The 242,021-nt window shown below is 36.5% G+C and overlaps 29 protein-coding genes, 2 long non-coding RNA genes and 2 pseudogenes across 49 annotated transcripts; 8 read left to right on the forward strand and 25 right to left on the reverse strand.

The window, feature by feature from the left end:
- Nucleotides 1–5,045: 5,045 nt before the first annotated feature.
- On the forward strand, nucleotides 5,046–8,522 carry LOC103947294 (transcription factor BIM2). 2 transcript variants are annotated; one of them, XM_048572267.1, is made up of 7 exons: nucleotides 5,046–5,450; nucleotides 5,698–5,782; nucleotides 6,305–6,374; nucleotides 6,470–6,565; nucleotides 7,033–7,454; nucleotides 7,721–7,850; nucleotides 8,071–8,202. In XM_048572267.1, exons 1-7 carry the CDS (start codon nucleotides 5,354–5,356, stop codon nucleotides 8,113–8,115), a joined length of 945 nt encoding a protein of 314 aa, XP_048428224.1. In that variant the 5' UTR covers nucleotides 5,046–5,353; the 3' UTR covers nucleotides 8,116–8,202. The 2 variants fall into 2 exon arrangements, with proteins under 2 accessions (XP_048428224.1, XP_048428223.1); XM_048572266.1 differs by having other exon boundaries at nucleotides 5,048–5,450; nucleotides 8,111–8,522.
- Nucleotides 8,523–8,674: 152 nt separating this feature from the next.
- Nucleotides 8,675–13,036, reverse strand: LOC103947369 (rhamnogalacturonan I rhamnosyltransferase 1-like). Of its 2 annotated transcripts, none has more exons than XM_048572264.1 (8): nucleotides 11,471–13,036; nucleotides 11,223–11,290; nucleotides 11,045–11,133; nucleotides 10,483–10,648; nucleotides 10,100–10,389; nucleotides 9,645–9,849; nucleotides 9,407–9,564; nucleotides 8,675–9,302 (listed from the first exon to the last, which is right to left on the reverse strand). In XM_048572264.1, exons 1-8 carry the CDS (start codon nucleotides 11,736–11,738, stop codon nucleotides 9,074–9,076), a joined length of 1,473 nt encoding a protein of 490 aa, XP_048428221.1. In that variant the 5' UTR covers nucleotides 11,739–13,036; the 3' UTR covers nucleotides 8,675–9,073. The 2 variants fall into 2 exon arrangements, with proteins under 2 accessions (XP_048428221.1, XP_048428222.1); XM_048572265.1 differs by having other exon boundaries at nucleotides 9,073–9,309.
- Nucleotides 13,037–17,829: 4,793 nt separating this feature from the next.
- LOC103947368 (rhamnogalacturonan I rhamnosyltransferase 1) lies at nucleotides 17,830–20,949 on the reverse strand. Its single transcript, XM_018647449.2, has 8 exons — nucleotides 20,472–20,949; nucleotides 20,222–20,289; nucleotides 20,048–20,136; nucleotides 19,477–19,642; nucleotides 19,091–19,380; nucleotides 18,623–18,827; nucleotides 18,385–18,542; nucleotides 17,830–18,274 (listed from the first exon to the last, which is right to left on the reverse strand). Exons 1-8 carry the CDS (start codon nucleotides 20,806–20,808, stop codon nucleotides 18,028–18,030), a joined length of 1,560 nt encoding a protein of 519 aa, XP_018502965.2. The 5' UTR covers nucleotides 20,809–20,949; the 3' UTR covers nucleotides 17,830–18,027.
- A 2,489-nt stretch (nucleotides 20,950–23,438) lies between these two features.
- LOC103947367 (rhamnogalacturonan I rhamnosyltransferase 1) lies at nucleotides 23,439–26,132 on the reverse strand. The gene is made up of 7 exons (XM_018647448.2): nucleotides 25,603–26,132; nucleotides 25,409–25,476; nucleotides 25,222–25,310; nucleotides 24,940–25,105; nucleotides 24,573–24,862; nucleotides 24,159–24,363; nucleotides 23,439–24,065 (listed from the first exon to the last, which is right to left on the reverse strand). The coding sequence occupies exons 1-7, from the start codon at nucleotides 25,958–25,960 to the stop codon at nucleotides 23,655–23,657; spliced, it is 1,587 nt and encodes a 528-aa protein (XP_018502964.2). The 5' UTR covers nucleotides 25,961–26,132; the 3' UTR covers nucleotides 23,439–23,654.
- A 901-nt stretch (nucleotides 26,133–27,033) lies between these two features.
- On the reverse strand, nucleotides 27,034–31,566 carry LOC103947293 (protease 2). Of its 2 annotated transcripts, none has more exons than XM_048571897.1 (11): nucleotides 31,102–31,566; nucleotides 30,652–30,848; nucleotides 30,298–30,535; nucleotides 30,073–30,236; nucleotides 29,796–30,025; nucleotides 29,510–29,644; nucleotides 29,244–29,372; nucleotides 28,743–29,146; nucleotides 28,381–28,597; nucleotides 28,002–28,195; nucleotides 27,034–27,893 (listed from the first exon to the last, which is right to left on the reverse strand). In XM_048571897.1, the coding sequence occupies exons 1-11, from the start codon at nucleotides 31,500–31,502 to the stop codon at nucleotides 27,692–27,694; spliced, it is 2,511 nt and encodes an 836-aa protein (XP_048427854.1). In that variant the 5' UTR covers nucleotides 31,503–31,566; the 3' UTR covers nucleotides 27,034–27,691. The 2 variants fall into 2 exon arrangements, with proteins under 2 accessions (XP_048427854.1, XP_009356462.2); XM_009358187.3 differs by having other exon boundaries at nucleotides 29,796–30,002; nucleotides 30,092–30,236; nucleotides 30,313–30,535; nucleotides 30,685–30,848; nucleotides 31,102–31,564.
- A 700-nt stretch (nucleotides 31,567–32,266) lies between these two features.
- Nucleotides 32,267–35,114, reverse strand: LOC103947292. Of its 2 annotated transcripts, XM_009358186.3 has the most exons (6): nucleotides 34,632–35,112; nucleotides 34,446–34,552; nucleotides 34,084–34,181; nucleotides 33,539–33,750; nucleotides 32,847–32,905; nucleotides 32,267–32,643 (listed from the first exon to the last, which is right to left on the reverse strand). In XM_009358186.3, the coding sequence occupies exons 1-6, from the start codon at nucleotides 35,011–35,013 to the stop codon at nucleotides 32,611–32,613; spliced, it is 891 nt and encodes a 296-aa protein (XP_009356461.2). In that variant the 5' UTR covers nucleotides 35,014–35,112; the 3' UTR covers nucleotides 32,267–32,610. The 2 variants fall into 2 exon arrangements, with proteins under 2 accessions (XP_009356461.2, XP_048428307.1); XM_048572350.1 differs by lacking the exons at nucleotides 32,267–32,643; nucleotides 32,847–32,905 and adding an exon at nucleotides 32,921–33,396 and having other exon boundaries at nucleotides 34,632–35,114.
- Nucleotides 35,115–37,259: 2,145 nt separating this feature from the next.
- LOC103947366 lies at nucleotides 37,260–39,014 on the reverse strand. The gene is made up of 4 exons (XM_009358271.2): nucleotides 38,790–39,014; nucleotides 38,621–38,688; nucleotides 38,404–38,467; nucleotides 37,260–37,775 (listed from the first exon to the last, which is right to left on the reverse strand). The coding sequence occupies exons 1-4, from the start codon at nucleotides 38,902–38,904 to the stop codon at nucleotides 37,591–37,593; spliced, it is 432 nt and encodes a 143-aa protein (XP_009356546.2). The 5' UTR covers nucleotides 38,905–39,014; the 3' UTR covers nucleotides 37,260–37,590.
- Nucleotides 39,015–40,567: 1,553 nt separating this feature from the next.
- On the reverse strand, nucleotides 40,568–45,331 carry LOC103947290. Of its 4 annotated transcripts, none has more exons than XM_009358185.3 (6): nucleotides 44,992–45,331; nucleotides 44,494–44,550; nucleotides 43,224–43,287; nucleotides 42,106–42,914; nucleotides 40,843–41,753; nucleotides 40,568–40,736 (listed from the first exon to the last, which is right to left on the reverse strand). In XM_009358185.3, the coding sequence occupies exons 4-6, from the start codon at nucleotides 42,799–42,801 to the stop codon at nucleotides 40,628–40,630; spliced, it is 1,716 nt and encodes a 571-aa protein (XP_009356460.2). In that variant the 5' UTR covers nucleotides 42,802–42,914; nucleotides 43,224–43,287; nucleotides 44,494–44,550; nucleotides 44,992–45,331; the 3' UTR covers nucleotides 40,568–40,627. The 4 variants fall into 4 exon arrangements, with proteins under 4 accessions (XP_009356460.2, XP_009356457.2, XP_048427835.1 ...); XM_009358182.3 differs by having other exon boundaries at nucleotides 43,207–43,287; XM_048571878.1 differs by lacking the exon at nucleotides 44,992–45,331 and adding an exon at nucleotides 44,724–44,914.
- An 8,412-nt stretch (nucleotides 45,332–53,743) lies between these two features.
- On the reverse strand, nucleotides 53,744–56,745 carry LOC103947289 (D-aminoacyl-tRNA deacylase). Its single transcript, XM_009358181.2, has 8 exons — nucleotides 56,584–56,745; nucleotides 56,166–56,498; nucleotides 56,008–56,071; nucleotides 55,607–55,659; nucleotides 55,370–55,425; nucleotides 55,197–55,271; nucleotides 54,245–54,442; nucleotides 53,744–54,049 (listed from the first exon to the last, which is right to left on the reverse strand). The coding sequence occupies exons 1-8, from the start codon at nucleotides 56,686–56,688 to the stop codon at nucleotides 53,962–53,964; spliced, it is 972 nt and encodes a 323-aa protein (XP_009356456.2). The 5' UTR covers nucleotides 56,689–56,745; the 3' UTR covers nucleotides 53,744–53,961.
- An 807-nt stretch (nucleotides 56,746–57,552) lies between these two features.
- Nucleotides 57,553–60,492, forward strand: LOC103947288 (translin-associated protein X). Of its 2 annotated transcripts, XM_009358179.3 has the most exons (8): nucleotides 57,553–57,684; nucleotides 57,786–57,895; nucleotides 57,987–58,066; nucleotides 58,212–58,353; nucleotides 58,463–58,612; nucleotides 59,116–59,317; nucleotides 59,704–59,805; nucleotides 59,902–60,492. In XM_009358179.3, the coding sequence occupies exons 2-7, from the start codon at nucleotides 57,818–57,820 to the stop codon at nucleotides 59,802–59,804; spliced, it is 753 nt and encodes a 250-aa protein (XP_009356454.2). In that variant the 5' UTR covers nucleotides 57,553–57,684; nucleotides 57,786–57,817; the 3' UTR covers nucleotide 59,805; nucleotides 59,902–60,492. The 2 variants fall into 2 exon arrangements, with proteins under 2 accessions (XP_009356454.2, XP_009356455.2); XM_009358180.3 differs by having other exon boundaries at nucleotides 57,556–57,684; nucleotides 57,806–57,895; nucleotides 59,704–60,492.
- Nucleotides 60,493–73,935: 13,443 nt separating this feature from the next.
- Nucleotides 73,936–77,239, forward strand: LOC103947287 (ACT domain-containing protein ACR4). The gene is made up of 8 exons (XM_009358177.3): nucleotides 73,936–74,451; nucleotides 74,767–74,839; nucleotides 74,943–74,988; nucleotides 75,072–75,186; nucleotides 75,286–75,353; nucleotides 75,434–76,024; nucleotides 76,133–76,237; nucleotides 76,554–77,239. Exons 1-8 carry the CDS (start codon nucleotides 74,448–74,450, stop codon nucleotides 76,893–76,895), a joined length of 1,344 nt encoding a protein of 447 aa, XP_009356452.1. The 5' UTR covers nucleotides 73,936–74,447; the 3' UTR covers nucleotides 76,896–77,239.
- A 6,505-nt stretch (nucleotides 77,240–83,744) lies between these two features.
- LOC103947286 lies at nucleotides 83,745–85,716 on the forward strand. Its single transcript, XR_001953199.2, has 4 exons — nucleotides 83,745–83,774; nucleotides 84,107–84,168; nucleotides 84,452–84,977; nucleotides 85,373–85,716. It is a non-coding gene; the product is annotated as an uncharacterized LOC103947286 (long non-coding RNA).
- Nucleotides 85,717–89,274: 3,558 nt separating this feature from the next.
- Nucleotides 89,275–93,303, forward strand: LOC103947284 (uncharacterized protein KIAA2012 homolog). 2 transcript variants are annotated; one of them, XM_048571965.1, is made up of 6 exons: nucleotides 89,346–89,430; nucleotides 89,461–89,527; nucleotides 90,276–91,829; nucleotides 92,303–92,416; nucleotides 92,668–92,817; nucleotides 92,917–93,303. In XM_048571965.1, exons 3-6 carry the CDS (start codon nucleotides 90,282–90,284, stop codon nucleotides 93,061–93,063), a joined length of 1,959 nt encoding a protein of 652 aa, XP_048427922.1. In that variant the 5' UTR covers nucleotides 89,346–89,430; nucleotides 89,461–89,527; nucleotides 90,276–90,281; the 3' UTR covers nucleotides 93,064–93,303. The 2 variants fall into 2 exon arrangements, with proteins under 2 accessions (XP_009356450.1, XP_048427922.1); XM_009358175.3 differs by having other exon boundaries at nucleotides 89,275–89,527.
- A 131-nt stretch (nucleotides 93,304–93,434) lies between these two features.
- On the reverse strand, nucleotides 93,435–94,236 carry LOC125471510 (cytochrome P450 CYP749A22-like). Its single transcript, XM_048571967.1, has 2 exons — nucleotides 93,825–94,236; nucleotides 93,435–93,720 (listed from the first exon to the last, which is right to left on the reverse strand). Exons 1-2 carry the CDS (start codon nucleotides 94,117–94,119, stop codon nucleotides 93,467–93,469), a joined length of 549 nt encoding a protein of 182 aa, XP_048427924.1. The 5' UTR covers nucleotides 94,120–94,236; the 3' UTR covers nucleotides 93,435–93,466.
- A 6,134-nt stretch (nucleotides 94,237–100,370) lies between these two features.
- LOC103947278 (cytochrome P450 CYP749A22-like) lies at nucleotides 100,371–102,792 on the reverse strand. The gene is made up of 5 exons (XM_048571635.1): nucleotides 102,385–102,792; nucleotides 102,055–102,278; nucleotides 101,671–101,903; nucleotides 101,074–101,455; nucleotides 100,371–100,968 (listed from the first exon to the last, which is right to left on the reverse strand). Exons 1-5 carry the CDS (start codon nucleotides 102,677–102,679, stop codon nucleotides 100,540–100,542), a joined length of 1,563 nt encoding a protein of 520 aa, XP_048427592.1. The 5' UTR covers nucleotides 102,680–102,792; the 3' UTR covers nucleotides 100,371–100,539.
- A 7,362-nt stretch (nucleotides 102,793–110,154) lies between these two features.
- On the reverse strand, nucleotides 110,155–112,130 carry LOC103947280 (annotated as a pseudogene).
- A 1,142-nt stretch (nucleotides 112,131–113,272) lies between these two features.
- LOC103947365 (cytochrome P450 CYP749A22) lies at nucleotides 113,273–115,502 on the reverse strand. The gene is made up of 5 exons (XM_048572145.1): nucleotides 115,135–115,502; nucleotides 114,827–115,053; nucleotides 114,512–114,744; nucleotides 114,038–114,416; nucleotides 113,273–113,942 (listed from the first exon to the last, which is right to left on the reverse strand). The coding sequence occupies exons 1-5, from the start codon at nucleotides 115,418–115,420 to the stop codon at nucleotides 113,511–113,513; spliced, it is 1,557 nt and encodes a 518-aa protein (XP_048428102.1). The 5' UTR covers nucleotides 115,421–115,502; the 3' UTR covers nucleotides 113,273–113,510.
- Nucleotides 115,503–117,995: 2,493 nt separating this feature from the next.
- Nucleotides 117,996–124,507, reverse strand: LOC108867238 (cytochrome P450 CYP749A22-like). Its single transcript, XM_018647482.2, has 5 exons — nucleotides 124,234–124,507; nucleotides 120,573–120,799; nucleotides 119,015–119,250; nucleotides 118,553–118,931; nucleotides 117,996–118,458 (listed from the first exon to the last, which is right to left on the reverse strand). The coding sequence occupies exons 1-5, from the start codon at nucleotides 124,502–124,504 to the stop codon at nucleotides 118,021–118,023; spliced, it is 1,551 nt and encodes a 516-aa protein (XP_018502998.2). The 5' UTR covers nucleotides 124,505–124,507; the 3' UTR covers nucleotides 117,996–118,020.
- Nucleotides 124,508–127,135: 2,628 nt separating this feature from the next.
- LOC103947364 (cytochrome P450 CYP749A22) lies at nucleotides 127,136–129,528 on the reverse strand. The gene is made up of 5 exons (XM_018647481.2): nucleotides 129,151–129,528; nucleotides 128,815–129,041; nucleotides 128,485–128,717; nucleotides 127,854–128,238; nucleotides 127,136–127,765 (listed from the first exon to the last, which is right to left on the reverse strand). Exons 1-5 carry the CDS (start codon nucleotides 129,410–129,412, stop codon nucleotides 127,325–127,327), a joined length of 1,548 nt encoding a protein of 515 aa, XP_018502997.1. The 5' UTR covers nucleotides 129,413–129,528; the 3' UTR covers nucleotides 127,136–127,324.
- A 1,772-nt stretch (nucleotides 129,529–131,300) lies between these two features.
- Nucleotides 131,301–133,488, forward strand: LOC103947281. 6 transcript variants are annotated; one of them, XR_007253622.1, is made up of 3 exons: nucleotides 131,301–131,776; nucleotides 131,957–132,067; nucleotides 132,440–133,488. It is a non-coding gene; the product is annotated as an uncharacterized LOC103947281 (long non-coding RNA). The 6 variants fall into 6 exon arrangements; XR_007253625.1 differs by lacking the exons at nucleotides 131,301–131,776; nucleotides 131,957–132,067 and adding an exon at nucleotides 132,075–132,258 and having other exon boundaries at nucleotides 132,440–133,274; nucleotides 133,355–133,488; XR_001953208.2 differs by lacking the exons at nucleotides 131,301–131,776; nucleotides 131,957–132,067 and adding an exon at nucleotides 132,075–132,258 and having other exon boundaries at nucleotides 132,440–133,030; nucleotides 133,165–133,488.
- Nucleotides 133,489–134,791: 1,303 nt separating this feature from the next.
- LOC108867237 (cytochrome P450 CYP749A22) lies at nucleotides 134,792–137,306 on the reverse strand. Its single transcript, XM_018647478.2, has 5 exons — nucleotides 136,966–137,306; nucleotides 136,623–136,849; nucleotides 136,276–136,508; nucleotides 135,589–135,967; nucleotides 134,792–135,484 (listed from the first exon to the last, which is right to left on the reverse strand). The coding sequence occupies exons 1-5, from the start codon at nucleotides 137,252–137,254 to the stop codon at nucleotides 135,056–135,058; spliced, it is 1,557 nt and encodes a 518-aa protein (XP_018502994.2). The 5' UTR covers nucleotides 137,255–137,306; the 3' UTR covers nucleotides 134,792–135,055.
- Nucleotides 137,307–143,845: 6,539 nt separating this feature from the next.
- LOC125471436 (cytochrome P450 CYP749A22-like) lies at nucleotides 143,846–146,029 on the reverse strand. Its single transcript, XM_048571781.1, has 5 exons — nucleotides 145,745–146,029; nucleotides 145,422–145,648; nucleotides 145,107–145,339; nucleotides 144,605–144,983; nucleotides 143,846–144,516 (listed from the first exon to the last, which is right to left on the reverse strand). The coding sequence occupies exons 1-5, from the start codon at nucleotides 146,025–146,027 to the stop codon at nucleotides 144,088–144,090; spliced, it is 1,551 nt and encodes a 516-aa protein (XP_048427738.1). The 5' UTR covers nucleotides 146,028–146,029; the 3' UTR covers nucleotides 143,846–144,087.
- Nucleotides 146,030–150,956: 4,927 nt separating this feature from the next.
- Nucleotides 150,957–154,121, reverse strand: LOC103947282 (cytochrome P450 CYP749A22-like). The gene is made up of 6 exons (XM_009358172.3): nucleotides 153,839–154,121; nucleotides 153,516–153,742; nucleotides 153,201–153,433; nucleotides 152,699–153,077; nucleotides 152,202–152,609; nucleotides 150,957–150,986 (listed from the first exon to the last, which is right to left on the reverse strand). Exons 1-6 carry the CDS (start codon nucleotides 154,119–154,121, stop codon nucleotides 150,957–150,959), a joined length of 1,560 nt encoding a protein of 519 aa, XP_009356447.2.
- A 6,269-nt stretch (nucleotides 154,122–160,390) lies between these two features.
- LOC103947283 (cytochrome P450 CYP749A22) lies at nucleotides 160,391–164,002 on the reverse strand. The gene is made up of 5 exons (XM_009358173.3): nucleotides 163,581–164,002; nucleotides 163,264–163,490; nucleotides 162,316–162,548; nucleotides 161,170–161,545; nucleotides 160,391–161,083 (listed from the first exon to the last, which is right to left on the reverse strand). Exons 1-5 carry the CDS (start codon nucleotides 163,864–163,866, stop codon nucleotides 160,655–160,657), a joined length of 1,551 nt encoding a protein of 516 aa, XP_009356448.2. The 5' UTR covers nucleotides 163,867–164,002; the 3' UTR covers nucleotides 160,391–160,654.
- A 4,002-nt stretch (nucleotides 164,003–168,004) lies between these two features.
- Nucleotides 168,005–170,315, reverse strand: LOC103947363 (annotated as a pseudogene).
- A 7,748-nt stretch (nucleotides 170,316–178,063) lies between these two features.
- LOC108867239 (cytochrome P450 CYP749A22-like) lies at nucleotides 178,064–180,097 on the reverse strand. Its single transcript, XM_018647484.2, has 5 exons — nucleotides 179,815–180,097; nucleotides 179,513–179,739; nucleotides 179,193–179,425; nucleotides 178,600–178,978; nucleotides 178,064–178,492 (listed from the first exon to the last, which is right to left on the reverse strand). The coding sequence occupies exons 1-5, from the start codon at nucleotides 180,095–180,097 to the stop codon at nucleotides 178,064–178,066; spliced, it is 1,551 nt and encodes a 516-aa protein (XP_018503000.2).
- Nucleotides 180,098–181,730: 1,633 nt separating this feature from the next.
- Nucleotides 181,731–188,387, reverse strand: LOC103947277 (nucleolar protein 14). Its single transcript, XM_048572243.1, is given in 17 exon segments — nucleotides 181,731–182,028; nucleotides 182,319–182,651; nucleotides 182,758–183,028; nucleotides 183,260–183,410; nucleotides 183,535–183,639; nucleotides 183,736–183,929; nucleotides 184,033–184,179; nucleotides 184,182–184,209; nucleotides 184,394–185,074; nucleotides 185,845–185,923; nucleotides 186,064–186,233; nucleotides 186,372–186,433; nucleotides 186,755–186,784; nucleotides 187,231–187,411; nucleotides 187,720–187,854; nucleotides 187,936–188,024; nucleotides 188,027–188,387. Coding segments are annotated over 16 exon segments (2,799 nt in total). The 5' UTR covers nucleotides 188,232–188,387; the 3' UTR covers nucleotides 181,731–182,028; nucleotides 182,319–182,380.
- Nucleotides 188,388–189,663: 1,276 nt separating this feature from the next.
- On the reverse strand, nucleotides 189,664–190,914 carry LOC103947276 (universal stress protein PHOS32-like). Of its 2 annotated transcripts, none has more exons than XM_048572238.1 (2): nucleotides 190,466–190,914; nucleotides 189,664–190,234 (listed from the first exon to the last, which is right to left on the reverse strand). In XM_048572238.1, exons 1-2 carry the CDS (start codon nucleotides 190,827–190,829, stop codon nucleotides 189,843–189,845), a joined length of 756 nt encoding a protein of 251 aa, XP_048428195.1. In that variant the 5' UTR covers nucleotides 190,830–190,914; the 3' UTR covers nucleotides 189,664–189,842. The 2 variants fall into 2 exon arrangements, with proteins under 2 accessions (XP_048428195.1, XP_009356444.2); XM_009358169.3 differs by having other exon boundaries at nucleotides 189,667–190,240; nucleotides 190,466–190,908.
- A 4,846-nt stretch (nucleotides 190,915–195,760) lies between these two features.
- On the reverse strand, nucleotides 195,761–200,048 carry LOC103947273 (agamous-like MADS-box protein AP1). The gene is made up of 7 exons (XM_009358165.3): nucleotides 199,597–200,048; nucleotides 197,462–197,540; nucleotides 197,204–197,368; nucleotides 197,046–197,087; nucleotides 196,872–196,913; nucleotides 196,623–196,729; nucleotides 195,761–196,159 (listed from the first exon to the last, which is right to left on the reverse strand). Exons 1-7 carry the CDS (start codon nucleotides 199,779–199,781, stop codon nucleotides 196,060–196,062), a joined length of 720 nt encoding a protein of 239 aa, XP_009356440.2. The 5' UTR covers nucleotides 199,782–200,048; the 3' UTR covers nucleotides 195,761–196,059.
- A 4,075-nt stretch (nucleotides 200,049–204,123) lies between these two features.
- On the reverse strand, nucleotides 204,124–210,742 carry LOC103947274 (agamous-like MADS-box protein MADS2). The gene is made up of 8 exons (XM_009358166.2): nucleotides 210,400–210,742; nucleotides 206,090–206,168; nucleotides 205,721–205,782; nucleotides 205,495–205,594; nucleotides 205,364–205,405; nucleotides 205,215–205,256; nucleotides 204,487–204,596; nucleotides 204,124–204,355 (listed from the first exon to the last, which is right to left on the reverse strand). The coding sequence occupies exons 1-8, from the start codon at nucleotides 210,582–210,584 to the stop codon at nucleotides 204,268–204,270; spliced, it is 708 nt and encodes a 235-aa protein (XP_009356441.2). The 5' UTR covers nucleotides 210,585–210,742; the 3' UTR covers nucleotides 204,124–204,267.
- An 8,994-nt stretch (nucleotides 210,743–219,736) lies between these two features.
- LOC103947275 (protein BIG GRAIN 1-like E) lies at nucleotides 219,737–221,200 on the forward strand. The gene has a single exon (XM_009358168.3). It carries the CDS (start codon nucleotides 219,989–219,991, stop codon nucleotides 220,997–220,999), a length of 1,011 nt encoding a protein of 336 aa, XP_009356443.1. The 5' UTR covers nucleotides 219,737–219,988; the 3' UTR covers nucleotides 221,000–221,200.
- Nucleotides 221,201–228,419: 7,219 nt separating this feature from the next.
- On the forward strand, nucleotides 228,420–233,184 carry LOC125471245 (squamosa promoter-binding-like protein 6). Of its 3 annotated transcripts, none has more exons than XM_048571459.1 (5): nucleotides 228,420–228,563; nucleotides 229,369–230,044; nucleotides 230,808–230,944; nucleotides 231,925–232,689; nucleotides 232,935–233,184. In XM_048571459.1, the coding sequence occupies exons 2-4, from the start codon at nucleotides 229,422–229,424 to the stop codon at nucleotides 232,683–232,685; spliced, it is 1,521 nt and encodes a 506-aa protein (XP_048427416.1). In that variant the 5' UTR covers nucleotides 228,420–228,563; nucleotides 229,369–229,421; the 3' UTR covers nucleotides 232,686–232,689; nucleotides 232,935–233,184. The 3 variants fall into 3 exon arrangements, with proteins under 3 accessions (XP_048427416.1, XP_048427417.1, XP_048427418.1); XM_048571460.1 differs by having other exon boundaries at nucleotides 229,391–230,044; XM_048571461.1 differs by having other exon boundaries at nucleotides 228,422–228,563; nucleotides 229,407–230,044.
- A 2,825-nt stretch (nucleotides 233,185–236,009) lies between these two features.
- On the reverse strand, nucleotides 236,010–238,319 carry LOC103947362 (protein CRABS CLAW). Of its 2 annotated transcripts, none has more exons than XM_048572234.1 (7): nucleotides 238,124–238,319; nucleotides 237,713–237,850; nucleotides 237,244–237,346; nucleotides 237,034–237,082; nucleotides 236,701–236,776; nucleotides 236,499–236,564; nucleotides 236,010–236,351 (listed from the first exon to the last, which is right to left on the reverse strand). In XM_048572234.1, the coding sequence occupies exons 1-7, from the start codon at nucleotides 238,217–238,219 to the stop codon at nucleotides 236,346–236,348; spliced, it is 534 nt and encodes a 177-aa protein (XP_048428191.1). In that variant the 5' UTR covers nucleotides 238,220–238,319; the 3' UTR covers nucleotides 236,010–236,345. The 2 variants fall into 2 exon arrangements, with proteins under 2 accessions (XP_048428191.1, XP_048428190.1); XM_048572233.1 differs by having other exon boundaries at nucleotides 237,244–237,349; nucleotides 238,124–238,318.
- Between the last annotated feature and the right edge of the window lie 3,702 nt (nucleotides 238,320–242,021).

The following is a 242,021-nucleotide window of genomic DNA, read 5'->3' on the forward strand; positions in this document are numbered from 1 at the left end:
ACAATTTTTTATTTTTTGAATAAATGATATTTTTTATACTAAAAAAAAAAGAGTAGACTTAATCTCATAACGTGATTCAAATTCGTTTTTCATAAAAATTGAACCTCAAACCTGACCAATTGTAACAATTAGCCATATGGCTCAATTACAATATTAATTAATTAATTGAGAAGATTAAGATAGGTAGGGCTGCCAGATGGGGCTCCGTTACAAAATTCCTCTCCTTCTTAATCAATCCAAATCCCCAAAGACTGCAGTCGACACACGTGATGGAGAAAACGAAACTGATAATTACTTTAAAATCTGACTTGTCGATATTATCCTAGCCACCTGCTTTTTTTAAGTACAATTTTCATCTTAGTTTTTACTTTTTGTTTCTATTTTTATTACAAGTGGTGATATTATGCGGCATCGTGCTCTCTACTACCGTTTTAATGGCGTTTTCTACTACGATTTTGTTGTATTGAACAATTCTACCCAATCGCTGAGCCACACCCGTTTGCCCACTGATCAGATACATTGGATTAGCATATCCCTACCCTAAACAAACCAACAGTGGATTTTTTGGTGAGGATCCTGGGAATCTGTGAATTATGTTTGTTCATCGTATATCGTGCAATCATTTTTTGAGATACTATTTGTGTTTAATTTTAAATAAAAATATTTAAAATGATTTCTGACCCATAATATACAATGAATGGACACAATTTACAAATCCCCATAATGCTCATAAAGAAGATCTGGTGAGAATCGGGATTCCTAAATAAATATAGTGGACAAATCCTAGTCAATTGCACCTTGCCACGTAACACCCAAAGATTCTCATGTTTCATCAAACCAGTGGCGCCGTCTGATTGGTTGGCCAGTGTCACCGTCCACGAGGGTGCATATCGAGTTTCCGGTAGGTGGTGAGCGCACATGGATTTGGAATTTTTAAGGGTCAGAGTTAGAGATGGGTAGAACAACAAGAACTTTTTTTTTTTGTCGAAACAATTGGGACTTTTACTGCTTGTTTTGTTGTTCAGAGCCTGTTCTTTTAGGCCGTGTTGGGTCATCATCTTTGTTATCGTGTACTGTTCACGTGGATCAACATCCGTGCAGACGAGGGTGCATCAGCCTTCATATTGCATATCGAGATTTAAAAAATAGAAAATTAGCATCAGGTTCTTAGTTTTAATGTTCATTGATTAAGATCTTATCAATTTTTAGATTTTGATCAAAGTTTCTAGCATTAATATATTAATCAATTACATGCGAGTTACATAATTTTTATAATAAAAATTAGTAATTGATTTAGAGTTTTAATACTCACACCCTTATTAAAATCCTAATTAATTTTTAATTCAAACATTTCCAAAATATAAAAAATAAAAAATAGAATTTGTACCCATTAAATTTTTATTAAAAAAATTTAATTTTTTAATCTTATATGTACCCATTATTAAATATACCAATTTGTTATATAAAAAAAGTACCATTTTTTAATATAAAATGTACCCATTTTTTAAATAAAATTCATTCAATATTTTCTCTAATCCATTTTTTAAACTTATATGGGTACATTCTATTTCGTTGATTTGAGAATGTATCTATGTCAAGTTTAATAGAAGAAATTTAATAATGTTATTAAGCCTATTATCTTTTTCCTTTTTTTTTTTTTTTTTTTGGTTTTTGAAAAATGTACCCATGTTTTGTTACAATAATTTTTTTGGTTAGTTTTGATGAACGTACCTGTCACATCCCGACCCCGAGGGGACCACTTCTCGAGCCCGCTCCACCACCGTAGCATGATATTGTCCGCTTTGTTTCTGGGAACTCACACGAGAACTTCCCGATGGGTCACCCATCCTGGGAGTGCTCTCGCGCGCTACTCGCTTAACTTCAGAGTTCTCATGGAACCCGAAGTTAGTGAGCTCCCAAAAGGCCTCGTGTTAGGTAGGGATGAGAATATACATATAAAGATCACTCTCCTGGGCAATGTGGGATGTCACAATCCATCCTCCTTAAGGGCCCGACGTCCTCGTCGGCACAACACGACCTGGGTTAGGCTCTGATACCAAATTGTCAAATCCCGCCCCGAGGGGGACCACTTCCTAGGCCCGCTCCACCACCGTAGCATGATATTGTCCGTTTTGGGCCCCCAGCACACCCTCACGGTTTTGTTTCTAGGAACTCACACGAGAACTTCCTGATGGGTCCTGGGAGTGCTCTCACACGCTACTAGCTTAACTTCGAAGTTCCCATGGAACCCGAAACCAGTGAACTCCCAAAATGCCTCGTGCTAGGTAGGGATGAAAATATATATATAAGGATCACTTCCCTGAGCGATGTGGGATGTCACAGTACCCATATATAGATATATATACACAATATATAGGAGAGTATAATTTATCTTTAATATTTTTAATCCCATAAATTATGAGTTTTATTTAAAATCTCATTAATATAAATAACTACAAATTTCATTTTAATTTAAAAATATATAACCTGTATAAAAATACATTATTACATTAATATCAGGGACTTCAATTAAAAACTAAAAATCACAAAGGCTTCAGTCAAGGAACATTGGTAGTTAAGGACCGCATCCAAAGTATCCCTTTAAAATATGACCGAAGGGTTATGATCATGTAATAAGGAAACGATTTTAAATTCAACTTTCATGAATTACAAACTTGGTCGTTTAATCGCAACTGACTCATTCAATGATACAGCATATTCTCACTATAATAGTGTTGTTTGAAGAAAAGCGTTTCGGTATAACTCTCAAAATCACTTGAATTTGTATTAGAAATTTGACGTACTTATTACAAAGCGTTTGTAAGGAGAAGCACATCGTAGATAAACATTTCCAAACGGACGACCCTAAAATAGCATATTTATAAGTACTTTCAGTGTTGCTGGGGTCCCTTTCATCAACGAAAAAAAGTTATCAGGCTAAAATTGCGTTCTTATCTCAATTTGTTACCCAATTTCCCGCTCAAAAAGAATAAAATATATACATTACAGTAGATTTAATCATGCAGAATTGACTCAAAACGAGTAAGCTAGTGTTTCCACACATTTTTACTTTAGTTTACAGAAGTACGTTGACTTCTGAGTCCAGTATAATCTTAATCTCCTGAGGAATTCTGCAGATACATGTTTGACTGCCACTGCTACCTAAACAGATTTAGTTCCCAAGATATTGAATTTACAAGTATTCCCAGACTTGGTGTCCAGACAAACGTCACAATCTAATCTACCATCGTTGGTTGGAACTTCCACTCGGAATCAATTTAGTCAAGCTTATACTGAATTAGAACTTAACAAACAAAGGTGATTGCTATGATTCTCAACAAACAAAGGTGGTAAGGTGGTAAAGAAGAAAATCTAATGGCTCGTTTGAAAGCTTTTAAAATAACTAAAACCGCTTTTAGAAGAAAAAAAATGTTTTTGGGTTTCAAAAAACATTTTTACAAAAACGTTTTCGGTCATTTTAAAAATAGTTTCAAACTAGCCTTAAGTCTATAAGGACAAGGTAACCTAGATTTATTTTCTTTCAAAGGCTAACTTATGATGTAAACTAGATGTACACATAACTACTCTAAATTAGGGCTCGTTTGTAAGTGTTTTTAAATGACTAAAACATTTTTAGAGAAATTGATTTTGGGTTTCAAAAACATTTTAAATGTTTTTTGGAATAAGCACTAGATATATGCTTCTTACTAAAAGCATTTAAAGTGCTTTTCCATTGTCCATTTGATTACAAAGGATTAGTTTCAAAAATATTTTTACCAAAAATGTTTTTAATCATTTTAAAAGTACTTCTAAACAAATTGTTAAAGGATGATTAGAAAGAAGTGGGCCATAGACAAAGTGTTAGTAGCTAACACATATACCAAAGTCTAAAGCCCACCTAGTAAATTATGGGCTGATTAGTGATGATTATGCCTAAGTCAGTGGGCTCGGTTTTGGCTTACTAACTTGTGTGTGATCGGGGCTTTGTTCAGGTCGTGTAGCAATATGTAGGCAAACACAAGCTCTGTCAGCCTAAGTTGAGCACATTTAAAGAACGAAAATGTGCACACTTTTTCAGCTTTTCGTCAGAGGCGGATGCATATTAAGATCAAGATAGTCTTATGATCATTTGGAGTTCGAAAAATATACATGTGAATGTTTTAAGCCCTTAGAATATTTCGTACGAGTTTCTTTTGTACATATCAAGTGTTTGATGTAATACCTGTTAGACATATCTCGACAGATTGCATCAATAATACTCGATAAATTTTCTTGATATCACTAATCACATTACTTTAGCATATGTTGATATATGTTGACATTGCGCAACATGGTTGTTGACGACAATAAGCCCACCAAGTGTTCAACGAAATACCTCAGTGAATGAACTGAAATTTATTTTTTGCACGCTTCGCGTTGTTTCTATTTTAAAAACTTGGACCTTTAACATTAGGATCTCCAAGATTCAAATCCTGAATCAACCACTACTTCTCGCACCTCGGTGTTTAATGTTTTCTGTTACTTTCATTGGTTTATTCAATTCAACAATCACAATAAAAAGAGTGTGAGAAGTTTAAAAAGTTTGTGAAAATCACCTCATTTTCAAAGAAATTATTTTCCCAAGCAAAATTTGAAATTTTTTTTTGTCAAACGATAGATTTTGTTAGATTATATGATAAATTAGTCACCAACAAATTTTGAAGTCACGCCGTCATGTAAAAGCTTAACACCTTTCCAGTACTGCACGATGGGTTTGAGAAAGATTATAATCTTAGCTTTGGTCGTCCATTACATCGTGATCGTTAATCCATCAACCCTCGTAGCTTTGCCAAGTAGGAAAAAGAAAAGAGAAAATAATAAATAAATAAATAAAAAGAAAAATTAATGAAAATAGCTTGAAAGTTTTAACGAAAATGACAAAATAAGGAGTACAATGAATAGTACTAATATTAACTTTTTAATGTAAAAATATGATTTTTCGTTAAAATGAACAGTTACGTTAAAATTCTCTTTTTAGCAAGCCCACTTAAGTGACCTCACCGGAAGCACGTGAGGTTACCCACAAGCTAATGTTTGCTCCATCAAGTTCTCGAGTAACCGGAGTCACGGTGGTTACAAGCCAGCGTCAGTAGCTGCCTCAACTGAACCGGGGTTCCTCTGCCGGCAGAAAACCCGAAAAAAACACCCCAACCCAATTCTCCGCCGTCTTCAATTTCGCAATCAGCCACCTCAAATCTCCAATTCCGGCGCCGAGCATAACGTATCTGAGATTTTCTTATCCGGGTATTTTTCAGATTTGTCCATAAAGTGTTGGAATTTAAATCCAGACCCATAAGAATTCACATAGAGGAGGATGAGAACCGCCGCGAAAGGCAACCAGGAGGAGGATGAGTACGACGAGGAGGAGTTTGGCTCCAGGAAAGAAGGTCCTTCCAATTCCAACAGCAAAGGTGACATATTTATAACCACCTTGTTTTCGATCATGGTTATCTCGAATTTGTAGATCCAACGTTATAATTTGAGGATTTACTACATTGGCAATTGTAATGTTCTTTGTTTGATTGGAATTTGAGTACGAAATATTTCACCTTTACTGTTTTTAGCTATGTTTTTCCTTTTGATTTTATGGGTGTTTAGAGGGAAGCATGCATTTCTGTTTTCTAATTTGGAATTCTGGATTTTGGATATGGAAACTAGATGCTAAGAACAACGATAAGGCTAGTGCTATTCGATCGAAACATTCAGTCACAGAGCAGAGGAGGAGGAGCAAGATCAATGAGAGGTAAGCTTTATGTGCATCTGTTCTTCAGCAAATTTTCGCATTTCGAAATTTACTTTGGCAAATTGGGGTTCGAAACAGAAGGGGCGGGGTAGTTTATTCGGAGGACATTGCGCACTATTTACTACTCGATACTATTGGATTGGTGTAATTAGTTTGACAGTGCTTTTGATGTTTGTACGGTACTTAGCAGCTGATTAGTTGATGATGGTGCTTGTTTAGCCAATTACTTGTCGCCTTTCGAATATAATTTCTTCTTTGAAAACAAGTCCATTACTTGATTAGTTCAACTTCTATAGCGTAGATAAAGTTTGAAGCTTCCATGGTTTTTATTTAACCAAGTGGAATCTGTTCATGTAGTTTAAACTGTGGATCGGTCACATGGTCATTACATCATAGACGTTGAAGTTCTGGTGTTACGATTGGTAGCCCATGGAATTAGGTGTTTCTTGTTGTGTAATTGGTTTAGTGAGTTGTCAATTTACTTGTCAATAGAGCTTAAGGGAGCTTAAATTTTTCTTTCAGGTTCCAGATATTGAGAGATCTAATACCCCATAGTGATCAGAAAAGAGATACGGCATCATTCCTGCTCGAGGTACGTTCTTTGTGTACGGATAACTGTGCAAGTTGTCAAACTAATTTTGAAACCACACTGTAAGCTTACTTGGTTATTTATCATTTTTTTTGCAGGTGATCGAGTATGTCCAGTACTTACAGGAAAAAGTCCACAAATATGAAGGTTCATACCAGGGTTGGAGTCCTGAGCCCACAAAGTTGATGCCATGGGTATTGTTCTGAATCTTGGTCTTATATAGTCTGGGTGTAAGGTACTATGTTCACCTGAAAGCACAAAGGCAGGTGTTAATAGCTGCATATGTGCATACTATAGAAATCGGGTTGATCTATGTAATTATACTGCAGAGCATCTGACTGCTTCCCGAGTTCCCGTCCTGCATAAAGCACACTATAATTCCTTTCAAGAGTATGTAATTATTTATGGCCCTACTTTGGCTAAGCATTTTTGGCAACCTTTTTCCTTTTGGAGTTGTTGTCATTGGTTCTTTGCATAAAAAGTTGATTAATTGGGTAATTATGGGATGGACTCAATTGTTGTTAAGGTGGAATCATATTAAACTGCTTCTAATTCATGTTTTCTGGTGGACAAAAGACAACGACCATAGCGTCTGAATATGTCACTTACTTTCTTGTCAAAGATACTTTTGGATCTAACATGTACCTCCTTCATGAAACAGAGAAACAGTCACTGGCGTGTTCAGAGTTTTGTTGGTAATCCTCAGGCCATAAAGAGTGACACTGCACCGGTGTCACCATTTCCTGGGAAATTTGATGAAAATAACATCTCTATCAATCCGAACATGCTGGGAAACAGCACTTCGAATCCAGTAGAAACTGACCCTAGCAGGGATGTTGCCTCCAAAATAGTGGATCAACAACCTGAGATAGTGAACAAGGGGATTCCTCTGCCTATGTCACTACCAAACATTACTCCCCCGGTCAGAAGTGGTGGTGTGCTTGCCCATCCTCTCCAGGGACAAATTTCTGATGCTCAATCAACTCAGTGTCCCACCACTAGTGCTAGTGATGCACTGAGCCAACACGAGCAGCTGACAGTTGAAGGAGGAACAATAAGCATCTCAAGTGTTTATTCACAAGGGTGAGTGCTCAAACTATAGTTATAGAACCACCAGTTTGAGAAACATCGAAATTAGAACATACTATGAGTCTCATTTAACTTTTGGAAATATTTGTTGTACTACGTTTTGCTTCGATCCTGTCGATTAACTATTGTGACTCCGGACCTTATTATTGATCACATTTGCTCAAGTTGTTTGTATATTATCACAGTGATACAGTGTACGTCATGCATTTTCTTGATCAGTTTCTCTGCTTCTGAGTTCTAACTGTCCAAATTATGAACAGGTTATTAAACTCTCTGAGCCAAGTGCTGCAGAGTGCAGGTGTTGATCTGTCGCATGCTAGTATCTCAGTGCAGATTGATCTTGGGAATCGTGCAAACCGAGGGCTGTCCTCTGGAACACCTGCTTCTAAGGTATAAGTTGGGTATTGATGACCTGGAATAGTATAAGTGGTTCCATTTATTTGCTTTTCTTTCCACTGCCCAACCACTCTCTCCGTTAACCATCTTTCTAAACCATGCGGGTCTGTTTATTTCAAATTACAATACTCTTTCCATCCATTCCTATGGATTTGTCAACCTGTATGGTTACGCTACACGGGACTCTGCTAAGGTTTTTCATTCGTTCTCACAGACAGGAAAGATAAAGTCTCAAAATTTGTATTGCTTTCCAGGATAATGAGAATCCCCATTCAAGCAATCAGACGATGGCGCATTTTAGGGACGCTGGCAGTGGAGAGGACTCCGATCAAGCTCATAAGCGCCTCAAGACATAAAACTAGTGTGGAGTCTCCTTCTTCTCCGCCGTCACCCATATTTTTACTCCTTTATTCTGCTTTGGGATGTCTTAGTGTCCATCTTCTGGTTAGTGTACATGCAGTGCTTTGGTTTTTTCCTTTACATATTTCATTGAACCCATGTTGAGAACAATTTCCCTCAGTTATAGATTTCTTTGAGGAAGGAACCCGTGTTAGGAAATGCCGTCACCCATATGTTAGTTTTATCGTACATAATTGTTTCGAATGTATCAATTGGAGCCATTGAGGTGCCATTTCGTGGTAATAAAGTTGTTAGTTCGTGTCTCGAGGATTATTTGTTGGGTAATGCTAGAGAGATCGAAATTTTAAAACCTAATTTACAAACCGAATGATGTGGTTGTAGATAATTGAATTATTAATTGTCGATTAACGTGCTTATTTTTTATTGGTGACAGGTTATTTGATTTACAAATTAAGTTTCAAATTTTGGTCTTCTAGCATTATCCTTATTTGTTTAGGGCAAACAGTTTGCATCAGTGGCAAGGATCATTTAGTCTCGATGGACTGAATGGTGGAACATCACAAAACCCTAATCTTCTGCTTGTAATGTTTACTGCAAATTTCAAAGAAAATATAAATAAAAGAATACTTATTTTAGTGATGCTGCCTAGCGAAGTGGAATCTAAGGTACATACCAACCACACTACCCAATTTTTGGGTAGGGGTTTCTACGTCGTTTTTTGAGCAACTTTTGGGCACCTCTGATAATAATGATACTCCTTATATTTTGGTTTGACACAGATTTGACGGTGTGAAAGCTACACTAATCAGACATGTTCACCGAAGTTTATCTCTGCTATATCAGAGACCTTTTGGTTTTTAAACAATTTGTGGCAAACATTCCTGGGGATTGCTATAGAAATATTCTTCTTCCTTAGGCTTGCCAGGAATCTCCAATCTTGGAGCTGGGCTTCCCATGCGATTAGCGTGCCTTGTTTTCACTGCCTGTGAAAATTCATTCCAGCTCAGACTTCCATTCTTGTACTGGCGTATCAATTCCACCAGAAGCTTTCTGTGTAGCCGAATTGTCGTCCTGAATCCCAAGTACCTGCGCTCTTGTGCACGCACACACATATGTTTGTATAATTATGTATCAAATGTCATTGAGAAAGAAATTAACATAGTAATATATTGGTAACGTATGTTACATACCTTCTATGGCCTTCAACAATTCTTGCCATGTTTCCTTTATAAGTAGGAACGAAGATGTCGCTTTCCAATGACACCATATAATCCAATGCTGCCATTCGGTTTGAATGGTTCCTGAAGGGCTCGAGGTCGGAGGATTCCAGCAACGTCTCCTTTTTAACCTGTTTGCAGACGATAATAAGCGTTGAACATGAGTATAATACTTGTAATCGAGTTGTTTCTTGAGGTTCAAGCAACTAACCGTATGGGGAAAGGCTAGTCTCAGAGGCACCATTCTTCTTTCTCCGCCATATATATCGCCGGCAGCGATATAAACTTGGGTGCCAGGATCAATATCCAAAGCCCTCAGTGCAAGTGCAGTTTCCTCAGGAGTTAAGGGGCACGCCCCAACTCTTCTTTTCTTAACAGAATCTATTATTTTCTGCTTCCACCATGGGTAAGCAAACCTGTTTAATATATTAACATCCGCAAGTTAATCATATTTGAATTTATGAAAAGAAACAACTAAAAAGGAACTGAAATTAAGATTGAGAAAATCTTAAAATCTTTAGAGCGGTCTGACCACGTTATGAAGTTCTTACAAACAAGCCGGTCAATTGGGTTTTCACGGGACCTCACACTGTCTATACTTTTGAGAGATGTCATAAGAATGACGTGATCATACTGCCTTACCAAAGATTTTCTTCTCACTCTAACCTCATATTTGTTAATTCTTCAATTTCTTTGGCATTGCAACCTTCCGTACAACCAGAAAATGCCAACATGTCCATTTCATATCTCAGATGAAGAACTAGGAATGGACCCTTTTCCCTCAGAATCCTAACAATCTTCTTTCCCAGTTCCTCAATAGGAGGAGTGAATCTCAGAGCTCTGTAATTCGCTTTGCACCGCAGTTTCTGAACCTCCTTGGGGATCCCATTATTCGCAAGCCTGGTATCGGCCTGAGTGAAATGCAGCACTTCATTCTTCTTTATGCGAGGAAGAATCTGCGTACGAATCAAGTATTAACAAAAGATTAGTTGTAATTAACATTAATAGTATAACACAATGGCAATGATTAAAGAATTAATCTTAAATACCAGTTCGTAGTAATATTTCATGTTGGCCCAGCTAACAGGAGCCATGGAATAGAGGGTAGCTATCTCTACTCTTCTTTTCTGCTTATCAGGCAGAGCTTTTAGTATCCTGACTTCATCTCTCAGAGATGCAATGAAGTAATCCACATCAAATATATCTTCAAACCGACTGCAAAATTAAGTATTCAACTCTGTCAGATTTAATTTATTGTTAATGAAGGTACTTGGCTGGGGTTGCCTCACTAGTGACTCGGGAGAAAAACATTTGTCCGACCGACCATATACGGCTATTGAGAGAATCGGATGGTATCATGGGTAGGGACGGGAGAAAAGAAAATACAAACGACCCTCTTTAATTACGTGCAATAGCACAATCACGTGGTCTAACAGGCAGACTCTAAAATTTGTTCTAACTAAGGCATCTCTCATACCGAGTGGGATCAGAGTTGAGTTGGAAGAAAACCAAAGGGCATGGATCTTATGCTTTTGTAATAGTGGTTTGACAAGGCACCCTACTCAAGTTTAAGTGAAAGACATAGGGAGAGAGAGTTGTAATTTGACTAACCTGCGATCATTCCAAAAGGAGGTATTGTCCAACTCAGGAACTATAAGCGTGACATTCATAAAACTTGCAATAGCCACCATGTCACAAATCTGCAGCGTAAGATATTGAAGAGCAGTACTTGAATTTTCAAGAATATCAATGCAAATTAAGAATAAAATATAAGCAGAAAAGTACTTACACCAGCCCGCATTTGATTCAATCCTCCATTGGATGAGACCATCAGATATCCATTATTCTCAGAATTCCCTGCAAAAATGAACACAAGTCTTCAAACCAAATCTTGACAATTGTAAGATACCGTGTTAGACAACTACGTGCCCGAAAAGCTTATGTTATCAAAAAAACAAGCCAACAATGTATATCAAACTAACCACTGGCATAAATAACAAATATTATTAACCTTATGAGAAAGTTGTGGACACTCACTTTCAGTTCCAGTAATTTGTGGCTGAGTGATGGTTTGAGAATTCGAGCGAAACATCAAAACCCGGGTTACATCGCTGAGCGTGCTCAGCTGCACCGCGCAGACGCAGATGAGAAGCAGCGTGGTTGTGGCTGTAAAAGCAAACAACTTGAGTCTGCATAACCGTGACTGCGCAATGATCAAGCTCGTCAACCTCTCGCCTTTGAAGTTGGATCCTCCTATCAATTTGTCCACTTTGATTCCTCCAAAGTACTTCAAATTGTGTTCCATCTTATGTTGCTTCACCTTGGCCTCCCCAAATTCAGACCCTTCGAAACCATCTTTAGTTTTTTTCCATCTTCACAATACTTCTTCAACCATATATATGAACTAGCTCTTCCAGTGACAGCAAATATTAAAAAATAGAAATTTTGAGGCGGTTTTTATCGACCAGCTTTTTGTATAACAAAGCTGGCCTGAGGAGCCGCGTCTAAAAATGGAGATACATTGTTGCTTTTAAAGGGAGCTCATGCACTCCCATAATTCATAAATATTGAGAGTTGTGTTATTGATTACGGTTAGGCATGAAAGAAAAGAGAGAAAGAGTCATACATCAACCATTCATTTGCAACCAAATTAAAGTAAGGCAACTACAGTTTCATACTCATAATTGTTAGACAAGCATATTTTCACGTTGTAGAATTTATCTTGGAAGTTTTGTGGTGTGACACACTGACACTACGTGGTGTTATCAATTCTTTAATTTATAACACATATATCTATTTTTATTACTTCATCTTAAGTCCGATGTGTATTTAAACCAACCTAAATAATAGATTAATTTAAACCAAATTAAACTCGCAAGCGCACGAATCAATTGTAGTAATATATGCGAATACGAGGTCGATCCCACAGGTATTGCTTTAACACCAATTTAACCGATTAAGCATGCTAGACTTAATTAAACAAACAAAGGATATATTGAATTGAATAATTGAGTAAGACTAAAATTAACAAGAAAAAGAAAAGACAATTAACTAAAACAAACACACGACATAAGAAAACCTAAGGTTATGAATCCACCAATAACAATCCTATTTACTTTTCCTAGAGCCAATTACTATCCAATAACCATGCCAATGTTAAAGGTTGTTCTTTCTAAGGTATGAATTAATCCGTGGTCAGGCATCAACTCTTGTATCTCTACATGATAATTATATCATATTGGTTAGGCATACAATTAAACACATAAAAACCCATTAAGCATAGAAGAATCATGTCAACCAAGTAAGTAGGACGAGCTTGATATTGGTCATCCTCATAGATTTATCTAACCATCTAGATGCAAAATTCCTAAAGATGATCAGTCATTAGAAATTCGAACCTAAAATAAAATACCCACAAAGATTAAAAATATAATATGACATATAATCGGATAATAATTAACAAAGTACTTCGCAAATATTCATGTCATGGCTTCATCATAAACCTTAGAAAATAACTTAGTTACACATAGAAATAAAAATAAAAGAAGATAGAACCTGGAGTCCATGGCAAAGCACATCCCTAAGCTCTTCTTCACTTATTGCGGAGATGGTGAATGGTATAGTATGGTGTGGGTGATATAGGGGGATGCGGGGGTGGATGGATATCTAAGAGAGAGCTTAGGGCACTTATTTATACTAGAAAAACCCTAAAAGGTTTGGGAGAAACTCTCCTAAAACAAAACAAACTCCTAAACAATTAATGACACAAACTAGGAAAGAATACTTCTTGACTTGGGAAATACGTTATCTGTCTTGCATGCCAGTTTTGGGGCCGATTTATCTTCTGGAAAATTCTGTAAAAATATGGGAAACGTATCTTTATCTCTTATCTTTCCAAGTATACATCGCACACCACTAGGAAAAATCGGGAAGGCCTTCAAATCTCTATTCTCCCACAGCTGCGCAATTCTGACGGGAAAACAACTTCTGCAGAATTGATTTGTAAAACTGGAATGAATGGTTCCATGGAAAATTATGAAATTTGGACATAACGATTTTCAGCCTCATAGCTTCCTTCTCCAATTGGCATTGCATCAAAACTCCTCCGGAAAGTCGAATTATCACAAAAACGTCATAAGTGCACATAATGGCTGAAACTGAGAAAAGGAAAGTAATAAAGCTCTTTTAAGATCAATTCCTTAACAAAATGACACACCCCGATCGAGATTAGGGCATGCTGGCCGTCACGTGGAAGTGACGTAACCATGTGCACAATGTGGAAGCTAAAAAGTAGTAACGTAAAAGTACGAATAAATAAAACTAGCATACATAAGGTAGAAGTAATAAGTGCTAGCGTAAGTGACACAAGTCCAGAGCAGAAAGCCTAAAGCAGTCCAACTAAAATGACGTTACAACAGTACACCCGAAGGTGGCCCTACGCTGGTGATCGTCTGTCAGAAATGCCGAGAAAGCCCTCTGGGAAACCACCGAACCTGCTATGTAGCTAGAACCTGGAGGGGCGCAAAACAAAAGCGTGAGTGGGCAAAAACAAAGCTTTTCGAAAACCATTTCAAAAACATACTCTAACCCCTCGTCGTAAAACCTGTATACTTCCCAGAAAATAAACATATGTACGTAAATATAAATATGCCAATGATGCTAAAATATATGCCATATCGGGACCTCAGAATGAAATGCAAGTGCTCAGGTATAAATCACATCAATAATATATAATCTGGCAGCCGGAGTCACCTAACGTGACCTGTGCGGCTGCATCTAGAGCTCAAATCTCAATCACAATAACTAAACCTGCCCACGAGTCGGAACCACCTAAAGTGGTCTGTACGACAGGCCTGGGTGTAATACATATAAACGCTCAAGTGCTACGATCACGTGAAGGCTGTGCGAATAATCGCGGGTCACCTACAAGTCGGAACCACCTAAAGTGGTCTGTACGACAGGATTGTGCACCTAACTTGGATCCAAGCTGAGCGTGTGGTGCGGGAGGTGAACAACACGTGAAGGACTGTGCCCTACTCTGGGCGGGAGCACTAACACCGGGGGTGCAGGTTATGAGCTCTCTAAGCATCTCGAATCACCATTTGAAAGTAAACATGAATAACATTTACCTGGCACTTACCTGTGCGTCCACAGCACCAAATATGCATATGTATAAAAATATATACGCCCAATAATGCAACTAATAATGCATAAGTGACGATAATATAATGCATGGCATATAACTAATAAACATTTATATTAATTCTGGGAAAATATACGTATATAGGTATATACGGAAAACCAAAAGCCCACTCATTGATAAGTGGAAGGGTCGTAGCCCCCCTGCCTCGAGTGACCACGCTCGTCCTCGGGATATGTCTCACCTATATGTGAAATAACTATAAAAACGTTAATTTTAAAGCACATAACCAAACTTTCGAAATAACTTCTCATACATTGCTCAAATGGGGTGTATGAATACACCAACGTGATCTACTCAACCTCACGAACATCCACAAATTTTTAGAAAAAATTTTCACAGCCGCACGCGCCCCCACGCGCAGGCCAAGGCACGGCCACACGCGCAGGCATGTGCCTGGCATGCTGACGACGTCAACTGACGCCGTAGGGAATATTCCGTTATCCCTAACGGATTCCGTCAACGGCGTCAGGAATATTCCGTCAGACTTGACGGAATATTCCGTCTTCTTCCCTGGCGAACCTCCAGCGACGTCGCCGGCGCCGGAAAACTGGAAAATTTTTTAAAACGTCCTAACTCCTTCGTTTTTCAACCAAATTCCACGATTTTGGTACCAAAATGAAGCCTAGAACTAGAGGAACACAACCATACAACTTTTAAGGGCTAAAAACCACGAAATCTCACCTGAAAAATCGAACCAACTCCGGCCAACTTCGAAACCAACGATCCCGACGTCCAATTCCTTCAAACGAACTACTCCGAGCCTCCTTGGGACCTCACCAAGCTATCTACAAGCTTCATTTTCCTTAAAACGTGAGAAATCACGTGTGCATGAATAGTACCCAAATCGGACATCGTCGAATCGACGTGAAAACGTTGGAGTTCTTACCTGGAAATGGTATGGTTGGACTCGTACGAGCCTCACGAGCTCGAATATGTGCTCAGTTCCTTCGATCTGTGGAGGTTTAGTGTGCTTGTGTGTGTGTCCGTACGTTTTCGAAGAAAAAGAGAAGGAATGGGGCTCGGGACAGGTGCAGAGAAACAGGGAGAAAGGTTGTGGTGTGTGGGAAGGTGTGTGTGGCACCAAACATGCCAACAAAACCCCAAAAACAAACAATAAACGTAACGAAATCGAGCTAGGGGCAAAACTGTCTTTTCACACGTACGTTTTCGATATTTTCGGGACGGGCTGTCACACAAAACATAGGGATAATTATTATGAAAATATGATAAATAATGCACCTATCAAAGTCCATGAAACATGCTTGATGTTAGTCATGCACTCATATTATAACTCATAATAATAACACCATATGACGGTGTGACTGTCACCACAAAGTTGTGACATGTCTGAAAAAATAAAAAGGTAAAGTTATATATATATATATATAGAGAGAGAGAGAGAGAGAGAGAGAGAGAGAGAGAGAGAGAGAGAGAGAGAGAGAGCACCATTCCCCATTTCTGAATGTTTTGGACAACACACTTTGATTAATTTTGACGCACCTTTTGTACTTTACACCATTCAAAGTAATTAAGAATATCAAAATAAGAGCACAAAGATATCGATCCGATTAAAAATTTGTGAACTACATGGGTGATAGGTTTTAATCTTTAATTATAATCCGAATCTTGGAAATTTTTGGTACCACTTACGTAAGTTAATGATTAATACAAAGCAAACCTTAAAAGTTTACAAGCCAATTACTCATGAAATTAATTCACAGCACATACCAGGTTTATTAAAGACACCGATAGATGTATTGGGCCCAAATGTCTATTAATTATTAACGATAATAACACTAATTTTGTTATTTAAGACTGAAAGGGAAATATAGTCGATTTAGTTTGCTTGACGAAACTGAGACTGTGATTGCATGGCTACAGAAAGTGGTGCCTCGTACACATGTCACATGTGATATATAATTTGACAGTCAATTTTCTTGCAGTAACAAAGTAAATAAAATTAAAACAAAATAATGTATGAGTTTCACATGATTGATGTATTTAGCTTTTTTTTTTTTTTTTTTTTGTCAAACAATAGATTTTGTTAGATTAGATCTTAGGTTAGCGACCGAGCAAGTTTGAACCCACGTCATTATGTAAGGACTTAACACATTTCTACCACTGTAGTAAATGACCACTTGTGATGTATTTAGCTAATTTAGATTTAATTTTATATTATTTATATTTATTAGTTAACTAGCTTTAAGTGTAGTGATATTTCTTTTCTTAAAATTAAGGGAGTTTTAACGAAAAGCCCACAGTACTGTTCACTTTAACGAAAAAGAACATTTTTATACTAAAAAGTCAATCCTGGTACTATTCAATTTACCCTTTATTTTATCTTTATCATTAAAATTCAAAATTTTCAAGCTTATCTCATTAGTTTTCCTTAAAATTAAAGCACCTAAACATCAAGTGCATAAACTGCTCCCAAATTGATAAATTTTTCTAGTTTACTACATTGTTCATCGCGCATTACAATTTTGCAGATATGCCATGCCTTTTTCTTTTTTTTTTTTTTTTTTTTTTTGGAAGACATTAAACAGCTTTTCACTCGTTCTCACAGACAGGAAAGACAAAGTCGAATTTTTTTTATTGCTTTCCCTGATAATGAGAATTCCCATTCAAGCAATCAGAAGATGGCGCATTTTAGGGGCGCTGGCAGTGGAGAGGACTGGCGATCAAGCTCATAAGCGCCTCAAGACATAAAACTAGTGCGGCATCTCCTTATTCTCCATCGTCACCCATATTTTTACTTCTGTATTCTGCCTTGGGATATCTTAGTGTCCATCTTCTGGTTAGTGCACAAGCAGTGCTTTGGTTTTTTTCCTTTGCATATTTCATTGAACACATGTTGGGAACAATTTCCTACAGTTATAGATCTCTTCGACGAACGACCCCGTGTTAGGAGATGCGGTCACCCATATTTTAGTAATTGTTTCGAATGTAGGTGCTATTACTTGTTAGTTCTCGAGCATTATTAGTTTAGAACAATCATTGGCATGCTTGCATCTGTGTCTCTGTGGTAAGGATTATTCAGTCTCGAAGGACTAGCTACCAAGTGTTTGATTTTTTTTATGAAACTATCCTCTTTTTCCATTGACAAAGATTTCATTAGACGTAAAGGTTTGAAAGATTTTCGATATCAAAACTGCTTTCATAAAAGAGGGGAAAAACATCACAAAACCCTAAATTCTCTCCTTATATGTTTATTTCAAATTTCAAAGAAAAACTATTTTACATATGGTGACGCTGGCTGGGGAATTGTACAACGTCGTTCGTTGGGTACCTTTCATAATAATATGAGACATTTTACATTTTGGTCCCACACTGGTCTCACGGTGTGAAAGCTACACTAATCAGACTTGTAGCGAAGTTTATCTTCGATATATCAAAGACCTTTTGGTTTTTCAACAATTTGTGGCAAACATTCCTGGGGATTGTTATAGAAATATTCTTCTTCCTTCGGCTTGCCAGGAATCTCCAATCTTTGAGTTGGGCTTCCCATGCGATTAGCGTGCCCTGTTTTCACTGCCTGCGAAAATTCATCCCAGCTCAGACTTCCATTCTTGTACTGGTCTGTCAGTTCCACCAAAAGCTTTCTATGTAGCCGAATCGTCGTCCTGAATCCCAAGTACCTGCACCCCCGCGTGCACACACACATTTGTATGTATACATATGTATCAAATGTTTTGAGAAAGAAATTAATAGGGTAATGAAAAATATATTGGTAACATATGTTACATACCTTCTATGGCCTTCAACAACACTTGCCATGTTTCCTTTATAACTAGAAACGAAGATGTCGCTTTCCAGTGACACCATATAATCCAACGCTGCCATTTGGTTTGAATGGTTCCAAAAGGGCTCGAGGTCAGAGGATTGCAGCAACGTCTCTTTTTTAACCTGTTGGCAGACGATAATAAGCTTCGAACATGGGTATAATACTTGTAATTGAGTTGTTTCTTGAGGTCCAAGCAACTAACCATATGGGGAAAGGCTAGTCTCAGAGACGCCATTCTCCTTTCTCCGCCATATATATCGCCAGCAGCGATATAAACCTGGATGCCAGGATCAATATCCAAAGCCCTCAGTGCAAGTGCAGTTTCCTCAGGTGTTAAAGGGCACGTCCCAGCTCTTCTTTTCTTATCAGAATCTATTATTTTCTCCTTCCACCATGGGTAAGCAAATCTATTTAATATATTAACATTTGCAAGTTAATTTCATAGCACCATTGGATTAATGAAAAGAAACAACTTAAGGGAAGTGAAATTAAGATTGAGAAAATCTTCAGAGTAGTCTGACCACGTCATTCATTGTGAAGATCTTATAAACGAGCCGGTCCCTCTTCATTTGAGTTTCACCAAACCCCACATTGTCCCTATACTTGTGAGAGATGTCCTAAGAATAACGTGATCAGACTGCCCTACCAAAGATTTTCTTCTCACTCTAACCTCATATTTGTCAGTTCTTCAATTTCTTTGGCATTGCAACCTTCCGTACAACCAGAAAATGCCAACATGTCCATTTCATATCTCAGATGAAGAACTAGGAATGGACCCTTTTCCCTCAGAATCCTGACAATCTTCTTTCCCAGTTCCTCAATAGGAGGAGTGAATCTCAGAGCTCTATAATTCGCTTTGCACCGCAGTTTCTGAACTTCTTTCGGGATCCCATTATTCGCAAGCCTGGCATCAGTCTTAGTGAAATGCAGCACTTCATACTTCTTTACGCGAGGAAGAATCTGCTTACGAATCAAGTATTGACAAAAGATTAGTGGTAATTAACATTAATTTTAGTAACACAATGACGATGATTAATGAATTAATCTTTTAACTACCAGTTCGTAGTAATATGTCATGTTAGACCAGCTAACAGGAGGCATGGAATAGAGGGTAGCTTTCTTTACTCTTCTTTTCTGCTTATCAGGCAGAGCTTTTAGTATCCTGACCTCATCTCTCAGAGAGGCAATGAAGTAATCCACATCAAATATGTCTTCAAATCCACTGCAAAATTAAGTATTCAACTCTGTCAGATTTAATTTATTGTTAACGAAGGTACTTGGGTAGGGTTGCCTGACTAGGGACTAGGGAGAAAAGGTTTTGTCTGACCGACCATACACGGCTTTAGAGAGAATTAGGTGGGATAATGGGTAGGGACGGGAGAAAAGAAAATACAGACGACCTTTTTTAACTGTGTATGGTCGCACAGCCACGTGGTTTGACAAGCGGACTCTAGAATTTGTTCTTACTAACGCATCTCTTATGCCGAGTAGGACCAGAGTTGAGTTGGAAGAACCAAAGTACATGAATCTTAAGCTTTTGCAATAGCGGTTTGGGGAGCCATATGGCCATACTGCCTTACTCCAGTTTAAGTGAAAGACATAGGGAGAGAGTTGTAATTTGACTAACCTGCGGTCATTCCAAAAGGAGGTATTGTCCAACTCAGGAACTATAAGCGTGACATTCATAAAACTTGCAATAGCCACCATGTCACAAATCTGCAGTGTAAGATTTTTAAGAGCATTACTTGAGTTTTCAAGAATATTAATGCAAAATAGGAAAAATATTAGAAAAAGTACTTACCCCAGTTCGCATTTGATTCAATCCTCCATTGGATGAGACCATCAGATATCCATTATTCTCATAATCTCCTACAAAAATGAACACGAGTCTTCAAACCAAAATCTTGACAATTGTAAGAAACCGTGTTAGACACCAGTTGCCTTAAAAGCTTTAGTTATAAAAACAAAACGAGCTAACAATGTATATCAAACTAACGGCTGGCATAAATAACAAATATTATTAACCTTATGAGAAAGTTGTGGACACTTACTTTCAATTCCAGTAATTTGTGGCGGGGTGATGGTTTGAGAATTCGAGCGAAACATGAAAACCCGGGGCTTCATCACATCGCTGAGCGTGCTCAGCTGCACCGCGCAGACGCAGAGAAGCAGCATGGTTGTGGTTACAAAAGCAAACAACTTGAGTCTGCATAACTGTGACTGCGCAATGATCAAGCTCCTCAACCTCTCGCCCTTGAAGTTGAATCCTCCTATGAATTTGTCCACCTTGATTTCTCCAAAGTACTTCAAATAGTGTTCCATCTTATGTTGCTTCACCTTGGCCTCCCCAAATTCAGACTCTTCGAAAGCACGTTTAGTTTTTTCCATCTCCACAATACTACTTCAACTATATATATGAAGTAGCTCTTGCAGTGACAGCAAATATAAAAAATAGGAATTTTGAGGCGGTTTTTTCTGACCGGCTTTTTGGATAACAAAGCTGGCCTGAGAAGCCACGAGCTAACAATGGAGATACAGTGTTGCTTTTAAAGGGAGCTCATGCACTCTCATAATTCATAAATATTGAGAGTTATATTATTCATTACCGTTAGGCATGAAAGGAGAGAGAAATAGTCATACATCAACCATTTAATTGCAGCCAAATTAATGTAAGCCAGTTGCAATCATTCTACAATTTCATACTAATAATTGTTAGACAAAGCGCATTTTCACAAAACCAATATGCTTCGAGTCAGAATATTGATGGGAAAAACTCTTTAAATCTAACTATTTTTTATCAAACAATTTGTATGAGTTGAGACCCATAGTGTTGTAGAATTTATCTTACCTATAAGAGATGTTTTTTGGTGTGACACACTGACGTTACGTGGTGTTATCAATTTATTCAAATTATAACATGTATATTTGTTTTACTACTTCATCTTAAGTCCATGAAATAACAAACATGTTAGTTAAGCACTTATATTATAACTCAAAAGTAATAGCACTACGTGACGGTGTGACCGTTACACACACTAGAGTTGTAAAATATCCGAAAAAATAAAAAGCTGCCTTGCCCATTTCTGATGTTTTGGACAAACATACTTTGATTAAATTTAACGCACCTTTTGTAGTTTAAACCATTCAAAGTAAGTAAGAATATCAAAATAAAAGCAAAAAGATATAGATCCGATTAAAAATTTCAAGGCGTTTGTGAGTAAACAAACAATCGTACACGATCCTAGTTAATATATGATTGTGCTTTTCAGAAAATAAATTAAATAATTGTGAACTAGATAGATGATAGGTTTTAATCTTTAATTATAATCCGAATCTTGGCAATTTTTTGTACCATTTACGTCAAATTAATGATTAATATAAAGCAAACCTAATTAAAAGTTGACAAGCCAATTACGTATGAAATTCATAGCAAATACCAGGCTTATTAAAGACACCGATAGATGTATTGGGGCCAAATGTTTATTAATTATTAACGATAATAACACTAATTCTGTTATTTAAGATTGAAAAAGAAATATGGTCGGTTTAGTTTGCTTGACGAAACTGAGTTGCATGGCTATAGAGAGTTGTGCCTCATACACATGTCATATGTGGTATATAATTTGACAGTCAGTTTTCTTGCAGTAACAAAGATAAAAATTGTATTTTGAGTATAAAAAATTAAAAGAAAATAATGCATGAGTTGCACATGATTGATGTATTTAGCTTAGTTTAATTTTTCTTTTTTTTGAACAAAGTTAGCTAATTTAATTTTAGTTTCATATTATTCACATTGTATCGATGTCACATCCTGGTCCGGGGCGGATCACTTTCCGGGCCCGCTCCACCACTGTAGCACGATATTGTCCGCTTTGGGTTTACCATTCCGTCACGGTTTTGTTTTTGGGAACTCACGAGCAACTTCACAGTAGGTCACCCATCATGGGATTGCTCTAGCCCCCTTCTCTCTTAACTTCGGAGTTCCTACGGAACCCGAAGCCAGTGAGCTCCCAAATGGCCTCGTGCTAGGTAAAGATGGGAATATACATATAAGGATCACTTCCCTGGGCGATGTGGGATGTCACAATCCACCCCCCTTAGGTGCCCGACGTCCTCGTCGGCACACACGCGACTAGGGTTAGACTTTGATACCAAATGTCACATCCCGAGCCCGCTCCACCACCATAGCACGATATTGTCCGCTTTGGGCTTACCATTCCCTCACAGTTTTGTTTTTGGGAACTCACGAACAACTTCCCAGTGGGTCACCCATCATGGGATTGCTCTAGCCCCCTTCTCGTTTAACTTCAGAGTTCCTAAGGAACCCGAAACCAATGAGCTCCCAAAAGGTCTCGTGCTAGGTAGAGATGGGAATATACATATAAGGGTCACTTCTCTGGGCGATGTGGGATGTCACAATCGAGTCATTAGTTAACTAGTTCTAAATCTAGTGACATCTCTTTTCTTAAAATTGATAATTTTTTCTAGTTTATTACATTATTCATGGCGCATTAAACAATTTTGTAGGTATGACATTTGTTGTTGTTGTTGTTGCTGTTGAAAACATTAATTTACTACTAAAAAGAACGTGTTATGCCTTATCCAGGGGAAAATTATGTAAACCCAAATTTAACAAATATATATCTTGCCACTTAGTATTACAGTATGTTGATATTTATCTTCACTTGTAAGTAAGAGGTCTTAGGTTTGATTCTCGTCAAAAGTGAATTTGAACCACATTATTGTTAGCCTATTGTGAGGCGAAGCCCACCTCATTCCTTTTAATGTAGACAATATCGTTTGTTCAAAAAAAAAAAAACAAATATATATCTCAAAAAAAAAGAAAAAGGGAAACCTCTCTCAATGCTCACAAATTTTTATCTGCAAAAACTTTACAGGTATCTCTCAATTACATGAGAGAAATTAATGGCGTGACGAGAGACATAGAAAAAAGTTTTATGCAATTTTAGAGATTTTATTAGGAATGACCAATTAATTTACCAAGAAAATACTGCAAGAATATTCAAATGAACATGCTTTGCTTTGCATGAATATTATCTTACACTTTGATTCCCTTCTTTCCCAATTTTGCAGGAAACAGTGATAACTTCAATTTAATACATGAATTGATAAGACTGATATCAACAGAAAAAATCCCCTAATAAAAGGTCATTATTAATTAAAAAAAATATTTGTTCATACATTTAATCACAACATAATATAATTAGTAATAATTAATCTTCGTTGTTGCTATCTTCATCATCAATAGGTGCCAAACATTCCTGTGGGTTTGTATAGAAGTAATCTTCTAGCTTTGGTTTTCCCGGCACCTCCAGTCTTGTAGTAGGGTTTCCCATGCGGTCTGCATGAGCAGCCTTCACTCCAAATGAGAATTCATTCCAGCTCACACTTCCATTGTTGTACAGATCTACCAGATCAACCAGAACTTTTCTGTCCAGAAGAATGGTCTTCTTGAATCCCAAATACCTTCTATGCCCTTCCACTACTTTGGCCATGTTGCCTCCATATGTTGGGACAAAAATGTCACTCTTTATTGACACGTAATAATCCAGTGCTGCCATCTGGTTTGAATGGCTTTGGAAGGGCAGTAGATCCGATGCTTCCGCCAATGTCTCCTTTCTCACCTGTGTAATCATATAAGTTATAATTATCAGTTAATTAATCTACAGAATTACTATGATTAGTTGAAGTGAATTATCAATAATCAAGTTAATTACCAAGTTTGGAAAAGCTTCTTTGAGAGGTGCCATTCTCCTCTCTGCCTTGTAAATATCTCCAGCAGCAATATACACTTGGATATTTGGATCAATGTCCAGTGCCCTCAATGCTAGGGCAGTTTCTTCTGGGGTTAGAGGGCATAAACCGGCTTTCCTTTTCTTATCAGAATCTATTTCCTTCTCTTTCCACCACGGGTATTCATATCTGAATTGCAAAGTTATGTTGTCAAACTGTCGTATCCTTATTAAAATTATGTTGTCGTACTATTAACTCTAAGTAATCATACATTTTAAAAAAGAGTTCACATAGTCAATTTTCCCAATTCAATCTAACAACTTAACATATATGTCAAATATTCTGTGGCAATTAGAACTTGATTTACATGTGTACATGCACGTTATTATGTTAATTACCTCATTTTGGTGGTTTCTTCAATCTCTTCTTCGTTGCAACCTTCAGTACAACCAGAGAAGGCCACCATGTCCATTTCGTATCTCAGATGAAGGACCAAGAAAGGGCCTCTTTCCATGAGAATTCGGACGATTTTCCCGCCCAATTCCTCAATCGGAGGAGCAAATCTCAGAGCTTGGTAGTTTGCACGGCACCGAAGCTTCTGAACCTCTTCAGGAATCCCATTGTTAGCAAGCCTAGCATCAGTTTTGGTGAAGTGCACAACTTCGTATGTTTTAAACCGAGGAATGATCTGTGCAATTAGTAACACAATCAGTGGTTGTGGTTAATGAATAATGGTAACATTTCAACAGATAAAAATAGACTAACCGTGTTATAGTAGTAAGTCATGTTAGACCAGCTGATGGGAGGCATGGAATAAAGGGATTCTAATTCCACTTTTTTCTTCTGCTCAGGAGGCAATTCTTTCAAAATTCGAACTTCGTCTCTCAACGATGCAATGAAATAATCTACGTCGAATATGTCTTTGAATTGGCTGCCATATATAACCAAACATATTATTGATTTAACCATATATAACCAAACATATTATTGATTTAATTTAACTGGTTAGATTAAAATAATTAACAGCATAATTAAGATTAGTCTCACCTCTGGTCATTCCAGAAGGAAGTATTATCCATTTCAGGAACTATAAGCGTGACATTCATATATCTCGCAATAGCCACCATGTCACTTATCTATAAGAGTATAGTAAAACCAACCATAGCAACACTCAAAACTTATGGACAATTAGTGACAGGAAATTATAATTAGAAAGAATAAATAAATTACTTACACCAGATCGCATTTGATTTAGTCCTCCATTGGATGAAACCATCAGATATCCATTATTCTCATAAACCCCTAGAGGTAATCACAAACAAAAATTAAAGATCCTATTTAATTTCACAGAAGAACAAAAAAACAAAGAGAAATTCAAATAGTGGCATGCATGCATGCATGCATGACATTGGTAACATATATACGTACTTTCAGGTGGAAGAGAGCTCTGAGATATCCTTGGCAACAAGGTCTCGCCCAGAGCCTTGAGCTGCACGGTAATAGCCCACAGTAGCAGCACCGTCGTGACCCTCGCTGCCCAAAGCTTCAACCGCTCCAGTCTGGCTCGACCAATGACAAAACCCTCTAACTTCTTGGCTTTGATGCTCCCATTGATAAAACTCTTGAGCTTATCAGTTTTGATCCCTCCAGGAACCAGGCGTTCCAGAACCTTCAATAGTTCAGCTTTCATGGCTCCTGTGTACCTCAAGTACAGGACTTTACTCTTGTAGGGCTTTTCCTTCATCTCCTCGAGTTCTGGCTCCATGGGATAATCCTTTCTATCCATTATTTCGGAAATACTTCTTGTTCAATCGATATATAAGTATATGCTAATTAAGTTGAGATTATATTACGTGGCATTAATTTCCAAGCATATATATTCACAGGGAATTATATATGCTTGATAATGGGTTTAGGAGTGATTGGTGAGCTGCGAGAGATATGAGTGTTACAAGTACCCTTTTAAAGGACGAAATTTAGAGGCGTATGAAATTATGAACAACTCGTTGCATTATTTAGGAATTGAAATTAATAATTTCAACTTGTTTTCATTTTTAAGGAATTAAATGTGACAATTTCAGTCAATTTTTTTTCTTTCCAAGTTTATGTTATTTTGGTTGAGGGTTAATTAAATTAATAACTCCATGACGTCGAAACGGGACACGCATAGAACACCACCTGATAATATGGAAAGCTGAATATTCAAGTGGATAATTAGGGAGCATTTGGTGAACAAAAAAACAGGGGGAAATGCACCCATCAATACTAATGTGCCAAAATTCATGATTGACAACAAAGATTAATGGGGATTAATAAAATCGATTTAGTGCATTTAACAAAAGTTGTGGGATATTTTTTTTATAGGGAGGAGAAATCGAACTTGGATACATGGCGACACATTGTCCTAGTTAATTCTTCTTTTTTTTTTTTTTTTTTTTTTTTTTTTTTAAGGTGATCAGCTGGTAGGTTTGTCATAATAATTCATCATTTCGAATCATGGGAAGACTCACAAACAAATGCTTTACAGCTTCACTCTAGCCATCTTCATGTGATTTTCATGTGATTCACCAGCGCTAAAAATCAAACCTACAACGTGCTGTATGAAATAGGAGTTTGAAGTTCGTCCTCAACCGCTAGGCCACCCCATCGTGGTTTGTCCTAGCTAATTTGACTATCCTCATATATGGATCTGTGATTTCATCTTTAACCTCGGGCATGTGAATTTAAATATTTTGAGCAAATTAAAGGCACCTTATTTCAGCATTGAATATTTGGATTATCGCCATTCCAGCTTACTTTACTTTACATGGATTTGATACAAAACAAGTAAAACGTGTAATATGACGTTTAAGAGAGACATAACACAAATCGTAATTGGTCCCTATTGTCAAAAAATTTCAACCTGAAGAAAATTACTATCTTTCCAGTCGAGGAATGAACCACGAACAAATTTTGCAACACTGAATTTTCAAAAAATTAATATAAAAATTGGAAGGTGTATAACCATTCGTCAAGAGCTTCAGTATATATTCACCGTTCTGGTTACTGTAAGCCAAATCATCTTTCATGTAACAGTTCTCGACTCCTTGGATTTGGAAACCAGGTTCCACGTTAATCTCCGTCAAAGACATGGTCTGCTCCGGTCACCAAGAAAATGGTGAATACCTCAACTGAGATAAGCTTAACAATCTATCTTTAACGAAAACTTTCGATCAGTCCCTTTACTGCAAAGAGGCGAAAATGAAGGAGAGATCCGAGGAGGATTGCACGAAAATTCCTTGGAGTTACAGTACTAGAACAGAAATGCTCTCATTGTCTGCAGGTGTTAGCGAGCCTTGAACTAACTCAAACCCTCAGCAAAATACTGCCTGCCTAGTAAATTCCTTCCCCTCAAGAGCTCAATCCCATAGAGCGAGCGCGCGATAGAATTGCAGGAAGAAAACGTTCACTCTTCACCAGGGAATCCAGCCAGTTCCTTCGACTTCCTCTGAGACCACTGCCCATTGCACTGCAAATCTTATTTTTCAATCTTCAGCAACCCCATAGCTTTGAATAGAAATGCATAATCATAAGCAGCTTCCTCACATTGAGCATACCGTCCACCTTCGCCAAAATGTCCTCCAGCCATATTTGTCTTCAGAATGACTGAACGTGAACAACGAGGACATGTACTCTCTCGAACTTTGGCCACCCACTTGGCGGCTTCCCAAAACCCAACCCTGAGAAATGGATGTTAAATGCAACCAGAGTAAGTATATGGAATGTGTGTGTGCCTGGATTTGTTACTGCATGTAACTAGGATAACAAAAGGCACAAGATGAATATACCTTGAGTCGTGAAGGGACGCTGTAACAAGCATTGAAGGGTAGCAACTGCCTTGAGAAATGTTATCGTACGGTGAATAACTGAAGATAAGCTCAAATTTGGACTGTATCTGAGGATTGCCGAATTCTTCATAATCCAGAATGGTGAGAGGCAAACTAGGATCCATTAAAGTGTTGCATATATCAAGGAACGGAACCTGACAAATATATCATCCAAACATCAGTACCAACAATGTAATACAAAGGTAAACAGAATGCACTTCTTTTCTACTATAAAAGAAAAAGATAACGGGAACTACTGAAGTGCTGATGGACAGGAGTCCAAGTTCATCAAACCAGAATAACAAAAAGAAGAGACTAGTTGTTGGCTTTAAAATCTAACCTTCAAAATAGAAGCTCGAAAGAGATCGGGGTACATATTGATAGTTGCTCCAACAAGAAGGCCTCCAGCACTATGTCCAATAGCACCAAGCCGATCTTTATGTACGTATCCCTCTTCAATCAGGTAGTTTCCACATGATACAAAATCATATATTGAATTCAATTTATTAAACCCAGTGCCAGATTTATGCCACGAAGAATCTGCACCACCACCACCCCTGCCCATACAACCACATCGAGTTATTTAACAGGATAACAAAAAGGATTCACAAGAAAAACAGCACGTTTGTTCCAGCTAAGAAAGTAGAATCACTTTCAAAAACATATATTATTTTGAAATGACTAAAATTAGAAAGGACCAACCTCACATCAGCAAATGCCACAACCCATCCCCGATCAAGTAAACACAGGTGCTCTGCACACCAGCTTTTATCTAAAACCTCCCCATATGCTCCATAGCCTTTCAGAAGGCCAGGCGACTGACTCTTCTCCCAGGCTGTATGAGAGTACAATATGGTCAACGGAACTCTAACACCATCATGGGAGATAACCTCCTTCCTCACACAGCAGTATTCATCAGAATACTCCTTCCATCTCTGTGATTCACTTATCTGGACATCCTCCTGATATTGTGAGCCAAATTTTTTATTCAAATCGAGCTGATTAGTTGGTGGGAATGTTCTATCATAAAAATCCCTCACTTCCTCTTGCTGCACAATTGAGAATCTCCTGCTCGACATGTCGTAGTCAACAACTACATCAGGCATCTGCAAGTTAAAAAATGGACAAAGAATCAAACGAACAAGAAAGTCAAACTAAAGTGTATAAGTTATTAAACTCTAAAATCAAGCTTAAAAAGTATACCACTGGAGATGAAAGCACTGCGCGGTACACTGAGTTATGGAAATCATGGTTAGAACCTGGAACAACATTACATAAGTTTGAGGGCAGAGCGAAAAACCATGGATCAAGATCATCAATCTCCAATTGGTGCTGGAATCAAGTCAATAAAAGTAGCAGATTAACGACAAATACTTTGTATGTGGAAGAGATAAAGGTTAACTCTATCAATGTAACATTTTATTTTTATGTTTATAACCAAAAATGTAACTAAGCAGATAGATAAATACCTTACAATCAACAAGGACAGGCAAATTACAGGAACACAACATAGAAAAACCCTTCTTGCTGAGAGAAAGGACCAGATGTCCATCAAACATGTCCATATCTTGTATGCTTAAATCTTCACTTGGAAGGATTATATTCTACAAAAAGAAAAAAGTATGTCAAAATGAGAAAAAGGACTCGAAAACATAAATGAGGTTCAGTAGTGAAGAACTCGAAGTACAGATAACATCAGGAAATAGAGAAAACCAAGTGTCTGTACTAAGATTCATGAGTAAGAAGAAACTTGACCTGCCAATTAGATGTTGGTAGATCTTCACCCCCGCAGCTAGCTAGGTAATAACCTTCACCAGACCACACCTTATTTTCACTCAAAGGAGCATTTGTAAGAACATAAAATAATCCATGGTGATGTTCAAGAAAATACTGTACACCAGAAACACGCTTCCAAACTCTCTGCAAACCATCTAATGGGTTGGCAGCATCTATCAAATAAACCTGTAAGTTCAGCCAGAGAAGTTAGCTCACCCAAGGAAAATACTTTCAAAGTAAATATCTGCAAAACAATGAAACAGTAAAGTTCCTTCCTCAGATGAAGTTCTTGAGTTTGAATTGACAGTTATAAACTTGCCATCCTTTGTGCTTGTTATGTCCACACAGAAGCTGGAATTGCTTTCTGTAAATACAGTGATATTTTCAATATCATCAGATCCTAGTTTTGAGCAGCATACTCTGCCAAAACACAAATAGGTAAGATGATATTATCGTCTCAAGAGAAAAAGCCATAAGTAACAGAAATAAAGTATGCCTGTAAGGTCGTTGGTTCTCGTCTGATAGCGTATAGAACAGAGTACTCCCATCTTGAGCCCATGCCAAGCTAACAACACCATCCACTCGTACTTTGGGGATAACACATCCACTTCTTAGGTCCTTAATTTGAAGCCTGAACTGTTCATCACCCTTAGTGTCTACTGTGTACGCTAGAAAATGGTGGTCTGGTGAAATTCGACATGTGCCAACATGCACATAACCTACAATTAAAGTACATAATTCACTAATAACTAATACGAAAAGAAGATACCAGGATTAACAACAAAGAAAATGAGGCTATCAACCAACTAGAGCGTAGAATTCAGCAACTATCAACAATGAAAGCATGCAAGTAAAGACAGAAGCTTTCCATATCGCCTTGCAATTTCATTCCAGTCGAGCAAAATCTCCTCCATTCCAAATCCTCCTCTTGCGTATCGGAGAAAGTTCTTAATCCAATCACCTTTTTCACTTCCTAATCGTCTACAAAGAACCGGGTATTCCTTCCCCTCTGGAATGTATTGGTAATACAACCTGCTCAATTTTAACAAACGACATTGGTAAGTTATTTTTAATGTGTATTCCTTTCAAAAGTTGTAGCCTTTACTTATCATTACACGATGCGGAATCACAAACTTCACGGAAAAGCTAAAAAACGAAATAGCTATCAAACGAGCCCTAATAACAACGACGAAAAACAGCAACTTCAAATTCACAAACTGCAGCTAACACAAAGAATGCAAATTTTATAAAAATACGAAACGGGTAAGGCGGGAAATGGGCAAACCAGGGTCCCCAGCGCTCTGGAGGAGTGGAAATCTTGGCGGGCATTCGGCTTTTCATTTCGGAGAAGAGAGTGCGCTGCAGATTTTGAGTGTCGGCCATGAATGCCTCAGCATATGAGTTTTCTTTGTTGAGATGATCGGCGAGATCAGGGTCGTCGGTGTTGGACATCCAGCGGTAGGGATCCTGCCACGTTTTTCCATGAGCTGAGACAGCGAAAGGGACTTTCTTGGGGACTGGCGGCGGCGGAGAGGGCTGTGGGGAAGGTGTGGTGGGGTGGGCTCTGCAGAGAGTGGAGAAGAAGGAGGAGGATATGTTGGGGAATAAGAGAAAAGAGAGGGTTAAAGAGGAGCCTTTGATTGAGCTTGAGCAGTGGGGTTTAAGGATGGAAGAAAGAAGAGCCATGAAAGCTTTAACTGGAAATGGGGGAAGCTCAGAAAGGTAACGACTTCTGCCGGGAAGTATTAGAATCTTATAACCCCACTGACCCTATTACTATTTTATTGCTTTTTAGCCAAAATGATATCTGGTATTGGCATAATTTCTTATTTCGATACTTGAGATTTAAAACAGATAGAATTAGTGTCTAAGATTGTCCATCACCAATAATTATGGTCACTCTATGAAAAATCTCTAGTAAGTTGATAGTATTTTTGTCAAACTAACTCATCTACTTGAATTGGTGCTTTATTTCATTTACAGGAGATTTTTCAAAATGATTGACAATGGAAAATCTCAAGACCACTTACATGATTAAAAATAAGCTAAAATGATTGACGATGGACAATCTCACGACCAATATCAGAAACCAAAATGAGAAGTGATGACAATCTCAATTACTCTTTTGGCTAAAGAGCCCTGTTTATTTTATTTTCATAAAACATTTGATTCGAACACAAAAAGATTCAAACTTGGAATTCACTCCTTTGGCAAAAATGACAATTGATCTAACTCACGCCTGCAACATTCTACTGTTTTATAGTCCCGTTATTACAAATGAAAAATCAGAGAGAAATGTGAGCAAAACCATGCAATAAGTCAATCATAATAATCAACTATCGAACTCTACGTCCAAGTGAATCTAACTTGAGACCTACTTATAAGTCGAGATAAATGCCATACAAGATATTGCTATTAGCATTGTAGCATAATATATAGACACCATTACAAACATAATCTCCTTTTACGGTCGAAATGTGTATATATATAACATAATCAGGTGATATGTACAAGAAAAAGCAATCGGGTCGACCCATTTGCAGACAATTGGGTACCAATATCCGTCACCGTCTACGGCAAATATAACAAATGAATGACTTCAAATGGCGTCCCACTTCAAGTTTTACAGAGTAATCAACTCTACAACTAAAAAATGAAAAAATTGTGAGACAGAAATACTTCTCGACGTCTTTCGCTTCGGTTTTACTTTGATCTATTTGTTACAGTCTTACAGAAGCTAGTTTTGCCTTCTCCTTCATAATGCCATAGTAGCAATTTCATTCTGTTGCAGTTGTCATTTCTTTGCGTGCTTCTCATCTTCAACATCCTGCAAGTTTCCATTAAAATGCCACAAATCATTTGCACGGTACTTATGGAACGTTCATAAATAGTTGGTCAAACTAAGCGGGAGGTTTCGTGATAATGTAAAAAACTGACCCCAAAAAATGTAAGATACAATACAACATAGAATTGAAAAAACCGCAAAGAAAGAAGTCTCATAGCTGAACCAATGGGATAAATGAAGCTTACCGAATTGCCAATCTTGTCAAAATCATCATCAAAGCTCCCATCACCATCATCATGATCATCTGAAAGTACAAAATTGTCAACAAACTGAAGAGTAAATTGCACAAGAAGGAAAATCCTAGAAAATGAGGAGATTGTCTCAACGAAAAACTACAAAGGAACTATGGAAGGGTATGACTCTTATGACTAGTAAGGATTTGTTAACAACACACAGCTTCACTGGTTACAGATAGACTTTTATCAGAGTACATTGGTGATGAATAAGAAATAATTCTCTCACGAGAATAAAACCAACTCACTATATTGAGGTGAAATATGAAACATGTGCATCAGTTTTTCATTAAGCATTTCAATCTGTCAGGTTCTGTTTCATAAAATCATTTCTATTACATGCTCGGGAATTGGGAGTATACAATTTCTAGTTACCATGCCACCTGCTTGTGTGCCTTCAAATTGTGCACATGTAAGACACACGGAACTCTAACCCCATACAACCTCTCTTTTGGCCATTCCACACCGGTTCAGCGATTTCAACTTCTTAATTGAATAATGACTAAACATAAATAGATATGTGAGTTTAGAGTAACAAGTTGAAAGACATGAGCATCCTTTAACTTAAAGATGGTGGGAAAGCTCGCGGGCATGGCTCGCAAAATCATACACAGGCTACGAGTGAAAAGGTAAAGGAACTATACCTGGACCCCCATCACTGTCTTCAAGATCACCCAAAAGAAAACTATCCAAGTCCTGCTCAGTTGACGATGATTTCGAAACTAAAGGCTTTGTGTTCTTTTCAGATCCTTCTGCTTTGTCAGTCACTCCAACCACAGGTGTTGGCTTCACAATATCATCTTTTAGTTTCTCTGCTTCCTTGACTTTCAATTCCTCCATGTATTGCTTCTCATATCTGATCATAAGTTCATAGTCAGTCATCTACGGAAAAGACTACAGACTGAGACCAAAATTTTCCAAAATCAAGAGCCCTCCCCATAACAACTAACCACCCAATAAAAAGTATCTAGATCTATCTTTTAAACTTCCTCTTTTTTAAACATCTTTAAACTTTATGTGAACAACACAGCCACAAGTTCGCAACACATGACTGTATTACACTAAAACAAGAGGACTGCTCGTCTCTTGTTTAAAATTATAATGAGAAAACACACACAATTGCATAAAATTTTCAATAATACTATTGCTCAATTTAAGAATCGCTTAACCAAAATGAACTGCTACTTACGGCGCCACATGACTGCTCACAAGGGTAAAATATATCTTCCAGAATATTCTTTCTTTCATAGCACGCGGGCATAATTCATATCTCAGCCTTGAAATTTCCTGCAAGAAAATCAGTATTCTCACGAAGAATTCGACAAGTCCATAACGGTATCAATACAAACTTAACACATTTCTTCATCAAATTGAGCAATAAATCGGCGAATCAAATTTCGAAATACAGCTAAGATGGATTGCATTGAACTTAACACTATGTTTGTGTTGCGCTGTATCAGAATTGAATCAGATAGCGAAAATACATGAAATCTTACTTTATTGCCACCTCAAAGATGGTCTCTTTAGCATTTTCCACATTACAAAACTGACCTTAACAGTAGTGAGCACCAAAGTTGCATGTCGCTCCTGCCACTCCGTCAGATCTTTCCTCACATTCGAGGTCGTGGTCGGCACATCGGAGACCTCCTCCGCCGCATCTGAAACAACTCAGAACAACGCACATTCGCCTCAATTCAACTGAAATCAACAAAGAAACGAACTGAAATCGGCCAATACCTTGGACCGGAAAATGCTTGAAGGTGTCGGAAGTGAGTCCCTTGACAAAATCTCTGAGATCGTCGGTGACACCGAACTTCCTGAGCTCCGACGGCGAGGGCGGCTCAGGGGCGGAGGACGCGGAGGCGGAGTTGACGATCGAGAGCGAGGCGAGCTGGGGAGGAATGATCTCGGAGACGGAGAGGGACTTGATCTGATCGGCCTGCTTGAGCGCGGCCGTCTTGATCTCGTCGGCCTTCTTGGACGCCTCGGCGGCGAACTCGCGGGATCGCTTGGCGGTTTCGGAGACTAGGTCGGTGATCTTGGCTGAGGTGGTTAGGGTTTGGGACTTCTTGGCCGCTTCTTCGGCGAAGGTCTTGGCTCGCTTCCACAAGTCTTCCATTGTCGTTTGATCTCTCCTTTGCTGTTTGGATTGCCTCCTTTATTTGTTTTGTCCCACCGTTTACTTAGCTACTGTGTTTCTCAAGATTTGCCAACCCTCGTAGGTGCTAGAGCGCGCTTTGGTTGCGCGGCTAATAAACGCCCGTCGTTAACTACCATAAAATCAACCGACCTGTCGTTTTCTTTTGAAAGTGAACGAATTTGATTGATTTTTTTCCACAAATGAACCCGTTTTTACTTTTTATACATCTTTTTTTAATTTTTGTCATTTATATTATTCAATTCGTTTAATTCGACAGTTGAAAATTGAGAAGAATGTGTGGAAGGTAGAATATGGTGTGCAGATAGCATCACCAAATAAAAATAGTTTTTTTATTAATATAGTGAATGCTCACATAAAATATCTATTTTCTCACGTTTCATTTTAATTTTGAGCATGATTTGACTCATTGTTTGTTCATCAAATTGTTTTTTCAACCTTATTGTTTCATCGAGATGTACTTTTCCGATCGATCTATTTCTTTGAAATACGCACGCTCATTTATTTCATTCACAAACAAAATAGTGTGATTCGACTCATTGGGGTAGTTTAAAGAATGATTTAAGTTGATATAAAATATGTGGCAACTCTCAACAACCTTCACTTCGATTGGAATAATAAATGGCTATGGAAGAAAAATTCAAATTTGAAGACGTGTGTCAACGTTAAAAAATAAGGGGTTAACAAAGATTAGTATAGTCGGTTTTGGTGGGCTCGAGATTAAAACTGTAATAATTTAATAGTAAGGATTAAGCGGTTTGCCCCTTAAAATTGGGCTACGTTCACTGTGGTGCTCATATATATATTGAACATTGGTTACAAGGAGTGGTCGGTAATAGTCTAAATCTTTCTTTTTGTCTCTTGTATATGACTGATTATAAGAGGTAATCACCCCCTTTATATAGGCCCTCATCGAGCATCAAAAGTCCCAGACTCAAGTACTTTACCACCTTCACATTTAATAAACCAAGTACGTAGACATGACTTGCTAGCTACTCTTCTACACTCCCTAGCGACACGTGGTAACAAAGTGACATTGGTTCATTTCTAAATGCATGTTTTTTTGGGCCAACTCTTTCCGGGTGCCTTACTTGGCTCTGATGAGTCAATAGTACCCTATCCCAAGCGCTTAGTTTGACAATCTTTACGTCCTTTCGTAGGCTTTTACCTTTGTTTATGGCAAACACGTACCCTGGGATTAGTGTCGAGTAAGCCTACCCCTGGGACTTCATAGTATAAAATTGTCAGTTTGTCAACTTACCAAAAATTACTTTATGAGGAAATGCTCGACCCCTTTGCTAACAAACTAGGCCATTGAACGGTCCTCTGTGGCGTTCGGAGCTGCCCTTTGAAGTTCTATTAGGCCTTCGTCTTTTTTTTTCTTTGGATCTTGGTCGTTTTATTCTTCTTTGGGCATTTATTAGGCCCTTCTCAGGCCTGTAACATTTTAATAGTCGAAAAGGACCTTAACAACGTGCTTTGCAGTCTATTGGGTCAAAGTATTGGAATCATGGATCATTGGCACCATTCAAAGTTGAAACTAGGAACGCATGTATATATAATTCCTTCGATTAAGAAGCAAGTTTAATTAACTAGTTGAAAATCGTACGGGACTATTGCCATGGAGTCTACCAAGGATACTGTTCCACCCACTTATGCGCTACATAACAAAACTTGCTTACCATAATCAAGCTTAAGCAGGCAAATCAATGTTTGTTTCTAACTAAGAGAAATGCTAAAGAAATTATCTCAAAAGTGAAATTTTTTATGAACTCTCTATCACTTCACAGTTCAATGTCAACTCCCGTGCCAACACTATAAAATTATTATGCTAAAAACATTCGATGCTAGAGAGTCTATAAAGAATCAACTTTTGAAAAAACCTCCTTAGCATTTATCTCGAACTAATTAGCTTATACAAATATATATACATATATATATATTTTTATTATTATTCACACAATGCAATATTTTAAACTACTTTAAACTATTGAGAGAGCAAGAGAGCTATTATGAAACAAACAAAAATGATTTTCTTACCATTTATTTATACCAGCATTTGTACTATCTCTCTAATAGAGATGAGATCTACATGTGTTACTTCTATTAGAAAGATGATATAAATAGATGGTAAATGTAGCACTACTCCGAAACAAGACCAAAAACACTATTTTGATCAACTAACTTTAACCCGCAAAGATATGCAATATAAATAAATACTTAACTATAATATATAGTTTGCAATTCCCGTGAGAGCATGTTACCAAATGTTGGGGTTTGTAGCCCTCATTTGACTACTCGAAAGACCTACCAACTCCACAAAAACAACATTAATAATTTAATTTGGGGACCTCGTCCTAGTTAGCAACAAATCTTGGGTTTTGCTCCTTAATGTCGGCCACAAGAGATGCTTAAAAACACACACACACTCCTCATTTTCCTCCCTAATTACAAACCCTAGCATTAACGTATCCAAAGTGCTTTGTTCTAATTTCTATCAGTATCTGTCCACGGCAACAGGCAACAGGCATGCATGTTTCATGGAGAAAATGAAGGGAAGGAGTTGTGTATGGGACTTCGTCGTCTTACACTCTGATAATCCATTGTGAAGAACTCTGGCGTGTCCTCCTTCTCCATCTGTTCTTGCCTTGTTTCTGCTGATCTGCTTCTTTCCACTACCTGCACTTTTTCATCTTCTTTCTGGGTTCTTGGCTTCTTACCACCTGAAAAGTCAATGACAGTACTTACTTAATATTTTACTCAAAAACATATGCCTATATATGATACATGACAGAGGTCATTGACTACCTTAGATTCTTACTTGGAAAAATTATTAACCATTCATACTAGCAAGTTGCAACTAAGGGCCTTCTACATGTTCTTATCTATTTTTATCCGTTGATCTTTTTACGTTTTTGGATCAAAAAGTTATAAATAAACATAAGTGTGCATAAAAAAGAAGACTGAAAATTATTTCCCCGCAACTAAATACTTCAGTAGTAAGTTGAGAGAATAAATTTGAAAATTTGAAATCAATTGCTCCATGAACACTATTCGGCTCCTTACACCTCCTATTCTATGAATTACCGTATGACCAATATGCAAAAGTATTATTAACTACAAAGCGAAAAGTCTCTGCACACATATCATATTATGATTTATCACGGAAGATTGAAACCTTACATGTATAGGACTAAGTATTTCCTTACTACATGCACGTTTGTCAAATTTGGAACTGTTTGAACAAAAGAAAAAACTAGCTACAATTGATGTTTGCCAAAATTTTCAGCTTTAATCTATGTATTACAACAATTTCACTATTAGTTTAAGCATCGTGAACAAGCATTATACCTGCTAAAGCATTTTCCTTATGGTTGCTGTAGGCTGAGTAATCTTTAGCTTCTTGTTCTGCAACCTGCATGTAAATATTTCAGATAATATATACGCGGGTGAGGGAGATGAAGTTAAGAAGTGATATGAATTTCATAAGCACGCGCTAAGAAGTGTGTGTGTGTGTATACACACTTTTATTCGAGTTACTAATGTTCCAAGGAAAGATTATTCTTACAGTTACTTTAACAGTGAACCTAAGTTTTCTTGGCAGTGTAGGGAGAGAAACTTGCAGTTCGTTCTTCGCTGCATCACAATGTTAAAAGGTTACTCAGAGTCCCAGATATAACCTAGAGAGAGAGAGAGAGAGAGAGAGAGAGAGAGAGAGAGAGAGAGAGAGAGAGTACCTGCAGCTTGTTTGTTCGATGGTAGAAGTTGAGTTTGCAGAGAAGCACAGCCGGGTGTAATTAGCAAAGTGGAGAGAATTAGAATGCAAAGAAAAGTGCAGAATGCCATCTCCATAATACTATCTAAGATTAACTGTAACTACTGATATATATATATATATATACACTTCTTTTGTGGGTATGGCCTGTGATTTATATCAATCAATTGTAGCGGTAGCTGGTAGAGAGAGAGAGAGAGAGGAGATACACAGAGCACAAAACGGAGAGTTCCAATACAAGCAGAAGGAACTGTTTTGTCAAATTAACTATGCTTTCCTTTTTATAAAGGTTTTCACACCATTTGGGTTGGTTTTGTCATGACCTAGTACATACCACTATTCAGTAGGGCCTTTTTCACTTTGTTTCTATTTTATAACAATCTTATGAGTTTCACACATCCTCCAAATATTGATGGCGCATGTGGTCCTATTATCGAAGAAACTTATGCATAATAAGATTATTGTTAGGGTGACGTTTTGAGCCAATTATACAATATTAAGAGCAAGTTTCTTTTTGTATAATATAAATTTATTCTCATATAACATTGTATTATTAGTCTAAGATGTCACAATGAAATCACAAAAGATGCATGTATGTATTTTGCAAAATGATAATACGTCTTTTACCTTCAGCCAAGGTTCAACCCCTTTCTTCCCATTTGGAGAAAGAAATTATTCGATAGTTACATTGTGTGCTTTTCGATTCCATCACTTCCCAACCCCTGCATAGCTCAAAAGGTGAAAGACCACCTCATATGCGTCGATGAATCATTCATTTTGTAGGTCACATTTAAATTCTTTCTGCTCGATGAGCGACCAGCCTAGCAGGATTAAAAACAATAACATGCCTAGCTTCAAGACTCAATTTCCCATACCTACCTTCAATCATCATAAGAAGCTACTACTTTTTTTGCCCTTCTTTTTTACTGGCACAGGCTTGATAGGCCTCTAATTCTATGCAAGTATTAGAAGCGCAACAAATGTATTTTTTATTTTTTATTTTTAGTAAAAAGAAGCGCAACAAATGTTTTATAAATAAAAAAACGCTTGAAAGTGAATCATGTGAAAGCATATTATATGTGCTTCTGTAGTTTTGACATTAAGGGTTGTTTGGTGTTATTTTTAGAAGATTAAAAGCGCTTTCTAATAATAAAAAAAGACTCTGCGTTAGGGAAAAATTCTCAAAAGTGTTTCAAGCTAATAAACACACTTTTTGGAGATACACATATCACATGTTTTTTCAAAAATCCTTTCCAAGTGCTTTTATAATAAGCACTTAGATTTTTAACAAAGATTTCAATGTGTTATAATAAAAGCACTTCTCTCGAGCATTAGTGCTTTATAGATAAGCAATCTCAAACGAACAATAAATAGGCGGGATTCAAATAATTTTTGGGCCAGACTTTATAAGCAAACCAACACGTACCGATAAGCCATCCAAAAGGGGTAAAAATGGAAAAGAAGGATAAACGGATGAAATAAGGGAACTTCAACGAAAAACCACATTTTTACACTAAAAAGTCAGTCCTGATACTATTCACTTTACCCTTTATTTTGTCATTTTCGTTAAAACTCAAAGTTTTCAAACCCTTTTCATTAGTTTTCCTATGAAATAAATCAGTGCTTACACCTTAAAGCGCACGCTTAACAAAGCATGGCACTCCTGTAAACCTACCGCAAATTACATCCCAAGCCGCAGAAAACATGTTGTATGTATTGACGATGATAATATAAAAGATGTGATAGAAATATGATGGAGCATTTACTCTGGCTTAACTTAATTACAGCATTCGGAGAGTATCAGAATCTACAGCAAAGAAAACAACCCCTCCAACCCCTATGTTTACGCAAATGCCTCCGGTCAGCTTTCGCCATTCTAACCGGACTGTTGTTCCACTCGGACTGTAATCTGCATGCCAAAGAGGGAATATGAATGTGGTATCAGTTGTGTGTTCCAGGAACTTGATAGTGGTTAGAGAAACAAAAGGGAGGAAGGGGTTTGAGAGGTTACTCACACGGGGAAGGCAAAAGAGCGGGTGCTGGTGGTGCTGCTTTCTGATCGAAGGGAGACATTACCAGAATAGGGACCTGAGGCTACGAAATTCGAGAAATGACCAGCAGCTGAGAAACTCGCCTCTCCTAGACCGCGCTGAAATTGGAGTGGAGCATTCTGTGTATCAGCATTCACATCTTCCACCATGTATTGATATGAAATTTCAGGAGCTAACCAATGTTGAACCTGGCTTGAAACGACTTTGGAATAAGAGATGTCATCAACCTTGGATGTATTTGAAGTTTCGGGACATTGACAGATGCCATTCTCAGGGCACTCATCTCTGGCAATAGTTGGAGAAGCTGAACAATGTTGAACTTGGCTCCAAACAATCTTTGAATCAGAAATGTCATCATCAACCTTGGCCGTATCTAAAATATCGAGATTTTGACAGACACCAGTTTCAGGAAACTCCTCATTTCCAGTAGCCACAGGTGGTAAACAATGTTGAAAATGGCTTGAAACAAGCATTGAATCAGAAATGTCATCATCAACATTGGACATATTTCTAGTATCGAGATGTACACCATTCTCAGGACACTCTTCTCTTCCAGTAACCATGGGTGCTAAACACTGTTGAACTTGGCTGGGCACGACCTCTGAATCAGACATATTGTCGTTTTTGACATCATGATCATCATCATGTAAAGGCATATCGCAGACATTATTTTGATGGCTCACGTCTGTGGTAATGGATACATGTGCTGAAGCGTCGAAACCAGAAATAATGTTTCTGTTCTCTGCCTTTCTATCACCAAGAAGGCACTGTGATTCTTCAGCTGCAGAAACCAATACTTCCTTCTCAATATGGTTAGACGCTTCAGTTTCTGAAACCAAAGTAGGGCTCTCAGTCTTTGCTATTTCACTTGACACCTGCATTGAAACCACAGGAAACTACATCAAATTCCTACTTTCTTGTCTATAGCTTATATGCACAAGTATACTTTTCCCAAACATGAAGCTGAGAGTCTAACTTCCACTGACAGAATTTTTTTTGTTTGCTCGTAGCAAGTAAAACTGTCAGTAACGCTGCATAATCGCAGCATAAATATAGGTCATCGTTGCAACAGCCACTTAATGCGCACAAATGGAAATTTGCAAAAGCAGTCATCTTTTTCATTATTTATCCTATGAAGAATAATCTTTTACGCACAAATTAGTTTCCACTCTTACTGTTGCAGACATTAAAATATGCAACAATACAAACTTAGAGTTAGAGATATACCTGAATAGTCTCTTGTTCGGCTTCATTACTGTCCTCATTAAAAGACTTAGAGTGGGGGTTCCCTTCACCCAACTCTTGCACTGCCAGCACATTTGCAGGGGACGAAATTTCTTTGGACACGTCAATTGCAGTCTTCTCCGAATTTATAGCATCGCCTCTCTCCGTCAGATCCTTGGAATTGCAAGGAATGGAAAATCCCTTCTCTAAATCATTTTTTGTAATAGGTTTAAAGCCATCAGGAATGGTCGTAACGATATCCATTTGTTCTACAAGCATTTGCTTATTCTGATCCTCATCAGGAGATAAACAGGTGCAGCATGCCTTCTCATCCATGCCAGTTTCGACCCAGTTCTTGTCTTGGGAAGGCACTCCCTTATCAATACATATGTCCTTAATTGTATTACAACTGCTGTCTTTGTAACAAACTATCAATTCTGGAAGTTCACATTCTGTAACGCTTTTGTCCATATAATAATCCGATTCCTTCTCTAATGCTTCAAAATTTTCAGAAGAACGAGCATATGGTGACCCAAAACCCTTTACTGCTGCGTCTTCATTACTGTTTTCCAAATCATCCAGAGTCTTTAAGCAGTCAAAATTTGATACAGAAAAGCCATTTCTCATATACGGTACTTGACCAGCATCTTCTTCATTGTCCTCTGAACCACACGAAACCCTGTTCTGACTTTCCTTCATGGTCCAATTTATTGACTGTAATCCCGCAGTGTCCAAAGTAATGTCCTTGCAATTAAAAGGATTAGAATCAGGATTGTGGCTTATAGATAAGTGGCCAAACACTGGTTCTCTCTCTGCAAGACATCAAAACAAACCCTCAGTGCCAGAGAAACCTGAGCATTATGGCATTCATTTTCTACCTACTAAGAATACATTGCAGATGAGTATTATATAACTCTGAAACTATGTCATAAAAAGCTGAAATAGAGGCACAATCGAGAAAATAGCCCTACGCAACACAACATAAGATATCAAGATAAAACTACATGGAAGACTACAAAAGTTCATAAATAAGATGTCTGCTGCACCTGCAAGAGTTCAATAACAAAGTGGTCAAAACCAAAATGAAAAATAACCAGTGATTACCAAGTTTCATGGATTACATAGATTGAGGAAAGCCAGAGAAAGCTTCAAAGCTACGGCAAGGGATACTTTCAAGCATGGACCCTGCCCATTCAAATGCAATTTACAGAAGTTAGCAAAAAAATTCAATACAATCCCGCTTTGAAAAACTTCATAACAGGGAAGCTAAACAGAAACAAGGATGCTCAAGTTATAGAAATAAAACGCGAAGATTTTCACACAAATACAATCTCAAGATTAGGCACAAAATCTGAAAGATGTGTGAAAGCATACTTGAACCAATGTAAACAAAATGTTGGAGAAAAACAGGAGAGTCAACAAAAACTGTTAAATACTTGAAGAGAATCCCCAACTTATCAGGAAAATAAAATTGAAAGGGCTGCTAAACAACTCACGTCAATAATTAAAAGCCAGAAGTTTCCCACAACTACCTCTTTTTCTATACATTATTAAGGAAGGAATGGATTGATTAATGGTGGATTACAACATAGCAGCCCAAAGACCAACCTAAAGAAACAAAAGACAATTATCACAGCTGCCCCTCATGTGTAAACAAACAAACAACATCCAAGCATTACCCCATTAAGTGAGATCGGCTGTATAAATCCTACAAAGCCACTGTACTCGGTTTTGTGCTGTCTTTTGTAAACTCTAACTACTCAATATCTTTTCTTAAATCTCTTTCTAAGTCTTCCCATGTCTTCTTCATGTGTAAACAAAAACAACAGAAAATACAAATGCCACCCATCGAGTTTTTCATCACAGATAGGATAAAATAAAAAACAATACACACACATATATATATATATACATATTCATAGGAAAACAAAAAAGAGTATCAGAAATTGTAAAGCAAAACGTGAAGCCAAAAACGAGGGAGACAGAAATTGATAGTCAAAAAACTTTGGTAGACACCATGGAGCCCCAAAGTCAGTTCTCACCCTACAAAAAGACAAGGGGTAAAATGTCCCAACATTTTGAGACCCCAACAAAAAGTTGCAAACTTTCAACAGTTAAAAAATGAATATTAAAATCAAAAGTCTCAAGAGGCCTTTCCTTTAAAGATTCCCAGTTCTCAACCTACGAATTTGTCAGGCAACACACTCATCAGATCCAACTGGTTGGAATCCAAGGAAAAAAAAAAACAAAACCCCAGACTATGAAATCTACAGAAAACCCCAGATGGGCAAATTTGTAAAGAAAAAAACCCAAAAACAAAAGTTGGGGGAATAAGAAAGATCTAAATCCGATCCCAGAAGATAAAAATATTATAAGAAAGTAAGAAAGTACCTTTTTAATCTGGCGGTACAGAAACCAGCAGCTTTCTCTTCCTCTCTTCAGAAACAACTACAACCAGAAGAAAATAACCCCAAATGAAAAAGGATCAGTCCCAAAAAATCAAGTAAATTCAATCCAATTGAGAGCAACAAAAACCCATTTCTTATAATTTCAGATCGTAAAACCAGTATTAAATTCTGCAGAGAAATTGGCAGGGAGAGAGAGAGAGAGAGAGAATGAACCTTAGCTCCCAGAACAGAGAGAGAGAAATATTCTGTAGTTGAATTAAAGTTTCAATAAAAATGATTAATCAGAGAGCCAAAAAGGAGTAGGCTTTGGAAGAAAGTTTGATGAGAGAGAGAGGAGTGAGAAGAGAGAGATGAGAGAGAGTTCAAAGGGGAGTCAAAAATGGTTAAACGGATTTTATTTTCTTTTCTTCTTCTCTCCTAATTAATAGGCATTGGTTTCAGCATTTAATATCTCAATTCATTTCACCTCCTCACTTCTTACCTGTCAACCACTTTCCCTTCCGTCACCTTCCGTGAAAATCCCCGCAAAATTTTCCTTCCTTCCAAACAGACCTCACCGCCCCATGATCACGACACCGATCGCCAAACCCCGAGCTGAAAATAAGTAAAGGCCGGAACTTTGAGTCTTTGACTTGCCGGAAACTTGGGAATGTTAGGCTGTGTCACGGATCAGGGGAGCAGAGAATGCGGAGTCAAACTGCTTCTGCTCTGCAAACCAATTCGGTAGTCAATGAGCTCCTCTGTTTCTCTCTCTCTCTGTTTCTTTCTCTCTCTAGAGCCGATAGAAGAAGTCCACGATCGCTTCAGGGATCTTAAGTTCTTTTATTTTCTGGAGGTATTTATATAATATACTTCTGTGGGACCCAATTCGTTTCATCCTCTCCACTCTCAAAGTCTCTGTGTTGGCGATCACCAATTGTCAATTTTCTCTGATCAGACTCTGGGCGAGAAATCTGAGCCATTAAATCGATACGAAATACGGTTTATCCACTCCCAATAAGTCGTCCTTGTATGAGTTAAATTTAAGAAAAACTAATAGAAATGGTTTGAAAATTTTAAATTTTAATTTTAAAGACAAAATAAAAGATAAAGTAAATAGTATTATGATTAACTTTTTAGTACAAAAATCTGATTTTTCATTAAAATAAATAATACCGGAAACTTTTCATTAACTTCCCTTAAATCTAAGACCTCTTCTAAACAAATGAAGACCAAATCCTTGACTAGTTATGTGCAATGTGGGTCGAGTTTTAAAGGGCTCGTTGATATTACTTCGAGAATAACTAAAATTGGTTTCATCAAAAAACACATATAATTGTATTTAGCAAAAAAAGTTTCGTTTAAAAACAATCTCAAACGAGCCAAAGTTTGAAATTGCTAATGCGGGTTTGCGGTGCCGGGGATTACAACTCTGGGGAGTAATCTGAAAGGGAGCTTTTTACTTTCTGTCGTCAACTGTGTTTTGGTTGGCTGCTAGCACACGTGTAGGCGGAATGTGTACTTGCCAATGTGCGCCGGGGCGGGCCGGCGGGGGCGGCGGAACCGCAAGGCTGTCTTGTCGGTACTCGGCAAGATGGACGGAATTGATGCAAAAAGCAAAGGTGGTGTCACATCTAAAGAATGTATTGAATTCCATGCCAAATCGACGGCCATTATTTACTGAAATTGTGTTTGTCAATTTGGTACGATTGATATCGCATGCTTCACGGGATCCAAATCATCCCCAAAACTAATTGATCTTGCGTTCATCTTGGCCAGTCCGTATCCTTACAATGCATTTTTCAGGGTGTTAATGATACAAAATGGTACACTATATATTCATCTCTCTCTCTCTCTGTCTCTCTCTCTCTCTCTCCCCAATCCTACACATTAATGTACAAGTAGAAAGACATTTGAAAAATAATTTTTTTTTACTTATATAATGACACAAAGTGTAACGCTTCGTATTTTAAGTATGTTAAAAAATGTATTCATCAATACAAATGTTTCGATTTTGTAAACACATTGCCACCAAATATTCTATATAAAATAAAATAGTAATTAGAAGCCAAAAGATTACATAAAAACTGAACCTCTAGGAAAGGTGTTTTTTCCAAACCCAACAATTTAATTTTTTTTATTGTACTTGAAATACAAAAACATATGACTTACTATTTTACTTGAACTAAACCAGTATACATCAACCACCTCATTTGCCTTATTAAAGTACCCCTAAAAAAAAATATATATATATATACACACACACACACACACATACACACGACGTGATTTGTGTTTTAAGTACCTCTGAAAATTTATCCTTCGAGACCAAAACACAAGCATCAACTGAGCAGCTAGCAATAGCAAGCAAGCAACATGAAAACAGATCGATGTTTCCTTGAGAATAATAGTCCTAGGACTCTAGTACAACTGCAACTACGAGAGGATATGGATTTGTTGGTGAATCTCTAACTGCACCAATATTGATATTGATATTAATATATGGAACAAGTAGCTACGCTATCTAGTGAGTTTGTTAGGATACGTGCATGCATGCAGGCGTATCTGATAAGGAAGTCAGTCGGTGGATTGATCTCACTAGTTTTTGGCATTGCTCTCAAATCTGGTCAAGCAAATGTACGGATTATAAGATTAATCCTGCATGTCATCTCACGGATTAGAATGATCAAGTAGGTATAGGGTAGGTAACGCCTTCATCCTTTATAAGCATTAAGCAACGAGGTGATGATTTTAAACAATTTTTATGACTATAGAATAGTGACTCATATTTTTGGCAAAGATGATCCTATATTGATTTATATATACACAGTTTCGATAAATAAGTACGAAATTTTGTGAATCAGTTGAGTTTTGAGTATCTATATCCTAGTATTGTTCATATATTTCCCATATGGCCCGCACTAGCATTGCACACATCATCAGTTAACAGATTTTGTAATGGCAGGTGGTACATAGCTACAAAACACAAATTTTGGATGGTAAGTTGTAAAATATTGTAATTCAGGTGGTATTTGGCACTATTTGCACATTTTTCTAAAAGTTCAGGTAGTATTTCTTATACATACATACATATATATATATATATTCCCACCCATTACATGCAATTTCTTTATTATTTATTCAATTATTTAAAAAAAATTGGCCTGGATCGCATCGGATGCATGCATATGTATCAGTTTAAAGGGCTTTACATTTAAATATCACTGCATGTGTGTCAGTTTATTATTACATGGGGATTCCAAAACTCTCCTTTTGCTTAACTTCTTTAATTTGTATTTTTGTTTTGTGAGTTTCTTTGCTTTTTATGTTTTTATTTTTTGTTCTGCATATTGCTTCTATTTTTTTTATTTGTCACTACTGCATATGGCCATATGGGAATCCCAACTGAATTCTCATGAATTATAAATTTATAGGTAGGTAAACCATGATGGAAGTAACAGTATCCAATGTGCGTTTGCATTTGCAATATTAAATATTTGGGAGTTCAACTTCTTCTATGTCGTTCTCAAGGAAGGAAACCTAAATAAAATATGACTCATGCATCTTTTTGTTGTCTTCATGCAATGGAGCCCCAAATGGAGTGTTGGGAGAATATTTCTGTGTGTATTTTTATTTTCCTTACCATCTGTTAATATTTTTGCATATTTGCGGATGTGTGTGGTTCTGTCGTCTACCATCATCCAACCATCACTAAGGCTTGCTGCACCACTTCCACGCCGCCGTTCCATCGCCGACAGACTGCAGCGCCATCGCACCGCCTTGCTGAATGTTTCGTCTTACATGGATAAACAAGATTTTCAATACTACAGTTTAATCATTCCAAAGCCCATGATCCATGGATATATCAGTGGGAAGTTTTCTGCAACTCCCCGAGGCTAGATTCAGTTTCCACCTTGCAAATAAGTTGGTCTCGTATTATATAATATGACATTTTGTATTACAATTGGAAGTGCAGTGGTGTATGTACTCAATGGCAAAGAGAACGCATATTCGATATGGCGGTGCGGCAAGACGGAAGTGGAGCAGCGAGACGGCCGAAGTGGAGCTGCAAGCCTTGGTGATGGGAACGATGGTGCGACTTGCGACCGCAAAGTTTGGGAACGATGGTGCTGGACTTTTGATCAATTAGGTTTTAAGTGTTCTTATTTTCTTCCTAAAATTAATTAACCCTCAATTACTTTTTATCGAAATAATGTAATTAAATCCAAGTTGGAATTGAGTAGTTAAATTTTAATGCCATGGCAAACGCTACTTAATTTGGTACTCAAATTTGGTGCACAAGTTTGATACCCGAAGCAATAGTATACAATCTAAAATTGTAACAGAAAAGCTACACTGAGTCAATTATACAAATGAACAGATGGACCAACGTTAGTCTCTCTTTTTTAATAATAAAAAAACTTTTCTGTTAGCAGCTGGAGGCCGGAGAGTTCAGTCACCATTCAACGAAAACAAATCACAAGAGAAAAATGGGAGTCAATAGCTTTTAAAGCTTGTACACCTTCATGAATAATATCTCGCCATAACTATAGTTATATAAATGTATATATGTGCATGCAAACCAAATTTTCAAACTTAAGTTTGTTGAAAATGTTCTGTGCTTGGACTAAGAACACGAGATTTGATTTCCACGCCAAACTTAATTAATAAATAATTGTCATGTAATATAATTAGGGATGACTGAATGATTAATCATAATGTAATCGTTCACATTTAGTCAATCGAAGAATTTATAAACAAGGCAAATCTAAGAGTGAAATTAAATAGGAATTCTCTTTAGTTTTTATAACAATACTAACTAGTTGGAGTTGCTGTCATAATGGGTCATGGGATGCAACTACCATGCAAATATATTATGAGAATATATAATTTCATACTTATAACTTACAATCACGATCAACTTTTTTCGTCAAACATCAACTACTTATTCTTTTTAATGGTCACACAATTTAACTATATTTATAAAAACAGATTGACTTTTTTTATATTAATCATCTCGGTTCTTGTAAACCGTACATAACGTATCAATGAGGGTTTGTTGAGATAGTGATGATATCGTTATCCTTATTAAACCAACGTTTAGATTCGAGTCTCACTTCTGGTAATCTCTTTTAGTAAGTGATTTGTAAAAATTAAAAAAAAAACTAAGACCCCCTCTGTAAGTCCTCAAAAAAACTTGTGATATGTCGTGGCCCTGAAATTGGATAACTTCCCCTCTCCCTAATGAGAAATGATGTTAAAAGTCTGTTTGATATAACCTTTAGCTTTTTATTTTTTGTGTTAGTGATATAGGGGTAATACGTACATAGACAAAATGCATAAGTCATACAATAAGAATTGAGCCAGCTACGATTATATATTGAACTTGCAACCATTGAAATCAAATTTGAGATTTTCATTTATAAGTGGCAAGATTATCTTTAAAATTGAAGTATTATGTTTAAGGAAAGCTGTATTTATAATTTTATATACATGAAATAATAAGGTACCCCAAATTCAGTTCTTAACAATTCAAATAAGAAGAACAACCACTATTGGCGTTACCTCTACCAACATGACTATATAAGTAGTACTTTTTTTTTTATTTTTTTAAATCAGTTAGTGGCTTCACCACGACAATCCCTTTTAAGAGCCAGAGAAACAATATTTCTATTGTTCCATGAGCAATCATTTCATACCAATTTCCCTACCTATACAAATTAATTCCACCAAATTAATTAATAAAAACACCTTTAGTTTGGACCACAAATCTATCAATTCTCTCGTTTTAGTATGAACTTAAATCTACTCTCCGACATGACCAGTACCAACAATTCCACTAAAAATACAACACGTCGTATACATACAGAACAACAAAATCTGGTACAAGATTGCGTGCCGAATTTTCTTCCAATCAAACATTAAATTCATAGAGTTCCCACCAAACTATGCTATATAATCATAAAGATAAAACACTATGCATGCATGCATATGTGTCCAGTTCTACATGCATTCGTTATTACCGAGATTCATAACTTCAGTGATAGAACACCTTACTCTAGCACCAACACAAGAATCTGACTCTCGTTCTTCTCATGTCTAGCCGCTAGACGATGGAGGATACTTACGCGACCACCATCAAATAAATTAAATAAAAGAAGCATATCTATTTCTGAACGGCAAATAAGCTTATATCCCAGAAGACAATAACAATTTTTTTTGTGTTTCTACCCGAGTTGCGTCTCCCCAAGAATATAACCCCTACAAATGTGAAGGTGACATGGTCCCAGGAGGCCAAAGTTTCCAAATCAAGCACCAACCCTTCACATTAATATTTTATATTTATATATACTTATCACCTTATAGGAAGTCTTTAAAGGAAGAGATCTCCATTTTTTTTTTTTTTATGAAAATGGGGATTAGTTGTGAGGTTTACACTACATTGAATTTTAACGATCTGAACCCTTTATTTTTCAAATTGCACCTCATAGATCATTCTTACAAAATATTAGTCAAATCGAAAATATTTAAGACATCTAATTGGGTTCAAAGAAATTAATGAATACTTTGTTATATAAGAAACAATGAAATTTTATCTTGATGATTAAATAGGCAAATGATTTCGGATTGAATTGAATTTTTGCAAGGATGATCTATGAATTGAGACTTATAAAATAAACAGTTTGGATCGTTAAAGTTCAATATTGAGTGGGCTCACACCTAATCCCCATTTTTTTGAAAAAAAATTTAGAGATCCTTTTGCATAAAGAGCCTGTCACCTTATATATAGGAAACATTTAAGGGAAGGGATCCCCATTTTTTTTATTTATAAAAATAGGGATTAGTTGTAAGGTCCACGCCACATCGAACTTTAACTATCCGAACCTTCTATTTTTCAAGTTGCACCTCATAGATCATCCTTGCAAAATATTAGCCAAATCGGAAATGTTTAAGACATCTAATTGAGTACATAGAAATTAGCGATACTTTGTTATATAAGAAATAATGAAATTTTATCTTGATAATTAAATATGCAAATGATTTTGGATTGAATTGAATTTTTGTAACGATGATCTATGAATCAAGACTTACAAAATAGACGGTTCGGATCGTTAAAGTTCGATGTGGAGTTGGCCCTTGGATTGTTGACTTCTCCTACGTGATGAACTATGGAAAGCAATGACCTGGTGCTGCATACTCGATCAGGCGATCTGTGATGGCATTGGATTGCATTCTTACTAATTATCTTTTTAATACTTAGGGTTCTTAAAGACTTTGTATATCTCTCTGTCCTTGCGTGATTAAAAAAATTTAACATAAAATATGCATGATTCAAAAAAGTTGACATAAAATAAAAATATGCTGTGGAAAAAGATTCTCGCCAGATTTTTTTTAGGAATTTTAGAGATTTTGTGATCGTGACCGTTTATCGTATATCGTGCTCTCAGAAATCATTTCAAAATTTAAAATTTAAAATTAAATATAAATAATACCTAAAGAAAACTGACTGTACGATATATGATGAACGATCATGATCACGAGATCCTTAAAAAAAGAATATGGCGGGAATCCTTTTTCCAATATGCATGCTTCAAAGTAGTTGACACTTGGCATTCTACCATAAGAAGCAAAAATTAGGTGGAAACTTGCGGATAAATGTTCTACATACGCTGTATCTTCTAACTAATACCCTTTTCTCAACCAAACCATATTTATGAAATGAGAAATGCTAAGAAGATTCTCTTAAAAATATAACTCTCCACAAACTTCACTATCTATTTTTGGGCACAATTTTCGTACCAACATTATAAAATATTATATCAAAAACATGAAGTGGCAAAAAATTCATGAACAGTCTCACTTTTAGAGAGTCTACTTCATGCATATTGGAAAAAGGATTCTCGCCAGATCCTTTTTTTAGGAATTATAGAGATTTTGTGATCGTGACCGTTTATTATATATCGTGTTGTCAGAAATCATTTTAAAATTTAAAATTAAATATAAATAATACCTAAAGAAAACTGACCGCACGATATACGATGAACGATCACGATTATGGGATTCCTAGAAAAAGAATCCGGCGAGGATCCTTTTTCCAATATGCATGCTTCAAAATAGTTGACACTTGGCATTCTACCATAAGAAGCAAAAATTAGGTGGAAACTTACAGATAAATGTTCCACATTAGCTGTATCTTCTAACTAATACCCATTTCTCAACCAAATCATATTTATAAAATGAGAAATGCTAAGGAGATTCTCTTAAAATTATAACTCTCCACGGACTTCATTATCTATTTTTGGGCATAATTTTCATGCCAACATTATAAAATATTATGTCAAAAACATGAAGTGGCAAAAAACTCATAAACAGTCTTACTTTTAGAGAGTCTACTTCGCATTCTTAAAATGGAATAATTACTTTGTTTTTCGTTTCCAATTATTCAACTTTTGTGTTTTGGCCGCTGAAGGGGGTGAAAGGAGAGAAAAGAAGAAAAAAAAAAAAAACAGAATGAATGAATGAAAGAAACTTAACATAATTTTTTGTTTTCGTTTGTATGCCTTTCCTTGTATGTTTATTCTACAACCGTATATACTACCATCCTTCCCCCTTTTCTTATCTCCATTCCCCGAATCCCAAACACAAAAAGTAAAAACTAAAACAAAACGATCATTACACGAAATCTTAATCATTATTAAAGTAAAAAACACAAATATTTTGTCAAACTCACTCCATCATGATCATCACTATCGTCAAAAGAGAAAAAAGAAACTTGCAGCTCAAACTTTATAGTTGACTCCCACCTAAAAAATGAGGAAAATGTTCCCACTTGGGCTGTCTATGTAAGACTAAATATAGGCTTGACAAACCCTAATTTTATTGCGGTGGTTCATGCATGCTTTGGCAAATGGCATTAATAATCACTAATTGACAACATAGAGAAACTTCATCACGTAACCACACTGATGGAGACTAATCCGGCCCTTCAGACCAAGGAATGGTTTATTCACAAAAGCCATGACTGCTTCTTTATTTCAATATATTTTAGGGTCTCAAAGGTGAGAAGAACTCCAATGCAGGAGTGTCACGGTAACAGTATTTAAAACAATTTATGCATTGCTATGTCTAGGAATTAAAATGCATAATAATACATAATTAACTTGAGATGTCGCCACACGGACAGTAGTATTAACTATTAAGTAACTCTTCCGAAAAGCAAGGCAAGGGCTTTGGTCTTTTAGTTTCTTCTTGCGTTGGGTTTTCATAATTTTCATTAACTTCTGGCTCCACTGAAGCCTCAAATCCAAAATTACATCACATCACAACGACAAACTGATTTGAAAAAAAAATATACATATTTCATTCATAATTCATATTTGCTTCCTGCTTCATTTACCATTTAGCAACAGCCATAATCTGTGTAGTAAAATTGGGTTAAAATCGAACTATATATGAATGGGATTCATCAAATCTAGTAGAAATCGTTGGGTTTGCCAATTTTGATGTTCTGCTCGCCTAGGAAAGCCGTTATAGCATTCTTTTGCCAGCTTTTGAAACTCCTGCAACGAACAATCAAAAAGTCGTATAAGATAACTTAGCAATAATACTTCTACAAAAGGATCCAATCCCTGCAATCAATGGTCGTTGGCTTGCATAAGGGTTCTAGCCTTCTAACTTCTTGTGTTTCGCACAACAATTTTCGGCATATAAAATGTTTGACGTGCAAGTCACATCTTAAAACAAACCTAACTTACTTCTGATCAAGATGAGCTACAACTTCCCCACCAGGGAAAGCATACTGGGTAGCCTCAAATGCTGCTTTGATCGATTGTTTCCAAGTTCCACCAATGTCTTTCGTATCTTTTGCATTTGTTTCTGCTTTGGACTGGTTTGGATCTTCCATCGGCAAGGAATAACCCGAAAGTAGATGGCCTACCCACACACCGTCTTTCCTGTACTTGCAAAGAATGGGACTATTTTCACGGAGTAAACCAAATCTCCTCGCTATATCTACCATCAATATTTCTATATAACATATCAAATCAAGACAGCATGCAGACTAGTATACGATATTCACAGAATGTGACTTTCACATGTAAAAAAAAGGTAAATGCAACACACTCATTTGATAGAGATGGAAGAGGAAGCAAGAAGGGGCTGGGAGGGTAATGCAGGACTTAGTACTGGTTTGGTACTGAGGAGCTTTTATAAAAAGTGGGTATTAAAAAAAGCTGAGCTCAAAAAAGTGTTTGTAAACACTTAAAAACAGCTTATTTTCACAGTTTTGGATGAAAAAAAGCTGAAAACGTGAAGCAGCAAAAATAAGCTTATTCTCACAGCACAGTAGAATCAGTTTTTTTTTCAAAGCACATCAATACCAAACCAGCCTTAGGGGTGTTGCGGAAGCTGCAGAGACAGAGAAAAGGAAGGAGTAAGCAGATCAAGCCCGAAGTTCCGAATGGGATGAAGAAAGTATCATCTATAGTCTGGTAATCCCATTCGTTTTTAGCAGACTCATTTATCATATTTACTTTGACACGATCAATCAAAATGAAGAGTTTCAGTTCACAGTTAATAAGTTATGCATCAAACCGCACATAGAAGGAAACAAAGAACAAAGCTGGATGCCATGCCACATTGCCACTAAGAAAACAATGCTATATATTTGAAAGAAAATGGACTAACTGTAAAGTGACTATAACTTACAGAACTATATCCATATGCCGAGGAGCATAATGTCCACCGCCCAATCCAAGAAGAACTTTATTGTTATCCTTCTCCCTAGAGCGCCAATAATATAGAAAATGAAGTTAGAGAAGCATCAAACCTTGGTTAAAATTGCAAACAAAGACATGAGCTTTTCATGAAAATCAATATACCCGTTCCAGTTTCCAACAGCAGCTTCCCCTCCAAGCCCAAGTCCTTCCCAAACTAACTGCAAGCACAGAAATTGCCACCAATTTATTCTCATGAGTTGTTTGTTCTATTAAACTTTATAAGCTCAGGGAAAACCAGAAACATTACGAAGAGAGGAAAAGTATTTGTTAAAAAAAAACAACAGTAGGACGTATCAATGACTTGCTCAAATCATTGAAATTGGTAGTTGTCTACTTAACTAGAGCCATAACTTGTGCTGCATCCTGCCTCTTCCAGTACTCATCCGTGCTGCCTGTATCATCCAAGTAACATCAAAAACAAGAAACCATCACATGCATGGTAAAAAATACGAAAAACCATGTCACATATAGAAGCTTCAGACTGAGCAGTTACAACGCTACATTTAGCGGAAGCAGTAAACTTTACCCTTTGAACAAAATAAATCAATCCTACAAACTGATCACCAAAAGGTATAAAAAATATCTTCATACGTTCGCTAAAAATGCATCGGAGCAAACATTCACACTACGCAACCGAAAATATGTATAATTCTCCCTTCCAAACCGAAAAAAAATAACACCATGCAATATAATTCCACAACTGAAAAGCATAAGAGCAATCGGGTTCATCAAAAACTCACCAATCTCCAAGAACAGAGTAGATGTATTCGTGACCGGTCCATGATGTGTACCCTCCAAAGTAATCTACATTCAAACACGCAAAGCACTATAAAATACAACACACATTTCCACAAACGGAAGATGAACATATAAAATGGAGGGCAAGAGAGTGAGAAACCTCGAACTCAGGAACCAAGTTGTGGGCTTGAGCAAGCTTTTTCAGGTGCCGGAGCCAGGGACCAATGCGGGGGCTCGGCGGCGCAGCCCAACCGGGCTTTCCGCCTTGCGGTCCAGCCTTGCCTTCACGTAGATGAGGGATCCCGATCGGGTGCACGGTCAGTGCCGGCCGGTTGGAGACGGCGGTGTGTTTGCTCAGAAATATCACCTCGTCGACTCGCTCGCCGGTGGCCTCCTCCCACCGCTTGTCCAAGTCGTCTTCTTCCACAATTCCCCTACCGTGCAGCAAAACCCTGACTCCTCCTCCTCCTCCGTTGACAAACCCCTTCATGTCCTGTTAATTAATTCGTTAATCATGATTAGCGATAGATAGTGTTAATTACGGGTTAATTGGTGATCAAGGAAGGTCATTGGCAAACCTGTAAACAGGAAGGGGAGGGGTCCCAGCCGGGCATGGCTAGGAGGGCATTGGCCGGGTTGACGGAGGCCGGGTCGGTAGTCGTCGCCACGATCAGCGTCACCATCTTCTTTGTCGTTTTTGTGGCTGCGTTGCAAAGGGGAAAGAAGCTTTGTTTACTATTTTCCCGCGGCTGGCAATGAAGTGGGATATCGCCTTAAAAGTGGTGCCGTCCGCTGGTTTTAAAAGGTGGTGTCGTCCGCTGGTTTTAAAAACGACATCAAGAAAGCACACTGATTAAGGGAATAAGTGTATTTAAATAATTGAAAATGTGTTTAGAGAAAATATTTTTAAGTTCTAAAAGCATTTAAAGTGCATTTTACTAAAAAAAAGTTAATTTTGTATTTCTTGTTGAAAGCATTTTTAAGTATTTTTCCATAATGCATATATGTTTTTAAATTCTAAAAACATTTGAAGTACTTTTTACTAAAAACATTAATTTTCTTCACCAAAAAAAAAACATTAATTTTGTGTTCCTTATTGAAAACACTTCAAGTGTTTTTTCAGAATTAGGAGATGTATTCAATCGGAATTTTAAGGTATTTTAATTCTTTTAATGAATATAAAGGTATTCAATCAGGATTTGAAATGATTTCCTGAAATTCAATGTGTATATTTCAAGATTGTTTATTAAAATCCTTAAAAATCTGATATATTCAATTAAAATTTTAAATAAATTTATAACATTCTAAATGTATTTAATTAGAATTTGATTTTCAAGAATTTGAAAAAAAGTTGAGGAGTTAAAGGAAATTTGAGAAATTCACTACTGTATTTTAAGCATCTATATCACATCTTCTCATGAAATTTCGAGAAAATTGAACCAAAATTTTACATAAAATCTCTAAAAATCAATTAAACTACTTAAAAATTTTACATGAAATTTCTACAAATCAAATTCCTAATTGAATACACATCTCTTAATATGCAATTTTACTAAAATTTAATTTTAAAAATATTTTATCTCAAACCGTCGTTTAATACATTTCCCAAACGGGACAGACGTTGAAGTTGCAGCGCTTATCTCTGGCGACGGCTCTCAAACCCCACCGCCTCCACTCCAGTCAGTCTCTCTCTCTCTCTCTCTCCTGTTTCTCCTGAATTTTTATTTCCAAATAGGCTCTTCGTTAATTTACATTGAGAGAGTAATTGGCTCGCTCACAGTAACAAACACGACGTCGCAGAGCGTACCGAAAATGGCGACGACGATGAGCACTGAATCCTCCTCCATGAAAGACGCCTTCTCCAAACACGCCGATTACCTCAACAATCTCGTAAATCCCTGATTTAATGTCCCCCAATTTGCAGCACTGCGAGCGATTTCAAGGGTTTTACAATGTGAGTTTTTACCTGTATTGTTTGTAGAACGACAAGCGGGAAAGGGTCATAAAAGCAAGTCGCGATATCACCATTAACAGCAAAAAGGTCATCTTTCAGGTCCACAGGTAAGAAAGCTGCCGCCTTTTGCTTCAAAATTTGTTACTGTTTTCTGGGTGTTGGATTTTGGGTTTTTTTTTTTTTTTTTTTTTTTTTAAAATTTTGTTTTATCATCATTGAAATGTTGTTGCTGTGGAATTTGAACTTGAACAGAATCAGTAAACACAACAAAGAGGAAGTTCTGCAGAAAGCCGAAAAGGATTTAGCAGCTGTGACGGATCGGTACATTTCCCGACTGGTTAGAGAGCTGCAGGGGACTGATTTTTGGAAGCTGAGACGAGCATACTCACCTGGGGTGAGTGTGGAACTCTCCTGCTTCTGCTTCTGCTTTCAGTCTTTTGAAATTTCGGGTTTCGGTTATACCTGGTTAATTCACTTATCAATTTATGCTTGGAGTTGTGCAGGTACAAGAATATGTTGAAGCTGCAACCTTTTGTAAATTTTGCAGGACTGGGACTCTTTTAAGTCTTGATGAGATAAATGCCACCTTGCTGCCACTCAGTGATCCGTCTCTTGAGCCGTTGCAGATCAATGTACTCGACTATCTTCTCGGGGTATTTTCTTCAACTTCGCTGTTACATTCTTTTTGTGAAGAAGGAAACTATTGGCCAGTTGATTAGTTGAATAAGGTTTTGGGATTAAGCGGACTGAATTCATTGTGTTAGTTTAACACAGGGACACACACATGTTGACATGTATACATACATATATTGGGAAGTGATGTTTTTATGCACCTATTAGATTTAACAAGAGCTTTCGTATAAACACTTGCTACATCCATTTCTCAACGACATATATCCATAGGCAGAAAAGCGGGTTGAAGGAGATCATGTTACGTATTCGAATGTTGGGAGGGTCTGCTAGGGTCTTCGTACCTACTATGAATAGAGAAAACTTTCCCCATTGTCCTCACTAGCAGCCCAGGTCTTTCCATTCCTAATGTGGATGTTGTGGAATTATCTACTGGTTCTCGTCCACTTACGGTTGACCTCGCCCCCCACTACAGCAGTAGCGCTGGCATGTAATAAGTTTCTAACTAAGGGTTGTTGTACTATAGCTTGCAGACTTGACCGGAGAGCTGATGCGGTTGGCAATTGGTCAAATTTCAGATGGAGAACGTGAATTTGCTGATAAGATATGCAAGTTTGTGCGTGAAATTTACAGGGAACTGACCCTTGTTGTCCCACTTATGGATGATAGCAGTGACATGAAGCTGAAAATGGATACAATGATTCAAAGTGTAATGAAGATAGAAAATGGTATGTTTCGATGACCGAATCTGATAATTATATTTGAGTTCATGCTTTAGCATACTGCTATATAATAAAGATTTGAATATTAGGAATAACTAATAAAATGATAAAACAGGGAAATTTTCTACTTCCAGTTTGTGAATTGGAACAAATTTGGCGTCCTTGAATTCAAGAATAAGTACTTTGAAACTTCAAAAAACATTTCAGAAGTTGTAATCAACCGTAACTAAATTCTGAATTCATATTATGGTCTTAAATCGTGATTCTATCAATTTTGCGTGTATACTAGCATATAGCCCTAACAGCTTCTTAATTCTTCTTTGTAAAAGTTTTATCACTCTTTATTTTTTCTCCCAAAAGAGAGTTTTTAATAACTTGAGATCTTTCTGTAGCTTGCTTTGGTGATCATGTGAGAAGATCAGAGTATATGCCACTACCTGGCTCTGACGATCAAACTTCGTTCTTATTGGCAGTGCCCGATGTTGAAATATGATGCAACTCGTGATCATTACGTTCTCATTCTTACCGCTTAAGTACTTATATTACGTGTGTTCTAATTAACTAAGGAGAAAAGTTCTTGATTTCGACAGGGAAAGGTTAGGATTTCAAGGAGCGTATATGGGCACCTGCATTATTGTTCGGATGTATTGCGGTTCATCATCATTATCTTGTGGTCGCTGCTTGATGAACAATTCCTGCGTATGTTTTCTTAGTAAATCTGTAAGCTTTAAAATTTCTTCTCTTTGTAAATTTATGGGGATTAGATTTGTAGAGCTTGGAGCGAAACCCTTTCACACGAGGTTCACTTGCGATTTATGTGCATGGTTAGTTCGGCGAACCATGAGGGAACACTGATGCAGCTGTCTGACGCAGCTGTTGTACGTACTAAGGCCTTAAATATATAACCATATGGCATAAAACTACGAACATAAGACATGGACACATGTAGCTATGTCAAATGAATGGTGTACCTGACGGACTTTGACCTGTTGCGCCATTTTCGCTACCTACCTGCAAGAAGCCACGATGAGCCGCAGTTTTGTATTGAACTCACTAGAAATATATATTGTCGTTGCATTCATGTGAGTTGAACATATCGATACCTCCTCCGACCAAGTGTCGTTAAATCATGTAATCATGTGCATTTACCTTGCCACTTGAGGAGATGGACTTGTGCTTCTGATGTTGCATGTAATTTTCATCCTTGGCCACTAGGCAAGAATTTACGATTACAATCAATGTCAATTGGACTACTCTTAATGTCACAAGTTGTTGGGTGTTGGGTATGAAAGTACACATAAACAGGAACGCCAAAATGACGGTGTTACAAATCTCTCTTTCTTTGTCATATTACTCTTCTTTGTTTTTCTTCTTCTTGGTGTTTTCTAACTACAACATTCCACCGCAAGAATTAGTGTATTATTTAGATTCCCTATATTTTGATATTGAGAAGCCAATTGAGATCCATTTCGAATTTCTGTGTCCGGAGTCCAATTATTCTAAAACATGGATCACTTAATTTCAATCATACGGCCTTTATTAGTTCATTCCACTAACTCATCTTACAAAATTTCAATCATACGGCCTTTATTAGTTCATTCCACTAACTCATCTTACAAAATTTCAAAAATTTAAACCACCCGAATCTCTATTTCTCTTTTGAACAGCTAGATTTCGGAGTCCTTTAGTCCATTCCACTGACTTGTCTTACAAAATTTCAAAAATTTAAACCGCCTGGATCTCTTTTTCTCTCTTGAACAATTGGATTTCAGAGTCCTTTAGTCCATTTCACTGACTCATCTTACAAAATTTTAAAAATTTAAACCGTCCAGATCTCTTTCTCCCTCTTGAACAGCTGGATTTCGGAGTCCTTGGACTTTAAACATTGAGATCTGGAGAAGATCTCAGTCCTTAAGAAGCAGCCCAAATATGTCGGCTACTTAACCAACATCAACAAAACAAGTACGTGGACGTACGAGCTCATTATTGCATTGGTTTATAATTTAATTGAGTAGTGGGCGAGTCTGGAGCTGGACCCTCTGGTATTGTCTCCGTCTCCATTTCAGTGAGAGTGACCAATCTGAACTTGTGTTTTCTTCACCTAACAAATCGCTCTCTTCTCCTCCATCAGAAGCTCGCATACTCTCCACAATCATCATTCAACGTGACTAATACTAAATTACCAAGACGGTCCTTTATGTTTGTATCCGAATTCACACTCACCGATCTTATTGACTATTAGCTTTAATCTAGCAGTCCAAATCCAGGTGAAAAAGGGCATATCATATTAAATCGCATCCTTGATTTAAGTGATTGAAAGCATTTTCATTTTGGATTAGGAAATGGATATGATCAAGGCCAGCTAATGTCCACTATCACTAGCTGAGGAAGATTTTCATTGATTGACATGATCACGAAGCAATGTATCTGGACAGCCGTGTTGGGACGTATCTGGACATATTCGAGCCATATAAATACAAGCTTCGAATAAGAGAAAAGGATCCTCGATCAAACGCACAGCTTGTTGTTCTATTTTCTCTTCAATTCCTATCCTAGCATAATGAATCCTTAGTTTTGATTATTTTATTTTCATCCAATTTACTTCCCGGATTTGTATTTGAATTCCTTTACATTATGCAATTTATATTACGTATTGCATGTCAATTTCTTATCTTTTATGCAATTTAATATACACACTTCTTTATTCTAAGCATTTCATTTCCTTCTTGTCATTTGTATTCTATTTAATTAAAAGCACCTTTATTTCCTAAGCACTCTTTATTAGTTTAATTTACTTTCTTGCAAGTAGATTAATTTTTAACTCTTTTTACTTTCTCGCTTGACCTTCACCATGACCATAACACATCATTTGATTGTTCGTTTGAAGCCTTGTCTTCGAGGTAGAGAAAGAACCTAAGCCGAGAAGAGGTTCCTTGCTCGACCATTCAATCGTTTGATTAGAAGTCAAATCCAAAGCGCAGACCCAATTCACATTGACGTCTTTTCTATGTCGACCAACGTGTAGCATGCTCACGCATCTGTTTGGGTTTATATTTGACATTGGCTTGGTGATAATGGAGGCTCAAAGACACAAAAGCAAATGAAGACTTGCCCGAGCCCAGTTGATATGCCCAAAGTAAATTGGGTGCCATTTCAGCCACAGCATAAGCCACATGCCTATGATTGAAGTGATGGATGACAGAGGACAACTCACCACCAGCCAAAAAGCACTTTTCCTAGGGCATGACAAGTAAATAGATGATGACTTATTGCCCTCCAAAAGTTATCAACTAAAGGCAAAGCTGGGACAATCAGGCAAAATTGCCTACAAAAGCAAAGAAAGACACCAGAGACAAGGACACTCAACCAATCAATCAAAAGACATACAAACTCTACTCTCAAGCCAGTTCGTACCCAGAAAGCTGAATTTTGTCCATGTCTAGTTTGTTTTAGCTATAGTTCCCTTATAGAAAGCCATCTCTTGTCTAGTTTAAAAGCTCTGCTACCTTCCCTTAGTGTTGTAGTATCGATTCCCTCTAGTAAAACCTACTTACTTGTTACTTTTTCATCCCTTAGAGTATACAAGTAACTTGTAAACATAAAGAGAAGCAGTTGCAACAAGTTAAGCCTTGCCCGACAAGGTTAAATCTGACTTAAGTCTCTTTTGTTTGTACTTATATTTAGTAGATTTGTCGTTTAATGTACTTTCCTTCATGTATTTAAGTCATTTTCAACTGTTTTCTACTTAAGAGTTTCATTTGCATTCGAATCTGGTCAAGTTATTAAGCCTGTTTTCATTAAAGTGAACTTTGATTGAGGAAATGGTTGGAAGGGCCCTGGACTCCCTTCATTTTGGACATACAAAACTATGAATTAAAAGTCCTTGTTTACAAGGCAAGAAAAAAACTTAATGCAGACTTAACCCATTTGTGACAATCCTTTGATAAACAAGAAGTCTAAGTAACTTGTGGCGCAAATAACCAACTTAATTCACTTCCATTCAACAATCTGTTATACAAAGATAACAGTGGCATACTTAGATCTTTGTTAGTTTTGATTGTGAGCCTTAAGGCCTAAACCAAAGGCCCCACAAAAGCACATTTCAAACTAACTACAAACTCGTCATGCAACACACCAAGCAGCAAGTTCTTGCTTGACAGGCAAGAGAAAGCCATCTCCCTGAGGAGTTGTGCGAAGGACCATATCCAAAATCCAGCCTGAACAACATCTAAATAAAGAAGGACAAAAAATCCTCATAGGCCGCCGGTCCGTCCGAAAAGAGAGAAACACCCTAATAATACTTAATACTTAATAATGCATTGCTTGATTTAAAAAACATGCCTTGATGGTCATAGTTACAAACTTACAATCTTATTATTGTTTGTTTTTTATTTTTTTTATCTCATCTTATTTTTTTTTCTTCTTCCATTAAATCGATCGATCATTGACATTTCTATTTTAGGAGTTGGACTTGTGCTTCTCAATATTAATATACTTCTCAAAATACTTGCCCACTATGCCAGAATTTATAATTAATTACAACTAATTTTAATTGGACAACTTTGTAAAGTTGGGCAGCAAATGTTATAGCATTAGCTGTAATATTACTATTAATTAAATAGTTTATGTTTGCTACCAAATCTTTTGGTTGTCAAATTAACTCCCAACCAATAAGAACAAATCCTCTTCCATTTGATAAACTCAAGTAGTACGTTCCACCAAAAGATTAGATGATGCTTTAAATTGCAATTACGATATTTATAGGCCATCAAAATATAAAAAAATCCGTACTTTGGTTTCTATATTTACGTACCATATTTATGTTCCTCATGTTGTCCACTTCAGGGAGAACATTTTCAATGTATCAGGAATATAGCCCGGTAAATCAAGTGTTACAAAATAATTGGTTGAAAGTTTTTTTTTTTTTAGTTATCTAACTAATTGTTTTGTGACATTTAATGTACCGAATCGTATTTCTGATACACTAATAAATCTCTCTTGAGACCAATGCGATTATGGTGATGGTTTTATATACCGATGGAAGAAAACTTTAGGCATTATTAATTGGAGTAAAAATTCATCAAAGAATCCATGCAAACGTGTTATCCATGTTAGAAATTTTCAGTAGTTAAAGATAGTACATATGATTAAGCAGGTCCACTAAACTAATAGTTTGTGATTTAATACGTAATCAAAAGAAATTGGAACGCATGATGAGTTATTTGGTCTTTTTCAAAGGTAACATGTCGATGAGGAGAGTCAGGAGACATATCATGTTATCGTGGACACCATATTTGTTGTTGGTTGCACACTACAGTTGTTAGCAAATTAAATTATGAAACTTAATTAACCATGGTGAGGTGGTTTAGTGGTTGGTTAGAGACGAATATCAGACTCATATTTCACACAGTATACTATGAGTTCAATTCTTAACGCTAGTAAATCACAATATGGTAGTCAAGAAGATGCTGAAATGCCTCTGTTATTCTTCTTGGCTCCTAAAAAGACTGATTGTTGTGACAAAGCGACCTATTGGTCCCCATAACAATAATCGTTCAACTAACAAATCTTACTAGACAACTTATGAGGATCTTACACACACAAAATATGGCTTATTTACAAAGCAAACATTTAAGAGCAATGAATGTTAGTTTAAACATAATTAGTCAGTGAGTTAGGTGGTACCAAATAGTCATATCTACTCACAGATGTAATGCAAGGGAAGGGGACTACGTTTGTTTCTTAGCTGGCTATGGCATATCGGCTATTGTTTTCTTTTGCCACGATATGCATGCATGCGGCATGACGTGCTCTCAAATCCAACTCCTACTGTCTTTCACTACGGGCTATTACTTAATCAAAGTCACTCATCGTTTAGCCAATTGTGGATTTATTGTTGAGTTCGGACAGTTAAGGTTTGAAGGGTTTCTTGATTTTATAATCGAAGTTGTTCAATTTTTCTTATTTGGTAGTTACCTGTCACATATTCATTTAATATCCTGTTCGGCACCTTTTTTGTGTAGTGAAAGGAGTATTCTTAAAGTCAATCACTCACAATTTTTTATGCATCAATTATTAAAATTAGCTCGCTCTTAACATTTATATATTACTAAATTCAATCGTTCATAATTTTTAATTACAAATCTAAACACATGTGAAGATCACATTATATATATTATTTCTTTAAATTCGATTATGGACGGGAGAAAACATAACCTCTTCGCATAGTATTTTCCGAAATGACAAGCAATAGTACAATAGTACTACAGTTCGGTGGTAGAGGAATCCGGATGCAGACACATCTAGCAACAGAGAGACTGCAGGAGGAGGGAGGTTCTATCAATCAGCATTGGGCTTTGGCCTCTGGGAACGTGGTTCCCTGTCGTTCTGTTGCCCTCTGGCTGTAGGGTACCCTCTCCTCTATTGAAATTACAGGGTGGAAGTGGACCATATACACGTTCATGTTGGGACCAAAGAGGGCATGCCCAACTCTTCGTAGATTATGTAAGAGGTGTTCTACGTTCGAAACGTGTACAGTCTAGACAGGTAGCCCTCGGCTTTTAGGACCTCGGGTTTTCCACTTTGGAACTAGCAATAGTATTGTCAATCACAACTCAACAAACACCGAATGATCTTATAGACATGAGCGGCAACTGCCTATTCCATCTGATTCTCAAGTACAAAATTTGATTCCTTAGGCGGTAAAATATATATAGCAAAAGATTCGTAACATTACTTTTTTTTACATAATTTTTTACACACGTTTTTATGGAAGCCATTACATAATGTATTTGAAAGATCTAAATCGGTTATCTTTTAGACATTATTCATAGATCATCTTTACAAAAAGTCACACAATTTGAAAAACATTTAGACATTCATTTGTATTGAAGAAAATGAACGAATAAGATTATATAAAGAAACCCTAAACCTGTAATCTAATGGTCATATAGTTTTATATTTGGGCATTTTCAGTAGACTTGATCTTTGAGAGAATATCTAAAAGATAGACGGTTCAAATTCTAGAAATACATTACGAAGTGCACTCCATAAAAACGTGTATAAAAAAGTTGTATCGAATATTCATCCTCATGTATGTGTGTGTGTGCGCGCACGCATATATTTAGGTGCACTTCATAGTCAATTTGATCGTTGTTAATAAATTTTGTACGCATATTATTATCATAATCATTCATTTCTTTTAATCACAATTTAGAAATGAAAAACATCAGTTTAATTGGAGATTGTTCAATAACTTATTGAACAAATCAAGTTTGGTAACAAATAATATCAGTCCAAGTTGCATTCTCGACTCCTTTGAAACTTCCAAAAATATAAAAATGACAAAATATCCGTGGATGTCTCCCCTAACTTCAATTTCACATAGATAAGTTACCACAAAATGTAATATAAAATGACTAAAAAATTAAAATTTGTTTATCTTTATTGAGCTAAGAAATGTTTCACTTCATTGACTTGACTTTGAAGTACGTGCACTAAAATCTTGTAATAAGCATTGGTTGTTTTAGCAAGAAAAAGAATTAAATTAAATAGAAGTCTCGGAAACACCCAATGCCCCTAAATCTAACAGAATTATACCGTTTTTAGCTTGGTGAATAAGCTTATCCCAAATATACATACTACTAGTGTTATGCCCTAAATAAAAGTAAGGTTTGCGTGAAGTTAAGTTGGAAAACTATCATAATTCATTTTATTTTATGTTGTTGGTGATCAAAGCCCCTTTTCGATTAGTATACTTCTTATATATCAATTGGGATGTGCTATTCACACACCCCAAATTACTTCTGACACATTCCTTGTTAATTTATGTTCGTTGATCTTCTTTAATTCATCTGATCCAATGGGCGAAAATTAAAAGAGTATGTGAGAAGTAAAATATGATGTGTGAATATCACACCCCTATCAGTTATGGGGAAAATGGTTTCTAAATATTAAGATTGATCTACACTAAAAACGTTATCATGCGTTCCTAAATGTGTTATGTTTTTTCTGAACATAAGGAGTGTCAAATTATATTTTCAGAAAAGAAATTTGTATCGAGTTCTTTTAACGAGGTATATGATTCCACTTGAGCTCGTACACTCTTTTGCTTAATACGGGAGGGATCAAGTAAATCTCCAGAATGAGGAATGTTAAGAGGACTATTTTAAAAGTATAACTTTCCATGAACTCGCTACCACTTGTTTAATGTCAATTTTCGTTTAAACATTACAAACAATTGTGTCAAAAACATGAGGTTATAGAAAATCTATGAATTGGAGCGTCCCTAAGCATTTCTCCTCGAGAATATTTCATTTTCAAATTATCAATGACCCTATTTTCAAAACTTTTGTCAACTATATAAACTACATTGTTTAAAAAAAACTTATATAAACTATAGAATTAGCAAACACACCGTTCCTTAAAAAAGGGGTCACAGCTCCCAACTCCAAACCGGCTCAGTAGCCCACACAGCCACAATTTACCCGAACCCGGTTTACGCGAACCAGAAAGAAGCTAACAAGATAAAGCAGACCGGGTTAGCAGATGTTTAGGAATCGGATTCGGACCACTTCCTTTTTTCACGGCTTTTCTGGCGAGGACTTGAACTGGCACGTACTAGAGGACACTTAAAGCCATTTACTAATTTCTTTAAAAAAAAAAAAATTAATTAATTAAAAAGGGCAAAATACTGAGGGATAATGCCATGCACGTGTTACGTGCGTGACTGCCATGCCAGCTCCATATGTAAACCTGCATACTGGTCTGCCTCTTGTCACGTGCTTTGTACGGCCACCCAAAAAGGTCTTTTTATTTAAAGACAAAAATATACATTTTTTCTTTTACAAAAGTGGTCGGTGCTTGTTTATGCAGATATCGATTATCGTCCATCGTACGATCAGAAATTATTTTAAATTTTAAATTAAATATATATAGTACTTAATGAAAACTGACCGCACGATATACAATTAATGATCATGATCACAGAATCCTCCGAATTGCTAGAAAAAAAATCCGGCTAAGATCCTTTTCCGTTTATGCATAATGCATACCATAGCAATAGGTTGTTTGACCGTTGACCAATACTACTAGTAGGAAACCACCTATATCATCTGGGTAAGCCCATACTTTTTAATGTGTCGAGATTACGATTTAATAAATAACATGTAATTAATATGATTGTTTGAAAATTAAAAAAAAATCTAACGAGTTATATTATTAAGCTTAGTGTATCAAATTATGATACTTACACCTAAAAAATATTTTCCGTAATTATGATTTCGATGTATTGAATATTTTCATGGGATTGGAGACGGTTAGAATGCTAGTTAGTCGTTAACTGTGTGTACTGATGAATCATGATGATACGGATTTGGAGATAGTCGTATAAAAATGAATAAAATGCTAGTCTTATTCACTTGGATTTGATTCAAAGGAATTAGATCCTTTTCAGATTCTTTTATTGGAGATTTTGTAAATCAATTGATAACAACTGTTCATCAAATATCGTATAGTCATAATGTTTCTTTTTTTTTTTTTTTTTATATTTTTCACATAAAACAAGGTTGTTTTACTTTTGAAAAATATAAAAAGCATTTAATTGTGACCACACGATCTTATATGAACGATTGATATGAATTGATCCTCCTATTCCTCGATGAGAAGATTCGGAGAGGATATAATTCCTGATTCAAAGACAAGCAATTGTTATATAAAATTGTTGTTTGGGTACACCGACCCGATGTCTAATGATTATCATATATTTTAGTTGGTGCACGTCTAAAAAGTAAATATCATTAGGAGGAATAAATATTATCGCGTACTTTTTTTTTTTTTTTTTGCTCCAAAATTATCGTTTATTATCTTAAAATCTAAGTTGATATGATAAAGATTTGATTCAGAATTTTCCTTTTATGGACAAAAGGATAGTAACCCGTTTGATAGTTCTTCCGTTCATGTTATATAAATGGACCGAGTTATTGTATAGTTTTCATCTCAATCAACTCTTATTTTTCACAATTATACTTGTTCGATCTTGAATTTATCTGAAATTTGGGACGGTTTGACGTATTAATGAATTAGCATGTATTGACTTAGATTCTTGATTTAACAGATATCTCATTAGAAAAAAAATTGATCAATTATTCTCCGAATAGCTCCAAATTAAGACTTAGTTTAAGAAAGACCTCTACTCAATTATTAAGGACAATTGAAAAAAAGGGTGGCTGATTAGGACCTTCCACGATACGTACCCTTTTTGGCCTTGAAACTACATATGCCATACATTTCCTAGAAGAAAACAAAGGGTAGCTGATTAGGACACCATTTACATTTTGAGTAGGGTTTCGAATTTCGATTCATGGACGTGGTTTTTTTACCCATTCAAATGGGGAACAACACATAGTGCCCGTAGTGGGGTCAGTGTATGGCAGAAAGACAAAGTCCGAGACTTAATGGTTGGTCTCAATTAGGTTTTCTGTGTGTCCCTAAGCTCTACAGCTACGCAGAAATTACCTCACATGATGATGTTAAGATGACGGTGTGCGTTGTTAAATGTTTTAATTTATTTACATTATCGTCATATGATTAGTTTAAAACATCATCACTTCAACGTTTATGTTACAAGTAAGTTATTTATCTGTTATGTCTACGCAGAAAAATTTGGTGGACATTTTAAGAGACAAATGGCTAATGCCCTTCTTGGTAAGTTTTCTGTTGTGATGTGCCCTAGGCCAGTTGGCCTCTTGCGTAGAAATCAGGCCAATTGCCAATAAGTCAAGTGGCCGTGGCATAGATGTAGCGCCACTTCCACCACCTCAACCTCTCAGTCTCAGGCCACCCAATCTTTCCATTACCCTGCAATGGAAGACACCAAACTCACACCAAATTTCCATTGTCAACATCGGAATAATTATATCGAACCAAATTTCCAACGTCATCGTTAGAATAATTATATCGGATTAAGTTAACGTCACATTCCTGAAAAATGGGAATCCTATAATTATAAATTTCATCCAACACATACAAATAAATCGAGGCATGTTTTTACTGCTAGAAGGTAATTTTGGTCGGACGAATTCGTGGGACGGGATAATGGAGGATGATGAGATGAGATGGAATGGGACTGGACTATTATAGTGAGGGTTACCCTGTATGCCCTAACCCTAAAGAAGGAGCAGAGCTAGGGCCACGTGCGAGGGTGGGCAGGAGGCCGGCATGAACCACAAGACACGCTTAAAGGGCTGGGGTGGAGCAAATTGAAGGGAACCGGTATATTTTTTGGTCGGGGTGCCGGCCAAAAGAGCAGCGGTGGAACTGTTTTTATGTGTGCACGCATCAAATATTTTTGAGATTTTTAACGAAATATTCTCAGTGATGTTCATTTTTAACGAAAAACTATATTTTTATCTTTTTCTGGTACTATTCACTACACCTTTATTTGTCATTTTTCATAAAACTAAAGTTTTTTTTTTATTAATTTTCCTAATATTTTTTTACTCAAATATATAAATCAGCAATATTATTATTTAAGCAAAAGAGAGATTAACATATGTTATTTCGTACCGTGTTTTGGTACATTGAAAAACCTCTCCAAACAAAGAGCCAAAGGACAATGGTATTTATACTTGACCACTGTTCTATTCTAGAATATGATATACTTAATTGACAACTAACATTTTTTTTGTTTGTTATAATATGGTTTGCTTGCAATTTGCCTAATCATGTGGGATTGGGGTGTGGACGTGGGACGTTCATATCCACTGAAAACATTGACCTATGATTTAGAGAAATATGAATATATGGAATTTCGACGGCTTAATTAGACTGAGTTCTTCTGTTACATATATAATCTCTATTAATTAATGAAACTCTCTTTGTCAACCAAAACATGGTGAAAATATTACTTAGTCTTCTATCACATAAAAAAAAAAAATTTGATGGGCAATAATGTAATTTCACAAGTCCAAATTTTACTGTTTTTTATTAAGCATCACCTACAGGTGATGTTAAAATACCTCCCATATTAAAAAAAAAAAAAAAACAAAACAAAAACATCCCACTCCTCCCATGTTCTCTCTCTCTCTCTCTCTCTCTCTCTCTCTCTCATTTTCTAAAAAAATGTGTTCATACACACAAAATGTGTAAGCAAATGCTAATGTATAATTAACTTAACTGATTTGATTAACGAATACATGCATGGGACACCGCTCATTAATCGCGGATTGTAATGAATCGTGACACAGTTAATTGATTCTAAATCTCTAATTATGTTTGTATACGATTAGTATAAGAATTACTCGACACTTAAAAACTTAATTGACCATTTATGTATTGAGGTGGGTTTTACATAATGAAGATCATGGCAACGTTATGGAGTTAGTTTAGTGGCTTGTGCAGTGAAACCAACCCAAACAACATCAGAATTTGCGATTTGACAGTGATACTGTTTCAGTTGAATATTATTGCATATACAAAATGCCAACTATTTGTAGACATGCAACATGTAACAAAGATAAATAAATGACAAACCAGTTAATTGTTCATTGTTCAATGTTAAAAAAAATGGAACAAGATAACGATCATACAACTGTGTACTATATCTAATGAGAAATGTTAAGGAAACTTTTTTGATATACAAGGACGTATGTATGCAACGTGTTTTCATATTAGTTAATGCCACTAAATATTAATTAAGGTTCACAAACATTGATGAAAGTGGGGTGAAACTTGGAGAACCTCATGGCCTACCCCAAGAGCGAGTCTGTTTTTGCTCACCTCCTAGCTCGAGGTAATTGTCATCCTTACCATCTAGAATCACGTTGGCAAGTGAGAGGTTTTAAATTCGATTATTACTAAATGCGAATTTAAACCACATTATTGTTAGCCCATTGTGAGACTAAGCCCACCTCCTTCTCATAGTTTAGATAATATCGATTGTTCAAAAAAAAAAATCATGTTACGTGTATAAGAATTGATAAGATCCTCTCCAAATCTACCTAGGAATCCAGGTTGTTGAAGAGAGAGAGATCTAGGCCGTTCAAAAACTTGGTTTGTGTGAGGTGTATTGGTGAAATGAGTCAATGGGGCCGTATGATTTAAATTGAGTGGTTGGATTTCCGGCTCTATCAGCTCCAGACAAAGAGATTCGAGGAGGATCTCAATTCCGTATCTAAACACCAACCATAGTAAGGCTTTCTATTTAATTTAAAACTTATGAGAAACAATAATAATTGAATTAATTAAGCAAAGGAGCTTACCATTTTCACATTCTTTATTAATTATCATTAATTCATAACTGATAGCAATCATTATTTTCCCTTTCTCCTCTTCAAATCATTATTTCCCCTTCCCTTCTTCAATCTTCCCATAATTTGTCGTCCCCCTTTCTTTGAAGGAGCATTAAAACTTTTGGGTTTGAGATGAGGGTTTAGAGTGTTAAGAGGCTTGTCTGTGGCTGTGGCTGTCGTCGACCTGTCGGTTGGGTTGGGGACGGGGAGTTTTAACAACGAATACGGGTGGGTTGGTAATTGTCGTTGCAATCAATTACGAATTGAATCAATTTTTTGAATTGATGGGGTAATGATGAAAAAATAAATGTTTAAGTTTTATGTTAATTCACTCAAAGTTAGCGATTGATGCGGTCAAGGGCTCTTGTAATATTATATGGCCATTAAAAACCATCAATGAAAACATCAAATGGCTGGGTTTTTTGAACTCACTTTTTTAGAGAGGCAATTTTTTTTTACAGATGCGATTACTAATACTGGGTTCTATTTCAGTAATTTTCATGCAATGGATGGATCACTACCTTCCACGGCCAAAAAGACCTATTTATTTGAGGGTAATGTTAGAGAGACTAAATTTGTAGATTTAAATTCAAACTAAATGATATGTTACTAATAAGAAATAAGTATGTTAATCAAAATAATTCAATCATCAACATCCATATTATTTAATTTACCATTTATTTGATTGTCCAGAAACATTTTGTAATTGTGATCACTCTATTTAATATGTTGTTTTTTTCTCAAAAAAAACACGCGACAAAAATTTAAAGAAATGAGTTAACGGTTTTAGAACGAGACTCCCCAATAACCAAATAAAAAACAAACAAAAATGGGATTCTAACGTGTGCCGCTGTTAAACAACTAAATATCATTTCATAACTCAAAAAACAAAAGATGCAGATTCAGATTCCACATCATTAACCGTTTTCACTAAGTAAAGAATTAAAAAGTCAAATAAATAACCATTAATTCGTGAGCATTAACTAAAAAGAAAGTTATAAAAACTTGGCAAAAGAGATTGACCGAAACGGTGCGTTTCGCAAAATTTACCCGCGTTCTAAGGCGATGGGGACAAACCGTTAGTAAAAGTCGACAGACCAGACAGTGGTCCAACGTTGACTGCGACCCAATTGGTTCAGTTGGTGCGCTCCACAAACCTCGGAGTTGGAGTCCATGATTATTTTTTGACCTTTCTACCGTTTGCTTCTCAAATCAACCCCTGCGCATTTTAGCACGGTGACACGTCATCAGCCGCGCAAAGTCGGAGGTCGTTGCTAAAGTGCGCGAGTGTAGTTGGTTAATTGGATTCAAAGAGTCAGAGCCCCCGCGATCAAGCCATCCCCCAACTCCGTATTGTTTGAAAACTTCCTCTTTAAGTCCCCTTTTTAGAGAGAGAGAGAGAGAGAGAGAGAGAGTGAATTTCGTAAGCCACAGAGATTAGAGAGAGAGAGAGAGAGAGAGAGAGAGAGAGATTACAGAGAGGTTAGAGAGAGAGAAAGAGGAGGGAAAGCTGTGCGAGTGTGTTGAGTGGTACTTTTTGGAGCTGCAGGTTTTTGGAGTATTGTGTCGGGCGGTGTCTGGTTCCGGGGAGTGTTTTAATGGGTTGGTTTTTAAATTCTGAATTATTATAGTTTATTTGTTTCCTTAGTGAGAGAGGTCAAGAACAGGAAATCCTAAGATTCTAAGATCTTCTTTCTGTATATATATACACACACATATAACCTCCACTTCTCCTTCCCCCTCTCTCTCTAGCCCTTGTTCTTACTCTGTCTTGAGACAACCGAGAAGACAGGAACAAGCTTTTTGGTGTTGGAGATCAGGAGATCACCAATCCTCAGCAAATCGACATGCGTAAGTGCTGTTTTTAACGTTTTGGTTCTCGTGTTCCGTTCTTTGATTTCTGTTGTCTGCCTGCTTCCGGGTTGCTTCGTGATTTTTATTTTCCGGTGTAGGGGCGATGGTTTTCCGAGAAAGTTAGGATTTGAAATGATGGCTTTTTTAATTTTTTAAATTTCTCTCATATTTCCTGGAATTTACAAGTATCTTTTCCCGATTGGTTACAATGGTTCTGTTCATCTCTCCGATTGGTTTTTTTTTTTCTTTTAAATTCTGTCTAACCTTTTTGTCTAATTTTATTTTTGATTTTTTTTGGGTGGCTTTCTGCAGAAGTTAACATGAGCTTTTCACATGACATGGATGATGAGTACGAGAAACTCATCCGGAGAATGAACCCACCAAGGTATATGCCAAATATACCTTAAATTCCTCAAAAGTTACTGCAATTATTTACCCTATCCCGTCTTGAGATTTACGCCTCTTCATGCGATGTTGTTTTGTCTCAGGGTTGTAATCGATAACGAAGCCTGCAAGAATGCAACGGTGATAAGGGTATGTCCTTGTTGTTATGTGTCTTTTTCGGTGTTCTTATTGGTACGGAAGTTTTGGTGCTTAATCTGTTACTGTGGTTGCAGGTGGATAGTGCAAACAAACATGGAATACTTCTGGAAGTTGTACAAGTACTTACTGATCTCGACCTTATCGTGAGGAAAGCGTACATAGCTTCGGATGGTGGCTGGTTCATGGATGGTAAAAGTCCTTTTATTACAGGCTTTGTTATTGGTGTGAAAATCGTGTCCGATTTTGCTCGATGTAGAAACTGATTCTGTGATTTGGCTTTGAAATCAGTTTTTAATGTCACTGATCAAGATGGAAACAAGGTTGCAGATGAGGAGGTTTTGGAGTATATTCATAAGGTAATTTGTGTTGATATTTGTTTCCGCTGTTTGTGCAGCGACTGATGTGAAAAGATACTAATTACTTGCTTGATTTTCAGTCTCTTGGTCCGGAGGCACGCTTTGCATCTTCGATGAGATCTGTTGGTGTGAAACAATCAATGGACAGTACTGTAATTGAGCTCACTGGAAGCGACAGACCGGGATTACTCTCCGAAGTGAGCGCTGTCCTAACCAATCTCAAGTGCAATGTAGTGAGCGCGGAAGTCTGGACGCACAACACAAGGGCTGCATCCGTGATGCGCGTCACCGATGAGGAGACGGGATTGGCAATTACCGACTCTCAGAGGTTGGCTAGGATTAAGGAACTACTATGCAATGTGCTAAAGGGCAGCAACAAAACCAGAGGAGCAAGGACTGTTGTCTCTCACGCTGTTACGCACACTGATAGGAGGCTTCACCAAATGATGTTTGCAGATAGGGATTACGAACGAGTTGATGATAATGTCTTGGATGACAAGCAAAGACCGGATGTGAGTGTTGTTAATTTGCATGACAAAGACTACTCGGTGGTCACTATTCGGAGCAAAGACAGGCCAAAGCTTCTCTTCGACACGGTTTGCACTTTGACAGACATGCAATATGTGGTTTTTCATGCTAGTATTGATGCTGAGGGTCCGGAAGCTTATCAGGTTTGCGATTTTTGCCTTTTCAACTTGAATATGATCGTGTTTTTGGGACGTGCGGTGTGACTATCCTTAAGTAACTTGCCTAATTACTTTTTTTTGATTCGCGTGTAGGAATACTATATCAAACATGTAGATGGATCCCCTGTGAAATCAGATGCAGAGAGACAAAGAGTGATACAATGCCTCGAAGCGGCTATTGAGAGAAGAGTATCTGAGGTTAGTTGGACTATGTTATTGCAAAATTTTTTGCTTGTCTCAGTCTCTTTGGCTGCAAAGTACACATTTGAGATTATTAATATCTCCAATTCATGAGGAGGAGTGAGAAATTTTGATTTTCCTATGTTGTAACCTAGTCATTGTAATCGTATAATTTCGAGTCAAATTGTAGTTTTAAATCCATGGATGTCGATCCTTTTGTCTCATTATGTTCCATTGCACTCCTCTGTTTGATTCTGTTTCGTTTTTTAATTCGTTTTTCTTGAGAGACTCCGTTGAATTATGGACAACTAATCTTTGTTTCTTCCTTGTTCAGGACTTGAAGCTAGAACTCTGCACTACTGACAGAGTAGGGCTGCTATCTGATGTGACTCGGATCTTTCGAGAGAACAGCCTCACCGTAACAAGAGCAGAAGTTGCAACGAAAGCAGGCAAAGCCGTGAATACATTTTATGTTCGCGATGCATCAGGCTATCCGGTTGACTCCAAGACCATAGAGTCCATCCGGCAAGCAATCGGGCAGACTATACTCAAAGTAAAAGGCAACACTGAAGACACAAAAACTGGTTCCGAGGAATCTCCAACAAGGTTCCTCTTTGGCGGTCTCTTCAAGTCCAGATCTTTCGTCAACTTCAAGCTGATCAGATCGTATCCTTGAGACATCGGTCAGATCTTGTACATAAGAACCCGTCTTAGTCGAAAACTTCACCAAATTAGACCGTTTTAGTGGTTTAATTATTCACTTGAGTTTAGGAAAACAAAAGCAGCCACTATTGAAGGAAAAGCCATAGAAGTGTGAAGTGCTTGTATATATCTCCCCTTTTCAGCTTCTGCTTTTAGCCTTCATTTGTTACTGTGATCCAACCTTGGGTTGGATCATGAAAGCAAGGAAGGATCGTCTGGTTTGTGTAATGTTCAGAGAAAGTCAGTTTTAGGGTTTTAAGCTTTGTACATAATATTTCTCTATTCAAAGTTTATGGTAGCTTTTGTATTTACCATCAACTTCCATTTAATTGAGTTTTTTTTATTTTATACTACCACTAATCTAATTACTCTAATTATGAAGAGAGAATTTTGAGTTTTAGTGCAAACAGACGGATACACGTAAAGAAATGTCTTAATTCACGTCAACTAAATTTTCTCTGGTTGTTGGCTAAGTTTTCATCAAAGTTTGGTTTTGAGGGTGCCAAACATTGACCTATAAATTCCCAATTGGGCAGGGGAGAATTTTGAATCTTATGGTAGCTTTTATATTTAGTAATTTACCATCAACTTCCATTTTATTGGTATTTGTTTTTATACTATCGCCAATCTAAATTACTCGATCTATAAATAGAGAATTTTAAATTTTGATGCATAGCGACAGATACACTAACGTAAAAAACTGTTACTCACGTCAGCAACATTTTCTCTGGTTGGTGACAAAAGTTTTCATTCAAAGTTTGGTTTGAAGGGTGCCAAACATTGACCTCTGAATTCCCAATTGGACAGGAGTTTTCCAACTTAGTTTATGCATTCAATCATTATCAGATGACGACAGAAACTCAATAAAATTTGCGGGATTTGAATCTTTGGTGGTAAAACTTTCCAGACAATTCCAAGAAATTGGGCTAGAATTCAAGGAAACAGATTGGGACTTTCTTCACGTTTGCATTACGCATTGGTTTGAACTTGGAATTTTCGCAGTCCAATTTTTTTAACTTTCATTTTTGACCAAATGCTGAGCTGAGGAAGAAGGAAGGGTGTGATGAAAGCACAAAGCACCCCCGCCCCCAAAAAAGCCAAAATATATGGAAAAAAGAAAAAAAAGCAGGAGGAAACGCGCCATCTTTTGAAGTTTTGTAGGCTACTTTCTAAGCTAATTTTAAAAATATTGTATAATTTTGGTCGTTGTCTTTGGGAAAAGGATCCTCGCACTAGAGATTCTAGGATCTTACAATTGTGACAGTTCATTGTATATCGTGCGATCAATTTTCGTTATATACTATTTATATTTAATTTTAAATTTTAAATTTTAAAATAATTTATACAATAAACGATCACGATCATAAAATTATTAGATTTCCATCAGAAAAGAATTCGACGAGGTTTCATTTCCGTTGTCATTGTGATAGGAGCCAACATTATTGGCTGGCGCGCAGTAATCATGCAGGGTGCAGCCACTTGGCTGATCAAGGAGAAATCCAGGCCTGATAAGTAATCTTGTTGACCAAAAAACATGGATAAGTAAAATGCAAAAGTAGAAGGATATTAGAGTTGGAGCGAGAGGGAGATTTTTCGGGGATTCTCTGTCATTTTATTATTTTTGGTAAAATTCTTGCTAATATTACAAGGGAGTTTTAGCGAAAAATACTGTTTATTTTAACAAAAAATCACATTTTTACATTAAAAAATCATTTCTAATGTTATTCATTTTACCATTTATTTTATCTTTATCGTTAAAACTCAAAGTTTTCAAGTCATTTTCATTAGTTTTCCTATATTACAAAGCATTATGATAAAAACATGAAGTAATAAAGAGTTCAGGAAAAGTTCTATTTTCAGAGTCTTCTTAATACTCTCTTGGTATTTTATTAAGAAATGATGTATATAGTTGTGTTTGATTGTGGCCAATTTGTTTTTGTTGACTGCCTTTGGTTGTCATTGTCAATCTAATTCATGGTATGTAAGGTACTGCGTATTTACTTGATTGATTTTGGTTATATAATACATTATGTGAAAATGAGACAATACTATAAATTATAATTTTATTTTGAAACACAATTGACTCGCATTGTAAACATATTAGCGAGTCACAAAATGATCATCGCTAGACTAATGTCAATAGAGTGAGCTAACGAGATTAGCCCCTTTTTGAGAGCAATTTCTACCTAGGAGCTCGTAATAAAATCATATTTTGAGCTATGATTTGGATGAATTTGGGATCATGGGAAAGTAAATACACTTGCTTTCCAAAATATGCACACAATATGGAAGTCAGAACAAAGCATGCAAGTATTAAGTGCCATGCTGCATTCTGCAGCACAGCACAGCACAGCACTGCAATTATTCGAATTTCCTCTCCATGCTATATATGCTCCCCATATTTAATTGACCAATGTGCTTCTCTGTTTCTTCAAGTCTAACACTCCCCTCCATTTCCTTTTTCTTTATATGTTTTAAACTCTGATATATTTCACATATATACATGCATCCTGCAAGACAAAGAAACACCAATTTTCAAAGAAACAGATGCCCTACTGCTTCTTCTGTCGTGTGCTTGGACCGGTCAACAGGCAACTCCACTAAATGTCGACTTTGTTTGCAAGTTGTTATCTCCCTTTAAAAAATATCAGTATCCACGTTGATTAATTTAAACCGGTACGATTTTTTTATGCACCGAGTTTGAACTACTTTTGGATTAGTTTATGTATATTACAGTAAAATAATTGTCCTGTAAAAAAAATCGGATTTTTTATGACAGAAAAAGTCCATAAACCCTAGGTTAATTTGATCAGCTAGGTTGGCATGACAATCATTGAAAAATTATGACCATAAAAAACTAGATAAAATATAATTTAACGGTGATTGCTTGAACCACAAATCGATGGTGAAATTCATCTGCAAACCTTGAGATATTATTTTAAATATTTTGCTAAAATAAAAATTAATAAAAATCCAGATCACACTACCCAATATGTTTTAAAATTCATTACAGTATCATGTGCCACTGAAATTTCTGGCACTGAAAACCATGAGCTTTTGAAGGTGTGCAGTTATTCCTCCTCACATGACAGAAAGTGGGCGTTGCATGATCTGGGCAAATTCCAAGTTTTCTTAGAACCAAAGCAACCAAGCAAAACCTGCCCTCACATGAATGCCCCAGTCTCAGCTGACCGTTTCATATTTTATTACGTGCAGCATTCAACAATGCAGCAACTTTGGTGCTAATTCTGCACAACTGCACATGATGTCCCATTCTCTAGCAATATTTAGCGGATTTGGATCCCATCCGGACTCAAATTGCAGGGATTTTAGGGATCCTCACATTTTAGTCATTCGTCGTACATCCTGCGGTTAAAAATTATTTGAATTTTATTATTTAAAATTAAACATAAATGGTAACTAACAAAAACTGATCGATATGATGAACGATTAGGATGTGAGGATCTCTAGGATTCCCATAAAAAGGATTCAAAGAGGATCTTCATCCACATTTAGCAACTAGTTGTGGGCCCTCACTAGAAATTAGATGGGCAAATCCTCATCTGCCAAATGGCACAAACCCTAGTTTTTTTTTTTTTTATGTTCAAGGGTTCAAAAAGAGATGGAAGAGTGGCTCACTACTAATCAACATCGTGGATACTATCTATTTCTACATGAGTTAGTGATGAATTTCGTTCAAGTCCAAACACTGATATGAATACAACTAATAGATGGAGACCCATTTGTGCTCAATCAACGCGCTCGAGTAGCACGTTAAAGATTTTAGAGAAACAGAACAACAATCTACTACTAATCAACGCTTTCATCGTCCCTAACATGTATTAAACACTTAATAGCACACATGTAGAGTTTAGTCACAAAATTCTTCTTTATATTTAGCAGTAACTATTCGTTATGTAAAAATAGTACTCCCTTACATTTTTAGAGTCAAGTTTCGATGCGGGATTCTTACATTCCTTAATATCTTTTCTATTTTCTAAAGTTCAATGCCCTTGTCCATAATTATTGAGTCTACTGACACTTAGTCTCCATTATATTATAACAGATTAGCTCATTATTCATGAATGACAATTGTTGAACATAAAAAAAGTCCACCATGGCTGGTTAACGATAACCTTATAAGATGTGGCATGATTCATACCTAAATTAAATAATGCTTACGATCTCTTTCGAAGTTTTATATAGGGAGATCCAAATGACTTAGAAATAGAGGCCAGTAAAACACAATGGGGGATACTGCTGGTCCAGAGTTTCCTGGCTTCCAAACTTGTCCTCACAAAGATGACAACAATGTGTTCAGAAGGCATTTAAGCCGGCTGCAACGACGAGCTCCATGTCCTCTACAGCTGAACCCTAATAACAATGCCTCTTCTGGTTGCAGTGGTATGCAAAACTCCGCGGCGAGCAGTTCAAATTCTTCTTCTTCTTCTTCGTTGAGTTCGTTCTATCAGAGCAAAGATCCCATTCCCCTACTTTCTCCTCTGGTGTTGTTGCCTTGATTGGTTCCAGAAAAAGTTGCTGAATTTTAGAAGGTTTATGTACTTTGGCAAAATGTTATCTCCTATATGATATATAAATATGTGGCTTTGTAAATTTGGGTACATTTTAAATCTACGGTAATGTGGGAACGATTTCACCATCCACATATGAGAATGCAATGTGTTGGGAAAAGCGAAGCATAACAAGTCAGACTTGTAGGAATTTTGTTGTTAACTTGATGCGTGTTAAATTAACTAACTTGTGATATGAAGAAAAATATTTGTAGCTTATTAAAGAAAAATATTTGTAGCTTATTAATTAAGAGTAGTTTTTTGTTTGCGATTAGAGTGTTGGTTTCAAGCCACGCCTTCTCTAAATATCCATTTTACAAAGAGAAAATTTAAGTTGTGATTAAGAAATCAAAATATAGTTCATGTGGAAATTAGAGAAGCACTATTGTTCTATGAATTTGCAATTTGAAAACACAAAAATATAAAATATATGCAAATAGGCCCAACTCTAGAGTGTTGTAACTTATAAGCCCAATGTTGTTCCAATAGGTGCTTTTGAGAACTCAAATCTATTGGTCCCTGTTCACATCATTACAATATTCATAAGGCACACTGTGTCATATTTTAATTGTCAAATATGTATCAGTATTGAGTGAATACTTACCCTTTTTCTTTTTTTTTTTGTTTGGAAAATTAACGGCAGAGTTTTATTCAAAGAGCAAAAAGGCCGAAGAGAGAAACACGTAAGGGGACCAGTTACACAAAAGAGAGACCCTCCTCAAGCAAAATATCAATTGCAGCTTCTAATTACTTTAGTCTAAAGTAGGAGGGAAATTGGCACTATTCATATGAACAGTGTTTTGGACCACATTTCAGTTTATTTACAAGATTGCCACTATGGTGAAGGCGGTTGGGTTAGTTCGTTTTGGGCTGTGTTTGCTGGGCTTACCTCAATTGTTGATGAGGCTGGCCCTTTGGGTGTTCAAATGATGGGAATGCCCATCTAGGGTTAGGATCGGACGACCCGGATTAAAAGTTTGGAGGATACGTTTGTCATCTTAATTGTCCGAACTGATTGGGATCGATGATGAGGGGATTGTAGGGCAGACGGGAGGCCATTATCAGTTTCTGCTACTCTCCGCAAACCCAAATTTCTTCGTATCGTTCCAGTATTCAACGACAAACCCAGATCCCTAAACGCAAATTTCTTCATTTTTTCTCTCCTCCCGTTCCTGCAGGAGCGTCAGATGTATCCAGATGAGTAGATCCTCAAGGCCACATCGTCACCAAAGTCATCGAGTACGGCCAGATGCATGTCGAGCTTCGAGACGGCGATAGCACCGACGTCGGCAAGAGCGGCGATTAGACTATCAAAAAGTTTGTCGGACTTCATCAACGAGATCAAAGATGATCAGAATGTTCTCTTTGATCTGGTCTTGGTGAGTATCGTGATCCCAACTCTTTGTTATTATTAGTTCAATTTCTCTGTTCGAGTCACTGCAGAGTTTTCTGTCACTCAAAAGCAGGAGTCACTTAGGCTCTTCATTGTTTAGCAGCTGCACTAGAAACGATTTGATTTGATTACGAGTCTTAATCTGTTTGAATAATTATATATATTGTTTGGCTGTCTGCTATACAAATTACCACAAAACAAGAAGGATTTAGTCACAAGTAAATAAAACTATAATGCTGCAAAATCTGTGTTGGGTCAATAATTGCAAGCTATTTTTTCCGAGAAACAATCAGATTATTGGATCTAAGTTGCTAATTGTTTTAATTTTGAGGCTTCAATAAAATCAGCACCCACAACTGGAGGAGTCAAGAAGCCTGACCACTACCGACTTGGAATCGTCGCTCTTCGGTAAGTTTTCAACACAATATAGTTCAAATCCTCTGAATCATGTTCTTGAATTTTACAATTATGTATCGTGTTCTTTGCATTTTGTTATTCGAACTCTATTCGTTGAATTTGGTTACCTAAATCGTGCCTAATATTTGATGTGGCCAGGGGTTTTGTTGTATGGCTGGCTGATGTGATTTGGGAGTGTTTTTAGCCAATGGGAGACAGGGGACAAAGGTGTGGGGCAGCGAAGTCACGTGGGATTAGGAATTTAGGATAGTAGAGTATTAGCTAATTTATAGGATTAGAAGTCTTCCTTTAGTTTTGTCTTGGTGTGATGAAAAAATGGGTGAGCAATTTTAACTCCTGTTTAAGGTAATAACATGTGAATTGTTATCAGGTATATTGGAACTAAATTTTTCATGATGCTCTTTCCTTTTCTTCTCAGTGAAAAAACATACTAAAGCAACAACGTTATGGTGGTGGGAATAAGCGTTCTCAGGTACGTATGGATGTGTGATATGAATTAGCTGACTGGTGTTGAAGCATCAGTCAATAAAAAACAGATAGGATCTCAAATATTGTACATTAATCCATACATAATGTTTTTGTTATCCGACCTGCATCAAGGTGAGAAAGGCCTTCTTTATTTCAGGCTCAATTATTAATTGAAAACTCAATTCATATTTTTTCATAGAAATTCCGTCATTATGCACTGCTATTTAATTGCTCTTTTTGGATTTTCTAGCCCAAAAGTAGGTCAGTGTATATTTATTTAGCTCCCCTGATTTTCTTTTTTCATTTATTTTTTGTTTGTTTTGTTGGGTGATGCAGTTTGATCGAATCAGGTTGAATTGAATAATCCTTGAAGTGACAAGAAGGAGCTGACTGAGCAAGTAATACTTCTTAATTACTTACATGTTTTCATTTTAATTTATGATTTGATTGGCCCTCATAGAAATTTCGAGCTCCATAATTGTTGGACCATTGATGTGTTATGGAGTATTGATTAGTGTAGTTGTGTAAATATAGTGTATGGGTGTTAAGTAATTCAGATGTTATAGATGATCTCAGAAGGGAAGGGGTATCCCCTTCTTCTTTTTTCTCTTGAACTCTCTCTGTCAAAAAACTAAAACATGGCCGCCAGTTTTCTTATCCTTTAATCGCCGATCTCCTCAGGTTTGCCTCAAGCCGGTGAAGGAATCAGGGGAACAGAGCCCAGACTATAAGAGGAATATTTTCACATCCCTAAATTTTTATTTTATTTTATTAATTTCAACCAGATCTGAGAATTTCTAAGTCATGGATCTATGAATAGTGTGTGTTGAGTCTCTGAGCATCTCTAATTTTTTTTTTTTCATCAAATGGTCTCTGTAGTGTCTCTATGTTTTTGTGCATCCATGTATGAATATGATCTCTGCAAGCTCATTATTGTCCTGGGAAACCACCTAAATTATTGATACCTTGCTTTCTACGTACAATGTTACCAAGTTCTATTTTCTAGATTTCTGATTTTGGGGTGGAGGGAGTGCTAATATAGTAATTTTCAGGTATTTTGTGTCTTTTGGGTAACTTTGTGATATGCAGTTGATTTTAGGAATTGATTTATGGTGGAATGCACTGACATAAGTTATTGTTTTTGTTAATGCAGATGACGGAAATTGACCCGAGTTCAAACTGAAACAATATGATTATTTTGGTTATGGTGAGAACTCAGAACCCTTTCTTAATCTTTCCTGTTTTTGGAATTGAGAAATTGGGTTAATTTTATGATGATTCACCGAGAATTTGTTAATCGCTTTAATGCATATGAGATAGGGTTTCTGCTTTGTAGGATCTATTTCTGGTCTTTAGAAATTGCTTGATTTGGTATTGTCAAATGGTATATGAATTTTCCATGTTCACTTTGTCAGTATGTTGTTGTAGTAGTTTAATTGGATGCGATATAAATTGAGGTGTTGACATGAAATCGGACACAGGTAGTTTTCCTTGATTTCACGGGATAAAGTTGAAGTTTGATTTAGGCTATAAATGATAACCAAATTAAGTTGAATGAGTTGTCACAATCAGAGACGGCTGATGGCATTTTGAACTGCTCAGATACAACTGAAGTGGAGAAGGATAGCTCAGTGGCTTCCTAAGGTGCAATGCTACTTCAGAATGCTTTAGTTCAGAAACCGGCAGAATCAAATGACAATCTTGGGCCAAGAAAGAAATCATTATCTGATATTGGGAACCTATTGGTATGCTTCATTATCCTTTTTGAACCCTGCTTTATTTTTCTTAAAGAACTAAAATGTTTTATAGTGAGTACTTTGTTCTCTGCTCTATTAATTTTCTTACCCTTATATGGGACTGTTTGCGCTTCAGAAGTATTTTTTTAAGGTACTTATGACTCCTAATTGCCATTTTGTATTCAAAATATACTCTATTGCTTCCTGGGGTTTACCCCTTGGAGCATTTCATTTTGTTTCTCCTTACTCTCTGACTAAAAAATTTTAAACCCTACATAGGTGAATGCAGATGCTGCAAAACCTGCCTTAAAGAACTATAGATGCTGAAGACAAAAAAGAAGCAAAGGATACATTACAAGCATAAGGTTGAGATGTGGAAGAGAACATTATTCTTCATTTGCCAACGCTTTTTACTGCAAATTTAATTTCTATGCTTGAAACTTACGGTGTCATATCATAATTCAATACAAATATATTTGGATTATTGGATAAGCATCAGCCAATTGGAAGGTTATTAACGTTTCTTATAAAGAAATCAAAGTCATCTTCTCATTTTTGACGTTGAAGATTTGGTTGCATTTTAATATTTATAGGCCAAGATGAAAGAAAAACATTAGGCTAATTGTTTATGAGCCCCTAAAATCTATAGTGACCTATTGGAAATTATATGATATTTTAGATGTCCTAAAGGTTAACGTGCCAAGTCATTATACTGGCACTATTCTGTTTTAGTATTTGTTGGATTAGAATGTACTCATTGTTTTAAGTGAGTATTATTTTTGAACTCTTATGGAGCTTCTTTGGCATGGTAAGTTAAATTGCATATCCTTTTTTTCGTTAATGGAATTCATTATCTTGCTATATTGGCAATTAGCAGTGTGTGACAATTGGTAAAGTGTACGAATAAATGTGTGGAAGTTTGAATTGTACAGATGAAAGTGAATTTTAACAACTCTAACGATTGAATTTGTAACACAGTTTAGCAATTTTTTTCACAACTAACTATTTCTGCCAAATACTCAAGTATTATGTCTTCTACTTTTCTACTTTCCCTTTTCTGTGTTTTCCCCATGTAGTAGGCTGATTTCATGAAACAATGAGTATCATACTGATGATGCAATATGATCTACAAATGAATGGTTTCTTATAGCATGCATATCCATATATAGCAAGCAAAGTTTCACTTAATTGGTTATTATATTTGATTTGAGTTAAACTTGAATTTCTGGATTTTTACTTTTAGTGTGTTTCTCTGTTGCAGAGTTGGCTTCATTTCATTCCAGTGACTCTTTAAATAGGTCCAAGAACTCACTAAATAGGTAATTGTCTTATATCTTCTTCCCTCTTTGTGTTTATATTTATTTTTCCTGAGTTGCGTTCGAATATGACAAACAAGAACTACAAGGGCAGCTAAGAATATCCAGCAATCCATTACCGGTTGAACAATTAATTGGCCATATGGCCATATATCTTAGTACAGTTAGGTCAGGTTTTTGGGGATGGTTGTCTTTCTATTTATTTGTTTCATTTTCTCTCATTTTGGGTATTCTTCTCTGTTCTGTGTATTTATTCTTTGTTTTAAGGTCAGCTGCCAATTTTTATTTTATGTTTTTTTTTTGTGGGTTTTCAATTCGTTAATTTGTGATTGTTTAGATTTTAATTTCTTCTTTCGTTTATGATTAAATCGATGTTGGGTTTTGGTTGTTGAAAATATGATTTTTTCTGCTTAAGCTTCTTGGCATTTTTCTGGGATTTTTAGGCTTTCAGTTGCAAGGGTAACAGAAAACCCTAAAATCCCAGAAATCGGTATTTGTATTTGTATTAATGAATTTCCATTTCTCTCCCAAAACAATTTGTTAATTGAAAATTGTTTTCTTTTTGCCGAAGGTGGTAGTGAAATTGGATTTACATAATGATAGAGAAAATAAAAAGGCCTTGAAAGCAGTCTCCAGCCTTACATGTATCAATTTTTTCTTTTAAGCATGTTGGTTTAATTTGGCTCCGTGAAAAACTTAGAATATAATAAAAATGTAAAAACAATTCTGAATTATTTTTCATTCTTCAGGACCCACTAAGTTCTTTGTATTGGTTGATAAGTTAATGAAAATTTGTCAAGTTTTATGTTTTTATGTTTGCTTATTGTGTATAAAATGATATGTGTCTGTAAAAATTGAACCTTTGGCTTATTTCTATTCAAAAATTAAATTTTTCGATCTGCTTTTTCATATTGTGGGATGAGTATTTTGTAAAAACTGGACCTTTGGCTCATACATGTGTAAACCTGAGGATTTGGAGTTGTTTTCTCTGTTGGTTATGAATTTTAGGTGACTAAATTGGTGGTTTCGTATATTAAGTTAAGTTACAAAGTAGATTTTTCCTTTGTTTTGGAAAAGTGTGTAGCTGAGATTATTTTGAAGTTCCTGTTCATTACAATATTATGATTTTGATAAGAGCTTTGTCTACATGTTTTTTGTTGAGTAATGGTTTACTTGGTTAGAAGAAACTCTTTGAGGTTATGTTAAAATCTATTTTGTGGATGAATCTAATTAGTTAAATTTGTCGGGTTTAAGTTATGTGAGAAATTTAATTGCAAAGTTGAGCCTTTTTTTTTTTTTTTTCTGAGTTATGTTAATAATTCTACCTAATTTTTTTTTGTAAATTCATGGTTGGGTTTAAGTTATATTATTAAACATGGATCATTCAAGTCTCAGTACAACTGGATGTTTGTTTACTTGCACGAATTTTTTGTGCATAGAAGTTTGTTTCTGCTTCTCAGGTTCTTTGCCCCCGTGTTTATTAATTGTGTTTTTCTCTATTCATTTGGGCTGTCTCAGTGATTGAAGATCTTAGTCAAGGTTCTTTCCCTATCATTTCAAGCTAGATTAGCTGATGAGTGATGCTCTTTGTACTGGTGCGGTATCATTGGTGCTCACTTTGTATTTTTCTAATCACTATATATCTGCTCAACTCTTGGGTCAATTATTTGCCAGTAGGAATGTTTAATTGCTTGATCAATGATGTCGATTCAATTTGAAGAAGAAATAGTACTTTTGTTCAATAGGGATTGAGACTCACATATGAGCAAGATGTCCCAATTGTTCATTGATTCTTAGGTGCTATGTCTTTTTAGTTGCTTTGTGTAGAAACTATTCATGCCTATTGCGCCTAATACATTCAAGTCCCGCAGCAACGCGCGGGCATATTTTCTCGTATGATCTAAATTGGGTTACAACTTCTGATATGGTCTAAATTGTGTTACCAATCTAAGGGTTGGGTCTTTTTGCATTGTTATTGATCAAATCTAAAGCCTTTGATCACACAAGGATATACCACAAAACCACGCATCCAAACCGCACTTAAAAGTTAAAACGACGAGAAATTTTTCAGTATGATCGGTATACAGAGTGGTACATTACGTGTTACTATACAAATGATAGAATATGTGTGTTAAAAAGTTAATAACTTAAAAAATAAAAATTTTCACCAATTAAATAAAAACATGTGGTGTATTTCGGTCATAATAATTTTTTTTTCCAAAACAATAAATCCCCGGATGCTAAAATTTACCGTTAAACTTGTAGAAAATCACAGGCCAATCATCTTATTGCCTACGACTCGTCAACTACAAATTGTGATGTGGGTTCGTCCGTGACGCTCAATACCTCACGGCTGACGTAACCTAACAACAGTCGGCACATCTTTCATTATTTCAACGTTTTAATTTAATATATTATCTACTTTTATTTATTTAATTTTTTTCCATTTCTGTTTCGACTGCTGTACTTTTTGGTGCATTACGTTTGGTGCCAAAACGTTTTTGGGTTTCAATTTTCAAAACCCTCTCGAAATATTGACCTCGCCAATCCTCGTTAATCTTCCTCTGGAAGCTCTCTCTCTCTCTCTCTCAACATCGCTGCCTGCTGGCTTCGTCTTCGTCTTCGTTTTCGTCTTCGTCTTCGTCTTCGTCTTCGTCTTCGTCTACGAAGAGTTAGGGTTTCCCCCCTTTTCTTTTCCTTGAAAGGTAAGGTTTGATCTTCTGTATATTTTGTGAAGTTTTCATTTTTCGAGTTATGATTCTTTCAATTCATCTGTTTTGGTTGTGTTTACTGGTGGATTGATCGGTTTCTGCTAATGGGTTTTATTCAATTATGGTTATCCGAGTGTTTTTAATTCAAGTTAGGGTTAAATCGGTATCCAATTCTCTTCGGCTGTCTTTAAGTTATTGAAATTTGATTTCGTAAGTTAGGGTTTCTAGTAATTGTTGCTGGAATTTAATTCGGGTGGTGTTGCTTTGATTGGGTGTTCGAGAATCCATTGATGTTCGTCACCTGTAATATATTGGGTTTGGCTGAATATAAACTTTAACAGGTTTTTTGGTGAGGAATTTATGTATTTCGAAATTACGCGTTTAGCATGTGTATGGGTTAAAGACTAATGTTTGTTATTGTGACCCAATTTCATTATAATTACAGACACAAACACGAACACATGCTAGAAGCAATATGTAGAGTGTGCCAATAATGATATCTATGTACTCTATATCAATACTGGCATGCAAACTTAAACTACAAGATTATTACCGTTGTACATTAGGATTTTTCCATTCCGTGTTATGCTTTTGCAGTTCAGGTTCATTTACGGACTTGTATGAGTTGATGTGTATATATATATTTTTTTGGATTACTTTATTGTCTCTAGAGGCCGAAATATCTGTTGTGAGAACTCAACTTTCTGTTGTGTTTATTGATATATGCATTAATTTGATGCAGAACTAAATGAGAAGGAGAGGGCCATCAAGAGAATTTTCTGAACTTAGAAGTTGTTCTGGGAAGAAAACTGTAGAAAGTTGCAAGGCTAAAAGGGATGCTGATAAATTTGTGTTCATTGATCTTGAGTGTGAAGATGTCATCGACATCGATTATCTTGAGTCTTTGCAGGCAAAGTCACGAGGTTCCAGTACATTGAGAAAAGACAGAGAATTGAAGTCTAGTAGTTTCATATATATAGATGATGATGAAGATAATATTGCAAGTCCTGTAATCACTGTTGAGGATGTTGGGGACCTCGATAGTGATGCCACCTCAAGCAAAAGTTCTTTTCTTGGTTCTAGGAAGAGTTCTGTAACCTCAGATGGTGATGAATGTCGGGGTGTCCAGGAAAAGGTTTCTCCAGTAAAGGGGTCAAGGTGCAAGCAAACCCACTCTGGTGGAGCTCCTAGCAGGAATTGTTATGGTTTCGGTTTTGAATCTGAGAGTTGTTCATCTGATAGTGATTATTCTGATTGCGAGCTAATAGAAGATTCTCATGGGAAGCTTCATCAACATTGGGAAAAAGTTTCCCAAAAGAGAAAACATGTTGTTCATAATGGCCAGTCTGGTTCAGATGGTCAATTTAGTGGATCTGGATCTCATAGTGAAACCCATGCTAATGCTGAGGCAGAGAATAGGGCAGCACCTGGAGATGTCCCTGTTTGTTCAAGTTCAAAAAATGGAAATTATGAAAAGGAAAACCTTCCAGACTTTATGGGTACTCATGATGGCAACACTGAGGGTAGTTCTTTGGATCCCCAAATGGATGGTCCTTTTGTTGAATCCAATCAGAATGCCGCTAAAGAAGATCCTCTTATTTATGAGTGGCAGGGTTTCCAAACTGATGGCATGGCTGGTTTATGGAATGAAGGAGAACAAACTCCTGAAGAGCATCCCTTGTCATCAGAACTAGGTGGTAAACAGCCTAAACATCCAGGGACTTGTTTTATGGATAACGGGCAATTTGGGGGTGAAACCAATGATGATCAAAGAAAAGCTACTGTTTTGAATAAGGAAGAATCTGTTGGCAAGAACCAACTTTGTGATGAAATGCCTAGTGACAACGATAGAGTTGAACGAAGGGGCAAGGTTGATGAATTTCATGATGCTCCTTCTAGTTCTGAGGAAAAAGTTAATGCAGTTTCTGGTCAACAATTTGATGAAATGCAGATGGATAGTGGGCGTGCTCCTTCCGAAGACAAACTTGGCGCTGTTCATAAAAAAACTTATTCCCAGGATAAAGCTAGTGCTAACTTTGAGGAAGTATCTTTGGGCAACACCTCATGTCAGGGAACTAGTTATCAGGGGGGATTTGATTCACCAAGAGGGAAAGAATCATGTGATTTGAGGGATCGGTTACCTGCCGAGGATGGCTATGTGAGTCCTGTTCAAAGAGATACAGCCATTGTTGGAAGTGATATAATCACTGATCGAGAAAAGCACAAGGAGACTGCTGAATACAAGCGAGCAATAGAAGAAGAAATGGAATCCAGGAAGCGAGTCTTACAAATTCAGGTTTTCAACATGTGTACATTACCTTTTTTGTTTTACATTTTCAGCAAAGTAAATGTTATATTTATTTATTGTGGTCTACATTAGGCACATTGGGACTATAGGCTACACAACAAGAGTCATTATGATCCCTTCTTCACAACTTGGGCTTTGTGCTATTTATTTTTTATTTATGGAGTTCATAGTATGATTTGTTACAGGATTTTTTACAAGCTCTGATCAATAATTTAAAATATGTCATATGCACGATATTTATACATGCTCATTAATCTCAGTTTGGTGCCCTATCTTTTATCTGTTTATACCCTCTGTCAAAAATTCTGTATCTTTTTTTTAATAGTCATGCATACACTTCTGTAACTTCTAGTCTTTGTTCATTTCAATGGCTTGGTTAGGTAGAAGTTGAACTTGAAAGGTGTTCTGTAGCTTGTAGGTGACCACTTGACCTGACATCAAGTGTACTTTAATTTTTTCAGGCAGAAGAGGCACAAAGATTACGGAAAAGGAGAAAGGCAGAAAGCATGCGTTTATTGGATATGCAGAGAAGGCAAAAGCAACGTGTGGAAGAAGTAAGAGAGACGCAAAAGAAGGTCTGGATTCAAGTATTCAATATTTATCGCATCTTATTTTTTACTCTGAATGTTGCTTCTCATCCTCTCGACTCCCTCCCTTCCTCTCCCCTCCCCGTACAACAGTTCTCAACTTATTTACTTTCAAGTTTAAAGGACAATCTGTTTGGTTTTAAGATCAAGTTCAATTGATTGTATATCACTGACTTGTTTTTTTTTTTTTTTTTAATTTTTTATTTATATCACTGACTTGTTAAGTGTGTCATATTTAGGATGAAGAAAATTTAAATTTGAAAGACCAACTTCGTGCTGAAGTAAGGAAGGAGCTTAAAAGATTGGAATTGACATGCATAGATATGGCTTCTTTGCTTCGTGGCTTAGGCATACAAGTGGGGGCTGATTTCCGTCCTTTGCCCAATGAGGTAAGTTAAAATAAGTTACTGAAGATGATTTAGGTTCCTTTGTAGTTTATGGTTCGATGGGTTCAAATTTGATGAACACTATCTTAATGGAAATTTCAGGTGCATGCAGCGTATAAACGGGCACTGCTGAAATTTCACCCAGACCGGGCATCAAGAAGTGACATACGCCAGCAAGTTGAAGCTGAGGAGAAGTTTAAGCTTATATCACGCATGAAGGAAAAACTTCTACCGACTTCATGCTACTGAATACATAGTTGTAAATTTTCTTCAAAATTGATCAATTTTCCAATGGCAACAGATTAGGGTTTTTTTTGGCTCCTGCCACAAGGTTTCTGATTCCTCGTTTTGTATCAGTTGTCATTTTTTTTTCAACCTGATTTTAGCAGGTAACGAAGATCTATATTGTAAATCAGTTGTAGTTTCTTGTAGGTGGCCGGAGAAACTATTGTTTCAAATGTGGAAATACAAGTACCTCTGCTTTTGTAATGCCATTTGGCCCCGAGAGCTCTTTATCATTTCAGGAATCATACTCTACAGTAATAATACCAATATGCAATTAGATAATTTACGTTAAACGTATGAATTTTCTATTTTTTTTTTTTTGGTCGAGAACGTACGATTTTCTTATAAACAATTGAAACAAACACTACTATAGTATCCATTGCAAGAAGTTAAGTACTTTTAAGCTCTCTCCATGGAAGGCAAGATGCGCCAACTTTCTTAGTTTCACCCACTTTTCACCTTCTGCCATCGAAATACTGTCTCCTAATAGCTTCTTGACATAGCCTTGGGACCTTTGTTTCCGATAGTTTCTATCTTTGTTGTTTAGTACCTCTTTGCACAACTCGGGTTCCGCGATGATCATCTGTGGTTGAACACCATACCACTGAAGAAAATTCTTCCCTGTTGCAACAAAATGACCAAACTTTATTACATATTTGAACAAAGAAATACATACATATATATGTATGTATATACGCATGCACAGTTAATGAAGAGTTTGTTACCGAAGATCTTGCTCCATGCATGAATATGAGGTTGTACTGCAGAGAATACGTCATGGGTTAAACTTCTAGGCTTGCTCATTGTTTCCCTTTTCATGCTCAATATTTCTTTGGTGTTTCCATGGATAAATTGGTAAGAAGGGCCATGGACTCCCTGGGCAGCCATCCGATTCTGTATGCGGTTTGGAGTCCACCATTGTTTCTGAAAGTTTTTTATGAGAGCTAAAAGAATTACTAGGAACAGACACAGAAAGCTTGAAGTAGTAATTAGAGGCATTTCGAATCCCAACCAACTCATTCTCCTTTTTTTTTACTTTTGGAATATAAGTTCGAACACACCTCTCGACCGCTCTCAATAGTTTGATTTTCTGCCTCCACTCTCACTAACTGAATAACAGAGCTGGAATGGATGATATAAAACGTACAACATACATTCCTTTATATAGGGTGCTTAATAACACAAAAGCCTTGCATTAAGTTCATGACATGGACGAAGAAAATCAAACAAGGCTGCGCAGGACAAATTAAACATACCAGCTGACAGCTGAACATCCAATGGTTTTACCATATTTTAGCCCATCCAAGTTGCAACGTTATATTCTATTTTGTGAATTTATTTCACATTACACCTCCATTACATTGTTCGTCAGTTTCATGTAAGATTTTGCCATGTGTTTGAGTTTGCCACATCATTTTATAAGTGTTATATTAAATAAGAAATAAAATTATACATGTATTAGGAGATAAATAATATAATTATTTATATCAAAATTGATTGGGAATAGAACTCTGAGGGAGTGGTTTAAGCCACTCACATTATGGGATGACAGTTTTCCTTAATAGGAGGAAAGTGTCAACAATTGATATATATGGATTTGGTCTCTCCTTCTCTCACAATCACATTCATACTGAGAACCTTGTCCTATTGAGAACTGAACACAAGATTGCAGAGAGGAGAAGATTGACTCTAACTTGGAATGATGAATTCTTCAAGTAAGTTTAAGTGATAGAAAGTTCTATATACGATTATTATATTAATACGCACTACACACGTTTGCAATAATTAAAAAAAAAAAAAAAGGAAAATTAGAATCCCCTGCACTTTTCTAATACTTTTTAGATTAAACATTGGTTCTATTTTTAAATTTGATTAGGACGCCTAAATAATAGCCATGTCAGCATTTTAATATTTATTTAGATTACATGTAATTATTGTGTTTTTTTTTTTAAATTTAAATTGCCAATTATTATCCTTTAAGGTTGATATATTTTTGTATGTGGCCTTTTTTTCTAGGAAGCCAGTTTCTTCTCCCACGTTTGAGTTGTATGGTTTCTTCTCCCACGTTAGAATTTTGTGATCCTCATTTCTGAATTTTGAATGGACTTATCCATTTCAATTAGTGGTTGTTTTCACTATTTTATATTGATATCATGTGAGATAATTAGACATATTTTCTATTTTCGGAGGCTTGAGGCTGGTACGTTCATATAATATATTTAAATGTACTCAATACGTACCAAGAAGATATTTAAAGTAACTTACCAAATATGTTCTTTTTAAATAAATATAAACGTACCAAAATAATATATAAATGTACCAAATACATACAAAAAAGAAATATGAACGTACCAAATACGTACCAAGAAGATATATAAAATAACGTACCAAATATGTACTAAGGAGAAATATCTGTTTAATCAAGAGGAAATATATGTACCAAATATGTTTTTTTTTAAAATAAATATAAACGTAACAATGTGGCACCTAAATTGTAGGAAAATGTTTAATCAAAACTCTAAAAAGCATAAATATTTAATCTCAAAATTTTAAAATCTAGGCATCCGTATCAAACACGCCCCCCCCCCCCCCCCCCCAAAAAAAAGAGACCATTTATCACTATCGTCTGGAAACACAATATTGAGTTCCCCCAAAATGCATGCGCTTCTATTCCATCTGCAACAGAATCACATGTATCCCAACAGGATCCTCGTTGTGAGGATTTTGGAGATTCATGAATCGTGTCTGTTCATCGTACATCATGTAGTTAGTTTTCATCAGGTATTGTTTGTGTTCAATTTTAAATAAAAGAATTTAAAATGGTTTCTAACCGCATGATGTACGATGAAGAAACACGATTCAAGAATTTTCGAAATCCTCTCAAAGAGGATCCGGATTCACATGTATCACATGAAAAGGGAAAATGTCTATGATTAGCTTTTATTAATGAGTAATGCTATGAAAATTAATTTTTAATTAAATTATATAAAATATATAACGTGGTTATTTTACTTAAGTTTTGAAGAACATGTTTATTTCTTATAATTTAAAATTTTGATCGAAAAAATTGGTTTGCATAGCATTATTCTTTATCAAAAGATTATAGTTTCACAACAGTGATGAAGCCACAAAAACGCAAGGAGGTGCGGCTGTATTATATGCTTATCGTGAAGTCAGAGACTAATAACCGATTGCATTTAAATCTTTGTCACACCAAACTACATAAAAAGCACTGTCAGCTCCTTTGGTCTATTTTCTTAGCTTGTTTCTGAACTAGCAAGCAAAAAACTTCTTATAAACTATTAAATTTTAGACCGTAGATGTAACATCTCACATCGTTTAGGGGAGTGGATCATATAAGTTTTATATGTATATTCCTATCTCTACCTAGCACGAGGGCTTTTGGGAGCTCACTGACTTCGGGTTTCTTAGGAACTCCGAAATTAAGCGAGTTCGCGTGAGAACACTCCTATGATGGGTGATCTACTGCCATTGGGAAGTTCTCGTGTGAGTTCCCATAAACAAAACCGTGAGGGTATGGTCGGGACCCAAAGCGGACAATATCGTGCTACGGTGAAGTCGAGCCTGAGATGTGGTGGGGGTCCGGGTCAAGAGGTGACAATTTGGTATAAGAGCCAATTCCTGGCCGAATGTGTACCGATGAGGACGTCGGGCCCCTAAGGGGGGTGGATTGTAACATCCCACATCGCCCAAGGGAGTGGATCTTGTAAGCTTTATATGTATATTCTCATCTCTACCTAGCACGATGCCTTTTGAGAGCTTACTGGCTTTGAGTTCAGTAAGAACTTCGAAGTTAAGCGAGTTCACGCAAGAACACTCCCATGATGGGTGACCCACTGTGAAGTTCTCATGTGAGTTCCTAAAAACAAAACCGTGAGGGCATGGTTGGGATCCAAAATGGATAATATCGTACTACATTGTTGTCGAGCCCGGGATGTAATGAGGACCCGGACCAGATTGTGACAGCAGATGACTGAAAATGGAATTTGAAAATCGCTATTCTATTAAATTTTAGGCTATAAAATTAATGTAAGCGGCTTATGATTGATATTGGTATTATGTTGTGTAAGGGGTACTACTAGTTCTCACTTTTTGAAGATTTGCATGTCCTGATGGTGGTTTGCTCCATATTCTTTGAAGATTTGCTGCATAATGGTGTTTATTTAATATTGGATTCTCAGTTAGTATTAGAATTGACATACAATGCATACTTGTTTCTCTGTTGAGAAATGTTAAGGAAACTCTTTCAAAGTAAGACTTTTTATAAACTCTTCGTTAGACTCTCTGTCATCTCATGTTTTTGACATAATAGAGTCATTTCTTTATTGAGAAATGCTAAGGAGACTCTCTATAGACTTTCTGTCACCTCATATTTTTCGCACAATAAAGTTTATACTTTTAAGAGGTCTTAGCATTTCTCTTCTTTGTTTAGAAAAGAAATTTAAAATTAATATGCACTACACATATTTTGCAATAATTATAAAAAAAGACCATTTATCACGATCATTTGAAAACACGGAAAGGAATCCTCTTCGGATCCTAACCTCCTAATCTATCAAGTCCGGGGATCCGGGCCATTGAAATTTGATCTAACGGCTAAAATTATTTTAACCTTTTAAAGTAGGCCCCTATTTGTAGCCGTTGGATCAAATTTCAATAGTCCAGATTCTCAGACTTTGTGGATTAGGAAAAAGGGATCCAGACCTTTCCTGAAAACACAATCTTGAGTTCTCCTAAATGCATGTGCTTATATTCCATTTGCAACAGAATCACATGTATCTCAACAGGATCATCTCCGAATCTTCTTTGTGAGGATTCTGGGGATTCGTGAATCGTGTCTGTTCATCGTACATCGTGTGGTCAGTTTTTGTCAGGTATTGTTTATGGTCAATTTTAAATATAAGAATTTAAAATGATTTTTGACCGCACGATGTACGATATACGATGAAAGAACACGATTCACGAATTCTTGAAACCTTCACAAAAGGGATCCGGATTCACACGTATCACATGAAAAGGGAAAAGGTCTATGATTAGTTTTTATTAATGGGAAAAGGTCTATGATTAGCTTTTATTAATGAGTAATGCTATGGAGATTAATTTTTAATTAAATTTGATAAATTATATGACGTAGTTGTATTACTTAAGTTTTAAAGAATGTGTTTATTTCTTATAATTTAAAATTTTGGTCGAAAAAGTTGGTCTGCAGAGCATTATTCTTGTAGGTGGCTAGAGAAACTATTGTTTCAAATGTGGAAATAGAAGTACCCCTGCTTTTGTAATGACATTTGGCCCTAAGGTTTTTCTGGGCAAGAAATTTTAGTACCTTTGCTTTCTTTGGCCAACCTACGTGAATATTGAGAAGACAATAGATTTTCACTCTTTTTAGACCATCTCCAATCGAAGGGTCCAGAGGGTTGAAAAATGTCTCCAACTGAGGGCTAGATTAGAGGGCTTGTGGGGCTCACTGAATCTGAAAGGGCTAAAGGGACAACCAGTTGGCCACTTTCAGCCAGCTTGCTGGCTAGCCCAATTTCAATTTTTTTCTTCTGTCGTTCTTTTCCATTAGGCTAGCCTAGGGCTTAGTTTTTTTTTTTTTTTTCCTTCTAATTTTTCCTACACCATTTCTCACATATTTTCACTATTTCATACTATATTACCTCATTTTATTTCAATTTTTCACATTCCATATTATAACCCCTTGACCCTCCGTTGAAGACTGTTTTTTGTGACAGGGCTAAAACGAGCCCTATGGTCCTCAATTGGAGATGGTAAGGTCATTTCCAACCGAAGAGTCAAGAGGGTCAGATGGCTGAAAATAGTCTGAAAACCGTCTCCAATCGAGGGTTAGGCTAGAAGACTCGTGGGCCTCAAGGAATCTGAAAGGGCCAAAGGGCTGGCTGCAATCCGGGGTTGGCCAGAAATTCAAAAGATCCTGTTAGTTATAACTGACAAGAATGCTTAAAAAAAAAATTTGAATCCAACGGCTAACTGATTTGTGAGATCCCACATCGACCAACGGAGAGGGAATGATATGCCTTATATGTACATACTCCTCTCTCTATAGCACGAGACATTTTGAGGACTTACTGGCTTCAGAATCCATCGGAACTTTGAAGTTAAGTAAGTTTGGGCAAGAGCAATCCCATGATGGGTGACCCACTGGGAAGTTCTCGTGCCGAATTCCCAAAAACAAAACCGTGAAGGAATGGTAAGCCCAAAACGGACAATATCGTGCTACGGCAGAGCCAATCCGGGATGTGACATTACTGGCCATTGTATTCAATTTTTTTTTTGGGCCAATTTTTTTTTTAAAATTCTTAAAAATTTTAATTTTTTTTCCCTATAAATACCGAAACCATTCATTAAATTTAAATTCTAATTTTTTGGACCTATTACCGTTGTAGTTTTTAAATTTAAGTTGTTGTAGTTTTTAAATTTAAATAATAAATTATGTTTGACTCTATAGCCATTTGACCCTTAGTTGGAGATGGTTTTTTATGACAAGGCTAAAAAGAGCCCTATGGCCCTTGGTTGGAGACGGAGGCAAATATGACCCTATATTGTTCATTAAAATATTAATATCTTAAATGGCCAAAGGGCTAAAACGAAGCATCTGGCCAACCCTCGGTTGGAAATGGCTTAAGCAATATGACCATACACTATTCATTAAAATATTAATTTATTGGAGGGCTAGAGGGCAAGCCTATGACCAGCCTTCGGTTGGAGATGGCGTTAATCTCTCGGACACCCCATTTTGTTTCTGAATTCGGAGGACTGCGGGGGCGTGTGTTTTTCCAATCGTTCTTCTATGCACGAATCATACGATAGTCATAAGGCAGGGGCAGGGGAAAGAAAGGCAGCGAAGGGGGGGAACCCCTACGTAGAAGAACAACGGTTCGCTGACTTTTTAAGGTCTAACAGAGAGCAGCTGCCTAGCTATGCCTGGATTGAATAAATCAGTTTGTCGGCATGTCTTCGATATTTGTTATGGTTGATATTATAGTCAGGGTCAGGCTTTTTGTTTCCTTAATTGACTGTAATTTTATTTTTTTTTAAATAAAGATACCTCAGTATAGTAGTTTTAATAACCCACCCTCTCTCCCAACACCTTTTTTTTTCCTTCCTCTGTATAGCAATTTTTCATCGGTCATCACATGTATAGAAGTTAGTTGTTCCAATTGATGAGCTTGAAAGTTGAAAGCCGACCCGTTACTTGATAGAAACGAATGATGGTCGGAAAAAAGTAATTTGAAAACAAATTAAAATTGTTATTAGTAGCAAGAACTGTAATCATCACACAAGAATAACTGAAAAAGAAAGCACTATATGTTGAGTCCTATCCACAACTAGAGGAAGAATTTTAGCACATTACAACAAGTGCTGGATTTATTTGCAGTTCTGGTCTTCAGAGCTCATTCACACTGGGTGTAGGATCACTTGAACTCCATGTTGCGGGCGAACTGTCAGAAACTGAATGGGACAGTGCACATAACCCGGGGAAAGAGTGAAACTGTAGCGTTGCAGAATCATCGACAAAGCAATCTTTGCTTCAATGACTGCGAAGTTCATGCCCACACAAGTTCGAGGTCCCATTCCAAAGGGCATGAATGCAACTGCGTTGTTGTTAGTAGCTTTCGCAACTCCTTCTGAGAATCTCTCCGGTTTGAAAAGTTGCACGTCTTTTCCCCAATATTTAGGTTCATGGTGAAGTGCCAGATTTGTGACGTGCAACTCAACATTAGCGGGAACAACGACCTGTCCTAGTCTAACTTCCTTTAGAGATTCCCTAGTAAGGGACACAACTGGAGGATATAACCTTAGAGACTCATTGATGATCATACCCATCTGCATGCATCAATAAATATAAAAATCAAAGTTTGATAACGCATCGATCGAGAAGTACTTAAATTTTTAATGTGCTTAGTAAGCCCTTAGGATTGATTTTCTTACCGTTTTTAGTTTGTTGAGGCCATCTGAGTTTGGAGTTTCATCTTTACCAAACAATTCTAGCACCTCCTTTCTAGCTTCCTCTTGCCAATCTGTATGAAGAGCCAGAAGAAAGACGGTCCAAGCAAGCAAAGAGTTAGTGGTTTCTTGTCCTGCAAAGTAAAACGTCTTGCACTCGTCGACTAAATCGTCCACTGAAATCCGCTGCTTCTCGTTGGCATCATGATGAGCCTTTAAAAGTATTCCAAGATAATCACTTCCAAAACCGTCCGCTTCTCCAGTCATTGCTGTCTTTTCTCTTTTCCGAACAATCTCTGTTATGATGTCGCGTATTCCTTTCTCGAGCTTCTCTGATTTTATCTCATCACTGGTTTTATAGAACATACTGCAAGTTTGAATCACAGACTAATTATACATATGAAGTGACAATAACACTCATAAGTGACACAAATAGTTACATAGTTAATTTATTAATGTAAAGCGTACATCGTAAGAGTTCTTTCAATATTCAGGTGGCCTTGTTCTTTACTCTTATTTTACATAATGATCAGTTAAAAATATTCTACAGATAAAAGGGACATCGTATTGGTAAGAAATTACCTGATGCCAGGGAGCCTGAGTTTGAAAGTATTTCTGAATATTAAGGAGGTTAACTCCCTCAACATTTCAAAAATGTCCTTTCCTTCTAAGAAGCTGCTGCCAAATGCTGTCCTAGAAATCACTTCTGAGGTGAAAAACCTAAATTCTTCATTCACCTCAATCTCCTTGCCTTCATAAGTTTTCCACCTTTGTACCATTGTCTCAGAACTCCTTATCATTTCAGGAATCATATTCTACAGTAATAATACCAACATGCAATTAGATAATTTACGTTAAACGTTTGAATTTTCTATTTTTTTTTTTTTTTTGGTAGAGAACGTATGATTTTCTTATAAACAATTGAAACAAACACTGCTATAGTAACCATTGCAAGAAGTTAATTACTTTTAAGCTCTCTCCATGGAAGGCATGATGCGCCAGCTTTCTTAGTTTCACCCACTTTTCACCTTCTGCCATCGAAATACTGTCTCCTAATAGCTTCTTGACATAGCCTTGGGACCTTTGTTTCCGATAGTTTCTATCTTTGTTGTTTAGTACCTCTTTGCACAACTCGGGTTCCGCGATGATCATCTGTGGTTGAACACCATACCACTGAAGAAAATTCTTCCCTGTTGCAACAAAATGACCAAACTTTATTACATATTTGAACAAAGAAATACATACATATATATATGTATGTATATACGCATGCACAGTTAATGAAGAGTTTGTTACCAAAGATCTTGCTCCATGCATGAATATGAGGTTGTACTGCAGAGAATACGTCATGGGTTAAACTTCTAGGCTTGCTCATTGTTTCCCTTTTCATGCTCAATATTTCTTTGGTGTTTCCATGGATAAATTGGTAAGAAGGGCCATGGACTCCCTGGGCAGCCATCCGATTCTGTATGCGGTTTGGAGTCCACCATTGTTTCTGAAAGTTTTTTATGAGAGCTAAAAGAATTACTAGGAACAGACACAGAAAGCTTGAAGTAGTAATTAGAGGCATTTCGAATCCCAACCAACTCATTCTCCTTTTTTTTTACTTTTGGAATATAAGTTCGAACACACCTCTCGACCGCTCTCAATAGTTTGATTTTCTGCCTCCACTCTCACTAACTGAATAACAGAGCTGGAATGGATGATATAAAACGTACAACATACATTCCTTTATATAGGGTGCTTAACAACACAAAAGCCTTGCATTAAGTTCATGACATGGACAAAGAAAATCAAACAAGGCTGCGCAGGGCAAATTTATCACCTATTTTTTGTCTTATATAAAAGGTATGGACTGTTGGCAATTTTGGTGTGCTAATAAATGCTCACATTGAAAACATTGGTAGATTTTTCAATACCCACGTAATAATGTGGACTTTGAAAATAAAGGAGAGGTATGGACTATTGACAATTTTGGTGTGTTAATAAATGCTCACACTGATATTGAATACATTGGTAGGTTTTTCAATACCCATATAGTAATGTGGACTTTTGAAATGAAGGAGATCGTATTTTTCAAAAGTTGTGTGTTGGAGTTGCTCTATAAATAGAGCACTCCGTTTACTATCAAAATACAGAGTAAAAAAGGAAATATTAATAATATCATTATCTATTCCTACCTTCTTTATTTGTCATCCTCTTGTGTTATAGTTACAGTGTAATATTTTACACTACTTCGCTCCTATCACTGATAAAAGTTATTTCTCTAACTTTAAACTATTTATAACATGGATCTTATTTAGATATCTGCCATTTCGATCATTATTTCCTCAAAATTCTATAATCTTGTCTAATTAAATCGGATAAAGTTTACCTTTTGTTTAAAAATATTACTTTAATCGTTTATTTTTTGAGTTCGTTTTCGATCATGGCTATAGTTGTGAACTTTGTCTAAATTATATTAGAATTCATTAGAAAATTTGTCTGTACTTTGCTGTGGCCATTCAATGTATTAGTCACAACAAGCTTACAAGCATGAATTGTTTCCACAAAGCAACTAAAAAAGACATTGTAGTACCTAAGAACCAATAAAGTTAAACTTTGTTTGCTATATATGGATATCCATGCCATAAGAAACATTCATTTGTAGATTGTATTGTGTCATCAATATCATAGTTTCACGTAATGAGATTAGTACATTGAGGAAAAACACAGAAAAAGAAAATTAGAAAAGTAAAAGGCATAAGACTTAAGCATCCAGTAGGAATAGTAAATTTCTGAAAAAATTGCTAAAATGTCTTATTAAGATAGGGTCGTGTAATATTCTGTATATTATGTTTACCTAAAGTAGTTGGTGTGAAATCCCATTAAAAGAGGGATTTCCTAGGCTTTATTGTAGATTAGTTGGCTTAGTCGTGTGTATATACTGAACTCTTACTTGGGCAATGATATATACAAAAACTATTCAGTCAATCACTTTCCATAGCCGTGCAATATACTATTCATTCATTTAATATGGTACACAGAGGCTAAGATCCTATTCAAACAATTTAGGTATGGATTCATTAAACCCGTTCTATGTTATCATTCTAGTCACATGCTAGTCACAAAAAAATTGAATGGATCCAATTATCCATCTTGGAATAAATCCATGGTTCATGCTCTCACCGCCAAAAACAAAAGGGGAGTTTTAACGAAAAATCTGTGATACTATTCACTTTAACGAAAAATCACATTTTTTACACTAAAAAGTCAAACCTGATACTATTCACTTTACCCTTTATTTTGTCCTTATCGTTAAAACTCAAAGTTTTCAAACCACTTTCATTAGTTTTCCTAAAACAAAATTGGTTTTGTTGATGGCTCCATTCAGCCTCCCTCAGCAACAGATCAACCAAAAGAATATGCTCTCTGGAATCAATACAACAATATGATTTTATCGTGGTTCGCTCGATCTGTGGAGGGTGATCTTTCCAAAGGAGTTGTTCATGCCAAAAGCGCCCAACAAATATTGAAAGATTTCGTCAAGCCTACTCACTCATTATTCAGGATGAAACACAACGACAAATGTCATCGGGGTCGACCGAAAATTTCTCCATTGCTGCTGCTGTTCAAAATCAACCAAACCATTCTTCCAACAACTCTAAAAATCTTCATTGTGAATACTGTGATAAAGACGGTCATACAATTGGAGGCAGATTGTTTGCCCTTCCCATCCCCTTCTATATTGTGCGGTTACGGTTAAATCACGTCAACATTTTATATTGACTTTTTTTTTTATAGAGATAATAAGACAAAAAATAATAGGAATATAAAATGTTGACGTGGCTTAACCGTGATCGCACAAATAGGAGGGGATGGAAAAAACATGGGAAAAGGAGGGTAGACAATCTGCCTCCCATACAGTTGACAATTGTAGGACTCAAAAGTTCCATTGCAAGTTCTGTGATAAGCGAGGCCACACTGAAGGCAGATGTAGATTTAAAAATGGAACAAACAGAGGAAATCCATGGTTGGCTTCTCTGCCTTTCCACTTCTCATGCACTCTCATCCCCTTTTATTTGTGCGGTCACTATTAAGCCACGTTAATATTTTATATTGCTATTGTTTTTTGTCTTATTATCTCTATAAAAATCAATATAAAATGTTGACATGGTTTAACCGTGACCGCACAAAATAAGAGGGGATAAAAGTGTATGGAAAGTGGGAGGGCAGAGAAGCCGGGTCCATATGGGAGGTAGATTGTTTACCCTCCTTTTACCATGCCCGTAGAAAATTGAGTCATTTGTGATAGCAACCCAACCTATAGATTGGGGATCCCAAGAAATAGGTTCAAAGGGTAATAACAAGTCACAAGTGATATGAGTGAAGTCTTACTAATTTTAATTTGGAATATTATTCCATGTCCATCCCTAAGAAGCATGACATCCTGAAACATTTTTAGGTTGAGATTTTTTTTCCTCTTAGTAAGGTCTATACTCTATGTTGAGTGGGATATCTAGCTACAAGAATATCCTTGATAGTCTTACCTATGTGAATGTGGAAGTGAGGCCGCTTCCTATGAAATCTTGGGCAAGTTTCTAGAGCGTTCACTGTACTGGGATACAAGCACGTGGCCGTAATGTACTGGCTTTTTGAACTTCACCTTAATAAGGTTATGTGTGTGGTGTTGTCAGAGATAGAGTTCAAAACTATAAGTTACTCTAATATAGTCTGGATCACTAACACTATGTACATGTTCAAGTTGAGAAACACCTTTACTTATGCATAGCTTTATAATATGTTGCTTGATATACGGTTTTTTAAACAAAAACAAGTGGGGGATTGTTGGAGTAAATATGTTTTTATTTAAATGTTTAAATATATATATATATATTTATGTTTTGCTTAATTACCAATATTATATGCATAACAGTCAATTTATTTTGGCCTTATCAATTAGATAAGGAGTTATCTCCTCTTAAATATGAAACGTGTGATTCCTTTTCTATATAGAGAAGAAGATCATGTCATTAAACATATTCAAACCGTTTTGCTTTTTTCCGTGCGATTACTTTACATTTTGTTTTTTTGCCGTTTTGTCATGCTTTTAAGCTTTCATTAATCTCTTAAACCCTCAACGTCTCTTTCTTTTATAAGAAAACTAATGAAAATGGCTTGAAAACCTTGAATTTTAATGATAAGGACAAAATAAAGGGTCAAGTGAATAGTACCATGATTGACTTTTTAATGTAAAAATGTAGTTTTTCATTAAAATAAACAGTATCGTGGGTTTTTCGTTAAAACTCTCTTCTTTTATAGTATATATTGTAATAACCCGTCCCGGGATTTACGGAAGAAAATGGGTATTTTTGTATTTTCACTAAGTTTGGGGAATACTTTCTTTTTTAAAATTGTTTTTGAGCCTTAATTGGTGAGCCCAAGGGGCCCACCCCCTGTTTTGTCCCCCGTTCCCTTTCCCTTTTTTTTTTTTTTTTTTTTTTTTTTGAAAAGTCTCTCTTCTCTCTTCTCTCTTTCTTCCTCCGTGCTCTCTCCTTTCCCCTCATCTCGGTGCTCTTTTCTCCGACAAGAACACACACACACACACACACACCCATGCCCATACCTATAGCTCTTTTCTAACCCCGTGGTTGTGTATTGGACGTCAAACCATGAAGAAACCACCTCGGAGACATTTCCTCAGTTTTCCGGCGAGCACCGCCCCTTTCGAGGCAATTTCTGGCCAAACCACGACAAGTTGGCTGGCGTGCAAGGTATCAATCTCTTCGTCTTGCTGAGTACTACAACTTTCCTATTTGGTTCACCCAATTTCATTGAGTATTGAAGATGTTATGCTCATTTGAATCTTACCTAGTTTTCGGCAGACACCCGTGGCTTCCAGGCTGTTTTCCGGCCAACTCCGACCACGATGACGGGAACCAAGGGTATATTTCAATTCCTTACCTTCGGGGCTTCAATTTGGTATATTGAATGACATGTTTTGGTTGAGTTTTGAGCTCCATCGGAGCATGGGAATTCTCCGGCCGAAATCCGGCCTTTTCCCTCCTTGGAATCCGGCGAATCACCAAACCCAAGGCCTTTGGGCCTTTCCTGCCAAGCCCAAAACCCTGGGCAGCCCAACCCAACCTTTTTATTTATTTTATTTTGTTTTGTTAATTAAATGGCCTTTGGGCCGTTTCCTTTAGGGCCTTCGGCCCATTAACCCTAAACTCGTTAGACCCAAACCCTTTAGGCCCAAACCCGGATCCAACCCAAGTCTAAACCCTTTAACCTAACCTGGATCCAAGCCTAGACCCGTTTGACCTGTTGACCCGGACCCGGACCCGGTCTGACCGTTGACCCGGTCAACGGTCAGTGTTGATTTGACTTTGACCGATCATCGTCAACGTTGACTTTGACCGTTGATTTTTTGGGTTTTCGTGCGGGACCCATCCTAGGCTAATTTCGACGTCCTGAACCCGTTTCCTATGTCCGTTTCCCCAAATTCAATCGTTTAAGTAGAGTTTGACTAAATGTACCATTTATGTGCTTAGGGGTAATTATTTGTGGCGTTTCCTTTTTCGCTAGATGGCGTGGCTTTTCGACGGCAAAGTACTGTGAGTGGACCCCTTCTAAAAATGCATGTTTTGATAGTAGAAATGCATACATGAAAAACATGATTTGATGATTATGTTTTATGAAACGTTTTACAAGATAACATGCTTACTGAGGCTAGTTTGAATTACTACTATTTTTCCTATAACCCATGTTCTTATAGAATATCTGATGGATGACGATATGATATTTAGAACATGTTTAGAACACCTCTTTATAGTATAGATGATGCATGACTTTATACTATGAAGTTGATTTTCAATATATGTATGTTCACTGGTTTTGTACTTATCTAGTGGTGCTTTCCGCTACGGGACGTAGGGATTGATCCGGTCCATCCCGGGTGACGGTTTGGTGTTGGCATAGGGCCTGGAGTGTGTTTTCCTCTGACTGTCTGCTCAGAGACGGGGAGCTGGCATGGGGCCTGAAGTGTATTTTCCTCTGACTGTCTGCTCAGAGACGGGGAGCCGGCATAGGGCTTGGAGAGTTGTATCGGACATTCACTAGTGTTTATTATATTTACATGTTATGATTTGAGACATTGCACGACATGCTAGGTTTCGGAAAACCTATGTTTATCATTATATTTGTGTTTTCATAAAACCTGGGGGTTAGTATGTTGATAACTGTTTTATTAAATATATATATCAACTTGGTCCACTCATGTTTGTTTTGCGCCCCCTTGAGGACTTAAAATCGAGGCATACAATCCCGATGTCCAGGCACTTCCGCATCGGCATCTTCGAGTCCTCTCGGTGTAGGACCCACTCCTTTGTTTCCTTCAATTTTATATTATTTTCTTTTAGTGTTCTAGATTAGTTGTGTGCTCTGAACACGGTCCTTATTTGCATATTAATTATTCTTTTATATTTATAAGTCTTATTTATCCCTTGTTTTCAGCATTTGCACTCAATAAATGGCTTTCGTCACCCTCGGGTGTCGGCCAGCACATGCCTATCCTGGTATTCGGGGAGTATCGGGGTCGGGGCGTGTCATATATACTAGTCCCTGGATAATTGAAAGTATACCAAAAAAAAAATATATTTTTTGATATATAGTTTTGATAAGCAACATATTGAGAGGGTGTGAGTTCGAAGGTTCTTCCACTGTGCAAGGAAGAACTTTATCAGAAGAAGGTTCTGGGTTGTTTTATCCTGGGGACGACGTGGTATTTGTGAACTGCTTGCACACTTTGGGCAGAGCCGCGAAACGTCTTAAAGAGAGCGACTTAGTCCACGACTCATCCCAAGAATCATTCACCACTCAAGACTTCTACATTTTTCGAGTAACTTTGTTACTTTCTATTTCAGTTTCCAACACTCTCTGTAATCCGTCCTCATTAATTTAGGATTTTCCCATTCATAAATAATTGCCACAACTTCTACTTCAGCATTCTCCCAGAGTAAATCTGTATGAAGGGCCATGATTCCCTGCAAAGCTATCAGCTTCTGTATGCGAGTCGGATTCCACCATAGCTTGTGAAAGATCTTGATGAGAGCTAAAACAAGGAACAGACACAGAGCTTGAAAGGATGATCACTAGGCCTTCCAAAGTACTCATTTTCGTATCGTTTTTTCTCTCTGCCTGCAGTGTTACTGAACCTGCCGGAAATGAGAGCTTTCAGAAGTCCACTTTCATGTTAAGGTTGCTGCTCATGTTGAAGGGTCGCATATTCTACTCCATGAATTTAAAATTATTAATGAATTTGGATGCATACGGATTTTTAATTTTCAAGTCACCATCTAACTTGTAGATATCAATTGTAAATTGTAATTTTTTATTATGTTCCCAAGATCCTATAGACTTTTGCCATGTGTGTATTATTCCTTTTGTTTGGCGGGTAACGGCAAATATGAGATCAATAATCTAGCAAGGCAAAACATGACAAATGGATAAATCCAAGCAATAACAACTGACACAAGGAATTTGTACTGATTCATCGTTAGCCTACGTTACCAATATCAAAAGAGATTACAAATGAGCTTAACTCATTGAAACTCAAATCCCACATACACCCGATCTAGTCACTCTCACACAGACGATCCAAGAGAGCTAATACAAATGTACCAAGGGTGAGACACCAACGTCAGAGTTTTCTCCTCTCATTGCTCTCAGATCTCTCTCCCTTTTTCTCAAATGGCGCTCTCGGTGTATTAATAAAAATAGCTATCCAATTGAAGTGTACTCAATGCACTCCAAAAAGACATGGCTAAAAAGAGCCCAAGGATTTATGTAACGTGGCCTAGTAAAACGCACACAACTCGAACATTTCAATTACAACCCAAATTCAACATCTTACTCATTGCAGTACTAAATTTATAATTATGCGAAGAAAGAGGACATAAAAAAATTTCCTACCATACACTGGTGTATGGAATGCATTAGGCGTTCAATCAATGCACTTACATCAGTCTGTTGTATAATTTTCGCAGAAAAAGTCATGAACTACACTAGTTTCAAGAAAAAGAAATGGAAAGTGCTGATTGTCTCTCATAAAAGAGTAGCAGTAGTTTCTGTGCTTCATAGCTCACAGTGCGTGTAGAATAACTTGAATTCCATGTTGTGGACGAATTGAAAGATAATCACAGGGTGAGTGGACGTAACCCGGGGAAAGGGTGAAGCGGTAGCGTTGTAGAATCATCGACAGAACAGTCTTTGCTTCATTGGCCGCAAAGTTTAAACCAACACAACTTCGAGGTCCCATTCCAAAGGGTAAAAATGCGGGTATATTATCAATGGTAGCTTTAGCAACACCTTCCGAGAATCGATTTGGTTTAAAAAGTTGCGCATCTTGCCCCCAGAATTCAGTCTCATGGTGAAGTGCTAGACATGGGATGATCAATTCAACATTAGCAGGAACAATATACTTTCCCAGTTTAACTTCCCTTTTAACTCTCCTATCAATGTTAAGAACAGGAGGATATAACCTCAGAGCCTCATTGATGATCATACTCATCTGCATGAAAATAAAGAATTTTATAATCCATTTATAACGCTTGGACAAGCGGTATATAGGGTGAGTTGTTGAGTTTCTTACTGTTTTTAGCTTGGCAATGTCATCGTGAGTCGGATTTTGTTTTCCAAATAATTGTAGGACTTCCTTTCTTGCTTTCACTTGCCAATCTGTATGAAGTGCCAGGAGAAAGACAATCCAAGCAAGCACACCATTAGTGGTTTCTTGTCCGGCAAAGTAAAACGTCTTGCACTCATTAACCAAATCATCCACCGAAATCTTCTGGCTATCATTGGTATCTAGATGAGCCTTTACAAGTAATCCAAGATAATCACTCCCAAAGTTTTCTTCGCCCGCCATTGCCTTCTTTTCTCTTTTCTTAATAATCTCTGTTATGGAGTCGTGCATTGCTTTGTCAAGCTTCTCTGACTCAATCTCATCTCCCGTTTTAAAAATTTTACTGCAAGACGTTTAGTGTGACTATGCATACATAAGAAGTGACAACAGAATACGCAATATTGAGTGAGACTACAAACATAGATAAGATGAAAACCTGATGCCTGGAAACCTGACTGTTAAAGAATTTTTGACTAATAAAGATGATAACTTCATCAAATTGTCAAAAAAGTTCTTTCCTTCTATGTAACTGCTGCCAAATGCCGTCCTGGAAATCACTTCCGAAGTGAACAACCTAAATTGTTCATAAACTTCAATCTCTTTTCCTTCATGATTTTTCCACTCTTCTAACATCATCTCGGCACTAGCTATCATTGCTGGGATGATACTCTAGTAAAAAGATACCATCTTTCTATTACAAAATTTGTCTTCAATTTATGACACCACATCAACTATATAACTCTTCGAGATACGACAAACTTACTTTTAAGCTTTCTCCATGAAAGGCATGGTTGGCCAGCTTTTTAAGTTTCCGCTATTTTCCCCCCTCAGTTGTACTTGTCCCCATGCTATCTCCTACTAGCTTCTTGACAAAGCCTTGGAGCTTCCTTTTTGGATAAATTCCATCTTTGTTATTTAGTATCTCTTTGCACAACTCAGGTTCCATAACGACCAACTGAGCTTGAGAACCATGCCATTGAAGATAAATCTTCCCTGCAATCGATTATAGAGATGACCAAATTTAGTTTGCAACTAAACGATTTAGAAAGTGTGTTAAGAAAAAGATTCAGAAAACATAGTCAATGAAGAGCTTGTGAATACCATATATCTTGGTCCATGTGTGAGTATGAGGTTGAACTGCAGAAAATACGTTCACAGATAAGTCTCCGGGCCTGCCCATAGTTTCCATTTTCATGCTCATGATTTCTTTGGTGTTTCCATGGAAAAGTCTGTAAGAAGGACCCTTGATTCCCTGAAAAGCCATACGAAGTATCCGAGTTGGAGTCCACCATAGTTTGTGAAAGGCCTTGATGAGAGCTAAGAGAATGGACAGAAACAGAATGCTAGAAAAAATGACTACTGGACCCAAACAACTCATTTTTCGTTAAGTTTTTCTCTCCGGTTGTAGCTTTGAACTCATACTTTCTCGAATCATGGATAACAAAGTTAAAAAATCATATCTTATGTTCTTCTTGGATGTTTCTTTTCGGCAACAAAGTTAAAATCATATATCCTTTTTCCTGGCTTCGCTGCCATTGAGATGCCATTTTCAGGTACTGCCACATGTTCTCACTGCAGGCCGGCCGGAGATGCCAAATAGGACTTGGTTGTGTTTATCTTGCTTTGTTTGGCGTAACTTTTGTCTTTGGTATTTTTCACTTGACTTTTTTGATTTAGTTGTGCCGTTAGGTTTCGATTTGGTTCGGCTATTATAAAAATGTTACATATTTCACAAAGAAGACTCCGTATCTGTCACTACAGTAGGCTACAAAAATTTCCAAACAAAACCATGGTTGCGCTGCATCTCTTGGACAACTTTGTAATGAACATAAGCACAATCCTTCATGCCGTGGAAATGATATACAAAAACTGAAAACAATATCAAAAGGGGAGAGAAAATTGTACAAAGATAAATTTATAACAATTCACACGGTAAATAAAACGAATACAGCATGTAGTAAAAATAAATGAATACATGAATGGAATCAACTTAAATAGGTTCTCATACTAATGCAACTTTATTGGAAGCTCTGGTTTTCACTGTTCACAGTGGGCGTAGTATCACTGGAACTCCATGTTGTGGGCGAACTGTCAGAAACTGAATGGGTGAGTGTACGTAACCCGGGGAAAGGGTGAAATGGTAGCGCTGCAGAATCATTGACAGAGCAATCTTTGCTTCAATAAGTGCGAAGTTCATGCCCACATAAGTTCGAGGTCACATTCCAAAGGGTATGAACCAACTCATTTTCCATTCTCCAACTCATTTTCGTTACCTTTTGCTTCTTTTTTGCTGTACCTCCCAACCTACTGACTCCCTCCCCAAGTGAAGTTTTCCTGCTGCTTATTTATTATTGATCAAGTGGGAGATTTTTGGTAAACGATCGTGACACGTTCAAGATGCGACTCTTGTCCATGGATATCCACATTATCCAGATTGTATTAGCTTCCAAAGGGAAATGATCACCACGCAGATTGGCTAATTTGTTAAATATTCTATGGTTGCTCACGTCTGCAATTAGATTGGAGAAAGACACAGTAGATGGTACGATTTATTGTACAGAAAATGGCATCCTGTTTCTTGAACCATTCCTACTCTACAGATAAAACAGCTGGGTATAGTGAGTAGAAGATTGCTGAAACCAATGACACTGTTATTCAACTTAACTACTAAGCATTTCATAATGTAGTCTTCGCGTATGAGAGAAAATAAAAAACACTGCAGAACTGCAAGAACAGGAACTAATATGGTCTTCACAGTTCACAGTGCGTGTAGCATTATTTGAACTCCATGTTGTGGACGGACTGTAAGGAATGCAGAGGGCGAGTGAGTATAGGTTGGGGAAAGAGTGAATGTGTAGCGTTGTAGAATCATTGAAAGGGCAATCTTTGCTTCAGTGGTGGCAAAGTTTGAGCCTGCACAAACTCGAGGTCCCATTCCAAAGGGTAAGAATGCGGCGATGTTATCATTAGTAGCTTTAGCAACTCCTTCTGAGAACCGCTCTGGTTTGAAAAGCTGCACGTCCTGTCCCCACAGCTGAGGATCATAGTGAAGTGGTGAAATTGGGATCACCAAGTGGAGTTTAGCAGGAAGAACAAGCCTTCCCAGCCTAGTTTCCTTGTCAACTTTCCTATTGACAACGGAAAGAACAGGAGGATATAACCTCAGAGACTCGTTCACGATCATAGTCATCTGCACTCATGAAAATGAAGAAATCAGGATTTGAAACTTAAATTAAGCATTTCTGCACTTAGAAAAGCAATTCATTGAATTCTTGACTTTCTTACAGTTTTGAGATTGGAAATGCCATTGGGATCTGGAGTTCGTTTGCCGAAAAATTGCTGGACCTCCTTTCTTGCTTTCTCCTGCCATTCCGGATGGAGTGCCAAAAGAAAGACTGTCCAAGCTAGCATTGTGCCAGTACTTTCGTGTCCAGCCAAGTAAAATGTTTTGCACTCGTCAACCAAATCTTCCATTGAAATCCTTTGATTGTCATTGGTATCGTGATGAGCCCTTAAAAGTTGTCCAAGGAAATCACTCCCAAATTTGTTTGCTTCTCGATTTATTGGGTTCCTTTCTCTTCTTCTAACAATCTCCATTAGGGAGTCCCTTATTCCTTTCTCAAGCTTCTGAAATTCAATCTCACTGCTGCTTTTAACAAACTTACTGCAATATTGATTTACTAAACGTTACCCAATGCCAGGAAATATTTTTTATTTTCACTAGTAAAGAGGATTGAGGTCCCGGTAAAAGGAAGTCACCTGATGCCAGGAAACCCGGGTTTGAATGAACTTGAAAATGTTAAGGCAGATGACTTCAATAACATGTCAAAAATGTTCTTCCCTTCTACGTAGCTGCTACCAAAAGCTGTCCTAGAAATCACTTCTGAAGTTAACAACCGAAATTCTTCAAACACCTCAACCTCCTCGCCTTCATGAATTTTCCACCTTTCTAGCATTGTCTCAGTACTAGCTATCATCTCCGAATGCATACTCTAGCGAAACAATAGCTATATGCAATAAACAGATCCCTTCAATAAATATAATTAACACAAGTGTTATAAGTTATAAACTTACTTTTAAGCTCTCTCCATTGAAGGCATGGTTGGCCAGCTTTCGCAGTTTCGACCATTTTTCACCATCATTTGTTGTCGCGAGACCATCTCCTAACAGCTTCTTTACACCGCCTAGGAGCTTGCTTTTCTGATAAGCTCCATTTTTGTTCATCAGTATCTCTTTGCACAGTTCAGTTTCCGTAACGACCAACCGAGGTTGATGACCATACCAGTAGAGAAAATTCTTCCCTAACATTACAGAAAACGACCAAAATTAATCTCGGAACAAGATTTAAAAAGAAAACTGAAGTCAGTTAAAGAGTTCGTTACCATATATCTTGGTCCATGAGTGCATAAGAGGTAGAACAATGGAAAATACATCATGTGATAAACTTTTGGGCCTGCTCATGGCTTCCTTTCTCATGCTGGCAACTTCTTTGTTGTTTCCGTGGATAAATCTGTAAGACGGGCCTTTGATTCCCTGCGAGGTCATCCGATTCTGAACTCGAATCGGAATCCACCATAGTTTGTAAAACACCTTGATGAGAACCAAGAGAAGCAACAACAGACACAGAGAGATTGAAAGAATGACGTCTGGATCTCCAAACCAAGTCATGATTAGTCTTATTTCTGAACCTACATTCTGAGCTTTTCGACACACTCCACCATTTAAGTATTTTGCTCAGTCCTCTTAATATAATTATTAAATTGGATACATGTGGTACTTGTTAAATTTTAGGTAGATAGGTCATGGGTTCACTCTAACAACATCGATGCTGTCCTTATTTGATCACATGCTCAATCCATCAGGTATGGGGTTTAAATACAAAAGATCTCGATATTAGTTAGAGTGGGGTAATTCTATTTAAAGGGCTTGTTCTCAAGCCTTCTGGCCGATGTGGGACAGAGGAATTCTAACACTTCCTTGCACGTGAGGTCCCATTTTATGGGTCACACGTGAAGTTCCACACATCTGCAACCATGTAGAGCCAAGCTGAGACTCACCCGTTCGCACGGGGCCAATGGGAACTCACCCATTCACGTGGCATCTCTTGCCTCTTGGCTTACATGGAACCAAGTCGGGGCTCACCTATTCACGCGGGGTCAAGAGGGATCCATCTGTTCACGTGGATGTACGGGCCTGTCTCTTGGCTCTAATACTAGATTAAATTTCAAATAGACGATTATACTTATTATAACTTTAAAAGGATCTTCTGTTTATAACCGTTGTATAAAAATTCAACGGTCCACAATCCTTAGTCACGAGGATCCTCTCCTTGGGCTCAAGAGAGGATCCAAATCCATTATATCATAAACCAGCCGTCATTACTGACCACTTTACCTAATCATCATGGTGACTTAATGAAAATCAGAGTAGCACTCGTTAATCAGTTCAAAGATAAATGCTATATAGACTTTATTAAAGTAAAATTCTTTACGGATTCTTTGTAACCTTATAATTTTACGTTAATCCTCGTTCCAACATTATAAAATATTATAAAAAAAAATAAAGTGACAGATAATTCATAGCAAATCTCACTTTTAAATTACCTTAGCATTTCTCTCCGTTCAAAACATATTATTAGAGTTACAAATCCTAGACAGATATGAAATCAGAAATCATGGCACCTTTTGTCAACTTTGGCTGCTCGGCACCGTTTGTGTCAACATCATGGCACCTTTTTGTCAACTTTGGCTGCTCACCATTAATGTGCAGATCACTTCCTAGCATTGTGTTGGGAAGGTAGATTTTCTGCACTCTTATTTGGATGTTATTTTTATTTCTTTTTATTTTATGTGATTACGATTAAATTATATTAATATTTTATAGTAAATTTTTAAAAAATAATAAGATAAAAAATAATAAAAATATAAAATATTAGTATAATTTAATCTTGATAGTATAAATAGAAAGGGATAAAAATGACATCCAAATAGAAAGACAGATAATTTACCCTTGTGTTTGATGTAATCCCTTAAATTAAGGAGTACTTGTTAGGGTATAGCTTTATCCGGTCTTTTGTGTTTAGTCTAAAGGAAGGATGGTTGTAACCAGTCCTCTTTTGCTTTATATGTGTCATTGTACATTCACACAAGGCAACAAATATACCAGAAACTTAAAACTAAATTTCTACACATATTAAATCGCAGCTGTTTATTTTTTAAAGTTATCGGCTAAAAGAATCACCTTAACATTTCTCACAGCAGAAATTGCAATCTGTATATATAAGAAGCTACCATTTCCGAAGGCATTAGGTTGGTAATCGGTACCAAATGCAAGATTACTGACGCTTCTGTATAAATAAGAAGCTACCATGTCGCAGAACTTTTTGCTGTCGAAAGGGCGAGGACATAGGTCGGGGAGAGGGTGAAAGCGTAGCACTGTAGAATCATCCGCAAAACAATCTCTACTTCATTTTTTGCAAAGTTCAAGCCCACACAACTCTGCGGTCCCATCTCAAAGGGTAATAATGTGGCTATATTAGTGTTAGTAGCTTTAGCAATCCCGTGTGAGAATCGTTCTGGTTTGAAAAAGTGCACATCTTGTCCCCAAAATTCAGGCTCAAGGTGAAGTGCTAAACATGGGATGATGAGATGAGATCAATATTAGCCGCAATGATGAGCTTTCCCAGTTTAACTTCCCTTCCAGCATTCCTCCTAAGGGAAACCGCGGGAGGATATAACTTTGGAGACTCGTTGATGATCGTGCTCATCTGCATCAAAATGAAAAACCGAATAGAAGTCATCCTTTTCGTACTTAAATTAATAACATTTATGCTACTTCAAAAATACAATATATCTTGGTCCATCCGTGAATATGAGGTTCAAGTACAGAGGTATGTCCGTTCGATAAATTTTTCGGCCTGCTCATCACTTCCTTCGCCATGTTGGAAATTTCATTGGCATTTCCATGGTTGAGTACGTAGGAAGGGCGTCTGATCCCCTGCAAAGCCATCAACTTCCGTATGCAAGTCGGAGTCCACCATATCTTGTGAAGGAAACCCATTTTATTCTTTTTATTTTTATTTTTATGTTCTTTTGTTATTGTTAAAAATAAATAGTATAACAGATGGTTCCCTTCGTCTCATAATTCTTTATGCCATCTCTAAGACATGATTTTACATAGAATTACATCTTATACCAGATGATGCGTCGTTTTTAATTGAAAATTAAGGCATAAATGTCTCGAATATATGGATACACTAACTGCAGGGTTTATGGGCAGTTCACAAGAGGGTGTAGAATGATTTGAACTCCATGTTGTGGGCGAAGTATGAACCGAACGTGCGAGTGGACATATGCAGGGGAAAGAGTGAAGCTGTAGCGTTGTAAAATCATTGACAGAGCAATCTTCACTTCAATGATTGCAAAATCCATACCCACACAAGTCCGAGGTCCCATTCCAAAGGGTATGTATGTGGCTATGTTATTGTTAGTAGCTTTAGCAACTCCTCGCGCGAAGCGTTCGGGTTTGAACAGTTGCGCGTCTTGCCCCCAAAATTCAGGCTCATGGTGGATTGCTAGAATTGGGATGACCAGTTCAACATTAGCAGGAATAATGAAATTTCCCAATCTAACCTCCCTATCAACTTTCCTCTCAATGGAAACAGCAGGAGGATATAGCCTTAGAGACTCGTTGATGATCATACTCATCTGAATGCAATGAAAAGAAAAACTAATTAGACAACACACGAAAATTAAATTCGGATTCCAAACTTAGAAGCACTTATTTGATTTACTTTCTTACTGTTTTTAGTTTGGCAACGCCCTCAGGACTCGGATTTTGTTTACCAAATAATTCAAGAACCTCCTTTCTTGCTTCCTCTTGCCAATCAGTGTGGACTGCCAGAAGGAAGACAATCCAAGCAAGCTCAATATTAGTGGTTTCTTGTCCAGCAAAGTAAAACGTCTTGCACTCGTCGATCATATCATCCACGGATATCCTCTCCTTCTCATTGGCATCATGATGAGCCTTCAAAAGTAATCCAAGATAATCACTTCCAAAGCCGTCATTGTTTCCCGACGTTGCCTTTTCTTCTCTTCTCTTAATAATCTCAAATAGGGACTTGTGCATTCTTTTCTCAATTCTCTCTGCTTCAGCCTCATCACTTGTTTTATACAATTTACTGCATTGTTCAGTGAAACACCATACATGATAAGTGATTAAGATATAAATAATGGCTACCCACTTGAAAGGAAGATAGGTTACCTCATCATACCGGGAGGCCGGATTGTGAAAATGTTTTTCAATGCTATGAAAAACAACTTCATCAACATCTCAAAAATGTTTTGTCCTTCACCATGGTTGCTTCCAAATGCTGTTTTTGCAATCACTTCTGAAGTAAACAACCTAAGTTCTTCGAACACCTCAATCTCTTTGCCCTCATGATTTTTCCACCTTTCTAACATGGTCTCAGTACAAGCGACCATGGTTGGAATCATACTCTAGAAAAACAGAAGGAGAAATTAGGTTCCCATCCCTCTTTTTTCTACTCTACTGATTAAAACCTTATTCCTTTTCAATTTTTAATCAAGATCCTTAGATTTTAATAAACGTCATTGATTATTTTAATAATAAAATATTTACATGACAAGATAATTAAATTTTATTTCTAAATATATTCATTGAATGTTAGAAACGTTACATTTGGTATATTTATATTTATGGCCAAATGTTATATCATATATTTCTATTTTTAGTTTGTACCTATTTTTAATTTGCAACCTTTTTTTTTTTTTTTTTTTTTAAATTGTACCAATTTTCTTTTTAGTTTTAATTTGTACCATATATTAATTTCTTTTTGACCCCATATTTTTTAAACTTTTATTTGTTCCAGTACTTTATTCATAATGTACCCATTTTTCTTTAAAAATATACCACTTTGTTATATGCAAAATGTACTAATTTTTTGTTTTGTAAGTACCTTTTTTTTTATGTAAAATGTACTCATTTTTTAGTGTAAAATCTATTTATTTTTTTAATCCAAAAATATACCATTGTTTGTTTTTATATAAAATGTACCCATTGTTTTTTTTTATATAAAATATACCCTTTAATTTATATAAAATGTGCCAATTTTTTGTATGTGAAATCTACCCACATTTTTATATAAATGTACCAATATTTTATATTAAGATGTACCCAAAATTTATTATATAAATGTACTCATATTTAATAGAAAATATTTAAAAAATGATATATATATATATATAAATATATATATATTTTATAATCTAGAATGCACCCATAAGCAATTTTTTTTTTTTTGTTAGAAACCCATAAGCAAATTTCAATAATTAAATTGGTAGCGTAAATGAAAGCAAAATAACGGTTTGAGTCTTTATTGGTATTATTGCATCTCTTTTGTTATCATGTCATCTGTGTGGCAGGAGAGAGACTTCAATCTAAAATCTAAAATGCATAAGGTTTGAGTATATAATAGTTAGGGTCAGGACCACAACTAACCTATCCCAAAACAAAACATCCCATCATGTTGTCAGCAGATTTTCCTTGCAATTTACTCTTTCTTATTTTTTTTCCCTATGATGCATAGACACGGACATGAGGATACGATATGACACAAGAATACGTTAAATTAAGAAGAAGAATTATTGGGTAACTACATGAAAATACGATTGACACGAAAATATGACACGAGAGGATACCATCTTGTCCATCCGTCGTAGTTTTTTCCTTTTATTAAAACAACAATACCACAACAATATATTATTATTACCAGAAAGTAGCTTAATGAGGAAGAACTTACTTTCAAGCTCTCTCCATGGAAGGCATGGTTTGCGATCTTTCGCAACTTCATCCATTTCGCAACATTTAATGCGGTCGCCATGCCATCTCCTACTATCTTCTTCTCAAAGTTACCGAACTCTTTTTTCGGATAAGCTCTGTCTTTGTTATTGAGTATCTCTTTGCACAACTCGGGTTCCATAATTACCAACTGAGCTTGAGAATTATGCCATTGAAGATAAATCTTCCCTGCAATTCCATGCAAAAATTACCAAAATTTACCTTCAAACTAAACTTAAAAAAATGTCATTTTGGCTTCGGTTCCTAATCAACCTAGTTGTTAGAATGAAACTTTATATGTTTAAATAGTTTGATCAAGGTCCCTAGCATCATTCAAGAGATTTAACTCATCCATTTATGCATTCAATATCCCACAAATTATGAAAATATTGATATATTTTCAAATATAAAATAAACACATATAATTAGTGTGGCGACCCGTCCCAATTTATTATGTAATTTTCTCCCCTAGTGTGTAAAATGACAAATATGCCCTCGTTGGCCAAGTGACATGGATGTATGTATGCATATTTAAATTATCTTTCTCGCTGTCGTAATTAAATCCTACTCAACGTCATGAGTGTGTTGAAGCGAGTTAGAACCGAAATGGAGTCGTAACGAAAAAGTTACGATTATTTAATTGTGCAACGGGTAATTTTTGAACTAATTAGATGGGTTTTTCCCTTGGCCCAACCAGGTAGTTTATTTTTATTTTTCTTTGGGCCAATTACACATATAACTCTTTCTCTCTCTCTCACGGCAGCAGAAAATATAATTTTCTTCTTCTTCCCAATCACGTACGCACATACGCATACACTTTTCCCTTTCTTTCTCCTTCTCGACTCTTCTCCCTTCGTACACCCGTGACATCTCACACACAACCATCATCAAACTTACATGGATCAAACTTTTGGAAACCATCACCATTCTTCTGATCTCGACTTCACGATTACCACCATACCCTTAGTTTTCCGTTTTGGTGAGTTTTAGCTCGGAAACCAAAAGCTCTAACGAGGAGCTAGGTTTCTTCGGCACGATCACAGACGATTTACAAATTTTTGAGGCTTGGGATGGTCTCTATGCAACTTCCCTAGCACTTTAGAGTATATTTGGAGTGGAGTGGATGTCGGAATAGGTGAGTTCGAAAAGTTACAGAGTTGGCCGGACTTTCCAAGAAGTTTTCTGATCGCTTTTCGTTGGATTTTGGACTTCCAATAGGTACGAACGTGTTCTACTCTTCGAGAGCTTCAAATCCATATAAATTTCATGGATTTTGGTTAAGAAATGAAGTAGATATAAAGCTTTGAAAATTTTTCAGAAACTGGCAAGTGTAGATGGTGGTGGATGGCGGAGACCGACGGGTGACTGGAGAAGAAGAAGGTATATTTCGTTAACTTTAACGGAATACTCTAATGGCGTTAGGTAACGTCGTTACTATGTAACGGAATGTTCCGCCTATTTTGACAGAATATTCCTAAAACCGTTAGGGTTTCCGTCAGTGGGCCGTGCATGTGCCTGCGTGTGGCTGGCGTGTGAGGGCACGTCCGGTGTTCAAAAATTTTTCTAAAAATTTATGTGGGTTCGTATCATCGAGTATATCACATTCATATATTCAAACCTTATATTTGAGCAAACTATGAGGAGTTATTTCTGGATTTCGTATATGTGCTAATTAAGTAACATAAAAATAGTTGTATCGCATATAGGTGAGACATACCCTGAGGACGAGCATGGACAAGCAAAGCTAGAGGGCTACAATCCTGCTACTCCTTAGTGAGTGGGCATTTGTTATATATATAGACACATATACGGTTTCCAGAAATGTTTTTATATGGAATTATGTTTTACTTACCATGTCGTAAATAAGTTACATTTTAAATATTGCATTGTTACACTTGTGAATTGTATTGTGTGATGCTGAGGTGACTCATGTAAGATTTTGGTGAGTATTATGTGATTGAATGGGTTGTATTGCATTGGTATGCATACATTTATTTAGAGCTCATCATGGTTGCACCTGGGTATTAGTGCTCTCGCTAGGGGCCAGGGCCAGCCTTTACGTGATTGTTCACCTCCCGCACTGCATGCTCACCTTGGATCTAAGTCTGGTGCCAGCCTATCGTACATACCACAATAGGTGGTTCTGACTCATAGGTGACCCGTGATTTATCGCACAACCTTCACGTGAACATAGCATTTAAGCGTACATATTTATACCCAGACTGTCGTACAGGTCATACTAGGTGACTCCGACTCATGTGCTAGCCTAGATTGATGAGCTATAAATCCAGTCGTATAGGTCACGCAAGGTGACTCCAACTGGCATACTATTTTATATTAGTTGCACATCTGGTTTACATCTTTTAGTGCTGAAATATTATGACATTGCATATCTCAATTGTCACATCCCGGCCCGGGGCGGATCGCTTCCCAGGCCCGCTCCACCACTGTAGCACGATATTATCCGCTTTGGGCCCCGACCACGCCCTCACAGTTTTGTTTCTGGGAACTCACACGAGAACTTCCCGATAGGTTACCCATCCTGGGAGTGCTCTAGCTCCCTTCTCTCTTGACTTCGGAGTTCCAATGGAACCCGAAGCCAGTGAGCTCCCAAAAGGCATCGTGCTAGGTAGGGATGGGAATATACATATAAGGATCACTCCCCTGGACGATGTGGGATGTCACATCAGTTTTCACTAGTCTTGTGCATTGGTTTTCATACCTACATAGTAGTATTTTCTGGAAACTATACGGATTTTAGGGAGAGGGGTTATTATATTCATAAAGATAAATACATTTTCAAACGCCTTGTTTTTGCCCACTCACCCTTCTGTTTTACGCCCCTCCAGGTGCTAGGTAGCTGTTCATCTTTGGTGGCTCACGAGGACTACACGGCGGTTCTGACGTTCCATTAAATATTGTAGGGATCCTCTCCTGGTTTGTATAATTAGTTTTTAGTTAGTTCAATTGCACTTTCATGTTACCTATACTCTAATATGTGTGTATCATATACTTGATCACTTTCGCACACTTATATATTATCTCTAGTTAAATAAGTTTAGCTTTGGTTTTTTTATTTATTCACATTTTCTTATTACTATCACTTCTGCTGAGCACTTGGCTACGTCACCCTCATGTGACGGCAAGCATGCCTAGATTCCGGTCGGGGTGTGTCAATTAGCATGGGTACGTTTATAAAAAAAATATTGGTACAAATTAAATTAAAAATATAGGTACACATTAAAATTCAAAACTATGGGTACAAATTAGATTGAAAATATGGATACATATTAAAATTCAAAATTATGGGTATATTTTAAAACTAAAAATATTGGTATAAATTAAAAAAAGGATACAAATTATAAATAGAAATATATGGAAAAAAAATACTAAAAAGATTATATTTGAAAATGATTAATAATTGTTCATTTTTAAATTGACGTATAATGACTTGTAAATAATTTAATATTCAAATAATGACATGACGAAAAGTCAAGGGATCTGAATTAAAAATGAAAAATAAATAAGATTTTAATTAATGTGAATGAAAAATGAAGGATGTGAACCTAATTTATCATTTATAAAAATATATTAAAGAAAAAGGTTTTAGATACACCACTGACCGTATATATTGCTCCATGTGTGAACATGAGGCTGGACCGCACATAATATATCGTGCGACAACTTTTTGGGGCTGCCCAAGTTTTGTTTCTGCATTCTCAAGATTTCTTTGGTGTTTCCATGGACGAGTCTGTAAGGAGGGCCTTTGATTCCCTGCAGAGCCATGAATTTCTGTATCCGAGTCGGAGTCCACCATAGTTTGTGAAAGATTTTGACGAGAGCTAAGAGAACCAGAAGGACCAGACACAGAAGGCCTGAAATAGTAGTCATCATCAAAATTTCTTGAAGGCTGGGGTTCATCTGGCTAGTAAATGGAACTGAAAATTATATAAAACAGATGATTAGATAAATGTGTGTGTGTGTGTGTGTGTGTGTGTGTACACGTGATGAAGGTTTATGAACTATGAGTTACGAGCACTCAAACACGTTCTCTACATGCACAGACTTGTCTTCTTGTGTTCATCTGCCAAGTTTCCAACATGCTGAGACTTGTCTTCGTGTTCTTTGAGTTTTGAGAAATGTTAAAGAAACTCTCTTGAAATTGAAATTTTTCATAGATTCTCTTGCCATCTTATTTTTTTGACACAATGATTTGGAATATTAGTACAAGGAGATTAACGTTAAACTATAAAGTGACAGAAAGCGTATGAAGAGTCTAACTTTTAAAAGAGTTTCCTTAGCATTTCTCTTGAGTTTTTTGTCTACCAAGTGATTGCTGTGCTTACCCTAGTGGAGCTTTTCCCATGGTTTGATTGCACTCCCGAATTGTAGCGATATTATAGAGCCATGACAATCTTCATCCCCTCCTCAAATTCTCATGAATTCATTTTCTAAATTCTCATACCATTCATTCCTCAAGAAATCTTGCATGTGGTCTAATATCTTTTTGGATAGAGTGTAAGGTTTACACTCATGCGTCATGAGTTTGAAACTTCCTTGCCTCTAAATTATTATAATAATTTCGAACATTAATAATAATAAAATTAAAAAAAAAATTCTTCAAGAAAAACAATAAGAACTTATAACCAGAAATGCTTATTCTTGAAGAATTTCTTGGATTTTTTTGCTAAATTTCCAACATATTTATAAAAGTTCTTCTAGCAAAAATGTTTAATTAAAAAAAAAAAAAAAATTTCCTACAATGTCAGCTCTTTACCGGTCGCGTGTCCAATTCGGCCCGCCTTTGGTAAATGCTACTGGGCCTTTTTGCCAGAATTTGTACATGGAATCCAGTCCAAAGCAGTCAAATATCGGGCAAAGCTTAGCCCCCATGTAAAAAAAGGTATTTTGGCCTTGCAAAATAGCGAGCAATTTCGGGCATGGAGATTGCAATTTAGAGCAGCTAAAGTCTCAAAAAAAAATGACAAAGCCATATATTCAAGTTACTCAATGTGTGTTTCCTTATCAAATCTCCACAGCAGCACATGGCCGTCTAAAAAAGTAAACTACGTTTGTCTTCTTCTGTTAAACTCAGACAAATTTGAAAGAATATATATGGAAAAAGACGTATGAATTGGGAAAACAAACTATTGATGAACCCAGCCTATAAATTTCACGTTGAAACGGCTAATTCTAGGTCTAAACACGTGTAAAGCGTGTTATTTAATTGCATACTTAATTAGTAGTATATATGGGATTACTTCTTTTATGTTGAAGTGGTATATTTGTACACAATATCAACATCATCAATTTCGTGCTTCTAAGTGTATGAAGTTAAAGCTTAGATTGTGGCTACCTCACTTTCTTGTACATCTACTTCCCTTTCAGTAAGGCTGATCTTTCAAATTAATAAACAAGACAAACTAAAGAAGGCAATTGCCAGACATAGCTTTCTTTATGCTTTTTGAGCCTGGATATTCTTGTTTTCTAGGCCTGTGTAGCCTGGGATATGGGCCTTGTAGTTCATTTCTCTTTTCAGTTGTATCAATTAACGATGACAACAATTCCACATGCATTTCTCTTTTTGCACTTTTGTGCATTTACCACTCAGACAAAATAAAATAAAGATTACAATTAATCCCCTAGACTTAACATGCCACATACATTCAATTTTCATCCATAATTTCATTCAGTTTCATCGTGCTATTCACACTCTTTTCCTTTCTTTTTTTCACGCGCATCTCTCAATTTTCGATTGTTCAAATTGAATAAATTGAAAATAATCAAAAATGAAGAAAGTTGAGGTTCCACCATAAAACCAATTGACAATATGAAGAGTAACCCAACCTCTTATAAGCCTATGCAAGGTTTATCCTCTTATCAGTGTGAGATTCATTCTCAATAACACGTGTGGCAAATTTTCAAGCCTAACATGTGGACAACACAACAGAGTGGAGCATGTGTGGTCGTTAGGCTTCACACGTGAGACAACCTGCTCTGATACCATGAAGAAAGTTGCTATAACACCAATTGGCAAAATCAATTGGGAATATAGAGAGTAGCTCAAACTTTTATAAGCTTATGCAATGTCCTTTCTCCCATCAATGTGAGACTCATTCTCAACACGCTCCCTCATATGTGACGAATTTTCAAGCCTAATACGTGGACAACATAACAGGTGACGTGGAGCGCTTGTGGCCATTTGACTTCAAACGTGTTAGACTTGAAAATTCGCCACACATGAGGGGGCGTGCTGAAAATGAATCCCACATTGATGAGAGGAAGGACCTTGCATGGACTTATAAAAGGTTGGACTACTCCCTATATTGCCAATTGGTTTTATGGAGGAACCTCAACTTTATTTATAGTATCAGAGTAGGTTGGCTCACATGTGAAACCTAATGACCACACTTGATCCACGTCACCCCTTTTGTGTTGTCCACATCAACTAAATTAATAGAATGTGTACAATAGGTAAAAACATTTGTGTGAATAATATCACCCTTCATCAATCCCCAAGTTGAATGAAAGTGGAAAAAAACCCGACCATTTCTCCATTATCATCTCATTAGATCATGTTCATCACAAACAATCGGATCTATTAAGTTCATACCCGTTTTATAATATACATATATATTGCTGGAATATTTATCGAAGACACTAAAATCTGTGTACTCGGCAGTCGGTACTCCATTCACCAAGTTCAGGAAAAGTTTATGGGCAGTCCATAAGAGGATGTAGAATTACTTGAACTCCATGTCGCGGACGAAGCGTAAGAAGCTGAAAAGGCGAGTGGATGTAAGCAGGGGAGAGACTGAAGCTGTACCGCTGTAAAATCATCGACAGTGCAACCTTCGCTTCGTTGGCTACAAAGTTTATGCCTGCACAAGTTCGAGGTCCAATTCCGAAGGGCATGAATGCACCCATATTATTGTTGGTAGCTTTAGCAACCCCGTCTGAGAATCGATCTGGTTTAAAAAGTTGCGCGTCAGGTCCCCAGAATTCGGGCTCATGGTGAAGTGCTAGAATCGGAATAACCAACTCTAAATTGACAGGAACCATGAACTTTCCCAACCTAGCTTCCTTTTTAACTGTCCTTGAAATAGAAACAACGGGAGGATATAACCTTAGAGACTCGTTGAGGATCATACTCATCTGCATGCATGAAAAAATAAAATTATATTGTGACAATTAAAAAAGAAACTAAAAATTGTGTAACATTAGTTAATTCTTAATTTCTTACTGTTTTTAGTTTCGAAATGCCATCAGCGTTCGGTGTTCGTTCTCCAAAGATTTGTAAGACCTCCTTTCTTGCTTTCTCTTGCCAATCCGCATGGATAGCCAGAAGCAAGACAGTCCAAGCAAGCAAAACAGTAGTGGTTTCTTGTCCAGCAAAGTAAAACGCCTTGCACTCGTTGATTAAATCTTCCACCGATATCCTCTGCTTGTCATCGGCATCATGATGAGCCTTCAAAAGTAGTCCAAGATAATCACTCCCGAACCTGTCTTCTTCTCCGTTCCTTAATATTGCCTTCTCTTCTCGTTTCTTAATAATCTCCATTACCGAGTTGTGCAGTGCTTTCTCAATTTTCTCCGCTTCTCTTTCATCACTGGTTTTATAAAACTTACTGTAATATTTGAGTGAAATTAATTAGACGGTCTAGTGGTACTTAAGTGAGAGGTCTTAGATTCGACTCTCGCTAAAGGTGAATTTGAACCAAATTATTGCTAGCTTATTGTGAGGTTAAGCCTAACCCCTCCCCCTTAGTATAAATAATATCGTTTGTTAAAAAAAAAAAAAAAAATTAGACCAAACATATAATGATTAGGGAACAGAGTATATTGGATACCTGATAAAGGAGTATATTATTTACCTCATACCGGGAAACCTGACTGTATAAAAGTTCTTGAATGCGAAGAAGCATAGCTTCATTAACAACTCAAAAATGAGCTTTCCTTCTAAGTAGCTGCTGCCAAAAGCTGTTTTGGAAATCACTTCTGAAGTCATCAACTTAAATTCTTCAAACACCTCAATTTCTTTGCCTTCATAGTTTTTCCACCTTTCTAGCATCGACTCGGCACTAGCTACCATTGCTGGAAGCATACCCTAGTAAAAAAAATATATATATATATATATATATACACACACACAATTCAAAAAATTATATCAGAGTTTCCACAAATTGTAGGGAATAATAGCTTACTTTTAAATTCTCTCCATGGAAGGCATGGTTTGCGAGCTTTCGCAATTTTGTCCATTTTTCATACTCGGGTGTTGTCAGAACGCTATCTCCAACTAGTTTCTTGGGATAGTCTTTGATCTTTAATTTTGGATAAGCTCTATCTTTGTTTTGGAGTATTTCCTTGCACAATTCAGGATCTCTAATCACCAACTGAGGTTGAGAACCATGCCACTGAAGAAAATACTTCCCTGTTGTGTGCAAAGAAATGACCAACATTAAATATTCGGAACTAAATAAATTTAACTAAGAACGATAAGATAATTAATGAATGAAGTTAAGAGTTAAGATTTTGGTTACCATATACGTTCGTCCACCAGTGAAAATGAGGTAGAACATGAGATAATATGTCATGTGACAAACTCTTGGGACTGCTCATTGTTTCCTTTTTCATGCTGGATATTTCTTTCGTGTTTCCATAAACGAGTTTATAAGAAGGGCCTTTGATTCCCTGCGAAGCCATCAGTTTCTGCATGCGAGCCGGCTTCCACCATAGTTTGTGAAGGATGCTGATGAGAACTGAGAGAATGAAGAAGCACAGAAAACCCTCCAAAGAACTCATAATTTTCTCTTATAGCTCTCTAAACCTAGCTACTGTGGTTTTAAGTTTCCTAGCTACTTAGGTTTCCTTACTGGATATTTCTTTCGTATTTATAGCACGAACCGTCACTCAGAAACTGCTAGGGTTTCGTTCGCGGAAGGAGCCAAGTAATTTCTGAATCAAAACACATATCAGTGTCATGGAGCTCTATATTTGGAAATGTATATCTCCTTGCTTTGTCAGCAATGGCTATCCTTGTTGGGAAATGGTACATTCTTGCACGCCTTATATAGCTCCAGCTTTTCGGAAATTAAAGTATATAAATTATTTCCATGTGAAAAGATTTTTGGCTTGCAAATAAGTGAGCAACATTTCTGGTGGTGTATCCATTATTTTCCATACATGGTGACTGCAAGTTAGAGCAGCTAAGACCTCATAAATGACATGACGTACTCAATGTGCTTGTCCTTATCATGCATACACATACCTTTCAACTTGACTTGCCTAGAAAACCAAATTACGTGGGCACTTGAAAAAGTCAATTACGTTCACCGCCTTCTATTTAACTCAAACAAATTTAAAAGAATACATATAAAAAAAAGACGTATGAATCGAGCATGCAAACTATTGATGAATTGAGCCAACATATGTCACGTAGATGCTGCTAAATGTATGTCTAAACACATACAAGACGTGTTATTGAAGTGGTATATTTGTATACAATATCAACATCCTTCTAATTACAAGTATAGGAAGTGAAAGATTAGCAAGAGCCTAGCTAGTGGTTACCTCAGTATGTTGTAAATCTACGTCTGTATTAAATAAGCCTCATCTTTATCTGATGCAACGATATAAAAGGTGAATTGGCATTTAACTCTTCATTCACAAGATTTAAATTTAAGACATATCTTTATAAATAAAGAAGAATACCACTAAACGTATTATTAGGTGGCTATAAAGAGCCATCTTTAAATCAAAGATCAAAGTATATAAGGTTGATCTTTAATAAGGATGAATTGCCGATTTAGTCCCTGAATTATTACCTTAGTAAAAATTAGGTCCATGAATTATTTTTCAGTAAAATAAGTCCCTAAATTCATAAAAACTACTGATCTCATCTCTAATGTTATATTGGAGGCTATTTTATCCAATTTTTCGTCAATTTAAGTCACATGACACATTTAGAGGATAATGCTGTTATTTTCTTGCCTATAAGACCTTAACATTGCATATAGGTTGCAAATATAACATTTTATTTACCCTCCAAAGTTATTGTGTACACTATGTCTTTGAAAAAAAATAGGTCCTAAAACTATGAAAAACTATCAATCTACCCTTTAAGTGTATCAAATGTAAGTCACGTGACTTAAATTAACGAAAAATTGAATAGAATAGCTTCGAATCTATTGTTAGGGATGTAATCGGTGGATTTGTACTAGTTTAAAGACTGATTTTTCTAAAAAAAAAAAAAGTTTAAGGACCTAATTTTCATTTGGGTAACTAAATCGGTAATTTACTCTTAAAATAAAGATTAAATTACAAATGAAGAGGAATATTCTTTGGGCCTTTGATATCTTTGCTTTCTAAGCCTGCGTACCCTGGACTTTCTTTTGTTTGATTTTATTTTATTTGGGCCTTGCAATTCTTTTCTCTTTCCAAATGAGTTTTATTTGGGCCTACAGATTACTAATAATTTTTTAGTGCATTCCACATGCATTCAATTTTTATCCACAATTTTATTAAGTTCAATAACGTGACTTTCACGATCAAATTCTCGAGGTCAATTTTATAAATCCACAAGTCGAACGAAATTGGAAAGAAAAAAACACGACCATTTTTCCCATCATCATCTTATTTACTTCATATTTATCACAATCGAATCGGTCAAATGGGTTCATGAAACATCAACCCAAGGTAAGGCATCTTATTTTTGAAGAAAATAAAATGCCAACTAATTACTAATTAGCAAATGCCAATTGAGTATTTGCATTCAGAATATGGCCTTAAGAGTTGGGATTGAAGGCACCATGTTCAAGTAAAATATTTATCCAAAGTAATTTTTTTTGGTCCAAAATTTATCTTTAATATTAGAAAGTCAAAAGGAGAGTTTGGTGTCTCAAGACTTCACCAAAAAAAATTGGACTATAAAGCCCCTCAAACAAAAAAAATCCACAACCAGCTGAAAATAATAAAAACAAAATAACAGAGATAATTTTGTGATAAAAAAAATTAAATTAACAAAATAGTAGAAGCAGTTTTCTTCCCACTATCTTGCGAGAAGAACCCGTGTAATGGAAGGAAAAGAAAGCGTCGTCGTCCTGCACATTTGAAAATCAGATGACAGTTTTACATTCATTCATTCTTACTTTGCTGTTCAGGTCACAGGTAACTGCTTTACTTTTTTTTTTCCTTTAATATTTTATGAAAATCTGCAACTGATTTTATGCAAATTAATTATCGTTGGATCTTTGTGGATATTTGATTGGTGATTCCTTTTTTTTTTTTTTTTTTTTTTTTTTTTTTTCAATTGAACGAACTGAAATAGTTTTTATGGGAAAATTGCAGAAGCTCAAAGAATTGAGAAAGGTCGACTATCACACTAATTGAATTGAGAAGGTCGACTATCACATTAATTGCTTACTCTGTCGCACAGTGGGTGTTTGGTTAAATGTATTGGTGAGAAACGTGTAGTTGTGAGTCTGTGTTTTCCTTCATTGCTAGATTTCCTGTCCATTAAATTTTCATCTTTCTTATTTTGGATGCAAAATTTGAAGTTTTTTTTATATTGCTACCCAAAACAAGAAGTGATATTAGCAATTCTCTCTCCTCCACCTACATCCCGGCGCCTTCATTGCCATCTTCTCCAAGTACCCAACTTCCCAATTTAAAAAACTAGGGGTTTTTTTTTTTTTTTCTGTCGTTAATTTGGGAATGGTGACTATCTTATGCAATGGGTGAGATTAAGAGATTAGGCATCTACAGAGCCACGGAAAATCCCCAAGTCCAGTTCTAATTTTTCACTATTTTCATTTTCTTTGTTTCTTGCAGATTCGTGAAAAGGATTGGGACTACAAAGTCGAAGCTCTGAAAAATTCAGTGGATCACAAAAAGAGAGCAGCAGAGTAATTGATCATGGTCTTTTTCTTTTTCTACATGGTTGCACTGCTCGAAAATTTTCTCATTTGTTGCTTGGACTTTTGATCAGCATCTATTTTTTATGCATATTTTGTAATGGGTAGTTGGTGGAGGGACGTCGGTGGAGAGTTCATTTACATGGTTGCACCGCTCGAAAATTTTCTTATTTGTTGCTTGGACTTTCTGATCAGCATCCTTTAGTTTTGCTTAAGTTTGGTTTACTTAACGATTACTTGCTTATCACTTCAGGCACTTCTCACACAGGAGTGGTCTTCTGTCCTTTTGATCTGTAGTCGAAAGAATACCATGATTCGTTACTGATGTTGTTCGTTTGTGTTTTCATCAATTCGACTATCTGTCGAGCACTTATGGTATTCCTAGCTTGGCTATTCCTCAGTTCTCTGTCAAATCAGAATCATAGTTTTAATTTCAATTCTATTTCGGTTAGTGCAGGTTTGGGATGATCGTTTTTGGATTTCTTTATGTTTGTTTGTCCGCCTATAGGTAATCTACCTCTGTCTCTTCACTTATTTCTAATGCTATTCTATTGCACAGGCACCTTTGAAGCATGAACACCAAGAGATGTGGTTTGATTATGTTAAATCGTCGTTTTGAAGCCATAAACGAATGTGTTGCAGGAAGAATTCTTTGGCACGAGGAATTAGAAAGAATATAAAACGTGGTGAGAAAATTGTTGCAGCAAAAGGAAGAAATCAAGATCCAAATTCGATCAAAGTCGAATGTTTGAGTGAGTTGGTTCAATCAGCATGTACAGGTTTGGGAGTTTGTATTCCTAACAATTTTGCAAATTTATCTTCTATTTTATAGGTTCTAAGAATGTTGGAAGATAAAAGTGGAATCATTTTATTCTCATTGGTAGTTTCTTGACTTGCTTACTAATTTGTATGGTACATTATTTTCATTGGAGTATGCATGATTCCTCTGTCTCTTCACTTATTTCACATATAAAAACTCTTTATATTCTTTTGATAATTTATAATGTTCCCTTACTTTGTGCGAGGGATTGTGTAGTTGTACAGAATCAACTATTCACTTTGATACCGAACGGATGTGGCAGCCAAAAGTTCCAACTCTCTTAGATACTTCGGACAATGTTCGCAGAAAATTACTGTTTTATATTCTATTAAGTTGCATTTTGCATTGTCCAGAATATAAAACCATGTAGGAATGAAGTTTATAGGCTGCTAAAGAGGCCGCTATCAACTCTGCTGCCGTGAAGTACACAAATTCTTATTAGCAACAACCTTTGGAAAAGTTGGAGAGTTGATAGGCCCCAATCAAAATTAATTTTATCAATCCCTTAATATGGAAATTATGGACATATAAAATCAATGCATGTAACACATGAAGTGTTTCTGAAGAAAACATGTTTTTATGCATACACAAATGTGGAAGGGATAAAAACTTTGTATGCCACGTGTAGCACGTCGTGATGAAAAAAAGCATTTCGCACACGCCTTGCGCATGCAGAAAGGCTAGTTTAACGTAATTGGAAAGAGTCAAGTGAATGAACAAACAGTCAATATCGGTACAGTTCGATGCTTCTATTATTTGATGCATGATTTCTTCAAATTCCCAGAGCCAAATAAATGCACTGCATTATCTTTCCATCTATATAGATATAGCCATGCACCCTTCAAATAACTTACAAAACCAACCAGATAAGCTAGCACTACGGATTATCTGACTAAACCCGAAACACCTAAACCCAGAAGTTTGGACTAGAAAATGGAAGCCAGCAAAGAATCGAATACTAATATCCCTGTGGAAGAAAATCAAAATGCTGGGGTTGAGGTTTATTCCTCCAATGTGGCACCTGATGGTGCTGGAGGAGCTAAAGCAGGAGGGAGTACTGGTACCGAAGACAAAACAACGAAAGCACCCGAAAGAGATGCTACAATCTCCAAGGACAGCTTTGAGAGCAACCCTACTGCCGATGTCAAATATTTGCGTAAATAAACGACTCTTGCTATTCACCACTCGCTACTCCATGAGATGTTACAATTTACATAGAATAAAGCGTAGTAGTACTAGTCATCGCGGTTGTGTCCCTATCTATGTTAAGTTATTAAAATTACAATTGTGGTTAAGCTTTCTGTTTCGTTATTTACACTTGTTATACTTCGATGATGAGTAAAACTGAAAATTATGGCTTTTAGTTCTCCTTGTTTTATGTCGATATCCATCCATTCTTCATAAGCAATTCTTGCTCATCTTACGACGTTAGCATTGTTGGGACAGATGTTTACAATTGTAAGATAAAAGCTTTGGATTATTTAAAAATGCTGCAAACAAAGGAGAACAATTGTCTCGAAAAGCTTAAATGACAACGGATTAACATAGTTGTGTTGAGTCTGTTGACGTTAAATGATAGTAGATGGAAGATTGCTCAGACTAAAAATACCAAATAAGATAAGTGCACAAAAAGCTTGCTCCTGCTAGTAACTAGTCTCTGTGCTTGATCGATCCACCTAGTGCAAGAATCATGGAAATTCTAGTCTTTGCAGTTCAAAGTGAGTGCAGCATTACCTGAACTCCATGTTGTGGACGACATGTCAGATAATGCAAGGGTGAGTGGATGTAACCTGGAGACAGGGTGAAGGAGTAACGCTGTAGAATCATCGACAGCGCAATCTTTGCTTCAGTGGTTGCAAAATTCAAGCCCACACACGTTCGAGGTCCCAGTCCAAAGGGTATGAATGCGCCTACGTTATTGTTAGTTGCTTTTGCAACCCCTTCCGAGAATCTGTCTGGTTTAAAGAGTTGTACATCTTTCCCCCAGATTTGAGGATCATGGTGAATTGCTATGGTCGAGATAACTAAATCAACATTAGCAGGAACAATGAACTGTCCAAGTCTAACTTCCCTTTCAACTTTCCTTGTAATTGAAACTGGAGGGGTATATAACCTTAGAGACTCATTGATGATCATACTCATCTGCGTGAAAATTGATATAGACAATAAATCAGGAATTCAAGCTTAATCGAAGACATGATTCTTCCACTTAGACAAACATGTGATTGCGTTCTTGATTTTCTTACCGTTTTCATTTTTGCAATGCCATCGTGATTCGGAGTTTGTTTGCCAAATAACTGTATGACTTCCTTTCTTGCTTCCTCTTGCCAATTCGTATGGAGTGCCAGAAGAAACACAGTCCAAGCAAGCGAAGTATTAACGGTTTCCTGTCCAGCAAAGTAAAAGGTCTTGCACTCGTCGACCAAATCATCCACTGAAATCCTCTGGTCGTCATTGGAATCATGATAAGCCTTTACAAGTAATCCAAGAAAATCACTTCCGAAGCTGTCTTCTCCTCTGGTCATAGCCTTCTCTTCTCTTTTCTTAACAATCTCTACTATGGAGGCATGTACTGCTTTCTCAAGTTTTTCTGCTTCAATCTCATCTCTAGTTTTCAAAAACTTGCTGCATATTGAATGACAGACTACAGATAAGGACAGAAGCAATCATCCGAAAATCAAGTTGTGAGAACAGCTTAGACATGATTATGTGCTAGTTAACATCGCAAGGAACAGAATGTATTGTCCCATATTCAATTTTTAATGCTGTTCCAGCAGTAGACTCTAGCAAATTGAAAGTTCCAATTGATCAATCAAAAGATCATTTGATACAAAAAACATCGAAGATTTAAAACCCACTAACGAATCAATCAGAGATTCAATAACTAAAGAGAAGTGACTAAATGGATATCCTTTCAATTAAAAGGAAATTACCTGATGCCGGGAATTCTGATTGTGAGAGCATTTTTGAATATCAGGAAGCCGATATTATTCAACATCTCGAAAATATTCTTTCCTTCAATATAGCTGCTTCCAAACGCCGTTCTTGAAATCACTTCTGAACTGAACAGCTTAAACTCTCCAAACACCTCAATCTCTTTTCCATCATAGTCTTTCCACCTTTCAAGCATCGTCTCAGCACTCGCGACCATTTCCGAAAGCATGCTCTGGTAAAACAATGACATCATCCCATCATCAAATTCACCTCAAATCCCTCCTTTTTCCTATTCAAATACTTAACACAAGCATTTACCACAGTACAATTAGCTGCAAAAACTTACTTTTAAGCTCTCTCCATGGAAGGCATGGTTCGCGATCTTTCGCAGTTTCCCCCATTTTTCACCGTCGGTCGCTGAGACAAGCCCATCCCCCAACAGCTTCCTCACAAAGCCCTGAACCGCTCTTTTCGGATACGCTCTATCTTTGTTATTCAGTATCTCCTTGCACAACTCAGGCTCCGTTATCACAAACTGAGCCCGAGTACCGTGCCACTGTAGATAATTCTTCCCTGTAAGTAATTCCATACCAATATCACCAAAAATAATCTCGAACCAAAATATAAAATAAAAAAAAAACAGAAAAACGATAGTTTACGAAAATTAAGGTTGTTCTGTTTTTCGTTACCATAAATCATGATCCAAGAGTGCATGTGCGGTTGAACAACGGAAAGTATGTCGTGGGATAAATCCTTCGGCTTGCTCATGGCTTCTTTTCTCATGGTGGCGATTTGTTTGGTGTTTCCATGGATGAATCTGTAAGGAGGGCCTCTGATACCCTGAGACGCCATCAACTTCGAGATTCGAGTGGGAGTCCACCAGAGCTTGTGAAGGACCTTCACCAGAACGGAGACAAGAACCACACACAGAAGGCTTGAGAGAGTGACTGCCACCCCTCCCACTGCCAGAGTAACCATTTTTGGTACTGATTGGTTTTCTCTTCTCTGAAGCTGCTGAGTTTTCACTTCGGCTTTGTTGTTTAACGTGTTGTGTGCAGAAAGGTAAGATAATTAAAATGTCCGTTTGACCCTACTGGATTGTTGCTTTCGCTTCACGTACTACTGCCATTTAATGCGACCTGAAGGGCAAATATCGCCGTCCATGCTGACTCGTTGGAATGTTAGGCTGCCATCTGCCAGCTTTTCAAATTAATAATACAACAGTAAATTCTTATTTAACCCCACATGTGTTAGTTTATTTCTTATGCCGGTCCGCCGTCCGAAAAAAAAAAGGGCGAAGGCGTCAGTTAGTTTACAACAGCACTCCATTTTTACATCGAATCTTAGTAATACTGAATTTAACTTTTAAAATTAATAAATAAAATTATTTCAACGGTCGCTTTTGAAAAATAAAAAAAATAAGTAAAAAAAACAGGGAATAGCCCTTTTTATAAAGAGTAATGTTAAGTAAACTAAATTTGTGTCACTTAGTACTAAGATGTAGTGATATTCCTCTTCACTTACAAGTGAAAGATCTTAGGTTCGATTCTCGCTAAAGGTGAGTTTGAACCACATTATTGCTACCCTATTGTGAGGCTAAACACACACCCTCCCCTTAGTGAAGATAATATCACTTTTTCAAAAAAAAAAAAAAAGTAAACTAAATTTACAAACTAAATGTAATAGACCCATTTTCTAAAAGACAACTTGGAATGACCACTAACTATTGATTAATTGCCCATCAACTCATTTCCTTCCTCCTCCCAAAAAAAAAAAAAAAGCCCTTCTCTTTCTGAAAATGCGGCCTTTACAGCCTCTGCAATTCCGGCGACTACTCCTCCGCTACTTTTCCACTTCCTTTTCATCCCCATCAGAACGATGACCCCATCGGGAGGAATGAATCCGAGAGAGAGAATGGTGATGAATTGATCGATTCGATCACTGCAATTTCTGTGGGGAGGAGATTTGCAGATGGTAGCCTTGAATGATTGAATTCAAGCTCAACTTCTGCTATTAAGCCCCCACACCTACTTTAAAAAAAAATTGTGAATTTTAATTGTAGGAGGAAGTTGTGGAATCTATGTGAATTTAAAAAAAAAAAAAAGTCTGACATTATGATAAGTTAGAGTTAATGAATGACAAAAATAATGACAACATAATATGTAACTCCAATAATTCAATTTTGATATTCCAATTAAAATGAATTCGAAAATGAAGTGGTATATATTTATATTAATTTGTTTATTCGAGATCAACATCAACAGTTTCGTGCTTCTATGAAAAAGTAAAAGATATTCAACGTCTTTTCAATAAGGCTCTTCCTCGTTAGACATGAACAATACTTGGAGATAAACCTACTTCTCGTTAGACAAGAAAAAACATGATTTGATTTGAGAGTCAACCTCAATTGTATCATGTAATCTTGTCGACTAAGACCAGGACACACCAGTTCCGACAGGACCCCGGCTCAGGCAAACAACCAGCAATTGAAATTAGGTGCGTGCTGAGGACGGAACTCGAATGAAAGAAAAGACATAAGAAAAAGTTAAACGCGTGGTGCCATGTAGAATTACGGCTAATTGTATTAATAATCGGAAAATAGTACAATGTGTAGGGTTATATTATTGACTATTGAGGTACAAATCCTACATTAGTTACAATTGAAAACCATTTAGTATTACGATTTAATGATATTCATCTTTACTTGTAAATAAGATGTCTTAGGTTCGATTATCATTAAAGGCGAAGTTGAGCCACATTATTATGGCAAACCCTTGTAAAGTTTAGCCCACTCCTCCACTCCTTTAGTGTAGATATTATCATTTGTTCAAAAAAAAAAAAATTATAATTGAAAATTACATTCCTATATTACATGCTACAATCATGAAGAAGATTCAAGATTAATTAATTATTTTCTAACAATCATGCATTAATTGAAACTGAAATGTTTAATTATCTTACTCCATTGCTTCTCCCTGTCGTTAGTTCTTCACCACCGACCTTTGCTACTCGATCCATCACTTGTCCCCCATTGGCCGCGCACTTTGGTGTTGGGTGGTTGTTAAAGTACTTTAGCACTAATTGGTAGGATTATGGGAGCGTTTTTTGCGCGGGTGGCTCGCTCACCCCCATTTTTGTTCATCCAGCTTGTTCGTGGCTTCGTCTTCTTGGCGGTGGCGGCGTGTTAGCGATGGCGGCGCAACTGCTGTGATGGAGGTAGCAATCTTTCAAATCTAAAGTTTTTATTTTTGTGGGCTTGCTCTTTTTGAGCATTTATGTTTTATTTTCTTTTAGGCTATGTTTGTATTTGAACTACCTTTGGACTTTCTATTTCACTAGACTTCATGCATGCGCTCACATGCGTGTAGAAGACATTTTTTGAAGCACGGCGTGCTACATGCAACTTGCACGTTTTAAATGTATTTATATTCGTAAATTGACAAAAGGAAAGTTAAATATTTGAAGTAAATGAATAATCTTAGATCATGCTTGAAAAAACCCCTCATAAACCAATTAAAGCAGCTGAATTCACATAATAACATCGGTCTATATAGAATTTATATTAAGAATAGAGAAAATAATATTTAATAAACAATTGATTGAATCACATTATTGCTAGCCCATTATGAGGCTAAGCCCACCCCTCCCTTTAGTGTAGATAATATTGTTTGTTAAAAAAAAATAATAATCATTTGACAACTAACACATTATTATCCGCTTGCGAAATACTTTTTTTATAACCGGCATTACACGCCTCTTAAGATGTTTTGAATGTGTTTAAATATAGAGAAAATAATATTTAATAAACAACTGATTAAATCACATTATTGCTAGTCCATTGTGAGGCTAAGCCCACCCCCTTCACCCTTAGTGTAGATAATATCGTTTGTTAAAAAAAAAAAAAACAATCATTTGACAACTAATTTAATCACATAAGCGCGTGCAGAAGGCATTTTTTTGAATTACGGCATGTTACGCACGACTTGCACGTTTTAAATGTATTTATATACATAAATTGACAAAAGAAAAGTCAAATATTTGAAGTAAATGAATAATCTTAGATCATGCTAGAAGAAACACCTTATAAACCAATTAAAATAGCTGAATTCACATAATAAAATCGGTCTCTATAGAATTTACATTAAGAATAGCGAAAATAATATTTAATAAACAATTGATTGAAACACATTAGCCCACCCCCACCCCCTTAGTATAGATAATATCATTTGTTAAAAAAAAAAACAATCATTTGATAACTAATTTAATCACATTATTATCCGCGTGCGAAATACCTTTTTTTATAACCAGCATTACACGACTCTTAAGATGCTTTGAACATGTTTAAAAATAGAAAAAATAATATTTAATAAACAACTGATTGAATCACATTATTGCTAACCCATATTGAAGCTAAGCCCATTCCCTCCCCCTTAGTGTAGATAATTCGCTTGTTAAAAAAAACATCATTTGACAACTAATTTAATCACATTATTATCTGCATGCGAAAGCAGCTAACTAATAAACAACTGAAGTAAATGAATAATCTTAGATCAAGCTAGAAGAAAACCCTCATAAACCAATTAAAGCAGCTAAATTCACATAATAAAATCGATCTCTATAGAATTTACATTAAGAATAGAGAAAATAATATTGAATAGAATCATATTATTGCAAACCCATTGTGAGGCTAAGCCTACCCCTTCCTTTTAGTGTAGATAATATCATTTGTTAAAAAATAATAATAATAATCATTTGACAACTAATTTAATCACATTATTATCAACGTACGAAAGACCTTTTTTTATAACCGGCATTACACACCTCTTAATGTCGCATCCTGGCCCGGGCCTGCACCACATCCCGAGCTCGACTCCACCGTAGCACGATATTGTCCGCTTTGGGCCCCAACCACGCCCTCACGGTTTTGTTTCTAGGAACTCACGAGCAACCTCCTAGTGGGTCACCCATCATGGGAGTGCTCTCGCGTGCTACTCGCTTAACTTTGGAGTTTCTATGGAACTCGAAGCCAGTGAGCTCTCAAAAGGCCTCATGCTAGGTAGGGATGAAAATATGCATATAAGGCTTACATGATCCACTCCTCTGGGCAATGTGGGATCTTACAATCCACCCCCCTTAGGGGTCCGATGTCCTCATCGGCACACCACGGCCAGGGTAAGGCTCGTGAGGGGGCCCGAGCCGGGATGTGACACTTAAGATATTTTGAACGTATTTAAAAATTGAGAAAATAATATTCAATAAACAACTGATTAAATCACATTATTGCTAGCTTATTATGAGGCTAAGCTCACCCCTCCCCCTTAGTGTAGATAATATCATTCGTCAAAACAAAATGACAATCATTTGACAACTAATTTAATGTAATTTAATCACATTATTATGTGTGCGAAAGACCTTTTTTATAATCGGCATTACACGCCTTATAAGATGTTTTGAATGGGTTTAAAAATAGAGAAAATAATATTTAATAAACAACTGATTGAATCACATTATTGCTAGCCCATTGTGAGACTAAGCTCATCCCCTCCCCCTTAGTGTAGATAATTCGCTTGTTAAAAAAAAAAATCATTTGACAACTAATTTAATCACATTATTATCCGCGTGCTAAAGATTTTTTTTATAACTGGCATTACACGCCTCTTTAAGATGTTTTAAACGTGTTTAAAATAGAGAAAATAACATTTAATAAATATTTGATTGAATCACATTATTGCTAGTGACACACCCCGATCTAAAATCAAGGCGTGACAGCCAGCACGCTTTGATTTTAGATCACTAGGTAGGGATGAGAATATACATATAAGGATCACTCCACTGGCCGATGTGGGATCTCACTGGCTTCGAGTTCCATGGAAACTCCGAAGTTAAGCGAGTAGCGCACGAAAGCACTCCCATGATGGGTGACCCACTGGGAAGTTCTCGTGTGAGTTCCTAGAAACAAAACCGTGAGGGCGTGGTCGGGACTCAAAGCGAACAATATCGTGCTACGGTGGTGGAACGAGCTCGGGATGTGGTGGACCCTGGTCGGGATGTGACATCTAGCCCATTGTGAGGCTAAGCCCATCCACTCCCCCTTAGTGTAGATAATATCGTTTGTTAAAAAATAAAAAATAATCATTTGATAACTAATTTAATCACGTTATTATTTGTGTGCAAATGATCTTTTTTATAACTGCATTACACATCTCTTAGGATGTTTTGAACGTGTTTAAAAATAGAGAAATTGAATCACATTATTGCTAGCCTATTGTGAGGTACTAAATAAAAAAAGAAAAAACCACAAAAAAATTAATTATTAAAAAAATACTGTTAAAATGACGAAAATGCTCTTGCCTTATTTGATGCATTATTTTGGGATGCCTTTGAAGATTTTTTGTCCAAATATTTTTGTTGAAACTTGGTGACACCAAAATCACTATTCACATTTCCCATTGGCTTTCTATATAGATATAATAGCTTTTTCAACTAATAAAAGTTTCTAATTTGACAAAAGAAAAAAAAAATTCTTACTTAAAGGAACAAAACTTTTAAAAAGAAACGGATGCCTATGTTATTTAAACCCATGTAATATATTTCTACACTCAACTTCTCTTTGAACCCATTTGATTTTTAACTAAACTATTAATATCTCTTTAAACCCTAATTTACTGCCTAATATACCCCCATAAACCCAATTCAATATGTAGATTTATTTTTACACCCATAACTGTTGGTCTCTCCCAAGTTAAGTTATACAACCATTGAATTTTGGCAATTAAAAGCTCTGATCATGATCTCTTCAAGCTGAATGATGAATATTGAACACCATTTCTTTAAAACTAAGTCTTAAGATTGATTAATTACACTATTTTCTTCTTCTTCTTCCTCCTTGAAATTGAACTCATACAGAACAAGCATGCATGTCTCTAGTTCTACTTTCTTAAGCCATAAATAATAAATTTTTTTCAACAAAACCGATTCCAATAACAGCAACTATGAGCATGTGACCAAAACTAGAGCCAGGAGCAAACCATATATCTAAAACTACTATAATCTACGGGGAGGAGATTTGAACTTAGGTACAAGGAGGTGGACGCACTGACCCAACCAACTAGTCTAACCCACATCTGCAGATAGCAAACTGAGTTTAGTTCTCATCAGTCCTATAATCCTATTCAAACACTGAACCAAGAACACAAAAGAAACATACTTGCCAAAAGCATTAATAAACAAATACACATTTCAAAATTCGAAAGAATTAAATGATACATGTCTAGTTCAATCTTTTAATTTAGCTGCAAATTCACACAATCCCTCAACCTTTTAAATCGTAAATACTAGTTTAGTACATAAAATTTAAAGAATATACATGTTAAAGAGTTGAAGCCTATTAGGGTTTTAGCCAAAATGAACGTAGGATAAACAAAGAGTGATTGTAGGGTTTAATTATAGTGTTTGGGTTTATTGATAAATTTGAGTTTTATTATTAATTTCATTTTGTACTTAATACTAATTATGCAATAGAGTAAAATAGACAATTAACATTTAAAATTTAAGTTGGGTGTAAAAAGATATTACATGGGTTTAAATAAAATTTCCCCTATTTTATTTATGTTGCAGTGCTCATATTAGGCTGCGTACAGTCCTGACGCCCTAGTGCAGAATTCATGGGCAGTTCACAAGGGAGTGTACAACTACTTTTATGACGTTCAAGATTTCTTTATTATACTTATTGTATTTATCAAAGGCATCAATGTGTAGGTGATTCAGATACCCCAAATGCAAGAACCATGAGAAACTCTGCTCTTCGCCGTTCAAAGCGAGTGTAAAATCACCTGAACTCCATGATATGGACGAACAGTAACATAATGCAAGGGCAGGTGGACGTAAGACGGGGAAAGGGTGAAGGAATAGCGTTGTAGAATCATCGACAGAGCAATCTTCGCTTCAGTTGTCGAGAAATTCAAGCCCACGCAAGTTCGGGTTCCCAGTCCAAAGGGTATGAATGCACCTACATTATTATTAGTTGCTTTTAAAACCCCTTCTGAGAATCTGTCTGGTTTGAAAAGGTGGACATCTTTGCCCCAGATTTGAGGATCATGGTGAAGTGCAATGGTCGAGATAACCAATTCAAGATTAGCAGGAACGATGAGCTTTCCCAGTTTCACTTCCTTTTCAACTTTCCTTGTAAGGTAAACCGCAGGGGTATATAACCTCAGACACTCATTGATGATCATGTTCATCTGTATAGAAATGGAAAATTGATAACATAATCAATTTTCAAACATGTTGTAACAGAAAAAAGAAAAAAAGAGTTCTTGATATTCTTACAGTTCTCATTTTGGCAATGCCGTCATGATTTGGAGTTTGTTTGCCAAATAATTGTATGACCTCCTTCCTTGCCTCCTCTTGCCAATCCGTATTGAGTGCCAGAAGAAAGACGGTCCAACCAAGCAAAGTATTAGTGGTTTCTTGTCCAGCAAAGTAAAACGTCTTGCACTCATCAATTAACTCATCCACCGAAATCCTCTGGTTGTCATTGGCACTGTGACGAGCCTTCAAAAGTAATCCAAGAAAATCACTTCCAAAACTGTCCTTTTCTTCAGTCCCTGCCTTGTTTTCTCTTTTCTTGACAATCTCTATTATGGTGGCATGTACTTCTTTCTCAAGTTTATCTGATTCGATCTCATCGCTGGTTTTGAAGAACTTACTGCATTAAATGAAAAGACTACCCGTGAGGACCGAAGTAACTGTCAACAAATCTTGTGGTGAATATTGAGTGGGCCACCGTTGCATAGCAGATGGGCAAACGAAAAAGAATAATAGGGATTACCTGATGCCGGGAACCCTGACCTTGAAAGCATTTTTGAATAACAGGGAGCTTAACTTCATCAACATCTCAAAAATGTTCTTTCCTTCTATATAGCTGCTGCCAAATGCTGTTCTAGAAATCACTTCCGAAGTGAACAATCTAAACTCTTCATACACCTCAATCTCTTTTCCTTCAAAAAATTTCCACCTTTCTAGCATTGCTTCGGCACTAGCTACCATTTCCGGAATCATACTCTAGTGAAACAATACCATCATGATATTAGCAGATTCTCCTTCAGTTTATTACACTAAAGTACAAGTAACCTTGAAGACTTACTTTTAAAGTCTCTCCATGGAAGGCATGGGTGGCCAGTTTACGCAATTTTCCCCATTTTTCAGCTTCGATTGTTGCCGCTAGGCCGTCTCCCAATAACTTCTTCACAAAGTTTGGGGTATCTGCTTTCGGATAAGCTCTATCTTTGTTATTCAGTATCTCTTTGCACAACTCGGGTTCTGTAATGACCAACTGAGCCGTAGAACCATGCCATTGAAGATAATTCTTCCCTGTAATTAGTATGTAAACAATGATCAAAATTTACCACGGAATTAAGATTCAAAAACAGTAGTAGTCAACTAAAATCGCGAGATTTCGCGTGTCACCATATATCTTGATCCATGTGTGCATGTTAGGTTGAACAACAGAAAGTACGTCGTGTGATAAAATCTGTGGCCTTCCCATGACTTCCTTTCTCATGTCAGAGATTTCTTTGGTGTTTCCATGGATAAGTCGGTAAGGAGGGCCTCGGATCCCCTGTGAAGCCATCAGCTTCCGAATGCGAGTCGGAGTCCACCATATCTTGTGAAGGATCTTGATTAGACCTAAGATAAGAAACAGACACAGAAAGCTTGCGAAGATGATTACTAAACCTCCGAAAGAACCCATTAAAGAACCCATTTTTTCGTATTTCTTTTCGAGTTGGAGTCCGTCGTTCTGAAGTTTTTTCTGCTCTTTATATTGTAAACACAAATTAACAAGATGCTGCTGATGGTATTTAGCTACTGAGTGTCACTTACTTATCTTGCTAGTTACTACAATCCAAAGGGCAAACATCATCATCAATACATTGGCATTGAAACCTTAAGCTGCTATTTGTCGACTTTCGATACATAACTTTGGAATTATCTCCTGGATTTGTTACTGATGAGTCGATTTTATACGATATATTATGTCCTATTCTTGGTAATTTTGGTTATTATTTTGGTGAGATTTTGATGCTTTGTTATGTATTTTTAATGTAAAACATGTGAACTTGTTTTGAGCATAAAGTAATCAAACGGTGGAATTTTTGAGTGATTCTAATTGGAGCGGGTTCGTGAATCTGTCAAGAAGGCTGTCTCAAAATTTCATAATTTTATCTCGAAGCATCTGATCGTGGTGAATTAATTTATACCCAACGTGCAATTCTGGCAGATTGAGCTACATAGCTTATTTGCAACTTTTGGGCTGAAAGATGATCAATTTTGGACTTGGGCTCTTCTTGGAACTTTAAGAGGAGGTCCTACTCTTTAATTTGAGTCATTTTGGGCCTGTTTTGGAGTTTTGAAAGTCCAGAAACGTAGCTATCTCTGTTTTAGGCAGATTTTCTAATCATAATAGAAATGTAATTCCTAATTATCCTTTTATTATTTTATTTCCTAGTTTTTAGAAAACCTTTTCTATGAGGGTTTTAATATGGAGTAGAATAAATAAGGTTTTTAGCCATTAGGGTTTGGGGGGAGAAGGCACGCATTACTTTGGAGAACTCACAGACTTTTTACCTACAAGGTGTTTTCAATCATTTTTCTAGTTAATATATTTTCTTTAGTTTTTATAGTTGTTCGTAACTAATTTTTGTTTGCTAGGGTGAAGTCTTGAGTCTTAGCATGAATATGTAGTCTTTATTCAATTGCTTATGATATTATGCATGTTTACTTTGAGTTATTAATCACTATGCTTGAACTGTCTCTATGTCTTAATGCTTAGCTACCATTAGGATGTTTAGATAAGTAATCAGATGTAATTCGGTCGGAATATCACCGAAGGATTGAGTATTGCTTCTTGTGGTTAATAATTGTAATTTCACCTAAGGCGAATATCACGCTCTTAGGGGTTGCATGGTTTTTCAAAAGGTTTTCATAAAACTTAATGAGTCTTGCATTTTCATATTTGATCTGAATATCACAGACGGATTGCATGTTAGATATACGCTTTTGCTTGAATATCACGAGAAGAATATGTATAAGGAAAACCTAACCTTCAAAGTTGCATGTGCAATTCATAAGTAACTGGTAAAACTAAATAGGATTGTTAAGGGGATGGCGGAACCATAGGCTTTTAACTTTATTTTCAAAACTATTTTCTTTAGTTCTTCTTTGTCAATTTATTTAATCATTTTATTAAATTTGTTTTCATTATTTTTAAATTCAAAATCAACCTTTTTTGATATTTGTTTTCAAATAATTGGCTAAGAATTAGTTTAAATACATATTATTCATTCAATTCTTGCAGAAAACGACCTTAGTTGAGCAATTTATACTACAACAACCTTGTTCTTTTGCAAGTATTTTTAAGTGTTTTTATCCCTATTTTTACAGGTGATAAAATCCCTATCAATCACCAAATACGTTTACCGTACTATTAATTTGTTTCCCTATTCCCTCTTTCACCACGTTTTTCTAGTTTCTTTGATGAGTTTTCCCAAGCCTAAAATTTCTTCGTAAAATTAGTGTCTGTGTCCTTTTCAGACTGCAGCTGGCATAACAAATTATGTCATCGTTTTCTACGACTCTTGGATGCATATGGTTTTGACTTGTAATAAGTTGGCTTTTCTAAATTTTGAAAGACATGAACCTTAAGCTGCCATTTCTTGACTCCGCTGTGAAACTTCTATATCTACGGGACAAAAGTAGGCCGCTCAATGTCATGGGAAGTTAGAGGACCTTGTATGTGATTACAAGGAGTCGGACAAAATAAGAAAGAAATGCAGATAAAATTTCTGCAAAAAAAAAAAAAAAAAAAAAGGAAAAAGAATGGGTTGGGTGGTGTTACTTACAACTTACACAGAAAAAAAGGTGAAAAGCCTTCAACTTTCCATTGTAGCACCCTTAACAGAAACCTGAAAACTACCTTCTTTCCTAGCCCTGAGAAATGGGACTCTCCAAATTCCTTCTTGTCAAATTTTGTGGTGTCTTCGGAGCTGTTTATCAGATTTGGGCTTATATGGATTTACACTTGGGCTTAGCATCAGTTAGGCTTAGTTGCTGCTTTAGGTTGGGTGCATAGTGAAGTCACCCATAGGTAAGTACTTTTAACTAATTGAGTATATTCAGGAGAGGAAATCGAACTGGGTGCATAGGTAAGTTGTCACAGCCTAGTTTGCATAGCAAGATATTGTCTGCTTTGGACCACGCCTTCACAGATTTGTTCTTGGGTTTCGGCACGAGAACTTCCCAAGGGGTCACCCATCCTAGGATTGCTCTCGCCCAAACTCACTTAACTTCAGAGTTCTTATGGGATCAAGAACCAGTGAGTTCCCAAAACGCGTCTTGCAAAGGGAGGTGAGCATGTACATATAAGGCATAGAGGATCCTCTCCCCTGGGCGATGTAGGACACTACAATCCACCCCCCTTAAGGGCCCGACCTCCTCGTCGACACACTTCCAACCAGGGAGTAGCTCTAATACCAAATTGTCACATCCCAGTCTGCATAGCAAAATATTCTCTGCTTTGGGCCACGCCTTCACGGATTTATTATTGGGTTTCGGCACGAGAACTTCTCAAGGGGTCACCCATCCTAGAATTGCTTTTGCCCAAACTCACTTAACTTCGGAGTTCTTATGGGATCCGGAGCCAGTGAGTTCCCAAAACACGTCTTGCAAAGGGAGGTGAGCATGTACATATAAGGCATAGAGAATCCTCTCCCCTGGGCGATGTGGGACACTTTGGCCCAAAGTGGACAATATCTTGCTATGCGGACTGGGATGCAACAATTTGGTATCAGAGCCACTCCCTGGCCGGAAGTGTGCCGAAGAGGACGTCGGGCCCCTAAGGGGGGTGGACTTTAGTGTCCCACATCGCCCAGGAGAGAGGATCCTCTATGCCTTATATGTACATGCTCACCTCCATTTGCAAGACACATTTTGGGAACTTACTGGCTTTGGATCCCATAAGAACTCCGAAGTTAAGTGAGTTTGGGTGAGAGCAGTCCTAGGATGGGTGACCACCCTGGGAAGTTCTCGTGCCGAAACCCAAGAACAAATCTATGAGGGCGTGGCCCAAAGCGGATAATATCTTGCTATGCGGACTGGGATATGAAATAAGTACTCTTAACTAACTGAGTCATAAGTACTCTTAACTAACTGAGTTACAAATCTTTGTCCACCGTTTCTTATGTTAAGTAAAATGTGTCATTTTTATATAAATAAATGAATCACGCAAATGTGTACATAAATCATTATTATGTCATTTGCCATTTAGGGGCCCATTTAGGACCCTTTTTTATGAAGCACTTATGCTCATGAGCATTTTATCTAGAAGTGCTTTTATAAGAAATGCGTTGATTTTTTTTATTAAAAATTTAAGTGCTTTCTAAATGAAAAAAGGAATTGTGAAAACTTTGTAAAGAAGCATCGCAAAGTACTACTTGAGAAAATGCTTCAATGATTTAAAAAAATTTAAGTTTTTATGTCAAATACAATAGTGTTTTTATTTATCAGATCGCACTTTTAGTCCATCCAAAAGCAGTCCCGAACATAATTTTTATTTTTTTATTTTTATTTTTTTTTGAGATAATGCTATCAATACACCTATTTTTACTTTTTACACACTCTTCTCAAATTTCGGCCGTCAAATCGAATAATTTGAACAAGATCATGACTAAAAATTAACAAGGAAATGGAGAAGGTAAAAATGAGTGTGTGAATAGCACTATCATTTTTCTTAATTAATGGTAAGAAAAAGGCATTTCAAAGGAGGAGTCCTTGTATTACGTGTTCAAGCTTTGTATTATGCATTTCTTGTTGGGAAATGGCAGACTTTAACTTTTAATACTACCATCCTTAATTATCCTTCATTTCCAAGCCTTGACTTCATGTTCCAACGTACTCTAACACTTCCGATGCTTGTATTAATCCTCCCAGAATCAAATCTTTAAATTAGTGCATTATATATATAGCCATGCACCCTTCATGCAGGTCATAAAACCAACAAAAGGCAAAAGGAAAGTAAAAGCAGTTTGTAGTAGAAAATGGGAGGCAGCAAGGGCTCTGGAGGGAATCAAAATGCTGGGTCTGGGGGTAATAAGTCCTCCGGTGGAGCAAGGAGAAGCCAAAGCAGCAGGAGGGACGGGGGCTTCTATGAAAGCGCCAGGAAGAGATTATACAATCTCGAGAGACAGCTTTGAGAGGAACCCTGCTGCCTACTTCAAAGATTTGCGCAAATAAATCTACTATTTCTCACTAATGGCTGAGACATAGGACTTCTATATGATAAATAAGGAGCAGTAGTAATTAGTACCGTGCTTCTGTTAAACTGCTTATCCATATGTATTCTCCCTACGTATCCTAATGCAGTTACTAGTTACATATTATGTTTAAGCTTTCTGTCTTTAATTAAGTTTAGTTTACCATTGATGATACGCAGCGGTTACTCTAAAGTCTAAACACATACCAAAGAGTTCGATAGCTAGAAAAAAGTTGAAATGATAACGCATAGATCTAATTTCATTAGTTGCACTGAGTAGCAAATACGAAAGGCATCAATTTCCCGGCACTGCCGGCCTTCACAGTTCAAAGTGAATGTAGCATTACCTGAATTCTATGTTTGGCCGCACTGTCAAATAATGAAAGGGCAAGTGGACATAACCTGGGGAAAGAGTGAAGGAGTAGCATTGTAGAATCATCGACAGAGCAATCTTTGTTTCGATGGTTGCAAAGTTCAACTCCACACAGCTTTGAGGTCTCAGTCGAAAGGGTATAAGTGCTTATGTTATTGCTAGTAGCTAGCTTTAGCGATCCCTTCTGTGAATCTCTCCGTTTTGAAAAGTTGCTTGTCTTCTCCCCAAATTCAAGCATCGTGCTGAAATGCTAGATTTGAGAAAACCAATTCCACATTAGGTGGCACGATGACATTCCCCTGTCTAGGCACACTGACATTCCCCAGTCTAATTTCCCTATCAACTCCCCTTAATAAGGAATCAAGAGGGGGATATAACCTGTGAGACTCATAGAAAATCATACTCGTCTGCATGAATAAAAAAGAAAAACAGATTCCCAAATTAGAATCTCTAATCTCAACTGAAAACATGTTTCCACCACTTCGTGAAGCAATTGATTGAGTTTTTGACTTTCTTACTATTTTTAGTTTGGAAGTTATAAGGATTTGGGGTTTGTTAACCAAATAATTCCATCACCCCCTTTCTTGATTCCTCTTGCCAATCCGTATGGAGTGCCAGAAGAAACAGAGTCCAAGCAAACAAAGTATTAATGGTTTCTTGTCCAGAAAAGTAAAACGTCTTGCACTCATCCACAAAAACCATCTGGTTTTCAATTTCATTGTGAGTTCAAAAGAGAAAATCACTCATGAAACTCTCGTTTTCTCCAGTCATTGCCTTCTTTTCTCGTTTCTTGACAATCTCTGTTATAGAGGCATGTACTTCTTTCTCTAGTTGTCCGTTTCAATCTCATCATTGGTTTTGAAAAGCTTACTGATGCCAGGAACCGACTGGGAAAGAAATTTTTAATTTATACTTTAATCCCATCTGATAATTTGTATGTCACTTAGAGATTTTTTATTGGATTTTTGTTGCTTTCATGTTGGCCCCCCATATTTTGAATCCTCGTTCCGCCCCTGAGCCATAGATTGTGAAAGATGTTGGTGAGAATTAAGACAAGAAGCCCTAGTGCAGAATTCATGGGCAGTTCACAAGGGAGTGTACAACTACTTTTATGACGTTCAAGATTTCTTTATTATACTTATTGTATTTATCAAAGGCATCAATGTGTAGGTGATTCAGATACCCCAAATACAAGAACCATGAGAAACTCTGCTCTTCGCCGTTCAAAGCGAGTGTAAAATCACCTGAACTCCATGATATGGACGAACAGTAACATAATGCAAGGGCAGGTGGACGTAAGACGGGGAAAGGGTGAAGGAATAGCGTTGTAGAATCATCGACAGAGCAATCTTCGCTTCAGTTGTCGAGAAATTCAAGCCCACGCAAGTTCGAGGTCCCAGTCCAAAGGGTATGAATGCACCTACATTATTGTTAGTTGCTTTTAAAACCCCTTCTGAGAATCTGTCTGGTTTGAAAAGGTGGACATCTTTCCCCCAGATTTGAGGATCATGATGAAGTGCAATGGTCGAGATAACCAATTCAAGATTAGCAGGAACGATGAGCTTTCCCAGTTTCACTTCCTTTTCAACTTTCCTTGTAAGGTAAACCGCAGGGTTATATAACCTCAGACACTCATTGATGATCATGTTCATCTGTATAGAAATGGAAAATTGATAACATAATCACTTTTCAAACATGTTGTAACAGAAAAAAGAAAAAAAAGAGTTCTTGATATTCTTACAGTTCTCATTTTGGCAATGCCGTCATGATTTGGAGTTTGTTTGCCAAATAATTGTATGACCTCCTTCCTTGCCTCCTCTTGCCAATCCGTATTGAGTGCCAGAAGAAAGACGGTCCAACCAAGCAAAGTATTAGTGGTTTCTTGTCCAGCAAAGTAAAACGTCTTGCACTCATCAATTAACTCATCCACCGAAATCCTCTGGTTGTCATTGGCACTGTGACGAGCCTTCAAAAGTAATCCAAGAAAATCACTTCCAAAACTGTCCTTTTCTTCAGTCCCTGCCTTTTTTTCTCTTTTCTTGACAATCTCTATTATGGTGGCATGTACTTCTTTCTCAAGTTTATCTGATTCGATCTCATCGCTGGTTTTGAAGAACTTACTGCATTAAATGAAAAGACTACCCGTGAGGACCGAAGTAATTGTCAACAAATCTTGTGGTGAATATTGAGTAGGCCACCGTTGCATAGCAGATGGGCAAACGAAAAAGAATAATAGGGATTACCTGATGCCCGGAACCCTGACCTTGAAAGCATTTTTGAATAAAAGGGAGCTTAACTTCATCAACATCTCAAAAATGTTCTTTCCTTCTATATAGCTGCTGCCAAATGCTGTTCTAGAAATCACTTCCGAAGTGAACAGTCTAAACTCTTCATACACCTCAATCTCTTTTCCTTCAAAAAATTTCCACCTTTCTAGCATTGCTTCGGCACTGGCTACCATTTCCGGAATCATACTCTAGTGAAACAATACCATCATGATATTAGCAGATTCTCCTTCAGTTTATTACACTAAAGTACAAGTAACCTTGAAGACTTACTTTTAAAGTCTCTCCGTGGAAGGCATGGGTGGCCACTTTACGCAATTTTCCCCATTTTTCAGCTTCGGTTGTTGCCGCTAGGCCGTCTCCCAGTAACTTCTTCACAAAGTTTGGGGTATCTGCTTTCGGATAAGCTCTATCTTTGTTATTCAGTATCTCTTTGCACAACTCGGGTTCTGTAATGACCAACTGAGCCGTAGAACCATGCCATTGAAGATAATTCTTCCCTGTAATTAGTATGTAAACAATGATCAAAATTTACCACGGAATTAAGATTCAAAAACAGTAGTAGTCAACTAAAATCGCGAGAATTCGCGTGTCACCATATATCTTGATCCATGAGTGCATGTTAGGTTGAACAACAGAAAGTACGTCGTGTGATAAAATCTGTGGCCTTCCCATGACTTCCTCTCTCATGTCAGAGATTTCTTTGGTGTTTCCATGGATAAGTCGGTAAGGAGGGCCTCGGATCCCCTGTGAAGCCATCAGCTTCCGAATGCGAGTCGGAGTCCACCATATCTTGTGAAGGATCTTGATTAGACCTAAGATAAGAAACAGACACAGAAAGCTTGCGAAAATGATTACTAAACCTCCGAAAGAACCCATTAAAGAACCCATTTTTTCGTATTTCTTTTCGAGTTGGAGTCCGTCGTTCTGAAGTTTTTTCTGCTCTTTATATTGTAAACACAAATTAACAAGATGTTGCTGATGGTATTTAGCTAGTGAGTGTCACTTACTTATCTTGCTAGTTACTACAATCCAAAGGGCAAACATTATCATCAATACATTGGCATTGAAACCTTAAGCTGCTATTTGTCGACTTTCGATACATAACTTTGGAATAATCTTCTGGATTTGTTACTGATGAGTCGATTTTATATGATATATTATTTCCTATTCTTGGTATATTTTGGTTATTATTTTGGTGAGATTTTGATACTTTGTTATATATTTTTAATGTAGAACATGTGAACTTGTTTTGAGCTTAAAGTAATCAAACAGTGGAATTTTTGAGTGATTCCAATTGGAGCGGGTTCGTGAATCTGTCAAGAAGGTTGTCTCAAAATTTCATAATTTTATCTCGAAGCTTCTGATCGTGGTGAATTAATTTATGTCCAACGTGCAGTTTTGGCAGATTGGGCTACAGAGCTTATTTGCAACTTTTGGGCTGAAAGATGATGAATTTTGAACTTGGGCTCTTCTTGGAACTTTAAGAGAAGGTCCTACTCTTTAATTTGGTCATTTTGGGCCTGTTTTGAAGTTTTGAAGGTCCAGAAACGTGACTATCTCTGTGTTGGGCAGATTTTCTAATCATAATAGAAATGTAATTCCTAATTATCCTTTTATTATTTTATTTCCTAGCTTTTAGAAAACCTTTTCTATGAGGGTTTTAATTTGGAGTAGTATAAATAAGGTTTTTTAGCCATTAGGGTTTGGGGGGGAGAAGGCACGCGTTACTTTGGAGAACTCACAGACTTTTTATCTACAAGGTATTTTCAATCCTTTTTCTAGTTAATATATTTTCTTTAGTTTTTATAGTTGTTCGTAACTAATTTCTGTTTGCTAGGGTGAAGCCTTGAGTCTTAGCATGAATATGTAGTCTTTATTCAATTGCTTATGATATTATGCATGTTTACTTTGAATTATTAATCACTATGCTTGAACTATCTCTATGCCTTAATGCTTAGCTACCATTAGGATTTTTAGATAAGTAATCAGATGCAATTCGGTTGGAATATCACCAGAAGATTGAGTATTGCTTCTTATGGTTAATAATTGTAATTTCACCTAAGGTGAATATCACACTCTTAGGGGTTGCATTGTTTTTCAAAAGGTTTTCAAAAAACTTAATGAGTCTTGCATTTTCATATTTGATCTGAATATCACAGACGGATTGCATGTTAGATATACGTTCTTGCTTGAATATCATGAGAAGAATATGTATAAGGAAAACCTAACCTTCAAAGTTGCATGTGTAATTCATAAGTAACTGTAAAACTAAATAGGATTGTTAAGGGGATGGCTGAACCATAGGCTTTTAACTTTATTTTCAAAATTATTTTCTTTAGTTCTTCTTTGTCAATTTATTTAATCATTTTAATTAAATTTGTTTTTATTATTTTTAAATTCAAAATCAACCTTTTCTGATATTTGTTTTCAAATAATTGGCTAAGAATTAGTTTAAATACATATTATTCATTCAATTCTTGCGGAAAACGACCTTACTTAAGCAGTTTATACTACAACAACCTTGTTATTTTGCAAGTATTTTTAAGTGTTTTTATCCTTACTTTTGCAGGTGCTAAAATCCCTATCAATCACCAAATACGTTTACCGTACTATTAATTTGTTTCCCTATTCTCTCTTTCACCACGTTTTTCTAGTTTCTTTGATGAGTTTTCCCAAGCCTAAAATTTCTTCGTAAAATTAGTGTCCATGTCCTTTTCAGACTGCAGCTGGCATAACAAATTATGCCATCGTTCTCTACGACTCTTGGATGCATATGGTTTTGACTTGTAATAAGTTGGCTTTTCTAAATTTTGAAAGACATGAACCTTAAGCTGCCATTTCTTGACTCCGCTGTGAAACTTCTATATTTACGGGACAAAAGTAGGCCGCTCAATGTCATGGGAAGTTAGAGGACCTTGTATGTGATTACGAGGAGTCGGACAAAATAAGAAAGAAATGCAGATAAAATTTCTGAGAAAAATAAAAAAAAAAGGAAAAAGAGTGGGTTGGGTGGTGTTACTTACAACTTACACAAAAAAAAAAGGCGAAAAGCCTTCAACTTTCCATTGTAGCACCCTTAACAGAAACCTGAAAACTACCTTCCTTCCTAGCCCTGAGAACTGGGTCTCTCCAAATTCCTTCTTGTCAAATTTTGTGGTGTCTTCGGAGCTGTTTATCAGATTTGGGCTTATATGGATTTACACTTGGGCTTAGCATCAGTTAGGCTTAGTTACTGCTTTAGGTTGGGTGCATAGTGCAGTCACCCATAGGTAAGTACTCTTAACTAACTGAGTATATTCAGGAGAGGAAATCGAACTGGGTGCATAGGTAAGTTGTCACATCCTAGTTTGCATCTCAAGATATTGTCCGTTTTGGGCCACGCCTTCACAGATTTGCTCTTGGGTTTTACTTTTAGCACGAAAACTTCTCAGAAGGTCACCCATCCTAGGATTGCTCTCGCCCCAACTCACTTAACTTCGGAGTTCTTATGGGATCAGGAGCCAATGAGTTCCCAAAATGCGTCTTGTGAAGGGGAGGTGAGCATATACATATAAGGCGTAGAGGATCATCTCCCCTGGGCGATGCGGGAACTACAGTCTATCCCCTTTAAGGGCCCAACCTCCTCGTCGGCACACTTTCAACCAGGGAGTAGCTCTGATACCAAATTGTCACATCCCAGTCTGCATAGCAAAATATTCTCTGCTTTGGGCCATGCTCTCATGGATTTGTTCTTGGGTTTCGACATGAGAACTTCTCAGGGGATCACCTATCCTAGAATTGCTTTTGCCCAAACTCACTTAACTTCGGAGTTCTTATGGGATCCGGAGCCAATGAGTTCCCAAAACGCATCTTGCAAATGGAGGTGAGCATGTACATATAAGGCATAAAGAATCTTCTCCCTGGGCGATGTTGGACACTTTGGCCTAAGTGGACAATATCTTACTATGCAGACTGGGATGTGACAATTTGGCATTAGAGCCACTCCTTGGCCGGAAGTGTGCCGAATAGGACGTCGGGCCCCTAAGGGGATGGACTGTAATGTCCCACATCGCCCAGGGGAGAGGATCCTCTATGCCTTATATGTACATGCTCACCTCCTTTTGCAAAACGCATTTTGGGAACTCACTGGCTCTGGATCCCATAAGAACTCCAAAGTTAAGTGAGTTTGGGTGAGAGCAATCCTAGGATGGGTGACCCCCTAGGAAGTTCTCGTACCGAAACCCAAGAACAAATATGTGAGGGTGTGGCCCAAAGCGGACAATATCTTACTATGTGGACTGGGATATGACATAAGTACTCTTAACTAACTGAGCATAAGTACTCTTAACTAACTGAGTCACAAATCTTTGTCCACCGTTTCTAATGTTAAGTAAAATGTGTCATTTATATATAAATAAATGAATCACGCAAATGTGTACATAAATCATCATTATGTCATTTGCCATTTATGGGCCCATTTAGGACCTTTTTTTATGAAGCACTTATGCTCATGAGCATTTTATCTAGAAGTGCTTTTATAAGAAATGCGTTGATTTTTTTAATTAAAAATTTAAGTGCTTTCTAAATAAAAAAAGGAATTGTGAAAACTTTGTAAAGAAGCATAGCAAAGTACAACTTGAGAAAATGCTTCAATGATTTAAAAACATTTACGTTTTTATGTAAAATACAATAGTGTTTTTATGTATCAGATCGCACTTTTAGTCCATCCAAAAGTAGTCCTGAACATTATTTTTATTTTTATTTATTTATTTATTTATTTTGAGATAGTGCTATCAATACATCTATTTTTATTTCTTACACACTCTTCTCAAATTTCAGCCGTCAAATTGAATAATTTGAACAAGATCATGACAAAAAATTAACAAGAAAATGGAAAAGGTAAAAATGAGTGTGTGAATAGCACTATCATTTTTCTTAATTAATGGTAAGAAAAAGGCATTTCAAAGGAGGAGTCCTTGTATTACGTGTTCAAGCTTTGTATTATGCATTTCTTGTTGGGAAATGGCAGACTTTAACTTTTAATACTACCATCCTTAATTATCCTTCATTTCCAAGCTTTGACTTCATGTTCCAACGTACTCTAACACTTCCGATGCTTGTATTAATCTTCCCAGAATCAAATCTTTAAATTAGTGCATTATATATATAGCCATGCACCCTTCATGCAGGTCATAAAATCAACAAAAGGCAAAAGGAAAGTAAAAGCCGTTTGTAGTAGAAAATGGGAGGCAGCAAGGGCTCTGGAGGGAATCAAAATGCTGGGTCTGGGGGTAATAAGTCCTCCGGTGGAGCAACTGGTGGCGGTGGTGGAGAAGCCAAAGCAGCAGGAGGGACGGGGGCTTCTATGAAAGCGCCGGGAAGAGATTATACAATCTCGAGAGACAGCTTTGAGAGTAACCCTGCTGCCTACTTCAAAGATCTGCGCAAATAAAAAAATCTGCTATTTCTCACTAATGGCTGAGACATTATGACTTATATATGATAAATAAGGAGCAGTAGTAATTAGTACTGTGCTTCTGTTAAACTGCTTATCCATATGTATTGTCCCTACCTATCCTAAAGCAGTTAGTAGTTACATATTATGTTTAAGCTTTCTGTCTTTAATTAAGTTTAGTTTACCATTGATGATACGCAGCGGTTACTCTAAAGTCTAAACACATACCAAAGAGTTCGATAGCTAGAAAAAAGTTGAAATGATAACGCATAGATCTAATTTCATTAGTTGCACTGAGTAGCAAATACGAAAGGCATCAATTTCCCGGCACTGCCGGCCTTCACAGTTCAAAGTGAATGTAGCATTACCTGAATTCTATGTTTGGCCGCACTGTCAAATAATGAAAGGGCAAGTGGACATAACCTGGGGAAAGAGTGAAGGAGTAGCATTGTAGAATCATCGACAGAGCAATCTTTGTTTCGATGGTTGCAAAGTTCAACTCCACACAGCTTTGAGGTCTCAGTCGAAAGGGTATGAAAGTGCTTATGTTATTGTTAGTAGCTAGCTTTAGCGATCCCTTCTGTGAATCTCTCCGTTTTGAAAAGTTGCTTGTCTTCTCCCCAAATTCAAGCATCGTGCTGAAATGCTAGATTTGAGAAAACCAATTCCACATTAGGTGGCACGATGACATTCCCCTGTCTAGGCACACTGACATTCCCCAGTCTAATTTCCCTATCAACTCCCCTTAATAAGGAATCAAGAGGGGGATATAACCTGTGAGACTCCTAGAAAATCATACTCGTCTGCATGAATAAAAAAGAAAAACAGATTCCCAAATTAGAATCTCTAATCTCAACTGAAAACATGTTTCCACCACTTCGTGAAGCAATTGATTGAGTTTTTGACTTTCTTACTATTTTTAGTTTGGAAGTTATAAGGATTTGGGGTTTGTTAACCAAATAATTCCATCACCCCCTTTCTTGATTCCTCTTGCCAATCCGTATGGAGTGCCAGAAGAAACAGAGTCCAAGCAAACAAAGTATTAATGGTTTCTTCTCCAGCAAAGTAAAACGTCTTGCACTCATCCACCAAAACCATCTGGTTTTCAATTTCATCGTGAGTTCAAAAGAGAAAATCACTCATGAAACTCTCGTTTTCTCCAGTCATTGCCTTCTTTTCTCGTTTCTTGACAATCTCTGTTATGGAGGCATGTACTTCTTTCCCTAGTTTGTCCATTTCGATCTCATCATTGGTTTTGAAAAGCTTACTGATGCCAGGAACCGACTGGGAAAGAAATTTTTAATTTATACTTTAATCCCATCTGATAATTTGTATGTAACTTAGAGATTTTTTATTGGATTTTTGTTGTTTTCATGTTGGCCCCCCATATTTTAAATCCTCGTTCCGCCCCTGAGCCATAGATTGTGAAAGATGTTGGTGAGAATTAAGACAAGAAGCCCACACAGAAAGCTTTAAAAAATGACTGCTAGGCCTCCCAAAGAAGCCATTTTTCGTATGCTTCTCTTTGGCTATCTCCCTTAATCTACTGCAGGATGTGTTTCTTGAGAGTGTGAATAACGGTTGTCCAATGCAACACATACTCCAAAAATACTCGTCTTTTTCTTTTCTTTTGTTTCCGGTCGGCACAGAGGCATCATATTTCAACCAATGTATAATATTCAACAAGGGTTTACAATATATAGGCACCATATAATAGAAACGTGTATGGCTGAATATTTGAAGGGTTTACAATATATAGGCACACATACCTTATTTCGTAAGGAAACTAATTAGAAAAGATAAGGAAACTAATTACAAAGGATTACTATCAATTACAAATCTTAATCTTACCATATATTCTCCTAGAATATTTATAATAAAGACTGACGTCAACATATATCATAAGGCTACAATTTCTAGGTACTCCATACTACCAACCAAGTGCAAGATATTTGGCAATTCTGGTCTTTGGAGTTCAAAGTGAGTGTAGCATTACCTGAATTCCATGTTTCGGACGGACTGTAAGATAATGAAAGGGTAAGTGGACATAACCCGGGGAAAGGGTGAAGGAGTATCGTCGTAGAATCATTGACAAAGCAATCTTTGCTTCTATATTTGTAAAATTCATGCCCACGCAGCTTCGAAGACCCATTCCAAACGGTATGAAAGCGCCTACATTGTTGTCAGTTGCCTTAGCGACCCCTTCAGAGAATCTCTCGGGTTTGAAAAGTTGCAGGTCTTCTCCCCAGATTTGAGGATCATGGTGAAGTGCTAGATTTGGGACAATCAGTTCAAGATTTGCGGGCACAATGACTTTTCCAAGTTCAACTTCCCTTTCGGTTTTCCTTATAATAGTAGCAACAGGAGAATATAACCTTAGAGACTCATTGATCACCATACTCATCTGCATGAAAATGAAAAGTATATAACAAATCAGATTTTAAAACTTAACCGACAAGCTAATTATGATTCAGTTCTCGGATTTCTTACCGTTTTCAGTTTGGCAATTCCATCAGCATTCGGAGTTTGTTTGCCAAATAAATCCACAACCTCCTTTCTCACTTCTTCTTGCCAATCCGTGTGGAGCGCCAAAAGAAAGACAGTCCAAGCAAGCAAAGCATTAGTGGTTTCTTGTGCAACAAGGTAAAACTCCTTGCATAGTTCAAATAATTCATCCGCCGATATCCTCTGGTCGTCATTCGTATCATGATAAGCCCTTAAAAGCAATCCAAGAAAATCACTCCCAAAGCTGCCTTCTCCTCCGGTGGCCTTCTCTTCTCTTCTCTTAACAATCTCCATTATGGAGACGCGCAGTCCTTTCTCTAGCTTGTCTGCTTCGATCTCATCACTGGTTTTGAAAAACTTACTGCAACATTAAATGAAAAGAATAAAGTTTAGCTATGTAAGAACATCTCCAAAAGAGATGTCAAATTTTTTTTTTTTAATTTTCTTTTGAACAAAAGGAGATATCAAATTTTAAACATAAAATTTAAATTTGACATCTTATGTGGCACTTTAACATCTTTTAAAGTTTTGTTTTCCACCCGATATGTCAAATTTTAAACATAAAATAAAATTTCATATTTATTTCCTTTGCATTGGTAATGAAATAAAATGAATTAAAAGGTATAAAATATTTAAACATTGCATTGGTAATGAAAAGAAATTAAAAGGCAAGACTTTTAACTAATAAAAAAAATTTAATAAAAAGCATTTAATAATTAATTAAAAAAATTGAAGTTGCCGTCAAATTTGACAGCAAGGGGGAGAAATATCATTCCATATTATGCCACATCAAAACATTACTGTTTTTTTTTTTTTTTTTTTAACCGTTATTGCTTGTTAAGATATTTCGACATTTTTTTTAAAGATGCTCTAAGGAAAAGAAGTAATAGTCCATAACTCCACTGCTGCGCCAACAGATGGGTAAAAAAATATCATGATAGGGAAGTGCTTCTATGCATAACAAGCCGAATGAGTCAGATACATAGTGAAATCAAATTGAGCATGTTTCACAACCTTTCTCGATAAACAAGTGGGATATGTGAGTTTGTGCTCAATTCGAATTTCGAATATGCACCGAGATCTCTTCTTGTAATCAGAATTTTTTTTTTTTTTTCTTTTACAGTAAGTTACCTGATTACGGGAACCCTGATTGTGAGAGAATTTTTGAACACTAAGACGCCTAACTTCGCCAGCATCTCGAAAATGTTCTTTCCTTCGATATAATTGCTGCCGAATGCTGTTCTGGAGATCACTTCCGAACTGAACAGCCTAAACTCTTGAAACACCTCAATCTCTTTTCCTTCATAACTTTTCCACTTCTCCATCATTGTCTCAGTACTAGCTACCATTGCTGGAGTCATACTCTAGTAAAACAACACAATCATTCTGTCAGCAGATTTACCTACAACTTGCATGAAAGTATTGGAATTAGATCGACAGGCCCGGAAGCCTACTCTAACGACATCAATATTATCCCCAATTTGGTACTTATTACTTGCCTCATCCGTTAGATGTGAGATTTTATCACAAAAGCATTGGTATTACTTACAGTGGGGTAATCCTATTTAAAGTCATTATTTTTTACTTCCCTGCCGATGTGGGATAGCCAACATGCCACCTCATGTGGAACCCCATTTAGTGGTTCACAGATAGAGATCCACACAACGACAATTGAAACTCAGAGGTTGACTCCGATGGAATCTAGACTTGTTTTCAATCTTTCCAAGAAGTGCTTCTTAAGAACTCAAGAGGCTGACTCTATGTTAAGAGTCAAGGTTTGTTTCCAAGCCCACACTTCCTTGTGACAAACCTTTTGGCTTGCACGGGTCTGTAACAAGAGCTCTGATACCATGTTGGAATTCTTAGATCGACGGGCCCCGGGGGTCCCATTCTAATGATATCTATACTTGCCCTAACTTGATAATTATCAACTACCAAATCCTTCAGGTATGTAGTTTTATCACAAAAAATGTCGATATTAGTTAAAGTAAGATAATCCTATTTAAAGTCATTAATTTTTTACTTCCCCGACCGATGTAGGATAGCTAACAGAAAGCAGCTGTAACTGTAAAAACTTACTTTTAAGCTCTCTCCATGGAAAGCATGGGTAGCCAGCTTTCGCAATTTCGCCCATTTTTCAGCTTTAGTTGTTGTCAGAAGGCCATCTCCGAATAGCTTCTTCTCAAAGTAAGGGATCTCTATTTTCGGATAAGCTCTATCTTTGTTGTTCAATATCTCTTTGCACAATTCAGGGTCCGTAACGATCAACTGAGCCTTAGAGCCATGCCATTGAAGATAATTCTTACCTGTAAATTAGCATGCTAAAGATGACCAAATTTATCTTGATCGAAACTACGATTTAAAAAAGTAGTTAACTAATCGAGATCGTTTGTTACCGTATATCTGAGTCCAAGAGTGAATGTGAGGTTGAACTACAGAAAATACGTCGTGTGATAAATTTTTCGGCCTGCTCATTGCTTCCTTGATCATGTCGGTGATTTCTTTCGTGTTTCCATGGATAAGTCTGTAAGGAGGGCCTGTGATCCCCTGCAAAGCCATCAGCTTCTGTAATCGAGTCGGAGTCCACCATAGCTTATGAAAGATCTTGATGAGGAGTAAGACAAGGAACACACACAGAAAGCTTGGAAGAATGACTAATTGTCCTCCCAAAGCACTCATCATCTCTGTTAACTGAGTTTTCAATCAGCAGACCATAGTTTGTAAAGTATTCTTGCTCTTTAATCTGTACTGTTAACACAGATTAATTAACTTAATCCCACTTTTGAACCTTCTAGATCACTTTGCATTATTGTGGAAAACTTGCTGGTCGCAAATTAGTGGGTCCTTGGCGTCTTTTAATTAAAGTCGTAGCCATATTATTAAATTCGAAAACTTTCGTTATCACCACACTATGGAAGGTAATTTGAAGGAAATGATGGTTTAATCCAACGTTATGGACTTCATCTCGAGTCTTCTTATATCTGCAGCTGGCCACAACAAATTCTGTACACCCTCTCTGTATGATTAGCTATCTTGGATGGATAAGGGTTTAATATGAAAAATGATAAACCCATGTCATTATTAGCTTCTCTTATATTCTTATTTAATCATATATGTTGTTTTCATTTAATTTATTTAATCGACTACCAGAAATAAAAATGGGTATATATAGATCTAAAAAGAACGTGAAAATCACTTAATAGCTATGGAAAATATGTCGTGTGATAAATTTTTTGGCTTGCTCATAGTTTCCTTGATCACGTCGAATACTTCCTTCGTGTTTCCATGAGTAAGTCTGTAAGGAGGGCCTTATACTAGTTCATCTGTAAATATATGTACACCCAACCATATTCCAAACCTACCCTCCTTATAACCCAATCTAATTTATACCATATATATATATGAAATTTTGTAAGTAAACCTACCTCACACCCACCCCCAACGTGTACGTGTGACCATTGCAATGAGAAATATTTAGACTTCTCTACCAAACCAAACCGAATCAAACAAAGGGAAAGATATTCGACGCATTATTGATTTGTTTTTTCATAGTTAGGAAGTCAGGCCACCTAATTTGCTTTTTTATAATTTAGTTTACAGCTAAGCTTACTCAATCATTGCGAAGTGTTTTTGTACATGAGAACAGCACCGGCTATGTATACCGGATAGAGCATCTGTTTCTTTGATGCAAGATAAGGGCATATAACATATGGCAATCAAAAATTATAGAACTAGTATAGTTAAAGACTAGATCTACTGCGCGGGGACAAAGAAAGACGCTTGGATTTATGTTTATTGATTTTTTACTAGAATAATTTCTGTTGCGATTATTAGTACTACAGAAGGAAGTAATTCTTGATGGGGTAGCCTTCTCCAATGGAACTAATTTCAGGAGCGTTGTTAGTCAATACTTGAATTCACACCATCTGACGGTTCGTATACTTATTTGTTGATTTATGGATTATTCCTATTTTGATCCTAACTTAATCTAGACCGTTGAGCGTTATATAATCTAAAGGCTACTAAGAAATGTAAAAATGTTTTTAAATATATTTTTCTCTTGATTATTCTATAATATATATATATATATATACATACATACAAAAAAAAAGAATGGGACAAAAATACCTCCCAAACAAAAAAAATTCACAAACTCTTTCAAAATAATGCATAAAATAATGTAGGGGTAATTTCTTCATATAAGCAGTGTTTTTTAATTTTTTTTTTCTTTTATATATATACTTGGAGAAAGTGGGAAGAAAGAAAAGAATAAAAAATAAATAAAATGATGAGTGAAAGTTGTTGGTGTCCACGTGAAGGGAAAAGGAAAATATAATAAAAAAATAAGCAAAATCATGAAAGTTGTGTGATGGTGTCAAAAGGAAATGAAAGGACAATACAATAAAAAATGAGGGCCATGCATCAAATTCTAAATTTTACTTTAAATCCTAATTTATAGAAATCATTTTTTTCACTTTGCGGAAATGGGTATTTTGAGTAGATAGTAGACAAGAGTTACACAAAAAATCTTCATTTGTGTACGTTGTGGTCCTTTCAAATGTTGCAATAAAGTGTTTATCATTGTTAAAAGTAAAAATACTTCTCTCAGACCTCTAACAATGCATTTGAGTGATAGAGTTTTAGATCAAGGAAATTCAAAATGATGAAATCTAAAAAAGAAATTTCAGCATTTTCCTATTTAACGTTTTGCTTTTCATTTTGTTTACATTAGATAGTGATGATGATCGCGTTTCTTTTATGTTCTAATTTGACTCACAAAAAAGGAAAATAATGAAATAAAAAATTATTAAAGCAATTCATGCATATAAACATATTTAAAATGTGCAAGTTGCGTGTAGCGCCACATAGCACGTGCGTGAAGGCTAGTATTTATATATTTGTGCATGTATATGTATATGTATATATTTATATATGTCACATATCACATGCCTTAGTCCTCCACTGTAGCTCCTCTGCTCAAGTCTGCATTTGCTACCAATCGCCATCACATGGTTACCCATGCAAAGTCAAGTATCCAGTGTCCTAAAGAATGCTCCGATGGTACTGTCCGCTATCCTCTTCCTTCAATTCTTATTGCCATGGTTTCTTTTTCTCCTATGGAACCTACCAGCTACACCTAGGCTGTTCGTTCTCCTGAAGAGTGGGTAGCGTTGATTGATGACTAATAAGTTTAATGCGCTGTTAAAGAATCATAACTAGTATCTGGCCCCTCCTCATCTGTCCCAAAACCCGGTTGGTTGTAAGTGGATCTTCAAGATTAAGCGACATGCCAATGGCACTATTGAGTGTTATAAGGCCCGATTAATTGCTAAAGTCTATTATCAGCAATATAATTTTGACTGTAATTAGACTAAGTCTAATGGTTAAACCCACTACTACTCGTTTGGTACTAAGTCTTATTGTTTCTCAAGGGTGGTCTCTTCTTCAACTTGATGTTAAAAAATACCTTCTTACATGTGGGTTCTTGTGCAAAGATGTCTACATGTCTCAACCCCTAGGTTTCACTAATCCCTCTTTTCTTTTGCATTTTTGTAACTTCATAAGGCTATCTATGGTCTCAAACAGGCGCCTCGAGCTTGGTTTCACGGTTGAGTTCCTTTCTATGGTGCCATGGATTTCAGCAAAGCCAGGCAGACCCTTCCTTATTTATTCTTTCTTCAGGGCCCTGTGTTATGTTTTGTTGCTATATGTGGATGACATAGTCCTTATCGGCAATCTTTCGCCATTCAGTTGTTTATCCCCATTTTAAATTCTGAATTTGGGCTTAAGGATCTTGGTCCTCTCCATTACTTCATTGGTATTGAGGTACAACATGCTTCCTCCGGAGTTCAACTAACGCAAACCAAGTATGCTCTTGATCTTCTAAAACGCACCAACATGCTTGACTGCAAGTCAGCTACTACACCTTTTTCCTCTAGGTCACAACTTTCTAATCAGGATGCTACTCCTTTTTCTGATCCCACTGAGTTTCATCACCTTCTTGGAGCCTTACAGTATCTCACTTTGACTCATCCTGATACTGCGTTTATGGTCAATCATATTACTCAGTTTATGGCTCGTCCTACTATGATTCATTTAATTGCTGCCAAACGTGTTCTTTACTACATTAAAGGTTCGTTAGACTTGGGCTTGGTGTTTTGGCCTCATTGTGGTCCACTTATTCTTCATGGTTAATCTGGTGTCGATTGGTCTGGTTGTCCCGAGACACATCAGTCAACGTCATGCTATCTTCTTTTTCTTGGTCCCAATCATATCTTCTGGAGGTCTACAAAGCAGCCTACTGTCACATGTTCTAGTGCAGAGTCTAAGTATCGTGCTCTTGCTCACACCTGAGCTGAATCTCTTTGGGTCTCCTACTTGTTGGTGGTCTCTACTCCCATTTATCTTTTTGGTGACAATCTCAGTACTACCTACATGGAAGCCAATCCAGTTTTTCATGCTCGCACGAAGCATAATGAGTTGGATTACCATTTTGTTCATGAATGTGTTACATTTGGTACACATAAAGTACAATTTATTTTATCCTTAGATCAACCTACGGATGTACTGACCAAAGGTCTTTCTAAGCCGCGGTTTCTTCTACTCCAGTCCAAACTTGTCTCCTCTCAACCATTTGCAAGAGGATGTTAGAGGAGTCTTGTCAAAGTCAATTGTATCTCCTAAGAATCAAGAATGAATATTATAATTTGATTTTGGTTGTATTTCCTATATACGGTTCTTACTTATACACCAAAAATATACTTGTATAAATAAAAGCCTTTGTGCAATGAATAAAATCATTAATTATATATTTATTTTCTATACGTGTGACCGTTGCGATGAGAAATATTTAGACTTCTCTAACAAACCAAACTAGACGGAGGATCTTCGACAGATTATCTTATAAAGTGCTGCCAACTGAAATGGAACAGCTTGAAAAGGTTCAAATGATAACTGAGCGCTACAATCAGTTTATCCATTGCACTGTTTATAAGGTAGGTTCCATCCAAAGGCATCAATGTCCAGCTACTCGACACTACGGAGTGCAAGATTTATGAGCAATTCCGGCCTTCGCAGTTCAAAGTGGGTGTAGCATTACCTGAACTCCAAGTTTTGGGTGAATCGTCACATATTGAACAGGCAAGTGCACGTAACCTGGGGACAGTGTGAAGGAGTATCGTTGTAGAATCATGGACAAAACAATCTTTGCTTCAGTGTTTGCAAAGTTCAATCCGACACAACTTCGAGGTCCTATTCCAAAGGGTATGAAAGCACCTACGTTATTGTTAGTTGCTTTAGCAACCCCTTCTGAGAATCTCTCCGGTTTGAAAAGAAGTGCGTCTTCTCCCCAGATCTGAGGATCACGGTGAAGTGCTAGATTTGGGACAAACAACTCACGATTAGCAGGAACAATAACCTTTCCAAGTTTAACTTCCCTTTTAACGTCCCCACAAAACCAACAACAGGGGAATATAACCTTAGAGACTCGCTGAGGATCATACTCATCTGCATGAACCCGAAAAATAGATAACAGATCAGGATATCCAATCTTAATTGAGAACATAGTTCTGACATTTTAACAAGCAATTGACTGAATTGCTGACTTTCTTACCGTTTTCAGATTGGCAATGCCGTCAGGATTTGGAGTTTGTTTGCCGAATAAGTCCATGACCTCCTTTCTTGCTTCCTCTTGCCAATCTGTATGGTGCGCGAGAAGAAAGATTGTCCAAGCAAGCAAAGTATCAGTGGTTTCTTGTCCTGCAAAGTAAAACGACTTGCACTCGTCAACCATATCATCCACTGAAATTCTCTGGTTGTCATTGGCATCATGGTGAGCCTTCAAAAGCAATCCAAGAAAATCACTCCCAAAGCTGTCTCGTCCTTTGGTCATTGACTTTTTTTCTCTTTTCTTAAGAATCTCTGTTATGGAGGCATGTATTCCTTTCTCAAGTTTCTCTGCTTCAATCTCATCACTGCTTTTGAAAAACTTGCTGCAATATTAAACCAAAAGACTAAATGCAAGTACAGAAGTAATCTTCCACAATCTTGTTGTGACTAGTTGACTGCAAACAATCAAATTTGTTTCATGTCCCCTTCTTGGGAAACAAGTTGCCTAAGCAAGTTTGTGGTCAATTCAAGTTTTATACATGCACCGATAACTTTTGGTTTATCAATAAGTTCCCATTCAAGATTTTGTTAAACCAAAAAAATGGTTACCTGATGCCGGGAAGCCTGATTGTGTAATAACTTTTGAAAAATAAGAGGGTTAACTTCTTCAACATCTCAAAAATGTTTTGTCCTTCTATATAGCTGCTGCCAAATGCAGTTCTAGAAATCACTTCTGATGTGAATAACCTGAACTCTTCAAACACCTCAATTTCTTTTCCTTCATAACTTTTCCACCTTTCAAGCATTGTCTGCGCACTCGCTACCATTTCCGTAAACATACTCTAGAAAAACAATACCATGATGCTATTAACAAATTTAGCTTCAGTAGTCTTTGGAAGAAGAGTAAGTACCGGGAGCTGTAAAAACTTACTTTTAAGCTCTCTCCGTGGAACGCATGGGTGCCGAGCTTCCGCATTTTTTTTCCATTTTTCACCTTCAGCTGTTGTTAAAAGGCCATCTCCTAACAGTTTCCTTAAAAAGTCGGTGGGCTCACTTTTCGGATAAGCTCTATCTTTGTTATTCAGTATCTCTCTGCACAACTCAAGTTCCGTTATGACCAACTGAGGCTGAGAGCCTTGCCATTGAAGATAATTCTTTCCTGTCGATAAAGATGACCAAAATTTACCTTAAATTTAAAACTAACAGACCATAGTTAACATGATCAGAGATCGTTAGTTACCATATGTCCGAGTCCAAGAGTGCATGTGAGGTTGAACGACGGAAAATATGTCGTGTGATAAAATTTTCGGCTTGCTCATAACTTCCTTGATCATGTCGAATATTTCCTTGGTGTTTCCATGAATAAGTCTGTAAGGAGGGCCGTTGATCCCCTGCAAAGCCATCTGCTTCTGAATGCGATGCGGTGTCCACCATAGCTTGTGAAGGATCTTGATGGGAACTAGGACAAAGAACACACACAGAAAGCTTGCAGACATGATCACTACCCTTCCCAAAGTAGACATTTTTCGTATATTCTGCTATTATATATCTTTGGCTGTGTCTATGAACCTACTGAGTTTTCACCAGAAGTCCATATTTATAAGGTTTTAGTTGCTGTTCATTGTTAACACAGATGAACGAGATGCCAGTTTTGTCCCAAGGTCCGAATACTTGCTACAATCCAAAAGAAAAATTAGCACCGATGACATTGCAAGATTACCAAATTTGCTAAACTTTCTCTATCACGGCCTTTTCTATGCTACAATCAAGACCAAACCATCCAATCCGGATGTGGCAACTCCTAAGCTACTCATTACATTTGACAGTGTATGATTAAAATAATCTCCCAATAATGTGTTGACAAATTGGTAGGGTTTAGTAGAGGGTGTATAAAATAATGGTCCTTAAACACAATCATAGAGTTCGGTCCCGTCTAAGATTTTTAAGAGCATCTTCAAAGAGAATGTTAAATTTTAAACATCAAAATGATAGTTGATAGTTTATATAGCAATTTGACATTTTGTACAATATTTTGCTCTACCTGATATGTCAAATAATAATGTCATTTAATAAACTTTTTATCTTTTTGTAGAGTCCAATGATTAAAGCAACCAATCAAATATTTCAAAAATATAACAACATTTATTATATATTATATTAATTTATTAAAATATCTTTTAATAAATTTAACATCTGCTGTCAAATTTGACAGCAAAAGGCTTTGTCTTCAAATAATTCAGCGCCACCTAAGAAACTGAAGGCTCGTTTGAAGAGAATTTGTTGTCACTTTTTACTGTTGTATGTCTATGTGGTAATTTTGACATCTCCTTTAAATATGCTCTAACAACTACGAGCATCTCTAATTATGATGTTAAATTTAGGTTGTAAAATTTTAATTGAGAGCTTTGAAGTTAGACGCTAAATTTTCTTTTTTTCAGAGGATGAGTCTAAATTATTTTTTATTATATATTGTGGATACTACTGTTATATAAATTGTACAAAATTGTGTAAATTGTTTTGGGTACTTCATGTGGTTGGTGTATTGTGAGAGGGATTTCTTTAGATAATTCAAGGATAATGCTAGTGAAACTAAAATTTTAAGTTAAATTTGTAAATTAAATGATGTGTCACCGATAAAAACAAACATGTTAATCAACATTTAAGTAATAATTCAATCATCAACAACTACATCATATGGTTGAGAAAATTTAACCTCTCTAACATTATCCATAATTCAAATGAAAGGGATTTGACGTTTTGGACTATGCTGACAAAACAAACACCAAGGATGGTAGGCGTCAAATCCAAGTCAGATAAAACTCATCGGTTGGAAAAAAATTGTTGTCCTTTTATCCTATTTGGCACAGTGTCTCTTTGAAGATGGTCTAAAATGTCACATTAAACTACATTAGGCACAAAAAGTACTTGGATTTTTTTACAAAAAGTTTCAACTCATTTATTTTTTTTATTTTTATTTTTTTGCTTACATCAAATTTATTTAACATGACTTTGCACTTGACTACAGAGTAATATATGACTTTGCCTTGTATAATGTTTTGAAGAGAAATTAAGTTAAATTTAAAATAAAAAGTTACAACTTTTCATGTGCATTGGAGGAGAGATTTTTCTTAAGTTACCGAAACACGGTCAGTATAGCTGTGTAATAATATATGTGGAACGAAAGTTTGTTTTTTGTTAAGTGTCCATATACTTGTATTATGATGCATAGTGTATTAACTGTAACAACCCGTCCTGGAATTTACGGAAGAAAAAGGGTATTTTTGTATTTTCACTAAGTTTGGGAGATACTTTCCTTTTTAAAATTGTTTTTGAGTCTTAAATGGTGTGCCCAAGGGGCCCACCCCCTGATTCTGTCCCCCCGAGCCTCTCATCTCTTTCTTCTCTCTCAGTTCTCTCTTCTCTCATTTCCCCCGACCTCTCTCCCTCCCTCCGAGCAAAACACATCCACACACACACACACACACCCATGCCCACACCTATAGCTCTTTTCTAACCCCGTGGTTGTGTTTTGGACGTCAAACCATGAAGAAACCACCTCGGAGACATTTCCCAGTTTTTCGGCGAGCACCGCCCCTTTTGAGGCAATTTACGGCCAAACCACAGCTAGTTGGCAGGCGTGCAAGGTATCAATCTCTTCGTCTCGCTGAATACTACAACTTTCCTTTTTGTTTCACCCAATTTCATTGAGTATTGAAGAAGTTTTGCTCATTTGAATCTTACCCAGTTTCCGGCGGACACCCGTGGCTTCCAGGCTGTTTTCCGGCCAACTCCAGCCACGATGGTGGGAACCAAGGGTATATTTCAATTCCTTACCTTCGGGGCTTCAATTTGGTATATTGAATGACATGTTTTGGTTGAGTTTTGAGCTCCATCGGAGCTTGGGAATTCCTCGGCCGAAATCCGGCCTTCTCCCTCCTTGGAATCCGGCGAACCACCCAAACCCAAGGCCTTTGGGCCTTTCCTGCCAAGCCCAAAACCCTGGGCAGCCCAACCCAACCTTTTTATTTATTTTATTTTTGTTTTGTTAATTTAATGGCCTTTGGGCCGTTTCCTTTAGGGTCTTCGGCCCGTTAACCCTAAACCCATTAGACCCAAACCCTTTAGGCCCAAACCCGGATCCAACCCTAATCCAAACCCTTTAACCCAATCTGAATCCAAACCCAGACCCGTTTGAGCTGTTGACCCGAACCCGGACCCGAACCCGGTCTGACCGTTGACCCGATCAACCGTTAGCATTGACTTTGACTCTGACCGGTCAACGATCAACGTTGACTTTGATCGTTGACTTTTTGGGTTTTCGTGCGGGACCCCTCCTAGGCTAATTTCGATGTTCTGAACCCGTTTTTGATGTCCGTTTTCCCAATTCAATCGTTTGAGTATAGTTTGACTAAATGTACCATTTATGTGCTTAGGGGCGATTATCTGTGGCGTTTCCTTCTTCGCTAGATGGCGTGGCTTTTCGACGGCGAAGTACTGTGAGTGGACCCCTTCTAAAAATGCATGTTTTGATAGTATAAATGCAAACATGAAAAGCATGATTTGATGATTATGTTTTATGAAACGTTTTACGAGATAACATGCTTACTGAGGCTAGTTTGAATTACTATTTTTCCTATAACCCATGTTCTTATAGAATATCTGATGGATGACGATATGATATTTAGAACATGTTTAGAACACCTCTTTATAGTATAGATGATGCATGACTTTATACTATGAAGTTGATTTTCAATATATGTATGTTCACTGGTTTTGTACTTACCTAGTGGTCATTTCCGCTACGGGACGTAGGGATAGATCCGGTCCGTCCCGGGCGACGGTTTAGTGTTGGCATAGGGCCTGAAGTGTGTTTTCCTCTGACTGTCTGTTCAGAGACGGAGAGCCGGCATGGGGCCTGAAGTGTATTTTCCTCTTACTGTCGGCTCAGAGACGAGAAGTCGGCATGGGGCCTGAAGAGTTATCGGACATTCACTAGTGTTTATTATATATATACAAATTATGATTTGAGATATTGCACGACATGCTAGGTTTCGGAAAACCTATGTTTATCATTATATATGTGTTTTCATAAAACCTGGGGGTTAGTATGTTGATAACTGTTTTATTACATATATATCCACTTGGTCCACTCATGTTTGTTTTGCGCCCCCTTCAGGACTTAGAATCGAGGTATACAATCCCGACGTCCAGGCACTTCCGCATCAGCATCTTCGAGTCCTCTCGGTGTAGGACCCACTCCTTTGTTTCATTCAATTTTATATTATTTTCTTCTAGTGTTCTAGATTAGAGGTGTGCTCTGAACACGGTCCTTATTTGCATATTCATTATTCTTTTATATTTATAAACCTTATTTATCCTTTGTTTTCAATTTTTACACTCAATAAATGGCTTTCATCACTCTCGGGTGTCGGCCAGCACGTGCCTATCCTGATATTCGGGGAATATCGGGGTCGAGGCGTGTCATTAACTCATGCTCCAGATATATTGAAAATTATCTCCTAAAAGCATCGCCACCAGTTGGTGGAAGGGAAAGGCAAAGGCAACAATGTTGCCACTACCCAAAAAAACCTCTCCCGCAGTCCAATAAACCAAAGGCAAGTGGTGGGCCAACCACTGCCAGCCAAATGCCCGACCATCTTAAGCCTGGCTTACTGCCTTTGAGCAAGTTGATGTCATCACAAACTTTTTTTTTTTAAATCAAGCACGTGAACACACTCACCGAGAAAGGAGAGTCAGAGACAAAACCTGCAGCTGTAGGCCCTGCTATGGCAGAAATCCCAACCCACTCCAATGGCTAGATGATGTGGCTGAATATGGACCGGTGGATTTCTAACGGTAAGTGTGTCTAGACCGTTGGATTTCCAACGGTAAAAAAAATTTTAGAATCTTACTGTTGCGCCACATAGCGCAATCTAGTGCCTCTGATTTTAAATCAATTTGAAAAACAATGGGCATGATTAATCCAACATTAAAAACTATAATATATATATATATATATATATATATATTGTGACAGCCCATTCCGGATTTTCGAACCGTAGGGGTGAAATGACGATTTTGCCCCTATCATGTTGGTTTCGTTGTGTGGTTGTTTTGGGTTTTGTTTGGCTGGTTCTGGACCACACACACCTTCCCACATCCCCTCACCCCTTTCCCTGTCCCGTATCCTGTCCATTTCCCTCTCTCTCTCCCATTTCTATCCCCACATGTACAGACACAACCAAAACCATTCAAACCTTCGCAGATCGAGGAAACAAATTACATATTCGTGCTCGTGAGGTCCGTAGGAGTTCAACTATATCCATTTCAGGTAAGGATACGTTCGTTTTCACGTCGAACTCGGGATACCCCGATTTGGTCACTGTTCATGCACACGTTAATTCTTGTGTTTTTGGGAATTTCAAGCTTGTAGGAAGCTTGGTGAGGTCCTTAAGAGGCTCAGAGTGGTTCGTTTGAAGGTTTTGGATGTCGGGATCGTGAGTTACAAGGTTGGCCGGAGTTGGTGGTGTTTTCCCGGTGAGATTCTGTGTGTTTTAGTGCTTGAAAGTGGTATGGATTTGTTCCTCTTGTTGTAAGCTTCATTTTGGTACCAATTTTGTGAAATTTGGTTAACAAACGAGTGAGATACAAGGTTTTAAAATTTTCCCGATTTTCCGGCGCCGGCGATGGCGCCGAAGCTTCGCCTGAGAAGATGACGGAATATTTCGTCAGTTTGGACAGAATATTCCTAATGGCGTTAACGGAATCTGTTAGAGTTAACGGAATCTTCCTGACGGCGTTAACTGACGCCGTCAGTGTGCCTGCTCGTGGCCGGCGCGTGTGGCCATGCCTTGGCCGACACGTGGGGGCGCGTGCGGCGTCGAAATTTTTTTCTAAAAATATGGGGATGTTCCTGAGGTTGAGTAGATCACGTTGGTGTATTCATACACCCCATTTGAGTATTGTATGAAAAGTTATTTCATAAGGTTGGTTATGTGCTTTAAAATTAACGTTTTTATAGTTGTTTCGCATATAGGTGAGACCTATCCCGAGGACGAGCACAGTCACTCGAGGTAAAAGGGTTACGACCCTTCTACATACCAGTGAGTGGGCTTTTGGTTTTCCGTATATACCTATATACTTATGCTTTTCCCAGAAAATGAATTGAAACATTTATACGTTTGTATGCCATGCATTATGTTTGCCGTTTGTTTATGCATTGTTAGTAGCCTTTATATATATGTATGTTGGTGTTACGGGCGCACAGGTAAGTGCCAGGTGAGTATGGTTTATGCTTATATTCAGTAGTGGTTTGAGATGCATAGAGAGCTCATAACCTGCACCCCCGGTGTTAGTGCTTCCACCCAGAGTTGGACACAGTCCTTCGCGTGATGTTCACCTCCCGTACCACACGCTCATCTTGGATCTAAGTTAGGTGCACAGTCCTGTCGTACAAATCACTTTAGGTGGTTCTGACTCATAGGTGACCCGCGATTATTCGCCCAGCCTTCACTTGATCGTAGCACTTGAGCGTGCTTATTATACACCCAGTCCTGTCGTACAGACCACTCTAGGTGGTTCCGACTCGTCTGCAAGTACAGTTAGTGAGATGGAGATCTGAGCTCTAGATTCAGCCGTACAGGTCACGTTAGGTGACTCCGGCTGACAGATTCATGGCATTGATTTGACATTACCTGAGCACTTGCATTTTATTTCAAGGCTTTTGGCATGGCATATTTCTGAGCATGACTTATATATATATATATATATATATATGTATGTATATTCCACTTTTCTGGGAAGTATATAGGTTTTACGGCGAGGAGTTAGTACTTGTTTGTGAAATGGTTTTTGAAAAGCTTTGTTTTTGCCCACTCACACTTTCTGTTTTGCGCCCCTCCAGGTTCTAGTTGGCTAGCACTTTTGGTGGCTCCCCAGAGGATTTCTTTGACATATCTGATAGAGTATCACCAGTGTAGGATCACCTTTGGGTGTGTTTTTGTAGTGTTATTTCTCCCGGATTGCATTAGGTCTTCGAGCTCTGAACTTTGTTTTTCACACTTACACTTGCACATGTATGTTCTTACCTTGTGTAAAGCTAGTTTTTATTTATTCGTACTTTTATTATTATTTTATTAGCTTCTGCACTGTGCACATGGTTACGTCACTTCCACGTGACGACCAGCATGCCCTGATCTCAATCGGGGTGTGTCATATATAACATCAGAAAATTTGAAAAAAAAATTAAAAATTAGAATTTTTTAGATTGTTTCAAATTCATAGTTGGTTATATGATTATGGGAGTTTTTTGCTTTTTTTTTTCAATTAATTATGTTTGTTACAATGCTATGTTTTTGCTTTATATGTGAAATAATTTATTAGAATTAAACAATTATTTTATTTTCAAAGCATACAAAACTAATAATAAAATTTACTTACCCTTGCCCTTTTTAAACGGGTGGTGTTACACAAAGATAAATACTATTCAAGAAGGCAACTTGCATACTCTTGCCTTCCACCAACTGGTGGAGATGCTCTAATATGTCATTCAAATTCAAAACCTTAATGAGCATGCATAGAGTCCCCGTATACTAGGAAATTGGAAAAGCCAAGTTTGAATGACAAACAAACGCACAATGCAGTGCAATCAATATTAATCTGGCAGTTTCCGGTGCTTGTATTATTCTTTTGCCCGACTCTTGAAATTCCTGAATTCATTAGTGAATCAAAATAATGCATATATAATATGTATGTCACAAATTCAACTTATATGGAGTATTTAAAACTAACGGAAGATTTACGTAAAATCGAGCGCAATAACATTTTAAGATTCAAACAGGCAACCCTACTTGGTTGTTGTCTACTTTCTTGCATTTACTAAAACATGGTTTTTCTTTTTAGATATAATTTCAGGCAACTTAATATTTGAACACAACTTTTTAAAATAAACTGTAAATATATGTACACCCAACCATAATCCAAAACTACCCTCCGTATAACCCAACTCGTACGCGTGGCCGTCGAAATGAGAAATGTTTAGGCTTCTCTACCAAACCAAACAAACGAAAGATCTTCGACGGATTATCTTAAAATGCTGCCAACTGAAATGGAACAGCTTGAAAAGGTTCAAATGATAATTGAGCGCTACAATCAGTTTATCAATTGCACTGTTTACAAGGTAGCAAGCACATCCAAAGGACCAAAGGCATCAACGTCCAGCTGCTCGATACTACCGAGAGCAAGATTTATGAGCAATTCCGGCCTTCGCAGTTCAAAGTGGGTGTAGCATTACCTGAACTCCAAGTTGTGGGTGAATCGTCACATAGGGATAGGGCAAGTGCACGTAACCTTGGGACAGTGTGAAGGAGTAGCGTTGTAGAATCATGGACAGAACAATCTTTACTTCAGTATTTGCAAAGTTCAATCCCAAACAACTTCGAGGTCCTATTCCAAAGGGTATGAAAGCGCCAACGTTATTGTTAGTTGCTTTAGCAACCCCTTCTGAGAATCTCTCCGGTTTGAAAAGATGCGCGTCTTCTCCCCAGATTTGAGGATCACGGTGAAGTGCTAGATTTGGGACAAACAATTCAAAATTAGCAGGAACAATGAGCTTTCCAAGTTTAACTTCCCTTTTAACTTTCCTCACAAAACCAACAACAGGGGAATATAACCTTAGAGACTCGTTGAAGATCATATTGATCTGCATGAACCCGAAAAATAGATAATAAAATCAGGATATCGAATCTTAATTGAGAACATATTTCTGACATTTAAACAAGCAATTAACTGAGTTGTTGTCTTTCTTACCTTTTTCAGTTTGGCAATGCCATCAGGATTTGGAGTTTGTTTGCCGAATAATTCCATCACCTCCTTTCTTGCTTCCTCTTGCCAATCTGTATGGTGCGCGAGAAGAAAGATTGTCCAAGCAAGCGAAGTATTAGTGGTTTCTTGTCCTGCAAAGTAAAACGTCTTGCACTCGTCAACCAAATCATCCACCGAAATCCTCTGGTTGTCATTGGCATCATGGTGAGCCTTCAAAAGCAATCCAAGAAAATCACACCCAAAGCTGTCTTGTCCTTCGCTCATTGACTTTTTTTCTCTTTTCTTAATAATCTCTGTTATGGAGGCATGTATTCCTTTCTCAAGTTTCTCTGCTTCAATCTCATCACTGCTTTTGAAAAACTGGCTGCAATATTAAACGGAAAGACTAAATGCGAGAACAGAAATAATCTACCAAAAACTCCTTGTGAATAGTTGACTGCAAACAATCAACTTTGTTTCATGTCCCTTCTCGAGAAACAAGTTTCCTAGGGAAGTTTGTGTCAATTCAAGTTTTGTATTTGCACTGAGATCTTTTATTTTGTCCGGAAAAGTGGAATGGACAGAAAAAAAATGGTTACCTGATGCCGGGAAGCCTGATTGTGTAAAAACTTTTGAAAATTAAGAGGGTTAACTTCGTCAACATCTCAAAAATGTTTTGTCCTTCTACATAGCTGCTGCCAAATGCAGTTCTAGAAATCACTTCTGATGTGAATAACCTGAACTCTTCAAACACCTCAATTTCTTTTCCTTCATAACTTTTCCATCTTTCAAGCATCGTCTCCGCACTCGCTACCATTTCCGTGAACATACTCTAGAAAAACAATACCACGATGCCGTTGACAAATTTGGCTTCAGTAGTCTTTGCAAAAAGAAAGTACCGGTAGCTGTAAAAACTTACTTTTAAGCTCTCTCCATGGAACGCATGGGTGCCGAGCTTTCGCACTTTTTTCCATTTTTCACCTTCAGCTGTTGTCACAAGGCCATCTCCTAACAGTTTCCTTAAAAAGTCGGTGGGCTCACTTTTCGGATAAGCTCTATCTTTGTTATTCAGTATCTCTCTGCACAACTCAAGTTCCGTTATGACCAACTGAGGCTGAGAGCCTTGCCATTGAAGATAATTCCTTCCTGTTGAAAAAATGACCACAATTTACCTAAAAATTAAGATTAATATACCATAATTAACACGAGATCGTTAGTTACCATATATCTGAGTCCAAGTGTGCATGTTAGGTTGAACTATGGGAAATATGTCGTGTGATAAAGTTTTTGGCTTGCTCATAGCTTCCTTGATCATGTCGGATATTTCCTTGGTGTTTCCATGAATAAGTCTGTAAGGAGGGCCTTTGATCCCCTGCAAAGCCATCTGCTTCTGAATACGATGCGGAGTCCACCATAGCCTGTGAAGGATCTTGATGATAACTAAGACAAAGAACACACACAGAAAGCTTGCAGAAATGATCACTACCCTTCCCAAAGTAGTCATTTTTGTATATTACACTTAAATATATCTTTGGCTATGTCTATGAACCTACTGAGTTTTCGCCAGAAGTCCATATTTATAAGGTTTTAGTTGCTGTTCATTGTGAACACAGATGAACAAGGTGCCAGTTTTGTCCCAAGCTTCTTGTTACTCGTCCGAATACTTCCTACAATCCAAAGAGATATTGTGACCGATGACATTGTAATGTTATCAAATTTGCTAAACTTTCTCTATCACTGCCGTTTCTTTGCTACAATCCAAAAATGTGTGACAAATAGGTAGGGATTATTAGAGGGTGTATAAAATGATGGTCCTTAAACACAAACATAGAGTTCAGTCCCGTTTAGGATTTCGAAGAGCTAAAAGTGATTTTTGATTACTAAAATGTCACTTCTAACCACATTTGGCATAACAAGCACTTGGATTTTTTTTACAAAAAGTTTCAACTCATTTGTAATAAAAACACTTCTAGCAGAAGCATTTTTTTTTCTTGCATCAAATGCATTCATTATGACTTTGCACTTGACTAGAGAGTCATATATGACTTTTAACTTGTATAATGTTTTGGAGAGAAATTGAGTTTAAATTTAAAATAAAAAGTTGCAACATTTGATGTGCATTGAAGGAGGAGAGATTTTTCTAAGTTACTTGAACACAACCAGTTCACCCGTGTCATAATATACATAAGGAGAAGGCTTTTGCTTTTTTAAGTGTCCATCTACTTGTATATGACACGTGGTGCAGTGTACCAAGTACATTAAAAAATCTCTCCTACCATGTCATCCTGTTTATACCTAATTTTGCATTATCAACTCGTGTAATTGATGTCGTTGGATGAATTAATATTTTTCTCGACTTACTACTCATCTCAATTATCGTAGTAATTATTGTAGAGAAATATATGAGTTTGGATACAAGGATAAAACTGAGAGGGCAGTGGATTGATACGTCGGAGGCAGCCAACAAAGGTGATAGTCTGATTAGACAAGGCAGGAATTGTAGAATCAGTTTGGCTGATTTTTTCTTAAGGAGTCCATATTTGTAAAGTTTTAGTTGCTGTTGTTATTTAACACCGATGAACAAGATAACACTTTTGTCCCAAGCTTCTTCACTTACTACAATCCAAAGAGAAATTGTCGCCAATGACTATGCAGTATTGTCAAATTTTCTAAACTTTCTCTATCACTGCCTTTTCTTTGCTACAATCCAAACCAAACGATCCAATCCGGGACTTGGCAACTCCTAATGGAATAGCGCTCTGGAGAGAAACTGAGTTAAATTTAAAATAAAAAGTTCCAATTTTTCATGTGCATTTGATGAGGAGAGATTTTTCCAAGTTACCGGTACACAGCCAATACAGCTATGTCATAATATATGTGAAGCGAAGGTTTTTTTTTTTTATCTTTTCTTATACTTGTATTATGACACGTGGTGTGCCAATCTGTATTCCAGTGACACCCAAAATTCTCTCATAACATGCCATTCAAATTAAAAGCCTTAATGAACATGCAGAGAGTTCCCGTATACTCGGAAATTGGAAGAGTGAAGTTTAAATGAACCAGCAAACGCAGAGTGCAATGCAATCAATATTAATCTGGCCGTTTCCGGGTGCATGTATTAATCTTTTGCTCGACTCTTGAAATTCCTGGATTCATTAGTAAATCAAAATAATACACTATATAACAATCTGTATGTTGCAGATTCAACTTATATACATATATCCAAAAATGGGAGCGAATGAGAGTAAGGAGGGAAATGAGAACACTGTGGCAGGTTTGGCTGGAACTGTTGCAGTTTTAGCCCTCGCTGCGTACGGTCTATATGGAGTGTTTGGATCGGGTTCCGGCCAAAGGAACACGATGAAGGCTCCCGAAAGAGGGTACCGAATCTTCGGGGGTGATTTCGAGCGTGACCCTTCTGCTTACTTCAGGGACCTGCGCAAGTAGCAAGTTGAAAGTTGGAACTGAGAGAGTACCTTAAATATGAATCCACAGTTGTTGGAGTCTTGGAGAGGTGGAGAGTTTTGCTTTTGTTTTGTTTAGTTTTCTTGTATTTTCCCCTATGATCTATGTTGAATGTTAAACTTGGAGTTGGGGTTGATTAACATTACATGGTGATTAAGCCTTTTGCTTTTGTTTTGTTTTGTTAAACCTTGAGTAATTTATTACCCAAAAAAACGTAACGAAGAACATATCAGAAATGCTGCTAATGTTGCCTTTATTACCTTAACCTCGAAGGCATAAGTCATCAGAAGGTAATACGCAACCGAAACAATAAAAACCAAACTCATCGCCTTCTCTTCTTGCCTTTGCCTTTTCCTAATTGCCCGGACTTCATAGCATGTTCTTGCTCTTGTAGGAAAAGTCGTACTTTTCCATATTTCTCAGCTTTCTCTTCTTCCATCATCGCCTTATCCCTTGCCTTCACCTCGTAAAGGAAATAATTATCCTTACGCAGTTCACGGATAGCCCCTTTAGCTTCTTGCTTCAAAAGTTTCTTCATCTTTATTCGCTCGGCTCGTTCCCGGTCTGGATCATAGTCTCTGCCCTTCACAAAGCTGCACAACAAAATATCAATCAGTGGTGAATCCAGCAATACGTACAAGCACTACCCAACACAATTAACATTAAGACAATTGGGGATGGGTGGTTAAGATAAATTACTTCTCCTCAAATTTCGGATTGAGCATTTTGATAGCCACTGGCTTTTGCTTCCGCATCTGAAGTGGTTGCCGCAGAATGTGATGTTTATCTGCTTTTGACTTAATCAGTTCAGCAACATCTTTCAATTTGTCTGTTAATACTTGTGGCATACTATCCTGTTCCGCCACTTCAAGCAACAATACTGAAATTGGCAAAAAGATTTCGGCAAAAGAACTGAATCCTTCATAAAAGATGACAAACTCACGTACAGTTTCAATCACCGTCACCAGCACTAGCCCTGTAAATTAAAAGTTCAACTTTTAAAGGCAGAATACCATATGCAAACTTTACAGTATTGATAAACAAACTTAAAATTACAAAAGCAATAATCTGATGGTGGCAAAAATCAAGTTGGACCAATTTTGAGGATCATTTATAAACAGCAAAACTAACCAGTCTGCATAAACCCTAAACAACATGCATTGAGTGGGCACTTCCACAATGTATCATTGAGTACGGTAACAATTTCCTAACCTGAAATCGTCAGAGCTGAAAAAAGAGGAGTCCTCTGGCAGGTCCATTATTGTGAGAAAATTCAGAGAATCAACCTGAGCTATAGATTCATGTATACATAAAAGAGGCCTGATTGCTTTTAATTCCATAAGATGACAAAACTGCAAGAAAACAAAACGAGGATTGTTACTTCATCATATAACTGTAAACTAATTTCCTTCCCAGGATAATGAAACCATAAGGTGCCGCCTAATATATAAAAAATACATTACAAGGCAGTCATACATGAGAATTTTGACTTGGCATTGGCTTTCTGTCTTTAGCTGCTATCAACAATGTTGTGAGAAACATGACTGCTTCGGGACAGAACTTCCGAGATTGTTTGGTTATCTACAGAATGCATTAATTTTAAAAGAAAGAACTGGGAATTGAAACTGTTGGACAGAACAGTAAATCGACCAATTCATATAACTACCAAATACATACACAGAGAAGCATGGCGCACAAGAAAGAACCAACTGCAGTATCACGACCAGACATGATAGGAGAACGCGCCAGATATTCACACACCAACAGTGTTGCTGGAGTCATGACCACATGGCGAAAATCAGAGCATGGAAATATCAGGGACCAAAGCCTCAGAAGAAATAATGTCTTTGAAGAAGGCCAACAACTCTGTTCTGTAAAAACAAAACAATGACGAGAAGTCAGCACCCTAGCAAGAGCAAGCTTGTAACTATGCTTCCAAATAAACAAAAAACTATAAATTCCATTAGGGATTACCTGGGTTCTTAACAGTTTCACTAAATTCTGTCCGCGCCTGTAAAATTCTCTCACGAGCACAAATTGCAGCGAAGTATGGAGTCTCCATACTCATCTCAATCAATGGCTTAACCAGAAAATTTAACAACTCCATATTCAACGGCTTGCAAAATACTGCAGGAGTACACCATAAAATACCTGGAAAATGGCAGAAACACTCATGGGTACTTCGCAAATATAATGAAAACCGAAGATGTGTATCTTCACTGATTTTTTGCTTGGATCAAGTCAAATATTAAATGACAGTACAGAATTGTTCCACATTTGACAAATAATTTTAATACTCGTTTGCAAAACATAGAAGCAACAAACAGTTTCAAACTTGCATTTTTTTCCGGTTTTCTGCTGCAAGCTTGATTGCATTGCTTTTCCGGATTCGATTGATAATCAAGACAATGTCGGCATTAGAAAGATAATACACCAATGCACCTAATTCTTCAAAGCTTTTTGGAGCTTCAATTAGGTATGGGAGGTATGACTGAGTAGAAGATCGTTTACCGTCCTGAGATATTTTCTTGGCATCTAAAGAATCGCCCTCTTTTTTACTGGCTTCAGAGGCATCAATTTTTTTCAGCTTTATTGGTTCCACCTCTTCTTCGTCAGCATCATCATCCTCTTCATGTGCTTCAGACCCATCTTCTTCTTCTTCCTCCTCATCCAAATCCGTTCCAAGATTATCATCATCACTTTGTTCCCAGTCCTTCATAAATAGATTATTTTCACCCAGATTAATATCTTTATCAGATCCTTCACTGTCATCTTCAGGACTTTCTGAATCCTCAGAAGCGTCACCTTTTTCACTCTCAGAATCGCTAGCATCTTTTCTTTCTAGAATCTCATCAACCCAACCCTTTTTAATCCGCAGCTCTTCATCAAGAGAGGAGTCGCCAAGATCATCTCCAGATATGGGTCTTGGCTTATTATGGTTAGATGATGTCTCAGCATCTTCATTGTCATCATCACTATTGATATCAGTGGCAAGCATCCTCTTCTGTCTCTCTTCCTGAATTGTGAAACAAACTCAAATGAGCGTTCAATTCATACTAAAAAAGTACAAATGAGATGCAACATCCAATTTCTCAAAGTTATTTGTTCCACTAAATAAAGGGCACGTTTACTAATCAAAAATGGACATCCAAGGTATGGGTATCATTCCCAACATATCATGTGTATACTAACACACGAGGAATATGAAAAATTAAAAATTAAAAAATAAATAAAACACGTTAACCAAGTAAGGAATCATCAAAGAAGGTAACCAGGATCATTCCCATTCATGACTTCTTCCCATTAAGCATGCCCAAAAGGAAATGGAAAGCCTAACATTCAAAAAAGTTGAATATAATGCATTTTCTTGTTACATCCTCAAAACATCATGCCACTTGCACCACACCAGAATCAAATTAAACAAATTGTATTAGAGATGACACCAGTTACCATATATATTTATAACAAACAAAGGATATATCTAGTTTCCAAACGCATATAAACTGCACTTGCCAACATTCTACCACTATTTACTAATATGGACTGCTAATATTGTAAATAACTTCAAAAATTTGCACTATTCCTTGATTATGAGGAAGGAACTACAATTATGTATATACCAGTGCTTTTTAATTTGGACATATATTGGCACCAGCACATTGAACTTATTAGCAACAATAAAAATCTCAACATAAAGCAAAGACAGGTACATTGGCACATCAAATTAGCATGCACATGACATGCGTAAATGCAAAAACACTCATAAATTGTAACAAAATAAGATACCTCCAAATGCTCAAGCTGCTCTCTCTCCTCTTGTGCTATCTCTTCAGGTGTCTTTGTCCTGTCAGAGGGTTGAGCACGGCTTACCATGACTAAGTTGCCAAAAGTTTTGAAATAAGACGAGATTTTTCCTGTGAAATTGTAAATATCAAGGAATAAAAAAAACTCGTATACTAAAGAAAAAAATACAGAACTGTAAGAAGTTAGAAACCAATAAAGGACTTTCAAGAAAATACCTGTTCAGAAAGCTCATCCTTCTTCGAATGCTCATTTGGAATGTTCTTGTCTGGTTCAGTAATTTGTAACAGTTTAGAGGGCACTATGGATGTGAAGGATTTGTCCAATTCTTGCCTAAAATCTTCTAGTTCTTCCTTATCTTTTGCTGTTTCAGCCTAGAATGGATCAAAGGAAAAACAAAGGAAATCGTAAATAAAGAAAAACAAGTATCAAGGAATGCATGTAACCATTATCACCAAACAAGTTAATGCCATAAAGGATTAGAATAATGCTATAAAGGATTAGAAACCCACCGTATAATATTTGTCTTTTACCATAACCTCCTTCATTACTTCCTTCTTGCTTTTAGGTCTGTGTAGTATGAAAACAATGAAACCAATTAGGATCATTTATAAGGGGGGAGACAGAGTGAGATAAAAGAATAGACTATAGTGGGAGACACAAGAAACAGAATTCCTTTAAAACTACAATGAATTTCTAAATTGGAAGGGGAATTAACTATTAAATGTCATATAATGAGGCAAGCAGCGAAGCAATCAAGAAATGTCAATTAAAATCCTAATACAAGTACAATACCTAAAATCTAACAAACACTTATATTACTGATGGGCATATCTAAAACAATCTTGAATTTGAATATCACAGAACAAAATTCAGATAGCAGAAGGGCTCGCATTTTCCTCTCCTTCCATTAGATCACCATCCACTTGATCTGTCAATGGCTAACCCTTCTGCAGAGAACAAAGTAGGCACCATTACTGCTATTAGAACAGTCCTAACAATCAATCACCAAATCATGGGGAGATGCACGTGTTTCCAACAACAACATAAAATCACTAAAAAAACTTTGGTTAGCATCAAAGATCTGCTATCGTTTTGAGGGTTTTTACTTTCCTTTACTCCATATGAGCAAGAGTTCCTTCGGATACTTGTGATAAAGCCTAGTCCAGAAAATGATACTAAGTAGAAGCCAGAATTGTCCAACTCAACCATCAACCACATGAACTTCTATCCAAACATTACAGTTAAAAACCATGGACATGTCAATAACCAAATTTCAAATAGTAAGTGGTAACTGAACCCTGAATGATGCATTCAAAATCTAACTTGCACAAATGAAAACTGAAACCCTACTGGATAAACAAACAACACAGATAGAAGTATCTCTACACATACTCTTAGTTTTAGTGGTTTCTGTGCCATTGTCGTCATCATCAGGCAGCACATCATCCTCAAAATCATCCCTTTCAGATAATGCACCAAGACTTTGAAATTCAAAGTCATCTTCTTCTCCATCTGATAAGTTATATTTGCTTTTCTTGTTCGTCTTTAACTATTCATGAAAATGAAGAGAAAAAAAAGAAAATAAAATGAGAAACAAAACACATTAATAATAATAAATTACCCATGATTCCATAAATTAAACTGAATATAGTTCTGAAATAGAGTTTATAGTTGCGTAGAAAGCTTGACAAAAAGAAAGGAAATTTAGATATCATGTGTTAGATATGTACATTTTAATGAGGTAAGCTTTGTGCGACAAACTACAACTGTTTACTATTTCCCTATATTTTCCTGGTAACCAAACAGAAAACAAAGCTGACCCCAAACAATGGGTAGAAATTCAGAAAATGAGCTTACTTGATGCTCACGCTGCGCACGCCGAATGGCCTTATCGAACTCATTGAGCTCGTCATTATGCTCCCCAATTCGCTTATCGACAAAGACCGAAGCTTTATTGCTCTGCTCGTACGCCTTCAGCAGCGTGTTCTTCCTCTGAGCCACCAAAACATAAATAAATCAATAAAATTACAAAATTTGAAGTAAATTCAGAAAGGGAGTGACGCAATTCAGTACCTTTTCAATGGCGCGAGAGCGGGAGAGGCCAACTCGGCGCTCTTCGCCTTTGCGCTTTTTGCCGAGAATGTTGAATTTCCTACGGGACCAATGGTCTCGAACGGGTTGGGTTTTAGGGGGGCCTGGTGCTTCATGGCGACAGCGTTCGGGCCTAACTTATTCTTTTTCTTCTTCGCCGTCGCCGCCGTCTCATGGTTGTGATTGGCGTCAGCTCTGCCGGGTTTTGGTGATTTGGTCTCGAAGGGGTTGGGTTTCGAAACGGACTTCTGGTGGTGCTTCTCCTTGTGTTTCGCCATTGGAGACTGGTGTGAGCAGGGAGGTGATGCCGGTGGTTTAGGGTTTAAGCATTCGAGGAAGAAGGCGGGGCTTAGGATTTTGCGGGAAGTTTTGTTTGTTGGAAAGGAAGATGGGACTAGAGAGTGACAGGCCGGGTTGGGAACAAATCGGATCTGAGTCGGGTGTGGGTTGCTTGTTAGAGTCGAATCTTGTCCAAGACTACAAATTTTTGGATAATTACTTGGAATAATCAGTTTTTTGGGATTTAATTGTAGAAATGATTAGTTTTTGTCATATCGTCATTATACTATTGTTGTCATTATGTCGTTATTATATTAGATATATAATCAATATGTCATTGTTACTACAAATTGATCATTGTAGGCCTTAAATTTTTAAACAATTTATGATACTAAATTATAATACCGAGGTCAAAAAATATGTACATTTTTAAATTAAATTGATCTTCAACTCACTTATTAATTATTATTTTGTGATTAGTAAGTGATGAGGTTCATGATCCGAGTAATTGTGCCCTTGTAACTAAAAGCAATGTGTCTTTGTAAATTGTAACAATAATTTTTTTCATAAACAATTGTTGTTTGTGAGAATAAACTTAGAGCTTCTAAGTAGTGATTAGTGGCAGTCACATGATGATTGTGTATTACTAAAAACTACATGATATAGGTGACTGTTTTTTTCGATCATATTTTATAAATCTCACAATATGTCGATTGATAGTTGAATTCTATCAATTGATGGTTGAATTCCATTTTTAGGATTTATATATCTAAACTACGTGATATAGAAATCCTTCCTAAACCCTGACAAAGCTTTGGGAAGGCGCAGCAGATGAAGGGCCCCTTGTCTTAGAACGGACCTGCTGTATATATTTCAGGCCATGGGACTGAAATGAGTGGCTTCTCTTCAAAGAAAAGATCTAGGGCCTAGCAGTTAGCTTCTTTAATTTATGTCCTTTCCATTTTCTAAGTATGACCGTCTGTTAGGCTTTATCTGAACAAGGAGAAATTCCGGGTGCCGCACCCAAAACTTTCTCCGACAGAAGGGGAACCATTCTTTCGATTAACTCTGTCAAAATTTCTGATAAATATTGCTAACGCAAAATGAGAAATTTCACCTCCAATATCCACGTTCATTTTAATATGGCTTTTACCTCATCTATATATAACATGTCCCGAACCACGTCCTGAGTAAGGGAATCTGTCCCAAAGATGCTTGGTGTGAGGTTAGCTAGGCCCTTACGAATGAGGATCTTCTCCGGATCCTCTTTGTGAGGATCCTAGAGATCTTCCAATCATATCCGTTCGATATACGATGAACGAATATGATTTAAGAATTTCCAAAATTCTCACAAAAAGGATCCGGAGAGGATTCTCTTTTGCCTTTACATACATTGGAGATAAGACACTCAATAAAAGGAGTCAAGGGAGGGACCCCATTGCCTCTCCAAAGAAATAATAGACCATTGACCTGAATAATTACAGTCGCACTTTTTCCATTCACAACCACCCTTTTATTTACAAACAGATGCAGAAACAATCATAATTTTCATGCAGCGAGATTAGACTATCATATATATATGCTCTTGTCTTGCACTCTTAATTACTTAATTAGGCCAATAGCCAGAAGTCTTTCTGGCGCTTTGTAGTAATCAAATACCCTCCAACCTTCCTGCTTTTCCTTCTCACAGCAACTGCCATGCAACTGGCATTTTGTATACAGTACTCCACCACACCGCCGCGGCCGCCGCTGACCCGGTTGCCGGTCCACATCACCAGAAGACGCCATGTAGTAGACCTCTTTTTCTGCCCCAGTACAAGCAATCCCACTTCTTGTTTCTTTGCCTCTTCCAGTATTTTTGGACCCTTCTCCTTATTCCCTTCCACCACCACTGCAACCTCAATTTCTACCTCTGGCCTCTTCAACTGACACATGTTCCTCAAAGAGTGGACAAGTGCATAAGCTCTTGGAGATGGAGCTATCTCCTTGCTGGTCTCCTCACCTGCAGCTGTAACAAAATAAGTCATAAATCAAAATTCTTTCAAAATAAGTGTTTCTCGCAAAATCAATCTCAAATCGGTCCTAAGTCATATATTCAGTTTTCTATAACTTCACTCAGAAAATTAAAGTAGAGTTACATAAAAAAGAACTGTTATCAACTCTTCGAAATAGTCACACTTGTCCGTAAAAAACATTAATTCCCTATGAAAACCGACAAAATAAAATGTCCAACCTTTTTTTGAGTTTGCAGATTTGGTGACATGAAGCAGCACAATTTTATCCTGGCTCTGCACAGTGTGAGAGAGAGCCCATTGGATAGCTCCTTTGGCTTCAAGGCTGGAATCAACCACAATCATGATTTTCCTAGCAATTACCAACGCAGCTTTTTTAGGGTTTTCATCACCACCACCACCAGCAGCTGCTTTCACTTTCTCTTCTTCTCCAACATTCCTAGAATCCTCAAATTTTCCATCACTACTTTTTTTAGCGACATCTGAAACATCTGGCTTGGACTGTATCGTTGGCGACCGAACCCTAACGTGTGGCCTAATCCTGTTTAGACAGAAATTAGGCAATTTAGTGCCTATTTTCCCCATTTCCTGATATGAAACTCGATAGACTTTGAGATGCCTGTAATTCTTATATATAAAGTGGAGTACTGAAGCTGAACAAATTTCTAGATGTGGCATGGGGCCCATGGTGTTTAAGTTATTTCTGCTTTGCATTTGCTTTATTCGTTTTCTTTATTTTTGCCGTCTAATCATGTTTGCTCTGTTTCTTTTATTTTTTCCCTTTATGCGGTGCTATTTCTAGTAACGTGCTTCTCTTGAAGCTGTAGGGCCATGCAAGGTTATCTGGCATGTTAGGATAATCAAATTATTTTTCAAAGCAAAAACAAAAATACTTGACAAAAATAACAATATATTGATCACATATCCAAATAAACATATATACATTAACTCAACTACCAACGGTTTGGTGCCAAATAATGAATTATGTATTTATTAAATATATAGATGATTAAACGATGCAATTTTTCTGTAGTTAGCTGAAAATTGTAAAACCTGTTATTCATCATGATTCATACATGTGTGTGTGTGTGTGTGTGTACAAAGGAAGAAGCCAAAAAGGATGAAGTTTTCATAATATTCAAATTGCCTTCTTCCATTAAGAATTTTTTTAAAAAAAAAAACAAAACCTACTTCGGGTGGTCAAAATATATTAATAAAAAATTAATAACTATAATAAGTAAAATTAAAAATAGATAAATAATATATATTATCAAATAGAAAAACAAATAATAAAATAAAAAGAGTCAATTGTCAAACAAGTACGCGTAGGATTGGCAAATGAGTCGTGTTTGTCGTTTTCGTGTCATACTCGTTATTTGAACAAGTCGTATTAGGTCAAACCTAATATCTTAACGGTTTATCAGGTGACCCGCAACCTGATTCGTTAAAGAGTCATATAATTTCGTGTCAGGTTAATGGGTCATGCAAAAAAATTTCAAGCCAAATGTCTTGACAAACGATATCTTATTGGATTCTTAACGGATGACCAGAAAACGACTCAATTTGTTATTGAGTTCTTAACGGATGATCCAATAACGACCCGAATCGTTAGCATGTGAACCCAAAGTCTATTATTTTCATATTGTGTTAATGGGTCGTGTAAGATATTGCAAGACTTACATACATGTGTGGCAAGAGGCTAGTGAGTCATACAGTTCTATACATGCATGTGATTTATAGTCGGCAGCAAATAAATATGTGCCAACCTCAAAGAAATCCGACTGTAATTTGTGAATTTTTTATGATAAAGCATGAATGGCAGTTGAGCTTTTATGCTCAATGATTTATAAACCTTTTTTTAATGCGTGAAAAATTATTGGATTTATGTGTACATTTTGATTTCTCTGACAGTGATATTGGTTGCGTTTGAGCCACGCTAGTTGTTTATGCAAATATAGAATGCACAACTCAAAGCCTTTCTACATTATAAAGTTATAATTTGCTTTTCTGGATTTTCAATCTTACATTAATAATTGCTCTAAGAGGATGCCAGCACAATTAAGAATACAAAAATGAAAATTAAACCACACAAAAACTAACACAGTAGATTCCTTGAACTGCAATTCAAGTAAATCGAGTGGCAGGATGATATTATTAGACGGAAAATACTTTCATCCATTCCATGCATGGTGTGCACCACTTTCTCCATTAATTTGTTATTAGCATATCGCATAAACTTTATAATTAGAATTGTACAAATTTTTCTTGCGAACAGTTTATTTTGTTAAATATTCTGTAACGATATTTATCTACAAAAAATCAATTTAAATCAACATTAATCAGAAGTATTAGTTATAGCGAGATCATACTGGGTACGTAATGAATGTCGAATTTAGACATGATGAAACAAGTTAAAGGTTGTGCTTGGAAACAAAATTTGTTTGTTAACGTGCTAAATCTTTCGTTAATTAGGATGCTAAACTACTTTACAAGGACGTGCCAACCTCCATTGAGACTTCCAATCTTAAAAAAGAGAAACAGTAGATTTGTGAAAGAAAAAGGGATTTCTGCATGTCTTATCAAAAGAAAGTGGCCAAACATGATATATAATGTTGTTGCAGCTAAAGGCAATTAAGCGAATAAGGTTGACTTGTTACTTCATTAATTGATTAAAATTTTCAGCGAGGATAACCCATTAGTAGTATTACAAGTTCACTCATATCATACTACGTAACATTTTGTGATAAAAATGTCACAATCACACAAAAGTTTCCCGTCATTAGAGATTCGGACACTGGAGAAGATGTCATCCTACTACGTGCATTTGGGCTTTCCTCAGTTGGTGGCAAGCAGCGCATATATTAACAGGCTTCAAAGTAGGGTCGCAAAAGTAGTTGGGGTTCAGCCCGAACTAAAACCAGAATAAAAGGGAAGGAAACTTGCAAAAGAAGATTCGGTGTCAGCGAAGATAGCCCACAAGAATTAGGCCCCATGAAATATTACCTCTTTCGTATTTGAGTAGGTTTATCTTCCTTTGAAATTCTTTTTCTGTAATTTTCATCTATTTGAACGATTACGATTAAATCACATTAACATTTTAAATTTACTCTTTATGGAGAAAAAAGGTAAAGAAGAAAGTGTGAGAGGAAAGAAACGAAGAGAAGGGCAAAAGATTTAGAAGAGAGTTTAGTAATAAAAAAAAATGATTTAGAAGAGAGAGAATTCTCTGTGACTTTTTTTTTGGGTCAAAGTTTTGGATCTTGACCTTTTAAGTTGTAATTAAGCAGAAGACGCTAATTTGCTAAAAAAAAAAAAGACTACAGAACTAGAATTAGAATTATAAACAAACACGACTTTAGAAATTCAGTTGACTCAAAATTCAGTGCCTTAATATTATTTCTTAAAACCCTTTTTGCCGCTTCTTTATCTTGTTTTCTGTTTGGTTATCTGGAAAGTTTTTATTGCGGAGTGTGAGGGTGGAGGATGCACTTTCGCCATTGAAGTATATTGCCTCTCTACTGCCTTATAGTCTTTAAACTCTTCATCAATACTATATTTCTTTTAAATAAATTATGTGATTTTTTAAGAGCAATTTAATCTTTCAATGGCGTTGCTTTTCGACTTTTATGCCTCTTAAATATTTAATGTTTGATTTTGTAATTTTTGTTGCAATCATCATCACTCATCATCTTGACATTTTTTTTTTCTTTTTTGTTATGGTCAATGCAGGCTGGGGACTGGTTAAGCTGAGTAAAAAAACTGAAGGTGTGAGACATGGGTTCGGCTTGTTCTTGCTTCCGGTCAAAGGATCCTATAGAAGATAATAACGGTGACAATGCCAGTAATGGTGATGTTGGCTTCACTCAAAACTTGTACAACAAAGTATGTTTTTCAGATTTTGATTATCACTTTCCTAAATTCGTTAATTATGTTTGCAACTTTTAGTTTTATGACATAATCAAAAGTTCAAAGGTCAATAGGTCTTAAGTTCATCTGACACCTTCATATTTTTGTGTTTCTATGGGTCTTATCTCGATTAATCGATTAAATTGAAATCTGATGATCATCTGATATCTATTTTTAGATTGAGAAATATAGAGCATCAATCAGCAGTTGGAGAAGAGGTAATTTAGTCAATTCATATAATGAGGTTGCCGACGCAACTTCAATACCCGATGGGGCACCTCAGGTTGCACAATCTGGCACTACTACTGTTGAAGTCCAAGTTGTCCAACCCCCTCCACAAGAGGGACTAAATGAAGGGTTAATATATCAGAACCCTAATGAGTCCTTAAAGAAGTCATCATCTGGAAAAGAAGCCACAGGGCTTATGTATATCTATGATTTATTAGAACGTGGCGAAGAATGTCCCACATGCCTGGAAGGTGATCATTAATTTAGCGAAGTCTGTTTCCTTATGCCAGAATATTAGTGGATTATATGTGTTATTCTTTTATAAACTGACTTTAGGGTATAATTATCTTATGCTGAGGGTTCCTCTATTTCTTGTAACGACTGCAGAATACACGACTGAAAATCCAAAGATAACAGTGGAGTGTTCTCACAATTACCACCTTTCTTGTATTTTTGAATGGATGGAGAGAAGCCCAACCTGCCCAATTTGCAGCCGGGTAATCAATTTCTTCCTTGCCTTTTTTAACCTGTATATATGGATATAGCAAATATCACGTTTTCCGAGAGGCACTTTCTGAATTAGGGTTACTCTTAACGTGCAAATTGAGTTTAGACTCCAATTTGTTTTCTAGCTGATGAGGCAAAACTTGCATAACATTGGCACCGGCTGTACACAAGTTTCTGCGAATATCACGTGACTAAAGGCAAGGCTAGTACACAGCTGGTGTAGTGGTAGAATCTCTTTGCCAATGACTGATGACGTGAAGTTCATCCTGAAAATTATTGGCCAAAACATAACTGAAATATTTGGATTTTGTAACTTCTTCCAACTAAATTTAATCAAATCGGAAAACTTTGTGTTGCATCTGACCGTTGTTAATTAAATTGATTTTCTAGGTGATTTTATTTAGTGAAACGTCTTGAGACTCAACGCAAATTGTTTGGCATGCAATGATCAGTGAAGAGATACCAAAACCAACAGAAAAGTAGAGCTTTTTCTGGTCACCAAATCGAAAAGGCTGGTCACCGTTGTGTGCTAGATTCTTGTATTTTGATACGCTCCTTGAACTAATTTCAATTGTTCGATTCCTTTTTTGCAATTCTTTCTTCTTGAAAGAGTGAGGCTGCAAGTATTCTATAACTTTCCGGCTTAAAGTATTTGTCCAATTGAGCAGTGACTTATTCTATCTGTTATTGTTTCTCATGCATCTCTTTTTTATTTTTTTCGTTTCTTGTGCATACTTACGTTGTATCTTAATCAAGCACTAAACTGTAAACCCTAAATGAAAAAGAAAAATCCTAAATTCCTCCAAAGTCACCTCAGTTATAGATACCAAAATCCTAATTAATTTAATAATTAAACTAACATTATAGAGAAAAAATACAGTCAAATAGAGTTTAGCTCACACATTTACTCAATATTTCTCAGGTCTTGGGAAATATAAATAGAATTACAGGACAGTTTCAAAGTTCAGTTCCTCATTGCCATCGTCTGATAATCTTCCTTTCAATAACTTACATATGGTACCAAAATATGGATTGCTACAAAAGCAGTACGTTTAGGGTTGGTCCAAAATTTACGAACAAACCAGAAATTTAATACAGAAATAGCACACATATATATAGTTTTGTTTTCTTTCCTTTTAATTCTTCCTTTCTTTTTCTACCGATTGATTGTTGATCAAGCAGCAAAGCAGCCGAGATGGCATGAATAAAATGGTTCCAGAGTAAGGTCCAGCTGGTTCCTCCTCACTTGAAGGAATTCATCTTGCTGCGTCCCCCTGCATATCATATCGTATCAGACTATGCATTGCATATAAACAAGTTAATTAGGGTCGTTGATACCAAGTTAATTAACTTCTTAACTGATTCATCACTATTGTCAGTGTGGTCAAACAGATTCTCTATAAAACAATATTAACATGCTAAGAGCATCTCTTGATGTGTAGCACATATACATCTCTTATTGGCCAGAAAGCTCTCCAATTATACATTTGAAGGGATTTAAGTACGCATCTTGACCTGAAGATGTAAATTTCATCTGCTCTTTTTTTTTTTTCTCTAAGAGAAATTTACATCTTCACATTGGAGCAACAACCACATCTAGATTTCCCAAAATTATATGAAATGTAAATGTGATTTTTACATCTCAAAGCTGCATCTTTTCCATTGAAATTGCTCTAATAAAACAAGACAAATTAACAGGCCCTAGAATTAAGAATTTTATGTGGGAAGAATAATCACCCAATGTTAAGACATGGAAGGGGCTGTGGAAGCAGGTCAAGGTCATGGTTCTGCTGCTCCCAGTTTTGAACCTCGGGCTGAGCTGCAGCCTTCTCCTTCTCCTTTATCTATTTCCAAAATTTATATGATAAACAGAAAACCGAAAAGAAGAATCATCACATAAAAAACCACCCAAGTTAAAGGCAAACATAAACCCTAGACTACAACCCTATTTGACTATGTGATAAAATAGTATAAGCATATTATTACCTTCTTTGCTAGCAAGTTATTTTGCTCCTGTATCGCCTTTTCCTGCACGACACAAAAAGATAAAAAACAATTAAATGAGCCACGTAAAATATATGCTACACAGTACCCTTTCTCTTGCTCTCGCAGAGTCTAAACATATTTACAACGGAAAAAACATGCTATAGGTGCCCTAACCTTTTTCTGAAGCTCAGTGATGGATTCATGCATGAGTTGATTCTGAAAGAAGTTAAGAGAATACTTTAGTGTCATCAAACTCAAAATTATTCTAGTGTAAGCACAAATGCACCATTAAGAGAAAGCGATCCTCGTTAGCAAGCATAATAAGTATGTACTTTTCTTAATCGAATTTGTTTATGAGCAGTGTCAAGCTGTTGCTCCAAACTTTGGATTTCCCTGAGAGTCAAGGAATCCAGGTCTTCTCCCAAATAGTGCCTATGGTTTCTTTGCAAAACCTCAACTTTAGCCTTTAGTCTGGAATATTCAAAGGTCCAGTTACCCTGCGCATCAAGAAATTGTATGAGTAATTATAACTCAATCAAAATAAGGCGTAACAGGTTAATTAGTATTCGGAGTTTGATGTCATGGCAAACCTGCGACTCAAAATCTGGTTCAACTAGCTGTCTTTCTGCGTAAGAGTATCTTTCATAGCGTTCAAGGATTTGCTCCATGCTGCAACATCCATGATCAGCAATATCAAACATATGAAAAAGTCTCTATCAAAAACCCCATCTTAATGAATTGATTGATTAATAATATGATAGAAGTTTTGAAACACTTCCAAGGGAGTATATTCATATGATTACGAAAATTAGTCATGATCATCATCGCATGAAATAATGTTGATTATTATATAATGAATGCCAGGCAATAAAAACTTTGGAGTTGCAACAGTCTTGCACTTTTTATTCTTGTTTGCGGTTTACTGTCGAGCAAGCAAGTCACATTTCACCTCTAAGAGGTTCCAGTACTACTACAGATCTGAATGTGTGTGTGTAAATATGATCAACTAGGAGACTGTTAATATATAGCTATATATTATATACATCTGTTTACAAAGAGACTGTTACATATAGCACAAGTTAAGCTATTTAATGGTCTCCTAACTTCAAATAATTGAGCTCCTTTTGAAGACTGTATTATTTAAATAAACATCTGAGATTTAATGCACCAGGATTTATGTTTTCTGGGCTTCCTTTCATTTCATTTCATATATTCTTTAGTTAAAAACACAATATTCAAACTGTATTATGTACTTCGTCTGTGCTGTCGCCTTCCCTTTTCTAAGGGGTATTATATATCATATATGGTAGTGGAATATTATCCTGCTAGGATTCTACTTGCTGCTGCTTCCACTCCTTGTTTGATGTTTTTACTTTTGCTGACAAAAGAAATTGTTCTGCTTACTCATTACTAAGTTAACAAGGATTAGAATTAGTAATGATTATATCATATCGCTCTCAGAATTAGTAATCAAGCCGGCAAGTTTAGTCTCATCACAATTGTTGGGTTCAATTTATTACGGAAAAATATAAAGGGGTTTTTTGATATGGGTCCAAAGTAACTAAAAATTAGACCTATTTCAAAAATCAAAAGTCACTAAAAATTGGACCTATTTCAAAAGGTGGTTTATAAAATTGGACCTATTTCAAATTTTCCCAAATATTATATATATATATAAAACAAGTACTGATCAACATGCTTCTTTTGTCAGAGGCAACCACTAATTAAGACCTTGATACTCTAATTAATTTTGAGTTCTAAATTTTAAACACTCATTAAGTAATTTGGCCAACAAAAGAAAAAACACAAAAGAAGTACATCTAGCTTTTTTGGTCAATAGAAGTACATCTAGCTAATTTAATATTATTTCATACTGCTTTCATCGATCTTCTAATTACCTTGCAGAAAACCAAAACTCAGTTAACCAGCATCAGATTATTACAAATTAACAACTCTAGCTACTTCATCTATAATAAATTATAGTTAACAGCATCTCCAACCTTAATTACATGTTTATGGTACAACTCAGGGTTATGGGATTGAAATTTCAGGGTTAACCATTGACGAAAACATAAAATCACATGTTTATGGTACAACCTTAATTACAAATTTGTAGTGAAAGAAAACAAAACAAAAATATGCAAAAAGAGGAAACAAAACAGCATCTCCAACAGCTTAAATAAATAAAGCTTTTTGGTTACTTTGAAAAAATATAGAAAAACCGAACAAAACGGGCTAGCTATTTTAATTCGGTAAACAATAACTAGCTAGATTTAGAAGAAGAGATAAAGTTAATTTTTGGTTAAACATTAAAAACTATAAAATCGCATTGTTTGTGGGCTTCAAGAGAAGAAAAAGGGATTGGAGTGTTAAGTTTAGGAAAAAATAATAATAAAATATTTTAACTTAAGCTAAAGTAGCTAGTATTGTTGGGAGAGTGATGGCTAACCAAATTAACATTGGGTCATTTGGCTAGCTACAGTAACAAAAATTTAGCTAGTATTGTTGGAGATGCTCTATCAAAGCAAGGTATATGAAATTTTTTAGCTAGGTTGAGCTCGATCTCTTAGGCGGCGTTTCTAAATCCATTTACTTTCTTACAAATACAAATTTCTAGGTTTCTCGAAAAGAGAAGTTAGGTTTTTTCTTTGGTAGAAATTTTAGCTAGGTTTGAGTAAATAAAATTTGAGATGAGGAGTTACAATTAATTAAGAAAATAGTATACCATGAATCTGTGGCGTACTCAAAGAGCTTCCCCTTGTTGGAGAAGACAATCAAAGCAACCTGAGCATCACACAAGACAGAAATCTCATGAGCCTTCTTCAGCAGCCCAGTGCTTCTTTTGGAAAAAGTCACCTGCCTGTTGATCTTGTTCTCTATGCGCTTCAGCTGAACTCTACCTCTCCCCATGATTAAATATTTATGGACTCTCAGTTACCACTCACTCTTTCAACTGCTCGTTCTTTGATTTTCTTTCTCAAAAAAGAACCAAACAACCGAAACCCCCAGAAAAAGAAAGACAACCTAGAAAATGAACTGGTAGGCTGTCGATTTATATACAAAAAAGAAAGAAATATAGTTACAATTTAATGGGAATATTAATTTATGCAAAGTTTCTTCTTATAGCCAAATATGTGAAGGTGCCTGAGAAAATGTATGTGCTTGTAACTAGCTCTACAGACTTTTGATATGATGATAGATTAAGCGGTTTTTGTGAACACAAGTGGTTTTGGGAAAACCGGTGGGGTTTTAAGGGATGTGTTGTCGACTTCTGATTAGCTGAGGTGTACTACGTAGTCGTTTTCTCTATTTCCAACGGGGCCAGGAAAAGAAACCTCGATTTTTTCTTACATACCGGTGTAGCTCACTAGGTACCAGCTACCTGCCGGACTCAAGAGTCTAAGGTATGCATTGTACGGACCTTCAGCTTTACCGTTACTTTTTTTCTCGACGAGTAACCAGCTGACGTACGTATGCACAGTGCCACTTTTTGTGTGGTAAAAATTACCGTGATTTGATCCCATTAGTCTCTGCTACGAGAGATTTGTTAGTATGACCAGCACATGAGGTGTTACATTACGTGTTATTATATAAATTATGAGATATCTATGTTAAAAAGTTAATAATTTAAAAAATAAAATTTCACACCACTTATGTAAAAACATATAATATACTACTCGTATTTCCGTCACAATAATAAATTTCTCTTCTGGTAGGTCGAAAGCTTGTTAATTTTTGTTACATCTTTTTGGTTGCTCTTCGGTGTCCCACGTTCCAACAATGTGTTCATGATCAGTTTGACAAGAAAGCAATATTTAGTTGTATATCACTATCTCTTTGCGCTTTGTATTATTCAGTGGAGGATGATTGTCTTCTCTCTTTTTTTCTCTCCCTTTCCTTCCCTTCCTACTTGAACGGTCACGGTTAAACCATGTAAATATCTTATATTAATTTTTTATAGCAAAAGAAAGACAAAGTAAGAGAATGTGAGAGAAGAGGATGGAAGGAGATGTTAATTTGGAAAGCTTTTACATCTAGAGTCTTTTTGTTTTCTGATGGCTATGAAATTGTTCGTCATCGATTTTCTGTTAAGAGTTGGGCATCCATTATTCAGCGTCTGTTCATTCCACCTCGCTACTCTATTTTAGTTTGAAAGATTCTTTCAAAAAGCTTCCAACGGAGGATCAACTTTAGCAACAAGGCATTCCGCTGGTTCTAATATGCTAATTATGTTACAAAAATTCTAAATCTATTGAACACTTATTTTTTAGTTGTGATTTTGCACAATGGGCTTGGTGTTGGCTGGCTACCCAATTTGGAACTATTCTTCTGCTTACGGGTTCTTTCTCAGATTTTCGCTTGTTTTTGTGTCAAAGCGATTTTCTCTACAACTTTGCAATGTCTGGCTAACTTCATGGTTTTTCTTGCTAATGGCTATTTGGAAGATGCGTAATAAAGTGAAGTTTGAAAGTAAGCCTTATTCCTTCTCACGCCTTTGCCATTCATTTCGGTCTGGATTAGGCAGGTTAGAGTTTTCACCCTGGTCATGGACGAGGTATTTTGGGTAAGCAACTTTTAATCTCTCTTGCAATCTCGGCTGAATCTTGTAAAGCTCCATCCATAGTCCCTCTTCTTTGACATCCTTCACCATTTTCTTGGTACTGATGACCTTGCTACCTGGGTCATGCAGCTTTTGCTGAGGTTTTTCGAGATTTACAGGTTATTTTCTTGGTAGTTCTCCTTAAGCTTGGGGCATCGTACTTCCTTTTATGCGGAGCTTCATGCTATCATCCTTACTGTGGAGTTGGCCCACGTACGGGGTTAGCAAAATTTATGGCTTAAAAGTGACTCTTCTAGTGTGATATCTTGTTTTGCTTTTGGATCTTTCTCTCTCTTTGGTCGCTCCAGACACATTGAAAAAATTGTATTTTCTGATTGCAAAACATGGTATTCCGTTGCTCTTATACATTTCAAGAAAGGGATGCAGTTGCTGACAAATTAGCCAATTTATAGCTTATCTCGTCTTCACTTGCTTGACATGCCGCTCCTTCTATAGAGATTTTTTCTCTTCTACACTCAAATTTCTTGGGCATGCCAGCCTACAAGTTTGTCTCCCCTTCTTGATGTGTGATTTTCTTTTTTACCTAATCTTTTTGGACTTTCCTTTTCGTTTTGCAACTTGTCTTGCAAATTCTTACCTTTTATGTTTATAGGGGGTTGGGCCTATGTCCACCCACTATTTTTCTTGTATTTTATTTTTCAAGAGAGGTAAGGTCAATGTTCCCCTTCTTTTTCTTGTATTTTCTTATTCAAGAGAGGTAAGGTGTATGTCCCTCCCCTTTTTTCTTGTATTTTGTTTTTCTTGCTCTATGAGGAGTAAGGTTTATATCCCTCTGACTATATATAACTTTTTTTTTTATGTCAATAAATTTCTCTTATGCCATCGAGGTTTTCCAAAAATGAATAAATTTCTCTTTTTTTTCATCCAAGTATCATACTAAGGTTATATTTTTCTCCCAGATTCATACTTTTATTAGGTTGAAAGTTTGTAACTCCGCTAAAACGTAACGTAACTCTTACGTGGACAATGATTGTGCATTCATGTGTCACTTTTTGTCGTCTTCCTCCTAGAAGGAAGAAGTTCGATCCTACCCAAAAGCCCAAATCAATCAATTGATTCAAAACTCAAATCAACAACTAATTAATTGATTCAAATCTCAACCCAAACACCCAAATCAATCAATCTTACAATTGACTTTGGAGTTTTACCGAATAAAAAAAAAAAAAGAAGCAATTTCAATTAAGTTTTAAGTTTATTTGTTTAGCAATCTGAAACAGATTTTAAGATGTGTTGTCTCTTTCTAACGGTGCCTCACTTAGTTTTTAGCATTTATCATATCTTATTTTCTTACGTAATGCATCTAGCAGGACTAGAACTTTATGCTTATGATCAGAACCGTTTATATTTTGAATCACTCTATAAACTCATCTTTGCAAAACATGAATTAAAAATAAGGTCGTTTAGTCAATGTATTGTAGCACTTGTAATGTTTTTACCAATTCCATTCATTTGTCATTATACAATTCGATGACTAAACGACCTTATTTTTAATTGATTTTTTGCAAAGGTGATTTCATTGAGTGATTTAGAATATGAACGGTTTGGATCAGAAATACGAAGTACTATAATCAGCAACGAACAATTTCGAATAAAACTAATACTTATATATTTTGAATAGTCAAGTATTATTCCCCTATAAAATGAAAAGGGTCCGCCGTTTAAGGCCATGTCATGTCCACCAACTATATGGATGGCTTTTATATCTTCGTCGTCGTCCACCTCAATTTCTGAAACCTACCACGCTCGCAGCTGTCTCTCCATCAAATTTTACACAACCTTTTACATCTCTTGGACACCCCAATAGTGTGAGCTATGCTCTTTCATTTCATCGTCTTCATCTTCGTCCCCACATAAGGTCATACCAATTTAGATTTTTTTTATTACTTGGAAATAAGTTTTAAAAAGAAGATTTAGTCATGTCCGTGTCCATGATCTTATAGTAGTAGACAAGTTTACGTAATATATAATTAGCACATGTCCACACACAAAGTGTGTATGAATATTTTTTATTTTGGTTTTTAAGATGGAATCAAAGAGTAAGAGAGTGAGAGACATGGAGAGAACGTGGGAGTGAGGATAGAGGGGAGAGAGGTTTTTTTTTATTTTTTATTTTTTAATATTAGAGATGTTAAAACCACATATGGGTGATGCGTCATAAAAAAAATAGCAAACTTTGTGTTCTTGTAATTACTAAATTGCCCATAATTTTTATTTTTGATCAGTTTTAATTAGAGGATTAGAATGATAATTTTCCAAAATTTTAGTTGACAACTAGATTTTTATTAATATGTAGTTTAGATTGAATAAGCAAAGAAGTCATGGCACGTGGCAACGAGTAGATGTAGCTACTAGCCATGCGTTTGCTCATTTGGTAATACAAAGGAATTTCCAAGGCACAACGATCTTGATGAATTAGGGTAAGTGTTCAACTGCGTGATCGGTCTCACAAAAATCACACAAGCATTTCATACCTGATGAATTCTAATGAATTAGGGCAAGTGTTTAATTGTGTGATCTGTCTCACGAACATCATACAAGCGTTTTATGCTACTCACTGGTAAAGTTAAAATCAAAACGAAATATTTTAGGGCACAACAATCGCGATGAATTCTTGGGCATTAGTCTCATGAATGAATGAACCCTTCTTTAACATTAAAAGATACTAGGCAGCAAATTATTAACGTTCTTATTCTTTTGGACAAGAATTAATAATAAGTGAAACAACACATGTGGTCACCACTACTCTTTGATTGGTTACCATGCATGATTCGAAATTCAGAGCATCCAACCGGGGAAGAATCCCGTACCACTTTGTGCTGAGGACGTTGCTACATTCGCCTCGTCATTTGTTACTACTGGAGTACTGTTGCAGTAATAGTTAATGGATACTTTAGATGACAGCTTAAAAAATTAAGGCAACTTAATTCATTAATTAACGTTGCAGAAAAATTCATGCGCTTGACAGAATCCCTATAAGATATATGGTTATAGTACCCGATCTGCAATGCATTGGTGGATTGCAAATGCTCAGGGAATCCTTCTAATTGAGCAGCCTGGTGATTGCTATTCCATGATCGTTGAGGGCCTGCAGTAATTTCTTCCAACTGCAAAACACGAAAATTTAGACCCAATTAAATTGACCAAATTATTTATCTGAAAAACGTATTAAATGGAATAACTAACAAGATTCAAGAATCCTTATGAAGAAACAATTAGATGACAATGTACGGTTGTTAAAAGGAAGGCCTCCATCGTTTGTTGTTAGCATTGGATTGAAATGAATAACTTACTATACTCAAGGCACTTTGAAGGAAGGAATGAAAAGATAGTGTCCAACTGGAAGATAGAATATGACTCGTGAAGAAAACTTTTATATTTCAATTCCCCGAATGGTAGGATTAGAAAAGATATGTCATTCATATCTAATCCCCTTCTGAACCCCGGCCCTTAGAATAAAAAATCATTCATCTTTAATTACTTTTAATATCCCTTGAATTTTATGTTACCCAATCCATTTCAATCCTAAGCACCAAACAAGCCCGATAGTGTTTATACAATTAAGGATAGGAAACCTATATGATAAGGACTAATTGATTTGACCTTGAAATATTGTAATCATTTAATGAATAAGTAATTAAGATGTATTATACGACATGATGGATTTCCATTGCATCGAAAACAGAAATGAATAATGGTCTGAGCAGGAATTTATTATTACGTACCTTCCTTCTCAGTCCAGTGTTTGCTTCCAGTAGCATTTCTTCCTGCACAGTTAATTCTTGAAAGATTCGGTAACTTACATACATACATTTATATTCTGTGTGTGTGTGTGTGTGTGTGTGTGTGTGTGTGTTGTTCGCAAAATACTTACTTTCCTTTGAAGCTCAGAAATCTGAACATGCATAAATTGGGTCTGCGAACAAATGAATCGAGATTCTTTGTTAAAATTTCGTTTAAATAACTCGCCATCTTTTTCACGCTTATGGAACAAATTATGAATACCTTCGTTGACCTGATTTTCTTCAACGACATATCTAGTTGATTCTCAAGCTGCTGAAGCTCCTTCATGCCTAAATGAACCAAATCTTCCCCAAGAATATGTCTAAAAACATGCCAAGTAAAATTTTTCATGAGCAATATTCCAATTGTGTCGACCTTTGCATTTTTCATGCGATCATTGAACAACCTTTCGTATGTGTATGTATATAGATGATCGATATACGTATACCTCTGTGTGCATTGTAGGGCCTCTACCTTCGTTTTTAGCTTCAAGTATTCTTGGTATCTGCTCTGCTTGTGAACATGCATGGCACAAGTTCAGCTTATGTCAAAAGTCCGTAGGGCAGAATTTTGTGGAAGAAATTCCATTACCAACATACAACTTAACCCAACCCCATGAATTTGTCCCTAACAATAGATTGAGAATAATTGTAACACCGTGTGGCAGTGTTCTAAATGTACTGAAAATTTTCTCCTAGCAACAGATTGAGAATTTAAGAATAACGGATAATATAGGTTGCTTTACCCAACTTATGTAATGCAGGTAATTGAAGTTATGCATCTTAAAGCTAATTACAAATGACAAACTATCGGTAACCTGCTCGTCCTCAGCAGATTGACTTGCTCCCAGTTCTCCATAAGTGCATCTTTGATACCTCTCAAGCGTCTTCGCTATGCTGTAATGAAAGCAAAGCAACAATTGTAGGACAGTGATCAGAATGCAAATTCAAAAGAGAAAAGAGCGCATGCATTTTGCACTCATTCAAATGCCAGTAAAGTAAGAGCCAAAAAGCATGCCACAAAATCTGGGAGCAAGATATAATTGATTATACGGTTCCAAATTTTTTAATCACAAGTGATATTACTACTATAAACTACAAAAATAATAGGAAAATATTTAAACTCGAAACACAGTGAGTCAAAAGGCATATCCACCAATACGATCCACCCTTTGCAATTTTTAGGATTGGACGACACAATTTGGCACACTTTATTGTGGTTCTCATTCTGTAATTTGTATTTCAATTCATCATTGATAGATTATCATTGCAAAAAAATAGACAAATCCAATACCATTAAGAGACATTCTTTGTAATGGAAAAAACGGACAAATACGGTTCTACAAAGAAACACTAAAATGACTACCACTTAATCAAATGGTCATATGATTTCAGATTTGGGTGATTTTGACATAGATAATCCTTGAAGGACGAACTAAAATATAGACGGTAAGATCGTTGAAGTACATTATGAAGTGACCCTAAGAAAGTGTGTCAAAAAATCTGTCCCCAACCTTGACCCCGCCCCTTACACACACACACACACACTCACATAAACAATCTCTAAATGTACCAAATAAATGAACGGTTTACCATGTATATGTTGTTTAGTACTCACATTGTCAATTTGTTCATACATTTGGATGCATAACTGATTTCCAATTCAAATGATTTTATGTATGGATGTTCTTCAAATGGAGCTTAAGAAATTAAACAGTATCAATTATTAAATTTATACGGTGAAGATAGATTATTCGCAAAAGGTGAGATATGTGTAGGAATGCATTTATTGGTGCAAGGTGCGTCTACACCTATATAATTATTCATTTGAGTTATGCTTTGGTGAAGGATTTACAAGTACCAAGGGATTTAGGCTAAATATAGCTGGAAATGTGGACTGCGAAGTATTTGAATTTTTTACATGATCACTACAAAGACAAAAATAATGGATTTGCAAATGACCCTTTTTAATGCATTGTATCCACTCATTTAAAATCCCACAATCTAGTTTTTTATAGTGCAATTCTAACTATATGTAGCCTAAATTCCTAATCCTCGTCTAAATATAGCCTTCAGGTCTTAGAGCATCTCTAAATGAGATGTCAAAGACTCTACATCCACAATAATAGTAAAAAGAGATAATATAAGTGTTTTTCAATCGAAATGTCAATTCTTATATGACATGACATGGATTGGCAACAGGGGGGATTGCTGTCAAATTTGATAGCAGCTTCAAATAATTTGTCATTAATTGTTAAATGCTTTTTGTTAATTTTTTATTGTTTCAAACATTTATTATAAATTTATAAGTGGTTGATTGACTGTGATTTTTATTGGTTTAAATCATTTAGTTTAAAATTTGACATATGGGTTGGAGAGAAAAACTTTAGAAGATGTCAAAATACCGCATAGATTGTCAATTTTAAAATTTGACATCTCTTTTGAAGACAATCTTAGAATTATGATTCCACACAACCAGTAGTTCAGCTTATGAATTTATGATCACATATGTCTGAGTATTTGCCATGACTTAGCCTTATGTTATTATGTTTTTGCATTGGTAATGGCTGAGTTAATGGGATATATTCAATATGACATCCTTTGGTATATGCTTTTTGCAAATGATAAAGTGTTGATAGATGAAACACATTAGGGAGTAAATGTGAAGCTTAACCTTTGGTGTGAAGTGTAGGAATCCAAATGTCTTCGTCAAATTAAGTAAGTCAAAGACAAAGTAAATGGAGTGCAAGTTTAGTGGGAATGGGGTCCAAATGAGATAGGGGTGAGGATTGGAGATTAGGAAGTACCAAAGAGTGAACACTTTCATTATCTTGGATTTATCTTGCAAAAGAACGGAAAGTTGGATGGAGATTTCAACCATAGAATACAAGCTAGATGGATGAAGTGGAAGAGTGCACCAGGTATGTTGTGCAACTGTTGTAGGCTACTAAACCTAAAGAATTTTTTTATAGGATGGTAATAAAGTTAATAATGCTTTACGACACAGAATGTTGGGCAGTCAAGCATCAACATGTGCAAAAATGAGTGTAGCAGACATGAGAATGCTTCGTTGGATATGAGAGCAAACAAGAAATGACAAGATTAAGAATGAGGATATCAGAGGTACAATAAGAGTGACCACAATTGAAGATACGATAAGAGAAATTGGCAAAGGTGATTTCGACATGTGAAACGAAGACCTACAAATGCTCCAATTAGAAATGCAATTATGAGATAAAGGCTCAGGCAAAAGGGGTAGAGGAAGACCTAGGAAGACTTGAAAATAGACTTTAACAAAATACATGGAGTACTTGGAGCTAACGGAAGACTTTGCGTAAAACCGAGCACAATGACGTTCAAGAATTCATACATCTGATCTCACTTAATGCAATAAGACTTTGTTGATGTTGTTTATATATCGTAAATACTTGGACACTCATCGCGAAGTGCCCAATTTGCTAACCATATTATGTGGGCAGTAGAATTATAACACTTGTTCATTTAATATTCTCCCAAACTATTGTAATCCTCATAATCAAACACCAACTCTCACTTGTGATTATCCCTTACCTATGCCATGGGAGAGCTGACCGCCTCATCCTCTCCTCCAACCTCTACTATGTTGACCCTATCGACATCCCCTCTCCAACCTCTCGGACCCCAACCCCCCACTTTTCAAATCCCTCATATTATTTTTTGTGGAAGACATAGAAGCACCTCTGCACATGCCCACTCCTTGTTGCCATGGTCGCATCGGGAAAGGAAGAGGATGGATTGGGAGCGGGGTTGACGAGGTAGGTTGGAGGAAGAGAGGTTGGTGGGATTGACGGAGAAGAGAGGTCGGAGGAGGAGATGTGGACGTGGTCGACGGAGGAGAGGAGTAGACGGGGGTGAGATATCGACCACCGACGACGACATAGGTAGGCAAAGGTTGGTGATGGAGAAAGAAGGATGCTTGGATACTAGAATATTGAATGTTTGACAACCAATTTTAGTTAAATTTAAATAAGACACGAGTCACTATTTGATTGTTCCACTTAGGATGGTCAGTATAAAGGATCCTGACTGGTGAGGACCGAAGTATCGTCCTTGTATATTTATTGATGGACTTGCACCAGTTAAGATACAACTTTAGAATAAGGGTGATTACCGCTAAGTACTATAACCTTGATTCTGAGCACTTGCAGCTTACATGCTTATTAAAGGGCCATGTTTTCTTGAACCAAAAAGCGGGCTACGTTTATATTTTCTAACTCTCCAATCGCTCATCAATTCTATAAAATAGACCGTTAAACAATTTGAATTGATTATATCAATCCTATTATACGTTTAGTTTAGCATCTTCTAAAGTATCGATTTAAAGATATGATAACACATCTAACGTATATTTATATTGCAAATTTGCAAGCCTTCCCCTATGATTGTATGACTTAAAGTTAAATTTCATGAAAAATGAACTCGTCTCAAATTCGACAATGAAATGAATAGAAGCAAACAATTCCTCTATTATAAGTCACCCTTTTACCTCCCCAAATATGCATCCATATCCCCTAAAATTTAATTACGTAGCAAATTTTTGTTAGTATTAAAAAGTGCTTAAAAATTACTGGACTCCAAATAAGAACAGACGAACAGAATCCCACAAAAATTCCTACAAAAATAGGATAGGATAAAGGACAAACATTTTAACAAATATTTTTATACTTTTTATAAGCTCTTGGATCTAACACTTCTAAGTAAAAATTAATTAAGATTACTACTAAGACGTGGCAAAGACACGAAAACAAAAATAAACTTCAAATGAAATATTTAGATAAATTTGTGAAGTTAAAATAGATCCAGTCTCATCTTCAATAGATCCAGTCTCATCTTCCTCCTTAACCGTTTAGATCTGCAACTCTCTAACAACAACAAAAATGTCTGCAATATTGAAGAAATTCATCTTTGGCCTTTGATGCAGTGAATACTTCTTAACATGGCTATATAATAATGTTAACAGGGGCTAACAGGAAATCCAAACAATAATACATCCCTTCCAAAAATTTCTTTTAACAGGATCTGACTAAATTTCTCATATATATTGTAGATAATCAAAAAATAGAGATATATATAAAGGGTGCGTACATACCTAGGGCCGCTGCAGAACTCATAGAGCTTTCCACTGGTGGAGAAGACGATGAGAGCAACCTCAGCATCACAGAGAACTGAGAGCTCGTACGCCTTCTTTAGCAGCCCATTCCTTCTTTTTGCAAATGTTACCTGTCGATTTATCTTATTCTCGATCCTCTTCAACTCCACCTTCCCTCTTCCCATTCTTCTTTTAACTTATTATATTATAAAAATATATTTCAGTGATTGCATACATATCAAATTATTATATTATGTTACTAGGTTTTGTTTTCCTTTTTGAGATTCGTGTTCTTTAGGGTAAGCTAAGTTAGGCTTTTGAGAGAGAGAGAGAGAGAGATAGAGAACTTTTGAGGAACTTTTGTCACCTCCTTGTTGGGTGTTCCTTACCGTTTGGTACGTGGGACGGAACGAAACGAAACGGGACAAGACGTTTCGTCCCATGTTTGGTGCGCCTAAAACGGGTGGAACGAGCTGTTCCACGGGACGAGTTTTGGGTGAATTTTCGTTCCACCTCACCCCCTTGGAACGACTCGTTCCACATCCGTAGAACACAAAATTATAACCTCTCCGTCTCCTTCTTCTTCCTCCTTGTTTCCATCCGAGGGCATCTTTGCTCCTGCTCCGTTCCGTTCTGTCCTGTCCCGTCTCGTCCCATCCCGTTCCGTCTCGTCCCGTCTGCATACCAAACGATAATGCAACAGAGGAAAGAATAAGCAGGAGTGCAGTATTTCCTATTGGGTGTTATTTTCCCTTCTCAGTTACGAGTTACGACCGACTCAGTGTTGTTTTCTTTCTTTTTCAGTTTTCTTTTGAAGATGAAGTAGACCATTCACAATTTTCACAGTTTATTACACAAAAATGTGACAGCAATGTCGACTCCATCTTAGACATTTTCAACTTTAGGGTTTTTACTGGTCGATGAGAGAATGTCCTGGGCACGGTCACCCCAGTCAAACTAAAGCTAACTCCAGCTTCACTCACAAAAACTTACTTAACTAACTGTCTCTTATAATTTAATTTGAGTCACTTCTTAACTTTTTAAAATTTAATTTGTGCCTCACTAATCGCTATGCCTTTATCATTAAGGGCCGTCAACAAATTCATTAAAATTGTAATTATGTGGCCCAACTGAAACTGATTGTTGTTCAGCGTGTCACTAATTTTTTTTTGTTCATAGTGTTTTTTTTTTCCTATTTTGAATAAAAATTCTACTTGTTAGTAATTTTTCAGCCTCATGGTAGTTAAGCAGCGGGTCTTATTTGTACCACAAAAACAGTTTCAATGGGTTTATTTATGGATTTTAATGGTTGGAGACAAAGTGAGATATTAGTTGGGTTGTAGTCTTGTAAACAATAATTGGCAAAATTTAAGTTTCTAGGATTAAGTTTCAAGAAGTGATTAAATAAAATAAAATAAAACTCTATCTAGTTACTTTCATTGCCGCAATTGGCCCTTTGGATGCCCACCGTACTGGAATATGTATGGCTCAAAAAGTCACACATTTCACCAATCAATACTTGAAATTCATAACTTGATAACTAAAGTTAAAATCAAATTTAGGAAGGACTTTCTCTGTGAGAAATTATTTCACTTAAATAAAATAGAAAGAAAAGGCTTCTCAAAACCTACTTTATTTAGATCAGGAATATTCTATGATTTTCTGAAATCATGTGCTATGGCTCAAATTCATTGTCAATCTTATTGCCGATTCTAATAGGAATAGTTAGACATTTGAATCCAATTTTTTTCATTATTTTTGTATCCATAATAGTGCGAAAAGGACTCCAAGTTGTCTAAGAATAACGGCGTTGAGTTTCTCGACCCTTTGCCTTAGCTAAGATTACAAATGAGGCTTAGGGTCATTGGATATATTTAGTAGGGATAATATTAGGGAAACCAAAATTTTAAACCAAATGATGTGCACCAATAAGAAACAAGCATGTCAATCGATACATAGTTAATAATCCAATTATCTACAACAACATCATTTAGCTTTCAAATTTGATTTAAACAATTTGGTCTCCCTAGCAATACTGTAACATCCCCCATCTCCTAGGGGAGTGGATTCTGTAAGCCTTATATGTATATTCTCATCCCTACCTAGCATGAGGCCTTTTGGGAGCTCACTGACTTCGGGTTCCATCGGAACTCCGAAGTTAAGCGAGTAGCACGCGAGAGCAATCCCAGGATGGGTAACCCACTAGGAAGTTCTCGTATGAGTTCCCAGAAACAAAACCGTGAGGGTGTGGTAGGGGCCCAAAGCAGACAATACCGTGCTACGGTGGAGTCGAGCCCGAGTTGTGGTGGGGGTCCGGGTCAGGATGTGACAATTTGGTATCAGAGCCAATACATAGCCGGATGTGTGCCGATGAGGACGTCGGGCCCCTAAGGGGGGTGAATTGTAACATCCCACATCGTCCAGGGGAGTGGATCTTGTACCCTTATATGTATATTCTCATCCCTACCTAGCACGGGGCCTTTTGGGAGCTCATTGACTTCGGGTTCCATCGGAACTCCAAAGTTAAGCGAGTAGCGTGCGAGAGCAATCCCAGGATGGGTGACCCACTAGGAAGTTCTCGTGTGAGTTCCCAGAAACGAAACCGTGAAGGTGTGGTAGGGGCCCAAAACGGACAATATTGTGCTACGATGAAGTCAAGCCCGGATTGTGGTGAGGGTCTAGATCGAGATGTGACAAATACCCATATAACACTTTCTTAAAAGAAATGAGCTAAAGTGAGACACAACTTATAAGTACATATATAGAGCAAAGTAACTAAATAAAATGCAAGAAATAAGTGAAATTTTGTATATTATACTATAGACTAAAATAATCCTAATTAAGGGCTCGTTTGGAAGTAGTTTTAAAATGATTGAAAGCGCTTTTGGTGAAATTGGTTTTAGGTTCCAAAAACACTTTTAACTGCTTTTTGAAAGAAGCCCCGGATATGTGCCGCTTCAAGTGTTTTTTAAGATCCACTTTGATTTTTACTAAAGGTTGGTTTCAAAAACAATTTTCACCACAAACGCTTTCAATCATTTTAAAAATATTTCAAAACTAGCCATGATTTTAATTATGTTTCACTGTATTTCTAGAAGACTAAAAACTAAAAGCACTTGTTCTCCACAAGGTGAAATTAATCCAATATTGTAAGTCGCCGAATATTGAGTTTGGTCTATTATCTTGTGATGTATTTATTGACCATGGTTACGGTGGATTCTAAAATGCTACTTAGTGATATATCAATGGTTAATTTGCAGTTCAACAGAAAGCCGCATGTGTTTTTTTCAAATTTGCTTCAGCTTTATAAAGTTCATGGAAATGGAAAACGTGTTTTTTGGGATCTCAATGGTGACGGCCAAATTTGAACTTATAGACTTATATAATTAAACGTATGAAAATATGATCTCGAATTGTAATTTGGTCGAAAGGTCACTTTAGCCAAACGGCGTTGGCTTTTATTTTTCTTGTGACGAATCTAAGATTGAAACTTTGATATGGCAGCTTTCAAATATGATCAAAATAAACAATTTTCTTTTAGGCTTATTTACGGAAATGCATCTTGAAATTAGAAGTCAATCTCACTAATTTGTCCCATGAGGTTTGAATTGTGTCACTTAACCTTGTAAAACTCAAATCTAGTCTCACTTTGATTCATAGCGTCCAAGTCCGTCAACATATCTGTCAAAATTGCTAATATGGCATAAGTGAGACCCACTTATGTTGATGGTAAGCCACGCGGACCAAAAATTTAAAATAATTTTTTTAAAAAAAGATCTTAAATTCGATTCTCACTACATGCGTATTTGAACCACATTATCGCTAACTACTGTGAAGCTTAGCATACTCTCCCACTCCTTTAGTATAGATAATATCGTTTGAAAAAAAAAATAATAATAAGTTGAACATTTGATAGTTTCAATAATAAAACTAAAACTATTTTAATAATAAGAAAATCTAAATGACCCATTGCTTCTTGTGTGTTCTCTCAACCGCCATACTACTTTCACACACATATGTTGTGCACAACTGCAAGTTCATCAACATCAAGCAAATGCACCATCAACACCAAGCACCCACGGCAGAGAGCTCAATGGGTGGCCTTTCCAACCTTGGATCCAAGGTCACCCCACCTAGATCTCGTCGTCAACCGCGCCTTGGGTCTCCCAGCCACATAAGAGAGTGAAAGAAAGAGAAAGAGGAAGTTAAGGAGAAAGGAAAAAAAAAAAGGAGGAAAAGATGAGGGGATGGAGGCAGGGGTTGTCAGGGGACATTGAGGGGAACATTAAGAGGGCTCGTTTGCGGATGGGCGTACCAGTGCAGTGCCGTTTTTAAGATTTCGGGGTCTCGTTCGAAATTTACAAAAGGATTTTTTCTTAAGATAGTTTTTTAGAAAAAAAAATAGGACAATATATTTATGTTAAAAAATAATAACTTAAATCAAAATAAATTTTAGGACTCACTAATTGTAAGTTTTCAAATGTTATTAAATAATAAATAAAAATAACTACAAACATAACTTTCATCAGTTCAATCTCAAACAACCAAACAAGTAAAAAAAGTATCTCTAATTTTAAAGTTTCACTTTAATATGTTGGGAATTATTTTGAATTTCAGAGGTATTGCCTTAAAGTAAATCTTTCTTTTATTATAGCTAATTCTCGTAACATAATAATATAAGAAGAGAACAGTTATTGACACTCCAAAATCTTATTTTGCATTATTCGTAAATGTATTATTTTTTTCTAAATATAAAAAATTTGTAGTGCAAACTAAAAATTTTAAAATACTAATAACAAATCTCAAAAAACTTATTTACAAAGATATGGCTAAAAGAGTACTCTATATGACGCGGTCAAACATTCCAAATCCAATAACATACAAGGGGCCGAAGGGGGTCCCTTGAAACGATGCACGTCATCACGCGGTGTTATGGACTGGCCTTTTCCTCCCGGGCCCAAGAAAAGACACAATGACTGAGGGTAACAGGAGTAAATGGACCACCCTAACACGTGTCAGACGCTGAAACCCAAAGGTACACAATTTTGAAGAATTTGTACTAAAGGATTGAAATTTGCCAACAGGATTCTTTTCGGATTTTTTTGGTGAGGATTGAGGATCTGATCGTGTTCGTTTATTATATATCACTCGATTAGTTTTTGTCATATATTGTTTGTTTTTAAGTTTAATTAAAAATATTAAAAATAATTTTTAATCACACGATGTACGATGAATAAATATAATTCATGAAATTCTTGAGAGGACCAGGATTCTGAAATTTGAACTAAATTGGGCCCCACAATCGTTCACAATTTTTGTGTTTTAAGCTCATAAGAGAGGCCGGCCCAAAGGGCCAAAAACATTTGTAAGACCTATTAAATGCAATTGGGCTGAACCTATTTATCCCATATCAGCCCAATGTCAGTCTCCAATCAAAAGAACTTTGAGTCAATAATAAAAGGTTTATTCAATCACAAATGGTCCTTTATTATTGTAAAAACATAATTTTAAACATAATTTTGGTCCTTTATGTTTTAAATCAATCAATTTCGACTGTCTACGTTCTAAAAACTAAAAAAGACATGATTCATGGGAAGAAATAGAAATCACAAGGATATCCAATAACTTGTTATAAAACTGTTATTAACATTCTAAATTCTTCTCCTTAGTAAAAATAAATAAATATGAGTGGAGTATGACTACTTTATATTGCTAATACAATTTTTTTTTTCCGTCTATCATACACCTAATTTTCTCACTCCTAGTGGAATTTATCACATCTTTAGTCAACATTTTTTTTATTAAAACAATTTCAAACGAAAGAGAAATCGACCTCAAAAAGTTAGATGAAGATATGAATATTCTTAACAAGTTAAACTATAAGTTCTCTGCATTTTTTATCATCGACAAATAATATAAACTTGTGCATATATACAACACAAAAGGACCAAAAATGGAAAATTGGAACATCAAGTTTATCTATAATGCATATATGGCCGACACGATTTTAAGTGATTCAAAATTAAACGATATAACACAAGGGGACACCAAGTGCTTCTCTAAATCATGTTGCTCAAAACAAGCTAGGAGACACGAATGACGTCTTTGTTGGGAATAGTAAGCAATTTTGTTTTTCAAAGTGACATATTGGAGCAATGTCTTTCCAAGAGACAAGAGGCTTTGAATTTGGATAACATAATGCAGATACTTTTAGGTGGTAGAGCACTATGTATGTAGCTAGTTTGGCCACGTTTTGATTTGAGTATGGCTTATATATCTTTCTTTAAGATTTCTTGAATAATTTCATCTTAGCGATATTTTGTAAATATTTTAATGGTTCAAATAATTTATATATAACTTTTTAAACATATGATATTTTGTCTATGCTAAGGGGAATAATGGGTTTAGCCTTACAATTAGCTAATCCATAATAATTTGGTTTGAATTTGCCTTTAGTAATAATCAAACCTTAAAAACTCTCACTTATAAGTGAAAATAAATATCACTAGATGTAAAAAATTAGCCGACCAACTTATATTTTAGTTTACCATTCATTAATTATTGTTGTAAAAAATTAGATAAATTCAAAATCATTAAGACATTCAATTGTAATGGATATAATGAGAATACAGTTTTCAAAGAAACACTAAATGTCTTCGATTAATCTAACAATTACATGGTTTTGAATTTGGATGACTGTTTGTACAAATTAATCTTCAAGAGAACATAAAAAATATACAATTAGATCGTTGAAGTACATTGTAGAGTGAGCCTTAAAAAAATCTCTCAGTTGAAGCTCTATATGTGTGCACTTAGTTCTTCTTGTAGTTCAAATGTTCAGACAAAGTTATTAAAAATAAAAGAAACTATTATAAAGGATTTTTTTCACATATAGTTCATAAAAATTCAAGTAGTTGGGTTCCATGCACTTCCAACAATTCTCATCTTATTAATTTTTTTTTTCTTTTCTAACTATACTTTTGGGTAATTGCGTAAAGCCCAGGTTGATTGAGATTTTGAGTGGAGAATATTTCTTGCCAGCAATGAGACTTGTGGATACTGTGGCGGTATGGCCTACGGGGTGAGAATGGGGGACATTTTAGGGTTCTGTGCCATACTGTCTTAGCAACTTAACGCAAGGTTTTGTTTAGTGGGGACTTCAATTGGGCCTTTGTTCCCCTATAATCTTAAGACTCTAAACCCTGTTAATCGGTATTTTATCTTAAGAAAGCCTTAATATTTGCATTAGCTTTGAATTTTGAGGTTTTTCCACCATATTGTGTATGAGATATGATTCCGTGTTTGAATTTTGAGGTTCTTTTACTGCATATTGTCAAAATTCAGCTGTGTAAATCTAATCATCCATTGCATCGGGGCATCATAACAATTTTGTGACTTTTGATCAATATGCAAGACAAGTCACACACACCATATGGTAAGTTTTAGAATGCATGGTGCACAATAAAGAAAGCTTCAAAACATGCTGAGAATGAATCTATCAGAGATTATGCAGGATTGGCTAAGAGAGAATACAAACGGAAAATTGTGAGTCACGACAAGCATATTGTCTCCTCTCTCTGGCCCATTAGGCAGTACTGCATAATTCGGATCGTAACAGTCGGCCTAACACGCCATATTTTTGTTGGCTAGACCAATCAAATTTGAGTTTTTCTTGGTGCGGGACAATAACGGACCTCAGATAAGAGGCAAATATAAGTTACAAGTCCTCCTGGAAAATGCGATTGAGCTTATTGCTGGCAAATGCAGAAATTGAGCTTATCTGGAGGTGGAAAATGACGGTAGATTTATCATGCATGGCGAGATAAGTGAATTCATTGGTATTGTGCATATTTGGTTCGTAAACATGCACGTGTGCTCGCACCCACACGCACACTGCCGGAATGCCCCAAACACCAAGGAATGGGAGAGACTACATGTTTTTTGTTTCAGTGGGCGGGCCAAATCAATTTACTAGACCAAGGAGTTCCAAAAGAAAAATGTAAAAGATGAAAGCTGTGCTGCATGTCTACTTCTTTAGCATTAAAATTTAAAAGACCTCTCCCACAATACTCCTTTTCGGATAAGAGATTATCCCTTCTTTTTTCCCTGGTGGGGCTTGGACAATAGAGATTTTTCAATGAGTTGAAAATATGGTCTGGTATATCAAGTGTATTAATATAATTAATTAGAAATTTTTTTTTTAAGTATCCAACCAATTTTGTATTATTACACGTGGTATATCAAACCGTCTTCCTAACACAGTGAAAAATTCTGCTTCTTTGAATATTTCCCTTCTTTTTCCATAGAAATCCAAAGAAAAGTTTGTCTAGCCATTTTAAGTTACAAGGTGATCCACTGAGATGATTATATATGTGCCAGAAATTAGACTAAGATCACATCACCCCTAGTGCATTGGATTGTCATTGTGCATGCATGCTTTCTAGGAAGAGTAATGGTAGTTCACGCATGTGATTTATAATAAGAGTATTGTAACGGTTATTCGCGCATCAATGCATGTGCACTTGCGTGATTAACTGTGCGTAATATTTTTCTTGTCGTTGCAAGTTTGAGGCTGGTCAACCAACAAATCTTTAGTTGATTACTGACACTGTTTAGTATAGTTTTCTAAACCAACTTCTATTAGGATGCATTAGTGTTCAAATTCCAATCCTTGTAACTACTTTCTCTGAAAGTAAAACCAAGACTTTAAACGAGAGGAGGCAGCAAGATGTTACTGGGCCATAGAAAAATCTAAGCCAGTAAAAAATTACTTGGCCAACAATAAACTTCCATTTTATTTTATTAAAGAGTGACTTCCAAGCTCAGAAAAGTTTGGTAGCATCTACCAAATTCTCCAAACCTGTAATGATATGCACAAAAAAGTCAGCAAAACACTACATGCCTATAGCGGCATAGCCCCCATAGGGCATAGCCAACACCCCACTTGAGAGCCAATTTGGCAATTCCCCATCTCCTCATCCTAAAGATTAGAAGCCCTAGAATCCAAGGAAACACATGTCCCTTGCCCTTTCCCACCATCCCCAGCACAAACTCCTCTGGTTTTAATTAACTCAGTGCTGACTCATTACAAGGATAAATGTGAAAGATTTTTCCTCCCTTAGTAGTATATGCCCCACTCAAAGAGAATGACTTGTTATACCATTGGAAACACATTTGGCATTTCAGATCAATAATACGATATCATGTGTTTTAAGTTTCTCACATTATATTACAACATTAATTTGAAAAATAACATCAGTTCAACGTCTTCGTTTTGTAATAGTCTTTCTCCTTTGAAAAACCTCCAAAAACACACAATCATATAGAGTTGAAATGCATACTTATATAGACTAAAAAGCACATGAGTTGATTATTTAAAAGCCAGCTTCCCCACTACTAGCAATCATTTCAAACCCTTCAGTCTCTCCACAATCTCACAAAACCCTCCTTTTATCTTACAACTCTTCCCTCCCCTTTAATACCGTCAACACCCGTCACAAATTCAAACAAGCTTTACCTGCACACCAAAAAAAAACCCCACATATTCTTATTACACAAATTCAATTTGAAAATTTCACAGACCTCAAACATGTCCATGATTAGTACAGGGGTGCTTTCAGCAGACCCCGGAGCTGATAAGATACACAAGAAATTGTTCCACCACAGGAACGACTCCGGCGAGCTCGATGTTTTTGAAGCTGCAAGGTACTTCTCAGGATACAATGAAACTCCCAGCAGCCATAAAAACAACAAGACTTCGGCATTTTCGCAGAGGATGATGAAAGAAGACAGATCGTCATGGAGAGGAGGCAGAATCAGCCTTGACATGCCTATCAGACACATGCTTCATCATCCTCAGCAAAACCCTAATCACCATAACCACGTGGCAATGGAAAAGCAAAGCAACATCAAAGACAAGAAGTACAAGCAACCAAGCTCTCCAGGCGGGAGGCTGGCCAGCTTCCTGAATTCTCTATTCAACCAATCAGCGTCCAAGAAGAAGAAGTCGAAATCCAGCGCCACACAGTCCATGAAAGACGAGGAGGAGAGCCCGGGTGGGAGAAGGAAGAGGAGGAGCAGCATTAGTCATTTTCGAAGCTCTAGCACCACGGATGCCAAGTCCGTGTATTCCTCATCGAGTTCAGGATTTCGAACACCTCCACCTTATAGCCATGCACAAATGGTAGCCTCCAATAGCTACAAAGATTTGAGAAGCTATTCGGATAATCACAAGCAGCAATATCAACAGCAGCAGCAGCAGCAGCAAACGGTTTCTTTATCAAAGTACAATACGAAATTCGATGAGAAAAGATCATCAAACAAAGAACTGACTTGGTTGGATCATGAGAAGTTCAAATTATCAGAGAAATATAAGATTAGTTCCGACCAGGACCACAAGGGTTTGCTCAAGAGGCTCAGTGAGGTTGTTGATGACGAGCAGGAAGATGAAGGTGCAGAGAGTGATTCGAGCTCTGATCTTTTCGAGCTGCAGAATTATGACTTGGGTTATTACTCGAGCGGCTTGCCTGTGTACGAAACTACAAATGTAGACAACATCAAGATCAGATCAGTAACACCAATTTCCAATGCCTCATCCTAAAACATACATTTGTGTTGGATATTATTGGATTATGCATATGTGGTTGAGAAAGGAATTAAAATTTCCTACATTTTTCTTTTTAAGTTCTCGTATCTTAAACTTGCATTGGCCTTTTTTCTATGTATGTACAGTTGAGAATGTTTGTTTTCTGCTTTTACTTTGCTTTTGGAGATATATATGTATAGGTTAAGATTTTTAGTATACTTGTATCTTATATTGCTTGATTTTTTAACAGTTAGATTCTTATATTTCATGACTAGTATCTAATGGCTAAAAATGTCAACATATAAGATACAGCAAACATACTAAAATTTTTGGCATACATCAACGTTGCCATATATGTTTTTGTGGAGTGCTGGAAAATAAGAAGCGTCAGAAGTGCAGCGGTTTTGGGATTGTACCGTACCGATCGATTTCGATGATCAGAATTTTATATGAGATGCTCCACTACCAGATTCATGGAGAAACAACGCATCATAACTCACACCATGTGAAACTCATTCCTGTTAATTTTCATGATCACTTTGTACAAGAAGCGCAATTATGTTATATAATTATTTTCATATGGGTTCTCAGCTGTGAATGTTTGATATGTGCATGTAAATATTTTAGTTTTGTTTTCCAAAATTTAGAAATATGGTCAATCTCAAGCCGTTCTCAATGCTTGAATCTTCTTCAAGTGGTTAAAATGATTTGTGAACTAAAGTTTTTATATTGTTAAAATTTGAAATTTGATTAGAATTCTTATATGTATTTGAAAAAATCACTATCTCAACCGTAAAATGGTAATTATAATAAATAATATATTCACATGAATTATATTTGACAATTAGATAATAATTATACAAGGTTTCATATAGTATGTTTAAAATTCGGGAGCACTTTTAAAGGTTCCTCAAGCAAAAGCTTGAACCACCCTCAATCACCCTCGGGTTGTTGAAATTCTAAAACTCTATAAAAGTGGACTAAAAGTCTTCTACATGTCAAGAGTTTAGCTAGCTAGTTTTCAAAATTCTCCACAAATATACTAGGTATATATATTGTTTAGTGTAAGTGTACACTCACTATATATGTTTAAAAACTAATAGCTTTACATGAGATTTGTTTTATATCACGATCTATTTACATTAAAAAGAGGAAAATTTTGAGAATTTAATAAGAGGAGATTATATAGTGACACTCCCATTAGTATGCATATGTCACATATTTCACTTTCACATATATGCAGGGACATAGAATGGATAGTAAATTGAGTTTGATTCGTGGAGGTATAAGGGAAAAGGCATTAAAGTTTAAGAAGATCTTTACTGGGGGCACATTTTCTTCTACCTTTTGTTAGGCATCTGTCTAATCAAATGATCAACAGTAAAAGGCAATTAATTAAGCCTTACTCTATTTTCTCAGCATTAGAAACAACATATGGATTCTAGACAAAGCCAAATTAACGTCCTTTTTAAGATCAGATGATGACAATTATTCAACACTAAAGGAGTCTAAAGTACTTTCCCATATTTTTCCTTTATACTTTATTATTCTTCTTGGTGCTGTGGCAACATCCACAGATGTTATGATCCAAATGGTTTGCAATTGAGATATAAGAGCAGCCCCTACAACAGGTTAAAATTAAACCATGTGAGGGCAAGCCAACCGTGACTAGTTGGGGGCAAGGTATTGTCAATTTGGAGAAGGATAAGTCTCCATCTATACCTACCCACCGAAACAGGTGATGAATTGGCCTTTCACTGCCTCATCTACTTAAAAGACAATTTATCAAGCCATGATTTGCCAAATTCGAACGCTGCATCACATACTCAAGGAGAGAAACTCTGGCACGACAACTAAGGTATTAACATAGGGTTGAGTAAAATCAAAATACAAAGTTTTATATATTGTGAGAAATATCCTATATGAATGAAGTGATCTGACATCCTTACTCAAGTTTTAAAAATTATGTTTGTCTTAGTAAGATATTTTTTATTGTAGAGTCCGATTGACACATGTTATGAGTACAATACACACAAAAAGATATATAGTTAGTTGTAAGGTAGATTCTCACATACTTGTATCCGTATACATGCGTGAACACAATGCATGTTGAAGAAAGTAATGAATGGCTTGGTTGGAAGTGCTTTTAAAATGTCTTGAAAGCGTTTTTAGAGAAAATGTTTTTGGATTCCAAAAGCACTTGAAGTGCTTCATGCAAGCGCACTAGTTATGTGCTTTTTGAAAGAATCACTTCTAGTATTTTTTTCATGATTCACTTACATTTTTATTAAAAATTGGTTCCAAAAATATTTCTACTAAAACGCTTTTAAATTAAGAAGCCCAAAATTAGAGTTTGAATTGATCATAAATCTTGGTCCTTTTGGTATAGCCTTTTAGAAAGACGGAGGACTGTAACATTTGATGCATGGGGCACCAAAAGGTCCCAACCAAAGAATGTAACTGTAACTACCAGAGTGAGTGGGAGGAGGGTCCAAACTTATTGCTCAAATAAATCAAATGTTTCACTAATAATAAACATCTTGCTTTCCCATGTACCCAATTAAATTCTCCTTTCTTTTTTAAAAGGCATCTGCAAAGTAAGAACTCAAGCTCCCTTAACCACTTCACAATAATGGTCATTATCTCGTATCAAATGCATGCTGGCTCCACTTTTTGAACCTTCTCATACACATACGTATATATTAAATGTGAAAGAAATTTACATGTAACGTGTTACTTACACCTTTTTTCTTCTCGATCTATCTCATCACTTGTTAATTTTTTTATCTCTCTCATCATGAACGGTTAGCAGATAAGATATTGCCCAAAATGACACGAAGAAAGAATGAAGAGGTATGAACAGAAGACCAATCACATGAGCCCTCCAGACAACTTAACCTAACTAGCTCTATATTCCATTAGAAGTTTCAAGACGCATTTGAATCTTATGATCTTTGTGTGTTTTTCCAAGCACTTCTGGTAAACTAACGCAGAGACATATAACAACATCGTTACTCATGTGGGAGGTTCCTCAAGGCTCGGGACAGCTGCAAATGTCGTTACTGTTGAGAGTTGTGCCACATTGATGAGGGACAAGGTTTGCTATGTGTTTATATGATCTTGGACTACTCTCCATAAAACCAATTGACAATATGAAGAGTAGCCCAAGATCATATAAGCACATAGCAAACTTTGTCCCTCACCAGTGTGGGACAACTCTCAACAGTTACAAGCACACATGCAATATCGTGAGTGCTCAAATGATATGACAGGCACTATGTAGGTCAGAAGAGTTAAAATAGTTTGATAGTTTGTCTAGCTATGTTCGGACTGAGACGTCTCAACTGCAAACATAATATCAGGTGTGAATTTAAACACGAAGACCCACTGTAATTTATCTTTTTGCCTCAAACTCAAATTATGTACAATAAGAGTATCAATTATTGCAAACAATATAGAATGATCATTAAAAACCCAACCTAACGTGATGAATGAGATATTACTCACATCACATGACTGGAAAAAAATAGTATTATTCCCACATTTATTTTATCTTTCACACAACCTTGTTAATTTTTGTTATTGATCTGCTTCAACTCATTTGATCCAATAGTCGAAAAATTGAGAAGAGTGTGTGAGAAATAAAAATGAATGTGCGGATGACACCATCCATGTATTGCTGAGAAATATGAATGTATTAGATAGTATATGTCGAATGATTCCGATCAAAATCTGATCATCATCTAACCTAATATAAGCCCAGAAAATTTCATATAGATTAAGTTGGCAAGGCATTTACATGTGATACAATCACAACCAATTATCTGAAACTAAAGAGAGAAACTTTTAAAGCCTTCACTGACCTGGATCCTGGCCATCACAGCCTTGGTGCATTCCAGATAGCATCAACTGCTCTCCTCTTCTGATCTTCCTCGTGTCCCAAATTGCCCCACAATATACGGTCACTACTTTTGTTCCAACACATCATACTTATCCATGAAGGTAGGGCACGGCCACCCATCAGTTCAAATGTTCCTTGACAAAATTAGGGTTTTACCAAACTTAGGGTTGATAAAAAAAAAAAGAAAGGTTGGATTTTGTTTTTATCCTTTTCACAGGGGATTATCACACGCCAAAGAGAGATCAATGTATGTTGCGACCCAATGTCCCATTTCGGAAAAAGCAAGCTATGTTACATGAGCTTTTGGGCACCAGCACGGTGTAAGAGCAAGTTCTACCCACAATTTCGTATCAAAATACCATGATAAGTACGTGAAAACAGAGTCAGTAACCTTAAGGACCGCATCCAGATTCGTATAGGAAGTTTCAAACATATATTCGTTTTTCACTAGACTAAATTTCTTAGGGTTGACACTTCTTTTTAATGTGAAAGTGATTGTGTGTGTCGAGTACGAAGGCACATTGGATGAAAGCCTGCAACTACGCATTCGAGTTATCACTTTTTCATGCAGGCTGGTTGTCTTTCTCGATTGGGTTTTGGGTGAAGTCCAAGTGTCCATGGATGAAAGCTTTTAGTCACAGAAGTTGGGCTGAGTCATTCTCTCTAGCCTTGGCCCGTGCGACTACGCACTGCCCCAAAACCAAAAAGCACGTCCCCTTGGCGTTGGTCCCATAATGCCGTCACAATGTTCACCACCACCTCTTTCTCCCCATAAAATCAAACCGGCCTCTCTTCATAATAGAAACATCACCTTTTTTGCCACAATGTTCAAACCAAATGTGTTCGAATTCAAAAAATAAAAAAAAATAAATATGTACATGAAATTCATGTTTTCGAAAATGTAAATTAAACGTAACTTTTTGCATCTTATATGTGCATCTTTTTGGGTTAGATACTTTTTATATTGTACCGAAGTACCTATTCTTCAAAACGTTTAATTGTTAGATTTTTAGACAAATCTACAATAACTATGATCTAACAGTTAAGATTCACGAGTACTACATAATCTTTACTCTTGACTGTATAAATTTATAGCAAAAATTTGATTCAAATTTGAAGGTTTTCAAATGACGTGTGTAATGAATTTACGACATATTTCAAAGTATCGAATGAGTTATTTTAAAAACACAAATTCAAAATTTAATAATAAGTGAAAAATAAATACCTGAGGTTTAGTCATTTTCTAAGTTTTGTTCACTTTCGTTTGGTGTTTGAGAAGCAGGCAATGAAAAGCGGTAAACTCCAAAAGACTAACTAGTTGCAGCTGCAGGAGCAGTCCACTCCTCCCATAACCATCTCGTGCCTCCCAGTTTCCAGCTTTTCCAGACTGATAGCGACACGCGTCATCCACCACAGCATACACATGGCAGAATGGGTACTTGTCATATTTTTTTATCCTTATCTCATTACAGTCGGACAATCTCACAGTAAATATCAATACTAGTAAGCCACACAGTAAAAAAAATTCCTATAATTACATCTATTTATTCTACATTGCTAATTCCTATAATTATATCAATTTAAAGGGTTCAAATTACATGCTCTTTGAGTTACAGATAGTTATTGTCTCCAAAGCAGTGCATTAACATCAGAAACATGTTCATAATACTCATAAAAAATACTCAAGATGATTACATATTTTTCATAATGTCATAATAATCTCAATACAATTCCACAAAATGATCCTTAAAAAGTTGGAAAACATAAGAGATTTTACCATCCATAAGGTATATAACCCATAGAATCTCGATTACAAAATATGAGCATTCCACTTAACCAAACACAAGCAAAATAAGGTTTTAGTTTTCAAAACAAGAGCACAAACATTCTACTCGAAATGCATATGACACGTGGAGATCAACTACACTTTCCATGGCCTTCTTCATTTGGTTGGAATCTTATACCTAAACCTATTTTCATTTCTGATGGCTGTGTAAGGTTGAGGGTGCTATGTTTTTCAACTTCTTAAGGATCATTTTGTGGAATTGTATTGAGATGATTATGACATTATGAAAAGTATGTAATTATCTTGAGCATTTTTTTATGAGTATTATGAACATGTCTCTTATATTAATGCATTGCTTTGGAGACAATAACACCATAAGCATTTGTCAAATTATTAATTTGTTAGAGAAAATAAAAATGGTACTACATGCTTCAAGAAAAAGACTAACTTAGCTACTTATGAAGACAATAACACCATATGTTATTTCTCATGCATAGGAATGAGAGGGAAAAATAAAATTGAGCATAGGAATTAGCGAGAAAAAATAGAGGGAAAGTTTTGTTTTTTTATTTATTTTCAGTTTTTTTAATCATTTTTAATAGTGAAATGACTTAATTACCTTCACATGTTGTGCATATGGTCTCATTTAATAGAAATATATGAAAAACCAACGGTAGGGGACAAATTAGCTAAAAAAATTAGTTTGAATTCTTAATTTTCCAATATAAAAAATCAAGAGAGAAATAAAAAACTTGGTGAAAATTCAAAGGATAAATCTACTGTTTACTCATTTAATTAAACAATCTAATTAGAAAACTTTGATGCATGATTGAAGGAATTTGAATGTGTGACGCCATTGTCCAATCATGCTGTAATATGTGACCTTTCGAATTGGGCTTTCGGAGTGGTTGCACACAAAATCATTAAATGTGTCACACAAAATGTCCACTGTGAAACGGACAAAGAGGCACCAATTGCAGAGAAATAGAGAGGCATGCTTGGCCATGTCAGAAAGTGCCCCATCAAATTGTTCACCAATTCATATATGAAATGGGCCACATCCCCACATGCCAACAAATATGTTACATCTGTTCTAAATTATAACTCGTAATAGGGTCACATCCCTTAGCATTTGCCAATAACGTCTGGATTTATATATCCTTTGTTGTCTCCATCACTTGTAGTTGTTGAGATTCGAGTTTAAAGTTGATATGCATTGTAGTGAGTTCAATATTAGATTGTTGATATTTTTTTGTAGTTACGTAATTTTATTGTACATGATTAGAATTTTAAAGTAGTATAATTTTGTTGCATGCGAATCAGTTGTAAAAATAAACTTGTAAATAAAACATAACAAACCAAAAGATATGGCGCCCCTTGTATCTATCCAAAAGATGAGAGGACAGAGGCCTTTGGACAATCTCCGCTCTGAACACTGAGCAAACAGGCTTCAACAAATTATTATTAATTTGGACTATTGATTGGTTGATTGTTTACAGATTTCACAAAATAACATTCAAAAAGTACAATTGGATACAAACACAAGTCAAAATTCAAACACACAGAATGTAGTGGACGCACAATTAAACGAATCGATTCCCTTAGTTAAGTTTAACCCCATTTGTATGGAGGGAAAGGAACAACGGAGCTAATCCTCCGCTTTGTCCCTGTAATTAAATGCAAAAAGGTGTACTAAAACGGAATTTCATAATTTCTCAAAAGCTACAAAAGACCCCGAGGCATATGGTCGTGGAAAATCTTGTTGACTCGCAGTCACAGTGTATCTGCTTCGACCTCACCAAAACCTGAGAATTGCTCTCTCTCCTCTCTCTCCTCTCTCTCTCTCTCTCTCCTTCCACGCTCGCTCCGGCCTTCATTGTTGGTTTCATCTGGTATGCAAAAACCATCTTTTTCAGCTGTCTTTTTCCATTTTATATTCTGTTTGGTTCCCGAGAAAATGTTGGAAAAAGGGCAGAAATTTTGTTGGGAATCTTTGAACAGCCATTTTGTTTACCATATATAGTTTTGTAGCATCGAAAACCCACATACGTGAAATGGGTTTTAAGTTGTTTCTTGAAATGGATGTTCTGTATTATTTTCTCTGCTTCCTAAAAAAAATAGAAAAAAAAATATGATCTTTTCACTGCTTCTTTTCCTCCAAGTTTTTTCACAGAAAAATTTGAGCTTGGAACACATTTCATTTTCTTTCTGTGATTTCAAATGTGAAAGTCGGTGGAATATGTGATTCTGTAATCTGGGTATATTTTGGTTTGAGTTTTGAGGCTCTGTTTGGTTGCTGAGAAAATCGATGGAGGGAAACTCTGGAGCTAAGCTATACATTTTCCTGTGCTCACTGTTTTTGAAGCATTAAACTTTCTTTTTGTATCACATTAAAATAAAAAACTTTCCCTTTTTCTACTTTGTTCATCCGATTGCTCTGCAGCCAAAAGAGCATGATTTTTCTTTTCTAGTTTTGGGACTGCTTAGTCAGTGAAGCAATGGTTTCATCTTTTTGCTTGATGGGTTTGATTAATTCCATGCAGAATTTTGTTTGTGGGTTTTTGGGGATTTCTAGATATGTTTGATTAATTGATGCTATTGCTTTGATTGTTATTGATATTATTTGCTTGCATTTCCCATTCCCTGTGATTTATTTGGAAATATAAATTTACCCTTTGCTTCTGTGAATTTTGGTAGGAATCAATTAACATTACTGCAGATACTGCTTGAATTAGATTCTGCTTCTACTTATGGAGTCTTGGAGTTTTGGTTCAGAAGGGAAAGGGTTTTTGTTTACGGAAGAAATGGATATGCCAACTGATGCATTTTCAAGGAGTACTAGGAAATCATTGCTAGAATTGGATAACAAAACTTGCTTTAATTTTGGTAAGGAATCAGTTGATAGCATGGGGTTCATGGATTTGGGATTCCCTGATATTAACCAAGGAGTGGAAATCTTGAATGGTGTGATGGGTAATGGTTCTAGTTATAATTCTGTAGCTTCACCTTGTTGTTTGATTAGTTCAAGTTCATCTTTTGGTGATGGGGAATCTGGGTCGAAGTTTTCGAGCCCTATGACTGAATCTAATAGCATGGATTCATCAATGATTGCTTTGAAGCTAGGGGGGTTTGCTGATAGCAGAGGTGGGCAGAACAGTCAGCATTCGATTTCTAGAGAGAGGTCGAAAAGAGCTGGCAATGGCATGAGGAGTTCATACTATCATGCTCCAACCTGCCAAGTCCATGGTTGTAACATGGATCTTACCTTTTCAAAGGATTACCACAAGAGGCATAGGGTTTGTGATCCTCACTCCAAGACTGCCATAGTGATTGTTAATGGAATCGAACAGCGGTTTTGCCAGCAGTGCAGCAGGTTTGGTTCTGTTTTTGTTTTTGTTTTTTTTTGAAATTTGCTTTTGCATTCACTTTTACTTTGCTTGTTCTTATGTGTTTATAGTAACTTATCTTGGCATATATCATAGGAAGATTAGTATTAGTTCGTTTCATAATTTTGTACCCGAATAAACCAACGAGTCCCAATTGTTTATTTTCGAGGTTATGTAATGAATTTATTTGTTGACTATGCTTTATGAGGATTAAAAAATGACAAGAAGTATATATGAAATGTGAAAAAGAGTAGAGGAAAATTATGTTGCAGATTCACCATTCCACCACAGTATTGCTCTTAGGATTTGGCACATAGTAGGATCTCATGTGCATGGTGAGGGATCGATTCCCAGACACGCCATCTGACAGTTGAAAATCGAAGAGATACAAATTTCCTCTTCTTTTCGATTCAACTTCAGCTTCAACCTCGATCTTGAGATTCCATGCTTTTTCTTTTTCTTTTTCTAATGCCTTAGTCATTCATACTCAAATACATCCTAAGACATTGATTGGACAGTAATATGATCTTCTCCCAGTCCAAATAGGAATCTCTCTAACCTCTAGTTATCTAAGATTCCGAGTGATATGAACTAAATGAGGTTTTGGGCTGTAGAAAGTTGCAAGTTTATCTACTTCTTCAACTTTGACATGGTTTTTATATACATGTGAGTCATGTGGCATTGAATACCAAAGTGCTTAATTGTTACAAGAGGTTTGAAATATGAACAATGTCATTTTTCTGTGATTAGGTTTCATCTTCTTGCTGAATTTGATGCTGTGAAGCGCAGTTGTCGTAGACGCCTAGCTGGCCACAACCTTCGCCGAAGGAAGCCTCAACTAGATACCCTCGATTGTAAACCGCATAAGTTGATTCGGTCATGCGAAGGTATAACACCCCCATATATTCAATCTGCTTGTGAAACGCCTCACACTAACCCACCTGAATTTACATTTTCTTTTAAAATATACTCTGTTCTACTATAAATCGGCCACAATGCTTCCGAAGCTAGAACTTTGACAAATTTTTTACCGATACAATTTTCGGTAAGAAGGAAAAAGAACTGGAAAATGATCCGTATTACTTTTGTTAGAAGGGGACTAAAGAGCTTTAGAATTTTCCTAAGATTGCAAGATTCTAGAACCATGTTTAATGCATATATTTTGATAAAAATTGTGATGGAACAACCTTCATGTCTGAGCATGTCTGTGGCTAGAATTTAGAGATAAGAGAAGATAACTTTTGTGCTATTCTTTTCTCCCACTATGTTTCCATCTTTCGACCAGGCCATGTCTTTACCTATAATATGCTATTTTAAAAAACCAACTTTTGAGCTATCAAGGCTAAAAGGGTGTGGCCACATCAGCCATCCACAGAGGTTCTCTCAGTTCTTTCTGTCCCCAGATTTTTGTGAAGTTTATTTTGGAAGAGAAGCAATACAAACCCACTTAGAATCCACTAAGCACGCACTAATTGGCATTAAGGATTAAGGCGTGTGCAAACAGTATCGTTCCTAAAACATTCGGTAAGAACAAACAAAAGGCACTTGTTATTCAGGTGAATATATGTTTTCTGTCTTAAGAATCCACATTCATGCCACATTCATGGTAAAGGAATCATTTATAAAATTATCTATTGTAAAGGGAATTGTTATTGGCACTCCAAAAATCTCATTCTACACTGCAAATTTTCTATATTAGGAAAGAAAAATACACTTGTGAGGAGTGTAGAATGAGATTTTTGGAGTGCCAATAACACTTCCCATCGTAAAACACTCAAAGTAATATGTGATCTGTAGATCTAATTCCATGATAGGATTACTTCATGAACTATGTTTTTTACATTTAGCTTTTATGTCGTATTTGCAGGAAACGGGTATATGGGAACTTCCTTTTCAAAGGGAACACCCTTTGTTTTTTCGGATATACTTCCAGATGGCTGCATTCAGTATCCAGAATATGAAGAAGCTAACCTATATGGACGTGTCAAATCTGAAGACAGGTCAACCTACGGCCAGTCTGTAACACCTATACCAAACAGGCAGTTTATTCCAAAATCATTCTGCCATCTGCCTGGCCTTGGAGAACAGCATGCTCTGGGAAGTCCCTCGTCAGGAAATGAATACTCTGTCTTTGATACAGCATCAACCGCTGAGAAAGCATTTGAGACTGCATACTCGAGCTGTGCTCACTCTCTTCTGTCAGCTCAATCGCATAACTTATCAAGCAATTCAGCTGGAGTTCAAGTGCCTAGCCCCCTGACAAATCAAAGTGCCCATCGCAGTTTTGGTCAACTTAATGAAAAGACTTCGAGGGTAAACTCCATGGAAAATTGTGGACGAAACAGGTCCTACCCGTTTAGTATGAAATCTATGGGAGCCGACCATATGGAATCAATCAAAATTTCTGATTCTAGGTATGCTGCTGACTTCCAACTTCACACAGACAGGGCTTTGCATGTGTCAGATTGCTTAAGTGACAAGTATTGTGTTTCTCCTGAACGAACTTTTGATTTGCGGCAATTGTCATCACACCTTCAAAGAGTAGAGCATGAGAGAGACTTTTTTCAAGTAAAGCAGGAAAATGGAGAATTCTACTGTTTCCCGACGGGCGTGCAAGCAACAATGTGATTATGTGAGTGTTTCCACTAATTAAAATCTGTCCTTGTTTCTTTTATCACACCCTGTGAAAGTGGGAGTGCATTCCCAGCTTGAAAAGGTCATCGGAAAGCGAGTAGCAGCTTAATGGAGATAACTGTTGCATATATTAGGGATGAAATAAAAACCATGAAATTGCTGGCTATATCTCCGCGTTTATATAACTTTATGCACAGGATATTCGAGCGGATTTGATTAAAAACGGTGTTCGCGATTGTGCAGGTTGCTGGAGGCTGGAGGCAGTTTGGATCTTCAGCAGAATTCCAACATTTCCATACAGAGGCTGGTAGAAACTTTAGATACCATTGGCAGTAACACTCTATTCCGAAACGAAAATATAGCTATCTAGTTTTTATGTGGTAAAAGCTCTGTAAGCCGGATTTTTTGTAAATTGCTGTAGACACCTTTGTGTTACGTTAGTTATCTGCAAACTTTATGGTAATCAAATGATTTAAGATATTAAATTACACTATCATTGGTATTGGTTCAATTTTCTGGGATGGTGTTCAAAGTACACGTGCTCTTGCTCTTGGGCCATATGGATAAGCATGATTGATGTTTTGGAAGATATCATGCCTGTCCAACGACAATTCTCAGCTGCAACCGGGATATAATCGCACATTAGTATCCCCTTGATCACTTAATATGAAATGGAGAAATTTTTTATTGTGACGGGAACATGGGGATACGGCAGGTGTTTTTATGCAAGTGGTGGGAAATTTTATTTTTTAAGTTATTAATCATTTAACACACATATCACATCATTTGTATAGAGACACGTGGTGTACCACCCTGTGTTCTGGTCACACTGAAAAAATCTCTCTGTGAAATGGGGGTATAATCTAGTTACACAAAAAGAATTACCCTTATCAAGGTAAGATTTTTTTTTTTTTTTTTTTTGGGTGTGACAAAAGGTGAGGTTCTTTCATGCAACTAAGATGCAGTCTCAGTTGCGTCACCGTCTAATAAATATTGTCACGTGTTTAAAAAGTGCACTATCCATCTAGTAGACATTGCTACACGATGACTTGGTGACTTAAGTGAATCTTAATCTCAAGTTGATTAACTTCTTTATTGTTGGTGTTGAAATTATGAATCACACATTAGGAAAACAAAAGACTTTGCATGTGCTTAAGATATTGCTAATTAGCTTTATGATGCAACTAGGGATGTCAATAGTTCGGTTTGAGGACGCAAACGCTATATCCATCCCCATAACCAAAAAAATTAACCATATTCATAACTGCAAATTAAGTATCCATAACCATACCTACTGGATAACGGATTTCTCATCGGATAACAATTAATCCATCTCGTCAATACAAAAAATCTAATAGTTTAGTTGACGCATTATAATTTAGTAAATATTAATTTCGTTATTAAATATTTGATATATAATTAAATGATTCAATGAACGGACCTTGTGGAGTATAAAAATTAAAGTTAAACATTGATGATGTTGGCTAACTTTGATATTTTTCTTAAGTACCATTGAATTCTCATTGATTTTGACTCAAAAATTTTGAACTTTCTCACAAAATGCAACTCACACAATGCAACTTTTCTATTCTATGGATTCAATAAATAATGAATATACATACATTTATTATATTATATATTATTCAGGTGGAATTCAGGGACAGATACAGATTGGGAACTTCTATAACCATATCCAAAACCATAGCCAAATAATAAATTCACGGTTTTTCCCCATATTCAAAATATATCTAAATTTTCATACCAAATCCAATCAATTCGGCCGGTTATTCATGGTTATCGGGTTTAACAGTTAGATTTGCTATCCCTAGGTGCAATCTCAATTTTCTTCATAGTATCAGAGTAAGTTATCTCACGCTTAAAGTTCAACGACCACACATGCTCTACGTCACTCGTTTTGTGTTATTCATGTACTAAACTTGAAAATTCACTATATGTACACTACTGATATTCAATTAGTTTTATTGTTTAAAAGTTGATTAGTCAATACAGTTCTGCTGCAGCAGCATGCATGAATGTTTTGGTGAATTGAATGATCATTTTGATGTCCACTATAGTTCTACTTTTTTACATTATCCCAAAACCCTAGAATTTGTGATCACAGAAGTGAAAGGGAAATTTAAAAAAAGAACTCCACTATTGATGTTTTCCAGTGAACCTTGATCACTTCCAATTAAAGCCAAAAAGGTGGGAATGGCCGACGCTCATATCCGCCTTTCAAAGTTGAAGACTTGAAACCCACCAACAATTAGTGCTCACTATTGCCTAATCACTACTTTTAATTAATTATATTTATGCATCAATCATGAGATTTGGAATGCAATCATCCTTGAAAGTTACAAAATACTGCTGCCATCAGACGCCACTATGAGCCTGCTTATTTTATGCAGCAATTTATGTGTATATATAATCCATATGTACAACTTGGAGATAAAAGTATGAAGGGCTTTGTCTTTGCATTGGACATGATTAAATCATTAATCTTTAGATTGAGGAGGAAGATTCGTGTGCATGTTTGTCTGCACCTGTCAAATCAAGCACCTAATCCAAATGTCATATCAATGTTGTAGCAAGCATTTGACATCAGGAATGACGTGGTTTAAAGCGTCAAATCATTTCCTCATAATCCATCAAATTAGGAAATTTGTGCTATTAAAAATTGAGTTAATGGATGAAGTTATTATAACTTTTAAAGTGGGTCTTGTTTGTAGCCGTTCGATCAAATTTCAATGACACAGATTTCCTGATTTGATGAATTAAGAAGAAGGGATCCGGAGAGGATCCCTTTCCGTTTAAAGCCACTTCGATGAACTCTTTTTAATTAATCGAACCTTGCAGTGTAAACATTGTTTTATATTTTGAGGGATGTTTAAAGGTCAAATATCTAATCTCTAGTTGATATAAGTTATTTTGAATCCAAAAGAAAGCCGAAGTACAAGAATCCCTGCCTGCTCAGGAGATTGAGTTGAAGCTATCGAAAAGCCCACTATAACCAATCTGTAAATGGTGATCAGGCCTTTTTGCCAACGATCAATTTAAAAAGAAAAGTACTTGTACTCATTAAGGAAGTGCTTTTACTCTCACAAAAGCACTTTTAATTACACTTGTTTCTCAATACTTTCGAATAAGAAGGTTATGAGCTGAAATCTTATGAACGATAATTGTTGTATAACAGAATAATTATAAGAAAATAATTCATCGGTCTTGCACATAACATATCTTTTCTAGGATTTGGTATTAGCTAGGGTTTCATGAAAATATTACAAGAGATTTGAAAAAGCTATATATAAAATGAGAAACTAATGGTGAAACTCAAAACGTTAAATTAATAAAAGCATCAAATAATACAAAATTAGAACACTGATCAGTCATTCTAATTCAATACAAATTACCAAACACCAATCAAAGTACTCTTAGCACGGAAATTAAGTTCATGAACAAAAGAAACGAAAAGTAAGGAGGGTCAAAGTTCTAAACACGAACTAAACGAGAGTACTTAATTAATTGCACGCACGCTGAACTGCTAATGAGGGATGAAGTAGGTAGGAAGCAGCTGCGGATATGGTTATTTAAGATCTCCATGATACCCATGTAGTCGTGGCGTTTTAGGGTTTTGGCAGCACGTAGCTAGCATGTTCATTCCTGCAAAATCCGAGCCCTTGAAAGCATCAATCAGAGAGGCAAATTAAACCCAACTTTCTTCATGCCACAAAAAATAGAAAGTGAAAAAAAAATCTAAGATGAACAATATTCAAAATATAAACAGAAAAGCAAGGTATTGTCACTTACGTTGTTGTTGCTGCAGCTCCCAGAACCTGATCCTGCAGACGACTGACTGGGAATGCACCTAGCCCACTATAATACAAGATTATATATTGATACAGCAAAGTTAGGATATTTTTTAAATTATAAACACGACTTTTGGCAAAAATCTATATATATTTGTACTTGAAAGTTTGAAACCCTAGACAGCAGAAAAAGGGAACCTTACATTTTTTGCGGCAGCACTAAAAGCCTCACGATGTGGAACCTCTGGGTTGGCTGCTTTGATTCGCTTGATCTCATCTCTATCAAAAACACAAAGAGCGATGCATTAATTTGGTTATTTGTGATATCGATCTGCATAATTTTCTTAGAGTTTTCGATTATGGTGACATGTATGATGCTTAATGATTAATTTCACGCTTTACATGCATCTTTGATTCACGAATAAAGCCTCCCTCGAGGTTACTTCAAAATGTCAATGTGAAAGAACAAAAAATGTAAATTAACAGCACAATATAATATTTAATTAATCAAGATGGCTTAGCATGGATCTCCTTACTTCATGAACCGATTGTAAGCAGATGGAAGTCTGTGTTTCTTCTCAGGTGCTGTAAAACCAAAAACATATCGACATGTAATTTATAAGCAGATTGACCATAAATCCATAGAAGAGTAACAACTCGTTTAATTATATTTAAATCTAGCTATCATTAAATTAAGGGATTGACTAATTAAGCCTCGTGAAATGTGGTTGTAAACTTGTACGTACGTTTGACAACAAAGGGTGCTTTGGGGGATGGTGGGTTGCTTGATACAGGTGACAACGATGATGAGGAGGATTGGCCCTTCCTGAAGTCATTGCAACAGCCCGCCTGCTTCTCATTCAGATATTGATCACTTTCCTTAGTTAGCAACACACACAAATAGAGATATGGTTTCTTAATTAATTTCTTCTGGTTTCTTATGCATAGATATATATATATATATATATCACTAGGGTTTATACTATACCGTAGGAAAACCCTAGAGAGATATATCACTAGCCAGGAACATATCATACATATGTATAAGAAAACTTTTACCCCAACGCAGGTTTGGCGTTCACATATTGTGGCATAAATGTATACATATATATAGTACTGATTATGTATATGTCAACGGATGTGACTACCATCTATGGTTTTATGTGTATATATGATCGAGAGAAACTAGCTAGCAGAGTAATTAGTAATATTTACCTGAAGAGTCAAGGAGGTGGGGTGATCAGGAAGGCATTGACCTTCGAGTGGGGATCTGGTGCTGAGAAAGGAAAGGTTACTGCAATGGCCACATTTCACAGTTATTGTGTCCATCAACCTTTTGCATGGAAGCCCAACCTAGAGAAACATCCAATTAATTAGTTAAAAACAAGTTTATTTTTCTTTCCAAAACTATATATATATATATTTACAAACAATAAACAGCAGCTGGCAGATTAGAGAAGAGAGAAAAGTAAATAATGTTAGGGCATGATTCTGTAAGTGATACTTATTGATAGAGAGAGAATGTGGGTTTTATTTTAATTGGAGTTCGTCAACATATATATAAAGGTGCACAACCTATATATATCATGCATATACATATACACACACACACAGAGGTTTGATTACCGCAAGGACAGTGTTGCAGAAGTTGCACCGAACATAGCAAAGGTTCTCAGATGGCTGATTAATGAAGTCCATGGTAACTTTCTCTTCCATGCTCATGTTGGAAAGAAAAAGAAAAGGCTACAGTTCGAAGATGAAGAAGAAGAAGAAGTAGATGAGGTTGTAAGATGAAAGTTTGGGGTTTGTGATGATATGAAGGGCTGAGTAGGAGGCACTTATAGATTAGGACAAGTGGCTAGGTGGATAGCGTCAAAAGGAAATCTAAAGTTACTAGTCATCAACATCGTACTTCTGCTAGCTGCACTTAATTGCAATGCAGAACTCAGTTAGACGTAAGTACGAACCACAAACTTTGCTAAAAAGACATTGACTCAACATCTCGCCATTTTCTCGAGAAAAGATCCCATTTATGCTCCAATTTTCTTTTACCTTCTTCCCAAGTAAATTTGGTTGGAAAAAAACTAACTAGCAATTTGGTTTCTTTTTAAGCTAGAGTATTTTTGGTAGGATAATGCTTTTGTCCTTTCACGGACTTATTTGTTCTTCCACTTATGATTATTCAATTTGGAGACATTTTAGCCACTAAACAAATTGACCATTCATCATGAGAATGCTAATTGTTACTAAAATCATTGATTGGTTTAACACGTATGAATGATTAAGCAACCTCGAAATTGAATGACTTTTTACAAATATGATATTTAGAAATGATAACGATAATGAACGATTCCGATTATGATGTTCAGACAGTAAAAGTTTGTTAATTATAAGTGGGGGACACATAATTAAGTTCCATGGGCACGCGGTCGGTCACAAGCATTATCCTAGTACGTATTTATGTATTATGTATTATGTTAGAGTATTATGGTTTTCTAGTGAGGTAAGGACTATGATTCTTTCCCTATTTTTATATTTCTTGTTTGTTTTTAGAATTAGGTCTTTATAAACACAGCCCTTGTAACTCAAAATATATAATTAAGTATGTCAAGATACAGACAAATTGAGTTATGGAGCGACAAATATGTAGTGTTCTTCTTTCTTATTTAGTGAATAATTAATAATTTGAGTTTCTAATCGATTTTTCCTTCTTTGTCTTGTTGTTTGATTCTTTTAACAAAATAGTGGTGATGTTCAAAACTTCAAATCTATGGCAGAGATTTTGGTATCCCGTTTATTGTCTTCATACTTTCAGTTTAAGTTCAATTACTCGTTGTAGACTTGAGAGATTAGTCAAGCTACTTAGGACAATTTGCTACTCTATATACACTTAATTAAATTCAAATCTATTATCTTGTGGTTAATTTACATAAACTTAATGAAGATTACCAGTGAAAAATCAGTATATTTGTCAAATTTTACTTTTTTATTTCCTCAAGCCGTCAACTAATCATCTATTGACTGATGCCTTAGCCAAAGAAAAAAACTTGAATGGATGCATACATATAGACTGACGAATTAACATAATAAAGATTCTTGATATTGATATGAATATATAATTTGATTATACATCATCATAACAAAGAAAAAAACATTAGTGCAGGGTGTTGATATTGATTGTATTATATATAATATATATGTATATATATTATTTACCCTGCATGGTGCAGGATCCCACAGTAGACGACATTTCCCATCAAAAATATTGTTACCCACCAAGACCACCAGAGAAACAATTTGCAATAGAACATTTAGCCACTTTTTGTGATATACCCTATTGCCTATTAACATCTATAGGAGCTAGGACCATTCACAAAATGAAAATCTTGACGGGAAGTTTTCTTTTTCAATTTGGGGTTTATAGTAGCCTTAGTAGGAATTCAAATTAAATTGGACATTTTTCAACAAACAGAAAAAAATTTCAAAAGGGGGATAGATAATTTTTTCCGATAAGAGAGTGATAGCTAGTTGATGAAGATCATACATCATATATATATAGAGGGTTCAGATTCGGGTCCACAAATTTTTTTCATATATTTTCACACACTTTTTTATGGGGGGTCATTCCGTAATGTATTTTAACTATCCAACCGTCTATCTTTTGTGTCTTACCTCAAAGATCACGTCTATAAAATTTCACCAAATCCGAAACTATATGACCGTTGGATTAAATTTAGTGTTTCTTTGTATAACCATATTCGTCCATTTTCTTCACTACAAATAAATGTATTAATGATTTTGAATTTATCTAATTTTTTTAAGTAATGATCTATGAATGATATACTCAAATATAGACGGTTCAAATTGTGAAACACATTAGGGAATGGGTCTACAAAATGGATGTCAAAGATGTGTGTCCCCGTATCCTAACACACACACACACACACACACATATATATAAACTGTTATTAGCACTCTAAAAATTTCATTTTGCACTCCTTACCGATGTATTTTGTTAGAATTCTAATTGGACTTAACTAATAAGGATAAAGGAAAATATTATGTTTTAAAATACAAAATAAATTGCCACTTAGTACTATGGTATAATGTTATTTCTTGTAAGTGAACGGTCTTAGGTTTGATTCTCACCAAAGGCGAATTTGAACCACATTATTGCTAGCTCATTGCGACGGTAAGCTCACCTCCCCTCTAGTGTAGATAATATCATATGTTAAAAAAAATACAAAAGTAATTAGAGTTGTTATTCGTGTAAAACAGCATCCTATAATTGAGGACATATTTGAACGTGCTTGAAAGCAAGTACTACCCACTACGTTTGGAGCTGGACACAACAGTTATAAACCAACCCTCCTTGATAGATGGGAGTTGTTGTTTTATGTAGTTAAAGGAATTTCCTGCTCACCAAAAAAAAAAAAAAAAAGTTCGAAGTACACAAGGTCTTGAGTGATAGAAGCTTTTTTTTTTTTTTTAACTACTACAATAGCGGCTCCAGTAAGTCTTCTTTCATCACCTGCTATAGTGGTGGTCTCGGGATCATGGTAACAACAATTAGGTTTATCCTCACATATTTGTATTTTTAAGTATAAAAAATTTAGAGTATAAAATGAGAATTTTATAGTGCAAATTATATATATATATATATATATATATATCTATTAATTAATGAAATCATTTTTATCAACCAAAAAGGATGAAAAGATAACTTAATCTTCTATCACAAATAAAAAAAAAAATGATGGGCAAAAATGTAATTTTACAGGTTCAAATTTTACTGTTTTTATTGAAGTCCCATGATATTAAAATATCTCTAATATTAAAAAAAAAAAAAAATAACCAAAAGCAAAAACCTCCCACTCCCCCCCTCCCCCCCCCCCCCCCACCGTTCTCTCTCCCTCCCTCTCTCCTTCTCATTTTCTAAAAAATGTGTTCATACACACAAAGTGTGAAGACAAATGTTATATATATCTACTAATTAATAAAACACTCATTGTCAACCAAAACCCTATGAAATTACCAGTTTAACCTTCTAATTAAAACAGAATATGAATAAGAAATATGGGGCATAAATGTAATTTCACACAACCAAATTTTGCTGTTTTTCAAAGCCTCACTTACATGTAATCCTAAAATATCTGTGACATCCCACATCGCCCAGGGGAGTGATCCTTAAATGTATTTCTCATCCCTACCTAGCACGAGGCCTTTTGGGAGCTCACTGGCTTCGGGTTCCGTAGGAACTCTGAAGTTAAGCGAGAGGGGGGGGGCTAGAGCACTCCTAGGATGGGTGACCGATCGGGAAGTTCTCGTGTGAGTTCTCAGAAACAAAACCGTGAGGGTGTGCTGGTGGCCCAAAGCGGACAATATCATGCTACGGTAGAGTCGAGCCCGGGAAGTGGTCCTGCCCGGTCTGGGATGTGACAATTTGGTATCAGAGCCTAACCCTAGTCGCGTGTGTGCCGACGAGGACGTCGGGCCCCTAAGGGGGGTGGATTGTGACATCCCA

Source organism: the organism of the source record quoted next, unplaced genomic scaffold (assembly GCF_019419815.1).
Source record: "Pyrus x bretschneideri cultivar Hongxiangsu unplaced genomic scaffold, Pyrus_bretschneideri_v1 Contig6, whole genome shotgun sequence".
Classification (NCBI taxonomy): domain Eukaryota; kingdom Viridiplantae; phylum Streptophyta; class Magnoliopsida; order Rosales; family Rosaceae; genus Pyrus; species Pyrus x bretschneideri.

Bases quoted from the DNA above. Each gene is read 5' to 3' on its own strand.
- LOC103947294 (XM_048572266.1), top strand. From the start codon at position 5,354: ATGAGAACCGCCGCGAAAGGCAACCAGGAGGAGGATGAGTACGACGAG. The intron at 6,375-6,469 runs GTACGTTCTTTG...TTTTTTTTGCAG, and splicing joins CGGCATCATTCCTGCTCGAG to GTGATCGAGTATGTCCAGTA. The intron at 6,566-7,032 runs GTATTGTTCTGA...TTCATGAAACAG, and splicing joins CCACAAAGTTGATGCCATGG to AGAAACAGTCACTGGCGTGT.
- LOC103947369 (XM_048572264.1), bottom strand. From the start codon at position 11,738: ATGGAACACAATTTGAAGTACTTTGGAGGAATCAAAGTGGACAAATTG. The intron at 11,291-11,470 runs GTGAGTGTCCAC...TCATTTTTGCAG, and splicing joins ACAAATTACTGGAACTGAAA to GGAATTCTGAGAATAATGGA. The intron at 10,649-11,044 runs GTTAGTCAAATT...TTAATTTTGCAG, and splicing joins TCCTTTTGGAATGATCGCAG to TCGGTTTGAAGATATATTTG.
- LOC103947368 (XM_018647449.2), bottom strand. From the start codon at position 20,808: ATGGAAAAAACTAAACGTGCTTTCGAAGAGTCTGAATTTGGGGAGGCC. The intron at 20,290-20,471 runs GTAAGTGTCCAC...TCATTTTTGTAG, and splicing joins ACAAATTACTGGAATTGAAA to GAGATTATGAGAATAATGGA. The intron at 19,643-20,047 runs GTTAGTCAAATT...TTAATTTTGCAG, and splicing joins TCCTTTTGGAATGACCGCAG to TGGATTTGAAGACATATTTG.
- LOC103947367 (XM_018647448.2), bottom strand. From the start codon at position 25,960: ATGGATAGAAAGGATTATCCCATGGAGCCAGAACTCGAGGAGATGAAG. The intron at 25,477-25,602 runs GTACGTATATAT...GATTACCTCTAG, and splicing joins GAGCTCTCTTCCACCTGAAA to GGGTTTATGAGAATAATGGA. The intron at 25,311-25,408 runs GTAAGTAATTTA...ATACTCTTATAG, and splicing joins TAAATCAAATGCGATCTGGT to ATAAGTGACATGGTGGCTAT.
- LOC103947293 (XM_048571897.1), bottom strand. From the start codon at position 31,502: ATGGCTCTTCTTTCTTCCATCCTTAAACCCCACTGCTCAAGCTCAATC. The intron at 30,237-30,297 runs GTTACTTATGGC...GTGTTTTGGCAG, and splicing joins TACAGGCATACTTTATTTCT to AGTATGCTGCTCAAAACTAG. The intron at 27,894-28,001 runs GTATATTCATCT...TCCATTTCTCAG, and splicing joins GCGTCCCTTCACGACTCAAG to GGTTGGGTTTTGGGAAGCCG.
- LOC103947292 (XM_009358186.3), bottom strand. From the start codon at position 35,013: ATGGAAGACTTGTGGAAGCGAGCCAAGACCTTCGCCGAAGAAGCGGCC. The intron at 32,906-33,538 runs GTATAGTTCCTT...TTGTACTTTCAG, and splicing joins AGACAGTGATGGGGGTCCAG to ATGATCATGATGATGGTGAT. The intron at 32,644-32,846 runs GTAAGCTTCATT...GGAAACTTGCAG, and splicing joins TTGACAAGATTGGCAATTCG to GATGTTGAAGATGAGAAGCA.
- LOC103947366 (XM_009358271.2), bottom strand. From the start codon at position 38,904: ATGGAGATGGCATTCTGCACTTTTCTTTGCATTCTAATTCTCTCCACT. The intron at 38,689-38,789 runs GTACTCTCTCTC...ATTGTGATGCAG, and splicing joins ATCGAACAAACAAGCTGCAG to CGAAGAACGAACTGCAAGTT. The intron at 38,468-38,620 runs GTAAGAATAATC...ATTTACATGCAG, and splicing joins GGTTCACTGTTAAAGTAACT to GTTGCAGAACAAGAAGCTAA.
- LOC103947290 (XM_009358182.3), bottom strand. The intron at 41,754-42,105 runs GTATATCTCTAA...GTTTCAATGCAG, and splicing joins CCGAACAAGAGACTATTCAG to GTGTCAAGTGAAATAGCAAA. The intron at 40,737-40,842 runs GTGAGTAACCTC...TTTGGCATGCAG, and splicing joins CGCTCTTTTGCCTTCCCCGT to ATTACAGTCCGAGTGGAACA.
- LOC103947289 (XM_009358181.2), bottom strand. From the start codon at position 56,688: ATGGTGACGCTGATCGTGGCGACGACTACCGACCCGGCCTCCGTCAAC. The intron at 55,660-56,007 runs GTGAGTTTTTGA...TGGATGATACAG, and splicing joins TACTCTGTTCTTGGAGATTG to GCAGCACGGATGAGTACTGG. The intron at 54,443-55,196 runs GTAAGTTATAGT...TTGCAAGTACAG, and splicing joins CGGCATATGGATATAGTTCT to GAAAGACGGTGTGTGGGTAG.
- LOC103947288 (XM_009358179.3), top strand. From the start codon at position 57,818: ATGGCGACGACGATGAGCACTGAATCCTCCTCCATGAAAGACGCCTTC. The intron at 58,067-58,211 runs GTAAGAAAGCTG...GAACTTGAACAG, and splicing joins GTCATCTTTCAGGTCCACAG to AATCAGTAAACACAACAAAG. The intron at 58,613-59,115 runs GTATTTTCTTCA...GTTGTACTATAG, and splicing joins TACTCGACTATCTTCTCGGG to CTTGCAGACTTGACCGGAGA.
- LOC103947287 (XM_009358177.3), top strand. The intron at 75,187-75,285 runs GTAAAAGTCCTT...CTTTGAAATCAG, and splicing joins TGGTGGCTGGTTCATGGATG to TTTTTAATGTCACTGATCAA. The intron at 76,025-76,132 runs GTTTGCGATTTT...ATTCGCGTGTAG, and splicing joins AGGGTCCGGAAGCTTATCAG to GAATACTATATCAAACATGT.
- LOC103947284 (XM_009358175.3), top strand. From the start codon at position 90,282: ATGAGAAGGAGAGGGCCATCAAGAGAATTTTCTGAACTTAGAAGTTGT. The intron at 92,417-92,667 runs GTCTGGATTCAA...TGTCATATTTAG, and splicing joins TAAGAGAGACGCAAAAGAAG to GATGAAGAAAATTTAAATTT. The intron at 92,818-92,916 runs GTAAGTTAAAAT...TGGAAATTTCAG, and splicing joins TCCGTCCTTTGCCCAATGAG to GTGCATGCAGCGTATAAACG.
- LOC125471510 (XM_048571967.1), bottom strand. From the start codon at position 94,119: ATGAGTTGGTTGGGATTCGAAATGCCTCTAATTACTACTTCAAGCTTT. The intron at 93,721-93,824 runs GTAACAAACTCT...TTGTTGCAACAG, and splicing joins TGCATGGAGCAAGATCTTCG to GGAAGAATTTTCTTCAGTGG.
- LOC103947278 (XM_048571635.1), bottom strand. From the start codon at position 102,679: ATGAGTTGGTTGGGATTCGAAATGCCTCTAATTACTACTTCAAGCTTT. The intron at 101,904-102,054 runs GTAATTAACTTC...TTATTACTGTAG, and splicing joins TCCATGGAGAGAGCTTAAAA to AATATGATTCCTGAAATGAT. The intron at 100,969-101,073 runs GTAAGAAAATCA...TGATGCATGCAG, and splicing joins GCCTCAACAAACTAAAAACG to ATGGGTATGATCATCAATGA.
- LOC103947365 (XM_048572145.1), bottom strand. From the start codon at position 115,420: ATGACTTGGTTTGGAGATCCAGACGTCATTCTTTCAATCTCTCTGTGT. The intron at 114,745-114,826 runs GTAAGTTTATAA...TTGTTTCGCTAG, and splicing joins TCAATGGAGAGAGCTTAAAA to AGTATGCATTCGGAGATGAT. The intron at 114,417-114,511 runs GTGACTTCCTTT...TCAATATTGCAG, and splicing joins CCCGGGTTTCCTGGCATCAG to TAAGTTTGTTAAAAGCAGCA.
- LOC108867238 (XM_018647482.2), bottom strand. From the start codon at position 124,504: ATGATGACTACTATTTCAGGCCTTCTGTGTCTGGTCCTTCTGGTTCTC. The intron at 120,800-124,233 runs GTCAGTGGTGTA...ATGGAATTGCAG, and splicing joins CACATGGAGCAATATATACG to GGAAGATTTATCTTCAATGG. The intron at 118,459-118,552 runs GTAAGAAAGTAA...CATTGCATTCAG, and splicing joins GCGTTGCCAAACTAAAAACA to ATGAGTATGATCATCAACGA.
- LOC103947364 (XM_018647481.2), bottom strand. From the start codon at position 129,412: ATGAGTTCTTTGGAGGGTTTTCTGTGCTTCTTCATTCTCTCAGTTCTC. The intron at 128,718-128,814 runs GTAAGCTATTAT...TTTTTTTACTAG, and splicing joins TCCATGGAGAGAATTTAAAA to GGTATGCTTCCAGCAATGGT. The intron at 127,766-127,853 runs GTAAGAAATTAA...TCATGCATGCAG, and splicing joins GCATTTCGAAACTAAAAACA to ATGAGTATGATCCTCAACGA.
- LOC108867237 (XM_018647478.2), bottom strand. From the start codon at position 137,254: ATGGTTACTCTGGCAGTGGGAGGGGTGGCAGTCACTCTCTCAAGCCTT. The intron at 136,509-136,622 runs GTAAGTTTTTGC...TTGTTTTACCAG, and splicing joins TCCATGGAGAGAGCTTAAAA to AGCATGCTTTCGGAAATGGT. The intron at 135,485-135,588 runs GTAAGAAAATCA...ATTTTCACGCAG, and splicing joins GCATTGCAAAAATGAAAACG to ATGAGTATGATCATCAATGA.
- LOC125471436 (XM_048571781.1), bottom strand. From the start codon at position 146,027: ATGGGTTCTTTCGGAGGTTTAGTAATCATCTTCGCAAGCTTTCTGTGT. The intron at 145,649-145,744 runs GTGACACGCGAA...TACTAATTACAG, and splicing joins CACATGGATCAAGATATATG to GGAAGAATTATCTTCAATGG. The intron at 144,984-145,106 runs GTAATCCCTATT...CATTTAATGCAG, and splicing joins GTCAGGGTTCCCGGCATCAG to TAAGTTCTTCAAAACCAGCG.
- LOC103947282 (XM_009358172.3), bottom strand. From the start codon at position 154,121: ATGGGTTCTTTCGGAGGTTTAGTAATCATTTTCGCAAGCTTTCTGTGT. The intron at 153,434-153,515 runs GTAAGTCTTCAA...TTGTTTCACTAG, and splicing joins TCCACGGAGAGACTTTAAAA to AGTATGATTCCGGAAATGGT. The intron at 152,610-152,698 runs GTAAGAATATCA...ATTTCTATACAG, and splicing joins GCATTGCCAAAATGAGAACT to ATGAACATGATCATCAATGA.
- LOC103947283 (XM_009358173.3), bottom strand. From the start codon at position 163,866: ATGATGAGTGCTTTGGGAGGACAATTAGTCATTCTTCCAAGCTTTCTG. The intron at 161,546-162,315 runs GTAACTTACTGT...TTAATGTTGCAG, and splicing joins ATCAGGGTTCCCGTAATCAG to TAAGTTTTTCAAAACCAGTG. The intron at 161,084-161,169 runs GTAAGAAATCCG...ATTTTCATGCAG, and splicing joins GAATTGCCAAACTGAAAACG to ATGAGTATGGTGATCAATGA.
- LOC108867239 (XM_018647484.2), bottom strand. From the start codon at position 180,097: ATGACTACTTTGGGAAGGGTAGTGATCATTTCTGCAAGCTTTCTGTGT. The intron at 178,979-179,192 runs GTAACCATTTTT...TTAATATTGCAG, and splicing joins ATCAGGCTTCCCGGCATCAG to CCAGTTTTTCAAAAGCAGTG. The intron at 178,493-178,599 runs GTAAGAAAGACA...GGGTTCATGCAG, and splicing joins GCATTGCCAAACTGAAAAAG to ATCAATATGATCTTCAACGA.
- LOC103947276 (XM_009358169.3), bottom strand. From the start codon at position 190,829: ATGGGGAAAATAGGCACTAAATTGCCTAATTTCTGTCTAAACAGGATT. The intron at 190,241-190,465 runs GTTGGACATTTT...ATTTTGTTACAG, and splicing joins ATCTGCAAACTCAAAAAAAG to CTGCAGGTGAGGAGACCAGC.
- LOC103947273 (XM_009358165.3), bottom strand. From the start codon at position 199,781: ATGGGGAGAGGTAGAGTTCAGCTGAAGCGCATAGAGAACAAGATCAAC. The intron at 197,369-197,461 runs GTTTGCCATGAC...CTTGATGCGCAG, and splicing joins AACCAGATTTTGAGTCGCAG to GGTAACTGGACCTTTGAATA. The intron at 197,088-197,203 runs GTACATACTTAT...AACTTCTTTCAG, and splicing joins AACAAATTCGATTAAGAAAA to AATCAACTCATGCATGAATC.
- LOC103947274 (XM_009358166.2), bottom strand. From the start codon at position 210,584: ATGGGAAGAGGGAAGGTGGAGTTGAAGAGGATCGAGAATAAGATAAAT. The intron at 205,257-205,363 runs GTAAGTATTTTG...TTAACTGTGCAG, and splicing joins TTTCTGAGCTTCAAAGGAAA to GAAGAAATGCTACTGGAAGC. The intron at 204,597-205,214 runs GTACGTAATAAT...CGTGTTTTGCAG, and splicing joins ACACTGGACTGAGAAGGAAG to TTGGAAGAAATTACTGCAGG.
- LOC103947275 (XM_009358168.3), top strand. From the start codon at position 219,989: ATGTCCATGATTAGTACAGGGGTGCTTTCAGCAGACCCCGGAGCTGAT.
- LOC125471245 (XM_048571459.1), top strand. From the start codon at position 229,422: ATGGAGTCTTGGAGTTTTGGTTCAGAAGGGAAAGGGTTTTTGTTTACG. The intron at 230,045-230,807 runs GTTTGGTTCTGT...TTCTGTGATTAG, and splicing joins TTTTGCCAGCAGTGCAGCAG to GTTTCATCTTCTTGCTGAAT. The intron at 230,945-231,924 runs GTATAACACCCC...TCGTATTTGCAG, and splicing joins GTTGATTCGGTCATGCGAAG to GAAACGGGTATATGGGAACT.
- LOC103947362 (XM_048572233.1), bottom strand. From the start codon at position 238,219: ATGAGCATGGAAGAGAAAGTTACCATGGACTTCATTAATCAGCCATCT. The intron at 237,083-237,243 runs GTACGTACAAGT...TTGGTTTTACAG, and splicing joins AGCACCCTTTGTTGTCAAAC to CACCTGAGAAGAAACACAGA. The intron at 236,565-236,700 runs GTAAGGTTCCCT...CTTGTATTATAG, and splicing joins TTAGTGCTGCCGCAAAAAAT to TGGGCTAGGTGCATTCCCAG.